Consider the following 279,530-nt stretch of genomic DNA (forward strand, 5'->3'; position numbering starts at 1 on the left):
CCCTGGACATGCATGTCCAGTGCACTTCTCTGGCCTCTGACATTGCTGTTTGCTGCTCCTAGGGTCTCTCTGCTCCATCTGCCTCTGCACGTCCAACAGCACTTTACTTCCTTCTCACGGCTGGCTCTCACAACTGGGAGAACTGGGCAAGATGGCAGATGGGTCAAGATTCTGGGTGATTCTTAAAAATATAAATAAGATTGTATGCCTCTCTTGTTTAAAACCCTCTAGTGGCTATCCATTTAAGTTAGAATAAAATTCCAGCACATCATACACACAAGCCCTGCTTAATTGAGAATCTTGTACTCATTACACTTTAGCTACCCCAGCCTTCTGTTCCTCAAAACACCAGGCTCTTTTCCTGCCTCATAGCCTCTGCATTTGCTGTTCCTTCTGCCAGAGATGCTTGTACCCTGCTTCTTTTGATGGCTGGATCCTTTTCACTCCTCGAGTCTCGGCTTTGATGAATATATCAAAGTTCTCAGATTTGATGTAATTCTAGATGCATTTTTACATTGCCTTCAAATCCTTAATTCAGTTACTTAAGTGAAAAATGCATAACAGTTATAACCCCATTTATGTAAAAATGTATGTAGATGTATACATATACTCTCATACAACTATTTGGAAGGAAACACACCAATTGAAGTTACACTTGTAACCACACTATACATTTTGTTCTGCCACTTACTTTGAACAAAGCAAAATAAGAAATGTTTCTATGCCAGCTCACATAGATGTACTTTATTCTTTTTGAGGGCTGAAGGTATGCTTTTGTATGGATGTAGAATCTGTATCACCATTTTCCTATATTGATGGATATTTAAATGGTTTCCAATTGTTTTGCCATTATAATGGAAACATATTAAAGCAGATACAGATTTCAATTCCTTAGATCATAGAAAACAATTTACCTTCTCAATTGTGGAAACCAGTCTTTTATCAGTTTCTGAAACAATACATCTTGTTCAATTGTGGTCATTTTGTGCATTAACAAAGCTTTTGTATGCAGTTTATATGAGGTCTGTCTGGAAAAAGTCCAGCCATTTGTTAATATAATGACAATGGTTTATGTGACATTGATTTAACTTGGCAGCCAAGGAGAGTTGACTGGAATATGCATACATGAATGACAACTTCACTGTACTAGTCACTGGGGGTGGTAGATGCCACTGAGCATGTGTACTGTGTGGACGTCACATTCAAAATGACTGAATAGAGCAACGAATCTGCATCAAATTTTGCATTAAGCTTGAACATTCCTGTGCGGAAACTATTCCAATGATTCAGAAGGCCGCAGCTATGGGCAACTGGTGATTGGCAGCTTCATCATGACAACGTGCCTGCTTACGTATCACGTCTTGTGCAGTTTTTGGCAAAACATCAAATCACCCAGGTGATTCAGGCCCCCTGCAGCCCAGATCTGGCACCCTGTGACTTCTGGCTTTTCCCAAAACTAAAATCACCTTTGAAAGGGAAGAGAATTCAGACCCTCAATGAGACTCAGGAAAATATGACGGGGCTGCTGATGGTGACTGGGAGAACTGTGTGAGATCCCAAGGTGCTTACTTTGAAGGGGACTGAGGTGTCATTGTCTTATGTACAGTGTTTCTTCTATCTTCTTCAATAAATATCTCTATTTCTCACATTAGATGGCTGGATACCTTTTGGACAGATCTGTACATTAATGATCATTATACATATGAAGAATCTAAACTAGTGACAGCTAAGTGGTGGAAGTGGTAGCTGAATCTAGATCTGATTAGAAGCTCTTTTCACCCTATAAAGCTGTGCTCATAACACAGAAGGTATAAACTCTGAATAATGTATAAAGGAGAGTAGTACAGAAAATGTTCATTTGCTAGGGAAAAAAACTAAGCTGCTATGACAGAAATATGGCACAGTAGCTTCAAGAACATCTGAAGGTTTATTTCTCTCATGTACCAGTTTGAAGGTAAGCAGCCAGGTCACTGGGTGCTCTCTTCCCCAGAGTTCTTCAGAGATGCAAATTCCTAACCTACTGTTGCTCCACTGTCCCCTAGGGTATTGTTCTTATGTGAATTATTAATCAATTCTCTAGAAGGAAAATAGCTCCTGAGGGGAGCACACACCCAACATTTTAAGGTCTAGATCTGGAATCAGCCTTCATTCACATTCCACTGACAAGAATTTAGTCATGCAACATAAATCTAGCGGCAAGGAGACTGGGAACTAAGTAGTCTATGGCAGGACAGCCAAGAACCCAGCTACACTCTAAATTATGAAAAGAAGAATGCATTCTGGTTGAAAACTAGCATACCCTCATATGTCATTTTCTGAGTAAAATCAACATAGAAATGATAAAATAATCTGCAAATAACCTTCAAACAGATACAGTTATGATCTGGCATAGAATATATTATAAAATTATATTAAGAGGACTAGAAAATGTGATTGTAATTAAATGAAGATGCAATCTATTCTTTGTACTCTAAGGCAAACCAAAGTGGTTTATTTCACCAGGAAAAAAAAGGCAATTTTCATGAAGATCAGGAGAGTCAAAGATCGCTATTTATTCATCTTTCCCACACTCCTATGGCAAGAGAATGCAATGACATTACCCAATGGGCTCTGCAGACCTTCAAATGCAGGAATGTTTCTTCCCTCCTTAGCCTCTTGGTCAAAATGTGAAAGCACCTCTATCATCCACTATAAGAAAGCAGGTATAGAAGTGCTTCATTGGAATGGCATCAAAATAAGCCATTGTCTGGTTTGGGAAACATAAATTCAGAATGAAAGAAAGAGTTAAATCTGAAAATCCCAACTTATGTGACTGACTTTTCCTGTTTCATTAAGAATTCTGTTGCACATTGTAGAGCTCCGGTCTGTGATGCTAAATAGGCAGATCCCCCTATTATCTCCCATTCTTATCTGTCCTTAGAAAAAAAATGCCATAATTATCTTTTTACTGCCACCATACACAGGAAGGACTAATAAACTGGCTTACTGAGCAAGTAAACAGAAGTGTTCTCAATTGAGGATGTCCATTAGAAATCCTGTGATTTCCTAAAGAACATTTATATTTCTGCCTAATTTTACATTAATCAAGCAACTTTCCCTTTTATAACTATCTCTTGGAGTGCATACAGATGCTATAAGAAAACACTCCAATTTTAAGTTTAAAGGGTTGCTAACATTTACTAAGCACTTAGTAGGTGCTAGGCAGTTTTAGCATTATATATACACACACACACTCATTTAACCTTCACAACAACCCTATGAAGGAGGTTCTACTGAATTATCCCCATATTACAGCTGAGGAAACAGTCTCAGAGTAGTTAAGTAACTTGCTTAACCAGGGTCACATAACCAGGAAGTGGTACAGTCAGGATTCAAACCCTGGCTTCCTGATTCCTGAGTATGGGCCTTAACCACTCTTCATTATTTATATATCATGAACATCTTGTACTATAAATGAAAGGACTTGCATTCTAGTATACAAATTAGACTCTAAAGTTTGGAAAGTATGATACCCAGCATCAGCTGAACTGAAACAAATCACGTCCCTAGACCTGCAAAGCCAAGGACCAGACTGGGTGCATGCTTTAATAACTCTGACGTGCTGCCTGTGTGATCCGTGAGTCTCCTTGTTTTTATATTTCCTGATTGCAATGTGGCGCTTTCCAGTGAGATACTAATTTAAAAGTGGTTCAGGATTCACAGAGCATGAGGGCGACTCAAGAACTGTCAGTTTTTATAAGGGGCCCCAAATCAGTTAGGAGACAAAAAAACTCATCCAAAAGTCAAACCTAGCTCTTTTATTTTTTCACCAGTGTATTTTTACTAGCTTAAAATAGGTGAGATCAATTTCCCAGCTAATGCAGTTTGCCATTAGAAACAATCAACATTTTTGAAATATCTGGCAAAATAAAAAAGAGCATTAAGTGTATTTAAGTAGACTAATCAGAAAAATATAAGATGGGAAAAGAAGTTTTCTGTCTCTGACTCTTGGAGGAGGGCAGTTGTTACAAAGGAGTTTTGGGACAACCAGGACAAAACAGCAATCTGGGCGTAAATGCAGGAAAACTGATTAATCGTGAGTAAGATGACTTACTTTTCAAATGGAGCTGGCAAATTACAAGTAAACGGAAGCTTCACATACAACTATGTTAATAATAAAAGGTATCTGTAGTTTCTGGAGGGGAAGGGTGGGAGGATTCTGGTTCTGATCTGAGCCATGCCCAAAGTGCAAGTTAGGAAGGTAATATGATAAAACTAAACTAAATGTTATCACAAACTTTTTCCAAATTTGGGCAAAAATAAATCTCTTAACTAAAAATTTGATTAAGATGGAGCTACAGATAGGTGAAAAAAATTCACTTATAATCCTAGAAATATGATTATCATTAATATTAAACATGAAGATATAGACATACTCTCAGTTATCTACCATGTAAAAGTTCTTGGAATGCTCAACTTTTGTAGAAAATACAATTTGTACACATATTTAGAATGTTGCAGAACTTCCAACCAAATTAAACATTTTTAGCATTTAATTTAGCCCCTAATGAATGAAGTTACCTCAAAGCTAACTTGTCTTATTAATGGTTCTGTTCTGCAATGTAAAATTACATGATCTTAAAGGCTTTTAAATGAGATTTCAAACTAATTTAAGAAGTCTATGCAATTCACTTTAGAGAATACTCAAAAGTAAAATATTTGACTTCTTCTACTAGTAAAATCCCTAACAATCTACTAAACTATACGTTCCTCCAATACAGAAATACAAGAATTTTCACAGCAAATTTGGTCAACTGCACTTGTACCTGAGTTTCATGTTTTATTTAGTCAATTAATTTTATTCACTTAGTTTTGTTATTTCTCTACTGCAGTTTACTAATTTTTATGTTTGCAACAGAGTATCTTACTGTAGTTCTTCCTTATCTGTGGTTTTGCTTTCCACAGTTTCAGTTACCTGAAGTCCAAAAATATGAAGTCAAAAATTTCAGAAATAAAAATTAAGTTATAAAGTACACACTGTTCTGACTAGCATAATGAAATCTCATGCTGTCTCACTCTGTCCGGTCCAGGACATGAGTCATCCCTTCACCCAGCATATCCACATTGTATATGCTACCTGCCTATTAGTCACTTAGTCGCTGTCTCAGTTATCAGACCAGTTATGAGAGATCACATTTATATAACTTTTATTAGGATACATTATACATGTTCTATTTTATTACTATTGTTAATCTCTTACCGTGCCTACTTTATTAAGTTTCTCATAGGTATGTATGTATGTATGTACAGGAAAAAACATAGTATATACAGTGTTTGGTATACAGTTTCAGGTATCTATTGGGGTTCTTGGAGCATATCCCCAAGAATAAGGGGGGTTACTGCATTTGATTCTCAAGGATAAACTCACTTAAAACCTTCTAAATTACATTCATTATTCAATTAAATCCTCTTTAAACATCCATTCCTATGTAGAGCCAAAGCTCCTTTAAAATCATTTTTCTTGCCTCTTGTGCTATGTTAAGTTTCAATGTTAAGTTTATGTTTGTTTTAACATTTCCTTATCTTTAATATGACGAAGTAATATAGTAGAATAAGGGGCTAACCCAGGTGTAAATCTGCATTCCACTGAAATGGTCCTATAATCACAGAGGAGAACAGAAGGACTATGGACGGGGACAAAGAAGGTCTTGCAGGAGTGTTACCATGGCGGGTTCAGGGATGACAGAGCTCTAAGACTACCATAAGAGAAGAAGGCTAAGTGCCAATTCGTCTCCAGATAACTAATTCATTATTTTCTTTCAGAATTTTCTATTACAATTTTAGAAAGTGCTTAACTTATGCATACTAAAATTTCAACTGGTCTAAAATATTTTGATAGTAAGTATAAAAGTGTTTAACTTTCAATGTCTAATCTTTTTAGTAATAAATGCTTATACTCACTACTGAATTTAAACAAAAATATAACCACCAGACACAAATGGGTTAGTTCTCACAATAATTTCATAATTTCAAAGGAATGATTAAAAAATAAACACTCTCTTCCAGATGGTCAGAAGAACAACAACAATCTCTTAATTTTTGAAGAATTTTTTTTAGCATTATTTTGATTTTGGTCACAGTCACCTATGTTATATGCTTTGTAGCATCATGGCTATCATCCTTCAATAATGTCCATCTACAAATTAATTAACTTTCTTGAAACAAATCCCTGGTATACTATTCTTCTGATTCCCATGGAAGACTCACTTTTAAGATACAATTGCAGCTGCCCCACACTGCCAGTTACTGCGTCACATGCACGCCTTAAAATTCTGTAATCAGCAACCACCAGGTGCCGTATCGCATTCAGCACACCACAGTCAGTCAATACAGACATCCCCAAACACACCAAGGCTGGTTTTGTCAAATGTTTTATTGAGTGTAGACATCTGGAGTACTGTAAAACATGCATTATCTGTAGATTCAAAAAGGAGCAAGCCACATTGTCCTCACTGTCAAATGTGTCAGGCTTGGCATACATGATGGAGATTAATGAAGTATCATGAGAGTAATATGGTTCTTGAAAAGCTTCTACAATTTGGAGTAGGGTCTTAATCACATGAAAAGCAAAGCTGTTCACATTAGAGAACCTGCATTTCATTGGAGGTACACAGTATTTTAATTTTAAAACAAATAAAAATAATTCTGTTTGTAGAAGATTCCCACATCCCCAACTCTGTCCCTTCAGTTTTCAGAAATTTTAATTTAAAAAAATCATATGCCTTTTGGAAATTGTATGTTTATCTGAGTAATAACTAGAATTTATTTCTTCTTAGGTTGCTGAGGTGTATTAAATTTGAAGAAGATAATATCTCCATCTTCAACAATATAATTTCTGCCTTGTTGTCTGTACTTTCCAGCAGCCTGCAAATAGGAAATACATAAGAAATGGATTATTGTACAACTAAATGCATAAGGCAAAGTGTTATACTTATTGGATCATATTTTTTTTAAAATAAGAAGACATAGAAGTTATAAAAGTTTGTTTGTTTAATTTATTTATTTGTTTATTTATTTATTTATTTATTTATTTATTGTGAGAGAGAGAAGGGAAGGGAGGGAGAAAGAGAGGGACAGAAACATCAATGTGTGGTTGCCTCTCACATGCCCTCAACTGGGGACCAGGTCCGCAACCCAGGCATGTGCTCTGACCAGAAATCGAACTGGCGACCCTTTGGTTTGCAGGCCAGCACTCAGTCCACTGAGCCACACCAGCCAGGATGGAAGACATACAAGTTTAAAACTAGACTTGGAGAGAAGCAAGTATTCCTGATTTGGGCAGAACTAGATTTTCCATACATACATAATCATAATGTAATCTCCACTAAATTGTTGGTACATAAATGTAATTATACCAATATCATTAAGTTTCATTACATGTTATTTATGGTACATTTCTGATGTGTCTGCAAACATCCAGTAAGTCACTGTAACAAAACATATCAAACCAGGTAGGAAGAAAAAACTACATAACTAGTTTAAGGCTTCTTCATTTTCTTTAAAAATTTTTTTTTTTTTTTTAGAGAGAGAGAGAGACAGACAGACAGACATCGATTTGTTCCACCTATCCATGCATTTATTTATTGGTTGATTCTTGTATGTGCTCTGACCGAGGATGGAACCTACAACCTTGGTGTATTGGGATGATGTTTTAACCAACTGAGCTACCTGGCCAAGGCTTCTTTGTTTTCTTAAAGAAATTCTGTGGTAATATTGGTGATGTCAAAAAGATGGTCTGCGACAAGAAAAACTACTACCACAGTTTTTAAATTATTTCCTCGTAGTTTATTTAAACTTGACAATGACTATACATAGTGGTGTGTACTAGAATTCCTCATGAAGAATCTTGGAGATATCGCCAGGTTCAGTTCCAGACCACCAAAACAAAGTGAGTACTGCAAGAAAGTGAGTTTGCAATCTTTTTGCTGGTGGGAGGTTTGGCCTTCAATTTGTAAAAAATGCAACATTTGTGAAGTGCAATGAAGTGAAGTGCAATAAAACAAGGTATGCATGTACTAATGGCCCTAGTTACAAGCAGACTTCTCTAACAGGTTTGGACTGCAAAGACAGATATTTTCCCACTTATATATATCAGCTGGCAAAGCAACTGATTCCACCTGCTGGTATGCAGATTTAGACATGCAATTGCCCAGTAATTCTAATGCAAACCCATGGCAGTTCCAGAGACCCATGCATAGCACACACACTACACCCTACGCACAACAGGCTCTTTGGCATCTATGCTTAATGCTGCACACACTGACACAACTCCTGTAACCCCACCATCGATTACTTGACAGAGGACTCAAGGATCTTTTGGGGAAAAAAACTGTCAAAAGAGTTTTCCTTCTGTTAGAATTTGCTGAGAACACAAAACTTTTGCCCAACAACTTCCCTTGGAATATATTGATAAGAACGTTCAAAGTCAAGTGCAGTATACTAACAAGAGGTAGCAATAACAAAGGTCATATATCTGAGGTTAAAAATCAACAAACCAGGTCACAGAGCTATAGTAAGCATATTTTCAAACATCTAGGCTACAAATTTAAAAATCACCTACCAATAATGTGTGCTATTAAAACAAAGCTGATTTTTAAAAAGCCATGATACTCTAACATTCTAAAAGGCATACACACACATACTCTCTTTCCTCACACACAATTTTTATAAAGGCACGTGATGTATTGAAGGCCACATGCTACTTATTTTGAGAATATAAAGCTTACTGTTATAAAACTATACAATTTAAATCAAATAGATTTCAACATGACATATTAATGTAAGTTTGCATACTTTGTTACCACTCAAGTTTACTATTAATTAAAGGTGACAGTGTTCCTTTAAATTCTCTAGAGACCATTTAATCCATTTCCACTGCTATCAGAAACACTGGTTGAAAAAAAAAATCAATACACATTTGTGAATCTTGAGTATGTATTAAACAAGACACGTCTAACCAGTTCATTTGCACTTGAAAGCAGCCATCTGTAGAAGCCAGCTTCGCCTAAGCAGATATGATTGCTAATAATGTGATGTCCCTGTAGACCACAAAGCCCACACAGAGCTATTCCGTATATAGTTCATAGCACTGGCATTAAATTAGTTATGCTGCCCTGGTATTAGAGAGAGATACATACACACATATATACATATATACAATTTTGCTCTCAAGCCTAAAACCTACTTGATAATATGCAAGTAATTATCTGTTGAACAAGAGAGCATAAACATCCTATAAAGGTTTTATTTACTTGGAGTTCAAATTTTGAAATTTAAGTTTTAGAGATTAAAAATCCCATAAAAACAATTAATGGTATTCTAATCTGAAAATCCAGAGGTCAATCATCTCCAATTTATAGTATAAAAGCACCCAATTTGTGTTATGCACTTCTACAAGCAGAACATATTTTATTGTATATTATAAAGTTTCCCTGTGTTAAAAAAAATTTTACAATTTATATATCTTTCAAGCTTATTACAATATAGACATCTATTAAGGATTGGTAGAACAGGCTTATCACATGAGATTATAAAAAAGCAGCATGTGATTTCTAAATTGTAGTAATAAAAAAATCCTTATTTTAATCACCTTTACTGTATGAAAAATACATATACCAACATGATGTAGCATGTTGAAAATTAACCTGAGATTTTCAAGTCTAATTAGTATTCCTGACAAAGTTCAATCTCAGTATTTGCATACCTATATATTGATACAGATGACACCACTGAAAAGTTAATGACCTTGTTTAGTTGTAAATTGTAACTTCTCTCACTCATTTTTAAAAAACAAAATGGCTCTCATTCCACATTGAATCAATTATACAAAGATGTTTTCCCCCTCCTCTTCCTAGGGTTTCAAAAGTTCTATTAAAGTCCTGCTGATTAATATGATCTTTCCAATGATACCAATGAGAATAAACTAAACTTGAAATAAACTTCTCTGCATTCCTTCAAACTATGAAATAGTAGACACAAAAGAGACCTCTTTAAATTCTTTAACACTTTCTATGGTAGTTTTCAAATATAAAGTTAAAGATAAAGAAGCCTTACGACGATGTCAGTTTAATCACTTGGCCTATCTATTGATTAGAGATGACATACCTACTAGATTCTGCTAAGCCTAATAAAGCCAAATAAGAAAAAGCCTGAAAAATAATTTACATTATAAAAAAATCATTTATTGCTCATCTATAACATTGCTTTACTATTAGTGGTTGCAAATCAAATTATACTTATTAGCTAAAACAAAGCACAATTTTGGACCTGCCCTCTAGTGTTGAGAAAGTAAATCAAATTCCTAAAGATCTTCAAAAAAGTACAACCATGAAGTTTGGATTAATCATAAGCATATAATATCAGTTCTATTTTAGATAATCAAGTGTAATAAATATAAATTTTCACTGGCCATCAGTGAACAAATTCTTTGAAATTATTTATAATTTCTTAAAACTAGTTTGTTTCAGTTTTAGAAAAACACTATTCACACATTTTAAAAATTATCTAAAAGCATGTAAACACCTATAGCTCTTTGACAGTTGACAGTACCATTAAACCCTGATACACAGTTTAAAAGAGGATTATTCGTTTTCATGAGTATCTTCCCATTAGTAAAAATTACAAAATATGAAACTAAAAAATAATTCCTTACCTTAACTGCATTTTCAGAACCTTCCTCTTTAAAATCTTCATATTTCATTACTTCAGCCATAATGAATCCTTTTTCAAAATCTGTGTGAATCTTTCCTGCAGCTTGAGGAGCCTTCGTCCCTTTCTTTGAAAAGAAAGACCAGAGAAAACTAATTGCATTTAAGATGATTAATTGTAAACGTAGAGTTTCTTTTTTTCTGAACTGCAGTTGTGGTCAACTTAAACTTAGTTTAACATCAGTTAAGATGTCAGGTACACAATTAGTACATTTTCAACACTGGGCACTATCTGTGTAGCAGATTTAGCACAGACAGATCAGTAGATACTAAAGAAGCACAGCTTTGTCTTTCCTAACAGCCATCCAGTTTTATTGATTTAGATGCAGCGGTCTGGTTTTAGCCTGGGTTTCATTTCGATTTTTCTATTCTTCACAGTGGGGAGAAAAAAAAACGGATTTTAAAGTAACTTTCAAGATGAATTATCAAAGATTTTAAAAAGATTAAAAGCCTTGAAATTTTCAGTTCATCTAAAGAACATATAAAAATCAAAAATATAAAGGACCATTTTAAAGATATTTCCAACAAATTATACAATCTGTTGGGCAAATAATTTTGAAATTTTCCTAATAAAATTTTTGAACATTTTACATTATATACACCCTGCTCCTAACCATCATGTAGAAAAATTCAAGTTGATGTAGGAAAGAAATGTCTTATAATTACCCCATATGTTAAATTACAAGGACATACATCCAGACACACACAACCATGGAAAGAAATTTGAGAAATAATGGTGACCTAAACACTGCTTAATAAAGCATGTTAAAGTGATAAGAAGTCTGACACTATAAAGCACAGTTTTTACAATAAAAGATGTATTGGGTTAATATGGATACTCACTGATGCTTACCTGACTAAATATCTCAGCACATTAAATCATGGATACTTACAATCAGTCTTAAGATAAACCAGCTTTCACATTTTCAAGCCCAGAATACATTATCTTTCCTGTTACATATACTTAAGTTCAGAAGTTTTAAAGCTTAAAAATATAAAGTACAAAAAAAATCCTGGCAATTTATTTACCAACTCAGATTTGCTTTGACATTATTCTGTAAGTTTATATAAAAGAACCTTTGTTAGAAATCCATCAAACATTTTCGGTTTTTTACAAAGAGGAGAGGAGGTAAAAGAAAAGTGAATCTCACATTCACACAATGCATTTAACACTATGTTGAACTGCCTCCATGTTCCTATCCATGTTACATTAGAATAAATGTTACAATAAATTGTGGTAGCCAGTGAAAACAGAAATCAAAGCAGCATAAAATTTATCATGTAGCATATATTTTAAAAGCATAATAAAAAATCAGTATTTCTAAAAGTCCTGACATAATTTTTATGTTTGATTCCACTATTTGGGATTACATATATTTCAAAATATTTTTCAGTAGTATAATATATTCACATTTAAAAGCAAACCATTACAGTTCAGTTTCTATTGTCCTCTGGGAATAAATTAGTCATTCTCTCTGGCCCTAATCAGTATACATCAATATTTAAAATACACATCACATTTTTAAAGAAGACTGAATATATAACATTGAAAAAAATAAACATTACTTCTATGAATTCAAATTACAAAAGACATGAATTATTACACACTGAGTTTAGCTCTTTGAGCCCAACTGTGTATCTATGGAGAGCATAATGATGTCATATTGCTTTTATTGCTGAAAATGTAATCCGAGCAAAGCAAAGGAGGAAAGAACCACCCGCAACCCAAACAAACTTAGCGAATACAAAATGAAAAGCAACATCAATTTCACTGCAGACAAACCCAGTCACACAGATTAAGCAAGCACAATACTGGTGCGTCTTATCTCTGACCACAGGAGGAGGGTAGACAGATTCTACAGGATGAAGAAATTCAGACTATGTAATAGGCAGAATCAATTGTTACCTGCCTCAATCAATGCCGCTCCACTTTCACTGTTCAGCAGCTCACAAATAATTAAAGTTATCCTGGACAAAAACCTCATCTGTAATGACTAGCTAACCGCCACCATGACAAACTTCAAAGTCAGTGATATCAATCTGAATTCAATAGTGTGGAACTGGATATAGCTGATGAATAAGTATGAATCTTACCCTGATGGTCCATGCACGCACTTCATCTGGGCCTGCAGTGAAAAAGTATTCTAGTTGGAGTGCTGCAAACCCAGCCTTAATGATCTTTGGCAAAGCGCTGAAATAAAATGAAACAAATTCACTCAACATATAAGTTGATAGTGCCAGAGATTTGTATAAAGCTAAAATTATTAATTTCAAGCAGAAAATGTTAGAAGATATTAGTAAATGACCATTCATCTTTCTAATGCACTTGAAGGGGTCAAAAAGCATATAACTATTTCTAAAAAAACCCCTTTAAAACTGCTTCTAATTGTCTTAGTCTGAATATATGATTTAGAATTGTTTACTATAAAAAAAAGAAACATTTGATTTATGACTATTTCCTCCAATATTAATCATTTCCAGGTTGCGGGTCATGAAAGCAAAATTATTTGATAGAAATCCAATGTTTAAACAATATATTACGGTTACTTAGAAAAAATTCAGGCAACTGATTCACTCTTTCCCCTCCCCCACTGAACATGACGAAAGAGTTTTGGCGATCGTTGCTTCTCAAAAATACACATAACTAATACCTATGTTATAATTAAAACACTGTACGGAGATGACAGATGACAGTTAAAAACTTAATTTAAAATAAATCTTTTCACTCTGTCTCATGGTAAAGAAAGGAGAAGATTCCCTCTTTATAATGGTAATTACTCTGTCATTTATTATTCTATCAGCGCAAGCAATTAAATTACTGCAAGGAAATAGTTGATAATAAAGTGTAGGGAAAATGAATGCTAAATTAACCTTTGTGTCATGTTCGCTTCCAGATACTTCTGTCTCTCCTCAGCACTCAATTCTTGCAACTTGAGTTCCAAGGCCCCACTGAACGGAATGACCAAGGCACCTGGGTCAGACCTGTCCACCCAGTCTTTAATTTTTATCAACCTGTAGACAAAAAAGGGCACAACATTATCTTGTAGTGCATGCATGACTGTACCACATTCATTATTATCAAGTAGCACATACATATTCATAAGAATTGCACGGTTTTATGATGCCATCTTTTTCTGTATAGCTTTCCAAGGTCAAGGCATTAACAGGAAGCAACTGCTTCAGGTATACGCCATAATATTTTACTATAATCTAGTTTTACTTTAGCACATTATCTATAGGAACTATTATACAAATATTTTTAAACTTTTAAAAGTTACAACAAATTTGTTCAGTGTTAACACCTGTGCCATTGAAAATCTCAATTTTGAATTGTTTTCCTTACTTAACTAAGCAAATTTTTAAAAAACAAAAACAAAGTTTGGTCTGTATAGAAATCGGACCTAAATGCATCAGTTAATTTTGAAGAGTCTTTGATAAATAAATAATTTGTTCCACCCAGATATGTACACGCCTGGTTTAGTTCCTCCTCAGACTAACAAGGTTTGCATTTGTATTGGTTTTGAGGGAGAATTCTGCTAATCAAAACAAACATGTCCAGAAATACAGATTTACAAACCTAGTTGATTATGTACACACTGCTCTTATAAACCTCACTTCTATAGGATCATAAGTAATAGAGCTACAGAGGAAATAAATTCCTTTGAATTGAAAAGGGTTTAAAAAGCTAAATCAGTCAGGAAATTGACACCAAGTTGTTACTTAAAAAGATGACTTGATTTTTTTCTTCCAAAGCATGGGGTATTCTGACAATGTGGTAGTTAGAACACAATTAAATAAGTGTAGCGAATATATTAACCAGGTTCTGATCCTACTGCTTTGCTGGCTTTTTAATTCTTGGGCAGGTTACTGAACCTTTCTAAGCCTGTTTCCTCATGTATAAAAATGGAAATAACAGTAGCACATATTATATTATAAAGAACCTAAAAAAGTAATGCCTGGCATATAGTAAACAAATATTAACAGTAATTACTATTATTAATTTTCATTCTCAGATAAATCATAGCATGTATGCCTTTAATTCTGGAACAGAGTTTAGTATAGAATTGAATACAGATTTCATAGAAATTTATATTAATGTATACCATGCATAGTTCCCCTCATCTCCCATATTTAGACCAAGGTTTTAATAGCTACTATGACAAAAAATCATGGCAGGAATCCTTTAAATAATCAATGTTAATGTCACTTTAGAGGAAAAGGATCACAAGAATTAAACCACAAATTCATTAATACTCACCTATCAAAGAAAATGGCAGAGAATCACGAGTTATTAGAAAATTTAAAAATATATGGCCTACGAAATAGGATTTAGAATGGGATAGAGGAAGAAAAATTCACAAGTTTGTACATGTCCGTTATTCCAGGCTAACCTATAGTTTATTTAATATGTTATCAGTGGTTCTTGCTTTTCATAATTTTTTCTTTCCTTTTGGTCACATCCTAAGAAAACTGGACCAACCCAATAAACAGATAAAAATTTGTTTTATTGTTCTTTAAAATAGGAACTCCAAACCATGTATTTTCTTATCCAAAATTATAAAAGGAAGGTTAAGAAATAAAAAGGGAAAACTTAAATTCATACTTCTGCATATAATAAAATTATGAGATTCTAAGTTACTTCATGGACTGACACTTCAACCCAAACTGTACATTAAAATGTAACATGCTTATTATATAAGTTAGATACAATCAAGTATTCTATTAAAAGAAGATCATATACCAAAATAGTCAATGAAAGTGAAATAAAACAAGCCCATGTAAAATGATAATAATAAAAATATATACATTTTGCTTCATAAATATGATCAACATAACTAATAAAATATCAACTGTTATGAAACAACAAGATAAGAAATAATTACTTTGGCTAAAACATCAATTCAGAATAACAATAGTTCTCCCCTGTCATTTTAACAGCCTTTCCTGCAGAGTCCTCAGAAGGATTATTTGCATTCCTCAGGTGTTCTATTGTACAATTCAGATGAATAAAGACTTACGAATCATTCCTTTATCGCCAATGTGAGACTTTGATCTGGTGAATACACCATTGTACCTTAACTATAATTGGCAAAAAACCTGACAGTGTAGAGCATCACAAGCTTAATAACAAAGGAGAATATCTCAAAGTGTTGACAGATGATCTTCATAATGCAGAAGCAGAACTGGTACATTTTAGCAATAAATGAGCACTGAGGTCTAAAGGTCTCCAAAGTGACTGACATCAGACCTGCTATAGCCTCAATAAAAGAAAAAGGTACCGTAGCACTCTCCGTAAAGTGAGTTAGGTTCTTTGCCTGCAAGCTTCACTTTTGTGACTTTCACTGTCATAGAAAACACAGGGAAGATGAAAAGTGAGTTAGATTCTTTGGCTGTCTGCTTTACTTTTGTTACTTTTACTATCAAACAAAAGTGAGAAATGTCCCAAAGTGATTTTTAATTACATATTTGAAATAAGCCATGGGTAATTTTAAAAATATGACTCAATCTCAAGATTTGACTGAAATATATGTAATATATCTATTGGGTCTGATGGTTACAAAAGTGTGATAATGAGGCCAAGATCACAAGTTTGAACCCCATTGGGACCAGTTACCGTTTGCAGAAAAAAATGTCTATTCTATTGCTACAAACCATAACCCAAACTATAGTTAGTCTTCTCAAAAATGTGAGCTACTGGCACATGAGGGATATGAAAAAAATCAAAGTTGAGCTCAGTATCACTACTAGAAAAACTATTTCAAGTACATTCTATCAAAGTGAATAATAACTTCCATATACAAATGTTAGCAAATATTTAAAATTATGCAACTGTTAGTGATCAAAATACTAATGCTAATGATAATATTGTCATGGAACACCAAATTATGAGTGGAGAAGAAACAGGAAAGACAACACATTCCCCAAGAGTTCAACTGTAAAAACTTTCACAGTATACATTCATTTTGCAAATTTATATGAATACATTATTACAAGGGGTTCCATCCTTCTCTTATGGAGCTGGAGCCACACTGATTTCCCTGAAGTCTTGTGAGTGACAAATGGAAAGAGGAACTGCCATTAGTCCTATTTTTCCCTTTGGTAATGAAGCAAAGGAATCAGTTTAAAGACTAAAAGGGTGATGCTTTGGGATACACTGGTTGTAATCTGTTAGATTCTTTGGCAGAATGAGATCTTTAATATTTAGTATTGGATTTTTAAAAGACTGTGTCTCAAATTTACCTTTGGGTTTATAATCTGACTTTCTTAGCCAGTCTTGAAATTCCAGAACCTATTATTTGATTTTCTTAGGGTTAGTTCACATTGTTTGTATTTCTCTTCCCAGGTACTAATTTTATTTCTAAAAATTATATTTGTTCCACTTTCACATCTACCTGCTCTTTGGGTTACACTTTACTCTTGTTTAATAAATTGTTAGTTCCTTTCAATCTTTTAAACAGATGAATTTAAAAGTTACTTTTGGATGGCTCGAATAACTCCTGGTTTCTTGGGTAGAGCGTTGCCCCCACCACTTATCATCTGCTAACCGCTCACCATAGTTGGGTCCTGTTGTATACGCTGTGTTGTTTTTGGATATATGGTCATTTGGAAGCAGCAGTTATGTTCCAAGGGGGTCTGTGGTCCCCTGGTTTGTTGAGATGTACCTACAGGATAGTTTTATGGTTGATTCCTCTAGGGAATGATCAATGGAGGGTCCTGACTCTGGGTCATTTTAAGGCTTGGTGTTTCAGCACTAGGTTTTGATAATGCACATTGAGGCCCTCCAACTCTTAAGAATGAAGTTCTGGTCTCTAATTTCCTGAGACTAAGCTTCCTCTCTTTTTCCCAAGGGGTGGGAGTGGGGCATTTTTCTAGTATTTAATCATGGAAAGGATAGCTCTTTCTAGGCTTCATTAGTGAGCCTTGTTCCAGCAGCACCTGTAGCATGGGGCCTGTGCCCTCTTACTCCCATATAGACACAAAGGCCTCTAAGCCATATATTTGCGCAGTTTTCCCTGAGGGCCATACACTGTTGCTTCTCTCTCTGCTGTCACTGAGTCTTCTCCATTTTGGGCATCTAGAGAATCCTTTTTCTTACTTGCAAGTCTTGCTGTGTGTTCTGAAAATACCACACTGGCATCAACACCAGCCTTTTCTGGTTATCTTCTCTGGTGTTGCTATATATTAGAAGCAAGAAGGGAGTTTGCTATATGGGCTCAGTCCACCATCTTAACTCAAAGCTCTTCATACTAAAGTTAAATCCTTCGTTTTATTGTGTTCTAATAGCTTTCAACATTTTTGACCATCACCCTCAGGAAGAAATTGATTTCATACTTGACTCAAACATATGGTGCACAAGACATTACTTTCATACACATATCCAAACTGATACAGGTTTCACAAAACAATACTTACCTTTATAATGGGAAATAACATAATCCCCATGGTACTATTTGATATTTTGAATAAAACTAAATTCTTGCAACTTAAAATAAGCCCCTGAAATAGTTTTCTCTAATATCCTTTAATAAAAACTTTAATTTATTCTTTTCTACACTTCATGTCATTCTAGCCATTCAACTACCCTTCTACCCTTAGCTATTCAAATTCTGATTATCTGTTCTAAAAATCCTTTAAAGATGGCTCAATCCTGCACTAAAGCCAAATTACATGATCATTTCTGATATCTTTGAACATCAGAACTCTCCTAAATCTGCTTATTCTACTTTGCAATATCAAAATATATTTAAAGTCTTTGAAGTTGTTACATATGCTATATTAGGTCCTTATACACACCTTATATAGTTTTGACTTAAAAAAAATTAGCAGTGATATCTTGCTTCTGACTGACTTATATAACTGCTGGCAAGAATACATATATCAATATTCAGAAAATGATGCAACTTACACAAAGGAGGCTCCAGAGGTGGTTTATTCAGTGACTTAATATCATTCAGTCAATGTTATTAAGGACCTGACCTTTACTAAGATAGGTCCCCTCATATTGTTCACTGTATGGATATACCATAAACCCAGGGAGCACTGATAAACACTGAAGTCATTTCTAGTCTCCTCCTTTATTAGAAATGACATTTACTCTTATTTCTATTAAAACGGTTCAGTGTCCTGCCCTGGCTGGTGTGGCTCAGTGGACTGAGCACTGGCCTGCAAATCAAAAGGTTGCCCATTTGATTCCCAGTCAGGCCAGGTCCCCAGCTGGGGTCACATGAGAGGCAACCGATTGAAGTTTTTTTTTTGCTCCCTCTCTTTCTCCCTCCCTTCCCTTCTCTCTAAAAATAAAATAAAATAAAATCCTAAAAATTTTTTCTTTATAAAAAAACTATTCAGTGTCCCAAAGAATGATTTAAACATATCACATTCCTTTTTTCCAATTTCCAAACATGCTCATTGGAAATTAATGTTAATTTAATGTTCTGAAACAAAACAAAACACACACACACACACACAATAAAAAGAAAAAGAGAGTAAGGCTTATGGGAAGTAAGGTTATCCTCTTAAAGATGACAAATATTATTTAATCAATCCACTTAACTTATAAATGTCAACAAAAAACACTGAAAACCTGCACTAAGAGTAATAGCACAAACAATATACCAACTGAAATAACATATTCATTCAAACTCAAGAAAATGGCTCTAGAAAATCTAAAATTACCAATTCTTAAAAAACTGTTTGAATAGTTACTAAAATGGGTTTATTAAGGAAGTCAGTTGCAGGGTGGGCAGGAGGGAGAAAGAAGAAGAAATACCAAAAAAGTAATTTCTAGTATAATTAATTAGTGTCTGGAAATCTAATCCCTCTTCTAAAAGGGATCCCCACCTTTGATGTATGTAATGAACTTCAAGTTTCAATGCTCTTGTCTAACTTCCCGGAGTTCTATAGAATAACAATTACAATTTTGCTTCTCAAAGTATGGCCATATCACCTGGGTGTTTGTTAGAAATGCAGAATTTCATAATTTGCATTTTAATAAGATCCCTATTTATTCCTTACGCATGTTAAATTCAGAAACACCAAACTAATAAAGAATTTTGAAAATAACAGCACATTAACTGAAAACATGAAAATGTCTAAGATAACTCTGAAGACCAACTGATAACTAAGCAGATGCTAACTACCTATATCCCACTGATATGAGAGGAGCAAGAATAATAGAAAAATTCCTTCTTACATCTCCCAGGTTCAAAAGCCAGAAGAGAAAAAAGTCACTAGAATTTCAGGAAGTGTATGGAAAATATATGATCAGAATCCCCTATAATGTCAAAGAAGTTTCAGATTCACAGTAAAAATAATTAATTTAGACAGAATAACTATGGTCAACAGTTTCTTACTTTGTAAGACATAATTACCCCTCTTTCATTCTAATAAGCCTCAATACCTGGAAAAACATCTGTAGTAAGTTAGCTTTGGAGTCTAGATTCAAATTATAAGAAGTGATTCCAGCAGAGAGGACTTTTGTGAAATCTGAATTCACAACAAGTAAAAGGGATATTACCACAAATTATTTCCTATGAAGACCTCACAGAACTGCCATCTGAAAAACCCCATTCATTTTGTAGTTACTATAATAAAATGGCATTTGTATACACACATAAATATATGTATCGATATATTTATTTGTGTATATAAAAGAAATATTCTACAGAAATAGGCATTCCTTTTGCAGCAAATAAACACTGGGTTTCAGGCTTTCTGTTTCAAGGATTAATAAGCTTTCTGACTACTGGTAACTGGAAGGTTATGAGTAAGCTGAAATGACAGGTGTTCAGACAAGCAGACGACCTTAAAAGCAAATTAGAAAAACTGGAATATATTTATCCAAAACTTTGGACTCACCATGACTCTGGGATTTTTTTTAACTCTTAATATGCTTTTTAAAAAAAGATAATGCAAAGATAATACATGCAATCAGTCTATGTAACAGGTAATCACTATATGGCAACATTTTCTATGTTCAGGAAAAAGACCCCCTTAAAAAATGTCTTGCAATAAATAAAAAGGAGGAAACATCAGGGTGAATCCTAATTAGTTTGAGTAAATCATTGTAATACCATTTTCCATCTGGCAACTGGTTTGAGTGGGCATATGAACCAGTTCTGGTCAATGGGGCAAGAGGGGAAGCCTAGGAAAAGAATCTCAAATGTTCCCTGAGACTCTTAAAAAGAGATGAGAGACTCTGCTCTCCACTATGGCTGGATCTTAAGCCTGAAGTTCTAGCAGGCATTTTGTGACTTAAAGAGTGGAGTGGGGAAAGATGAGAAAAAAGCTTTTTCTTGGTAATATCACAGGACATTGAATTAACCAACCCTCGAGACAAATTACCTTGGATATTATTATGTACTGAGATTGTCTTTGTTATTGCAGCTGAAAGCATTCTGATAATCCTCATTTAAGTATATAACTGCCCCTCCTCCTGATTTAACTCCAATTTATTCTTTAAGAAACCAGTTCCTGCAGAGCTTTCCATGAGCTTATATAGATAGATGCTATTATCACACTATACTCTATACTATAAATTGCCCATTTTCTTGTTTAGTGTCTCCCACTATAAACTAAAACTAAAAACTTATTGAGGTCAGGAACCTGTCTTTGTTCCCTGATATATTCACAGAACTCTCCTAGCACAGCACCTGGCCCATGGTGGATGCTCAAACATTTCCTGAATGAATAAGAAGGTGGGAAGAGATTTAGCTAATAAATAAGCTGTAATTTAGTCATCTGCAGTCCTGGCCAGTGTGGCTCCATTGGTTAAAGCCATCCCATACACTGAAGGGTCATTGGTTCAGTTCCTGGTCAAGGCACATGCCTAGGTTGCAGGTTTGATGCCCATTAGGAGAACATACGAGAGGCAACCAATTGATGTTTCTCCCCCACCTTCCTCTTCCTAAAAAAAAGCAATGATGGAGTGTCCTTAGGTAAGACTAAAAAAAATTAATTTACTCATCTGAAAACTAGTAAGTAGTTTTCAACCTTTTATGGGTTCCCTAAAGACACTTCCAGGGTGCCAGGAGGAGAAAGGATAGAGAAAGGGAAGAAGAAACAGGGAGGTTTTGCACCTTCCACTCTTGCATTTCAACCAGAGTTGCATCATTCTTATATGTTGGATTTCTGCATATTTCATCAAAAGAAAGAATTGTTGTTTTTAACAACTCTCAGGTTTAGCGATTGCATGATCCTTTTTCAGATGGCAAATTCTATCATTTTATGGCATTTTATGCTAAAATCTTTAGGCATTTCCTGTTTCTGATTAAATGGTACTACTTTTTACCATATTTAAAAAAAAGCCTCTCCCTTCCCACTTTTTGTCACTCTATTCCCTCACCTTAACTTAATTTTCTTTATTGTACTTATGCAGAGCAACCCCCCCAAAACTGGAATTATCTTCTGGAGGGCTGACCCCTTATAGTACTACAGGCTTCCCCCACTAGGTGTGTGTTCTAGGAACCCATCTTTATCAGTGGACCAGCTGGTGTTGTTGGGAGAAGCTGCATTTGGCTTCAGTGAATTTTTTTTAAGACTCTTTCAATGTTTTTGCCCATTTCATGATGGGTGATTTATGAGCGCACCTGCCCACACCGCGCTGGTTTTTGACCAAAAATCGCAAGAACCCTGTGCCCCACCCTCCCTACTCACCTCCTATCTCACCCCAGTGGCTTTTTTTTGTTTGTTTCCCTGGATGAAAAAAAGTTCTCAAAGGAAAACATTTTGCCGGTGTGGAAGAGGTGAAACAAAAAATTATAGCAGCACTAACAGCACCAAAATCGATGAGTTCAAAAACTGTTTTGAACAGTGGGGAAAAAAAAAAATCAATAAGTGCATTGCATCAAATGGAGAGTACTTTGAAGGTGACTGAAGTTTAAACATGTAAAAATAAATACAGAGACTTCCCACCAAGATGGAGTCGTAGACAGACATGCTGCATCTCCCTTCACAACTAAGAAGGAATACGACTACCTCAAAATTAGAAACAACCAGAAGTTCCAGAAAATAAAACTGCATGGAAGTCCAACAAACAAAGATATAAAGAAGAAATACTCATCTAGACAGGTAGGAGGGGCGGAGCCGGGGTGGAGAGGACAAGGTGTGGTGGTGACAGCAGCAGCGGCAGAAGCAGGTCGGCAGGAAGTGCAGTTACACGTTTTAAAAAGTCAGGAAGGACACCTGGGGAACGTTCCCAGCTCCTCACCAGACCATGCAGCTAACGGTCCCAGTGCCAGGGAAAATCAAGCCTCGTTGCTTCTGACTGTGCAAACCAGCCAGGGTTGTGGCAGAGGCAAAAATGCCGGTCTCTCAGCAGAGCCCACATATTTAAAGGGCCCCCACAGTCCTAGAACGTCTGCACACTCATCCACTCTGGGAACGACAGCCACGGCCAACAGCTAGAGAGGCACCAGTCCCATACGGAAGTGGGAGAAGTGCCTGGAAAAGGGGTGAGTGCTGGGAAAGCGGCACTGTTCCTTCCCACACCCCTCCCCCACGTACAGCACCACAATGTGGTGAAACAGGTCACCCTGTACTGAGGAATCCCTAAGGCTCCGCCCCTTACAACATAATAGGAGCAACAGCTCTACTTAAGACACAGAGGCAAACACACAGGAGACTTCCAGCCAAGATAAAGGCCTAGACTGAAAAACTCCATCTCCCGCCACAACTAAGAAGAAATACAACTACTGCAAAACCAAAAATAACCAGAAGTTCCAGAAAATAAATGGAAGTCCAATGTATGAAGTTATAAAGAAGTGGTGCTCGTCCCAATGTGTAGGAGGGGCAAAGCCGGGGCGGAGAGGTCAAACTGTGCTAGCAGCAGCAGCAGAAGTGATGATGGCGGTACGGCGGTAAGCACAGACACCTGTATTTAAAGGGAGGCAAGAAGCGCCTGGGAAGCACCCCCCTGGCTGCAGACCAGACCTATCAGCTTGCGTTTCTAATGCCGGGGAAGGCAGACCCCCACTGCCTTGGACTGTGAGGCCCAGAGCAGGTAGAGATGGAGGAGGAGGCTCCAGGTCTCTCAGCAGAGAGTAAACAGCAAAAATCCATCTTGGAACCCTGCCCCCACAGAAAAAGCCACAGTGTGGTGAGAAGGGTCGCCTGGTTGTGACAGGTGCATGGGGCTCCACCCCCTATAATGTAGAAGGTGTGATAGCCCAGCCCAGAAAGCAAAAGGTAAACACAAAATTGTCAGGATGGCACAGATCATGATAAAGATCACAGTGATGCAGCTGAACAGACAGCAAATATCTAATCTAACAAAGGAGCAGATAGGAAATCTTTCTGAGGCACAGTTCAGAGCTATGGTTATTAAAATGCTTACAAATCTAACAGCAGATCTTAAATAAGACGGGGATGGAATGAAGGCTAGTCCTGCTGAAATGAACAAAACACAGGGATCAGGGATCAAACCAACAAATCGGAACACAGGGAAGGAACAAACAGTCAACCAGTGCAGAAAGAGGAAACGAAAAGTGAGGAAAATGAGAAGCTTAGAAACCTGTGGGACAGCTATAAGCGGGCCAACATCCAAATCATAGGGTTGCCAGAAGGTGAAGAAGAAGAACTAGAAATTGAAAAATTATGTGAAAAAATAATGAAGCAGTACTTCCCTAACTTGGGGAAGGAAATAGACTTACAGGTCCAGGAAGCACAGAGAGTTCCAAAAAAATGGGCCCAGTGAGAACCACACCAAGACACATTATAATCAAAATGTCAAAAATTAAGGATAAAGAGAGAATCTTAAAAGCAGGAAGAGAGAAGAAGAGAATTACCTACAAAGGGGTCCCAATAAGACTATCAGCTGATTTCTCAAAAGAAACTCTGCAGGCAAGAAGGGACTGGCAAGAAATATTCAAAGTAATGAAAAGCAAAAACCTACAACCATGATTACTCTATCCAGTGAAGCTGTCATTCAGAATAGAAGGGCAGAGAAAGTGCTTCCAGGACAAAGTGAAACTGAAGGAGTTAATCAGATTCAAACCACTGTTATATGAAATGTTAAAGTGACTTGTTTAGGAGAAAAAGGATCAAGACTATGAACATTAAAATGGAAACTGTATCACAACAACCAACAACAGAAGCTAGGGAATTGAAACAAAGGCAAACTGAGTAGGCACTGAGAATGGAAAAAGAATTATAGGTATGGGGAACATTATGCGGGGAGGTCAGCAGGGAGGGGGAAGGGGGGAAAGGAAGGGAGATGGTACAGGAATTAAGAAGCATAATAGGAGGGAGTGGAGTAGATAGGAAGATGTTTAGAAGAACTATATGCACAACCAATGGGCATGGACTAAGCGGGAGGACAACTGGAGGGAGTGGGGTCACTGGGTGGAGGGAAACAAAAGGAAAAGAAATTGGGACAACTCTAACGGCATAATCAATAAAGCATATTAAAAAAAGAATAAATACACAATTTTTAATAAATAAATTCTGGTTTGGGGGGTTCCTCCTTGTATGATCTTAATGTTATTGTCTTCCTCCCAGCACTGGTGAACCCATTTTACTCAGTTATTAGGGCAAGGAACTTTTAAAATACTTTGTTCACTGCAGTATCCTCAGCACCACTTACAATAGTGCCTGGCACAATTAGATGCTCAGTGAATGTTGAGTGATCAATAAATAAGAATGAATTAAGCTGAAAGTTACTCTAAAAAAGATTAGGTAACAAACACTCAGAAGTACATACATATGACTGTTATAGACCTCAGCTACCTGTCTCTTCTGTCAGAGACAACCTTTAGACATTAGTAAGCCATAGTTGACATCATCATTGAAGATATGCATGTTTATTAGCTAGGATGGTGAAGTGAAAAATCGTACCAACAGAACATGGAGGAAGTATACCTAATTCAAGTACAGTTATACAAACAAAAATCATAGTATAGTGGGGTTATTTCAATTCCCAAGTTAAATCTGTGGCTTGAACCACTTGTAATTCAAATCTGAACATCAAGGTTCATTGTGAATGTACTAAAACGAGCATCTCAAATGTTAAGATGTTCTCTGAATCTCAGGCTTCCTACCCCTTCAAGGCTACTAAATTATGATTTGTGTTCATACTGAGTGGCCCCAAGTTGGGTACATTTTTGATACTTTAAAACAGTGTTTTTCAAAATATAGTTTCCAGACCACCAGTAAGTCCAGGACTCTACAAGAAAACCTAGATTTATAATCTCTGATGGCTAACAGTTACTATTTTTGAATCTCTGCCATTTCTTTGCAATTCTATAATCTAGTCTTAAACATCACACATAGAGATATTCTGTAATTAAAGTTGTCATGAGGTATGAAACCAATATTGAAAGCCCGAGACTATAAACCTCTGTTAGCTGCAAGAATACTTCCCAACTAGTTATGATGCTATAAATGAGATGAAAATATTTTTGGCCATGACGTCAAGGAATAAACTACCTTTCCTTCCACTTTTGTCCAAAGAGAAAGACACCAGGTTGATACAATTGATAATCAAAACAAACTTATAGGAAAAGTGAAATATCTTGATTTAACTATCACAGATATAATTTTTTATAAAGAATGTAGATGGTATCAGAAACAGGACTTCCACATCCAAATTCCTTATGGAGATGAAGAAAGTCTAAAGACTATCCTCTGATATCTTGAGAGAGGTGGGGCTGAAGATGCGTGGAATAAGAGTATATATGTGTGAGGGGAAAGGAGAGAAGGAGAGAGGGAGACAGGGAGGGAGAGAATGCACTGCAAAACATGTCACAGTGGTAGTGTGTCAAAGAAACAGTACCATAAAAGTGATAAAAACTTCAGTAATGAGCCTTTTTGAAATTAAAGGGCATATAAATGGCAAAAACTAAACTAAGATGGGAATATACTTAACAAAAGAAATGTACATGAAAACTAGAGTATCACTGACAGAAATTTAAGAAGGTAAGTGGAAAGATGTGTGTTCACGATATGAAGACTTAATATTGTTAAGATGACAATATTTCCCAAACTGATCGGCAGATTCAACGTAATCTATTGAAATTCCAACTGCCTTTTATGTATAAATTGACAAGCCCAACCTAAAATTCATATAAAAATGAAAAACCCCAATTAACCAAAACAATCTTGAAAAAAGAAGAACAAAATTGGAGGACCCAACTTGTTCTAATGCAAAACTACTATCCCGTCGTCGTCGTCGTCAGCCGTCCGTCTCGAGAGACGATGGTGTGTGCAGTTCGACTCGGGAGTGACACGGTATCTGTCTCCTCCCGTGTTGAATCGACATCTTGCGATGACGCTGGAGTGTCCTCTCCAGTGAAGCTGAAGCTACAGAGCCTGGGCAGGGTGATATGGAGGGTCTGCTGTTGCCCATGCAGCAGACCCCCCCTCTCTTCGCAGCTGAAGGGTCCAAGGGGAAGACGGAGTCAATACAGCTTGGCTTCAGGTGCGCCGCAGGAGTTGCTGGTGTTGACTACAACATCAAACCGCCTTAGGGACTCCGGCTCCGGATTTTCTGTCGGGGTTTACTCCTTTAGCCTTTCCCCTGAAGAGGTATGCCGCAAGGCAGCGGAGGTTTTTTGGAGTCAGAGTTTTCCTTCTCTGATGTGCCCTGACTGGAAGATCGAACCAGCGACACTTAGCTCGCAGGCCGACGCTCAATCCACTGAGCCAGAACTACTATAAGACTACAGTAATCAAGACTATGTTGCAATGGTTTAAGGCTAGACATACAGATCAACTGAGTAGAATTCAAGAGTTCAAAAATAAACCCCATACATGTACAAACAATTGATTTTTAAAAGAATTTTAATTGTGGTAGAAAAGAATAGAATTTACCATCTTAACTATTTTTAAGTGTACAGTTCAGTAGCATTAATTGTATTCACACTGTTGTATAGTAAATCTATAGAACTCTTTCATCCTGTAAACCTGCTATTTTACACTCATTGAATACCTACCTGTTTCCCATTCCAGGCCTAGCCCTTCGTTCTACTTTCAGTTTCTATAAGTTTAACTACTTTAGGTGCCTCTTATAAGTAGAGTCATATAGTTTTTATTTTTTTTGATTGGCTTATTTCACTTAGCATAATATCCTCAAGATTCACCCATGTTGTGGTATATAACAGTATTTCCTTCTTTTTTAGGCTGAACAACGTTCTATTGTATGTATATAACACATTTTATTTATCCATTCATTCACTGAAGGACATTTAGGTTGTTTTATTGTTGACTATTGCAAACAATGCTGCAATGTACATGGGCATACAGACAATCTCTTCAAGATCCTGTTTTCAGATTCATTTGGATATATACCCAAAAGTAGGATTGCTAGATTACATAGTAATTCTATTTTTAAATTTAAAAGACACCTCCATACTATTTTTCATAGTGGTTACACCATTTTTCATTCCCACCAACACTGTACCAGGATTCCACTTTCTCCACATCTTTGCCAATGCTTGCTATTTTCTTTTATAGTGGCCATTTTAATGGCTGTGAAATGACTCATACCTCATGTTTTTTATTTGCATTTCTCCAGTAATTAAGTGATGTTGAGCATCTTTTCATATGCTTCTTGGTCACCTGTATATCTTCTTTGAAGAAATGCTTATTCAAGTAATTTACTCATTTTAAAAACTGGGTTATTTGTTTGTTTGTTTTTTGTTACTGAGTTTATGTTACAGTCAATTTTTTTACAAGGGTACCAAAACAATTAAATTGGGAAATAATAGTCAAGAAATAGTGTTGCCCTGGCTGGTATGGCTCAGTAGATTGAACGCCAGCCTGTGAACCAGAAGGTCACCAGTTCGATTCCCTGTTAGAGCACATGCCTGGGTTGTGGGCCAGGTCCCCAGTGGGGAGCATGCGGGAGGTAACAGATTGATATTTCTCTTATACATGGATGTTTCCCTCACTCTCTTTCTCCCTCCCTTTCCCTCTCTCTAAAAAAATTTTAATAAATCTTAAAAAAAGAAAAATATAGTGCTCAGACAATTAGATATCCACAACCAAAATTTAAATGGGCCAAAGACCTAAATGTAAGAGTTAAAACTATTAAAATTCTTAGAAGAAAAGAGGTGAACATCTTCATGACCTTGGACTGGGCAAGTTTCTTAGACATGACACCTAAAGCACAAACAACCAAAGAGAAAGTAAATTAGACTTTATCAAAATTAAAAACTCTGTGCACCAAAGACACTATCAAGAAAGTAAAATGACAATCCACAGAATGGAAAAGAAGATTTAGAAATCATCTATCTGAAAGGTCCTAGTAGCCACAATACATTAAAAAATCTCAATAATAATTACAATTTACAACTCAATAATAAAAGACAAAAATCCAACTTAAAATGGGCAAAGGACTTGAACAGATATTTCTCCCAGGAAGATACACAAATGCCCAAAGAGCCTATGAAAAGATGCTCAATGTCACTAATCCTCAGAGAAATGTAAATCAAAACCATGAGATACCATTCCATACTCGCTAAGATGATTATAACGAAAAGATGAAAGATATTAAGTGGTGTATCTATATAATAGAATGTAATTCAGCCATAAAAAGAAATGAAGTACAGATGACCCTCAAACAATGCGGGTTTGAATTGTGTGGGTTGACTTATATAGATTTTTTACTACAACACTGTAAATGTAGTTTCTCTTTCTTACAATTTTCTTAATAACTTTATCTTTTCTCTAGCTTACTTTATTATAAGAATACAGTATATAATACTTACAACATACAAAACGTTAACTTTTTATGTTATCAGTAAGGCTTCTGGTCAACAGTAGGCTATTAGCAGTTAAGCTTTAGGGAGTCAAAAGTTATACACATATTTTTGACTACACGGAGGTTAGTGTCCCTAAACCCCGTGTTGTTCAAAGATCAACTGTACTGATACATCCTACAACATGGATGAATCTTGAAAACATTATATTACGTAGGAGAAGCCATAAACAAAAAGCCCCTTACTATATAATTCAATTTATATGAAATATCCTCAATAGACAAATCCAAAGAAATAGAAAGTAGATTAGTAGTTGCCAGGGGCTAAGTGGAAGAGGCAACAGGAAGTGACTATTAATGGGCACGTGGTTTCTTTATGGGGTGATGAATATGTTATGGAATTACTGGTGATGCTGGCACAACATTATGAATATACTGAAACCCACTGAAGTTGTGTACAGTAAGTCCTCGTTTAAGACTGTCAATAGGTTTTTGGAACTGGGGTGAAATGATGTATAATGAAACCAATTTTACCAGAAGCTAATTGATATAGAGTTAAGCTCCTTTGGCATCTCATCAACGTAACGAAATGACATTAAATTAAATGACATTATTTGAGGACCTGCTGTACTTTAGTAGGGAGAGTTTTGTATATGTTAATTATCTAGAAAGAAAATAACTCCTGAAACTAAACTGAGAATTTATAGAAAACTAAATGCTAATATTCTGCACATTATGATTCTATAATGTCTGACCTTCCTGCAGAGATAGTAGCCATCAATAGAAAAAGCAGATATTGTGGATCAAGGCAAATATCAATTCAAATTCCAGCTTAATCGCATACTAGCTATAAGATCCTAGGAAAACCACTTAAGCTTCCTGAACCTTTGTTTAGTCACCTGTAACACAAATAAAAAATAGCGATCCTCACAGGTAAATGGAGTATTAAAGTGCCTAGGACACAGGAGGCCTTCAAATGTTAGCCCCCAATTTTAGCTGTCTCCTATCAGTGAGTGGGGTCATTCATTCTCAATAGTTACTGCAGAGTTAAAAATACTGTGAGATTGCCTGCAAGTAAAGAATGAGAGCTCTTTTTAAAAATCAGGTCTGTACTTCTTGGTAGAAGTCTTGCCTAACTGACTCTCTATAGATAGATAGGGAGGTAACTAGAAAGGAAAGAATTCAAGTACAATGACTGCAAAAATATATACATTAACTATGTGTGCAAATAAGCATTATGCTAGATCTTGGGAATACAACTTTGAAAAAGGGGGTATAAGGGAGGGGAGGAAAAACAGACATAATTATAAAAGAGCACAAGCGTTATGACAGGAAGTAATGTGCCACAGACATAGTGAGAGGGGTACACAATTTCAATTAAGGAAGATCTCACCTCATTAAAACCGGGAATTTTGGAAAAAGAAACCAATACATTTAATGTTTTCTGTTGTTGTTATTATATAATTATAACACTTTCTCAAGTTAATTCAGTTATATAGGAAAAGCAGAAAAGGAAAGGACTTTTCTTTGTGATAGAGCTGAAATTTTGTGGGGCCAGTAAAAAAGTAAGAAACCCCCAAGGGAAAGATAAATATGGGTATGTATGTCAGAATCCATTTGCACAAACCTCCTTTCCCAAATGGATCCTTTTTCCTGGAATTATTCTTAATTCAGCCTCTGGAGGGTGCTTCCATATTCTAACACAGGAGTCCATCCCCTCATGATCTTGTTTATCCAAATTTTCTATTTACCATGTGGGGTACATGTGAATTTCATAAAGGAACAGACACAGAAGGATACAAACCCAAGACAAACTTAGTCATTGTGAAAAAGGGAAAGTGATCATTTCTATACCTTTGGAGAAAAGGGATTTGGGGACAGGGAAGAACCAAGAAACACTAAAGAACAGAAAAACTCTTGGGCAAACTTCAGTAGTTGCACATAGGCACATGCAACTATTCTTACTGACATATTTTCAGCAGCGCTAAACGGTACCGTGTCAGAAGAGGAGTGAAGTGTCCTTTTCCCTATCAGTGTATGCAATCTGTGGCAAAACTTTCAGCTGCTTCTGATAAGAACCTATTCTCCATTATAGGAATGTTTAACAAAATTTGGTGTAGTCTTAAAGTGCATATTGGATTAATGAAATATTTTATTTTTACACAAGAAAAATAATTGGGAAACATGTGGAAACAGAATCACATCTACCAAAATCTGTAGTTGATTTCATCGCTTATACTTTGTCCTCGCAAGCAATAATAAGCTAGAGTCCATTATTTTACTGAAAAGACATTGTATGTAAAAATAAACTTTTAAAATACAAAAGTTAATTCACTTTAATGAAAGAAATCATATACTTAAATGACTCCCCCATGCAACACCTTTGCAAAGGGAGACGGTATAGAATACAGTCAGAGCAGGGATCCTAGTTATGTCATGGACCCTTTCTGAAGTCACAGTTTTCTCTACTGTACGTGGAGATAATAACAGCTATCTACTTCAGAGAGCTGTTGTGAAGATTCAATGAGGAAGTGCACGTAAAATGCTTAGCATGGTATCTGACACAAGGTAAGTGCTCAACATATGTACAGGGTTGGGCAGAAGTAGGTTACAGTTGTAAGTACGTGAAGTGCGGTTTATTCTTGTATTATTATTAATTACTGTATTATTTTCTATATGCACAAGTATAAACCTACTTTTGGCACACTCTGTAATTAGCTATTATTACTTATAAAGTGGAGTTTGGCTTTGCCTCTTTCAAGGCTCGGTGCTCAGACCACAATTTCTTAAACAGAAATGTATTCATCTATAATCTGGCTATTAATCAGATTTATCCTGAGAAGGCTGTTCTAAGCACTAATCCTACAAAATTTATTTAAAGGCATTTCTCTTCTTTATTTTATTCTTTAAACTGTCCTGCCTGCTATATAGAAAAATGTCAAGTTTTGCTACTCATTAAATTCATTGCTGAATGATATTCCCACAGTTTCTAAGAAGGGGCAAAAAATTATTTAGGGCAGCAGATAACACACATGAAACAGATTTGAGGTAAACCAGTAGGAAGCATATTTATCTTTGTTATAATTTCTAAGCCAATATTACTCAAAGTACTCAGTTGAGGAATCACTCATTTCTTGGCTCTGGGTATAAAAAAGCAGCCTCTCACAACCTGTTCCCTGGCCATATCAGGAGTCAAAACTGATTAAACATTTATTCCTTTGCTCCCGTTCCCTGACACACTGCCTGCTACATTATCTACTGTTTTAAATAAATCAACTTGAAAAGTCTATTTATTTTCTTAATGGTGTTTAAGGTATTTATTATAATGAAGCCCAATTTTTTTTTCTTTTATGGTTTAGTACTTTCTGTTTCTCATCCAAGAGATCTCTTCCTATCCCAAGTTGTGAAGATACTCCCTGTGTTTCAATGAAGGACTGAGGACCGAGGACTGAGAAGATGGCAGAGTGAACGTGTTTAAAGTAAATCAGAATTTTCTAAAGATAAAAAGAAGCTACACAGTCAAGGATAATAAGCTAGGAGACTGCTACCTAACTCAGAAATGAAGTGATGAGGTTTTAGTCTTCGTTGATAAGCCGTATAACTGAAGAGGAAGGGATGAATAAGGGCCAGATTCATAAGGAGAAAGATGGAATTTAGTGATCAAGTGACTATGGTTATGAAAGAAGATTTGAAGAACTTAAACCTAAAAGATTCCGAGAGTGCTGGTACTACCAACAAAGATAGGAAAACCTGACGGTAGATTCCACTATGGATTATTATATAGAAAAATAAGAAGTTTTTAGTTTTATACATATTAAGGTTCATAATGATAATGGAATAACCAAATGGAATTTTCTTGTTGACAGCCAGGGATAAAGAAACTAGAAAAGGGCTAAGGGATGAAACTAAGGCTGTAGATGTACATATCACTTGCTTCTCAAAATAACATCCATATACCAGCAACACCAGCAGCACCAAGAATCTTGCTGGACATGATAATTCTCAGGGCCCATGACAGACCTACTGAATCAGAAACTCTGGAGGTGGAGCCAGCAATCTCTGTTTTAAGAAACCCTCCAGACCATTCTGGTGCATGCTAAAATTTGAGAACCACTGGCATATAGGTTAGAGTTGAAGGCATTAAGCGCAGAGGGCAAGTGAAAAAAAATAAACAGTCACTCAATTACTGATTTCCAGGGAAGAGCAATGGCAGGCAGAGAAAAAAAAATCAGTAAAAAGAGATTACAAGTGAAAGATTAATAAACCTGTTACCCAAAAGCCAACCAGAAGAGAATGTCATCAAGTTTCTAAGCATGGTTTATTTTGAAAGGGCAGAGACAGAAAAACAGAAACTGATACAGAGGATGGAGTATTCTCTCATCGATTTTAGACCCCTTCTTCTCTCCTCCCCAAGGGGGTAATATTGTTTTGAGGAAAAATACTACTCAGGATATATTTTCCATACCAGTTTTCCTTTAAATAAGGGAAATCTGCAAACAAAGTAATAAAAATACTACTCTACAACCATATTTCTTTAAAAAGAAGAGGGGAAACTGATAGGCATCTTACATATGTAATTACATATAATACTTATATAACTCTTTCAAGGAGAAAGTAAATGGGCTGTACTGTAAAAGGCAAGCAGGGTCGAAATAAGTTATTCTAAAGACTGGAGAAATAACAGCATGCTTACATGCTGACGGGAAACATCAACTAGGTAAGTAAAAGCTGATGATGTAGGAGAGAGAAGGAACTACTGCAGTTAAATGAATGGGAACATGTAATCACATGTACAACTGAAAGGCTGTCTTGGTTAAGTGCAAAGACCTGGGGTAGGTAAATCACTGCACATTTTTGTATGGCCCACAAGGTGAGAATAGTTTTTACACTTAAAAAAATAAGTGAATCATTTTGATTTTCAGGAAGTTGGCAGACAAATATGTGGATTAGTTTGAACATTACAGGATCTTTCTTTCTGAGGAGACATGCTTTCTACACAATGTCCCAAATAAAGGCTGTCATCATCCTGAGCAAAGCTTCCACTATGAGAAACTTCTAACGTGGCAGGTTTTCATATTTTAAAATGATGCCCCACCCCCCAAGAAAGGAAGACTATTTTTGACAGTGAAATTATATGAAATTCAAATTTCAATGTCCATAAATGAAATTTGATTGGCACATGCCATGTCTATGACTGCCTTTGAAGCAGTAGCTACAACAGAGACTGTGTGGCCCTTAAGGTCAAAAATATTTACCAACTGACCCAATATAGAAAACATCCGCTGACCGCTGGCATAGAGTCCATCCACTTGTGCTCTAAATCTTAGAAGTATCTAACCAGAATAGACTGACTTCAAATGATCTAGATATTTCTATTAATGAAGACTAAAAGTCACTGTTGAAACATAAGGGATAAATTCAACTGATATCATTCAGCTAGTTATTCAATCAATCAACAATATTTACTGAGTCCAGTGCCAAGAACGAGATACAAAATGAACAAACCAGGCATGGTCCTTATTCTTATGGAATTTAAATTCTTATGAGACAGAAAGACAAATAAGTGAAATTATATATCTTGTGTTAAGTGTTCTGAAGCAAATACCCATGATGCTGTGAACCAAAGGGAGTCTGGGAAATTATTCTAGACAGGGTGGTCAGGGAAGGTGTCTCTGAGGAGGTCACAGGAGCCAACCATTGTCGGGGGAAGGGGTGTGATAAACAGTGGGAGCAGACAAACAAGCAAAAATGGAGAAATTTATACATTGTGAGCAGCACATATATGGAACACTTCGCCTGGTGAATTTTCCAATGGTATTTTTACTATAAAGTACACACAGTGTAATTATATAATGAATTCTAATGGTTTGGGAACAGAATACAATTTTTTAAAAAACTGTATAATTACTTAATTAACCGAGAGTTAGGAATGGTCCCAGAAACCCATTTCTGCTTATCAGGTATATACAGTAACAGTTTTTGTTTTTGTTTTTAAATGAAATGGGAGAGAAACATTCCACACAATATAAGTTTCACAGGACACTGGCAAGTGCAAGCATGCCAAGGAAAATATAAATGGTAGGCATTTTCTTAATTGCTTAAAACAAAATAAACCTTTTCTTACTTTTCTATTCTATGAATATATCACAACACATAAATATTTTTAAAAGACCATAAAAGAACAAACAATATTAGAAATCATAATGTTCTTCAGTTATAATTCATACATAATTAATGCAGCATAACATACCAGTTGAAGCTTGACAAATGATAAGGTATGAAATTTGGGAAGGAGTTTGTGTTATTTGGTTCTTAATTCTAAATTTCTTACTTAGCATATACCAACATAACTATTTAAAACACAACCTGTACATTTTGTGGATTTACTCTGTAGTTTGTTCCATGTTAAAATAATTAATTCTTAAATATTCTTGACTTTTGGGCAAAAATGAATACCTCTCTACTTTAAGCAGGTTAAAGGAGTACAAAATAAAATGTTCAGTGATTTTTTTAGATATTTATAAAATTATGCAATTCTAGATTCTTTCCCTTTATAAAAAGTGATAAAACATAATTTTCAGCCATTTGAAAAGCCAGACACAGGTCTATTGAAACATAAGGTACATTCAATGTAATGATTCATAGTGTCTCTAATAGAAAGATTCAGCAGTTCTCAATCGAGACCTTTATTCCTTCTCTGAATAAATGATGCCTGAAATTTTTATTCTTGTTCTAATGGAATTTCAATGGCCTTCACTGCAAATCTACTGGAAATTTTTGCATATTAAGTGGAAAAAATTAAATGATGTTAACCACATTTTAATGTGATTAAGGCTGACAGGGTCATTATTTCTGCTAATCACTCAGTTTAAAAAGCTCAAACAAAACTTTATAACAGACAAGCTTTTTAATTTTCTGTATATCTTGTTGAAAGTATAAAAAAAAAAAAAAAAAAAAACCTGTAGAAGAAAAAGAAGGGAAAAAGACATACTATAGTCCTTTACAAAAACCAACGAGTAGTTCCTACAATTTGCAGATGGGTTTCATTATCCTTAATCTGGTGATGTGAAAACAAAAATGCAAAACAATCTTACACTGCACATGCTCCTCTGCTTTGTTTCCTTTTAAACACGAAGAGTAAGAAAATGTGCTTTTCAGAATTTTGAGTTCTGTATTTCCTGTCTGCTGCTAAATGGAAACAAATACCGTTTTTTTCTTTAGATCTTCTAGAAAACCAAAAACAGAATTAATGAATACTGACTCAAACAATTCTTCAATGTTCTATTTTTTAGATTAATCTATGCCATTGCAACTACTATTATTTCAAATATATTAATGTAAACTAAAAATCTTCCCTGATAAAAATCTCCATGAGTGATGCTAATTGTTATAAGAAGAATAATAGAATTCTAATAATTAGCAGTACTTACAGATAATTTGCCTTTCTTTTCTCTGAAATAGAAGTTAGTTTGTCCATAGGTCATTTATACTTGAAACTTAATATTAAATTAATTACTTCAGATTGCAAGTATATCTGATGTAATTTTGGTATTCTACTTGCAAAGAATTGTTTTTTAAAGTACATTATAATCTTGAAGCAAAAATGAGTAGGAACCCAGCCAGAAGGACTTAGCTAGTGCCTTCTCTAATTTTCTGAGTATTTCAATATTTCCCATAAAGAATAACAGTTAAGGTAGATATATAACCCATACAACTATATAAAAATGAATTAAATATCTTTTTGGTGGCTGTTAATTGCTTAACCAATACTGGTTATTGAAAACCTTTCTTTCAGGTACTAAAATGGTAATTTCTAAAAATAATTTGAGGACTATAATTTATTTTGACATATGAAGATAATGTGACTACACTAATCCAGTAGTTACAGTTTTTACAGAAACAAAATTAATTAGCTTTCAGAAAATATGATGAGCAAATGATTTTTGAAGAGATACACACCTGAAGTTCAGGCAGTCTAATTCATATTGATTCACCCCAATCTAGTAACTTAAAACAAAATTCAATGGCTAAAAACAAAACATTTCAGACATAAAAAAGATTAAGCAAATATTTTTTGCATTGTATATTTTTCTAAAGCTCTATGAAACTATGATCACTGCAAATAATTGTCAAACTAACAATTAGTAAGCTACAGGTGCAGTACCTCTATCCAAAACAACAACAATAACAACAACAAAAAAACCCATGATCATCTTTTTTATGGTAAATTACTCAATTGCATGCAAATAAATAAATGAGTTTACCTCACTGATCACAATGTAAGCAGCTAACAAAAGCAGAGCACCTGGCCATAAACAAGTCTTTTGAAATACAATTCAGTACCAAAGTTTGAGAAATTGCTGTTTCTCTTTCATATTAAAAGTAATAACCAAACTACTTTTCACCATGAAGCTCAGCCTACTGTGAAGAAAAGGAGAATCTGTAGATTATATAAATAACAAGAAATTCAACATTAATGCTGCACTCTTGCCGTAATCCTTGATGTCCACAGAAAGAATTAATACTGTTGAACTTCAAAATAATTTTAGTGTGATGCTATGCACTGGTGTCTAAACTAATAACCCTTCAGAATTTCTGTGCTCATTTAAATGGAGTCCCTGCTGAATGTTCTAATGCATTTTATTGTGAATCTTCAGCAAATAAAACTTCATGTATGAGCTCATGATGTGCTTTGCTGCTGGCAAGTCACTGACTCTGTGGGAAGCTCTTTATCTTCCCAGCAGTCAGTTCTCTGAGAACATCAGTGCAGCTACTGTAGTTACCTGTAGATTACTTGTATTTTCTCACATCTGTGTCCAGCAATCTAAACCATGATGATAAAGGGTCATTAGGTTTTGAGTGAGGAAGGGGATGGACTAGACAATTTACTCTGATAAGCTCCTTGTTGGGAGCTCCAGTTTAGAATGTGAGATGTTGGATATGTACAGCTTTATACTAAAAGGAAAAAAGAATTTCACTTTTCAGCACTTACAATTAAAAATGATGCAGTTTAATGCCTCACTATAGTATACTGAGTCACATTTTATTTGGGAAATTTATAATTAAAGGTATTTAAGAGAAATAATTTTCTGCTTGTAAAATGGACGTCTATGCTCTATTAGCCACAAAGGATTCAAGTACAATTACTAAGATAACTGCTGTTTGGAGCACAGCAAAGCAATTTCCCGCAGTGGGACTTACAGTTCAATTTACCAGTTGGGCAAATATTTTGTGCTCTGTAGAGGCCTAGAGTTAAAAGCTATAGGTAACATTCGAGAAGTGTTATACCTGGAGAAAAGTTTCTTCAATCCAAATGGGTGGTTTAGATTTCAAAGTAAATAGTTTCCTAAAAACACACTTCCCAATTAATATTATATAATTTAAAAACTAATATAAAACACAGTTGTCATAGAAATCCTGACTGACCTCTTGTCCTCTCCCAAACAGGGCCCATGATTTAGAACTCAACATTGTAATTTCATATTTGTATTACATCCCAGATCATTATGCTACTTAATCACATTTTCCTAGTAATCAGCTGATAGAATGTTCTATTCTTGATTAGATTATAGAATGGGAATACTAATTACTTACTTTGAAATGGCTTAGAATAATTGTGTCAAGTTACAGAAATGTAAAAGAAGAAAAATTGGGGATGACCATCCCTTAGTTATTATGTGGTAAATTATGTAGACAGAATGAAAAGAAGTATTCTATTTTAAAGAGGGGCTTCAAAATATTTGCAAATTTGCATTAATAATTCACCTCCTTTTTAAGGTATGTTTATTTTAGTACAATATTATGTCTCCTATCTTTCTCCAAAACGAAATTTTAATAGATAATAGTTCTGGAAAAAATAAAACATTACATTGCCTCAAAGAACAATATTAAAATTATAGAAGTACTGTATGTGACTAAAAAGCATATAATATTTTAAAATAAAATATCAAGTAGTAATTTGGGCTATTTGGAAATTGTTTTAAAATGGTATTCATTTGGGCCACCATTTGATGGCTTTCCAATGCTGCTGGAGAAGAAAAATAAAAATACTTATTTTAAAAGTTGTTTGCTAGCACCAAACACAAGCAAGCAATATTTTCCAACACATTAAAGATAAACTAAGCAGTTAAAAATTCCCATTTTTCCTTCGAAACACATGAATTATCTAAAATCCTTTTATGAAAGACCATAAGCTGGGTCACTATTACTAATGTAAAAACATTTATTAAAATAAAATTATCATAAAATATAACATTTTGGTAACTAACATTAACATCCTAAGGCAATATGAAAACACAAATCCAAAATAATTATTCATATACCAAGCCACTGTAAACCTAAATCATTTCTGAAGACCTGAATGTGTCAAGAACTTTGACAATTATGACTGGAGCCAGGAAACTGTAGCAGTGCAGAATTTCTTATGAATTTCTCCAGTTACTTTTATAAATGCTGTCTTGGATGACAGCTTAATGTGTACCACATGCAATATTTATTCTTCTTCAGTGTCAGACTGTCTAGCCATCCAAGGGAATACAAAGAATGTCACTTATTAGGATAAAAGCACAAGGAAGGTAATCAAGGACATATGTAACATCAGCCAATCATGCCCTATTTCAACATCCTATTCCATTCATAACAGCTCAACAATTATTTGCTTACTGATAACTTGCTTTCAGGCTGTTTGTGTTCACCATAATGGTGGTTTGCATTTATTTTGCTCTTTAGAATTGGACACTTGCTGTGCCATACGTGTTTGTCAAAACTTTGTATCTTCTGTCAGAAATGACTTAGCGTATCAAATAATTTCTATTTGATAGGAAGTACCAATACAACAATCACTAAACCTTGCTGTCAATGGGGCACTGAAATAACTATAAAATAGAAAATGTATAACTAATAAATATTTCATAGGAGAAAATTCTATAAGTGACACACAGTAAGAAAGTTATTAGTTAAGCCACACTCACACACCTTCCCCTGATATGGCTAAGAATGTTTAATAACCATTGCTTTTTCTCTTGTTTCAGTTTTTCAAGATTGTGAAGCTTACAGACTTTCCAATCTAATCTGGTGATATTTAAATTATATATCCAAAATATATAATATCAAGTTACATTAAAATGTCCACTTAGCCACCCAAACAAATTTCACTTATAATAGATTTAAAATAATGTCCTATTATTTTCATCATAATCATGAAATGTGTAATTGTAGAAACATAATTATTTAATCATACTTAATCAGAAAACTTTAACCAGGTATGACTTCAACAATGTATTCTAGTAACATTGAAAAGCTTTTAAGAGTACTAACTAATTTCAAGAGATCTAGACAACTATAATGTTTATCTCTGAACATAAGAAAAGAAGACAAATGGCTGATAAACTCCATACTCTCTTTCTTAATCTCTTTTTCCTCTTCCATCTCTATCTCAGATTTGGCCTGAAGTTCTATGATGCGACTCATATTCCATACAAACTATTCTATATAATATCAAAATAAGACTCAGAAAAAAACACTTAAATAATAAAATTAGTAGTTTTCTTTTAGTTTACACCTAAGAACTATCTTGTACCCATTGATTTTCTTACATAGTGTTACAATGTAGCTGCTTATATAGTACTAGAGAAAAATCCATTTTGATAGAGTTGGAAAGGTATAGGAATTAATCTTGATTAATGAAAAGAGAAAAACAGAAAGATTTTCTAAGTGTTACTATTCCACTTAAAAGTTGTGCATTCACAAAATGATAAAATCTCTCCAAATAAAAGGTTTGGTACTTATATTTCTAAACAAATCTCTAACTGGATCTCAAACTTTTAAAAAAGGGTTTTTTTTTTTTTTTTTTATGGAGGAGAGAGAAGAAACAAAAATACAATGAAAGGAAGGAAAAATATAAGTAACCATAACCATGTAAACTTTAGAAGACAGAACATAACAATATTATAAAAAAATTAAAATATGTTTAGGAGAAATGAAAGAAAATTGGAAATTGCTATTCTTTATTTCTTGAGATTAGGTTATAATAAAAATTTTGAAAAAGTTGAAATTCCTACTCCAGCTCATAAGAAAAAGTATGAACATTTTATCGCATTTGTAGCATTTTTTTCATGGAACAAAAAGTTCACCAAGACTTGTCTATGTTTGTTGTATCCTAGTGAAAATTCCCCAGAAACCCATACCTGCTGGAGAGCAAACAATTTGCAGTGTTTGTATAGGCAGGACTTAGGTTGGTTAAGATAACTTATTGTGTAATTACAACTGCCAGACACATACGCTTTTCTCCATCATATTAGAAAAATTAAATGCCAAGATATGTAGATCTATTTCTACCACACAATAATTTCAATTAGTATAAGTAAAATATTTTATTTAATTCTTATTATTCCATAAGAAAGTTATTCTCTATTTGACAGGTGAAGAAACAAGGACTATAAAGAAATGACCCAAGTATCTTGAGTCCTGCTTATATATAATAAAACACTCCACTTATGTTTGCTCTCTGGCTGCTATAGGTTCCTGTGTAATTTTCACTAGGATGCAACTAATATAGAAAACTCTGCATGTACTTTTTGTTTCATGAAAAGCATGCTATAAATGCAACAAAATGTTATTTTATTGAGCCCAAGTTAAAAGAAGCCTTTAAAATATTTAGTTTCTTCGTATTTCTGAGTTAATGAGTAGATATTTGCCATCCAGTACTATGATGAGGTTAAGCCAAATTAAGAACATAGTAAGTGCCCCAAATTCCAGCATGTAATAGATGCTCAGCAAATGGTAACCATTATTTTGCCCAAGACTTAGATATACATGCACAAACATACACACATATACATATGTATGTATATGTAATGTTCTTTCCATTATATTGCTAGGCACTAATATAGTATTTAAACAGATTATACAAATTATCTGTGTACTTCAGCTAATAAAAAGAGATACGCACACATACACACACATGCACAATTCCTTAATCCCAAGAAGGTCTCAAAAACAAATCCAAGTTCCTGAAAATTCAAGGAAATGAATGTGGTTAAAAACAAACACAAATAGAACAACCAAGTGGCAGAAGACATTTTTAAAAAATATTAATAATATATATTTTCTATGGAAAAATATCGAAGGTATTTTAATTGTTGTCCCTACAAAGGACTATTAAATTGGAACATGTATGGAAAATAGTTTTCAGAGATAAGTCCATGAAAATAAAGGTATAGTTACATTTACATTTATTGTATTTTAGAGGGGGAGGCAGGGAGAGAGAGAGGGAGAGAAATATCAATGTGATAAACAACAATTGGTTGCCTCTTACACATGCCCAATGAGGGACCAAACCCGCAACCCAGGCATGTGCCCCCACAGGGAATCCAACCACTACCTTTCACTTTGCAGGACAATGCCCAGCCAACTAAGCCACATTGGTTAGGACTAAAGGCACAGTTTTAGATACAATTTTTATATTACCTCAGTTGGCATTCTGTCATCAGGTTATAGTGAATTTTTAATCTCAAATTTTATAGTGTATGACCTGTTTAGCAACAAAACTTTAAATGAAATTTATGGGGATAGGAAACATGGCTAGTATATAACCTATTTCTCAGACCTTGCTTTCACCAATGACCCAATGCTGATGTATTTATACTATATGCAGCTGTCTCCAACCTGTTTGGCACTAGGAACCGGTTTCACGGAAGACAATTTTTCCTCGAATGGGAAGAGGGGGAAGGGGAGACAGGAGGCGGAGCTCTGGTCATAATGCGAAGTCAGAAGCGGGGAACCCCGTCTATGACATAGTAGTAAAGAACATGAGTCTAGATTTAAACTGCTTAAGTTTGAATCTTGGCACCACTGACTGGCTATGTAACCTTGGCCAAGTTCCTCAATCTCTCCATACTTGTTTTGCGTTCCTTAAAATAATAATGGCATCTACTTTAAAGGCTCTTGGGAGTCTTAAATGTAACTGGCACGTAGTTAATTGTTCAGTAAACGTTGACTGATGCAGACTATTACTAATATACTACCAGCAGGCTCTGTAGCTTCAGCGTCATCGCAAGATGTCGATTCAACACGGGAGGAGACAGATACCATGTCACTCCCGAGTCGGACTGCACAGCCATTCTCGGCGGTGCAGATGGACTCTTAAGAAGCTACACCATCGTCTCTCGAGACGGACGGCTGCCGACGACCAGCAGCACTTTAGACATAAGAATTTTCTGCCACTGTCCTATTTCATGATATTCACTCATTCCCCTGTTCCTTTATTTATCAATTCCCTCATCCTCAGCAGTAAAGAACTATTCTAAACAAATTTTATAGTATACTAGAAGGGGGAAAAAAGGTAAATTCTACCTATCATATTAACATATAAAAACTGATCTGTGGACTTCCGGCCAAGATGGAGGCATAGACAGACATGCTGCGTCTCCCTCCACAACTAAGAAGGAATACAACTACCTCAAAACTAGAAACAACCAGAAGTTCCAGAAAATCAAACTGTATGGAAGTCCAGCAAACAAAGATATAAAGAAGAAATACTCATCCAGACAGGTAGGAGGGGCAGAGCCAGGGCAGAGAGGAAGTGGTGTGGTGGCAGCAGCAGCAGCAGGCCGGCAGAAAGCACAGTCACATGTTTTAAAGTCATGAGAGACACCTGGGGAGCATTCCCAACTCCTCACTGGACCTCATAGCTCACGGTCTCAGCACCGGGGAAAATCAAGCCTCATTGCTTCTTACTGTGCAAAACAGTGGGGGTTGGGGTGGAGGCAGAAACTGCCAGTCTCAGCAGAGTCCGCTTGTTTAAAGGGCCCACATGGTCCTAGAATGTCTGCAGACCCACCCACTCTCAGAATGATGGCCAGGGCAGCAGCTAGAAGGGCGCCAACCCGGTGCAGAAGTAGGAGAGGTGCCTGGAAAAGGGGCAAATGCTGGGCAGGTGGCATTGTTCCGTCTCAGACCCCACCCCCACATACAGCATCACAACGTGGTGAAACAGGTTGCCCTGTACTGACGAATCCCTAAGACTTTGCCCCTTACAACGTAACAGGAGCGACAGCTCTACCTGGGATGCAGAGGCAAACACAGGAGCCTATCAGAGTGACGAGCCAGAGAAGTATGGCCCAAAAGGGGGAATGGATCAAGGTTCCAGTGGGAGAACTAAGCGATGAGGAGATAGCCAACCTAACAGATCAGGAGCTAGACAACCTAAGAGACGCAGAATTCAAAACACTGGTGATAAAGATGCTCACAGACTTGACAGATATGCTTGAGTATGGCAAACACAGAAGAGAAGAAGTGAAGGCTATGCTAAGTGAAACGAAGGAAAATCCACACAAAACCAATGGTGAAGGGAAGGAAACCGGGGTTCAAATCAATGATTTGGAGCATAAGGAAGAAAGAAACAGTCAACCAATGCAGAATGAGGAAGCAAGAATTGAAAAAAAACGAGGAAAACTTCCCAAATTTTGCGAAGGAGATGGACACATAGGTCCGGGAAGCACGGAGGGTCCCAGGCGAGCTGGACCCAGAGAGGACCACACCAGGACGCATCATGATTGAGATGCCAAATGTGAAAGATAAAGAGATAGTCCTGTGGGCAGCAAGAAAGAGGTGGAGAGTTGCCTACAGGGGGCTGCCTATAGGAACTCTCAGCTGATTTCTCAGAGGACACTTTGCAGGCAGAAGGGGACTTGGCAAGCAGTATTCAGTGTGATGAAAGGCAACCTACAACCAAGACTACTCTATCCAGCAAAGCTATCATTTAAAATGGAAGGGGAGATGAAGTGCTTCCCAGACAAGGTAAAGCTAAAGGAGTTCATCATCACCAAGCCATTATATGAAACGTCAAAGGGACTTGAAAAAAAAGATGAAAACTATGAACACTAAAATGACAACAAACTCACAACTATCAACAACTGAATCTAAAAATAAAAACAAAATCCAACTAAGCAAACCAGAATAGGAACAGAATCATAGATATGGGGATCATTTGCAGGGTTATCAGCTGGGAGGGGGGAGGGGGAGAAATGGGGAAGTGGTGCAGGAACTAAGAAGCATAATTGGTTCATACAAAATAGACAGGGGGATGTTAATAATATAGGAAAGGGTGAAGCCAAAGAACTTATATGCACGACCCATGGACATGAACTAAGGGGGGTGTGATTGCTCGAGGGAAGGGGAGTACTGGGCAGAGGGGAGCAAAGGAGGAAAAAACGAACTACTCTAACAACATAATCAATAAAATATACTTTAAAAAAAACCCTGATCTGTGGTTATAGCTATGTTTTCTGGGGTCTGTTTTGTAGTACAGTATTCCCTCATTTATCGCAGGTATTACGTTCTAGATCCTCCCTGCAATAGGTGAAAATCCGCGAAGTAGGACCCTTACATTTATTTTAGTATTTATATATATTTTAAGACTTTATAAACCCTTCCCACACACTTATAAACCATTCCCAGTCCCCTATTAACCTTCCCCACTCCCTTATTAACCTTTTCCACACTTCTATAAACACTACTTATGTTCTTAAACATATTCTACACTCTTAAACCTATGTAACTTTTAACAACATACATATACAGTACCGCAAAATCCTGCGATATAGTGAAAAATCCGCGATAAATAATTAAATATAATATTTTTAAAAATCCCGCGATACAGTGAGGCTGTGATAAATGAACCGCAATATAGAGAGGGACTACTGTACTACTTTATACTTGAAAACATGATGCAATTTTTAGTTTTGGTTTCAATAATTCATTGTATTTTCTCCACCAAAACCTTTATATATGTTTAAAAATAGATGCAAAAGTGGCTGCTAAAATATATTGCTGTAACAGTATTACACAGTTAATAAAATTATAAGGCAAGTAAAAAACAGCAGCAGCTGAAGTTTTTTATCCTAAAAATAGAACACACTTGTCATCTTAAGAACTGTTTCCATTTATTAACTACAACAATTTGGTGGAGATATTTTCTGAGATAAAATGTAGCAGAATGCTAAAATTAATTAAAGCAATATTTTCAAGGATTTCTAAAGATTCACAAATATAGCTTGTAGTCATATGTGGAACAGGCACAAACATTTAAGTCAAATGTGTCTATTTCTACTACTTGCCTGTTACAAGAATTTGGACATATTCCATAATCTTTCCAACTGCCTTATCTGTAAAAGGGACATGATAATATATGTTTCAAAAATCTTTGTAAAATGTTCAGTAATACATGATAGTTTGCTATATATGTTGCTTGGTTTGGGACAGGAGAAACTAAGTGAGTCAGTGCCATTAAATAAAAGGATGGGAGTGGACAAAAGAAATATGGTAAAAAGGACCCAAGATGGCAGAGGAGTAGGTGGAAGCTACACAAACCTCCTGCCAGGACCAAACTGGAATTACAATTAAATTATAGAAAAGTTATCCTGAATAACCAACTGAACACTGGCTGGAGAGAAACTTTATAACCACGGACAGATGGAAGAAGCCACATCACTACAAAGAGACTGAAAAAGGTAATTAAAAAAAGAAATATTGTGCAATTTAAAAGTAACAACTTTAAATATAAATTATGTATGAAAAGCACTAGTGACCTTCGTGTTTCAAATATCCAGATACGCTCTAGAAAAAATCTTCTGAAAAGTCATTTTTTAAAAAGCTAAAATATGATTACTGACAGACTGATGTTGGACTAAACTCTGAGATATTTTCTACTGACTATACTGTTCTTTTAAAAGAATTTCTAAAGAAAATGTTGATAACCACCCAGGATTACTGATGACTAGCCCTTAGTCTTCTTCCCTCCACTAAATCACTGGTCTATTATAACAGGATATGACTCAGGAAAAGCCAGAGAAGAGATGCACAGGGCAAGGTATGGGGAAAGGGGGTAGAGCTTCCATGTCCTCTGCAGGCATGCTGTGCTCCCTAGATCTCCACATGTTCACCAACTCGGAAGCTTCTCTCTTTATTTTAATGACAAATATTTAAAGTACTAAAAAGGTACCTTTGTATCTGTTTTTAGTATTATATTTTATTGATTATGCTATTACAGTTGTCCCAATATTCCCCACTTTGCTCCTCACCACCTAGCACCACCCACTCTCTCAGGTAATCCCCACACCATTGTTCATGTCCATGCATATAGGTTCTTATGCTACTCCATGTCCTATACTGTACTTTACATTGTGTAACTCCCTATTTGTAGTTCTTAATCCCCTCACCTCTTCACCCATTCCCCTACAACCCAATCTCATCTGACAACCATCAAAACCCTCTCTGCATCCATGACTGTTGTCTTTGTTCTCGATTTAGTTTGTTCTTTAAATTCAATTGTTGATAGATAAGTATTTATTGCCATTTTATTGTTCAGAGTTTTGATCTTTTTCATAAATAAGTCCCTTTAACACTTCATAGAGTAATGGTCTGGTGATGACGAACTCCTTTTGTTTTTTCTTGTCTGGGAAGCTCTTTCTCTACCCTTCGATTCTAAATGATAGTTTTGCTGGGTAGAGCAATCTTGGCTGTAGGTCCCTGCTTTTCATGACTTTGAATATTTCTTGCCAGTCCCTTCTAGCCTGCAAAGTTTCTTTTAAGAAATCAGCCACAGGCTTATGGGAAATTCCCCTGTAACTAACTGCTCTTCTCTTGCTGCTTTTAAGATTCTCTCTTTATCTTTAACCTGTGGCATTTTAATTATGATGTGTCTGGGAGTAGGCCTCTTGGCGTCCATCTTGTTTGGGACTCTGTGCTTCCTGGACTTCCATGTCTATTTCCTACCCCCATTAGGGAAGGTTTTTTTTCATCATTTTTTCAAATAGATTTCCAATATCTTGTTTTTTTCTCTTCTCCTTCCGGCACAGCTATGATACAAATGTTGAAGTTGTCCCAGAGGCTGCTTACCCTGTCCTCATTTTTTGGATTTCTTTTTCTTCTTCTTGTTCTGATTGGTTGTTTTTCCTTCCTGATGTTCCAAAACATTGATTTGATTCTCGGCTTCATCCACTCTAAACTTGTTTCCCTGTAAATTTTCTTTATTTCAATTAGTGTATCTTTTGTTTCTCATTGGATCTTTTTTATGCTGTTGAGGTCTTCACTAAGTTCCTTAAGCACCCTTATAACCAGTGTTTTGAATTCGGCATCTGGTAGATTGCTTATCTCCATTTTACGTAGTTCTTTTTCAGGAGTTTTGAACTGTTCTTTCATTTGGACCACGTTTCTTTGTGTCCTCATTTTGGCAGCCTCCCTGTGGTTTGTTTCTATGCATTACGTAGAGCTGCTTTGACTCCGTGTCTTGGTAGTGTGACCCATGGTGGGTACTCAAGGTGTGCCCTTCGTGTGGGCTGAGTACACCCTCCTCTTGTAATTGAGCCTTGATTGCTGTTGGCAGGTCAATGAGAGGGATTTACCCAGGCCAGTTAGCTGCAAGGACTGGCTGTGATCACTGACCACTGACCACCAACCTCCACCCTTCATGGAGAATCAACTGTGCAGGTACAGGCTGGTGGTGCTCTGACATAGTCTGTAGCTATTCACTAGGTGCACTGGTCCTGTGGTTTCCCAGGTAGTGCAGGCCAAGGTCAACCCCCACCTTTTATGGCTGCTACATGTGCTGGGCTTGGAGATTCCCAGGTGATGCCAAACTGGGAATCTAGGCTGGTTGCTGCTAATGCTGGGCCTGGGGCCACTTAGCATAGGTATGGGGGCTGTGGGCTCACTCAGGCTAGCTATTGCTTGTTTGAGAGGATTTAGGAAGTTGTGAAGCATGAACCAAGGACAGCCATTCATAAGAAAAGCAGCTTGGGTGGGTCTAAGTGGCTGGGACGGAGTCTCTGGGGATCTCCAGGGTGGGGCAAACAGTGTTAACTGGACTGATGGAGTCTCAGACATGGCACCCACCTGCCAGCTGTGTGGCTTTATGTGGGGAAGGTTCAGAAAAGGGACAATGGCTTCTCCCTACCTTTCTGTCTGTGAGAAAGCTGTCCTGCAGATCATGCCTTGATGCCAGACACTTCAGTTCCTCCCTGTTTGCCACTGGTGCCTTTTATTTATTTTATTTTATTTTTCCACTGGTGCCTTTTAATTTCTCCCCCAGTACTAGAGCTCAGAGAAAGTAAGTCTGAGTAAATCAGTGTGTGGTTCTTAAGAGGAACTGCTTGGGGTTCCAGAAGTTCCTTCCACTGACTCAATCCCCACTGGTTGGTGCAGCCAAAAATTATGGGGACTTATCTTCTTGGCACTGGTACCCTGGGCTGGTAGGCCTGGTATAAGACTTAGACTCCTTGCTTCCAAGATATCCTTCTTGGATTTTTATCCACCGTACATGGATGTGGTACCAGCCTGTTCCACGTCTCTGCCCCTCCTACCAATCTGGATGGATGTGATTTCTTTAATTCTGTAGTTGTCAGACTTCCAGTGAACTCAATTTCTGACTGTTCTGAGTTATGGCTGTTCTATATTTTAGGTGTAGTTTAGATGTGGTTGTGCGAGGAGGTGAGCTGTGTTTACCTATGATGCCATTTGACCAGAAATCTACTTTTGTATCTTCATTACTGAAAACACAAATCTTATTTATCTTTCTGCTAGTTTACCCTATTCCTAAGCTAAAATGCAGATATCTTAATCCAACAATGAAAATGCTTCATTACAGAAAACATTTAATTTATGCCCAAAATAATATGGTGTCATATGGGCCATCTTGAGATCTGCCTGAGAATCTAATGAAGTAATGTAAATTGAAACACTCTGAAGTTTTATCTAATGTAGGTTGTTGTTAACCTTAGTATATATTCAATCTACTTTGAGGCCATACATCAAGGACTTAACTTTTTTATTTAATTTTCACCCAAGGATATGTTTATCAATTTTAGAGAGTGAGGAAGGGGGAGAGAGATAAAGACAAACATCAATGGGAGAGGGAAACATCAATCAGTTGCCCCACCATGCACCCTGATTAGGGATTAAACTCACAACCTAAATATGGGCCCTGACCAGGAATCGAACCTGCAACCTTTTGGTATATGGGATGATGTTCTAACCAACTGAGCCACCCAGCCAGGGTTACATCAAGGGATTTTTATTAAATCCTCACCTGAGGATATGTTTGAGAGAGAGAGAAAGAGAGGGCGGCAGAGGTGGATATTAATGTGAGAGAGAAACACCAATCAGTTGCCTCCCAAATACACCCTGACTGGGGATCGGACCAATGAACCTTTTGGTGTATGTGACGATTCTCCAACCTACTGAGCCACCTGGCCAGGGCAAGGGCTTTTTTCTTTTCTTTTTCTTTTTTTTAAAGAAAAAAACTTAGAATGATATTGTGGATCAACATGCTGATACACAAGAATGAGAAAAAAAAGATGGAATACAAAATAAATCTATATAATTGCAAATATTACTTTAAAGGCTGCTTAAAACGCATAGAAACTATAAGCTCTTTTCAAGTGGGTGTCTTTATATTTCCTTCTTTTTGATGCTCCATCACACTTTGCATTTGCTGTTCCCTCTCCCTGCAACTGAGCTTTCCTCAGAATCCTTCATGTTGTACTCCGTTACTTCATAATGGCCTTCCCTGACCACTCTAATTAAATTAGCATCCCTGTCCCCTGCTTTATTTTTATTCATCATTCTAATCACTTCCTGGCCTTATATTAAATATTTATTTGTTGGTTGTCTATAATTCCATGAGACTTTATGCCTTATGGAGGTTTGGGGTGGAACAAGGGCTTTTCCTGTTCACTACCTAGAATGACATATGACACACAGAGGGATTAATGGTTATTTGCTTAAAAAGGAAAAAGAAAGCATAATACATACCTCCTTAATGAACTCATATCTTCATAAGGAACATAAATTTGAAACTTACATTCATGAGTTTTTATGAAGTTATTTTCTCTTGATGACACATTAAAAAAACTGAACAGAAACTAATGTGCAGCCCTGAACTTAAAGGTAGGATGTACTCAAAGTTCCTAAGTCAGTTATTCTGGAATATATTCTTAAGCTGAATTTAAAAACTGGTGATAAAAATGGTCACAGATACCAAAATATGTCTTACCTAAACTGCACTATTTCTACTATATCATGAATTAAGTAGGCTTTTGAGGGTGTTTCATAATTTAATGTTCTTGATGGGGAAATGCTTTCTAGGTTGGTTCAAAATAAGAAAGTGCAATAGTTTGAAAAATGTAACTAGTCTGAAATATAGATATGTCAATTTATAAACAGGTATTATTTCCACTTTGTTCTCATTACAGCCAGAGCAACAGCCATCCACTGAAAGAAAATATAAAATCATGGTGAGATCCAGAAAAGACTTATTTTCAGGAGGTAGAGATATGAGAGACCAGGTCTTATCTCCAACCCAGTCCAGCAAAGTTGCTCATAAATTGGGTATTTGCAAGCTTGGGAATACTCTGTATAGCTCCACGGTTAGAAAAAATCCTACATGACAAACCTACGTTATGAGGGTTGAGAAAGTACTAAATATCTGCATGAGCATCTTCTCTTTGTTAATTTGCTATAATCCAATCCATTAAAATCATAAAATTCAAGCACTGGAAGGAAACCTTAGAGATGATTTTTAATTCTTTAATCACCTTCACTGCCTCACCTTCAACATACATATATAAACGCAAAAAAATACAGAAACTAAAATACAGAAGATCACGATGTAACCATTTTAAAAGACTTTTTAAAAAATACACACTTGTTTTTGAATTATGCTATTGTAACAATTAAATAATGATGTAGTCTAATGAAAGCCAAGAAGTGATGATAAAATTCTCTAAATGCAAATGGGGAAGTCATAGGGCCCAATCTGAGAGTGAGATGAGACAACCGTAAGGAAGATAGTGCATCATGGGAGTCCTATTGCTACTGCTGCTACACAACAGCGATCATTCTCAGTTGTTTGTTTTTATTTTGGAGGGCAACTGTTTCAAAGCATGGAATTACAACAATAAATATGCAAGAGGCGACCCCCTCCCCCAACCCAGAATTATCTTCTAGAGGGCAGGCTCCTTGTCGCACAGGCTTCCCCTACTAGGTGAGAACTCTGGGAACCCAACTTCATCAGTGTACCACTGGCATTGTTGTGAGAGGATACATTCAGCTTCAGTAATTTTTCAATGTGTTTGCCCATTTCATGATGGGTGATTTATGAGCACACCTGCCCACACTGCACTAATTAAGCAGTTTTTGACCAAAAATGACATGGCCCCCATGCCCTATCCCACCTATTCTCCCGATCTCGCCCTGAGCAACTTTTTTTGGTTTGTTTGTGTCCCTAAATAAAAAAGTCCTGAAAGGGAAATGTTTTGCCGATGTGGAAGAGGTGAAACAAAAAATGGCAGAAGCACTAACAGGCACCAAAATCAACAAGTTCTAAAACTGTTCTGGGCAGTGAGAAAAAGTCTCGATAGGAGTATTGCATCAAATGCACAGTACTTTGAAGGTGACTGAAGTTTAAATGTGGAAGAATAAATATACAACCTTTTACAGATAAATTCCAGCTTGGGGGGGAATCCCTCCTCATACAACTTACCCTAGAACAATATAGATTTGAACTGCACAGGTCCACTTATATGTGGATTATTTTCAATAAATATATAGTCAGCCATCTATATCCCCAGGTTTCTCATTCACAGATTAACAAACCATGGATTGAAAACAGTATTTTCAATTCGAGGTTGGGAATCCATGGATGTGGAGGGCCAACTGCATGCACTGTTCTATGCCATTTCATATAAGGACGTGAGTATCTACAGATTTTGGTATCTGTGGGGGTCCTGGAACCAATCCCCCATGGATACCAAGGGATGACTACAGTTAAGTTTTTGCGTAGTCAAAAGCTCTATGCAAATGTTCACTGTGTAATGATGGGGAGGTTGACATCCCTAAGCCCTGCATTGTTAAAAGATCAACTGTGTGTGTGTGTGTGTGTGTGTGTGTGTACTATACATTTTGTTTCTTTATCCATATATTGGAAAGAAAAACCAAGGGAATATATCCCAAAGATAAATAAGTCCTTTTCCTACTGTATTCAAGCTATGTTACTTAAATTTGGAGAATACTGCTCACACAGAACACATTTTATGTAAACATTCTGATGCTTGGTTTTCAATACATGAAAGGCTAAGAATTTGACTTCAGCCAAAGAGTTGGCTAACAACAAATAAGGCCTACGATACCAGTATTACAAATTCTAAATTAGCAGTGTTCTTAATACACCAAACTTGCTGGTAATATACACTACCTAATTTACAAATAGATTACACTTATAGTTTCTTAGAATTAATTTTCCTTACAGAACCCATGTTATTAATGGTACCCAGCATTTTGGTCTAGCCTTCAAAAGTCCACTTAATTCATAATTTAGTTGAAGTACAACATTAACTCCAAAGGTAAATCTTGTGACTGGGGAGCACAGGAGAGAAGGGAAGAAAAAATAATACTTCTTTCCTATCTTGCATAAGCAGGACACATAGGCAAAACACTGAAATTGCCCAAAGTGGCACCCTCTCCTTTCCTTTTCTACATCTTTCTCCCAGAAAAAAACCTGTTATTTAGACTCTATATACAACATTAAGGCTCCTTCTAAACTCTTCAAAAGGCCCTGCTTTATATCTCCTATCCTCAATAGCCCTAAGACTCTTTTCCTTCAAAATTCTCCTCTCTCTCAATCACTAGTCAAAACTTCCATTTTATGAGTGTAGCTCATCTTAACTAATCTTTTTAGAAAAAAATCTGACTCAGAGGTCCTTAATCTCTTGGGGCACAGAGTTTTAGCAATATTAATAGTCCTTTCCACCAAAGTAAGTGGGGTAAAAAGCAAAGAAATTCTTTGTGTACCTGAGTCATTTGTAATTTGAAGAACACTATAGCTATAAGCCAAACTTTGCCTTTGTTTCCTAGACTAAATATATGTGCAAATATGAAGAACATGTTTTAATTTCACATGAGAGAATCCTAGAGAATACTTGTCTTTTTAAAAAAGCATTAGTCTCTGAAGCTAGAAAAAACATTGTAAAACTCTTCACTATAATATGGTGTGAAATTCTTCAGCTACTTAAAAAAGATGAATGTCCTGCCCTGGCCAGGTGGCTGAGCTGGTTGGAGCATGGTATCACATACCAAAAGGTTGCAGTCAGGGTACATACCTGGGTTGCAGGTTTGATCCCCAGTTGGGGTGCGTACAGGAGGCGACCAATTGATGTTTCCCTCTGAATCGATGTTTCTGTCTCTCTCCCCCCCAAATCAATAAACATATTCTCAGGTGAGGATTCAAAAAAAAAACCAAAAACAAACAAACAAACAACAACAACAAAAGGAATGAGAGTCCTGACATATTTGATAAATTATATCACTCAATCATTAAGTCAAGAGATGGGACTAATAAAGATAACAATTGACCCCCACCCCAAAACTATAACTTTCTCAAATTCAGTAAACCATCTTGCAAAAAAAATTGTTGTTTATAAATAATATTGGGCAAAAATGCAAATAGGCCAGGGGAAATTCCTAATACACATAATATGATGTGTCAACAGCATTATGGTTATATAAAAAGATGTGCTTTCTTTCTATAATTATCTTTTTCATAGTATGGAATCAGAAGTATGATCTGGTTTCATTATGACTAGGTGCTGTAGAGCACTAATACCTCTTGATAAGAATATGAAATTGCTAACAGAATAACCAAAAACTATGTAATGAAAACCAGAAAGAAATTCACAAGTATCATTAATGCACATATGTATACAAACGCAAAACAACATTTCAAATAAGAAAATTCTCAAATGAACAAAGAGGTCTTTTCCCTTCTTATTTCTTTCAACCTCCTATCATTTGTAATAAAAGATTGTTTTGCTTTACTGTATTCTTTTCAACTCTCAAGATTCTGGTCAGAGAAACTGAGAAATAATCAATTCCACAAAATCCATTTAACAGAAATTATTCAAAATCCTAATTCATAGTGCAGATGAGATACCATTTCAAAGTTTTATTATAAAACAAATTAAAAAGCAAGTAACAAAAATATCCAGCGGCAAAAAGAAGAAACTATAAAATGGAGAAAGGGTCTTAAAAATACTTTATTTTCAGATTCATTTACAACTTACTTCAGTAAAATTAAGAATATCTTGCATAGGAGTTCACTGATTTAATCAACTGCATATTTTTAAAAAGGTAATCACTCAATTTAGACTTCCAAAATACCCTTGACCTGCCCTATCACTCTCCTGCATTTGTCAAAGGAGCAAGCACTAGTCCTCATAAAGAAATCACCACTAAAAAAGTATTTAATTTAAGCCAGGCAGGTGTGGCTCAATGGAAAAAGTATTTAATTTATTTAAAAATTACAAATTATTGCTTTTAAATGTAATTCCACTAAAAACAACTCCTAACATATTAAAATAAACCTAGCTACATTGTCTTGTAATTTCAAGTAGGTAGGAACACACACAGAAATAACAATGCATTCTCATAGCCTTCATAATGTTAGGTACCTCAAGATGAAGCTGATACAACATCCCCCTCCCCAAATTTTATGAACCACAAGTGATAAAATATAGAAATTGTAACCCCAAAGAAACACTGCATGGACATTTCAGAACTTTTACTATGCCACACTAGTGGATGATAATGTGAAACATTAAAAAAAAAACTTTATACATGTGAATCTCGCTTTATATAATAGGTTATGTTTCTGAAAACTTTATATGAAATTCAACCTAGTTTCAAATCTACTTGAGGAGCCCCTTGAACTAAAATAAATAAATAATTTAAGAATAATTAATCATTCCCATTTTGTTTCAAGTAAATCAAATGTATAACAATGTAATTTTTCTAAAAAAGCATCTGTGTTCAATTTCTAGCTTCAATGAATAATCTTGTCAGAAATTCATGACTTCTTAAAATCATTTTACAGAAATAGTTTTATATTTACAGATCTGTATGCATCTATAGATATATGTACATACAAAATTATGTGAAAAAGTAACACACTTCCCCCTTTGCACATAGTTGCTGAGATATAGTATCTGTAATTCTTATGAATGGTTCAAGAAATGAAGAAAATAATTAGATTTATCCTACAATTATCTTCCTAACTAGGCACATTATGTATAACACTGCCAAACTATTTTTAGTTATTGTGTACAAATTATGTGGAAAACTAACAAAAACAAAGTGGGGATTGGGAAACTGAATCATAGTAAAACAAGAATTACTAAAACCTTTTTCTATTTAAAATTCGTTTGGTGAATCTGACACATTGCCCCTGATTATACAACAACTTAAGAGACTTTGCTATTATTTGTCTACCTATCTTGAATCAATTTCAACACTCAGATTAATTGATTCCATATAATATTAGCCAAAGGGTAATGTTCAGTGACCACAAGCCCATCAGGACATATGTAAATATGTGTGTTATACACATACACACACACAGGAAGCCTGTCTTAAATTTTAGTTATTCTCCAGTTGAATAAGATGATATAGTATAATAAACAATAAAATGTAATTATCCTTTATCATAGTTTTCAAAAAAGTGGGGGCAAGAGAACACAAAAATGAAACATAATTGGGAGCCATGTAGGTGTACAAAATACAGTTCCCCTTATCCACAGTTTTGCTTTTCACGGTTTCAGTTAGAAGCAGTCAATCTCCATGCAAAAATATTAAACTGAAAATTTCATAAAAAACAATTCATTAAATTTTAAAGTGTACTATTCTGAGTAGTGTGATAAAATCTCTCACTGTCCCACTCCACCTGCCCAGGACATGAATCATCCTTTTGTCCGGCATATCCATTCTATATACACTACCCCGTCCATTGTCACTTAGTAGCCATCTCAGTTATCAGATCGACTGTTGCAGTACTGCAAAGCTTGTGTTCCAGTAGTCCTTATTTTACTTAATAATAGCTCCAAAGCTCAAGAGTAGTGATGCTTACAATTCAGATATGCCAAAAAGAAGCTATAAGGTGCTTCCTTTAAGTGAAAAGGTGAGTACATTACAATAAAATATTTTGAGAAGAGAGGGACAGACTATATTCATATAACTTTTACTATAATATGTTGTTATAATTGTTCTTATTTTATTATTAGTTATTATTGTTAATCTCTTACTTAATTTATAAATTAAATTTTATCGTAGAGTATGTATAGGGAAAAAAACAGTATATGTAGGGTTCAGTACTATCTGTGGTTTCAGGCAGCCAATGGGTGCCTTGGAACACATCCTCCACAGATGAGGGGGGAGTACTATATCTAAAAATTAGTTTGTTTTACTGATTTCATAATAAGATGGTATATATCACTAACAGAACAGCAAGGTGCAAAGACTAAAATTTAAACCCCTAATTAAGCAATAGTTTGATAGTTCTAATGTCCTATACCTGCTTGACATTGTGACTCAGTAGGCAATCTCAAATGAAAATTAATACCGCATATAGTATAATTTTAATTATATAGCAACAACTGATGTTTAAAAAATGAAATCATCAAGTGTTCAAAAATCACTGGCACCCACGAAAGACAAAAACAGTTACTTCTGTAGTTTTTCATTCAAAGAACAGTAATTTGTAATAATAAAAAAAGGTTTCTATGAATTTCCTTACATCTTGATCACTGTCATCTGATCATAACACAACTCTTACTAAATAACTCTGTTACCATATCAGCTTCTCTTCAGGGGCTAGGTATTAATCATAAATCAACAGACAGACTAATTCAACCTTGTTAAAACCAGTGAATAGATGCTTGGAGTCATTCCAGTTCTTACATCTTTCAAAAGGTCAATACACCTACTCAAGAACACCACAGATTTTTATCTTTCAGGATGCTTCCCTCTTTTCTAGAACTGAAAAATAACATTACCATTTAAATTTAAAGTAAACTTTAACTAGTAATTAAACTATTCATTACTTCTGAAATGGTGACCCACTAAAATAGTTTTAGTCCTTCTCTTTGGCCAAAATCACAACCCCATCCTCTCTCTTTCTTGACCATTTAAAATAGTTTTCTAGATCTAAAAGACCTAGGAAAATATTCATTACTGCTTCCTGCATCAGTCTTAATTTGCTACAGTAGCATTACATTATTACCTTAAAAAACAAAACCTTTTTCTTTTGCTAAAGAAGCAACTAACACAAATAGAACTTAGATATAAACATTACCAAAGAAACAAGATGCTAGCACAAATTAAAAGGATGTAGTGGTGAAGACGTATTTTAACTATTTACATCTGTTTGCAGTGTTATAAATGATGAAAACCTAGTGTTCATATCCTTCATAATAAAAATCTATTCTGTACTTTAATACAAAGACTATGTTGCATAAACACAGGACTTATGGCTGTAGCAGAGTGGCTGAATGAAAGGCAAATGGCAATCTTTCTGGCTCCAGTAGATGACATTCCGTATCACACAATGTTTACCACTCATAAATACATGACAAATACTTCCTCAATCATTTTTTACGAGCAGGGATGCACAGGGGGTAGTCAATGGCTAGCTTCAGGGAAAATAGGAACAGCAGGCAGCAGAAACTGTACAGAAAATGGCTATGTGGTAAATTCTCTTCTGGAACATCACTCAGTTACCCAGTCTTTGATCTTTCAGCTGCAATTATACTAACTTCCACAAGAGCTGACCCCCCAACCCACCAAACATACACAGAACCTAAACAGATCATTAGCTATACATAAAATCTAAAATTTGCTTTTATAAATAGGATCATCCATACCTCTACATTTTTATAAATTAAAATTTGCTATTTAGACAAGAGTGTACTTTCAATTGGCTATAACCATATCATCATCACAACTGGTCTCACAAAAAACATGGGGTGTCTGGCGACAGCTAAATCACAGACTGGCGTCTTCCAAGCAGTCTGGCTACCATTAGGGTCTGGGAAATGGTATTTACTATACAATTAGAGCCAGGGAGTTCTACCTGTAATCATCCAAATACAGGTGTGAGAAGCCCCTTTGGGCAAGGAAACTGACTCATCCCTTTACATGTAAACTTTCATGTCTGTATTGTTTCTCAGAGCCTCAGGAAACCTTACCATTTATGCTACAATGAGAAGATTTATTAACTGAGGTCAAGAAATAAATTTTAAATTCCTTCCCAAAGGTAACCATTTTTAACACATTAATCATCAAACCTGTAAGAATTTGAAACATGACAGAACTGATTATTTTAAATTTATTGGAGGACACTGACTAGTTGGAATTAAATTTTAATGTTAAGTTTATGCTTTCTAAAATATTACCAATAAAGAGGCCAAATTCAACTTCCTATCAGGAAAACAAAATGTCTTATGGCAGTATCAACAGGGCATTTTTAGTTGCAGTAATTTCACAGAATTTATTCTAATGATTTATTGGAGTTAACCATCTGACATTAATTATTGTTTTGGCTTCCAGTCTATGAATGTTTATTTTTCAGTTTAAAGCTTCTCACTCTTTGATATCATATGGAAATGAGAATTTTTAATGGAAAATTGAAACCATGTGCATCTAAGTACTTAATGAACTACAGGGCATAACCAACAATATATTTTAGGAGAATTCAGATATTTTGCTTTGGATAGTTTTGATTTGTTAATATAACTTAATAGTACAAAATACTGAGGATCCAGTGAGCCAAGTCAAAGCAAGCAAGCACTATGCCAAATGTGTACATGTCTACACACTATATGAACATATGAATTTTTGAAGTTACTAGTGAATTAAAGGAAACCTTGTACATTTTTGGTCACGTGTCAAAAATGATAATATATGAATGTATAGTTTTTACATTTACACACTTTTAAAGTATTTGAAACAGATACCTGGTCTTCCCTTTATCCCAAGTTTTATTTATTTTTTAATTAAAAAAATGCTTTTTTAAAGCATTCAATTTGGATTTTTAAATTTATGCCCAACTAAAATCCCTAGTGAATATTTTAAAGTCACATATAATATCAACACAGCTAGAAATTCCTAGTTTAAAATTTTTTACTGTTCCGACTACATTTATTCTCATTTTTCAAAGAAAACAAATAATGATGTCTATTAAATTTAAATTAGGTAAGTAAATATGTATGATTCAATATTACCTAATTTAATTTTTTATTTTTTTCTTAAGTTTCCTCAGCATAAATCAATTAAGAGACTCATCTCATAATTTAAACACCAGGCAAAGCTTTCTCAGCCATTTTCAACTTTTTAATAATAAGAGGGAAAAAATTAAAATCCAACAGCAGTAAGTACATATGTAGGTGTTTGTGTGTATACAGATATGATATGTCTGGATATATCTGTAGAGGAAAAACTTACCATTTGTTTTTCTTTCTAATGTAGTCTTTTTCAGAAAGATTAACCAAGTAGACCATTGGTTTTGAAGTCAGAAATAAGTGTTTATTCAGCACTTCAATCTAAAGTGGGAGACAGGAAAATAATCCTTTTTAAAACTTGAGTAACTATTGAGTAAATCCCTAAATAACTTGCAAGTAAACTCTGGTTAAACAAGTAGCCACTGCCATTTTCATTTTCATAATTCTTGTTTCTAAAAGATTAGTTATACAATATCAAGAGTAGGGGAAAAGAAATAACAAGCCTGGTAATAAGCAATCACTGACAGAACTAAAGTTTAACTAGATATAATGAGTGTAAAATAATGACAACTCTAATTTGTTCTTTAAGAAATCAAAGTAAAAGTAATAATAAATAGCATATATTTATAACTTACCTCCTTGTCATTCCAATCATGATAGAAGCGGACAGGTTTCTTTTGATCTATAACCCAGGATTTGACTTTGCACATTATGTCCTGTACACAATTGAGAAAAAAATAAAAGACGAATACTAAGCATTTAAATACCAAATATTAAAATTAAAAGGGGAACTAAGTCACACAGATAATAATTTTCAATCTCATTTAAAAAACCAAATACTAATAAAACACTGTGGCATCAAAATATTAACATATAAAATGTGGAACACTCACAAATTTAGTAAAACTCTTAAAAATTTTAAGACAATTCAACTACACCTAAGATGCCAAAAGACAGTAGTAATATCTCAACATTACCTAGTGGTGCCACTTGCAAAACATGCTATTAGGAAATAGAGCGGGAAGGAGGTGGGGAGATACTAGAGAGAGAATGAATTATAATTTCTTCCTTAAAAAGAAAACCAAGTAGATGAAATTGAATCTATTATTGATAATCTACCCTCCAAAGTATGATATCAACTGACCAAAACCCTCTTTATTAAGAATTAATTTTTTTGCCAACACCTTCTCTCTGCCCACTTCTCCTGTCCCCACTCCAACAATCCCCCTCCAACCTGCCAAAGCCTCCATTACACAATGGCAAGAGCCCTGCACTGGTGACCTCCAACCAGCTGCATTCACTTTCAGAACATCTCTCTCTGCTGGAAATCTAAAGGCCTTTTAGTTAGCAAGCTAGTGTGCATTCAGAAGGAGTAACTGCAGGAAGAGCTCAATGTGCTTTGTTTCTCTGGCCTTTCTTCACAGAAAGATTAATCATCTGTGAAATGGAAACTGCAAACAGCAAGTGACACAAACTGAACCCTTCAAGCCTTTCCTCATCAGTTTTGTGGTTCTGAATCTAAAAGCTGCGTGTGGCAAGGTTCTCCTTACAGGCAGGTGTTAATAAAAGGCTCTAGGGTCTGAAAGGTCAAACTTAGCTCTTCCAGAAGAAGTGCATTTGAGTCATCTGTTTCTTGTTGTTGTTAAAGATAATTTATGGATATTTAAAATATGCAATTTTTAAAATTTATTCTAATACACATTAGTAATAGGTTTCTTGGGTTTTCATCAATGTGTTTTCCTTTACCATACATCAGTCATTCTTCTGTAAATATCCACTTGTATAAATTAACTCAATATTTAGTATACCTTCCTTCCAAATCTTGCTGTTACCAACAGGAAAAATAAGGAAAAAGCCCTATACCCTTAGATCCTGATTTGAAACACTCCAGGAAAAGGACTTCCCACAGATTTTAACAAGGAAGAGGCAAGCTAAAAACTTTTAATGAAATCTAACATGTTCTGCTTAAGAATAATCACTTTTACTCTTCTATAACTGAATTTCACTCATAAATGTTTAAAAGTGGCTAATGTAACACCATTTCCTACAAGGAGAAGATCAAAGTGCTATATTACAAATGCATTATGATTAAAAAAGCCCTGTGCAGCCTTGCTATTAACTGTTCTTTAAACCCTAAAAGGCTTCCCATAGATCTCACTTGGCACTGCATATACAACCTTTGACAAGTAATGTAGACCATTTTTATTCATTGCCTAAAATTGTAGGCAATTATGTGCGTCACACTGGCCACCTGCAAATTCTGAATGCCTGCTCCAGTTGTCAGTGCAAAAAACTAATGTCGGAGGGGATTAATCTAGGGGGAGAGAGTCCTCTTTAATGGCTCCAGCAGGTGAAATGGCCCAGCTGGTTACTATGATGAGTGGCCAGAACAGCTTATGTAGAGATACGCAACAAGATTATACAAAAGAAGGAGAAAACAGTGGTACCATCTTATATTTGGTTCCATTAGTTTTTCCAATTAAAGAAAGAGAAAGAAATATACAAAAGAAAGCCAAATCAAAAATAAGGAAGAAAATTAAATTTTAATTATATAAAAAGTGTAAAACACTTTTGTAACTATAAACGTTTTTAAAAAATGAAAGGGCTTCAATAAATGCTGATAACTAGTGAAGGAATTTCAGTATTTGTCTCTCATTTTAAATTAACTAGACCATCACACTTCAGACATAAAAGTTTTATCACACATGCTTTTTGGCATTCATTTTTTTCCTCCCACCCTATACCAAAACACTATACTTTAAGTTAGGAGCCTCAAATTTTAAAGAGAATTAACTCATAATTTAAGTTCCCAAGCAGTGTATTCATTAGAGCCACATTCAAATCTTTTTAGAAAATTGTAAAGATTATTACCAAGTCTTTCAAGAGGTGAAAACAAATACTTTAAAATTGAAAATATTTTATTTTGTGCCCAGTTAGTTCTCTCTTAATTATCCCCACAAAATATTGAATAGCCAAGAAAAGACATCTTAGATTACTAAAAGATGTCAGTTTTACTTAAGACCAAAAAAACAATTGATCAGATAAGATTATCTTGCATAAATGATCATTATATGGTATAGTTGCAATGTGTTTTTAATTGAAGGAAAAATTAATTTTAATTTTAGCAAGAAATTAAAAGACATGTTCCTTATGTGAAAAAGTTCTAATCAGATGAACGAAAACATTTGGACTTACTGGTATATAATACTTAATGGACTGACTAAATTATTTTTCTTATGCATGTATATATAAAATAATGGTTAGAAAGGTTCCAGTTAATGAATTTGGTTAGCTGAAAAAATAATCTTGTGCATATCTAACTTTTAACAAATTAGAATGCAATAAAAACATAAAATAAAAATCCTTTAATGCTGATGACTCACAAATTACTTTAGTGTGGGAATAAATCCTGGTTCAACTGCGTCCCAGGTCTGTGACCTATTACTTTATTGTTAAAATTCAGATGAGGATACTAGCTACATTCTGGAGGTTGCTGTGAAGATCAAAGGAGATAATGCATATAAGGTGTTTTAGTGCAGTTCTTGGCACAAAGTAAGTTCTCAGTCAATGTGAATTGTTGCCATTGTTATTATGATTGTTGAAAGACTAAATGCCAGTGATCTACAAAATGGCAATGTATTTTCTTGGGTATGCCTTTAAAGCAAATATGTAGAAATCTTCCACAACTGAACAAATGTTCAGTAATCATTTTCTTCAAATTTCTGAAGGTTACCAGCAACACTGGCTTTCTAAGTGAAAACTCAATTCAGGTTTCTAGTCTTAACATTCTACAGGAACTAGCTAGCTTTTGCTAAACTACCACTTAACTGCAAAGAAATGTATTTCTAAAGTGAAATGCTCTGTTTTTAAGATATCTTGTTATTGTTGTTAATAGTATCTATAATGTATTTAGACTCAGGGGGGATGTGGGACTTGCCTAAATCTCAGCATGGCTGAGATTAAAATTCAGTTCTAACTAAGTGACATGAAATTCATGTTCTCTCCTATCACCATGGCTTATTTGTCTTCCTTACTGCCTAACTGCTCCTTGTTTGCACAGGCATTCCCAAGGTTGTTATTCAAAGTTCTCATTCTCATTCCAAGGTCATGAGGGAAAGTTAATATTCTTACTCTTTGGGTACTATCTCTAATTATAAATCCATGTATCACAAAAATATTTTTCTTTGCACAAAATAACATAACCCAATTATTTACTAGACTTTCCAAGACTAATTACTAAACTTCAGTTCCCATAGCAGGAATTATTCATCTACAATCCATAGATTTCAGGGGTTCCTTAACCCTGAAATAGTATCTAAAGTTCTCTGTTTATGGGCCTTTGAGGGATGATGGCACACATCTTTTAAATAATTTTAAAAGAGATTTATGATTAAAAAAAAAAAATCAAGAACAATGGTTGTGAGTGACTCTATGGCAATACTCAAATACAACAACAACCAGGTCCACGGACTCCCAGACAGGACCTTCAGCCAGATCGTGCACTCAATTTTCATCTATCCTGATCAACACTGCTAGTCAAAATTCTACATTTATTTAACAATTTCAGTTAAAATCCTAACAGGGATGTTTGAAAACATTACAAATTGAACATACCACTATTCTAAAAGAATGACTTGCTTGAGAGTAGAAAAAAGAATGTTTAGAGAGAAAAAAGCATGAGGCTATAGTAATTAGAACAGTGTGATACTAGCAGCAGAAGAGAGGTATAGATTAGAAACAACCTAAAATTTCCATAAACTGAAGATTCGTTAGTAAATTATGGAATACAGTTAGAACACTTTTTATTCATGAAGTCAAGATATATCTGTATATACATTTACATGAGAAAATGTCCAAAATATATTGCTAAGTAAAAAAAGTAGGTTCACATTTTGGACTTTCAGCCAAGATGGAGGCCTAGACAGACAGGCTGGGTCTCCCTCCACAACTAAAAAGGAATACAACTACCTCAAAACTAGAGACAACCAGAAGTTCCAGAAGATCAAGCTGCATGGAAGTCCAACAAACAAAGATATAAGAAGAAATACCCATCCAGACAGGTAGGAGGGGTAGAGCTGGGGCGGAGAGGGCTCAGTGTGGTGGTGGCAGCAGCAGCAGCAGTGGCAGCGGTGGCAGCGGCAGGTCAGCTGAAAGCGCAGTCACATATTTTAAAAAGTGGGGAGGAACATCTGGGGAGCATTCCCAGCTCCTGATCAGACCGTACAGCTCACGGTCCCAGTGCCAGGGAAAAGCAAGCTTCATTGCTTCTGATTGTGCAAACCAGTGGGGATTGAGGCAGAGGAAGCAACTGCCCATCTCTCAGCAGAGTCTGCTTGTTTAAGTGGCCCACAGGGTCCTAGAACGTCTGCAGATCCGCCCACTCTGGGAATGATGGCCAGGACATCATCGAGAGAGGTGTCAGTCCCATATGGAAGTGGGAGAAGTGCCTGAAAAGGGGGCGAGTGCTGAGCAAGCGGCATTGTTCCCTCTCTGAACCCCTCCCCACATACAGAGCCACAACGTGGTGACAAATACCTAAGGCTCCACCTCTTACAACGTAACAGGAATGACAGCTCTACCTGAGACACAGAGGCAAACAAACACAGAGGAGACAGAGAAGTATGGCCCAAAATGGGGAACGGATCAAGGTTCCACTGGGAGAACTAAGCAACAAGGAGATAGCCAACCTAACAGATGGAGAATTCAAAACAATGGTGATAAAGATGCTCGCAGGCTTGACAGATATGCTTGAGTATGGTAAATGCATAAGGGAAGAAGTGAAGACTATGCTAAGTGAAACGAAGGAAAATCCACACAAAACTAATGGTGAAGGGAAGGAAACTGGGGTTCAAATCAATGATTTGGAAAATAAGGAAGAAAAAAATAGTCAGCCAGTACAGAATGAGGAAACAAGAATTGAAAAAAATGAGGAGAGGCACAGGAACTTCTGGGACAACTTTAAATGTGCCAACATCCGAATCATAGGGTGCCAGAAGAAGAAGAAGAGGAAGAGCAAGAAATTGAAAGCTTATGTGAAAAAATAATGAAGAAAAACTTCCCAAATTTGGCAAAGGAAGTAGACATACAAGTCCAGGAAGCACAGAGAGTCCCAAATAAGATAGGCCCAAAAAGGACCACACCAAGACACGTCATCATTAAAATGCCAAAGGTGAAAGAGAAAGAGAGAATCTTAAAAGCAGCAAGAGAAAAGCAGAGAGTTACCTACAAAGGACTGCCTATAAGACTATCAGCTGATTTCTCAAAAGAAACTTTGCAGGCAAGAAGAGACTGGTAAGAAGTATTCAATGTGATGAAAAGCAAGGGCTTACAACCAAGGTTACTCTATTCAGAAAACCTAGCATTTAGAATGGAAGGGCAGATTAGGTGCTTCCCAGACAAGGTAAAGCTAAAAGAGTTCATTATCACCAAGCCATTATAATATGAAATGTTAAAGGGACTTATTTAAGAAAAATTTTAAAACTATGAACACTAAAATGACAACAAACTCACAACTATCAACAACTGAAATCTAAAAAATAAAAACAAAAACAAACTAAGCAAACCAGAATAGTAACAGAATCACAGGTATAAGGATCATTTGGAGGGTTATCAGCTGGGTGGAGGAAGGGGGAGAATGAGGGAAATGGTGCAGGGATTAAGAAGCATAATTGGTTGCTACAAAATAGACAGGGGGAAGTTAAGAATAATATAGGAAAGGGTGAAGCCAAAGAACTTATATGCATGACCTATGGACATGAACTAAGCGGGGTAGGATTGCTGGGGAAAAGGGGGTACTGGGCAGAGGGGAGCAAAGGGGGAAAAAATTGGGACTACTGTAACAACATAATCAATAAAATATACTTAAAAAAAGCAGGTTCAAAACAATGGAATAAAATTAAGAATATGAATTTTATCATCAGGTAGATTTGAGTATGAGTCCTGACTCTGACATTTTCTAGCTGTGTAACTTTGGGGCAGTTATTAAACCTAAGTTTGTTTCTATAAAATTAGGATAATAACTCTAATTCAAATATGGTGATTCTGAGAATTAAATGAGAAAACACATGTAAAGTAACTGCAACAGTTCCAGACACACAGTAAACACTCAATAGATAATAAGTATTCCTATTTATGGCAGAATGCATAATGTGATTCCATTTGTGGTTTTCAAACTATATATGAGGTCTGTCCTGAAGGTATCCAGTCATGTAATATGAAAAATGGAGACATTTATTGAGGAAGAAACAAGATACAGAAAGCACTGTACATAGGACAATGACACTTCCAGTCCCCTTCAAAGTTGGTATCTTGAAACCTCAAGCAGTTCTCCCAGTCACTATCAGCTGTCCCATCATATTTTCCTGAATCTCACTGACAGTCTGAAATCTCTTCCCTTTCAAAGGTGACTTCTGGTTTTGGGAAAAACCAGAAGTCACAGGGTGCCAAATCTGGCCTGCAGGGGTCTGAGTCACCTGAACAAGACCTGCTGCATGAGCAGGCACCTTGTCTTGATGAAGCTGCTAAATCACCAGTTGCCCATAGCTGCGGCCTTCTGAATCATCTGAATAGTTTCCACAGAGGAGTGTGCAAGCTTAATGCGAAATCTGAGGCAGATTCATTGTTCTACTCACTCATTTTGAATGTAACATCTACACAGCACACATGCTCACTCAATGGCGCCTACTGCCTCCACTGAGCAGTACAGTGAAGTCATCACTGTTCACACATATGCATTGCAGTCCACTCTCTTTGGCTGCCAGGTTACATTGATGTCACATAAACCGTTCATTATACTAACAACGGATGGACTTTTTCAGGACAGACCTCATATAATAAATGAGTAAATGTACTCAATGAAACTGGATAGATGCCATATCAAATTGTTAGCAACAGAAATCTCTAGAAGACTGGATTCCAGGACTCTCCTTTTCTGCTTTCTTTTTTAAAAACTACAATGCTGTTTTTATTTATTTTTAACCAGTATATCATCTTTAGAAAAAAAATAATAAGGGTATATTCATAGGGTAAGGAGAAAGGAAGGACTTCATCTGTTCTCTGCCCACCATCTGTAATCCTAAAATCTGATGGCTAAATGGATAGACTTGGCAGTTTATTGAGGTGACTCACTCTTATTCTATAATAATTATAGCCTCCAAACTTGATACTTCCCTCTAGCCAAACCTGCTATCCTAATACCTAATTCTGACACTCAGATGTGCTGACCGATGCTGGTTGGGTAGCTTTAATACAGCACAGCCAACAATGTGCTCAGACTAGAAGAACAGAGGCAAGGCCTCCAGCTCAAAATAGTCTGGCTAGAAGTCCACTGACACAGCTTCCTCTTGCTCCAACACAGAGTATCCTCTTTAAATATTCCAAATTGAGACAAGGTCAATCTGGGCTTTCTCTCACAAAATAGACCTCCACTGTATATTCTAAGTTGAGATTAGGGTCTGCCTGAATAAGAATATTAAGCATTTGTTGCTCTCCTAGATGAATGCTGATGTTTATGGAGACCTGAGTACTGACCCAACTATCATCTTCCTACATAATGTGATTAGTCATGCAACGTTCTGCATGAAAGTGTGTGTGGCATGTACATGGGTATAAGGGAGATGTCCTCCAAGAATTAAAAAAGATTGGCAGTTGTGCATTTTCAGCTACATGATTCACTACAGTTAAGAGTGAGAACTTACAAAGCAGTACTCCTGGCCCCAGCTGGCTATAATGTTGGCAACATGAATGAACACCAATTCATTCTTAAGGTACAGATCTTAGCAAAAGATGTGACCATTACCAAAAAGAAGAAGAAGGCTACTGACCCTATGATTCCTGTAAATAAGCCTGAATGGATATTGCCACGTTCCAAGAAGGACAAGGTTGGGGGCACAAATCTGATTTTAACAAAAATGCTGCTTAGTAAGAGTCAGAAAGGAAGGAAAAAAAGAAAATGATCACACACACAATCCTCTTAATGAATTATCTGGCATACCTGGCAAAATGCAAAAAGATCGAGCAGCTATGAAACAGGAGCATGAGGCCAGAAAGAGGCCAGAGTCATGTTAGAAAAACTGAATAAAATGTCAATAGAGCTGACAAACTAAGAAAAGATTTTTAAGGAAATCAAAATCAAAGAAGGTAAGTGGAAATCCAAATTGGAGATTCAACTAAGGCAGAAGATAATTAGTGGTTTGGAGGTCAAATTTGAGAAGGGGTCATAATGAAATACAACACATCCAGTGTAACATTCATAGGTTACCTTCAGCTTGATGAAGTCGTCGTCGGCAGCCGTCCGTCTCGAGAGACGATGGTGTAGCTTCTTAAGAGTCTATCTGCACCGCCGAGAATGGCTGTGCAGTCCGACTCGGGAGTGACACGGTATCTGTCTCCTCCCGTGTTGAATCGACATCTTGCGATGTCGCTGGAGTGTCCTCTCCAGTGAAGCTTGATGAAGTATCACAGAATAAACAATTGCCTGTAACTACAACCCTAATAACATACAGAATATTATTAGCAATGTAGTCACCATGTTCCACTCCTCCCTAGAGATAATCATTGTCCTGGCTTCTTTGTATCACAAATTAACCCATTATTGGAATTTATAGAAATAGAACCATACAGTAGCATTATTTTGTGTCCAGCTTCATTGTTCAACATTGTGAAATTCATCCATGTTGTTAGATATAGCAGTAGTTTGTTTTTTCTTTGCCATGTAATATTCCACTATAGGAATATTCCACAATTTATTTACATATTCTACTGTTGATGGACACTTAGGTTGTTTCTGCTTTAACGCTATTTTTGCTATTAAAACTATTATGAATAAAGCCGCTATAAAGTTCTTATACATGCATTTTGGTAAGTTTACACATGTATTTCTCTTGAGTATATGCCTAAGATTAGAACTGCCATGCATTTACTCAAACTTAGTGTATATTCCTAATCAGTTTTAAAAAGAGGAGGTTCTAATAATTCATACCCCCATCAACACTGCCTAAGAATTTCACTTACTTCTAATTCTTTCCAACACTTGATATCACCAGTCTTTTTAATTTATGGTGTGTGGTATCTCACTGTAGTCTGAATTTATACTTCCCTAATGATTAATGAGGCATTTTCTTTTTCATGAAATAGTTGTTCAAGTCTTTTGCCCATCCAGTTTTTAAATCTCTTCCTTTATGATTACTGCTTTTTGTGTGCTATTAAAAAATACATCTGCTCTTTTTTTTAAAGATTGTATTTATTTTTAGAGAGAGGTGAAGGGAGAGAGAAAGAGAGGGAGTGGAACATCAATGTGTGGTTGCCTCTCACACACCCCCAACTCAGGCATGGACACTGACTGGGAATCGAACCAGCAACCCTTTGGTTCACAGGCTGGTGCTCAATCCACTGAGCCACATCAGTCAGGGCAAAATACTTATCTATTCTAAGGTCATGAACATGTTCTATATTATATTATAGATGTTTTATTTTATAAGAGTTTCACTTTTTAATCTATGTAAACTTTACTTTTTGTGTATAATGTGAGGTGATTATATCTTTTTAGGGAGCTGGGGAAGTAGTGATCTTATTTTCCAAGTTGTCCCTTCTACTACTTTTAAGACCCTTCCTCAGCTCTGGGGATGGGGTGGTTACAACTCACATTCCTTGTCCTTCAGAATTTGGCACTAGCTGTTTGCCTTTGACTCCCTGACCTCCAGAGCCCGGGTCATATCTTACTGTCCCATGTGTGGGCCTCACTGCCAAAGTTGGACCTGAGGAGTATGGTATTCAGGAAGATGCTTTTTTAAAAAACATTATAAAAGCTATCTTTATGTATTTGATGGAAATAAGCTAGTTTGATAGGGTAAGTTGTGTATATGAGAAAGAAGTGATCATTGGTGATCAAAACAACTTTGTAAATAGAATAAAAACCACTATCTTGAATATTTTAAAAGAGTAAACTTTGTGATATATGAATTTATCTCAATAAAGTCACTTAAAAGCAACGAAGGATGAAAAAAAGAAGGCATGACTAACAGTGCAAGGTTTCTGAAAAGTTAGGAAATTATAATATCCAAAGAATTGGAATAACTAGCCACAGCTAAAAGGAGTGAATAAGTAGGCCTCAAATTTGGCTAGTGGAAAACAAAGAATTCCTGTCTAATGGCTTTTATTTTGATCTCTGAAGTAGGAGGCAAGGTGATGTGCTGAGGACAGGGGTGGATGAAAGTAGGGAGTGGGCATATAAAAGAGGTTTGAGGAAGTAGAGGAGCACGTGCAGCAGGTAGTAGGAAGGTAAATAGAAGGTTGGATATAGCTGGTGGTCCTCTTAAGGTGTATAGTAATGAGTTTATGGGGATATTAACATCCTATTTTTCTATTTTCTCCATCTGTTTAGTTGGCTAAAAGCAAAGGGCAAGTGGATAGGTGGGAATATCCAGAAAGTATGCATATGCGCCATAACATCAGTTCTTTTGAGTTCATTCCCCTTAGGATGTGTATAAACTGATGGATCTAAAGTAGTCTGGCCTCAGATGAGCCTAATCCTCATGACCTTTGCCCCAAATACAATACATTCTTTTGTGTTATCCTAGAAGTCTTAAACAGTTTTGCACTTCCTAAATACCACCCTCAAATAACAGGAAGCATTGAGGATAGGCTTATGCTCATAACATATTGTCGGCAGCCGACCGTCTCGAGAGACGATGGTGTAGCTTCTTAAGAGTCTATCTGCACCTCCGAGAATGGTTGTGCAGTCCGACTCGGGAGTGACACGGTATCTGTCTCCTCCCGTGTTGAATCGACATCTTGCGATGACGCTGGAGTGTCCTCTCCAGTGAAGCTGAAGCTACAGAGCCTGGGCAGGGTGATATGGAGGGTCTGCTGTTGCCCATGCAGCAGACCCCCCCTCTCTTCGCAGCTGAAGGGTCCAAGGGAAAGACGGAGTCAATACAGCTTGGTTTCAGGTGCGCCGCAGGAGTTGCCGGTGTTGACTACAACGTCAAACCGCCTTAGGGACTCCGGCTCCGGATTTTCTGTCGGGGTTTACTCCCTTAGCCTTTCCCCTGAAGAGGTATGCCACAAGGCAGCGGAGGTTTTTTGGAGTCAGAGTTTTCCTTCTCATAACATATTACACAGTATGTTAAACACATTATCCAACATGGTGCTTTACTCCCAGTACTTTCCTAAAGGAATCTGACTCAGTCCAAACAGTCTCCTGGCCAGAACTGGTGGGCACTTGACTTATGAAGGTGTCTCATAAACAAATAAAGCAAAAAAGAAAAAAAAAATGCCAAAATGGGAATAAACTGAGGCAATTAGATACTTGCTCTAGAAAATGGAATTAAAAGATACCAAGACAATAGAATTGGAGACTTAAACTGTAAGGATATACTGAAAGAGCTCAAGATAGAGTAAATTACATGATGTGATAAATAAGCCAATTGTAAGTAAGCAGAAATTATGAAAAAGCAGAAATCAGGAACAAAAGCAATACATAAAATAGCAGATGAAGTCTAGTGGCAGCAGAAAAAAAAGTAAGTAGAATTCTAGTGAAGTAGATATGAAGAACATATGAGTTAACACGAATGGGAGACACATACGCTATCCTGGGATGATTTACACTTCAACTCCAAAGGTCTGGCCACACTACACTTCCTGCTCTTGAATATTTTTGGATTTCATTTCCCTTCTTGCCTTATGTTTTAAAAATAAAAATCTACTTCTTGACATAGCTTGAGTCTCTTTTCCTTATAACATAAAAACAAAGCAAACAACAGCAACAACAAAAACCCAGTAACTTGGGAGAGCCAAGATAGTGGCAGAGTAGGTGGAAGCTACACTTATCTCCTCCTCCCAGGACCAAACTCAAATTATAACTAAATTAGAGCACAATCATCCTCCATAACCAAAGACTAGCTGGAGAGAAGACTTATAACCAAGGATTTAGAAAGGACACCATATTAAGACTGGTAGAAAGGGCAGAGATCCAAAAAGGGGTGGCCCCAGTCCTACAGGCAGCGACTGAGGTGCCAGAGGGAGATCTCAGCTGTGGGGGATGACCCTGAGAAGTGTGGCTCCCCAGCCCAGAGCACCAGAGCCAGGAAGAGGTGCCCACATAACATCTACCTATAAAAAGCAGCAGGGTCTCTGTCTGATAAAAAGAAACAAGAGTCTGCTAGAGACACAGGCACCTCTTAAAGGGCCAATTCATAAAATTTAGTTCACAGCCACTCACCCTGGGCCACTCACCTAGGGATAGTCTGGGGTTTATGGCTCTGGGGAGAGAGCTGAAGGGATAGCTGCCAGGATTCCTGTGCTGAGTCATTCTCCCATATTACAGACACCATCCTTCTTGGATGGAACACTCACCTCCATATGACTTCAGCCTGGGGTAAAGCAAGGGCCCCACCCTCTGAACTTCCTCTTGTCCCACTCTGTGGAGCTTATGCCCTGCTGAGAAGTCAGCTGCCTCAACCAGGGTGTAAAGGTCTGGACAGACTTGGGGGTATCAGTGACTGAACTGTGGGGCTTTGGCAGGGGGCCCATTACCCCACTTTCCTGTGAACCTGACTGGCCTCTGCCCCCCTGTTAGAAATAAGGATATAGTGACTCCCAAACCAGCAAAAAGTCATTAGCAAAAAAAGGGCAAATGTAATTAGAGGATCTCTGAAAAGGGAGCTGACAGCACTGGCATATCTACAAACCACAGAAGGGGCATTTAGATAACCGTGTTAGATTGTAACTCCGGAGTAACCAGTAATGGAGAAACGGGGAAGAAGGAGAGGGGAGGGGGAGCTAATTGTGTTAGGGCAGGAAAGCTAATCGCTCTCACTTTAGGGCAAGGAAGATAATCACTTTAGGGTGGCAATTTTAGGGTGGAGAAGAAATCACTTTAGGGTGGCAATTTTAGGGTGGAAAAGATAATCACTTTAGGGTGGCAATTTCAGGGTGGGGAAGCTAAGACTATAAAACCAGTTTCCTTTGTCTACTTGGTGCGCACATTCTCCTGGCTGTGAGGGTGCACCCAGCTCTGCAGACTCGTGAATAAAGGCCTCACTTTACTGCTCAAGTCCTGTGTCCCGGTTTTTATTGTGAGCGTTTCTCACACCCCCAAGGGCGATCTGCTAGAACCACCCTTCAGGCTTCAAGCCGGGCTCTGGCTTCTGCAACCCCACCTGCCTGACTCCTACTGGCTCAACCCTACTGAGGTCAGGACAAAATCCAAAACAGACTGCAGTGTGTGAGACTAGAGTGGGGGACATACCCTCCACATTCCCCAAAGCCTGACGGGCACCTCCCCCTCACTGGAAATCCACTAGCCCCATCATTCCAACTCCTGGCTGCCCCACATGTTGAGCTCCATCCCCATCCAGCAAAATCTGGGACTGAGCTGTGTGGCTCTAAAACAGAGGCCATTTTCCCCTCATATGACCAAACAGAACAGAGCCCTTCCCTCACATGGCCAAATCTTGGTCTATTTGGGCCTGATAAACTCTGCTGGCCTCACCATGATAATTCTTTGAGACCTGCCACAACACAAAGGTTTGTGAGCACCCAGATGGTGGCAGCTAGACTTGGTATTCTTGGGGACATTTGCTGAGTGGCCTCAGACCCAGCAATGACACAGAGTTTGAGCCTGTATCAATATGGTAAACACAATTTGCCCCTACCTGGTGACTCACTGTGAACCTACCTCATGCAACTTGAGTTCGTCCAGAAGTTCTTTTAATGACTGAGCCTAACAGGCAACTGGGATGCAGCTGGCAGGCAGGGGCAGGTGGAGGTGGATCTCAGGTGTCTTGGAACTTTTGCTGACCTACCCTGGGCCCAGTGTTAGTAAAAGCTGGCCTTGGAGTGCAGTTTGGACCTTCCAGTGCACCAGCAGAGGCAGCCACAAACTGTGGGTTCCTTTGTAGCTCCAAACAGGTTGCCCAGGGCCAGTTACAGGCAGCACCGGACATTGGTCTAGACTAGCATTCCTCCCAGGAGGCCCAGAACCAATACACCCAGTGGCCAGCTTCAGACAAGATCAGAGCAAGAACCAATAAGCTTCACCAGCAGCATATTCAAAGGGAAATCTCAGCCAGCACCAAACCCAAATGAGGTGAATTCTACTTTGTGTGGTCAACACCTTGCACAGCAGCTCACACTGGATGGGGTTGAGCCATACAGTCAGCCAGACTGAGGATCAATCCCACACATGAACAAGCCAATATCAATCCCTCAATTACAGCAGGAGAGCCCACACAACCCACACAAAGGATATTCCTGGAGTACACAGCTCAGGTGATTAAGGAGACTGCACCACTGGACCACACAGGACACCTACTACAAAGGACATCCCACCAATATTGGGAGTCATAGCAGATATATCTAATACACAGAAACAAACACAAAGAGGCAGCCAAAATGGGGAGACAGAGAAACAGGCCACAAATGAAAAAATAGGAGAAATCTCCAGAAAAAGAGCTAAATGAAATGGAGGCAAGCAATTTATAGATACACAGTTCAAAGAAATGATTAGGGACTTGAGGTCAAGATGTCAGCATAGGGAAACACAGCTTGCCTTCTTGCACAACAACATCTAAATTACAACTAAATTATAAAACAACCATCACTCAGAACCATCAAAAACTGAGTTGAATAGAAGTGTGACAACTACGGAATTAAAGGAATCACATCCATCCAGAATGGTAGGAGGGGCAGAAACATAGAATAGGTGGTACCACATCCATGTGTGGTGGACAAAGATTTGGGGGGGATATCTTGGGAGTGAGGAGTCCCAGCCCCACACCAGGCTTTCTAGCCCAGGGTTCCAGTGCCAGGAAGATAAGACCGCATAACCTCTAGCTGCAAAAAAAGAGTGGGGATTGAGTCAGTGGAAGAAACTTCTGGAGCCCCAAGCAGTTCCTCTTAAAGAACCCACATATGGATGAACTCAGACTCACTCCCTCACTGCCCTAACCTGGAAATCCCATGAGACTCCGTGGCACCCAAATAACCAGCCCACCCAAGTTGTTAACACAGACTTTTCCATATGAATGGCTGGTCTTCGTTCATGCTTTACAACTTCCTACATCTTATCAGGCAAGCAACAGCCAACCTCAGTAAGCCCTCAGCCTCCCCTCAGTATCTCTTACTAAGTGGCCCCGGCCTGGCACTAGCAGCAGCCAGCCTAGATTCCCAGTTTGGCTTCACCTGGGAATCTCCAAGCCCAGCACAAGTAGCAGCCATCTCATTACTTTACAGCCCAAGCAGGGTGGCCCCAGGCAAAAAAGAAAGGTGGGGGCTGACCTTGGCCTGCACCACCAGGGAAACCACAGAACTTGCATTCCCAAGTTGACAGCTACAGACCACGTCAGAGACCCACCACACTTCCCCTGCATAGCTGGTCCTCCATGGAGGGCAGTGGTCAGTGGTTACAGCCAGTGCTTGCAGCTGACTGGCCTGGGTAAATCCCTCCCATCGACCTGCCAACAGCAATTAAGGCTCAGCTACAAGAGGAGGGTATACTCAGCCTACATAAAGGGTGCATCTTGAGTACCCAGTGTGGGCTGTGCCACTGGACCCTACAGGACACCTACTACATTAGGCCATGCTACCAAGTCAGGGAGTATTAGGTAGCAGCTCTAACTAATACATAGAAACAAACACATGGAAGCTGCCAAAATGAGAGGACAAAGAAGCATGGCCCAAATGAAAGAAAAGTTCAAAACTCCTGAAAAAGAATTAAGTAAAATGGAGATAAGCAATCTATCAGATGCAGAGTTCAAAACACTGGTTATAAGGACACTCAAGGAATTTAGTGGGGACCACAACAGCATAAAAAAAGATCCAATCAGAAACAAAGAATACACTAATTGAAATAAAGCACAATTTACAGGGAAACAAGAGTAGAGTGGATGAAGACAAGAATCAAATCAATGATTTGGAACATAAGGAAGGAAAAACAACCAATCAGAACAAGAAGAAGAAAAAGGAATTCAAAAAATGAGGACAGGGTAAGCAGCCTCTGGGACAACTTCAACATTTGCATCATAGCTGTGCCGGAAGGAGAAGAGAAAAAAACAAGATATTGGAAATCTATTTGAAAAAATGATGAAAAAAACAAAAACTTCCCTAATGGGGGTAGGAAATAGACATGGAAGTCCAGGAAGCACAGAGTCCCAAACAAGATGGATGCCAAGAGGTCCACTCCCAGACATATCATAATTAAAATGCCACAGGTTAAAGATAAAGAGAGAATCTTAAAAGCAGCAAGAGAAGAGCAGTTAGTTACAGGGGAATTTCCCATAAGCCTGTGGCTGATTTCTCAAAAGAAACTTTGCAGGCTAAGAAGGGATTGGCAAGAAATATTCAAAGTCATGAAAAGTAGGGGCCTACAGCCAACATTGCTCTACCTGGCAAAGGTATCATTTAGAATAAAAGGGCAGATACAGAGCTTCCCAGACAGGAAAAAACTAAAGTAGTTCATCATCACCAGACCATTACTCTATGAAGTGTTAAAGGGAGTTATTTAAGAAAAAGAAGATCAAAACTATGAACAATAAAATGGCAGTAAACACATATATATCAATAATTGAATTTAAAAAACAAACTAAACAAACAAGAACAGAGAATACAATCATGGATATAGAGAGGGTTTTGATGGTTTCCAGATGGGAGGGGCATTTGGGGCATGAGTGAAGAGGTGAGGGCATTGAGAAGTAGAAATAGGTAGTTACAGAATAGCCATGGGGATGTAAAGTACAGTGTAGGACATGGAGTAGCCAAAGAACTAATATGCATGACCTATAGACATGAACAATACTGTGGGGATTGCCTGAGAGAGTGGGGGTGGGGGGCGCTGGGTGGAGGGGAACAAAGGGGTAAGAATTGGGACAACTGTAATAGTATAATCAATAAAATATAATTTTTTTAAAAAGTAATGGTTATAAGGATGCTCAAAAGAATAAAAAAGGGCATAGAAACCATAAAAACGTAGTCAGAGATTAAGAATACTGTATCTGAAATGAATAATACACTGGAAGGAATAAACAATAGATTGGATGAAGCAGAGGGCAGAATCAGTGATTTGGAAGACAATGTAGAAAGAAAACCCAATCATAGCAGCAAAAAGAAATCAAATCTTAAAAAACTAGGATATTTTAAGGAACCTTTGGAACAACATAAAGCATAACAACATGTATATCATAGGGGTACCCGAAAGAGAAAATCAGGAAGAGACTGAGAACCTACTTAAAGAAATAATGAACAAATATTCCCTAACCTGGTGAAGGAAAAAGACAGATAAGTCCAGAAGCACAGAGAGTCCCAAACAAGCCCACACAAAGACACATCATAATTAAAACGGCAAAGATTAAAGACAAAGAGAGAATCTTCGAAGCCACAAGAGACAGTTACCTACAAGGTAACTCCCATAAGACTGTCTTCTGATTTCTCAATAGAAACATTTTCAGTCAGAGGGGACTGCCATGAAATATTCAAAATGAGAAAAAGCAAGGACCTACAACCAAGGCCAATTTACCTAGCAAGGGTACCATTTAAAACTGAAAGAGAAATAAAAAGCTTCCCAGACAAGAAAACACTAAAGGAGTTTGTTACCACCAAACCAGTCTTATAAGAAAATGTTAAAGGGCTTTCTAGAAGAAGAAGAAGAAGAAGTGTGGGTAGGAGGAGGGGGTAATACAGAGGAACACAGTAAAAAATAAAATGACAAATGCATACCTATCAATAATCATTTTACATGTAAATGGCTTAAATGCTTCAATCAAAAGACATAGAGTATCTAATGGATAAGAAAATATGACCCATATATATGCTGTCCACAAAAGACCCACCTCAGAATGAAAAATACACACAGACTAAAAGGGATGAAAAATTTTTTTAAAAGCTGGGGTAGCAATACTTATGCCTCACAAAATAAGACTTTAAAACAAAGGCTCTTGTAAAAGACAAAGAAAGACACTATATAATAATAAAGGGAGCAATACAACAAGAGGATATAACCCTTTTAAACATTTATGCACCCTACAGAGGAGCTCCTAAATATGTAAAGCAAATCTTGATGGACATAAAGGGAGATTCACAGTAATACATTCATAGTTGGGATTTTAACACCCCATTGACATTCATGGATAGATATTCTGGACAGAAAATCAACAAGGAAACAGTGACCTTAAATGACACACTACAACAGATAGATTTAATTTATATCTTCAGAAAATTCCAAAGCATCAGAATATATATTCTTTTCAAGTGTATATGGAACATTTTTTAGGATAGACCACATTAGGATTCAAAACAAGTCTCAATAATTTAAGAAGATTCAAATCATATCAAGCACCTTCTTTGACTGTAATGGTATAAAACTAGATATTGATCACAAGAAAAAAAAAACTGAAAAACACACAAAGACACGGAGACTAAAAAACATGTTACTAAACAATGAATGGGTTAACAACGAGATCAAGGAAAAAATCAAGATAACTTGAAACAAATGAAAATGAGAACATAACAACCCCAAATCTATGGAACACAGAGAAAGTAGTACTAAGAGGAAAATCCATAGCCTGTATCTCAAGAAACAAACAAGCAAAACCTCAAATAAACAATAACTTTATACTTAAAGGAAAATAAAAACACAAGAAATAAAGTGCTAAATAAGTAGAAGGAAGGAAATAATAAAGATCAGAGCAGAAATAAATGAAATAAATCTTAAAAAAGGATTAAAAAAAAAATCAATGAATCCAAGAGCTGGTTCTTTGAAAAGATAAAACAAGATCAGCAAACCTATAACCAGATTTGTCTAGAAAAAAAGAGAGGACCTAAATAAATAAAATCAGAAATGTAAGAGAAGTAACAACTGATACCAAAAAAGTACAAAGCATTTTAAGTAAATATTATGAATAACTATATGCCAACAAATTGGACAATCTGAAAGAAACGGATAAATTCCTAGAAACATACAATCTTACAGAAGTGAATCAGGAAGAAATCAGAGAAACTGAATAGACAGATTACAACTAGTAAAAGTGAAGCAGTAATCAAAATACTCCCAACAAACAAGAGTTCTGAACAGGATGGCTTCACAGGTGGATTTTACCAAACATTCAAAGAACTAACACCTATCCTCAAACTACTCCAAAAAAATGTAAGAGGAAGAAAGACTCCAGAGTTCATTTTATGAGGCCAGCATTATCCTAATTCCAAACCAGATATAGTCACTGCGAAGAAAGATTATAGGCCAATATCCCTAATGAACATAGATGCTAAAATCCTCAACAAAATAGTATTATCAAACTGGATCCAGCAATACATATGTGGAATCTAATGAACAAAATTCACTTAGCAAAACAGAGACAGGTTCATAGACAAGAGAGCAGGTTGACAGCTGTCAGAGGTGTAGGGTTGGAGGACTGACGGGGGGGTGGTAGTGGAGGGATTGAGCAAGAAAGAAAAAAGGAGGAAAAACTCATTAACGCAGACAACAGTGTGTTGATATGTGGGTAGGGAGGTGTCGGGGGATATGGAGGAGGGCATGACAGGATAAATAATGGTAAAAGGAGACTTGACTTGGGGTGGTGAACACACAATACAGCAGCGGTTCTCAACATGTGGGTCACGATGCCTTTGGGGATCGAACGACCCTTTCACAGGGGTCGCCTAAGACCATTAGAAAACACATATATAATTACATATTGTTTTTGTGATTAATCACTATGCTTTAATTATGTTCAACTTGTAACAATGAAAATACATCCTGCATATCAGATATTTACATTACGATTCAAAACAGTAGCAAAATTACAGTTATGAAGTAGCAACAAAAATAATTTTATGGTTGGGGGTCACCACAACATGAGGAACTGTATTAAAGGGTCACAGCATTAGGAAGGTTGAGAATCACTGCAATATGTGCTGTAGACTTGTGTGCCTGAAAACTGTTTAATTTTGTTAACTAGTGTTATCCCAATAAATTCAATAAAAAAAAATACAATAACTTTTCTGAGATTAGATGATTCATTATTTATCTTTAGCAGATCATACCTATTTGTTCACACACTGTATTATCAAATAAATGAAATATTTCCTGTTTCTCCTAAAACCTTAAAGAAAATAAAGATTTGCTTAAAGTAACCACTATAAACTGGAAAGCAAAATATCTTATGCAGTGTTATGATGACAACTAGATTAATCCTGATCAATTATGCTTACACTCTCATGCTTCTCATGTTCAAGAAAAAGGAGACACCCTGCCCTGGCTGGTGTGGCTCAGTGGATTGAGTGCCAGCCCACGAACTAAAGGGTTCTCAGTTAAATTTCCAGTCAGGACACATGCCAGTTCAGGGCATGCAAGAGGCAACCACACATTGATGTTCCTCTCCCTCTCTTTCTCTCTCCCTTCTCCTCTCTCTAAAAAATAAATAAAATCTTGAAAAAGAAAAAGGAGACACTACTTCAATCCTTTTCATTGATCTAAGAGCATCACTGTCAAAAATTCCTCATTTATGCTAAGAATTATTATGATAACAATTTCTCCAGGACCCATGAAGTAGTCCCATCTTCCACAATTTGACTCCCACACTGGTATTACCACATCAAATTAAGCAACTTATCATTTTTATTTTGAAAATTTTATAACCCATTCCTAGCTCAAATAATGAACTATAATAATTTCTAATCACATTCCTGGTGCATGCATTTTTAAATGGTCTGTTGCATTTAATAAATAGTTTTAACTTTGGGGTTCATTTTCCCAAGTTTACTTTTATAAAGGAGTAAAATCATAGTAGAAAAGCATTTAAGGAGAAAGCATTCATAACTCTAATCCTCTAAACCACTATTACCACTTAGGATTTCCTTCTAGATGATTTTCAATAATTTCTTCAAAAGTGCTATAACCACAATGTACATGTGGTTATACACAATGTACAACAATGTTCATAACCATATTATTCATAATAGCCAAAATGTAGAAATAACCCAAATGTCCATAAAATGTGGTATGTACATATACCATTCAGCCTTAAAAAAAAAATGAAATTTTGATACATGTTAAAACATGGACAAATTTTGAAAACATTATGCTAAATGAAATAAGCCAGATACAAAATAAGACAAAAACTGTGATTCCACTTTATGAGGTTCCTAGAATAAGGAAGTGCACAGGCAAAAATATAGAATAGGGATTACTAGGACTGGATGGAGGAGGAAATGGGGAGTTGTTATTTAAAGGATACAAAGTTTCAGTTTGGAAATGAACAGTGGTGATGATTACAAAACGCTGTGAATGTACTTAATTCCACTAAATTGTACACTTGAAAAGGTTAAAGTGATAAATTTCCTTATTATGTATAGTCTGCCACAATAAAAATATTTCTTTAAAAGTAGAAAATTTCTGCTTTAGGCTATGTCTTAAATGATGAGTTAAGAAACAGGGATGAAGGAGCAGCAAACGGGTAGAGTTTACTAGATAAATGAACCCAAGTGAAACCAAAATGGTTAGCTCACGGTCAGCACGGTCAGCGGAGTTGAGAAAATGTAAGCCAGGGAAGGCTGAATTTGTGAGCCATGGACTCTATTTATAGGCAGTATTTCATTTGAAGATGGTGAGTGTTTTAATAAAGTGAGTAACATAATTAAGTCTGCATTTTATATTTGTGGAAAACGAGCAAAAATGGAGGTAAAGAAATAAGTTAAACTGCAAAAATAAATTAAGCATAAATGAGGCCCAAACTAAAGAAGTTATGAAAATGAGGAAGGAACAGATACAGAGAATATTCAAGAGAATTATGGTTTTTATAGTACGTACACTTTTGATTTTTATTGAAAAACATATTACATATTCAAATATTTTACTGACTTTTTAAAAATAATTTATTTGTGTTTATTTATTTATTTTTAGAGAGAGGGGAAAGGAGAAAGAGAGGGAGAGAAACATCACTGTGTGGTTGCCTCTCACTCGCGCCCCCAACTGGGGACCTGACGTGCAACCTAGTCATGTGCCCTGACTGGGAATCAAATCAGCGACACTTGGCTCGCAGGCCGACACTCAATCCACTGAGCCACAGCAGCCAGGTCTGACTTTTTTAAGTTATGTAAAAATCAACTTTAAAGGCTGCTGTAAAAGAATGAGAAGAAATCTGCTAATAGCTATATGTTTGGGGGGACCCTAATTATTAACTCAGAGATATTGAAAACAAAACTCATTAATTACAATTTCTGGTTGCCTTCTTAAGTTTTTTCATTAAATAACTTAATTCTATGAATATTTTTTAAGTATGATGATTGCCAAATAATTGAACAATACAAAATAAATTGTTCCTTAAAGACTTCTACCTTCATTTTCCAAATAATGTCTTTCCATATGAAATGTATACACACTTAAAGAGATTTAAAATCAAACTTGATCTTAAGCCTTGGTTAAGTGTTATGGCTTGAACTGCTGTCCTTCAAAGAGATATAGTAAAGCCCTAAATCCCAGTAGTCATAGAGTATGGCCTTATCTGGGAAAAGGTTAAGATGAGGCTATACTGCAGTAGGGAAGCCCTTAATCCAATTATGACTGGTGTCCTTACAGTAGGGAAATGTGGACAAGACAGAGGGAAGTTGGCCATGAAAAGATGGAGGCAGAGACTGGAGTTATACTGCCAGGCACCAAGGAACACCTGGGTTACCAGAAGCTGAAGAGCCAAGAAAAGACTCCTAGAGGCTTCAGAGAGAGTATAGTAGGTCCCTACCAACACACTGATGTCAGACTTCTAGCATCCAGAACAGTGAAAGAATACATTTCTATTGTTCTAAGCCATCCAGTTTGTGATACTTGTTATGGCGGCCCTAGGAAACTAATACACTTGGCTAATTAATACCAATAGGTAATGTTTACACCACTTTTGCCTTCTTTAGTGTCCCAGTTTTATCAGTGACAGCAAGAACCACTATAAAAGGTATCTTTATGTCAGAATTTATCAAACTTACTCCTAGGAAAGATTCTAATTTACCATTAAAAAGTTGGTTCGTGCCCTGGTGGGGTGGCTTGGTTAGTTGGAGCATCATCCTGTGCACCAAAAAGGTTGTGGGTCTGAACCCTGGTCAGGGCATATAGCTAGGTTGCAGGTTCAATCCCTGGTGGGGGCATGTACGGGAGGCAACTGATCTATGTTTCTCTCTCACATCAGTTTCTCTCTCTCTGAAATCAGTGAACATATCCTCGGGTGAGAATTTTTTTTTTAAGTCTAAAACTAAAAGAAAAATGTTGGTTCATGTTTTATGATAGGCTATACCTAATCCATGTTTGTCTAGCTTATTCACACTAAAATACAATGACATCCAAATCTAAAAAATGAAAACTTCATGGAAAGAGAGGCTTGATTTTTGAATTTCTAAAAGATTATGCAGTAAATAAATATGCATTTAAATGAATATTAATGAAGAATCAAGTAAATACCTATTGAACAAAATTATCTACCTATTTTAAAAATAATTTTCAGGGAGCTATCTTTTTTATAGCTCAGGATCTAGATCCAATTAAAGTCCTGATTCTGTTAGCCTTGACTACAAATATAAACTGAAGAAGCCAGTCACATTTTATACCTTTACACTAATTGTTAGAGACTATAAGAAAAAAATTTTTTAAGGAACTCCCCTACAAGAACTAGTTGATATAATCACAGAGGTGTGTCCTCTTTGTATTGGGAAAACTAAAGGTAAATCAGAAGCAAGAAAAAATATAAAACCCCACAATTAAACTTGGGATCTTAAAAAACAACCAAAAATAAAAAGGATGATTAGGATGAAAAAATTAAATGCATGGTGGGTGAACACACACGTAGCAGAGCCTACTGGTGCCTGCCCATATCCCCTTTGTCCTCACAGGTCCAGTGGATGCTGACGGCTTCTTATTGTTAGCATCTGCAACTCTTCTTAAGCGCTGTGCTCAGACCACATACACATCAGGTGCCAAGGGAGTTAACACTCCTAAGGGCAGCCCATGACCAATGACCGATAAAAATTAGTTGAATTAGGAGAAAAACTACAAGACACTTTCTACATGATTTTCCAGAGGTCCCTAGCAGTACTGAACCCCAGATGCTCAGGGTTTCCACCTGCTCATTTACATAGTTTGTATGGGTTTCCTTCCTGATCTTAATTCTCCACTCCCTGACTGTACTTCCTGAGATAGCTCCCAAGGAAACACCTGCACTCTAATCCTTGCTTCTGAGGAAAAACAACCTAAGACCTAAACCTAAGTTTAGATTAAATGGCTAAGTGTCTCATATATGGTTCAAAATGGCAGTCTTGAGAAAACTCATAAGGAGTTTCTTCTTAATTTTTATTTATAAATTACAATGCCTATACAATTTTTCAGGTTAATGATGATGCAATGGATCCTAAAGCCTATGACTTATCATGTATCCATCTCTTCCAGCTTCACATCTCTTACGATACTCCTTTTGGACTTGCTCCAGACTATCAAGAAAATCAGCACCACAACACAGGCCTCTGTGTTCCAAGACCAAGCACTTTGACTATAATTTATTAATAGTGTACTTAAGTTTAAATGTTAATTCTATAGTTGATTTCCTCCTTAATAGTGTATAGCTCCCCAGTCAACTGTGAGTTTTCCAAAATTATTAAAAATAAATAAGGGCCCTGGTGTGGTTCAGTTGGTTGGGCATTGTCCTGCAAAGCGAAGGGTCACTGGTTCAATTCCCAGTGAGGGCACATGTCTAGGTTGCTGGTTTGGTCCCTGGTTGGGATGCATGTAAAGGTAAGCAATCAATGTTTCTCTCTCACATCGATGTTTCTCTCCCTCTCTTTCTCACTCCCTTTCCCTCTAAAAATAAATAAATAACATCTTTTTAACATAAATAAGAAAGGAAGGGGGATGGAGAGAGGGAGGAAGGAAGGGAAGGAAAAGATAACCAGTTTCCAAAAATGAGAAAATGAAAAGTTAAAAAGAAAGAAACTCCTTCCTGTGACCGAGAAGCATAAAAGTAAGGGAACGTTTATGAAAGATGCTGATGAACGAGAAAATGTATAATTAAGGCACTGCCTTTTAATGTAAAAGACAATCTGATCATATTTAAACTAAAAGCTTCAAAATTCATTTGAAACATTTGTTACAATACTGCTAGTAATTATTCATTACAATGTGATAGAAAACACACTTAAATATTAAAGACAATGACATATTCACTGCATAAAAGGTTGAAATTATCTGTCTACTTTAATAGTGCATCTCCTATGGAAGATCATTCCTTATATAAATCACTTCTTCAAACCCACAAACTCATTTTTGCAATCATTTTTCTAAATCCAGTAAGTTTTTCACCATAAAAGTACACTTCTCTAATACTAAAACTTGAAGATATACATAGTAACCACATAAATGCTCAATATTACAGCTAAATAGGGCTTAAGAACACCAAAAGCCTGTCACCATGACGCTTTGTTGCCAAAATAACATTTCTCAATAATTTTTAAACAAACAAAAAATAAGATCCTTGGATTCTAAAATTTTATAACAATGTTAGATATTTTATGTGTTTTATTTTAAAATTTTAATCAAGAAAAGTGAACTTAAGTATCTATAGAAGCTATAAAGTTTTACTTACATATTCAGGCTTTAGTTTTTTATCTCCTCCTCTCACAGCCACTTTTTCTAGTTTATCTATAATGGGTCCAATCATTTCCTCATCTTTAAGCTGAAGCTCTTCATGTATTATTTCTATGTCTCGAATAGGATCTACACTTCCTTCAACATGGGTGATATCATCATCTTCAAAAGCACCTAAAATGAATTAAAAGGAAGCAATTCAATAAAAATAATAGTCCAGAAGGTCATTATTAAAGATCTTTATAAGGTTAACAATTATACAAATCATTCTGAATTCTTGCTAGTAGGACAGAATTTTTTTCCCTCTTCAGTAATATTTAGGGCACTAGCAACAAAACAGTAATTCAAAAGACTCAACATTTCAAAAACTGATTGGAATAAATAAAATTATGATCTTTACATTAAAAAAATTATGCTCCAGGACTACTGGTGTTTTCAGGTTTGGTACTTTAAGATACTGAATTCCAGGCATGAGAGCCTGAAGTTCTAAACACTATTAAAGGTTTCCAAGGGAAACCAGATTTGGAGGAGGGGGCGCGAAATCATCAGGCAGACCTCTTCCTTGCTTCAATCTACTTTATCACTGTGGTTCTGACGGTGATTAGATAATGAACCACTCAGACACACAATTTACACAGCAGCTAATTTCATCGGCCTGATTTGAGGGTATGGTTTTTAGGGGGCTATCAAAGAAGCAGATGAAGGTGCATTTGTCATATATGAGTGACAACCATTCACACTATCTGAACAAAATGGTGCTGGCCCTTATTAGAAACACATACTATTATCACATATTTAAAGTGCAGTTGAAGCCATAATTTCAAATTGCCAACTGGAAACATAAGGGTAAAACAACCAGATATTACTGAATCATGTGTACTGACTTTATGCCCTTTTGAAGACATAATGTGGCAACATAATTCAACTGGGATTTACTCAAATTACCAGATAAGGAACAGTATCACAAAAATAAACAAATTCTAAGAAATATTATAAACAGAAAGCAGTGATATACTTACAAACAATAAACGCATTTATAAACAAATTACTAATTAATTTAATTAAAATTACCAATTAGATTATGCTCCCAAAATGAGATGTTTTCAAACATAAAGTATCAATTATTTTAGGTACTCTATAGCTCATTCTTACATACCAAAACCCAACATATTCATTACAGGTTACAAAAAGTTTTCAAATATAATTTTCCAAAATTAAAAATAATTAAGCTGTTTGTATCTTAATGTGGAATTATTCATTAATAATAATAAAGCATAAGTATATTACTGCAATTAAAGCATAAATATTTAAAACAAAACTTAAGTATTCTTGGCATACAACTGATGTTTTATTACACAGTGCCAAATTCATGTAACAAAATTAGCAAGAAATGAGAAAGTACATTACATCTTACTAAAAAACATGTAAGACAAATTGATTTAGGTAAATTTTTTTATTATATTAAAAATTGAAAGGAGGCTCCCTTGAAGGACATTATATATTTCTTGTCATGATTTGAGACATTTTACACAAATGGCACAACAAAATAGGAAAATAAATATAAAAGTTTGCTTCCTGGCAGTCTGAGCAACAATGGAAACATGGTCAGTTCATTTATAGAAATAACTTTTTCTGACACACAGAATGAAAAATATCCTAGTGCCTACATAGGGGCCAATGAGTAACTACTATGGTGATGTCCTCAACAACATCCCTACAGTAAATGAATCAGCAGGTTTTAAATGGCAATTTCTTAATGACAACCCTCAATTTTAACCAAGTGAGTAATAGAAACAATAACTGCAATTCTTCTGGAAGCAAAGAAAATAAAGGTCTCTGATAATCTGAACTAATCCAAATAGAAAAACTAGAATAAAAGGAAGTGGGCGGAATCACTTATCTATCTTACAATCTCCAAATTATTCCCTAGATTGCACCTTGCCTGGAGTCTGCCAAGGATTAGGCTAGGAAAGAAGTTATGACTGGATCATCACTCATCCATTCTCCCTACTCTAAGAATAAAAACCCAAACCATAGACCCTATACACTCTGGATTACATTGTTGTTCCTATGCCTGGAAATTTAGTATCATTATTATTATATTTGTTTATATGTGAGATGGTAACATACTAATAAGAACTTAAATTCACCTTGATAATAGATATTACCAAAAATTAAGATTAAAAATTAAGTAAAGCGAACAGTAAAGTTATCCTTTAAAACTTAATACTTTCTTATGAAATAAGGCATGAAACAGTATAAAACTAAACTTAGAAAACGTGATGATCATTTGGGCAACTTCCCATTTCTTACAACTAAAAAAAAAAAAAAGAGATAATTTCCAAAGACATGCTCCTGGGTCACTAACCATATTCTTTACCATATTCTTTTACATTATAGCATTCCTTCACATCTTAGCTTTTATAGTATAAGATTTAGCGATTAAGAAAAAGGACTTTAAAGTTAGACAGGCTTACTGGTCATAAAATCTTAGCCAAATCACTGAACTTCTACGGATGTCCTTTTCACATTTTTAAAATAAAGATGTTTCTACCTCTAAGCAAATAGATATAATAAATCAGATAATATATGTAAAGTGTTAAGGAGAGAGCCCAACACACAGAATTCTTTCAAGTAACTGAGACATATACTAATTTTTAAAAGATGCAGTAATTAATAATTTAGAAGAAATTCCATAGTAATACACTCAAACATTAAATTTGAGTAATATCTTTTCATGTTACCCAATTCTTTAGAACAGGTTAAACTTTGTGAGTTTATAGTGTTTCCCCCCACCCCCATTAATTCTTACTAGTTTACTAGAACATTTTACCCTAGGCCATGGCCAAAGTTATTTCAATTTCACACTAAAACAATGATCATTTTGTGATTATTATATATTTGTGATTATTACCACAATTCTCCTTTGAGGAAAACACTGTATTGGTAAGGATGACTTTAGTCATCTTGATGACTACACTATACCACAATGAGTTGCTTGGTGAGAAAGCTGTTTCCATTTCAATTCTATGTCAGCCCTCCTATGAAAAAGAAAATCTCAGTTTGATGCTGGTAGTCTTTAACAACTAACATTTATAAATTTATATTTTAAACAACAAAGCAGGCCTTAGCCCCTATGCTTCTAAAGACTAAAAACTTTAATAAACATGTAGTTCTCATTGAATTTACTTTTATTATCTTCAATTTTGGCAAGCAATACTAATTTTCCACTTACATTAGAGGCAAAGTTTTCTGTTTAAATAAATTTAGTCAAAAATCTAAGGTCATATTTTTTGGTAAAATCAAGAAATGCTGGACTTCCAGTCAAGATGGAGGCATAGGTAAACATGCTTCAACTCCTCATGCAACTACAGAAAGAAATACAACTAGAACCATCAGAAAATTCGGTGGTATGGAAGTCCAACAATCTAGGATTTAATGAAGTCACATTCATCCCGACAGGTAAGAGAAGCAGACACAGATATGAGTGGAGAAGCATGGAGGTATAGTGTGGCACAAAGAGGTTGGGTGGCAGAATGGGCAGTCCCATGTTCATGTGTGGTGGTTAAAAATCGGGAGGATACCTTGGGAGCAAGCAATCCCAGTCCCAGGCCAGACCACAAGCCCAGGGTTCCAGCGCCAGGAAGATAAATACCCATAACTTCTAGCTATAAAAACCAGTGAGGGTTGGGGTGGCAGAATAAACTGTAGGATTTTCTGCATAAAGGGCCCACACAGACTTAAAACATATGGAGACCCACCCCCTCTGCAGTTCAGCATCAGGACAACAACTAGAAGGGTGAGAGTCACACAGTCCAACTGCCAGGCAAACCTCCAGAAAGTCAGGCAGTGGCACTGTCCCCTCTCCAAACCCTCCCAACACACAGAGCCACAAAGCAGTGAAGCAGGTAGCTTCATCCTGCCAAATACCTAGGGCTCTACCTCACACAATTTACAGTTGCCTTTTCTACAACAGGACACACTACTAAGACACAGAGTCAAAACAGCTCTACCTAACACACAGAAACAAACACAGGGAGGCTGCCAAATTGAAGAGACAAAGAAACATGGCCCATATGAAAGAATAGAACAAAACCCCAGGAAAAGAACTAAACAAAATGGAGATAACCATCCTATCACATGCAGAGTTCAAAACACTGGTGATCAGGATGCTCAAGGAACTCACTGAGTATGGCAACAAAATTAAAAAGACCCAGGAAGAAATGAAGGTTACACTAAGAGAAATAATGAAAAATCTACAGGGAACCAACAGTGAAGGGGATGAAGCCAGGATGCAAATCAACAGTCTAGGACATAAGGAAGAAATAAGCATGCAACCAGACAGTAAGAAGAAAAAAGAAGTCAAAATAATGAGGCTAGTATAAACAAGGTGCCTCTAGGACATCTCCAAATATGCCAACACCTGAATTATAGGGATGCCAGAAGGAGAAGAGGATGAGCAAAAAATGGAAAACTTACTTGAAAAAATAATGAAAGAAAACTTTGCTAATTAGGTGAAGGAAATAGACATACAAGTCCAGGAAGCACACAGTTCCCAAACAAGTTGGACCCAAAAAGGAACACACCAAGACACATCATAATTAAAATGCCAAAGGTTAAAGGTAAAGAGAAAATCTTAAAAGTAGCAAGAAAAAATCAGAGTTACCTACAAAGGAGTTCTCATAAGATTAGCAGCTGATTTCTCAAAAGAAACTTTGCAAGCAAGAAGGGACTGGCAAGAAGCATTCAAAGTCATGAAAAGCAAGGACCTACACCCTAGATTACTCTATCCAACAAAGGTATCATTTAGAATGGAAAAGCAGATGAAGTGCTTCCCAGACATGGTAAAGCTAAAGGAGTGCATCATCACTAAGTCCTTATTATAAGAAATGTTAAAAGGACTCATTTAAGAAAAAGAAGAAAATCCAAACTATGAACATTAAAATGGCAACAAATTCACAACTATCAGCAATCAAATCTAAAACAAACAAACAAAAACAAACAAACAAAAAAACCCTAAGCAAATACACAGAACAGGAACAAAATCATAGATATGAAGGTCATTTGGAGGGTTATCAGCTGGGAGGGGGAAGGGAGAGAATCTGGGAAAAGGTGCAGGGATTAAGAATCATAATTGGTAGGTACAAAATTGATAGGGGGATGTTAAAAATAGTACAGGAAATGGAGAAGCCAAAGAACTTATATATGCACGACCCATGGACATGAACTAAGGGGGGTGGGATTGCTGGAGGGAAGGAAGGTACTGGGCAGAGGGGGGCAAAGGGGGAAAAATTGGGACAACTATAATAGCATAATCAATAAAATACATTTAAAAAAAGAAATGATGAAAATATTACTGTTCATTTGGGTAGTGGGGATGTTATCTGCTTTTTAAAAACTTTTTGTACTATTCTTCATAAAATTGGGTTATATGATAGAGCTAGTGTGTACTCGGGGCTGGGGAGGAGAGTGCATTAATGTGTATTACCTTAGCTAAGATAGTCAGAGAGGCTTCTCTGAGATGACATTGGAGCTGACACCAGAATGGCCAGAATATGGCAGTAATGTAAAGTCTCAGGAAAAAGGGTTCTAAGAAGTATAATATTCTAAAACAGGAACAATGTTGAAATGTGGCTGAATCACAGCAGAGGGTAGTAAATAAAAGTTTAAGTTGTAGAAGTAAGCAGTTCACATATGTTGTAAGACATGTGAGTTTGGATTTTGTTCTAGCTGTACTGGGGAGCCACTGATTTAAAAGCTTTAAATAAAAGGGAGGCTGGGTAATAAGATTCATAATTTAGAGGCCACTTTGGCTACTTTAAAAAGAATAGACCCTAAGGAAGGGACAAGAGTGATGGCAGAAAAACTAAGGAATGGTTGTAGTGGTGCAGATGAAAGATGACTAGATGAGTGGTAACTTGATATAAAAATGTAGTTGTAGAGAAAATTAGACATGTTTATACTGCGATGGCCTAGATGTAGGAAGAAAGGTCATGACTGGAGATATAAAAGTAGGAGTTATCAGATGTATTTAAAGGTCTGGATCACATCATGTGAGACAGCACCCCAACACTTAAGATATTTGATAGGGAAGGAAGCGTTGGCAAAAGAGTTAGAAAGTATGACAAAGCCAGAGAAAAGGCAGGAATATGCTCTTATGGGAGTAAGGGAAGAAAATGTTTCAAGAAGCAAGAAGTATTCAACTTGTTTAGAGAAACACTTTAATAGTTACATCCCTTTTTACTACTGTTGATTTCCTCCATATATTAGAGATGAGACTACTGTGACTCAAGGACATAAACAGGGACCTATTCTCTTATTTTGTATAAGTCAAGAGTACAAAAGAGCTGAATTTTAGCATTTCTAACATCATTCAGGTTTTGATTATTCCTCTTATCTATACTCTAAGTGGATTGATAAGGTAAAAACTTTGTAAGATTTCTCATAATCTTTGAAAGAGACTTTATCAATCAAGAAGAAATCATAGCCACTTTTGAAGTCTTACATCCAGGTAAGCTGGCTTAAATAAACAGACACAAAATTTGCCATTGGTCAACCACACAGGGAAACATCAACACTATATGTGTCACCGATATCAAAAGCAGTAAAATCAAATCACATATAAGGCTCCAAGGTAGTTCTATGCCAAAAAACAGTGGAGTAATGCCTTCACTGTTCTAAGGAAAGAAATTGTGACTGAAGAATTTTATATCCAGTCAAACTCTTTTTCATTGTCAGGAACAGAAATCAATGGCAAACAGAATATATTAAGTTCAGAATCTAACATATAAGACTAAACAACTACAGAAATTATGTTAATAGAATAGAACATAAGTACTGTATTATGAACTATTAAAATTTAGGAATAATAATAATATAAAAACTCAAAGTTAGGGAAAGGTAAAATAAAAACTTAAGTGTGCTCATTTCAGAGTAAGAAATCAACAGATGCCATACAAAGAGGAAACATGTAATTAAAAAAATAATTTATCCTACCTTTTAGTATTTTCAGGATTCTATAGCAGAATCATTTAAAAATATTTTCAGCCACCCACATGTACCTGCTCTCTCTACTTCTTTACTTCCCATTTAAATTTAACACACTGCAGTTTAGTTAATTCTCTTCTCTTAATCCTCTATTACACACTCATTAACAGAATGTCTAGACCAGAACTCCTGAGTGGCTCCAGTGTACTTTGAGGTAATAGAGAAAATAAGCCAAAAAATATTTCTAGTTATTGAATAGTTTCTATTATAAAGTTTATTCACTAAGTGAATAAATGCAAAATGTCAATGCTTATGCTAAACTTTTGACTTTTAAAATTTGTGTACCCCCTTCACTGAAAGTTAGTCAGAATATGAATAGTTGACTTGGTGAGACACATTTGACTATCCATATGTACAGGAGACTCTGCATGGTATTTATTTCTTGGTATGATATAGCTGAAATGAGTTGGCTATTTTCAATTATTATAAGTAGACTGAAGATTGATCAATTTACTCTTTCATTAATTCAAAGCTTATCGTATTCCATAAAGATCTGAGTAAGAAGGATAAATCTAAACACTGTTTAGGATGCTAAATCCAACTGCAAAGGACTTTAGAAATAAAAATCTGCTTTGGAAATTCAGGACTTTAGTGTACTTCTTTGCTGCTGAAGTTTAGGCTGCCTTCAATTTTTAGAAACAAAACATCCCTAGCTAGAAGTAGAAATAATTTTAAAACACATGACGTACAAATATTTAAGTATACAGGCTGCAGAGCAGTACTTTATAAAGCACCTGTCATAAAAACTTTGATATTCCAAATAGCATGTCTATAAGTTTTGGGGGCAATAAGAAAGTGTGTGATCAAGATGGACCTAATTATGTTTTACCACCCTCTAGCACTATACAATGCAGAGATAAGAAATTCCTTGGTATATAAACCAGTGCATACACTGCCACTCTCTCTCCACACATATGCAAGTCACAATATGCCTTGCTAAATATAAGTTCCCCATTTAAAGAAAGCTTGCTTACATCTAACAATATGCTAAATCTTGTGAGAATTAAAAGCAAAAATAAAAATAGTAGGTCCTTGGTCTCAAAATAGTAGGTCCTTGGACAACCTGGTTGTGAAAACCAATCTAATCTAATAATAAAGGAGAACAATATTCACAAGCAAGGACTTTAAATATAGGTTTAATTAATAACAATTAACCAGAAAGACCTTTAAATACAGAAAAAATAGCATAGGTAAAGAAGATGAGTAAAGACATGACAAGTAACACGAAAAAGAGTCAGAGGGGGAAAAAGACTGAAATAAATGGGGCTTACTGGAGAGCTGACCACCAAAGAACTGAATTGAAGCATAGTAGATGTAAAAATTTATTACATCAGGTAGGGGTGAAGGATAGGGACGTCCATATAACAAGCTAAGTCTGGATCTCATCTGCTGGTCAACAAGGAGTCAGCATCAGTTTTTATGTTATGAGTAATAAATAGGAAGTAGCATTTTAGAAAGACTAACCAAAAATAGGGAACCAGGACTTCCAGTCAAGATGGATGCCGAGACCGACATGCTCCATCTTCCTCCACAACTAAGAAGGAATACAACTACTGCAAAACCAGAAATAACCAGAAGTTCCAGAAAATAAAGTTACATGGAAGTCCAACGTATGAAGTCATAAACAAGTGGTGCTTGACCGGACGGGTAGGAGGGGCGAAGCTGCAGTGGAGAGATCAAGCTGTGCTGGAGGCGGCAGCTGCAGCGATGAGCAGCGGGACCCAGTAAGCACAGACACTTGTATTTAAGGGGAGAAGAGAAGCGCCTGGGAACCAACCCTGGCTGCAGACCAGACCCGTCAGCTTGCAATTCCAACGCCAGGGAAGGCAGACCCCCATTGTCTCGGACTGTGAGGCCCAGAGGGTGTGGGGACTGAGGAGGAGGCTCCTGGTCTCTCAGCGGAGAGAGAACAGCAGGAATCCATCTTGGACCCCCACCCCCACACAAAGTGCCACAGTGTGGTAAGAAGGGTCGCCCGGTAGTGACAAGTGCACGGCACTCCGCCCCCTATAGCGTAGGAGGTGTGACAGCCCCACCCAAGAAGAAAAGATAAATGAAAACAGTCAGAATGGCAAGAGTAATGATTGAAATACCAACCACGCAGCTCACCAAAAAGCAAATATGTGAATTAACCGATGAACAAAAAGAAATTCTTTCTGAGGCTCAGTTCAGAGCTATAGTTATAAGGCAGTTTAAGACCTAAAAGAGGGACTTAATCAAGACAGGGAAGGAATGAAGGCTAGTTCTGCTGAAATGAACAAAAATACATATGAGACAAGTGGTGAGGAAAGGAAAACCAGGGATCAGATCAACAAATCGGGACATACGGAAGGAACAAACAGTCAACCAGTGCAGAAAGAGGAAACAAAAAGTGAGGAATATGAGAAGAGGCTCAAAAACCTCTGGGACAGCAATAAGCAAACGAACATCCGAATTATGGGATTGTCAGAGGGTGAAGAAGAAGAACTAGAAATTGAAAAATTATGTGAAAAAATAATGAAGCAGAAGTTCCCTAACTTGGGGAAAGAAACAGAATTACAGATCCAGGAAGCACAGAGCGGTCAAAAAAACTGGACCCAGGGAGAACCACACCAAGACACATTATAATCAAAATGTCAAAAATTAAGGATAAAGAGAGAATCTTGAAAGTAGCAAGATAGAAGAAGAGAATTATGTACAAAGGGGTCCCAATTAGACTATCAGCTGATTGCTCAAAGGAGACTCTACAGGCAAGAAGGGACTGGCAAGAAATATTCAAAGTAATGCAAAGCAAAAACCTACAGCTATGATTACTCTATCCAGCGAAGCTGTCATTCAGAATAGAAGGGCAGAGAAAGTGCTTCCAGGACAAAGTAAAACTGAAGGAGTTCATTAGATCCAAACCACTGTTATATGAGATGTTAAAGGGACTTGTTTAGGAGAAAGAGGATCAAAACTATGAACATTAAAATGGAAACTATATCACAACAACCAACAACAGAAGCTAGGGAATCGAAACAAAGACAAACTAAGTAGGCAACGAGAGGGTAAAAAGAATTATAGGTATGGGGAACATTATGGGGGGAGGTCAGCAAGGAGGGGGAAAGGGAGGGAGATGGTACAGGAATTAAGAAGCATAGTAGGAGGGAGTGGAGTAGACAGGAAGATGTTGAGTAGAATTATATGCACAACCAATGGGCATGGACTAAGGGGGGGAGGGGGACAACTGGAGGGGTGTCACAGGGTGGAGGGGAGCAGAGGGAAAAGAAATTGGGACAACTGTAACAGCATAATCAATAAAGCATATTAAAAAAAGAAAAAAGAAAAAAAAATAGGGAACCAGCTAAAAAAGAACTTCTATACTCTTAAATACGGTGATGAAGAAATACCCTAGAGTCCTGATGGAATATATAAAGGAGGAATGAATAGTGAGATCTAACTAAAGAAAACAATATCAACTAGTAAAAGCAATCAGAGAGAGAGAGAGATTATGATGACAACGATGACAACAAGGTTTCAGCACAAAGATCTTTATCTCCATCTAAGGTAATATCAACACATGTAAGATACAAAGCCAAAATCAAGTATAAAATCAAGTGGTATTCTATAACCAAAGTATAGATTCTAGGGAAAAAAATTATTACTTTTTAAAAAATGCTCACCCAAGGATATAGTTATTTAAGGGAGGTAGGAGAATGAGAGAGAGAGCAAAAGAGAAAGAGAAACATCAACGAGAGAAACACCGACTGGTTGCCTCCTGTACATCCCCCGCAGACTAGGGTGCACTAAACCTGCAACCTAGGTACATGCCCAGACTGTGAATCAAACCCACAACTTTTTGGTGTATGAGCTGATGTTGCAACCAACTGAGCCACACCTGCCATGGCTAAAATGATTACTTTTAATATTTAAAATATTATTACAAATATACTGAATCTTATTCATGGTACCAAAAACATCCTGTATGCTACATTACTTCATTCTTTCCAGCTTATCTTATGCGGCAAATAATCAATGTTTCAGGTATCTATTTTCTAATGGAGAGTACCACCAAAATTGCTAAAAGAATAGGGGCCACATTCCTAAACCAGCAAAAAATAAATTCTTAAATACAATGTTAGAAAACAAGAATATTCTGCTAAAAAATCTTACTCTTTTCAAATTTCTAATTCATTCTTCAAAGTAAAATCCTATCATGTGTCAAAACAATGATTCCCAACTTCCTTATAATTCTATAGCCCATTTAAAGAGATGGGAGAGAGCTAAACTTGCATTGGCAATTCACTTAACATTTATAGCTTTATTCATAACACTGGATATTTACCTCCTATAAATGACCTGATAAAAATTCTTTATAGTATGGTAGGGAGAGTGCTTGAAAGAGAGTTAAAGCTGTTTATTGCACACTCCAGATGCTCTGATTTAGAAGTGCAGTGTAAACCCACCTTTACAGATGCACTTTAAAACTCCAGTCTTAATCTAAATTAAGCCCCTTCTTATCTTGATAGTAAAAGTGATTTAAGCAAAAACAGAACCTAATTCATAGCTGGACCTCAAGTTTATGTAATTTAAAACAATATTTACATTAAATAATATGTGTAGTTTTAACTAGTTTTCTTAAGTTAGAAGGTGAGAGAAGGGCATCTTAATTTATTATACTTACTTCAAAAATCAATTTCCCTTCCAAAGTTATCCAGGAACACAGAAAAGAGCTAATAAGTCATTCTGCTAACAAAATTCTGCTAAAAACGATGTAGATAAGTCTTTAAACTTTCAGAGTTTGAAGCAAATGAAAAGGGTTTTACCAATCAAACCTTAAGTGGATATATTTATAGACTTCTGGAAAAATAAAATATTTTGTAAACATGTAAAAATGGAAATAATTGGTCTAGTAATGTAAACTGTTAATTACTTGAAGCAATAGCATAAACGGAATAGTGCATAACTAGATTTGGTGGGTTATACTTATTTACAATAACAAATCAATCAAAAGTAGCCTTCAAAGTCTTTAACCTTCATTTTCCAGGGAAAAACCTGTTATTTGAGATATAGAAAAAGCCCTAAAATAATCCAGTCTATGCCACAGGCTAATTTTTTAATGCTGGAATAGAAAATAGGACTATGCGTAGTCAAAGGATTTGCTTTTGCTTTGCTTCTCTTTCAGAGCACTCTGACCCTCCTCTCTCATATGGGAAAAGGCTTTAAAACTAAACCCTGGCCAAGAAGAAAAAAAGTTACCATCTCTCTGACATATTCAAAAATTGATCAAGGTTTTCAGAAAGTTTAGTAAAATAAAACGCACATGTGGCTGACTTTGAGGAACCAATCTAAAATTAAAGAAATTATGATTCATGCAAGACATTTACACAAAGTAGTTAACTTGTATGGAAGCAATCAAGTAATGCTAAAAGTAAAAAACCATTCCCAATCTTGAGAGAAATAGATATTTAATATAAGAGAGATAATAAAATGGATCAATCAGGTTCTGAGAAAACTAAAAACGTTTTTTAAAATTATTTTCTATTCTTTAAGTCATATAAATAAAAAATATATGGTTTTATGCAGTGACTCAAAAACAAAACATTAAGTCAGAAACGAGATGAACAAAGAGAAAAAAAAAAAAAGGTATAAAGACATAAAAACATTAAAATTAGAGCTTATATTAGTGTAGTAGTAAGCAAAAAAATCTTTTTGTTATTGCTGACACCACATAATGAATTAGAAGCAATACGTTACAATATCATATAATAAAATTCTTTTAAATATACAAAACAACAGAAAACTCTGACTAACAATTACTGGTATTGTGCTTATATTGCAGATAATTAGACATCCATGCCATTAAGGAATCCTTAAAGTTCATTAAAAGTTATGAATTACAACCCAGAGCAAACACCTGTACTTAGTTATATTCAGTTGCACAAGGGTTTCACATTTTTAGCTGTGGCACTATATCAACTCTTTCCAAAGAAGTAGGCAGAAAAGAAGTACCTTAATAAGAACTAACATTCATCTCTCAACCAGATTTTCACTTCTTATTCTATATAATACTTTGAAAGCATAAAAGACAAATTTAATCAATGATATTTTGAATATTTATCTACTTCCAATGTTGAGCTGGCTGCTTTTGCTGTATTTAACCTTCTCAATAACCACCTCACTAACTTCCCAACTTCTAAAACATCAACTAGCCTTCTCCCAGTAGAAAAAGCCACTGTAAACTGGCCTTGCCCCACCCTCGACCTCCACAAATCCTCAGTTCAAGTTAAATTCTTGTACTGACCACTAAGCCCTGAAAGTTCTTCATATTCAACTGTCACTATATTTTTGACTACTCCCTTCCCTGGGTCTCAAAGGTAAATATCCTTTATATTAGAAGTCACATGCATCCCAAAATGCATAGTTTACTTTCCCTTCATATACAAGGCAAGTCTGGAGGAGTCTAGGTCTAAGAGATCTCTACCATCCCTGAGTCGTAAGACGAGTTGTAGAAATTTATTTGGAATAAAGTACGGTAAAATTGATGGTTTAATATAGTACTTAAATATGGTTCCTGAGAAATTCCAAACAGTACTCTTTTTAAAGAGTACTATTGTGCCCCGACTAGTGTGGCTCAACGGTCAGGTGTTGTCCCAACAAACTGAAACACTGCTGGTTGGATTCGGGGTTGGGGCACATGCCTGGGCTGGGGGCGTGGGAGAGACAACCAATCAACGTTCCCCTCGCACATCAATGTTTCTCTCCCTTTCTCCTTCCCTTCTCCTCTCTCTAAAAACAAATAAATAAAATCTTTGTTTTAGAAAAGGGCACAAACTCTGAAATCAGACTATTGGGTTCAAATTTGGATTTCAGATTGTTTGATTCATTAGGTGTGTGACTACTGTATTTCTTGTGGCTTAGTTTCCTTGTGTGTAAAATGTAGCCACTAATACCGACCTCATACTATTTTTCTGAAAATTAAAAAGTGATAATATATAAAAAATCTTAGGATGGCACTTGGCATGCAGTAAGCACTCAATATGTTAGCTATAAGCACTCAAAATGTTAGCTATACTTATAAATAAAAATCTTAAGACAAGGTACATAACAGGATTTGTCAATCTTGGCACTACTAATATTTGGGGCCAGATAATTCTTTGCTGTGGGGGGCTGATTTGTGTTTTATAGGGTTTTTAATAGTACCCCTGGCCTCTACAGACTAGACGTCAGTAATACACATGTGCATGTGTGTGCATACAGGTACACAGCCCAGCTGTGAAGAACAAAAATGTATCCAAACTTTGTTAAACCACCGTGAGAACCACTGGTGTACACTAAAAGACAAAGGCAGCAACCAAAATATGTTACCATAGGTTCAACTGTGCAGATGTCAGTACACAGAAAGGTTCTAACACTGAACTGAGGAGTTTAAAACTTAATCTCTTAGATTATAAAACTCCTATGTAGATTTTCAGAGAGGAGCTCTTGTGATCTTGCTCTTGTTCACTATGTACCAGATCTAACAGCTTGGAGAGAGACTGATGGTCACAAACAAAGCAGTTGTCTATTGAGTACAAGTTATTAAAAAAAAAAAAAAAGTCAAATCTAAAAATAATTAAAGAAAATCTTTACAAAGATCTGTCTACTGGGTAGGAAGAATGATACCAAATTGAAAAGAAATGATATGTGGCTGGTCATATAATTGGAGGTGTATAATAGCTAAAGATACACATTTTGGGAACATACTTAACAAGGGTTTACTGAATGCTAATCACAAAAAGAGTTGTGCCAGGAGCTGGAAAGAGAATTTCAGAATGAGAAAAAGCTAAATAAGATTAGTTTCTTCCTTCAAAGATGTTTTCAGTCTAATAGGGTAAACAGATCAGCACATAAAAAATACACAAAAGTAAATCTAGAATGAAGGGAGGTCAGTACCAAGAGATGGAAAAAGCCTCAGGGTTTCAAACTGGAACACTGATGTTATATAGATGCTATTTAAAATTTAGATTAAGATTCATATACAGGTTTTGATGTAAGTATAAATTTTTTAACTCCATTCTTAAGTGTACCTATGTTGTGGTAAGAGATGATACTGTGTCTGCTGAAGTCTGAAACTGGTTTCAAATGCTTGAAAAATGTAAACATGTGACAGGTATTAATCAGTCAAGTAAATGGTTGGCTATTAATGTTTTAAATAACTATTTTATAGCTTTCTCTATAGTATCAGTGGATTACGACTTTTTAGCTTGTTTTTCTAAAATATTTGATGGGAGGGTGGATAGAAGGATGGAAAAGGGAAAACTCACCAAGAACACCTGGTGTTGACAAGAAAAATGATGGTTTGACTAAATCCATAGGGATCATATTCTCAGATCCAAATGAAAAGTACTGTGCAGATATATGTCCTAAAACCCGGTAACATGACTCACAAAACAAGTACACCTTTAAATACAATAATCCACAGTCCTAAAAAGAGAGCAGAAACATGGAAGCCTAGAAAGATTAAGGACAGGCAAGTAACCACACCTTCAGGAGCAGATTGTGTAAAGCAGGTCACTGCATTCCCAGCAGTCTTCCAACCCAATCTCCTCTAATTGGTTTAACAAAATGGGTACCAACTCCCTGAAAGATTCCTAGAATTCTACTGCTATCTTCAAGTCTTCAAGATCTAGTCATAACCATAAATAGTTAAGCCAGAGCAAACAATGACCACCAGGTGGTGCCAAATCAAAGCCAGTCCCAGAATGGATTTGGCTAGGCCAGCGCCTTGCCACACCCCTCACCCTCTGAAGCTAGCTGTGCAGGTTCACCCATCCCTTCATTGGTCATCCATCTAGCAATAAAGTGGCCTCATATTTGAAGCAGCTGAAACTTTTGCACCCATGTAGCATATTATAGCAGATGAAGAGAGGTTACTGTAATATACATTTGGAGGGATGGGCAGAGCGATAGCTTGGGTTTATTTAAAACTAGTTACATAATTTTTTTTTAAATGTTCTTGCTTTATGCCATACTTCATTAATATAAACTCAGGTAAAGTCTTAAAAATAATCAGGAAATCATAAACAAGAATGCAGTGCACAAAAAGTTCTGACTAATCAAGACCTTAAATAATTAAATATAAACACAATGAATGCTTAAAGGCTTTCCCACATGGCTCTACTGATGAACCATGATCTTCAACAAGAATGAAAGGATGTACTATCAATGATCCTCTTGAATAAAGTTAAGGAGTCTTATAGCATTTTTTGTCTTTAGAGCATAAAACATACGGACTATAGCAATAAAGACAAATCTTCACACCCTTTCCCCAAGGTAAAAAAAAAAACTTTTGGAAACTTCTCCAAATTCTTTTAAGAATCACCTCAAATTTTCCAGTAAAAGACTTCATAGTAAACTTACCTTTCTCCATCTCCATCCTATCCCTACCACCTCCAGATTTTAGCATTGCTTATATGTTATACCTGTCAAGATCAGATGACTGTATGTTATGTATTCATCTGAACAGAACCACTACACTTAGTTACAGGCTATCATCAACCAATTCATTCTCTTGCTAAAATCAAGTCATCCAATTACTCCTTGACTAATCAAGGCTGTTTTGGCTTTTTCTTTTTTCAAAAGGTACTCAACAGCATAAACAGTTCACTTACAAGAAATGGAAAGGGGCTAATCAGTAGAATTATTGTTTTGCTGCTACAATTTGCAGTATTTAAATTTAGTTGCTGATTGGACTGAAAGTTACATGATATAGCATATGAAACTAGTTTAATACAACTGTGAAGCTGTAAGGCTGTATTGTCTTGCCATGGCTATACTGGTCTGCTTTGTAGGATGGACAATTAACAAATTTATTTAAAATAAGTATGTGTTAAACATAAGTTTCAGTACACTTTCCCTCATATATTGGTTTTATAAGCAAAGGCAACAAGCTATTCATGTGTAAGCATTAATTTTAAGGTCAGCAACTGTGTTTGTTACATGTGTATAAAAACTACAATTGCTTGGTGCTTGGGTTATTTTTTAAAGACTTTATTTATCTACTTTTTAGAGAGGGGAGAAAGGAGGGAAAACGAGAGGAAGAGAAACATTAATAGGTTACTTCTCGCACGTCCCCAACTGGGGACCTGGCCTGTAACCCAGGCATGTACCCAGACTGGGAATTGAATCTGCGACCTTTCCACTTGTGGGACAATGTCCAATCCACTATCAATATGTTACCCCTCATGTAATGAAATAGTTGACACTGTATTTCTAAAATGAGTAGTACTTCAATTAAAACAATAATTCTGGGTGCACATAAACTATAAGATAGAATCATTATCCATCAGTATTGTTACTCTTATCTATGCAGAGTTTGTGAGAATATTTAACAAGATGACAAAATACTAAAATCTAAACACTAAACTAAATCTTTGAATTTTGTTTATTCACTAAAAAATAAGAATTTATGTCAAAACCTTGGAGATGAGATCCAGTCTTTTAATTTGTTAAATATGAAAGTACATTAACAAAAAGGACTTTTTTTGTAAGAAGATATGCTTTTATATTAAAATGAAAGGTTTGGCTCTTTAAAAACTTTAAAATATAACCAAATTCTTTATACATTAAAATGATGCTGTTACTAACCATCAACAAGAACTTATGGAAAGAAAAACATATCACACACATATAAATAAGACAATTTCAGAATCTTTTATCTGTGTGCACATACTTTATATAAAGTAATACTCTACCAGCATATATTTTGCATGCTAAGACCCATCTAGAAATAAAATTCTATTCAGAATTGTAAAATTATACTTCCACCAAATGTCTGATAGGGCCATTTGACATACAGAAACATTTCAGAAAAGCCTTAATCTCACAAACGCAGTGAAATGATATATAAATGCTAGTGCATTTCAAACCAACTACGCTTAATTTCCAAACAAATACGCTACCATTTAAATAATTTTTTAAAGAAGATTCAATCTGGTTATCTATGCTGAAATTTGAGAAAGCAAATAAATTAAAAACTAAAAATACATTAACAGAGAGCTAATATTCTTTAAAGATGAATATTTCTCAGAGTAGGCACACCTGCCAATATATTAAAATAAGTAAAATCAACTACAAAAGTGATAAATCAACTGCCATGGTAGACTTGACTTCTTGAGACAGCATTTTCAGCCGTCTTTTGTGGCTTTGTTTGGCGCCATAGTCCTTTAAGTTTTGTCTTCATAAAGCTCTAACTAGTTGTAATCATTTGCAGCCTAATTGTGGACATTTATCTGCTTTTCTTATGCATAGAACATAGCTATTAAAGCTGAATGGTGATGGTGTGAAGTATAGGTTAAATTGGGTGAAATTAAAGCAAATTACTCCGGGATGTGGAAATCTGAAAATAGAAACCACCAATGATTTGCAACCCTCTTGATGATCAGCTTCACAGAACCCTAAACGACAAGAAAACTTACATATTTTAAAGTTAACTAGGTTTTTTTAAAAATAATATGTATAAATGTATTTTTAACTACATGCACTTCTTAGTAATGATGGAAAGATTATTTGTTTAACTCAGCTGCAATATTAAAAAGACCTCTCAGTTTTCTATTTTAAATAGTACAGTTCATTTCTTAAATAAGATTTTCTTCCCATCATACACTTTTTTTATCTATGAGTCCATCCAACTATATAAAACACAATACTGTATACATCATAAGTTATTTTGCTAGCTAAGTTTTAACCCTGATAAAAGTATAATACTGAAGATAATATAACACTGAAGTTATAGTAATAAAAGCAAATTAAAAATGTAAACATAAATGTATTATATCTGGGCTTTATATACATGTGTGTCTTAGATGTAAATCTGTATGTGTGACTAGCACACAGAAAAAACAGAGGCCTAGCACTAACGTAAAACATTAAAATACAAGATTTTATTTTCATTTATCTAAAATCTTACTGCCTGATCCACAAACTTAGATAATAAAATTATATCCATTTGCACTTCGCTAGACCACAATTTAAACCAGCTTACTCAAAAGCTACAAAAATTTTCTAGTAATGAAACTGACATCCTTCTTTTAATTGAATGCAATGCAGAAGGCATATTTCAGTATCTGGGGAAAGATGGAAATTACATGATATGGCCCATCCCTTCAAGGAGCTTATAGTCCAATTGGAGAAATACAACAAGCATATGTAACTAAATCATGGCTACATGAAATGGTACCTAAAAAAGAGAGCTCCTGATCTCAAAGATAAGAAAGAGCAAAATGGGAGTAAAGGAGCAAGATCATAGAGGACATGGACCTTAGAGAATAACACTTGTTAGAGGTAGGGCAAAGACAAGGGTGAAATGCATAAAGTACATTTAGAGCACAAAAAACAAATCCACCTAAGGAAAAGTTAGAACAGAAAAAAGAACACTGAAAAACATATTAATGCTTTACAATGAAAAGCCTTGAGTACTAGCCAGAAAATAAAATTTCCAGGAAGGCATGAATATTTTACAAGAGGTAGTAACATAATGAAATGCAATGACTCACAAGCAGTGATACATCTAAGTTCTCAATGACTATATATCACCAGTAAAAGTGATATTCCAAAGATGACGTCCTCTAGAATATTAGCAATACCCCTATACCCTAGGGGTTCTCCTTTTCTTACCTCATACCAGGCTATAAAGGTACTGCTTCTTACTTAATAACTGAATCCTTATGTATTATCTTTCTGTTTTAAAGGTAGCATAGTACAAAATGTAATATTCATTGTAATATTCAGCTTATGGTGGATTTTTATTTGTACATATTTTACAACCATAGCAAAAATACTCCTAAATAATATTGCAATGTTAATAAAACTTAAGTAGGAAATTTAACAAAATGCACACAATTATTTTCTGCTTTGTGAAAAATAGGCATATTTTTCCCCTCTATAGCAGCAGTTCTCAACCTGTGGGTCGCGACCCCTTTGGGGGGGGTCGAATGACCCTTTCACAGGGGTCATCTAAGACCATCGGAAAGCACATATATAATTACATATTGTTTTTGTGATTAATCACTATGCTTTAGTTATGGTTGGGGGTCACCACGACATGAGGAACTGTATTATTAAGGGGTCGCAGCATTAGGAAGGTTGAGAACCACTGCTCTATAGTATAGGACCCAAAAACTTGAACATAGTCACTACAGAGCATAAGAATGGTTGAGAACCACAACTCTCAAAGGAAGAAACTGGAGGGAAAAAGAGACTAGAACAGTGATTTTCAACCCTGGCTGGTGTGGCTCAGTGGATTGAGTGCCAGCCTGTGAACCACAGGGTCACCAGTTGAAATCAAAGTCAGGGCACCTGCCTGAGTTGCATGCAGGCCAGGTCCCTAGTTGGGGGTGTGTGAGAGGCAACCACACATTGATGATTCTCTCCCTCTCTTTCTCCTTCTCTTTCCCTGTCTCTAAAAATAAATAAATAAAATCTTTTTAAAAAAACAGTGATTTTCAAAAATCTCCCAGGTTGCAGATGATTCCCAGCCCTGTCCTTGATTCTGGTTCACTAGAGTACTTCTTAGAAAGCTGCATTTTAAATAAAATGTGTCCAATGCAGGTGATCCCAGGTAACACTGATCAGCAGAAAGAGAGCCACACAGCAAGAATGTATTACGAAGGTCAGTGATTATTCTTAAGAGCCTAAACTAAGAAGTGGTAAACAGGAAGTAGGAAAGGAAAAGTATACTTGAAGAAAAGACCAACAGAACTTGATGACTGATTATAGTAATAATCGTCATCGGCAGTCGTCAGTCTCGAGAGACGATGGTGTAGCTTAAGAGTCTATCTGCACCGCCGAGAATGGTTGTGCAGTCCGACTCGGGAGTGACACGGTATCTGTCTCCTCCCGTGTTGAATCGACATCTTGCGATGACGCTGGAGTGTCCTCTCCAGTGAAGCTGAAGCTACAGAGCCTGGGCAGGGTGATATGGAGGGTCTGCTGTTGCCCAAGCAGCAGATCCCCCCTCTCTTCGCAGCTGAAGGGTCCAAGGGAAAGACGGAGTCAATACAGCTTGGCTTCAGGTGCGCCGCAGGAGTTGCCGGTGTTGACCACAACATCAAACCGCCTTAGGGACTCCGGCTCCGGATTTTCTGTCGGGGTTTACTCCCTTAGCCTTTCCCCTGAAGAGGTATGCCGCAAGGCAGCAGAGGTTTTTTGGAGTCAGAGTTTTCCTTCTCTGATGTGCCCTGACTGGAAGATCGAACCAGTGACACTTAGCTCGCAGGCCGACGCTCAATCCACTGAGCCAAACCAGCCAGGGGGAATAGTAATAATATATATATATATATTATTATATATATAGTATATAATATATATATAGTAATAATATATATGTATTATATATATTTATATATATATATTATTTATATATATATATTTATATATATATATAAAGTAAATCATTATTATGTCTAAACAAAAGTATGGGTGCCTACTTAAAAAGTTTATCAAAAATTTAGATACAAGACTTTTAACCTAGAAAAAAAGATTTTAGTTTAGAGAACAGACTTCATTTAACCAAATAAACAAAGACTGTTTAAAAATAAACAGTACTACTTCCGGCCAAGATGGAGGCGTAGACAGACATGCTGTGTCTCCCTCCACAACTAAGAAGGAATACAACTACCTCAAAACTAGAAACAACCATAAATTCCAGAAAATCAAACTACATGAAGTCCAGCAAACAAAGCTATAAAGAAGAAATACTCATCATGACAAGTAGGAGGGGCGGAGCCAGGGCGGACAGGATGCAATGTGGTGGTGGCAGCAGCAGGCCAGCGGAAAGCACAGTTAACACATTTTAAAAAGTCAGGAGGGACACCTGGGGAGCGTTACCATCGCCCCCCACCCCCCCCTCGCCAGACTGCACAGCTCACTGTCCCAACACCGGAGAAAATCAAGCCTCACTGCTTTTGACTGTGCAAACCTGTGGGGTTTGGGACGCAGGCAGAAACTGCCAGTCTCTCAGCAGAGTCCGCTTGTTTAAAGGGCCCCCACGGACCTAGAACATCCGCAGACCCACCCACTCTGGGAACGACGGCCAGAGTAGCAGCTAGAGGGGCGCCAGTCTGGTGCGAAAGTGGGAGAAGTGCCTAGAAAAGGGGCGAGTGGTGGGCAGACAGCATTGTTCCCTCAAAGACCCCACCCCCACATACAGCGCCACAACGTAGTGAAACAAGTCGCCCTGTACTGATGAATCCCTAAGGCTCCGCCCCTTACAACATAGTAGGAGCAACAGCTCTCCCTGGGACATGGAAGAAAACAAACACAGGAGACTTCTGGCCAAGATGGAGGCCTAGACTGACACGCTCCATTTCCCTCCACAACTAAGAAGGAATACAACTACCGCAAAACCAGAAATAACCAGAAGTTCCAGAAAATAAAGTTACATGGAAGTCCAACGTATGAAGTTATAAAGAAGTGGTGCTCGTCCAGACAGGTAGGAGAGGTGAGAATGGGGAGAAGAGTTCAAGCAGCAGCAACAGAGGCAGGACAGCGGTAAGCACAGACACCCGTATTTAGGGGGAGGCAAGAAGCGCCTGGGGAGCACCCCCGGCTGCAGACCAGACCTGTCAGCTTGCGATTCCAAAGCCGGGGAAGGCAGACCCCCATTGCCTTGGACTGTGAGGCCTGAAGGGGGTAGGGATGGAGGAGGTGGCTCCCAGTCTCTCAGCAGAGAGTAAAAGGCAGAAATCCATCTTGGACCCCCACCCCCGCAGAAAACGCCACAGCGTGATGAGAGGGGTCACCTGGCTGTGACGAGTGCACGGGGCTCTGCCCCCTATGGCATAGGAGATGTGACAGCCCTGCCCAGGAAGCAAAGGTAAACACAAAACGGTCAGGATGGCACAGATCATGATAGAGATCCCAGTGACACAGCTGACCAGACAGCAAATATCTAATCTAACAAAGCAGCAGATAGGAAATCTTTCTGAGTTTCAGTTCGGAGCTTTGCTTATAAAAATGCTTAAAGACCTAACAGCAGATCTTAAACAAGATCGGGAAGGAATGAAGGCTAGTCCTGCTGCAATGAACAAAAACACATACAAAACTAGTGGTGAGGGAAAGAAAGCCAGGGATCAAATCAACAAATTGGAACATAGGGAAGGAACAAACAGTCAACCAGTGCAGAAAGAGGAAACGAGAAGTGAGGAAAATGAGGAGAGGCTCAGAAACTTATCCGACAGCTATAAAGCAGGTCAACATCCGAATCATAGGGTTGCCAGAAGGTGAAGAAGAACAACTAGAAATTGAAAAATTATGTGAAAAAAAAATAAAGCAGAACCTCCCTAACTTGGGGAAGGAAATAAGACTTACAGGTTCTGGAAGCACAGAGTTTCAAAAAAACTGGACCCAGGGAGAACCACACCAAGACACATTATAATCAAAATGTCAAAAATTAAGGATAAAGAGAGAATCTTAAAAACAGCAAGAAAGAAGAAGAGAATTACCTACAAAGGGGTCCCAATAAGACTATCAGCTGATTTCTCAAAAGAAACTCTGCAGGCAAGAAGGGACTGGCAAGAAATATTCAAAGTAATGAAAAGCAAAAACCTACAACTATGATTACCCTATCCAGCGAAGCTGTCATTCAGAATAGAAGGGCAGAGAAAGTGCTTCCAGGACAAAGTAAAACTGAAGGAGTTCATCAGATCCAAACCACTGTTATATGAAATGTTAAAGGGACTTGTTTAGGAGAAAGAGGATCAAAACTATGAACATTAAAATGGAAACTGTATCACAACAACCAACAACAGAAGCTAGGGAATTGAAACAAAGGCAGACTAGGCAACGAGAGTGGAAAAAGAATTATAGGTATGGGGAACATTTTGTGGGGAGGTCAGTGGGGAGGGGGAAGGGGGGAAAGGGAAGGAGATGGTACAGGAATTAAGAAGCATAGTAGGAGGGAGTGGAGTAGATAGGAAGATGTTGAGAAGAACTATATGCACAACCAATGGGCATGGACTAAGTTGGGGGGAACAATTGGAGGGAAGGGGTCAGTGGGTGGAGGGGAACAAAGGGAAAAGAAATTGGGACAACTGTAATAGCATAAACAATAAAGCATATTAAAAAAATAAAAATAAACAGTACTAAATAAAACTTGTAAATACAGCATTTAATAAAGTTTTGGATTTATACTATGCCTTTTTTTCCCAGGTAGACAAGCTTAAAATTTGCACTAACTAATACAGAGCACTATGAGGCAGCTCTAATATCACTCTGCTTCATATTTGATAATCCCACAAAGTAACAGATCAGTTTCACTTTCATGAACAATAAATTTCATCACATATTTAATGAAAATGAAGCATCTTTATTATGACTCTAGGTATAAAATTTCATCAGAATTATACTGCTTTATAATTTATAGATTCAACGCAATACCTCTTAAAATACCAACAGCATATTTCACAGACCTAGAACAAATACTTCAAAAATTTATATGGAACCAAAAACGACCCTGAATAGCTGCAGTAATCTTGAGAAAGAAGAACCCAGTAGGAGGAATCACAATACCCAATATCAAGCTGTACTACAAGGCTACTGTAATCAAAACAGTCTGGAACTGGCATAAGAGCAGACATATAGATCAATGGAACAGAATGGAGAGCCCAGAAATAAACTCAGGTCTATATGATCAACTAATATTTGACAGAGGGGGAAGGAACATAATATGGAGTGAAAATAACCTCTTCAACAAAAGGTGCTAGGAGAACTGGACAGGGACATACAAAAAAAATAAAATTAGACCACCAATTTACACCATAGACCAGTATAAATTTAAGATGGATCAAAGACTTAAATGTAAACTGCGACACCATAGAAGTCCTAGAGGAAAACATAGGCAAAAAAATTTCAGATATACCACGTAGCAATATTTTCCCTGATATATATCTCCTAGGGCAAAGGAAATAAAGGAAAGAATAAACAAATGGAACTACATGAAACTAAAGTGTTTCTGCACAGTGAAAGAAAACATCAGTAAGATGAAAAGGAAACCAACCGTATGGGAAAACATTTGCCAAGGATACTTCAGACAAGGGATTGATCTCCAAAACATATAAAGAATTCTTAAGAGTCAACACCAAAAAGACATACAATCCAATTAAAAAATGGGCTAAGGACCTAAACAAACACCTCTCTAGAGAGGACATACAGAACATAGGCATATGAAAGAATGCTCAACATCACTAGCCACTGGAGAGATGCAAATAAAAACCATAAAGAGATACCACTTCACACCAGTCAGAATGGCCATCATCAAGAAATCAACAAACAACAAGTGCTGGCGAGGATGTGGAGAAACGGGAACACTACTGCACTGTTGGTGGGAATGCAGACTGGTGCAGCCACTATGGAAAAAAGTATAGAATTTCCTCAAAAAACTAAAAATGGAACTGCCTTTTGATCCAGCAATTCCATCACTAGGATTATACCTGAACAATCCTGAAACCCCAATTCAAAAGAACCTATGCACCCCTATGTTCTTAGCAGTGCTGTTTACAATAGCCAAGTGCTGGTAACAGCCTAAGTGCCCATCAGTGGATAAGTGGATCAAAAAACTGTGGTACATTTACACAATGGAGTACTATGCAACAGAAAGAAAGAAGGAACTCCTACCATTTGCGACAACATGGATGGAACTGGAGAGTATTATGCTTAGCGAAATAAGCCAGGCAGTGAAAGACAAATACCATATGATATCACCTAACACAGGACATAATGAATAAAACAAACAAACAAGCAAAACAGAACCAGAGGCAAGTAAACAAGGAGCAGACTGTCAGTGACCTGGGGGGAAGGGTGGGAGGAGGGGAGAAAGGGGGAAAGAAGGGGAAGAGTCTAGTCAAGGAACTAGTATGAATGACTCATGGACATGGACAACAGGGTAGGGACTGACTGAGGGAGAAGGGGTGGGTGGTGGGGGTAGAGCAACAGGAGAAAAAGTGGGACAACTGTAATAGAAAAATTAATTAATTAAAAAATAATTATACTGCTTTAACTCATAAAATGGAATGTTTTAAACCAGTATTTATGAGGTATTACCATGAAAAATGATACTGTACTTCTCAGTTAAATATAAAAGTAAATAGGTTCGTAAAAAAATGTTAATGTAAAATTAACAAGAATTTTCTCTCCACTCCAAATTAACAGAACTGCAAATAACATTCAAGTTTGAACATACACATTTGTTGTCAGCTCCCCAAACCCTATCTAGATCCTCTTCCAACCCCCCACCCCTCCCAATTATTATACTTCTTAGGGCTTTAAATACTTTCAGGTTAGATGATTCCATCTTCCCAGAGTGATTGGTAGAGGATTAAGCATGGTCCAAGTAATCTCAAAACCTTTTATTGGAAGGCTAGGCCAAAGTCACTCTTTCTTCCCTGATGGATGTGAATTAGAAACCACATGGCCAGTGAGATGCTGGAAGCCATTTTAGGATAAAGCTGATCAACATAGAGGGCAGGCACAGAAAGAAATTAAGTCTTTAGGGATAATTCTGAATCAGGGGACAAAGTACTCCCTGAAACCATATATTTTATCTGCTCAACAGTACAAGCTGATAAGATTATTTCTAAGCAATTTTGAAATAGAATTCTATTGTAAACTGGAAATATCACAACTCAGAAATGATGCTGCCTACCATAAGTAAAACATTGTAATAATGAGTATCTATCATCACATTTTTAAATTAAAGCATCCAATTGGTAAAAGGTATCATGGAAAGGGTATGTTCAGGCCAACAGTCCTGGTTTCAGAAATGATCATTTCTGCCATTAACTTGCCTAAGGTCATTCAGCTAATAACAATCTTTCTGACTCCTAGATACATATCTCCAAATAGATTTTATCTACTGAAAAAATTGTGTAGCAAAATCTTTGATACAAAGAAGGTACAGAACAAGTGTTGATATTACCCTTTTCTGGAGACTCCATGCCAAGAAAGTTCTTGCTCTCTTTCACCTAAACAAAGTCTGTTCAGTTCAAGTTTTATTTCTTCCTTAAATGTAAATGATTCATTTAAATTATGTTTAAGTCCTCACTGATCACATGCAAGAATACTGCCTATAAAAGAAACTAGTGTGGGTTATGGTAAGCAAGGGCAGAAGTGGTGTAAGGTGAATTGAAAGAGAGGCAGACCATGGTAGGAAATGTAGATCTTACATACCATGGAAAAAAGAAAGCATTTGAAGAAGAGGCATGATCTAATGTACATTTTAAAAGACCATGCTACTGAACGTCCATCACTGAGAAAATTAATTAATTTCTTTTTACTTCCATTCCCTAGAACATTACATGGCTATTTAAAAAAGAAAAAGGAAATAAATAAATAAATAAGAGAAAGGGAAAGAACTATATATTGTCCTGAAAGAATGCCCATGATATATTCTACTAACTAAATCTTTTATATTTTCTTGCAATTCACCCCAAAGGCTATATGACAGATAGCACTCCCATACAAATCAGAATTTTTATAAAGGTAACCCTTATAATTATCCATTTTTAATTCAACAAAATTTTATTATACACTAATGAAGGTATGAGGCTAACATATTAACACTAAAGATAAAATATTCTATAATATAATATTATAATCTATGATTATAAATATTTTTGTAATAAGTTGAATTTAACTATAAATCTCAAATACTTTCTTCTCAAGGTTCAAAATCCACTGCCTTAATATGCACGCTATCACAATAGGACGTAAAATAGTGGTGTACACTACAACTGATAAAAAACTATATTCCAGTTTTGGTGTGCCAATGAGTTATTGGGTAGTGTTTAAAAATTCCACTTAAGATTGAACAACAATAAAAAATAAATAAAAATAAAAGTACTAATAAAAAAATTCCACTTAAAGGCTTTCATTCTCAATAATGGCATAGTAAGATTTCACTGGAAAATTAGCACTCCCCAATCTAGTGGGAAAATATATACCATGGAACAAGAACAAGATAACTAAACAGCACCTATCTAAAGACACTGGAGAACAAAGACAGGCTGGTTGAGAACACTGCTTAAAGGAGTGGAGTTATAAAAAGAAGGAAAATTACATAAAGTGAGTTCCTCTTTGCAAGAATTTCAGCCGGGGGCCAAGTATAGGCAACACAGCACAAAAACCAGATAAACTGTCTAGAATAGGGAGCCAGAAAACTAATGCGAGAGAAACTCTGACAATGAAAGGGTGCAAAGGTACAGTAAAATGCAAGGAAAAATAGAGGGAATTACCAAATTTAATACAAAGAGCTGTTTGATGCCAGAACCATGCATGGGGCAGGGCAGATCTAAAGCAGACTAATTAGATAAAATACTTGAAGTGAAACTAGAGCTCTCAAATAAGAAAAGAAGTTTGCAGTTCAAGTCCAATTTTTCACCAATATAATAGAAACAATACATATCAGGGGGAAAAAAAAAGGAATCCAGTATCACAAATTAACATTCATCATGTCTAGGATACAATACAAAATTACCTAAGGAAAATCAGACACATTGTTAAGAGAAAAGAAAACAAGACTGAACTGAGATGCCCAAATGATAGAAGTAGCTGAGGAAAATATTTAAATGACTATTAAAACTGCTTTTAATACATAAAAACAAATTAGGCATACAGTGAACAAAAAGATAAGCACTCCAGCAGAAAAATAAAAATGGTTTTAAAAAGAGAAAAAAAAAAAATTTAACTGAAAAACAAAACACCTTAAAAAAAAAACTGGAAATAAGAAACAAAATGAAAAAACCGAGTAAAGACTATGTTAACATCTAGATAAATCAATACAAACAATCTAGTCTGAACAACACCCCAAAATAAGACTGAACAAAAATGAACAGTCTGAGGGACCTATTAGACAATATAAAATGGTCTAACATGCATGGAATCCTAGGAGCAGAAGGGAAAGAGATGGGGGAGAAAAAAATATTTGAATGAACAAAGCTGTACCCTAATTATTGAAAGAGAAATTTACAGAATCAAGAAGCTAAATAAACACCAAGAATAAACTCAAAGAAGTCCATGCAGAGATATACTCAGTGGCAGACACAAATGTCAAACAGTTGCTGCATTCAAGACCTGAGGACCACAGTGATTTTTATTTCTGTCACAGTCCTCAAAACATTGTTTTGTGATCCAGCCCCCTACACACACACAAAGAGATAATGTTGGGGTTGATCTGAAGATGGCTGGCTGATCCCTCTGTTCTGTAGAGATAGGTCTAAGGCCAGAAGCAAGTCATGCCCTGGAAACTATAAAGAGTAAATACTCAGGAATGTAAAATCAAGCAGGTCTTCCCCCCAAGTCTAAATCAAAAGTTGGTCCAGGAAATTGGGAACTTCATTCCTGATCACTTTCCAAACATGTAAAGGTATAGGCTTTTTGACTATTAGAATCTGTTACTACACTGACAGGACCCTCAAGAAGTCAAACCAAGAGAGAAAGTCCCAACACATATACACATTCCTGTGCATAACATGCTCTCTGAGGTAATAGGGTCAAATGGATTTGGCTGCCGCAAAGATGTGACCATTTTAGGAAGTGCTGGCTTTCTACCTTTGGACCCAGCTGAACAGTAGTAGCTACTTTCAATTTTTGGATAATCAAGGGGACCAGTTTTGCCAACCTAAAGCAAGCTGCCTTTGATTTTTATCTGGTAATTAAGAAACAAAAGATTCAGAAAGAACCTTTGACTCTTTCTCCTTTTCTGCCCTAAAAGATTCGTGTAGAAAAAAACCTGCTACAAGAAGAGAACCTTAACACAATCACAGAAGAATTAGACAGGAAGACTCCAAACAAGCAGAAGCACGTTTACTAGATTCCTACTGTGTCCCACTGTACCTGACTCACCTAGCAAAAATTTGCCTGCAGGGTGTTCTACTCTTCCTCAACTACCTGCAAATTGCTTACTGCCACTTCCGATTAAGATATGCCCCCTCACCCCAACTTTTTCTCCTTTGTCCAAAATATCATATATACCTAGTGTTGCCTCACTGTTTTTGGAATTTTCATGCTTATGCAAATTCCCCATGCACATGTATTAAAAATTTGATTTTCTCCTGTTTAAAAAAAAAGGTAAAGAGTAAGTCTTAAAAACAGCAAAAAAAAAAAAAAAAAGTTTCGACTAATGTCTGACTCCTCATCAGAAACTAAGAAGGTCAGAAGACAGTGCAACATTTTTAAAGTGCAGAGAGAAAAACCAAAAACCTATCAACCAAGAATTTTATATATAGCAAAAATATTCTTAAAGAATTGAGCTGAAATAAAGATATTTTCAGATGAAAGGAAATGAAGAAAATTCATTGCCAACAGCCCTGCACTATAATTAATACCAAAGAAAAGCCTTCAAGTTTAAGGAATATACTAATAGATAGAACCTCAGGTTCTCGGAAAAGAGTAAAGAACATCAGAAATGGCAAGTATCTGAATAAATGCAAGACCATTTTTGTTTCTTTTATGCCCTTGATTTCTTTATAATACAAATGTATGTTTAAAGCAAAAGTTTTTTCTGGGATGTATTAACTATCAAAGAAATGCATACTTTAAAATGGTTAATTTTATGTTATATAGCTTTTATCTCAATTTTGAAATTTTGGGGGTTTATATATGTACAGTATTACATACTACAATTATAGCATAAAGGACTGGAAGAGAATATGGGCTTATATACTTAGAGTTTTTATATTTTAAAGAAGTGACACAATATAACATATGTAAACTGTAAGTAACTTAAAGACATCTATACACTACCTGTTAAAGGAATGTATACCGTAATAACCAAAACAATAAAAAAAGGAAAAAGTGAAGGAAGAAGTCTAGTTAAAAACCAAGATGAATATTTTTTTAAATCCTAAGAAATTATCAAAAGACCTCTGTTCCATCCAACTGTGGGCGCATCCTAGCTGCTTCCTGTGTCCTTTCCATACAACTGGCCTATGTCGGCTCATTCTGCACACTTTCCTAAAATCTTTCAAATATAATGGCAATATATACATATCTATCAAAAATTACTTAAAATGTAAATGGATTAAATGCTCTAAACAAAAGACATTTGGAGGATGACTAGATAAAACAAGATTCCTACATATTCTGTTTACATGACACTTTAGATTAAAAGACACACACATGAAAGTAAAGCAATGGAAAAAGATATTTCATGAAAATTTTAATGGAAAAAAAAAAGACTGGGTAGCAATACATAAACCAGACAAAATAGACTTTAAAACAAATAGTATAACAAGAGACAAAGGAGGCCCCAGCAATTCCACTTCTGGGTATTTATCTGAAGAAACCCAAAACACTGAATTTAAAAAAAGACATATGTTCATTGCAACATTATTTACAATAGCCAAGATATGAAAGCAACTTAAGAATACATCAATAGATAAATGGATATAGAAGAGTGGTACATATATGCAGGGGAATATGACTCAGCCATAAAAAGGAGAATGAAATCTTCCCATCTGCAACAACGTGAACGGATCTAGAGGGTATTGTGCTGAGTGAAGTAATTCAGACAGAGAAAGACAAATGCCAGATGATTTCATTTATATGTGAAATCTAAAAAAAAAAAAAAAAAAACCAATATAAATGAAAAAGTAGAACAGAAACAGACTCATAGATAACAGATTTTGATGGCTGCCAATGGGAAGAGGTTAATGGGGATGGGCGAAAAAGGCGAAGGGATGAAGAAGTACAAATTGGTAGTTACAGAATAGTCATGGGGGTGTGAAGTACAACACAGGGGATAAGTCGTAACACAGGTTGGGGCAAAAATAGGTTTACAGTTATGAGTACACAAAACACAGTTTATTCTTATAATATTATCTATTAATTATTGTATTATTTTTCATACCAAGAACTGTAAACCTATTTTTGTCCTACACTGTATTTTAATAACTATATATGGTATCAGATGGGTACTAGATTTACTGAAGTGATCACTTCATAACTTACATAAATGTCTAATCTCTGGGTTGTACACCTGAATGTAAATGTAATATTCTATGTCACCTATAATTGAAAAATAAAAATTTATTTTCAAAAAAATAAAAAGGAATCATTAAATATTCAAAAAATGCAGAGAAAGAGAAACAGCAACAAAACAAAGAAGCAACAAATAGAATATAAATATAAGGACACAAATCTAAACCTATCAATAAGTACATTAAACTACGTACTATAAAATGTATGATCAAAGTTGATAATAAACTAGAACACAACTGTCTGTTGTGTACAAGAGATGTACTCTAAATATAAAGACACTGATAGGTGCAGAATAAATGGGTGGAAAACAATAAGCATCAGACAGCTATAGTGACTGTATTAATATCAGATAAAGTTTATTTGAACATAAAAGTATTACCAGAGATAGAGGGATACTCTATAACAACATAAAAATAAATTTATCAGGAAGGCATAACATTCATATGTATATGTTCCTTACAACAGAGCTTCAAAATCTAAGAAGTCAAAACTCACATATTCAAAGAATAAACAGTTCCACAATTAAGAGTTAGAGATTTTAATATCCCTCTCAATTAAATTGATAGACTAGTCAATTAAAATAAGAAAAGACAGCCCAGGCTGATGTGGCTCCATGGATTGAGTGCTGGCCTGCAAACCAAAGGTCACTGGTTCGATTTCTAGTCAGGGCACATGCCTGGGCCTCAGTTCGGGCAAAAGGCAACCATACATTGATGTTTCTTTCCCTCTCTTTCTCCTTCCCTTCCCCTCTCTCTAAAAATAAATAAAATCTTTTTAAAATAATAAAATAAAGACACCAAAGATATTTTAAAAACAGTATCAATCATCTCAACTATAGAACAATATACTCAATAGTAACAGAATACACATTCTTTTCAAGATGACTTAGTTTCTTGGGCCCAGACCATACACTAAGTCAAAAACCAACCCTCAATAAATTATAAAAAACTAAAATCACACAGAATATGATCCATAACCACAAAGAAATTAAATTAGAAATCAATAACAATTACAATACTAAGCCCCAAACATTCAGAAACACAGGTATTTAAGAATTCAAGAATGGGTCAAAAAGAAATCACAAGAATAAGAAAATATTTTAAAATTATAATAAAAATACATTTCAAAATGTGTGGGATGTAGCTAATGTAGTACTTATAGGAAAGTTTGTAACTTTAAATGACTACATTAGAAAGGTCTAAAATATGAAGTTTTCACCATAAGAAACTGGCATGGAGGAACCAAAGAGGAAGAAAGAAACTGAATAAATGAGAAGAACTGGTTGAACAGGAGATGAACAAATAAAGAAAAATCAATGAACAAATAAAGAAAAATCAATGAAAATCTCTTTGAAAAAATAATGAAAGAAAACTTCCCTAATTGGGGGTAGGAAATAGACATGCAAGTCCAGGAAGCAGAGAGAGTCCCAAACAAGATGGATACAAGAGGCCTAATCCAACACACATCATAATTAAAATGCCAAAGATAATAATAAAGAGAGAATCGTAAAAGCAGTAAGAGAAAAAGTAGTCAGTTACCTACACGGGAGTTCCCATAACACTGTCAGCTAATTTCTCAAAAGAAACTTTGCAGGCTAGAGGGACTGGCAAGAAATATTCAGTCACGAAAAGCAGGGACCTACAGCCGAGATTGCTCTACCCAGCAAAGCTATCATTTAGGATCAAAGGGCAGACAAAGAGTTTCCCAGACAAGACACAACTAAAGGAGCTCATCATCACCATATCATTATTCTATGAAATGTTAAAGGGACTTATTTAAGAAAAAAAAAATATCAAAACTATGAACAATAAAGTAGCAATAAATACATATCTAACAACAACTGAATCTAAAAAACGAACTAACCATACAAGAAGGACAAAGACAATTCATATAAAGAGCATTTTAATGGTTGCAAGATGGAATTGAGGTTTAGGGGAATGGTGGATTCAGACGTACGAATAGGTAGTTACAGAATAGCCATGGGAATGTAAAGTACAAAAAAGGAAATGGAGTAGCCAAAGAACTTATATGCAGGATCCATGGAAAGGTACAAAGGTATGGGGATTACCTGAAGGACTTGGGGGCTCTGGTTGGACATGGGCAAAGGGGGGAAAACTGGGATAACTATAATAGCATAATCAATAAAATTAAAAATAAAATCAATAAACATATCTTCAGGTGAGCATTAATAAATAAAGTTAAGAAATAGAATAGAAGTTGTTGAAAAATATAGGTTATAGGTAGAGGCTTTCAAACATTTTCTCTTAAGCAGGAAAGTTCTTTTTCAAACAAATATGTGAAGGGAGTCCAAATATAAAAAGAGAAAACAGTGGAATTGGTCCTGCTGAATCGGGAAGGCAATGAGGCCTCATCCACATGCCCTTCACTCCTATGGGGCCCTGAGTCACCTCCATTACATTTTTATGAAAGCTTGCAGGGACACTGAGAGAACACTCGATGAAAATTTATTGGCCAGAAAGTAGTTCATCATCTGTTACATTAAAAAGTAGGCTTGGGCAAGGGGGGAATAATTGAGACAACTGTAATAGCATAAACAAAAAAATAAATAAATAAAATAAAATAAAACATAAAAAATAAAGGTTTGAAAAAATAAAATATTAGCAAATCAAATGAAATAAAATGTAAAAAGGATTATTCATCATAAAGTGTATTTATCTTGGTAATGATCAGCTATCATCCAAAATTCAGCCTACGTAATTCACCATATTAATACCATAGAGAAGAAAAACTATATGATCATTTCAATAAATGAAAATGAAATGCATTTGACAAAATTCAGTACCTGATCAAGATAAAAGTCCTCAGCCAACTAGGAATAGAAAATAACTTCTTCAACCGGAATAAGTGCATATACAAATAACTTACATTATCATTTATAGTAGCAAAAAAAGTAAATATTTAGAGATAAATTTAATAAAATAAGTATAAGACCTGTACACTGTAACCTACAAAATATTGTTGAGATAAGACCTACATAAATTAAGAGATTTACATGGTAGTCTCCATTGGTAGTTTCAACACTGAGTCAAAAACCAATAAAATTCCAGTAGTCTTCTGTTTTTTAATATGTAAAAAATAACTTGCTGGTTCTAAAATTTATATAGAAAACCTAGAAAAGCCAAAACAATCTTGAAAAAGAATAAAACTGGAAGACCTATACTATGTGACTTCAAGATTGCTATAGCTACAGTAATCAGGACAGTGTGATCCTTGCAGAATAGCCAAATAGACCAAAGGAAAACAACAGAGTCCAGAAATAGACCTACACATGACTCCCCAATGTGGTAAACTGACTTTTGACAAGGTGACAAGTTTATTCAATGAGAGAAAATATATTCTTTTCAACAAATGATTCTGAAACAACTTGATATCTGTATGGGGGAAAAATTAACTTTAACCCCTTATTACAGATTACATGCAAAATTAACTAGATTTTAATGACAGACTTAATGCAAGAGTTAACATTATTAAACTTTAATGACAGAAAAGCTTTGTGACACTAAATTGGGTAAAAATGTTTTTTAAAGTGCATAAAAATCACTGAACCACTGGGGAAACTGATGAAATGAACATTGTAATGAAAAACTTTGCTCTTTGAAAACCATAATCAGGAAAACAAAAAGGAAAGTCATGTCTGGGAGAAATTTTGACATAACGTATTTTTGAAAAAGGACTTGTATCCAGAATATATAAAGAATTCTTTTAGTTCAAAAAAAGCCAAACAATCCAATTAGATATAGGCAAAAGAAGAAGAAGAAGATATACAGATGGCAAATAAGCACATGAAAATATGCTCATCGCTAGTCATCTGGAAAACAGAAATAAAAGCCGCAATGAGAAACCCTCTAGAATGTTTCAAGTTTAAACTGACAATATCAAGTGTTGGAGAGGATGTGGAGTACCTGAAATTTACATATTCCTAGTGAGAAATCAAAATATTACAGGCATTTTGGGAAACAGTATGACAGTGTCTTATAAAGCTAAACACACTCTTGTCATACTCTTCAGCAATTCCACTTCTAGGTATTTATCAGAAAGGAAGGAAGGAAGGAAGGAAGGAAGGAAGGAAGGAAGGAAGGAAGGAAGGAAGGAAGGAAGGAAGGGAGGGAGGGAGGGAGGGAGGGAGGAAGGCAGGGAGGGAGGAAGACAGAGAAAGAAAGAAGAAGAAACATTCACACAAAGACTTGTACACAACTATTCATAAATAAAACTAGAAACTTGAAATTCAAATATCTATCGACTAATGAATGGGTAAGCAAATTGTGATGTATCCATATCATTAAAGGCTACAAGGCAATAAGAAGGGACAAAATTTTAATACATATACTATGGATGAATCTCAAAAAACATTATGCTAGGTAAAAAAAAATCAAACACAAATGACTACATACCATATGATACTCATTAAATTCCAAAAATGACAAAGCTATAAATGATAGAAGGCAGGTTAGTGGTTGCCAGAGGACTAGGTTGAGGGAGGGATCGACCACAAAAGAATATGAGGGCACATTTTTGGATGATTAAAACTCTGTATTTATTGACTGAGATAGTAGATATATAACTATAAAGAAAGTTCATCAAACTTTATATTAAAAATGTGTGCTTTTATAGCTCAATAATATTTAGGGAACACTTCTTATCAGAAAAACCTGATATATAAAACTCTTCGATAAGGTCTCATATTTGATTACTGAGGCTCAACATTATAGCCCCCTAGAAAATTAAGATTGAATTTCACCTATTTTGAAATCTTAATATGGGAGAAAAAACAATGATTTGCCAACAATTCATTTCAAATTTCAAAAATCATTCTGGTCTGGGGTTTCAAGAAAAAAGTGAAAGGTGATAATTTAAGTTAATAAAAATAATAGAAAAATTGTAAAAAATATCAACTTATAATATCTGTTGTCACAAATAATAATAAAAATTTGAGGGTAACAATTTGCTAGAGGGGAAACAACATGCTACTCCTAATGACTTATTAACTTTCCTAGATTCCCTTCTCTATATATATTTTGTAGCCTTTCTAAGCTCCTAATGTGCCCTGTGGCTATGCAAAGAAGCTCTTCACAGAGTACTTAAGATATTAAAAGCTGAAAATTTCACCAAGGTAAGGTCCTGGACCTAGAAAAATAAAGAGCTTGGTATCAGAAAAAGGTGGAGGTGTATTAAAATGAAAACAAAGTATGTTTTTGCAACAACTTTATTTTCAAAAGAAACCATTTTGTTTCAGATGTCAAACTCATCAATGCAAAATTTGTTTTTCAAAAGCTTTCCTCAGTAAAGCACTTTATTTCTGTGCTATTTAGTTTACCGTATTTTTACAAGCACCAGGCTGAGCAAACCTTGATTGAGAGAAGCCATCTTATGCACATTGCTGTTGTCCCACATCATTCAGAACAAACCTTTTTAGATCGTTAACTACCACAGGAGTGCTGATTACACAGGCACCAGCAATTTCCTAACCAATGACCACCTGAACAATGATGTGTTCAGCTTCTCAGACCCTGCAGCCTTTCAAAGGTGAATCATTTCACAGTTTGGAACTAGATCTCCATAGCAACTTCCCTTTGAGGGTTTTAGAATCACCATCCAGTAATTCTATGATCATCAAGCTCAACCATTCCCAATGGTTCTTTTCACAGCAGATGGAAAAGGAAGCCTTGAAATTTTACAGTCTATTTCAAGTAATTCATCTGGCAGCCTATTAGAATTCAAAATATTTCGACCTTCAATCACAAAGCATGTTATCTGAAGCTGTGGTGATCTCAAGTCAAGACAAGCAGACGTTTTAGTCTAATCATCCATGATGAGAAGAGACTGACAAAAACTCTTAATTCAACCACCATCAAAATGCTTATTTTAACTGCATGAAAGTCTTTCAACAGGCAATGAAAACACACCATGTACCATTTTATCACAACCTTCTGTTCAAGGAAAATATGAATTCTGAATATTGACGTGGAACTCTGCGCTTCTTAGACTGTTTGGAACAAATATGTTTCTTAAAAGTCAGCATATATCGCATTTAAGTGCACTATTATTCTCTGCTTGCAAAAGCCAGAAACCATAAGCAAATGGCAATAGATCTTGACAACGTCAGTCAGTTTAATAAAATCAAGTCTATTTGGATCACTTAAATTTTGGGCAACTCTTGACATGCTTAATCAGAAAATAACAATTCCTCAAAAAGTTAATAACAATTAAGAGGGAAAGGCAGGCCTTAAAAACATTAATTTACAAAAAGTCCCAGACTGTTCCCCAATTAAACTAATTCTCTAATGATTTCAAAATATACTAGCCCTCTTTCTTTAAAATATTGGGTTCAATCACATTAAAAAGATGTATATTTCAAACTGCTGATAAATGCTCTTAAGCTATTATCCAAACCTTTTCGTACTTGAAAATTCAACTATGTCTAATAATTCATTAAATAAATAATTTTCAGAATTATATATATATATAAACCAAATTAGGTATTTATTTCAGTATTTACAGCTGTTTAGTGGCATATTACTAATGAAATAAAAACACAGGCCCCAATGAAAAGCTAAACTAACTTTAAGAATAAACACTGGTAAAACAATACAACTACAATCTATAAATCACTGAATCAATTCAAAGCAGATGATAATTTTTTAGAATATCAGAACATAAATATTAACTATTTTTGCATAATCTCAAATATATAATAGAACATAGAAATATATGTGGTTTTCTAAACAAGACCACTTAGTGGCTTTATATAGTTAATGACTGAACTAAGCCAATTTTAATTTCTGAACCTACCTCCTTCCACAAATAAACACTATAAACAAACAGCAGTTACAAAGCCTTAGTGCTTTGGAAAAAGTTAGTTCTAAATTTAATCATTTCGCCCTGGCTGGTGTGGCTCAGTGGATTGGGTACCAGGCTGCAAACCATAAAGGTCACTGGTTCGATTCCCAGTCAGAGCACATATGGGTTGCAGGCCACTTCCCAGGTTGGGGATTTGCGAGAAGCAACCAATCAATGTCTCTCTCACATTGATGTTTTTCTCCCTCTCTTTCTCCCTCCCTTCCCCTCTAAGTAAGTAAATAAATAAAAATAAATTTAATCATTTCATGATCAAGAAAAATTTTAATACTTGCTCAACATCCTTAAGACAAAATTATAAACACAAACACACACTTCATGTGCACAAACTATTATTACTTTCTGCATATATTATGTCAGCTAATTTAAACTATCTTTATCTGAACCTATAAAATACATATATTTCCAATCAAATACATATATTTTATTTTTTGCCTAATATCTTTAACCTAAGATTCATGCGTGGTTTAAATATCTAACCACAAAAAGAGAAGACAGCAAAATTATTTTGTGTTGTAGAATCAGTTCCCCAAGACTGATACAAACTAGATAAACTTCTGACTTCTGAAAATTAGTACACATTTTTAAAGAAAACATAAGGAATTTCACAATTATTTCAAAGACAGCAGCATTAAACTTTCCTTCTATCAAATATCCCTTACTTTCAAATTTTCCACTTCCACCAGGAATTACAGAAGAATAAAGTGAGAAAGAAGCCTTAACATAAAGCTTTACTTGTCTTATTTTGGATTCTTTTATAACAAATTTTAACCAAAGATAATGCTTAAAAGAAAAATAAGAAAAAATTATATGTATATATTCACTCATGCAGTTTCTATTTTTAACTGTAAGTTACAATACCATTTACAAAGACGTAACAGAGCCCTGGCAGGGCAGCTTGGTTAGTGTTGTCCTGATATGCTACAGTTGTGGATTCACTCTCCAGTCAGGGCACATAAAAGAAAGCAACCAATGAATGCACAAATAAGTGGAACAACAAATCGATGTTTCTCTCTCTCAAAAAAAAAAAAAATTTTTTTTTTTAGTTAGAGAGAGGGAGAAAATGAGAGACAGCAGGCCCAAAATGGAGTCACTTGTGCTAGGCCGCACATAAGCAAACCAAGATTTAAGACTTAATCTAACCGCAGTTTCAGCTTCCCAGGAATGCAACCTTAACCAGTCAACATGGAATTTACCCGGTCAGTGCTAAAGAGATAAAGGCCCCAAAAGGCCCCCTTCTGTTTCCTTCAGGAGGGCAACCTTGACTGAGACAATACATTCTTTGCTAATAACGTCTTTTTTCTGCCCCCATCCCACCTTTAAACACATTTATTTTTCTATGCTAGAGGGAGCTCCTTTCTATTGCTAAAAGGGATGCTCCCCAATTCATAAATTGTTTAATAAAACCAATTAAACCTTTAAATTTTACTTGATTGACATTTTGTTATTTAACAGTAGTTTATTTTACTCATATCCAGGGTGCTAAAACACAACCAAAGAAATCAGAAAAAAAGATTTAACTAGTGAAATTCTCACTAATACCCCAAATTCTCAAAGTGCAATTTAATGGCTATAATTTGACATTAATGTGAAAAAATGCTGGCTATCAGTTCAAATAAACAGAAACTTCTCAAAATAGTTATGCACAAACATTTTTCATAAAATCTGAGTTCAGTTTATTAAGTATTCCAAACTTCATGCCCACATGCTGGATATTCAAATATACAGTATCTTTGCTGGCCTATAAGGCTCTTTCATGTGCGCTCTATCTTAACTTAGTAATACTTAAAATTCTTCACTGTCAATAATTATGAAGCCTATAAATACTTTTGCTCAGTTATCTGTAAAACAGAAAGAGGCTCATATGGAATAACCTGACAACATATAAAGGTTATACAGACACTTCTATTGGTGGTAACATTATAATAAACTTCCTAAAATGGCATCCCCCCCTGGAATACAAAGCAGATTCACTTGACTAATTCTGGTGATGAATTCCATCATTTGTCTTGATTCTTTCATTTGACTGTGAACATTTTAAGGACAGATGTATTATGCATTTACAAACATAGCTCTTAGGGCTTTATTTCTGAAATTGCAGGTATTTAATAAATGTTGGCTATTAATTATTGGATAGTGACAGCTATAATTCAAAAACCACATGTTCCTGAAACGTTCTGGACTGGTATCTAAACTTCCTTTTTACTTGCCAATGAGAACCAGAAATGGAAAAGGATTAATTCACTGAGAAAGCTTATGAAAGAGAATATATCTTGATGTCTTTATTTTTTTACTTTTATCTTCCCCTTTCCTCCCCAAGTGTACAAGAAACCTGTTTCCAACAATAAGCTAATATAAAACTACTGAATTTAGCAGCCTACAGTAAACTTAAGTTTATTTTATAACATATAATAGAGCAACATACTATAATTGAAGTACTTTGAAAACAGCAGTTACTAGCTAATTAACAATAGTAGAAACATTTCTCTCAATAAAGGAAAAGATTCTAAAGATTCCATAATAAAATATATTTTGTTGTAAATGTTAAGCTATACGGGACACAACTTTACATGCAGTATAACACTACAATAATTATTAAATGTGTCCATTTTTATTCTTATCAATAGCTATGCCTACATTTTGACTACAAATATTGGAAACATGTAAGTAAAACCAGACTACTCAGCTTTAAGTCCAGCATCAGAATTTCAGCCATATAATCAGACTATAAATGTGTGTGTATGTGTGTAAATGCTGTTTCTTCAACATAGCAAAAGTGTGGTTACCAGAGTACTTGACCTCTGACTGGGGCAGCAACCTAAAAGAAAACACCTCTAGCAAATGTGTTATTCCTCAGATAAGACAGCAGGATGTAGTATAATGGCTAAAACCTCTTTCTTGAAGACAGTAATACTGCTTCCATGATATTTCTAAGTCTCCAATACTCTGTGAACACAAAATTTCAGTAAGACCCTTTTCCATTAGAATATCTAGCTCTGACAGAAGATTAGAGTATAAAATTGCAAGTTATACTACAATTCTGATATATATAATTTGATCCTGGCAATCTGGGAAAAGAATAAAAATCTAAAATGGCAAAAGTACTGTAAGAGCTATCTGTAATAAATGCTAAAGCCTTAAAAATAAATATTAACAGTATGTTTTGGTTAAGGAGACAGCTTAGGAACAAGTTAACAAAAGCTTTTAAAATGTGCACACCCTTTGACTCAGTAATTTCTCCTGTTAGAAATTTAGCCTCAGGGGGAAAAATCAGGCACATGGACGATGGTGTACATAAGATATAGACAAGGAGGTTTGGGGTGTTGCTTATCCACTCATTCAACAAATATTGAGGAGCACCCATATGCCTGCTGTCATAGAACTTACATAGTAATAGGGGAAAACTGATAATAAGTAAAGAGATAATTGGTTAATATTTAACTAGACAGAATGATGAAAAAGGAGCAACTGACAACATGGAGGTCACTGGTGACCTAGACAAGAGCACACTTAAAAGCTCTTTTGGTGGAAAAGCCTCACTGGAGTAGGTTAAAAATGGAATATGAAGAACTGGAGATAGAATCAACAGCCTCTGTTCAATTTCAAGAACAAAAAAAGAAACAGTAACTGTAAAGGGTCATTACACCATATTTGCATGGTCATGAGAACAATTCAATAGAGAGAAAACATGATATAGAAAGGAGGGCACAATAGCAGGATCACAGTCCTACAGGAGAGAGGGAGACAAATTTAATGTGCAAGTGAAGGGGTTGGCCTTGGCAGGGATAATTCACCTGTTACATGAAGAGGAAAGGTAGAGCATATGATACAGATGGATGGATACAGGATGCAAGAACTCAAAAACACCAGGTCCCACTTGGCTTCAGGGTCCTTGCATTTGCTGTTGCCTCTGTACCCAAGTATCTACATGACTTGATCCCTTACCTCCTTCAGTTCTTTACACAACTGTTAACTTCTCAGCGAAGTCTCCTCTTGTATGTTTAAAATTATACCCGAGCAATTACAATCCTTTTTCCCTACTGTATTTTTCTTACTATTTATTACCATCAAATATACAACATATTTTACTTTTAAAACATTTTATTGTCTATCGGCAGCCGTTCGTCTCGAGAGACGATGGTGTAGCTTCTTAAGAGTCTATCTGCACCGCCGAGAATGGTTGTGCAGTCCGACTCGGGAGTGACACGGTATCTGTCTCCTCCCGTGTTGAATCGACATCTTGCGATGACACTGGAGTGTCCTCTCCAGTGAAGCTGAAGCTACAGAGCCTGGGCAGGGTGATATGGAGGGTCTGCTGTTGCCCATGCAGCAGACCCCCCCTCTCTTCGCAGCTGAAGGGTCCAAGGGAAAGACGGAGTCAATACAGCTTGGCTTCAGGTGCGCCGCAGGAGTTGCCGGTGTTGACTACAACGTCAAACCGCCTTAGGGACTCCGGCTCCGGATTTTCTGTCGGGGTTTACTCCCTTAGCCTTTCCCCTGAAGAGGTATGCCGCAAGGCAGCGGAGGTTTTTTCGAGTCAGAGTTTTCCTTCTCTGATGTGCCCTGACTGGAAGATCGAACCAGCGACACTTAGCTCACAGGCCAATGCTCAATCCACTGAGCCAAACCAGCCTTTATTGTCTATAACACATCTCTAAAGATACCATTAGAGAATACTGACATCTCTTTAATAAAATGGGACACTACTTCAACAAAAGAAAAACATCAATCTTTGCTAATACTGCTATTATCTCTGCACATAACTTAATTCTCATGAAAATTATAACAAGATTTTTTCACCATCATCAGTTCTGAGGAAGGAATAAGTTATAATGCTTTGGCATACCAAGATGCTAGGTTAACAGAAAGTAGGTCACTAGCATCAAGATAACCTGGCAGTGGCAAAGTCAGACTTGATAATCTAACTATCAGCTGTGCAACAGTGAGCTGGAACTGAGGCCAGGAGAATCCAATCTTTTAAGGGTTTCTTCAGATACTTAGGAAGTACACACTACAGCAGAGTAAACAGGATGGGGTAGGGTAGGCATAAGATTTAGGCTGGGGAAGAGAGGATCCTAACTTGAAAATATAAATATATCACACAGCATTAATGGTCTTTATAGCTCCATATTATCTGTAAGGTACACCAAACAGCTATCATACCCCTCTATTTAATGTTAGCTAGGTTGGTCTCATTGATGTGGAGGCAAAAGAACTGGTAGCACTGTGATGTAAAGAGAACCAAAAAGAAGGGAAAAAATAGTTGTGACCTGGATACTACCACTTACAAATTACATCTTAGGAAAAGCCTCAGTTTTTCCTCATCTGTAAAATGTAAATAATAGTAGCACTTTTCTCTTAGGATTGTTCTAAAAATCAAATATGATTCATGTGAAAGGCCTCACACAGTCCTGACCCCAAATGGAACTCAATAAATGGTACTCTTACCATTAATAATAGCTGAAATGTTCAGGTCTCCAGAAAGAGGGAACTTAACTTTGATTTCCATACCAAAATGACCATAGAAAAAATGAGGCATTTGGGAAGGGACATAGATAAATTCTCTGATCTCATTTTTTCCTATTTTGTTCTCAACTAGTAGGCTATACTCAGCGCAACGTAAAAAGGATATTCCAGCCTGGTTCCACACTAACTAGGTCAGATGTCCCTAGGATCCAAGCAGAAAATTTCAAATATCCAAAGTTAGTCGGGTGGACTCGTAAATACACTATAAACACATAATTACACGTAAAATACATTACTACTATTTTTGCTTTAGATAGTTATCTTTTAGATCAGAAGTGTGCCAACTATAGTTTATGGGCCAAATCAAGCCCATCGCCCTATTTTTTAAAAGAATTTTATTGGAACATAGTCCTTTCCATATTTCATATTACCATGGCAGAGCTGAGTAGATGCAAAACACTATGGCTCTCAAAGTTTGAAACATTTACTATTTAGCACTTTATATAAAAAATTTGCTGACCTTTGTTTCAAAAAAATTAAAAATAAGAAATGACAGACTTCGGGTCAAGATGGAGGCATAGGTAGACACACTTCACCTCCTCACACAAACACAGGAAGAATTACAACCAGATCTCAAAACTATTAACACCCAGGACCATCAGAATATCAAGCTTTATGAAAGTCCTACAACCAAGGATTTAAGAAAACACATTCATCCAGACAGGTAGAAGCGGAGTCATGGAGATGAGAGGAGTGGCGGTATGGTGTGGAGAGACGGCTGCAGTAGCAGCTGACTGGATGGGAAGGATAACTTGGGAGCGAGCAATCTCAGGCCCAGTCCAGACTGCACAGCCTAGGGTTTTAGCACCAGAAAAGATGCACCTCAGTTACCGCTAGCTATAAAAACTAGTGGGGGTTGGGGCAGCAGAAGAACTTGCTGGATTTTTACCACTTATAGGGCCAGAATGGCACCCAAAACCCACCCACTCTGGGATTCACCCCTGTGGCAGCAGCTGGAAGGGTGACACACAGGAAGGGGGTGAAGTGACTGGAAAGGGGGCAAGTGCCTGGCAAACCTCCAGAAGCCAGGCGACGGCATTGTCCCCTCTCCAAGCCCTCACCACACAGCCACAAAGCAGTGAAGTACGTTGACAGGCCCTGGCAATTCCCTAAGGCTCCGTCCCACACAATTTACAGGTGCCTTTGCTACATAGGTCACGCTACTAAGACAGGGAGTCAAAGCAGCTCTACCTAATACACAGAAACAAACACAGGGAGGCTGTCAAACTAAGGAGACAAAGAAGTATGGCCCAAATGAAAGAACAGAACAAAACCCCAGAAAAGTAACTAAGTAACTAAGCAAAACAGAGACAACCAACCTATCAAATGCAGAGTTCAAAACACTGGTTAACAGGATACTCAGAGAACTCCTTGAGTACAGCAAAAAGATAAATGAAGAAATGAAGGTTACACTAAATGAAATAAAAAATAATCCAGAGGAAACCAACAGAGAAGTGAAGGAAGCTGGAATTCAAACCAACAATTTGGAACATAAGGAAGAGATAAACATTCAAACAGAACAAAAGATGAAACAAGAATTCAAAAAAAAAATGAGGAGGCTTAGAAACCTCTGGGACATCTCCAAATATGCCAACATCCAAATCACAGGGATGCCAGAAGAAGAGGAAAAGCAAGAAATGGAAAACTTACTTGAAAAAATAATGAAAGAAAACTTCCCTAATTTGGTGAAGTAAATAGACATACAAGTCCAGGAAGCACACAGAGAGTCCCAAACAAGTTGGATCCAAAGAGGACCACACCAGGACACATCATAATTAAAATGCCAAAGGCCAAAGATAAAGAATTTTAAAAGCAGCAAAAGAAAAGCAAAGAGTCACCTACAAAGAAGTTCCCATAAGACTACCAGCTGATTTCTCCAAAGAAACTTTGCAGGCAAGAAGGGACTGGCAAGAAGTATTCAAAGTCATGAAAAGCAAGGACCTACAACCTTGATTACTCTATTCCGCAAAACTATCATTTAGAATGGAAGGGCAGATAAAGTGCTTCCCAGACATGGTAAAGCTAAAGGAGTTCATTATTACCAAGCCATTATTACATCAAATGTTAAAGGGACTTATTTAAGAAAAAGAGGAAGGCCAAAACCATGAGCACTAAAAAAAAAACAAATTCACAACTATCAACAACTGACTCCAAGAAAGAAAGCAAAAAAAAAAAAAAAAAAAAAAAAAAAAAAAAAAAAAAAAGACAAAAAACTTTCAGCCTAGATATATATACACAATGAAAATACCTTTCAAAAATGAAAGAGAAATAGTTTTCTTAGACAAAGAAAAACTAAGCATTTATTGCCAGCAGACCTGCTCTGTAAGACAAGTTAAAGCAAGTTCTTCAAGCAGAAAGAATATGCCTACATAAAGTTGGAAAAAAGTAATTTCTTATTTTTATTTTTTAAAATATTTGTTATTGATTATACTATTACAGTTGTCCTAGTTTTTCCCCATTTGCTCCCTCCACCCGGTACCTCCTTCCCTTCAGTAATCCTGTACCTTAGTTCATGTCCATGCGTTGTGCATATAAATTCTTTGGCTTCTCCAATTCCTAATTATTCTTAACATCCCCCTGTCTATTTTGTTCCTACCAATTATGCTTCTTAATCCCTGCACTATTTCCCCATTCTCTCCCTTCACGCTCCCCCCACCAGCTGATAGCCCTCCAAATGATCTCCATACCTATGATTCTGTTCTTGTTCTGGGGGATGTGATATAATATAGTGGACATTAGTATATAAGTAAATGATTAGATGAGTCATAAGATGGAACATCTGCCTCAGAAAGCCTTTCAGACAGCATAACTTATGTTGTTGAAATCTCTAATCAGTGCATCTGTCCCTGGGACTTCAGTTGGTGCAGGGATAGTTTTCTATTTTGGATTAGTTACTATATGAAGACAGCATACTGAGAAAAACTTTTTCACACATGCAACTAGAAAATTTTTACCTGTGATATCTGAATAAAAAAATTACCTTTTTTTTTTTTAGCATAGTAGTAATTAAGGGAGAGCAATAAATGTATAAACTTTTACATGTCTTAAAATGGTTGTTTGCCCTGGCTGGTGTGGCTCAGTGGATTGAGTGCCAGCCTGTGAATCAAAGGGTCACTGGTTCAATTCCCAGTCAGGGCATATGCCTGGGTTGTGGGCCAGGTCCCCAGTTGAGGTGTGCCAGAGGCAACTGCACCGTGGTGTTTCTTCCCCCCTCTTTCTCTCTCCCTTACCCTCTCTAAAAATAAATAAATAAAAAAATTTAAGAAGTGGTTAGTTATGGTAGGATTTTGCATTACAGGCTCACGGATGCTTAAAGGAAATTTTCTTGCAAATACTGATATCACAACACGAGAGACATCCATATGGAACCTGGAGCACAGCAGGATTCGGATAGGATGTTTAACTAAAACAGAAGCCTATATTTTGGGTCCTTTCTGAACTGGAACATTTCTATAGTTTAAAAATTATAACCAGAGGCAGAGAAGGTCAAAGGAATGAAGATGTACATACATGTTTCTTTGTTTTACACAAACTCCTAACCAAAAGCACATTGTAGTATACCAGATGATGATAATGATATACAGAGATCTGTGGTACACGTATATGTATTTTATTCCTTAAAATCAACAAGCCACAGAAGATGAATTCTTGTGATTACATTTAATTCTCTTTAAAGGGTATGAGCTAATGTAGAAGAAATTGTCCCTTTTTCCATAAAAATTTATACTTAACCAATGAACCAATCTTTTTAACTAGAAAAAAAAGTATAGTAGGATGGGTGGTGTGTTGGATAAGAATTGGGCACATGTTAATTTACACATTGGGATTTTTAAATCTTGAAAATATAGAATAGTCATCAGGAAATATTTTTTTCTAAAAGAGGGTGGAAAAAAGTATTCAGGTCTTTCAGTTTCTGCCTGGGGTGTAGAGAGTTGGAAGGAGTGTCACTCCCATTCTTACAAAAAAAAAAAAAAAGAAACCGACTATACCTTCAAAATGTAAGGATAGACAGTGCCTACAGGGAAAGAATAGACGCGAACACACTCATCTGAGGTAGACTCAGCCAGGCACCATTAAGAAGTGTTAAGCTAGAATTGTGGACAAATTTTTACAGGCTAGCAAGGACCTACAAAATCTGCGAGGAAAATAGAAATTGGAGAACCCTATACGCTCTCATGTGCTCTTTTCCCATTATCCCCAGTGTGTGGGGTAAGAACACCAAGAGATGGGAGGTAGGGATCAGCCCTAAGAAGTATCCATTGTGGCACATACCCTAGGGAAGAGAACAGCAATATCTGGATCCTTCTCCCCTCTCTCTACTACATAACAAAAGCCTTAATTTAAGGGGGAGTGGTAGAGTAGGAAGCAATGCTTTAGGAATATTGATGAAATTCGTTGCAGCTGAGGGAAGAAAGGGGTGTGTGTGTGTATTTACTCTTCAGGATATTCTGAGCCCACAACTACTGAGTTAGAGCATGGGGTTAGAGAACTGAAAAAGCTGCACCCCCAAGATCCAGAAACAGTGATGACTAAGGCTGAGCGTTGCTCAGAGCAGCAGAGGATGCTCCTTTCCCCAGCCATTCTCTACCACCAAACTAAGAAGTTTCTAATGAACAAGTAATAGCAGAATACTGCTGGGTTAAGTACAGGAGAGGAAAAAGAAAAGACAAAGAGACAGTGCTAAGGAAAGTAGTCAAAAAAGGCTAGATATTACTTTGATAAACCAGTCTCCCACCCTAACATACAGATATCTCTACAGGGATTTGAAGTCTGTGGTACACCAAGAGTAGCAAGAGTACTAATCTCAAACACAGGCAGACTCCTAGCTAAACTATCTTATCCCTCCGCCCTCCAAGGCCTTGGAGGGGAAAAAACTTACCCTTTTCAAGCATAAACACTGTTTACCTCAGTTTTTGCTGTCCTACGCAAGACGTTCAGCTTTCAACAAAATACCACAAGGCACACAAAAGGGCAAGAAAAAACACTCAGGGAAAAAGCAATAATTGAAACTAACCTCACATATGACACAGTTGTCAGAACAGGGAATTTAAAATAACTATGATCAATGTTAAAAGCTCTACAAGAAAAGGTGGACAACATGCATAATCAGATGGGGGATTTTAGCAGAGATGGATAAAAAGAATCAAGTAGAAGTGCTGTAAATAAAAAACACAGTAAGAGATAAATAATTCCTTCACTAATCTCATTAGGAGATTCCAGACAGCTGAGAAAATTAGTGAACTTTAAAACAGGTCAACAGAAATTACCAAAACTTAATACACAGAGAAGAAAACTTGAAAATAATAAAAATAATATCCAAGACCAGTAGGAAAACGTCAAAAGGTCTAACATACATGTAATTGATATATCACAAGGTAAACAGAGAGAATGGGATAAAAGAAATAGTGACTGAGAATTTTTCCAACATTAATGATACACAGAACTACAGATGTAGGAAGCTCGGAGAATAAAGCTTGCATACATAATTCTCTCTCACACACACACAGTATTCAGACTGCTGAAAACAAAAGTCAAAGAATAAATCTCAAAGGCATCCAGAGAAAAAAGAAACATTACATGTAGAGAACAAAGCTAGGAATTTTGCTATGGCTGACTTTTCATCCTAAACAGTGGGAGCCCAAAGACAGTGGAATTACACTTTGAAAGTGCTGAATGAAAAAAAAAAAAAGACAAAAAACTTTCAGCCTAGATATATATACACAATGAAAATACCTTTCAAAAATGAAAGAGAAATAGTTTTCTTAGACAAAGAAAAACTAAGCATTTATTGCCAGCAGACCTGCTCTGTAAGACAAGTTAAAGCAAGTTCTTCAAGCAGAAAGAATATGCCTACATAAAGTTGGAAAAAAGTAATTTCTTATTTTTATTTTTTAAAATATTTGTTATTGATTATACTATTACAGTTGTCCTAGTTTTTCCCCATTTGCTCCCTCCACCCGGTACCTCCTTCCCTTCAGTAATCCTGTACCTTAGTTCATGTCCATGCGTTGTGCATATAAATTCTTTGGCTTCTCCAATTCCTAATTATTCTTAACATCCCCCTGTCTATTTTGTTCCTACCAATTATGCTTCTTAATCCCTGCACTATTTCCCCATTCTCTCCCTTCACGCTCCCCCCACCAGCTGATAGCCCTCCAAATGATCTCCATACCTATGATTCTGTTCTTGTTCTGGGTGTCTGCTTTTTTTTTTTTTTTTGCTTTCTTTCTTAGAGTCAGTTGTTGATAGTTGTGAATTTGTTTTTTTTTTAGTGCTCATGGTTTTGGCCTTCCTCTTTTTCTTAAATAAGTCCCTTTAACATTTGATGTAATAATGGCTTGGTAATAATGAACTCCTTTAGCTTTACCATGTCTGGGAAGCACTTTATCTGCCCTTCCATTCTAAATGATAGTTTTGCGGAATAGAGTAATCAAGGTTGTAGGTCCTTGCTTTTCATGACTTTGAATACTTCTTGCCAGTCCCTTCTTGCCTGCAAAGTTTCTTTGGAGAAATCAGCTGGTAGTCTTATGGGAACTTCTTTGTAGGTGACTCTTTGCTTTTCTTTTGCTGCTTTTAAAATTCTTTATCTTTGGCCTTTGGCATTTTAATTATGATGTGTCCTGGTGTGGTCCTCTTTGGATCCAACTTGTTTGGGACTCTCTGTGTGCTTCCTGGACTTGTATGTCTATTTACTTCACCAAATTAGGGAAGTTTTCTTTCATTATTTTTTCAAGTAAGTTTTCCATTTCTTGCTTTTCCTCTTCTTCTGGCATCCCTGTGATTTGGATGTTGGCATATTTGGAGATGTCCCAGAGGTTTCTAAGCCTCCTCATTTTTTTTTTGAATTCTTGTTTCATCTTTTGTTCTGTTTGAATGTTTATCTCTTCCTTATGTTCCAAATTGTTGGTTTGAATTCCAGCTTCCTTCACTTCTCTGTTGGTTTCCTCTGGATTATTTTTTATTTCATTTAGTGTAACCTTCATTTCTTCATTTATCTTTTTGCTGTACTCAAGGAGTTCTCTGAGTATCCTGTTAACCAGTGTTTTGAACTCTGCATTTGATAGGTTGGTTGTCTCTGTTTTGCTTAGTTACTTAGTTACTTTTCTGGGGTTTTGTTCTGTTCTTTCATTTGGGCCATACTTCTTTGTCTCCTTAGTTTGACAGCCTCCCTGTGTTTGTTTCTGTGTATTAGGTAGAGCTGCTTTGACTCCCTGTCTTAGTAGCGTGACCTATGTAGCAAAGGCACCTGTAAATTGTGTGGGACGGAGCCTTAGGGAATTGCCAGGGCCTGTCAACGTACTTCACTGCTTTGTGGCTGTGTGGTGAGGGCTTGGAGAGGGGACAATGCCGTCGCCTGGCTTCTGGAGGTTTGCCAGGCACTTGCCCCCTTTCCAGTCACTTCACCCCCTTCCTGTGTGTCACCCTTCCAGCTGCTGCCACAGGGGTGAATCCCAGAGTGGGTGGGTTTTGGGTGCCATTCTGGCCCTATAAGTGGTAAAAATCCAGCAAGTTCTTCTGCTGCCCCAACCCCCACTAGTTTTTATAGCTAGCGGTAACTGAGGTGCATCTTTTCTGGTGCTAAAACCCTAGGCTGTGCAGTCTGGACTGGGCCTGAGATTGCTCGCTCCCAAGTTATCCTTCCCATCCAGTCAGCTGCTACTGCAGCCGTCTCTCCACACCATACCGCCACTCCTCTCATCTCCATGACTCCGCTTCTACCTGTCTGGATGAATGTGTTTTCTTAAATCCTTGGTTGTAGGACTTTCATAAAGCTTGATATTCTGATGGTCCTGGGTGTTAATAGTTTTGAGATCTGGTTGTAATTCTTCCTGTGTTTGTGTGAGGAGGTGAAGTGTGTCTACCTATGCCTCCATCTTGACCCGAAGTCTGTCATTTCTTATTTTTAATTTTTTTGAAACAAAGGTCAGCAAATTTTTTATATAAAGTGCTAAATAGTAAATGTTTCAAACTTTGAGAGCCATAGTGTTTTGCATCTACTCAGCTCTGCCATGGTAATATGAAATATGGAAAGGACTATGTTCCAATAAAATTCTTTTAAAAAATAGGGCGATGGGCTTGATTTGGCCCATAAACTATAGTTGGCACACTTCTGATCTAAAAGATAACTATCTAAAGCAAAAATAGTAGTAATGTATTTTACGTGTAATTATGTGTTTATAGTGTATTTACGAGTCCACCCGACTAACTTTGGATATTTGAAATTTTCTGCTTGGATCCTAGGGACATCTGACCTAGTTAGTGTGGAACCAGGCTGGAATATCCTTTTTACGTTGCGCTGAGTATAGCCTACTAGTTGAGAACAAAATAGGAAAAAATGAGATCAGAGAATTTATCTATGTCCCTTCCCAAATGCCTCATTTTTTCTATGGTCATTTTGGTATGGAAATCAAAGTTAAGTTCCCTCTTTCTGGAGACCTGAACATTTCAGCTATTATTAATGGTAAGAGTACCATTTATTGAGTTCCATTTGGGGTCAGGACTGTGTGAGGCCTTTCACATGAATCATATTTGATTTTTAGAACAATCCTAAGAGAAAAGTGCTACTATTATTTACATTTTACAGATGAGGAAAAACTGAGGCTTTTCCTAAGATGTAATTTGTAAGTGGTAGTATCCAGGTCACAACTATTTTTTCCCTTCTTTTTGGTTCTCTTTACATCACAGTGCTACCAGTTCTTTTGCCTCCACATCAATGAGACCAACCTAGCTAACATTAAATAGAGGGGTATGATAGCTGTTTGGTGTACCTTACAGATAATATGGAGCTATAAAGACCATTAATGCTGTGTGATATATTTATATTTTCAAGTTAGGATCCTCTCTTCCCCAGCCTAAATCTTATGCCTACCCTACCCCATCCTGTTTACTCTGCTGTAGTGTGTACTTCCTAAGTATCTGAAGAAACCCTTAAAAGATTGGATTCTCCTGGCCTCAGTTCCAGCTCACTGTTGCACAGCTGATAGTTAGATTATCAAGTCTGACTTTGCCACTGCCAGGTTATCTTGATGCTAGTGACCTACTTTCTGTTAACCTAGCATCTTGGTATGCCAAAGCATTATAACTTATTCCTTCCTCAGAACTGATGATGGTGAAAAAATCTTGTTATAATTTTCATGAGAATTAAGTTATGTGCAGAGATAATAGCAGTATTAGCAAAGATTGATGTTTTTCTTTTGTTGAAGTAGTGTCCCATTTTATTAAAGAGATGTCAGTATTCTCTAATGGTATCTTTAGAGATGTGTTATAGACAATAAAGGCTGGTTTGGCTCAGTGGATTGAGCATTGGCCTGTGAGCTAAGTGTCGCTGGTTCGATCTTCCAGTCAGGGCACATCAGAGAAGGAAAACTCTGACTCGAAAAAACCTCCGCTGCCTTGCGGCATACCTCTTCAGGGGAAAGGCTAAGGGAGTAAACCCCGACAGAAAATCCGGAGCCGGAGTCCCTAAGGCGGTTTGACGTTGTAGTCAACACCGGCAACTCCTGCGGCGCACCTGAAGCCAAGCTGTATTGACTCCGTCTTTCCCTTGGACCCTTCAGCTGCGAAGAGAGGGGGGGTCTGCTGCATGGGCAACAGCAGACCCTCCATATCACCCTGCCCAGGCTCTGTAGCTTCAGCTTCACTGGAGAGGACACTCCAGTGTCATCGCAAGATGTCGATTCAACACGGGAGGAGACAGATACCGTGTCACTCCCGAGTCGGACTGCACAACCATTCTCGGCGGTGCAGATAGACTCTTAAGAAGCTACACCATCGTCTCTCGAGACGAACGGCTGCCGATATATCACATCAGAAGAACAAGAGTAAAAAAAAAAAAAAAATCCCTCTAAACTTTGTTCCTGCAAATATAAAGTTCCCATATGGATTCAATTGTTTCTGAAAGGAGCAAAAAGTCTTATTTCCCAGTTTTCTGCTTTTGACTCACAGATCTCACGTATACAAACAACTGTGTATACGAACAGTTGTCAAAGCCTAGCAAGCCAATTATATTGCAGAGATAGCACTGGCTACCTTAGAAAATGTACTTATACTATACTTTACCTTTTACAGTGATACCTCAGCTAACAAAGATAATTTGTTCCAGAATAACATTTGTTAGCCGAAATCTTCATTAACCTGAACATGATTTCCCATAGGTTTCTATAGAAAATCATTTAATTCACTGTGGATGCAGCCCACTATTTAAGTTAAGTTTTATAAAATAGTAAAAAGCACACTATAAAAGGGCAAAAACTTACCAAAGGTGGAAATGAACAGCTACCCAAATGGATGAAGGCAAATGGAAAGTAGAATGAAAAACTGATGATCTTTACATTATTACAGTACATCATCATCAAATCCGAAGCAGCTTATGTCATCAGGTGTCTCATTCCTCGCTGTCTAGAACGTAAACAACCCAGTCGGGTTGGTGGGTCTCCCCTCTGTGATGTGGTCAGCTCATTTCTTTGTCACACACAAACGGAAAAGATAAGCTACTGGAATGCCCGACCGTTCATGTTTGCCGCTTTATGTTAGCGTGTGCATCTGCTAAAACATTCGTTAGCCGAGTACAAATACAGTGAAAAAAACCTTTGTTAGCTGAAAAATTCATTAGCAGGGTTACTTGTTAGCCAAGGTATCACTGTATTTATAAAATAAATACCTAATAATGACCTTCCTAAAGCTTTTTACGAAGTACAAGATAATTTGCTTTAAGTGAGTAATTTTACTCCATTAGTTTTGAAATCTGTTCACTAAAAAAATGATCGGAAGAAAAAGCTTCTCAATTTAAATAATATCAATATATTAGTGCTATTAACTTATTTCAATCAGTTATACCCAGGATTATTTAACAAGACACCAAAGGGAAAATATTCAGATTACTTAGAATCCATTCGTAAACTTCTTTAAGAATTCAGATTGCCGTGTAGAATTAATGTTACTGTAAGCATAAAAGAAGTTATCTAACAGTCTAAATATTTATTCTAGTATCAATCTTAAGTCTTAATCAGTTATACATTGCCAGTTTTTAACAGAAAAAGATGAATAAAAAGCCTGTTAACTGGGAATTTAAATATTAGAATACTATTGAAGTGATCGTGAATGTATCATATTAGAAGCATTAAACTTCATTTGAAAATCAAATCATATAATTGAAGGATTTTCCACACACAGAGGATTTTCTACATCTCTTAATGTAATATTTATTAAAGGCAAATTATAAAATTGAGAAAAATAGTTAATAATATAACCACCTCCTTATTTGCTATGAAAATAAAGAGAAAATTTTTATGAAACTGTCATGTTAAATAGTAGTCAATAGCTGCATACAATCAGTGAACAAATTCAAGGCAAGAAGAACTACATCTCAATTTAGTGGTTGCAATTTAGATTATTCTAGCGTGTAATACTTTAATTGTATAAAACAAAGCTGATGTCACAAATACAAAAGAACTTCTTGCAAAGCAAGTACCACAAGTAATTTCTATGCTGCCACTGATGGCTGACAAGTGATGAGCACTTTGTTCAAATGTATATATTATACTATGCACATAAGACAACAGGTGGTTTTTAAAAGAAACTACTGAAGAGAAGCTCTTAAAATTTTCACAATCAACATTTTATAGTGTCTTGTCAGAATATCTACTTTGATCTTCGTATAGCTAAAACATGTCTTGTACAGGGAAACATACTATACTTGACATTTTAAAAAAAAAGGAGAAGCTGTACCAGACAAACTAGAATTAATACAGGTCTAAAAATATATATAAGAGGCAATGTATTACTATAATGCCAATGTGCTGGTATTCCAATGTATCCCACAGTTTAATAATTTAGGTTAAAATACTTTTAAAATTTTAAAAATATCCTCATTAATTAAACATCTGGGTACTGTTTCAGTGGTGGGGGAAAAAATCTCCCCATAAAAGCAAACAAAGAAACAAACACCCAAGTTCTTTAGGCCTTATTAGCTGTTAGAGGTGTTTTCCCTTTGATGCAAATAAGTGAAACAGATGGCAGTGTCCAAAATGACTAGCACTTCCCACTACCACCACCACCTCAGTCTAAACTTTTAATAAAGCACTAGAATGTATGTTGTTTTTGATGTTGTATTTAAAAGAGAATAATGCAAAGTTAGAATAAAACTTCAAAAGTTTGAGATACAGGCACTCACTACCCCATTCCCCCGCACCAATGAACTTATCACAGGAAAAAAATTAAACATTCCTATAAAAAAAGAACACTTACTTATCTAAAATATTTTAACTGTTCTAGTTCTCAGGGCAACAACTGGGGATGAAGAAGGGTACACTTAAGCCACAGAATAATGAGGAAAAATGAATCGGCAAGTGTGCTCTACAACTATGCTTACAGTCACATTAATATATGTAAGGAATATTGAATTATCTCAATGCAATATTAAATTATCTCTAAAACTCACATTTCAACTGTTCAATTCTAAGGTATGCACAGGGTTGGCAAGAGCTGGCTTAGAGCTGTATGTGAAACAGTCTATTCTTGTATTATTATTTAGTAATTATTGTATTATTTTCCATATGAACAAATGTAAACCTACTTTTGCCCACCCCTGTATGTAACATCTAATATATTTACACACTCTAACCAAATATTCATTTATAAGCAAGATGCTCAAAAGATGCAATATCTATTATTCGGTCTTTCCAAATCACTATAGCTGAGAACTCTGCACAAAACAAAAATGGTCAAGTTAAATAATAAATTGTTTTCTTTTACTTGGAATATTAGAACTTAAAGAAATCCAGATTCTATTAACAGAGGATGAGAAAGCAGGCAGACTCATAGAGACTAACAAAGACCGGTGGGCATTTTCAAAGGATCTGATGCAGTCGTTCTCAACATATGGTTCATGGACCCCTGATGGGTCTGCAAGGTCAAAATATTATTTCATAACAATTCTAAGATGTTATTGGACTTTCTCACTGTGTTGCAGTCATAGTACAAAATCGATGGTGGAAAAACTATCAGGACCTTAGCATGGGTCAAGGTAGTGAAAACAAACTATACTGGACTTCCAGCCAAGATGGAGGCATAGACAGACATGCTACATCTCCCTCCACAACTAAGATAGAATACAACTACCTCAAAACTAGAAACCACCAAAAGTTCCAGAAAATCAAACTGCATGGAAGTCCAACAAACAAAGATATAAAGAAGAAATATTCATCCAGACAGGTAGGAGGAGCAGAGAGGATGTGGTGTGGTGTGGTGGTGGCAGCAGGGCCGGAAGCGGCAGGCCAGCGGGAAGCATAGCTACATGTTTTAAAAAGTGAGGAGGGACACCTGAGGAGTGTTCCCAGCTCTTCACCAGACCACGCAGCTCACGGTCCTAGCACCAGGGAAAATCAAGTCTCATTGCTTTTGACAGAGCAAACCAGTGGAAGCTGGAGCAGAGGCAAAACCTGCCGGTCTCTCAGCAGAATCCCCTTGTTTAATGGGTCCCCACAGTCCTATAATGTAAGCAGACCACCCACTCTGGGAACAATGGCCAGGGCAACAGCTAGAGAGGCACCAGTCCCATACAAAGTGGGAGATGTGCCTGGAAAACGGGCAAGTGCTGAGCAAGTGGCATTGTTCCCTCTCAGACCCCTCCCCCACATACAGCGCCATAATATGGTGAAACAGGTCGCCCTGTACTGACAAATCCCTAAGGCTCCACCCCTTCAATATAACAGGAGTGAGAGCCCTACCTAAAACACAGCGGCAAACACACAGGAGACTTCCAGCCACGATGTAGGCCTAGACTGACACGCCCTGTCTCCCACCACAACTAAGAATACAACTACTGCAAAACCAGAAATAACCAGAAGTTCCAGAAAATAAATGGAAGTCCAACGTATGAAGTAATAAAAAAGTGGTGCTCGTCCGGACGATAGGAGGGGTGAAGCCGGGGCGGAGAGGTCAAGCTGTGCTGGCAGCGGCAGCAGCGGCGATGGCAGCGAGACAGAGGTAAGCACAGACACCTATATTTTAGGGGAGGCGAGAAGCGCCTGGGGAGCACCCACGGCTACAGACCAGATCCATCAGCTTGCAATTCCAACGCTGGGGACGGCAGACCCCCATTGCCTTGGACTGTGAGGCCTGAAGGGGGTAGGGATGGAGGAGGTGGCTCCCAGTCTCTCAGCAGAGAGTAAAAGGCAGAAATCCATCTTGGACCCCCACCCCTACAGAAAACATCATAGCATGGTGAGAAGGGTCACCTGGTTGTGACGAGTGCACAGGGCTCCACCCCCTATAGCGTAGGGGGTGTGACAGCCCTGCCCAGGAAGCAAAGGTAAACACAAAACGGTCAGGATGGCACAGATCGTGATAGAGATCCCAGTGACACAGCTGACCAGACAGCAAATATCTAATCTAATGAAGCAGCAGATAGGAAATCTTTCTGAGGCACAGTTCAGAGCTTTGCTTATAAAAATGCTTACAGACCTAACAGCAGATCTTAAACAAGATGGGAAAGGAATGAAGGCCAGTCCCGCTGAAATGAACAAAAACATATACAAAACTAGTGGTGAGGGAAAGAAAACCAGGGATCAAATCAACAAATTGGAACATAGGAAAGGAACAAATAGTCAACTAGTGCAGAAATAGGAAACAAAAAGTGAGGAATATGAGGAGAGGCTCAGAAACCTATGGGACAGATATAAGCAAATGAACATTCGAATTATAGGATGGCCAGAGGGTGAAGAAGAACTAGAAATTTAAAAATTATGTGAAAAAACAATGAAGCAGAACTTCCCTAATGTGGGGAAGGAAATTGACTTACAGGTCCAGGAAGCAGAGTTCCAAAAAAACTGGACCCAGGGAGAACCACACCAAGACACATTGTAATCAAAATGTCAAAAATTAAGGATAAAGAGAGAATCTTAAAAGCAGGAAGAGAGAAGAAGAGAATTACATACAAAGGGGTCCCAATAAGACTATCAGCTGATTTCTCAAAAGAAACTCTGCAAGCAAGAAGGGACTGGCAAAAAATATTCAAAGTAATGAAAAGCAAAAACCTACAGCCATGATTACTCTATCCAGCGAAGCTGTCATTCAGAATAGAAGGGCAGAGAAAGTGCTTCCAGGACAAAGTAAAACTGAAGGAGTTCATCAGATCCAAACCAGTTATACGAGATGTTAAAGGGACTTGTTTAGGAGAAAGAGGATCAAAACTATGAACATTAAAATGGAATCTGTATCACAACAACCAACAACAGAAGCTAGGGAACTGAAACAAAAGCAAACTAGGTAGGCAACGAAGAGTGGGAAAAGAATTTTAGGTATGGGGAACATTATGGGGGCAGGTCAGCAGGGAGGAGGAAAGGAGAAAGGGAGGAAGATGGTACAGGAATTAAGAAGAATAGTAGGAGGGAGTGGAGTAGACAGGAAGATGTTGAGAAGAACTATATGCACAACCAATGGGCATGGACTAAGAGGGGGAACAACTGGAGAGAGGGGGGTCACTGGGTGGAGAGGAACAAAGGGAAAAGAAATTGGGACCACCGTAACAGCATAATCAATAAAGCATATTAAAAAAAACAAATTATACTAATCATCATTGTATTCTACACACACACACAAAACAACAAAAATCAAGTTTAAGAATGTCTTCAATGATACAGCAAAAATTATTAATGTTATTAAATCTCAACCTTTGGGTACAGATCTTTTTATATGCTAGGTGAGGAGACAAGAACACATAAAACAACTCTGCTGTATATGAAGTGTAATGGTTGTCAAGAAAAAGCATTTGAATTACAAGGTGAACTATCACTCTTTTTGTGGAACATCATTTCTACTTGAAAAAATGACTGACATTCAAACTACAGTTATTTAATCTTCGCTATCTTGCAGCCATTTTATTGTAAACGATAAAACTCAGGCTTACTGAAATTTTTAATTTTGGAAAACTTGTATCTGCCAGCAGGAACTTGACAGCTTCCCAATATTTAAAGGTTTTCTTACAAGATCTGTGGTGATATTAACAGATGTGATTTTAGAATATTGCATAATGAAATGTGTTCAGACTTAGATCTGCATCACTTGCTGAGAATCAATATTTTTGAAATGATTTAATGCATGCAGGGGTATGAAGAGCCATCTAAGTACATGACAAACGAACAGACTTTAAGGTAAAAGTACAAAAGGTCCATTGCTATGGTTGCACATTCTACATTCCATTAACTTTTAAGAAACTTCTATTTGTTAAGTTTTGATGTAATCTCAAACAATATTCACAATTATTGGAAGATTGTTAAAATGTTTTCTTTTTCTAACCACATATCTGTGTGAAGCCAGATTTTCTTCATATACCTCAACCAAAATGAAATATTGCAAAATATTAAGTGCACAAGCAAATATGATAATCCAGCTACCTTCTATTACACCAGTTGTTAAAGAGATTTGTAAATTATAAAACAATCCTATAATTCTTATATTAAATATTTTTATTTTAGAAAGTATAATTGTTTTCTAAAAATATATGTTAACACTGAATGAGTCTTTTAAATACATTATTTTAAAATACATTAAGAAATAATTTTTAATAATTTAGTTTTAAGTTCTAATATGGTAAATATTAATTGATATTAACCTACATAAACACAAGTTTTAGGGAGCCCTTAAAAATCTTAAGAATATGAAAGTCTTGAGACCAAAATGTTGAGAACTGCTGCTTTAGAGGTTCTTAATCCCAACTCCTTTTAAGATACTTTTTTCACCTTTCCAAATGAGGGTGGGTGGCTGAAAAGTTGCATTTTTTTTTTACGAAAAGGATTTTGGTATGGGACTATAAAGACAGCTGAGTGAGAAAGACTATATAGCACGTTAGGAAAAGAGACCAGAGCTCTTTGGACATTTGGCTATTTCCAGATCTAGAGCAGGATATGGAAAAGTTAAGCCAGGAACATCCTTCACATACCAGATATCATAAAGCTATCAAAAACCACTATAGTAATATCAAGAGTTCAGGAGCCAACAAGAGGCTCCCTCAGCCAAAGATGGAACAACTTTGAACATCGGTAAAGATGATAACTGCAATGAAATGAAACATAAAATGTGTTTAAGTTTATGAATTTGTAATGATCAAAAAGTATCACTATTCACTTTTGGAAGAAGTTATGAATCAACTCATTGTGCCAACTTTATCCTAGGAAAATGTCAGTATAATCCCATTTTTTAATCTAATCCACATACCCAAGAGAGGGAAAAAACCCTAAGTCATCAAAGTATTTCAACATAACCTTTACTTGGTAAAAATAAGCTCCTGCACTATTTAAATATAATTTTTTTATTTTTTAGATAAAAAGCTGACACATTGATGCTAATTAACAGTAAGCATCCACTTTCTAAAGTAAACTATATTTCCTTTACCATACCTAAGTTGCTTTCAAAGAAGCCTACACAAAAATCTATCTTTAACAACCAAACAAAATCATAACTTCTCAAAATACAGGACATGAATGTTATAGTCAATGAACTAAAAATTATTATTATTCGGCAGCCGTCCGTCTCGAGAGACGATGGTGTAGCTTCTTAAGAGTCTATCTGCACCGCCGAGAATGGCTGTGCAGTCCGACTCGGGAGTGACACGGTATCTGTCTCCTCCCGTGTTGAATCGACATATTGCGATGACACTGGAGTGTCCTCTCCAGTGAAGCTGAAGCTACAGAGCCTGGGCAGGGTGATATGGAGGGTCTGCTGTTGCCCATGCAGCAGACCCCCCCTCTCTTCGCAGCTGAAGGGTCCAAGGGAAAGACAGAGTCAATACAGCTTGGCTTCAGGTGCGCCGCAGGAGTTGCCGGTGTTGACTACAACGTCAAACCGCCTTAGGGACTCCGGCTCCGGATTTTCTGTCGGGGTTTACTCCCTTAGCCTTTCCCCTGAAGAGGTATGCCGCAAGGCAGCGGAGGTTTTTTCGAGTCAGAGTTTTCCTTCTCTGATGTGCCCTGACTGGAAGATCGAACCAGCGACACTTAGCTCGCAGGCCGACGCTCAATCCACTGAGCCAAACCAGCCAGGGTTATGAACTAAAAATGCATACAACATATCAGGTAGTGGTTTCAAAAGGAAGGGCTTTAGATCAAAGAGCCCAGATTCAACTCCTAGTTCTGCCATTTACTAACTTGAGTGAGATACTTAACCTATCTAATTGTTTCTGTAGTATGAAAAAAAGGAACAGAAGAACATACTTAATGGAAATCTTGTAAAAAATTAAATGAGGTAACAGATTCTTTAGTATACTGCCTGTGATATATTAATCCTCAATAAATAAAGCTTCTGATAATAGTACTTATTATTCATTTCATGTAAAGGGAAAGAAAAGACGGTAGGAAAATGTTGGGCAGAGCAGTTCCTTTAACCAACTGTCAATAGTCCAGTAAAGGGTTATTGGTGAGAGATGGTGCAGGGGAGAGGAACAGAGGGAGAGAGGATAAAGGGTGGTGGGAGGAGGAGAGAGAGAGAGAGGGAGATGGGGAGAGAGGGGAAGACAGAGAGAAAGGGAGAGAGAAAGAGGAAGAGAGGAAAGCTGGGAGAGAAGGGGAAAGGGAGAGAGAATGGGAGGGGAGGGGAAGAGCCAGAGAGAAGGAAAGGAGGAGAGAGGGAGAGGGAACCCTGAGAGTGTGGCTCAGTGGGTTTCGCATCATCCCACAAAGCGTTTCGGTTCCTGGTCAGGGCACACACCTGTGTTGTGGATTTGGTCCCTATACAGTAACTAACTGGTTGACAGCTAAAATAAATAAATAAATCTTTTTTAAAAGATTTATTTATTTATTTTTAGAGAGAGGGAATCGGAGGGAGAAAGAGACGGAGAGAAACATCAATGTCTGTTTGCTTCTCACGTGCCCCCAAATGGGGACCTGGCCCGAAACCTAGGCATGTACCCTGACTGGGAACATAACCAATGACCCTTTGCTTCACAGGAATAAGTAAAATCTTTTAAAAAATAAAGAAATGAAGCATTTCAAAAATAATAATTTTTTTAAAAAAGAAATATCAATGTGAGAGAGAAACACTGATCAGCTGCCTCCCGATCACTTGCCTCCCATACCATAGGTGTCCTGACCAAGGATCGAACCCACAACCTTTTGGTATATGGGATGACATGCCAACCAACTGAGTCGCCCAGCCAGGGCCTTTCTTGGTTCTTTAAAAGTAAAGTCCTTGGTCAGACTTTAACCCCTAATATAACAAAATTATTTTTTAAAATCATACTCAAATTTATTATTTTTGTTTATACTGGTTTAATCCACGTCAAATGTAATTTACAAAGGGAAAGGACAAGTACCTTTGTATAGAATATATAGACACAGCATCACACCACGGTATCCAGGGGAGGGGCAGGGAGACACACTTTTCCCTGGGAACAGCAGCTCTAATCCCAGGAATGGTTCCTAGCAGAAGGCTGGGAAGCCAGAAGCACCCCCATCCAACCCCGGTCTCAGCCCCTGTTGTAGACTGGTTCCCATTTCTGTGCCTCCCCTCTCCCAAATCCTTATAAAGAGCCCCAGGAGCTAAGACTAAGGAGAGGATCATGTCCCTTGGAGCATGTGCCCCATGTCTGGAAGAATTGATACAGTACACATCACTGAACACTGAGCACATGGGAGAGGGAAGGGACACCATGGGAGAGGCAGAGGCAGGCACCCCAAGGACTAGATAGGCCGAGCCCCGAGCCAGCCCTGAAGGAGGTACTGCTTCTAGGTGTTCTTAAAAAAAGAAAAATATACAACCAAAGGGGAGGGGAGAGATATGGGTAAGGAGTTACCCCATTTATATACAACATTGTAAATGTACATGGCCTACATTATATGTGCTTCAGTCGGGTGTTTGCATGTCTGTCTGCCTGTCCGTCGGTCTGGGGGCAGGATTTCAGGAGCCTTGTCCTGCTACCCACTTACACTTACCTGCCCCACCCTGGGAACAGAACCTGGAATACGTATGGTCCCCAATTTTGGTGAGAGCCAGCAGGCAGGGCCTGGGCCTCAGTCTCTACTCTGGCTCCAGAGGCCTGTGTATGTGTGCATGTGTACGCATGTATGCACATGGATAGGGTTACAAGTATGCAAGTATGTACAGGGGACAGGTCACATCACAGAGGCAGGCAGGCTGGACTGCTTGAGACAAGGCCTGCCTGGGGTGGCTAGTTCACAGGCGGATTCTCCACAGGTCTCCAGATGCTGTGATAGTGTTGCACTAACAGCGGAGTTTCCTGGCACACAGGGTCCGCAGCCAGCACTCCTCCCAGTGCACATGACAACACTGGATAGATGTTATGGGCATGCAGATGACGTATGTGTAACAGTTCCCACGGGAGAGCTGCCATTCAAGTTCCCTGGCCCAAGCCTTCAGGGCCTCAGATATGGTCACAGCTGAATCTTCGGTTATTTTCTCCATGTTGCTCTTCTTGCAGGTCTTCTGCATGGCCTCCTACTTGCTGCTCTCCCTGTTGCTGGTAGGTGACATCTCATCACTGGCCTTTTTAGAGTCAGTCTGTGATGTGTGTACTGGGAGGGCCGCCATTTAGGACTGTGCCCCGGAGTGCCTCTCTCTCCTTGGCTTCACCAGGCTCTTCGCCAGTGCAGGGGATGGTGTGAGCCTGTGTACTGTGGCTTCCCATAATCCAGAGTGTCATCCTCATCCACAACCAAGGCAGCATCACTGTCCGGATTCTCTTTGCTGCTGCACAGGACAAAGCCAGAGCCCCGGAAACTACCTTCCAGGAGAGTGGTGGCCCATATCCACTTCTGCCTGCTACACTCATACTCCCCAAAGTGGTTGCTGTTTTCATGCTCAATGTCCATGGCATCATCCTCAGCCATGCAAGAGCCTTCCCTCTTAGAAAGGCAATGTTCCACATGCCTATTTATCTCCTGCTCCGATCCTGCCAGGAGTTGTTGCACAGGTGACATACCTGCCCTTTATCTTGCTTCCTCCATTTCATTTTCCCAATCGGAGCATTCAATCAGGTCTGCCAGTGGCTCGCACACACAGAAAGGTTTCCTCCCTCCCCTGGCCAACCACTCCAGGCCCAAGGCACAGACGCCTGGGCCTGGGCCTGCTCTAACAGGACACTGTGGCCTCCACTCGGTGCTGGCACAGGCCCAGGTTTCAGCACTCTGGGCCCCTTGGCCTCCTGGCCTGTAAGGGCAGCAATGCGGGTGGATTCCCCTGCTGCCCAATGGCGGCAGCACTTGTGCTCCCAGCGGCAGCGAGGGCCATGTTGGCCCTGATCCTCAAAATTATTTTAATTAAGAGTCCTTTCCAAACATGTCACCCACAATACACAAATCAGAATTCAGCTGTATATACAAAGATAGAAAAAAACAAGTTAGGAAAATGGGCTGAATTAGCGTAATCCCTGCATCTTCACACTAATGCTTTATTAAATTTTGAACAATAAATTCAGTTGGGAAGGCGGGGATGAGTAAGAACACCATTCCCAGAAAGCTATAAATTAATGTATAATCCATAGTTTCAGTTCTATCCACCTGAGAACCTGACATGAGATAGAAGACATTCACAATTGGCCTGAAGAGAAGGTGGATACAGTTGTCCCTTTCATCTCATGTTCCAGGGAGGAGGAATAAAACCACCTCTCCTTACCTATGCAAAATACAAAATATCTAAAGGTCTGGTGGCACAATGGATTTAAGTACTATGGCACGAGCTGTGTCACTCAAGCCCAGGCGAGCCAGGCAGTGCTCCTTCCTCCATCCAGAGGGAGCAAGGATAGCAAAGACAGATTTAGAGTGGAAATTTGGAGTGGAGAAGATGAACCAGGAAGAGGACATCACAGATTTGGACAAGCAAATTCAAGACTCAGGGCCAGTCAAGGAGTTCTGAGGGGACACCTTGACTTCAGCAATTCAGAGAAGACGAAACTAATGGTTCTAAAGGACCAGTGCTACTACACAGCCTGTAGCCCTTAGAAGAAGCTCTGCCTTTCCTTCAAATGCCTGGGCTGGCAGGTGACACTACCAACCCATAAGTTCAAAATTATAAGTCACTGATGTGTGAAAACTGTATCTAGGATACAATGGGTGGTTTAAGGGTGTCAGTGTCAAATTTGGAAAAAGATAAGTTACAAAGAAATTGAAGGCTCATTGTACTAAAACACAAGAGCTCATCTGATTTCATCCATGCAAGTTAACAATGAATGTATTGGTTTTCAACACCAAAATTGTCTCAATACTTACATTTTTAACTCAACATAGTGACAGTGTTTTGACACCTAAGAAAAATAAAGTTTAAATATTTGATGCCTGAAGAGATCAAGAGACTCTCCAGGGCCTGAGAAGCTGGCCTCACATCCCTGAATAATTTCAATTCACTGGTGAGAGAAGACTTTTAAAAAGAATCCATATAGTTGCTATTTTGAGCAAAGACAGGAAAGGAGACCTCTAAAACATGTCAGAAAAGACATTTGAGGAAAAAAATGAGAATGCATCCTACACCTAAAGTAGATATAAGACCACTATGAATATGAGGATATGTTCAAGCAATTAAATTGTAACTAGCTAAGCCCTGGCTGCTGTGGCTCAGTGGATTGAGCGACGGCTTGCGAGCCAAGTGCCGCTGGTTCGATTCCCAGTCAGGGCACATGACTAGGTTGCACGCCAGATCCCCAGTTGGGGGCGCAAGTGAGAGGCAACCACACAGTGATGTTTCTCTCCCTCTCTGTCTCCTTTCCCCTCTCTCTAAAAATAAATAAACAAGCAAACAAACAAATAAATTAAAATAAAATAAATTGTAACTAGCTAGCATATTAAATAGCTTCATACATTATTACAATGCAAAGTAGAGAAGAAACTGTTTCCTATTGCTGCAACATTTTCCACAGTAAACAGAGTTGGTTATTAGAATGCTTTGTATATGTAGATGAGAACTACTGCATAATTACTTAACCCATTGAATTTGTATGAAGAAACAAAGAAAACATGTTTTTTGGTCAGATTGTTTACTGCAATCCAAACTAGGTTAATTTAATAAATACTGCTGAAAAAGAAAATTACAGGACCCAAAGGGAAAAAAACTCCATTATTTTAGGATACAATCAAAGACAGCTTTATATTGGCAATTTGTGTCTATGCGAAAACCTGTGACTCATTTTAAACTTTTAAATAACGTGTTTATGAGAAAGGGGAGGTGGGTTCTTGAAAACAGTAATTTATGTTTGTGGCAATTAAAGGTGATTTACAAAACATATAAACACCCAACTTAACCTAAGGGGGGTGGCAATTAAATGAAGGTATTTTTACCTTCTCATTTAGCAGTTCAATAAAGTTGTAGTGCCTTGAGGGCTATAATTCCATATAAACTAGAAAGGCAACTTAAAACCTATTTCTTCCACCAGTGCTACCTTCATTTCTTTTTAGCAAAAACAGGCAACAAAACTAAAGAAGCTCTCTGGAATCTTACTGTTAAAGCTCTAAGCAATTTAGACAATAATTCAAACAGATACAGAGGGACAGTAATATAAAACAGAATGAAGACGCATCTGTCATTAATAACAAAGAAGAAGGAATAAGGGCTTTTATTATCTTGGCCAAAAATTCTAACCATCTGCACATAAGTCATCTACGGAGGCTATCTTAGTTCTATCTTGGTAAGAACTTGTCTGCCCAATTTAAAAAGGGTGAAGGTCGAGATATAAGCAAAATCAGTGAACAGCTTCATATGATATTGCAGGGCTCAGGGAGAGATAGAAGTATTTTCTAAGAATTATAAAACTGGACAGAGATTTCAAAATAAAAAGAAATGACATCAAAATCAAACAGTACTATTAACAGTTATTCCAAAAACTGAAATGCTCTACTTTTTGTTTTTTAGGAAAATAAAAATTGAAAAGTAAATTCAAATAGCAACTAAACTCTTCTATGTAATCAGGAAAAGAAAATAAGCATATATCCTTTCTAATTAAAAAAAGAAAAACATTTACTTCTGGAGACTGGGAGCAAGGGAAAAGCCTGAAATTTTACTGTGAAAACCGAATTATTTCCTATTTTGTTTGTAATAAGCCTATATCATTTAGCAATTTTTAAATATAATGAATATTTTTAAAGTAACTACACCTGCTTGGCCATTTATAATCAAAAGGTAGAGTGAAATCTGGTAACAACTAAACTATCTACTCATAGGTATGAAAAGAAGGGATGTAAACACATAATTGCAATTTTATATGTACTATGGAATGACACTTTTTTCCTTAAGCACAAGTTTTTGTACCCTAATTGCACATAGTTCAATCTAGCATAAGGTAAGTTTTTCATATCAAGTAAGATGGCTACTGACTCATTTTTAAACAACACAGGGCTAGAATCACTCGCAAGGGTTTCCCTTTGCTCTGACAAATCGACACAGGAATTCTGTTTAGGTGACTTTGCATTGTGCATATCAATACAATTGGTATCAAGACAATAAAATTGCTCAGAACAATTTAAAAGGCTGTGTGTGCTTTTTCCCCTATAATCATATCATTCTTACTCTTGGGGGGGGGGGTCCAAATAAATGAAATACAGGTAACCCCCATATAACACGGTTGTTATGTTCCTAACAAATGCCATGTTATGCGAATCCGTGTTATATGAAACAAAGAACTAGTACAAAAAGGGGGATTAGGTTCCAAAAATTAAAAAAACATACTATTATATTTTTATAATTAAGAAAAATATCTTTATAAAGCAATTTTCATCAAAAGTATTACATATTAATATGAATTAAGTAATGTTTTCTCCGTCACCACTACTGCGCTCCATTAACCAAATGCGTTTTCTTTTTAACAAGATATCCTCATCCTCTGATCTTTCTTCAGCATTGTCTTGACTTCTATGCTCTACTTTTTGCAAAATATCTGTTATTTTCGATTGCTTGTTTTTAGCTGAGAGATCTTTATAAATTTCATTATACAGTGCTAAGCACTTCTGAAGTTCTATCAGTTCAAGTTCTCTCTTTCAGTTCAAGGATCTTCATTTAAGAAATATGACTATTCAGCTAAGTCTAGGCCTTTTTTTATGCTTTTTAGAGTAAACTGTTTAACTTCTTCATTTTCATCAGTGCTATCATCCCCTAAGTTATCGTGGCACATTCCAGATGCCATTTCCACCAAAATTCCTTCATGAGTTTCTTCTTCTACCAGCACTTCTTGGATATCTTCTACAGTCATATCATGTTAGAGCGAAACCATGTTATAGAAGTACCATGTTATATGGGGGTTCCCCCAATTTTCTAACAGTGTTAGAGCGAAACTGTGTTATAGAAGTACCGTGTTATACGGGGGATACCTGTACTGAATTCTCAATGAAGTTCCCTCAGTCTTTTCATCTTTCAAAGTCCAGCTTAGGCTGGGTGGCCAAATTCTGGTTCATTCTAGCAAGGTCAAAGATAAGGCTCCTTCAGTCTAGCTCCCAGGGTAAAAAGAGGAAGCTGGATAATACCCCCTCAACAAGAATAGATAGAATGAGTAAGACATAATTGCACAAAAAGGAATTAGTTATTAGGACAAAGAGCTATAAAGGCAATCTTGCCTTCCCTGCAGTCCTCCCTCCTCCCTTCAAGACACACACACACACACACACACACACACGCACGCATGTGCATTCCTGCTCTCTAAAATACCTTAGAAATGCAAGTATCAGGTCACACAAACACAATGCTGTGGAGCAATCTAGGAAGTAACTTCTTTAACAACAGAACCCACTAATTTACTTACAAGAGGGGACCCCAAAAAAACCTGAAATTTATTTATAAAAAATCGTGTATTTATTCTTACATGTTTAAATTTCAGTGACCTTCAAAGTACTCTCCATTTAACACAATACATCTATAGAGACGTTTTTTAAGACGGTTCAAAAACAGTTTTTTAACTTGTTGATTTTGTTGCCTTTTAGAGTTTCTGCCATTTTTTTGTTTCACCTCTTCCACATCAGCAAAACGTTTCCCTTTGGAACTTTTTTCATCCAGGGAAACAATAAAAATGCTGCTCAGAATAAGAATGGGTTAATAGTGAGAGTGGGGCACAGGGGTGAGTGATCACAGTGTTTCTTTGGTCAAAAACTGCTGCACACTCAGCGTGATGTGGGCAGGTGTGCTCGTAAATCAACCATCATGAACAAACGCATTGAAAAAGTCTTCAAAAAAAATTCACTCCCAGTTTGGCTCAAATAAACTCATAAAAGACTTCTCTGAGACTTCTGGTCAAGATGGCAGAATAGATACACATGTCTCGCCTCCAAGCACAACCACATCAAAATTACAAGTAAAATATGAACCATAACTCAGAACCATCAAAAATCAAGTAAAATGAAAGCCTGACAACTATGGATTTAAAGAAACTATATCCATCCAGAATGGTAGGAGGAACAGAGATGCAGAACAGGCTAGGCCCACATCTACATGTGGTGGCTAAAATTTCAGAAGGGATATCTAGGGAACGAAGAGTCTCAGAACAATACCAGGCCCCCCAGTCCAGGGTTCCAGTGCCAGGAATATAAGCCTCCATAACTTCAGGCTGCAAAAATCAGCTGGCATTGAGTCAGTGGAAGAAACTTCTGCAGTCCCAAGCAGTTCCCATTAAAGAACCCACACAAAGACTTACTCAGACTCAGTTCCTCTGAGCTTCAGCACTAGGGTAGCAGCTTGAAAGGTATCAGTGACATACGGGGAGGAACTGAAGTGTTTGGAATCAAGGCGGGATCTGGGGAACAGCTTTCTCACAGACAGAAAGGTGGGCAAAGGCCATTGTCCCTTTTCTGAGCACTCTCCCCACAAAGCCTGCACACAGGAGCCATATCTGAGACTCCATCAACCTGGCTAACATTGTTTGCCCTGCCCTGGAGATCCCCAAAGACTCTGCCCCACCCAAATTATGGGCCCACCCAAGCTGTTAACAGTAGCTTTTCCATATGAATGTCTGGTCTTGGCACATGCCCCACAACTTCCTAAATCCTATCAAATAAGCTAACAGCTAGCCTCAGTAAGCTGGCCTCAGGTCCTGTACCACTTGCTAAGTGGCCCCAAGCCCAGCACTAGCAGTAGCCAGGCTAGATTCACAGCTTGGCTTCACATGGGAATCTCCAAGCCCAGCAAAAGTAATAGCCATTTCAGATTGCTTTATAGCTCATGAAGGGTGGCCCCAGACAGAACATAGGTGGAGGCTGACATTGGCTTGCATCACCCGAGAAACCCCAGAGCCTGCACACCAAGTAGACAACTACAGACCACATCAGAGCACCAGCACCCTGTCCCTGCATAGCTGATCCCCCATCAAGGATAGAGGTTGGTGGTCAGTGGTCACAGCCAGTCTTTGGAGCTGATTGCCCTGGGTAAATCCCTCCTATTGACCTGCCAACAGCAATCAAGGCTCAATTACAAGAGGAGGGTGTATTCAGCCCACAAAGAGGGCACATCTCAAGTACCTAGCTTGAGTGATAGTGGAGGCTGTGCCACTGGACCCTACAGGACACCTACTACAATAGACCATGCTGACAAGAAAGGAAGTCACAGTAGCTCTACCTAATACATAGAAACAAACACAGGGAGGCTGTCAAAATGAGGAGACAAAGAAACATGGCCCAAATGAAAGAACAAACCAAAACTCCAGAAAAAAAAACTAAACAAAAGGGAGATAAGTAATCTATCAGATGCAGAGTTCCAAATACTGGTTATAAGGATGCTCAAGGAACTTACTGAGGATCTCAACAGCATAAAAAAGATCCAGTAAAATATGAAGGATACACTAATTGAAATAAAGAACAATTTACAGGAAAAAAACAGTAGAGTGGATGAAGCCAAGAATCAAATCAATGATTTGGAACATAAGACAGCAAGAAAACAAACAAACAAACAAATAATCAGGACAAGAAGCAAAAGGAATCCAAAAAAATGAAAATATTGGAAGCAGCCTCTGGGACAACTTCAAGCATTCCAACCTTCACATCATAGGGGTGTCAGAAGGAGAAGACAAAGAGCAAGAAGTTGGAAATCTATTTGAAAAAATAACAAAAGAAAACTTCCCTAATTTGGTGAAGGAAATAGACATGCAGTTCCAGAAAGCACAGAGAGTCCCAAACAAGATGGATGCAAAGAGGCCCACTCCAAGACACATCACAATTAAAATGCCAAAGGTTAAAGATAAAGAGAGAATCTTAAAAGCAGCAAAAGAAATGAAGTTAGTTACCTACAGGGGAGTATCCATAAGATTGTCAAAAGAAACTTTGCAGGCTAGAAGGGAATGGCAAGAAATATTCAAAGTCATGAAAAAGAGGGACCTACAGTCAAGATTGCTCTACCCAGAAAAGCTATCATTTAGAATAAAAGGGCAGATACAGAGCTTCCCAGACAAGAAAAAACTAAAGTAGTTCATCATCACCAGACCATTACTCTATGAAGTGTTAAAGGGACTTATTTAAGAAAAAGTAGATCAAAACTATAAACAGTAAAATGGCAATAAATACTATCTATCAACAACTGAATCTAAGAAACAAACTAAGCAAACAAGAACAGAGATACAATCATGGATACAGAGAGCATTTTGATCGTTGCAGATGGGAGGGAGATATGGGGGAATGGGTGAAGAGGTGAGAGGACTAAAAAGTACAAATAGGTAGTTATGGAATAGCCATGGGGATATAAAGTACAGTGTAGGAAATGGAGTTGCTGAAGAACTTATACACATGACCCATGGACATAACCAATGGAGTAGGGACTGCCTGAGGAGTGGGGAGTCCTGAGTGGAGGGAGCAAAGAGGAAAATATTGAGAAAACTGTAATAGCATAATCAATAAAATACAATCCAAAAAATAAACTCATATAAATTCAAAAAAATTCACTGAAGGCAAACAGTCTCACTTTTATACTGATATAAATGGGTTCCTAGAATATTCACCTAGCAGGGGAAGCCAAAGGGCCCACCTTCCAGTAGATAATTACTGGTTTTTGGAGGATCCCCCTTCATATGTGAAAGTAAACTCAAATTCACTAAGTCATCCTAGCAGAACCATCCTGATTACCCCAACTTAAAAATCAAACATTTTGCAGAGATAGAAATAGGTTACTGAAAACAGATGAATCACAAGATTCTAAGCCAAAGCCATCTCCTCATTGTTTCAATGCACAACTATTGAGAATTTTATTTGAATCATTTGTAACATACATTACATTGGTATTTAAATTAGAAATTTTCTCATGCTTAAAAATCAGAATACATATTCACTTAAAAAGAAAAGTCAAGAGTCTAATGTAAAAAGTCATGTATTTCTTCTTCCACCCCAATTTCATTCTCCAAAATTCCATCAACAATTGGATATATCTTCTTCAAATTTCTTTCTATGAGTATAATGTAGAGTTGAGCTGTCCAATACTATAAGCCACTAGCCACGTGTGGCTGTTAGGTACTTGAAATGTGGTTAGTCCAAATGGAGATCTGCTCTCAGTGTAAATTACACACCAGATTTCAAAGACATGTTACCAATAATATATCAATAATTTTTCATACTGACTAAATGTTGCCATAGTATTTGTTAGGTTAAGTATGTTATTAAAATTCATTTCACCTCTTCCTTTTACTTTTTCTTTTTAAATGTACCTAGCACACACATGTAACTCACATTTATGGCTCACATTAATTTTTGTTGGTCATCACTGGTACAGAGGCTGACAGTGCAGGTTTTGGAGTCAGGCTGGCCATAATGAATACTACACCTAACTATACTATCTACCAGCTGTGTAACCTTAAGCAAATTTCCTAACCTCTCTCTACCCACTTCTGGAATTCCTCACATAAAGCACTGCTAAGTGCTGACACACAGTAACTACTCAATAAATATGTGATAGGTCACTGCTGTGTAGAGCAAATATTCTCTGAAAAAACATGTACACCAAGCATTTTAATTCTCTCTCTCTCTCTCTCTCACAAGCACACACACACAAACACGCACGGATATTAAACATGCTAAAGATTCAGATCTAAAAATGTACAAAGCAGTGTGGTACAATGGAAAGGCTGGAAAGAGAAAGAACTTTAAAGAACAAAGATAGCCAATTTACTAGCTATACCCTAGGGAAACTACTTAACCCTTCCTCTTAACATCCTCATCTATATAACTGGGATAACACCAACCCTACAGAATGTTAAGATTAAATAGAATAATATATTAGAATCAACCACAGTACTTAACTTTATTTTTTCAGGCTGAAAAGTCTCTTTATTGATCAGTATCATACTTGATTCAAATGGAGGAAAAAAAGGCATTACAGTTGGGGTGAGACATCCATCTTCTCCACACCTTTCCTTGGCTCCTGATGTAATTCCCTTCCAGTGGCAGCTAGAGTGAAGGAAACAGTATGGAGAGCCCCAGAATCCAGAAGAAAGTGGGAAAAGAGGTGGTACTGACACTTCTGGAACTTGCCACAGGGAAAGGCAACAAAGCCAGAGCTGGGTCCAGACTCATGGGACCATGCTCTTGGCCTCACCCTGGGCCCAGAGCCTCCATATGTCTAAGTGAAATACAGCGGAGGATTCTGGCTGCTCTCCCCTTCCTTCTATGAGAACTAGACCAGAGGGGATATTGGGAGATGAATACCCTCTACTTCCACTGGGGGACCAGAAGCCTATTGCTCCCTGCTTAGAGGTGGGACATACTCAGTGGCTCCTTCCCCTCTGAGGACGGCAGGGGAGGACTAGATGCGTCATTTGAGGGATTGGAGGAAGAGTACTGGAGAGAGTGGATGACCCCCTCCCTCCCCTATCCCATGCCTACTCAACTGAGACAAAACAAAAAATACAGTGACAAACAAGGCTGCCCCTTCCCTCCATACTCCCTAAGGGAGGGAGCCTCCCTCTCCCCGTCCCCCCCATCCAAGACAGCTGCTAATAATCATCCCCCTTCTTCTAGAAATCAAAATAAAATGCTAACAATTCACACACAGCTAATGTGACTATTGCTGTGCCACTGCTACCGATAGCCTGGCCAGACCTCAGGGAACAGGAGGGGCTACCAGAGATCACCAACCACCAGAGGCAGTAGGCAGAACCAAGGTGTCCAGGTAACCAAGTTAGGCCTTGCCAATGCTCCGCACCACTCCCACACATGTGGAACATCCTATTCCTGGTGACAGAGCAGGGCTAGCAAAATAATGGATGGGAAACGCCTTCTTACCCCCTTCAGATACCTGATTGGGGGTGGGACCAGGGGAAGACAGGCACATGGCCAAGGAGGTCAGAACTGCCGCAGGGAGGGTGTGGGCCTGGAAGAACCTGTCAGTTTAACCTGGGGAAAAGAAGGGACTGGTTGGGAGATGGACACTCCCAGAGCACAGGAAAGTTTGGGAAGTAATTTGGACATTTTGAGAAAGCACCTGGCCCCTCCCACAGCCAAAATATATATAATCCTACGGGAAGGAAGGGAAACCCTTTACCTACCTCACAAACATAGCCAGTGCGTTGGCAGGACCTCCTGGCCCTGGAAGCCACATGGCCAACAGCAGCACTAGCCCCACACACAGCTCTGAGGAGGTGGCCTGAGTCCTGACAGTAGACGGGAGAAAAGCCGAGCTGCCTGGATGACCACCCAGAAGCCAGCTGTGGTTCCCAACGGACAGTACTTAAAACTGGAGAAGGATCTCTGACCGCTGCCTTTGATTTTGGTCTGGCTGAAGGAAGCTGGGTTTTTTGGGGGGTGGTGGGGCGTTGCAGGAGGGGATGGGCTTTGAGACAAGAGTCTACCATTCTCCGAGACTGTGCAGCATATAATAAAACCTCTTTCTTTTCTCACCAACCTCTGCTTTAAGAATTTGCCTATCAGTAGCAGTCTGCAGCCAAACCCCCACTTTGTTTCAACAACAGCACAACTGCCAAAACCTGTTCATACTCAGAAAAAGGAGCTTAAAAATATGCTAACTCAGCTCTAACTGGGGCGCTCAGTTGGTTAAAGCAGCACCCCGATATGCCAAGGTTGTGGGTTCAATCCCCAGTCAGGACACATACAGAAAACAATCAATGAAAGCATAAGTAAGTATAACAGCAATGTTTTCTTTTCTTCCTTCCTTCCTTCCTTCTTCCACTCTCTCTCCCCCCACCCTTTCTCAAAAATCAATTTAAAAAAAAAATGCAAACTCTATAGTCATCTAGATTTCCTACATTTTATCCCTTATATAAACTGGAGTTACAAATCTATGCTACTATAAAAACAGAGGTAAATGCTTCAGGAAAAAAAAAAACAAAAAAACTCCATGCCCTCTATTTTTCTTAAGTGTTATAAGAGGGGTAAAAGATTGCTTCCAAATTACTGCAAACTAACAGAAAACACTACACACTGAGCTGTGCCTCAGCTCTCTCCAAGAAAAATGCAATAGGTTTCAATTCTGAGCTAGGAAGGGTTATCTCTTCTGGTATACGCATATATTGAATATATATGAAATCAGATAACCCATACTTTTTTCTCTTTGCCTTGGCTGCAACGATGGTCAGCAATAAGATTTATTCTCAGTTTTAATCTTTTATATGGTATGAGTTCTGTGTTACCATGCACTTAGGATTCTGACCATCCATCCACCCCACTCCCTTTAATTCTCATTCTTCATTAATTTCCCTTCATCATTTTCCTATTATTTTTTATGGTAAGACAGTTAAAATTCCTTTCAGAAGTCAGCATAGCAAAATAATAAACACAACTTAAGTTCACACAAAAATTTCAAAATAAATCCACAGATAGAAAATTTAACTTTAAAAAGCCAACTAGAGAACAGAATTCAGGAAAGAACAGGGCAGTATATCTCATATCCCACCATTACCACCAACATACCACACATACACACGTATGTGCATGCACACACCAATTTAGCTGAAAATAATAAAATTGTATTTGAAATTTTGTTTTCTACAACTTTATGCAATTATATCCTTGATAATGAACAGTTCTGTAAATCTTATCGTCCTACATGTTTCTAAATTGGTAAAAAAACTGACCCATAGCTCAGAAAGCAGAACTCTTATTTCCAGCCTACAAGGTCATATCTCTAAGTACCTGTTGAGAAACTTTTAACAAGTTTTATCTATAAATAGCTTGACAGTAGGTGCAGTGAAACTGCCAAAGGTGCTGTCCTTCAGATAACACACAAATGCCTTAGATTCCTGTTGAAAAACCACTTCAAAATTTCCAACAACTTTCAAAAACTAAGGATTCAGTGAAATCAATAGCCCATCATGTTAGAAGCTTTAAAGATCTAACAATAGGAAGTTATATTGCTTCTAAAAATTGATTTAAAAAAAAAAGTCACATTGATCCATTAAATCCTAGAGAAAAAAACCATTTTTCTAAATAAAACACCTGTCATCAGATATTACTGCATGTATAAATTTTAAAAGAATTTGCGTCCCATAATACAGTTGCTATTTCCCCATTCTGTATTAAATATTTGGTAAATAGCCTTATTTGAGGAGAATTCTGTTTCTAGATGTAACAAAAGACTATCATTAAGGACTCTCCCTTCTTTAAAAAGTTTCAAGTTTGCTTTTCCCTTCCACTGCCAAAGACAGTTTCCTGAAATCCAGGCCTCATTATTTCGTCCATGAAATGCTACAAAAACCACCTGTTCTTTTGCCCCAAACTTCTTCCCACTCAAATCCATCCACAGTGTTGATATGTAGTTGCTAGAGCATCAACTCTGTTAACTAAGTAACATAATCCTGCATATCAGCTATAAAATGAATAAAATCCAAATTTCTAATTTAACAAAATTATCAATTATTGATACCAGCATACACAACAGGGATGACTCTCACAGCCATTATGTCAAGAGAAAGGAAGAGAGTATAAAAGAATATGACTATGTTTATATGAAGTTTGACAATAAGCAAAACTAATTAATAACAACGTAAGTCAGAAGTGATTCCTGAGTAGGGGACTGATTAAGAAGAGTGACAGAAATGTCCTGTATCATTATCTACATGGTGATTATACAAGTATACACATGTATACAAATGCATTCAGTTGTACACTTCAGATGTGCAAGTTTTATGCACTTTACTATAATTTTATATCTTAAGAAAAATAAAATTAAACAGTTGTGAATATTTACCTGACCATGGAAGGATAAGAACTTTCTAAGCACAAAAGTATATAAGATAGATATCAAAGGAAAATACTGATAAAAATATTTTCAATAAAGATGACACAATATATTCCCATGTGCCTGTACTGCATAAAGAAACTCTAGGTCAAGGATCAGCAAACTAAGGCTTTTGCCCTATGTTTGTATGAGCCTAAAGGTAAGAATGATGCTTACATTTTTAACGGGTTGCAAACAAACAAACACACACACACACAGAAGAACATGCAACAGAGCAAAATATTTACTATTTGCCCCACTAAAGAGTTTCCCAACCCTTGCTCTAAAAAATAACCCAAGAAACTAATAAATGCCATAACTTATAAAGGCAAAACAGAAGACTCTAAATGTGGGTAAGAATAAGATTTCACAATGTATACCCCAATGTTATATCAATTTTCTTTTGTAACCACGTAAATGTTTTATCTTTTCCAATTTATGACCTATCTAAAATTATTCAAAAAATAAAAATTTAAAACATTAATATCCCCATGGGGATGGGGGGCTCAGATATACCTGATAGAATTCTAAAGGTATACACCCTTTATCCTAGTAATTCAATTTCTGGGAATATCTCTTAGAGAAGTACCCAGACATGCACCAAAAAGAAGCCTCTGTAAGAATGTCCAATAGTAACATTCTTTGTAATAAAAAAGTCAGAAATAATAAATGTCCATACATCACGCTAATTGCAATAAGTCAGACAAATAAAAACAAATACTACTGATCTCACTTATATGTGGAATTGAAAAAAGCCAAACTCACAGAAGCAGAGAGTAGAATAGTGGCTGCCAGGGGCTGGATGAAATAAATGGGGAGAGGCTGGTCAGAGGGTACAAACTTTCAGTTATAAAATAAGTTCTGGGGAATCTAACATACAGTAAGGTGACTATAGTTAACAATACTGTATTGCATACTTGAAAGCTACTGAAAGAGTAAGTCTTAAATGTTCTCACCACACACATACAAAAATGTTAATTGTAATTATGAGAGGTGATAGATGTGTTAACTAACCTTATGGTGTTAATCATTTCTTAATGTACAAATCATCGAAGCGTACATCTTAAACTTATACAATGTTATATGGCAATTATTATCTCAATAAACCTAAGGAAATAAATAAATGCCCACAAACAGGAAGTAGTTCAATAAACTCTAGTACTTTCATACTATGGAAAATGATGCAGTAGTTTAGAAAACAATACAGCATAAAATAAGACATTCACAAAAGGACAAATACTGCATGATTCCACTTATATGAGGTACCTAGAGTAGTCAAATTCAAGACAGAAAACAGAATAGTGGCTGCCAGGGGCTGAGGGTAGGAAGAATTGGGAGTTATTTTTTAACGGATATGGAGTTTCTGTTTGGGAGGATGAAAAAGTTCTGAGAATGGCTGGTGGCAATGGTTGCACAATGCATTAATGTACTTAATGCCACTGAACTGTACACTTAAAAACAGTTAAAATGATTAAGTTTTAGGCTATGTAAATATAACCACAATAAAAAAATTCTAAGTTAAAGTTGAAATGAAAAATCTATATTCACAAAAATAAACAATGGAGTAGCATTAACAATAATAGTCTATACAAGGTCTGTCTGGAAAAAGTACAATCATTGTTAATATAACAAGAATGGTTTGTGCGACATCGATGTAACCTGGCAGCCAAGGAGAGTGGACTGGAATGTGCATGCATGAACTGATGATTTCACTGTACTAGTCACTGGGGGAGGTAGACCCCATTGAGTGGGCATCTGTACTGTGTGGCCATCACATTCAAAATGACTGAGTGACTAGAGCAATGAATCTGCATCACATTTTGCATTAAGCTTGAACATTTCTCCACAGAAACTATTCAGATAACTCAGAAGGCCACAGCTATGGGCAACTGGTGATTGGCAGCTTCATCACAACAATGCACCCACTCATGCATCATGTTTTTTGGTGAAACATCAATTACCTAGGTGACTCAGCCCCCTTACTGCCCAGATTTGGTGCCCTGTGACGTCTGGCTTTTCCCAAAACTAAAATCACCTTTGAAAGGGAAGAGATTTCAGACCAACAATGAGATTCAGGAAAACGTGACAGGGCAGCTGAAGGTGACTGGGAGAACTGTACGAGGTCCAAGGTGCCTACTCTGAAGTGGACTGAGGTGTCATTGTCCTATGTACAATGTCTATTATATCTTCTTCAATAAAAGTCTCTATTTTTCATATTACATGGCTGGATACCTTCTGGACAGACCTTGTACATACAGACATAGAATGACCTCTTACTAAGACTCCAAATAATTCCTTAAGTATGGTATTACAATCCCCATTTTACATGAGAAAACAAGAGGTTCAAAGGTATAGTGTTAGTTTTTCACCTATATAGCTAGAAAGTGAGAACTGATATTCACACTCAGGTTTGATTCCTAAACCCACACTCATTCCACTTTACTCTAAGCATCAGACTGAAATGCAGAAAAATAAAATAGCTGAATTACGATAACATCATTCTGATTTTTTTCTCTTTTCATTATTATTTTTAATACTATTTAAACAGTAACTAATTTTTGAGGGGCCATTTTGAAAAGCACACCTTGAACATGATTTTTGCATTTCTGTGTCAAAGTAAATAATGGCTTATTTTTTTAATTTTAAAAAGCTATAGGACATGTGTGAATGACCAATGGACATCAACAACAGTGTGGGAATGGACTGTGGGAGCGGCAGGTGGGTGAGAAGAAGGGCAAAGGGGTAAAAATTGGGACAACTGTAATAGAATAAACAAGAATAAAATAAAAAATTTAAAAAGCTACCTCAGGTTATATAAATAACTAATCTGTTAAGGAAATATGGATAATTAACTTCAAAAAAACTTTAAAAATAAACAAACATGGTACTTAGCTTTTAAAAATAAGTGTTCATAATAAAATCTTTCATAAAAGTAATATATACAAAGTATAATGAATATCTATTTTGTTTTCAAAAGCAGTTCATCTATTAAATATTTTTATAATGTTAATTTGTAGTGTTTTTTTCAAATACTAGAAACTGTTAGTTTTCCTTCTCTATGGCATGGTCCAGCAAGAAAAACTGAAAGCCAAAGAAAAGGAAAATTCATAGAGAAAATTCATAAAGAATTTCTGTTCTATAGAGTAAATTTGATAATATACTTTAAAAGCTGTAACTTCAGATCTCCAAACATGGGAACAAGATAATCTTTCATTACTTCTAGCACCTCTCATGTCCTTATTAGCATATTTTTAAAACAAGAAAACCACTGAAAATAAAATTTGAAAGAGAATTCTAAATGACTAATGGGGGAAGGGTCTGAAATATCTAAACATTAGGCAACAAACCCCACAAGGAAAAAAAGTGTTATTTAAGGGACAAATTAAGTAATGTGTATAGGTGCTTTTATAAAATAAGTATTTGACATTTTTCATGCTTAAACTTCATCCATCATTAACAGTATCTCGAAAAAAACATTTGATAACCAACGAAATTTCAAACTCTTGGCGCCTAATGCCATTTTGATTTCTTAAAACATTAAAAATGCAGCTCTGTTGAATAACTACAAAATAATCCCTGGAACAGTTTAATCTCTCTCCCTACCCCAAGTCTCCACTTAAAACCCTTCATGTGTAAGCCATGAGAAAACGAAATCCTTAATATTGTGGACATGGTGAATCCCCAACTACTTCCTCAGGCTCTTTTTCATCACTCCTACTTCTCATCACTCATTCTATCCACACTCACAGTCATTTCAATGCAACAGAGCTTGAAACAAGCTATTTACTCTAAATAATCAATCTCTCCTTCCCCCATTCCATTAACTTATTAGCTTCCCCTCAACATTTATCGCTCGGCATAACCATTACTTCCTCAAGGTAACAACACACATGCACACAAATGCACATGCTCTCTTCCTTGTACAACTGGAGAAGACATCCAGTATTTATGTGACATTTATTTAATTTTTTTTTTTTTTTTTTTTTTTTAGGTTTTTACACCAGGTTTATTGAGGGAAGGGAGGAAAAGGGATTAGAGGTAAGAGGGAAACTCCTGGTCCATCTTGAGGGCCCGTAGGAGCAAGGGAAGGGGGAGTGGAGACTCCTGGTCACCCAGAAGGGCCCGTAGGAATTGTCTCCTGTAATTAATTTTCTTCCACTGGATTATGAACCCCATGAGGGCAAGGGTCATATTTTTTTTTTACTCACCATTACATCCCTAAGAACTTAGCACACTTAAAAGAAATCCTCCATAAATAATGTATCAAATGAATAAGAGTAAAACTGAAAATTTAAAGCCAAAGCAAAGCTGTCAAAATACTTACATTTAAAATATAAATTTTTAAGACAATGTCTACATTTATAATACATCTAATAACACAAGGAAGGAAACAAGGAGAGAAGTTAATTTTAAAAAATTAAATGGAGAAAATATAGCATTAATAAATAAAAGTTCAGTAAAAAAACAAAACTTCCCTTTAATAATTTTTATCTCCCCTAACTTTCAGAAGTTCTAATGGAGAGCTTAAAAGTGTCTTAAACTCTAGTACTATACATCATCACTATACTGTCCCTTTGCTTAACAAAAACAGAGAAACTAAAAGATATCAAAACAAAATAATATATTTTTTCCTCACCAAAATAAAAAACGATTAAGTGAAAGAATTAAAATAAGTTTCAAGCATGTGGAAATAGGCAATAAACAAACAATTCACCGGTAAGTTAAAAAAAAAAAAATAACCAGCAATGTAATTACACATTTATTAGCATAATTATTTAATGTTTATTTCTATCACTAGAATAGAAACTTCATAAAACCAGAGAATAAATTAGATTCTGCTACCTGCTATATAGCTGCAGCACCCAGAACAGAAAGCATTTACTACTTAATCAATGAATAGTAAATAAACAACCAAGCAAACTGCATTTCTAGTGAGTTAAAGATATTTGAAAAAAATAATCTTTCAATAAATAATACGAAAGAGCCCTGGCTGGTGTGGCTCAGTGGACTGAGTGCCAGCCTGTGAACCAAAGGGTAGCCCGTTCGATTCCCAGTCAGGGCACATGCCTGGGTTACAGACCGGGTCCCCAATTGCGGGCATGCGAGAGGCAACCACACATTGATGTTTCTTTCCCTGTCTTCCCCTCCCTCTAAAAATAAATAAATAAAACTTTTTTAAAAAGAACACAAAAGATAAAAATTCTTATTTCACACTCATGTTTAAAAACTCATTGCCAAAGATAAAAATATATAATTTGGAATTAAGGAATTTTCCATTTTCATAGCTTCATAGTAATCAGTTTATCCTTTTAATCTCTACAACTTTTTTTTTAAGTATATTTTACTGAGTATGTTGTTACAGTAGTTCCAATTTTTTTCCCCTTTGCTCCCCTCTGCCCAGTACCCCTCCTCCCTCCAGAAATCCCACCCCCTTAGTTCATGTCCATGTCCCGTGCATATAAGTTCTTTGGCTTCACCCTTCCCAATATTATTAACTTCCCCCTGTCTATTCTGTACCAACCGATTATGCTTCTTAATCCCTGCACCATATCCCCATTTCTCCCCCTTCCACCTCCCAGCTGATAACGCTCCAAATGATTCCCCAATACCTGTGATTCTGTTCCTATTCTGGTTTGCTTAGTTGGATTTTGTTTTTATTTTTTAGATTTCAGTTGTTGATAGTTGTGAGTTTGTTGTCGTTTTAGTGTTCATAGTTTTGATCTTCTTTTTCTTAAGTCCCTCTGACATTTCATATAATAAATGCTTGGTGACGATGAGCTCCTTTAGCTTTACCTTGTCTGGGAAGCACTTCACCTGCCCTTCCATTCTAAATGATAGCTTTGCTGGATAGAGTAATCCTGGTTGCAGGTTGCCTTTCATCACATTGAATACTGCTTGCCAGTCCCTTCCTGCCTGCAAAGTGTCCTCTGAGAAATCAGCTCAGAGTCCTATAGGCACCCCCCTGTAGGCAACTCTCCACCTCTTTCTTGCTGCCCACCGAACTCTCTCTTTATCTTTCACCTTTGACATCTCAATCATGATGCATTCTCTTGTGGTCCCCTCTGGGTCCAGCTCACCCGGGACCCTCCGTGCTTCCCAACCCTGTATGTCCATCTCCTTCACAAAATTTGTAAAGTTTTCCTCATTTTTTAAAATTCTTGCTTCCTCATTCTGCACTGGTTGACTGTTTTTTTTCTTCCTTATGTTCCAAATCATTGATTTGAACCCCAGTTTCCTTCCCTTCGCCATTGGTTTTGTTTGGATTTTCCTTCATTTCACTTAGCATAGCCTTCACTTCTTCTCTTATGCGTTTGCCATACTCAAGCATATCTGTCAAGCCTGTGAGCATCTTTATCACCAGTGTTTTGAATTCTGCATCTGTTAGGTTGTCTATCTCATCACTTAGTTCTCCCACTGGAACCTTGATCCGCCCCCACTTTTGGGCCATACTTCTCTGTCTCCTCGTTCTGACAGGCTCCTGTGTTTGTTTGCCTCCACGTCCCAGGAAGAGCTGCTGCTCCTGTTACGTTGTAAGGGGCAGAGCCTTAGGGATTCGTCAGTACAGGATGACCTGTTTCATCACATTGTGGCACTGTATGCGGGGGAGGGGTCCGAGAGGGAACAATGCTGCCTGCCCAGCACTTGCCCCTGTTCCAGGCACCTCTCCCACTTCCACACCGGACTGACGCCCCTCTAGCTGCTACCCTGGCTGTTGTTCCCAGAGTGGGTGGGTCTGCGGACGTTCTAGGACCGTGGGGGCCCTTTAAACAAGCGGACTCTACTGAGACTGTTTCTGTCTCCAACCCAGCCCCCACTGGTCTGCACAGTCAGAAGCAATGAGGCTTGATTTTCCCAGGTGCTGGGATCGTGAGCCGCTAGGTCCAGTGAGGAGCTGGGAACGCTCCCCAGGTATCCCTTCTGACTTTTTAAAACGTATGACTGCGCTTTCTGCCAGCCTGCCTCTGCCACCACACTGTGTCCTCTCCACCCTAGCTCCACCCCTCCTACCTGTCTGGATGAGTATTTCTTCTTTATATCTTTGTTTGCTGGACTTCCATGCAGTTTGATTTTCTGGAACTTCTGGTTGTTTCTAGTTTTGAGGTAGTTGTATTCCTTCTAAGTTGTGGAGGGTGGAGGGAGATGCAGCGTGTCTATCTACGCCTCCATCTTGGCCTGAAGTCTCTTTTTTTTTTTTTTAAGATTTTATTTATTTTTAGAGAGGGGGAAGGGAAGGAGAAAGAGAGGGAGAGAAACATTGATGTGAGAGAGAACCATCAATCAGCTGTCTCTCATATGTGCCCCAACCGGAGATCAAACCAATAATCCAGGCACGTACCCTGACCGGGATTTGAACCCCCAGCCTTTTGGGGTATGGAACAACACTCCAACCAAGTCACACTGGCCAGGGCTCTCTTTGCTTTATATCCCTCTCTCCATTAAGGATTAGCTGATGTATAATTTCTCCTTAATCTTTTCATCTCTGATAAAGAACCTGGACACCCTACTCTACTCTTAAGTAATGGAATCCCCTCCTCTATCAATTCTGTCTTCTCAACACATGGAAAAGGAAGAATGCAGGAAAGTTCCACAAGTTAAGAAAATTTCAAAATGCCTGTACAATTAACAAAATTACTTCCACGTAGAAACTTCTCAATGAATCTAATCCAGAACAGGGGATAAAATTCAATTAGAACATAATATCAGCACAGCATACACACATTATGAAATAAGCCCTCTCATATGAAGATTATACTAAAAGACATTAATGTCATAATTAACAAATAAATCCATGACTCATCTTGTAAAGCAAAGCAAATCTTATGTTAATCAGTCATTTCTAATTTTATTTGAGCAATAATGGAAAGAAAACATTGATCATAATGAAATCAATCAGTTAAATAAACAACTGTACTTACGTGTTAGATGAAAAATTCCATCACAGGCACTAATATGAGATAAAAAGGCATTTCCCAGGCCTTGTCCATTGTGAGCTCCTTTTACAAGACCAGCAATATCCACTACATTTAGAAAGGCAGGGATTTTGCTGAAAAAACAAAAGATGATTTTATTATAAAACAGACGTAAGAATCTACTTACTAAATAAATGGAGTTCCCAAAAATTTTACATGAATTAATTCCTTCTTTTTCTAAAACAATGTTTAGAAGACTCTCAATAATGATTTAATTAAATATACCAAAAAAATAAATAAGAAATAATATTGTAATACATTAGAACTTTCTTTTTTTTATTTAATTTTATTTTTTTATTACAGTTGTCCCATTTTTCTCCCATTTCTCTCCCCCAAATTAGAACTTTCTTACCTATTAAAATGAAAAAGTTATAAAGCAGACAAGCTGTCTTTATTGTGTCTCTAAGATTAAAACTCATATCATTAATTTTACTATCCTTTTCGACTAGTACATGCACACACACACACAAAAGCAGTGGAGAACATATAAAAAGTATACTTATACACTTCTAGTCAAGATGAAGGCCCAGGCAGACACGCTTCACCTCCTCAAGCAACTATGGAAAGAATTATAACCAGATCTCAAAACTAATAATACCCAGAACCATCAGAAAATTGAGCTGTATGGAAGTCCAACAACCAAGGATTTAAAGAAAACATTCATCCAGATGGGAGGAGAGGTGGCATGGCACAAAAGGGCAGCAGCAGCAGGATAGGAGGGATCACTAGGGAGTGAGAGATCCCAGCCCCAGGCCAGAACACACAGCCCAGGGTTCCAGCACTGGGAAGACAGATGACCCTAACCCCTTATCTCTGGCTATAAAAACCAGTGGGGGTTGGGGAACCAGAAGAAACTGCTGGATTTTTGTCGCCTAGAGGGCCAGCACGGTCTTAAACATATGTAAGCTCACCCACTCCAGGATTCACCACTGGAGGCAGCAGTGGAAAGGCACTGGCAGGGAGCCAACCACACACGGGAAAGGGGTGAAGTGACTCAAAAGGGGGCGAGCGCCAGACAAACCATCAGAAGCCAGGCAGCAGCATTGTTCCTTCTCCAGGACTGTCCCCTCTCTGAGCCCTTGCCACACAGCCACAAAGCAGTGTAGCAGGATGCCCTACCCTGGCAATTACCTAAGGCTCCACTCCACACAATTTACAGGTGCCTTTTCTACACAAGCCACACTACTAAGACAGGGAATAAAAGCAGCTCTACCTAGTACAGAGAAACAAAACACAGGGAGGCTGCCAAATTCGTGAGACAAAGAAACATGGCCCAAATGAAGGAACAGAACAAAACCCCAGAAAATAACTAAGCAAAATGGAGATACGCAAACTATCAGGTGCAGAGTTCAATACACTGGTTATCAGGATGCTCAGAGAACTCCTTGAGTATGGCAAAAAAATAAAGGAAGAAATAAAGGTTATACTAAGTGAAATAAAGAATAATCCACAGGAAATCAACAAAGAAGGGAAGGAAGCCAGGATTCAAAACACTGATTTAGAACATACGGAAGAGATAAACACTCAGAACAAAAAGAAGAAACAAGAATTCAAAAAAATGAGGAGAGGCTTAGGAACCTCTAGGACATCTCCAAATATGCCAATATCCAAATCATAGGGATGCCAGAGGAAAAGAGGAAGAGCAAGGAATGGAAAACTTACTTGAAATAGCAATGAAAGAAAACTTCCCTCATTTGGCAAAGGTAATAGATATACAAGTCCAAGAAGCACAGCGAGTCCCAAACAAGTTGGATATAAAGAGGACCACACCAACACACATCATAATTAAAATGCTGAAGATTAAAGACGGAGAATCTTAAAAGCAGTAAGAGAGAAGCAGAGTGTTACCTACAAAGGAGTTCCCATAAGACTATCAGCAGATTTCTCAAAAGAACTTTGCATGGACCTATAACCTAGTATTCTATCCAGCAAAGCTATCATTTACAATGGAAGGGCAGATAAAGTGCTTCCCAGACAAAGTAAAGCTAAAGGAATTCATCATCACCAAGCCATTACTACAGGAAATGTTAAAGAGATTTAACAAAAAGAAGATGAATACTACTTGAGCCCTAATTTAAGGATATTTGATGACTGTACCAGTAATTCCATGACTATATGAACAAAATAATGTTCTTAGACCATATAAAACTTTCTTGAGATAAAATAAGGTTAAAAATCTTTTTAATCACTACAGTATAATGAACATAGAATACTAAAAACATTTGTATGTTCTTCTTCAACAGAACACATTGAAATGATGAATAGGCTATTCCTTTCATCAAAAGAAAAATCTAAAAACACTTAACAGAGAAGTTCGGGGTAGCAATAAAAAAGTACTATGAATTATTGTCAATTATTTATCTGCTTGACCCGACAGCACAAAATCCAAAACGACATTTAGTCAATGTTCAGTACTAAAGGTAAAGTAAGGGAAATTTTAAAAAATTAATTCCCTCACTGCCTAAAATTTCAACAAATTTGAAATCCAAAAACTTTAATATCGTTCTCTTCATGTTTCTGAAAAATTTCAGCAATGTCACATGACCACACAGTCTGGCAACGACAAGGACCCACACAAGGAGAGACAAAGTTGTGAAGAGGAAGTGGCAAAACAGTAGCCGGGACCCAATACAGCGTCTAAATCAGGTGACAACCCATTAGGGTCAAGAGACTGACTACAGCCCTGGCCAGTGTGGCTCAGTTAGTTGAAGCATGGTTCCATGGGAAAGGCTACAAGTTCTATTGCCAGTCAGGGCACATGCCTAGGTTGCAGGTTCGATCCTAGGTCAATGAGTGCAAGAGGCAACCAATCAATGTTTTTCTCTCACATTGATGTTTCTCTCCCTCTTTCTCCCTTTCTTCCCCTCTCTAAAATCAGTGGGCTTATCTTTGGGTAAGGATAGAAAAAAAAAATATTGGCTACATATAAAGGGAGTAAACAAACAGCACATTACTGGGACAACTGGAGAAATCTAAATGGAACTTGCGAATTAGATGGTAAATTGGATCAATGTTAATGTCTTGATTTTGATGGGTTTACTGTAATTATGCAGGAGTGTGTCTATATTTAGTAAATATAAACTGAAGATCTGACGTGCAATGTGGCATCAAGATTGCAACTTATTCTCAAAGGTTTGGAGAAATTTACATAAAGGATATATAAGCATTCTATGTGTAATTTTGCAGCTTCTATATAAATTTGAAGTTATTTAAAAATAAAAAGGTTTTTAAAAGGACATCAAAGTTACCTTGAGGAACTAATGTGAGGGATATAATTTGAGCTATACTCAATGACTATGACAGATTATAACCAATTGAGTAACACTGATATGTATAAATACATGGATGAATAAATGAAGACAAGAAAGCACTTCCTTATAGTAGAATGCAAACTAATAAATGAAGAAATGATGGAATTACAAAATGACCATGTGACAATCATCATAGTAATTAACCAAAAAAAAAAATCAAGGGATGCTGAAACTAGTGGATGAAAACTGGAGAATTGAATGAATTTGGTATGATTTTGCAGTTAGAATTCCTAGGAACTTCTAATAGACTGAATGTAGGAGAGAGGAAAAAAGAGAAACCAACGATAAATCTTGGGTTATAACTTAAGCAACTGGATAAATAATAGTGTTGTTTAATGAATTACAAATGCCTTGAGGAAGAATAAAGGTGACATAAGGCAGAGTGAAATCAAGCAGTCAATTTTGGATATGTCAAGTCTGAGGCACCTATTTAGTCATCCAAGTGTCAATATCAAGAAGGCAGTTAGATACATGTGTAAAGTTCAGCAGAATTCAGAGCTGGCGACAGAAATTTGTGATCTATTCATAATAATGAAAAACTAAAAGTAAACTGAGTTCTCAATATTAGGGAAAGAAAAAATAATAGGGAAAGTGTACATTCATATAATAATGATGATTTACTTTATGCTTTTTAATCTAGAAAAATATTAATACCCCAAGTAAAAAAGTATCCTACATGTAAGTATGTATGAACACATTCAGGTGAAAATATGGAAAAACATGCTTCCAAAGTATTTATTATACCAAGGTAGGAGTACAGGTAACTTTTACTCTTTTATACATTTCCATATTGTCTGAACCTTCTACAATAAATGTGTATATCTTATTTTTCCTAATTAAATAAATAATACATGCTTGTTATAATTTCAAATACAGAGGAATTTAAGAAATGAAGTAAAAATCACCTAAAAATTCTATTACCCAGAGATAACTCAATTAATTTGTAATCATTTCATACATTTTCCTATGACTACATACATACATGTATAATTTTACATAAATGAGATCATGTAATACAGACTAATTATTCCTTCTACTTCATATTCTCCAGGAAAAAAATAACTGCAATATTAACAACCAGATGTATCCTTCACCCCTCTCCATGCTCTACTTTGCTTTGCAATCCCAAACAATAATGCTACATTAATTTGGGGAAATAAAATGTTCTACATGATTTTAAATATATCACTTACAGATATTTACTCAGTTTATACATGGTCACCAAATAAATAATGGCATAAAGATTTTCTTACCTTGCTGGTTTGTGGTACTGGCAAAGAAAATCAAACCTTTCATCTGGCACAGGTACTCTGCTCTCATTTGGGTCAATAGTGCAGAATGGGAAGTTTTCTGCTGAAGCCTGACTATTGGTTAATACATTGAAGAAGGTAGATTTCCTAAAATGGATAAAAACAATTGAATCAACTCTTAGGCTAACATTGAGGAAAATTTATCTCACTCTCATTTCAATGCTCAAACAAGATCCATGAAAATTATAAATCAATCAGGTAATGGGGTGGGGAGGAAAAAAACATTTTTACTAACAGAAATTAATAAAATTTACAACAATGTAGCTCATGATTTATAATTAGGTTATGTCCTATCTCAGACTATTTGGAACTTGAAAAGCATTTTCCCAAAGAATCTTTATTATAAATTATAGCTAGTCCCATATCATACCACAAATCTATGTCATTACTAAAGGTACAGTTTATCACTTCACCTGTATCTAATGTAAGCTTCTCTAGCATAAATGTAAATAGACGTGCACCTGGTTAGGTCAGTCACTTCCCAGCATTCTAAACTGGGGACTAGAAGATGCTAATTGTCTAATAGAAAATGGGAGGTTGTAGCTCAGACTCCCCTCTAATTATTAGTACATAATAATTACTGCTAAGTCTGAATTATGAAAGTGAAAATGTGAATTTTTTCAAGGTATAACAAATTTTAAAATCTATTAATAATGAATAAGTTGGTCAATAATTATCTAATTATCTGATTTTTATCAGGTAATACATGCTCAGGGAATGCCAACTCATAATACGTCACATTTTTTAAAATAATTACGGTGCCAAAAATCATCAATTAAAACCCAAAACAAAATGAAATTTAAAGGTTTGTTGATCTGACTTTTCCTTACTCCAGAAATAGAACTGTAATACATATGAGAATTTAAAATAAAAGTTACTATTATATAATTTTTTTAAACTGGAGGAATTGAAAAAGAAGTTAAGGACTATATGAGAGAATTGTGAGACTGGTCCTTGCTAACTCTAGCTAGACATGATTATGTAAAAATGTCTGCATATAGACCAAATTTGATAACAAAAGAATATTCAAGTGTGACGGCTGTGTCAGGCTAGTGGGATTATAGATGATGATTATTCTCTTTTCCAAACATTTTTAAGATAAAAATGTCTATTAAGATGAGATCTAAGCCTACATTCATCAGAAGAAATTTACACAGTTAGCTCATCTTATTGATCTTTTAAACCGAAGAACCAGTCCTTTTTTAAATCTGAGAACCTTGTAAGAGAGTAATGAACAAAAGGCAACAAATCAAGGCTTATCTAAATACAGTATTCCCTCACTTATCGCGGGTATTACGTTCTAGATTACCACCACACACACACCCCTGCCCCCGTGATAGGTGAAAATCCACGAAGTAGGAACCTTACATTTATTTTAGTATTTATATATATTTTAAGGCTTTATAAACCCTTCCACATTCTTATAAACCGTTCCCAGTCTCTTACTGACCTTTCCCACTCCCTTATTAACCTTTTCCACACTTTTATAAACACTTATGTTCTTAAACATATTCTACACTCTTAAACCTACGTAACTTTAACAACATACATATACAGTACCGCAAAATCCCGCGACATAGCAAAAAATCTGCGATAAATAATTAAATATCTTTTTTTAAATCCAGCGATACAGTGAGGCCACAATAAGTGAACCACTATATAGAGAGGGACTACTGTACTACTGATGAGAAGTATGTTTTGGAAACAAAACACTTAACACTTGTACCTGCTTATAGGTCTTTAAATAGTGCTCTTATGTCACATTCAGACTAAACATTAAAAAAAGTAGAAATGTGCTTTTCAAAAAAATAGCCACTGAAATAATTACTGGTTGCTTAGAGCACCACTGGTCAAACCAATAGCTTTCAAATGCCTGCCTATAATAGAATCAGCTGAGAATGTAAAGGCAGGCATACATTACCAGGCCTCTTTCAAGACCTGGTGTAGGCCCCAATATTGTAAAAAGATCTCAGGTGATGCAGATGTAAAGTCAGGTTTTAGAACCACTGGGCTAGATTCAGACTCAGCTAACAGCCCACTGAATAATATATCGGCAGCCGTCCGTCTCGAGAGACGATGGTGTAGCTTCTTAAGAGTCTATCTGCACCGCTGAGAATGGCTGTGCAGTCCGACTCGGGAGTGACACGGTATCTGTCTCCTCCTGTGTTGAATCGACATCTTGTGATGACGCTGGAGTGTCCTCTCCAGTGAAGCTGAAGCTACAGAGCCTGGGCAGGGTGATATGGAGGGTCTGCTGTTGCCCATGCAGCAGACCCCCCCTCTCTTCACAGCTGAAGGGTCCAAGGGAAAGACGGAGTCAATACAGCTTGGCTTCAGGTGCGCCGCAGGAGTTGCCGGTGTTGACTACAACGTCAAACCGCCTTAGGGACTCCGGCTCCGGATTTTCTGTCAGGGTTTACTCCCTTAGCCTTTCCCCTGAAGAGGTATGCCGCAAGGCAGCGGAGGTTTTTTGGAGTCAGAGTTTTCCTTCTCTGCCCACTGAATAATAATGACTGTCATAAAATCTATATTCGCAAACTCTAAGAGCCTGGTAACAATCCAGAACTCTAGGAATGACAAGAAGAAATCATTAGTTTCTATAAAACTAGATTTTAATTTCAATCCTGTTAATATAAATGTCACAGTACTTAATGTAAAATAATCTGCACATTTATAAAGTTATAGTTCATCTACTTCCAGAAAGACACTGAAGCTTAGCACAATTTTAAAAGTTAACACATACTCTTATATGGGGTGTATTTGAGATCCTGCCCCCTGGCATATATTGTCAGTTTGGCTTAAATAATCTCTTATAAAAAAATGTTTTAAAAATTAACACATATAATAGGGCAGAAAATTTTTTAAAGGAGAACACCACATTCAGACTATGATCTGTAAATACTATGTCCATTAAAAATAACCAGGACTTCTTGGAGAAATGGCTAATTCCAGGTCTGGGACCAGAAATATCTCAAATGATTTTTCTCAAGGGAAAACAAGGAAGCTATTAAAGGCTATAGAGTCCTATCAAAAGCACTCTGGAGCCAACATAAATAGGCTTACTGGCCAAAATGGATCAGACTGCGCATCAATAAGAACAGCTACAGCAAATTCTAAAAAATTAATTTTCAACCCAAAATTAGGTAGTATCTGCATATGCAGAGGTCCAATTTAGAGGCAGATTTTCTGCTGTGCCAGGGTGGTATCTCTAATCATGCCCACTCCCCACCAGACCGTAGTTGTTCAAGGGTTAACTGTAACTCTATATCCATGAGTTGTTAATAATCCTCGACAAAACAAAACAAACCCAACCCTCTGTGGTCACCTTTTAAGGATGCTAGGTGATATTCTTTTGAAGACTAAGTAAAGCACTCATTGTATCTTTCCTATACAAACTATACTTTTAGAGTATCAAAGAATTGATAGGTAATATTATTTTACAGACATATTCCAGTCAATAAATGAAAAAGGATAAAAAACTTAGACTACTACCATTTTGCAACCCATAAGGAATTAATGAAATTGGGAAATGATCACTAAGGATAGTTAACACTGCAAAAGGGAGAAAAATAGTACCTAACAATACAAGCCTATACAGCATCTTTCACGTACCCTCTACATGAAAATTAACTGATCAAAAGTTGATATTAATATGATATTACTACCACTTTATAGGAAATACAGAGGACACAAGAACATATTAAATGATACCACAAATACGCAATCAACAAAATTCAGACTTTGGAAAATTCTATAGACAAACACCCAGATTTCTTCAACAACTGGAGGAGGGAGGAAATTCTGCTTCTGGGTGAGACGCAAAAGCTAACAGGAGATGTAAAAAAGCCAGAACTAGAAAAGTCATATACATGCAGAATTAAGAAAGCATCTGAAGGTGCTAGGAAACTGGAAATATTGGGGAGGGGGGGATAATAACCAGCCTCAAAGAAGTGACCTGACCTCCACAGCCACTTTTACCCTGGAAACTCTGCCCACTTTGGGCAGAAGAAAGAGGCCCAGTATCTAAGCTTTATACTAATGGAAAGCTGATGCTGGAGGACAGAGAACCAAGCAAAGGATTTGGAGGAAACTTAAGAGGAAGGACCTAAAGAACACAAAGAGAACCCTCAGGATATTCTTCCCAGGAGGGAAAACTACAAAAGTGTGCTGAAGTAAATGGTGACATAAACTGGCCCACTCTTTATACCTTATTCCCCTTCCCACAAAAACAAATAAAAAAGTGATACTTAAGTTGCCTGAACAGTGTATGTGTCCTTACTTATCTAAAATGTAACTAAAATATCGTATACCTGCAATGGAAACATAACAAAATAATGTTACAATTAAAAGTACTTAAAACAAAATTTAAATATATTAGTTAATCCAAACACTTATAGAACACTTTCGTCTTTTTGGAGGGAGGGGACAAAAGAACTGTAGTTGTATTTTTGTATATTGTAGTTTAAAGATAAAAACTGCTCATTGCTATTACCACAGTCATAGTAACTGCAATTTAAAAAGACCGCAAGGAGTTTATGGAGTTATTTTCAAATTTATGGCTACTATTAAGTATAGCATTTTTTATCATCTATGTGGACAAAAATACATTTTCTAAAAGAAAAATGTTTATCCCTTCAAACATATCATATGGTAAAAATACAGTAAAAGAAAGTCCCATTATCTCTTTGGCCAAAAAAATCCTTACACACAAACTAGAGTTGGAAGGCAAATCTCCATTTTCACAGATCATCTTATCTTAGACATGGATTTTAAATTTCATAAAGTCATCTGTATCTTCCAATAGCTTTGTAAGTACAAAAAAGTAAAAAGAAATAAAGAAAAAAGTTTTTCTAAGAATTTTTACTATAGGCTTAGTGGCAAGTTAAGACATTTTGATCTATTCAAATCTATTAAAGAAAAGCCTTGCAAAAGCAAAGATTTTGAAAGTTTTGGCTTAAGCCTTAAGTGTTAAAAGCCCATAAAGCTTTTGTGAAGTGAAGATTTTACACACACACACATCCCTTAAGGTTATTATTAAAGCTTGAAAGTAGGAAAGTTCAAAATTATATCAATCTCTTTTGCAAGAATGGGTTTACGTAAGTATTATTTCAGCAATGATAGCATTAAAAAGAGTGGTTAGACTTAATGTATGACCCCACCATTTAGAACCTACTTTTTTTGAAATTATATACTTTATTGTAATAAGTAAATCTGACTGAACAGGTAGGTGTTTTATTTAAAACCTTATGCAAAATAACAAAATGTACTGGGAATTCAGGATACCACTACAAATCCACAGCACTCTGAATTAACCATTTATACAACACAATTTTTTTCCAGAACATGGAATACAGTAGAATGTTCTTTCAAAACGTTTTGAATTTAGACATAATTAAACTTTTTTTTTTAAGTATCGGTCTGCTACAGAAATAAATACAGATGGCAGAAATAAATACCAACATGTGTACACATGGATTAGTATAACCGCATATATGTCCTGACAAGTGAGAGGGCCTAAAAGCAGTAGCACATCAGCGACACATATCATACCTAGAGCCCGGATCTTAGTTTCTAAACATCATTCTCCAGTAAAAGAAACCTGGGCTCCCTGGAGTAAAGGCTGGGACAGGAAAAATACAATGTTAGTTTGAAACATCTTATTGTGTCAGAGAGTATCTACTTTTTACAAAAAGGAAAAAATGATTAGGGTATGTCAAAAGGACATAAGAGGCGAGCTCCCAATGGCCAAAGCCAGAAGAATTGGAGCAACAAAATCAATAGTACTGATAATGTTGGGTTATAACCTAAAGAATAAAACAGAATTCAGTGAGTCCAAATAGAACTATATAAATGATTGAATAAATAAAAAAAAAGTGGGAGAAAAGACATATCTTCCTTATAGAAGAATTACAAATTAGTAAGTGTAAAAATAAATAAGGGAAGTAGAAAATCACCATTAAAACACCACTAATAATTGCTGCAGGCAAACCCTGCTGAGGAATGATAAAATTTAGTAGGGGAAACTTTAAAGAGAAGCAAGACATTTGAATAGCCTCAAAATATCTTTTCCCCATAATATTAATAAATTTACTATGGTGATTCTAACAAATGTCTACAAATTCTCTGATACTCCTTTCTTCAGGATGTGGAGCTTAATTCCCCTCCCACTAAGAATGTCAAAGCTAAAATGCAAGACAAGGAGTGCATCCCGCCTGACCAGAGTCCACCCTGTACTTGGTGTTGTGTCTGCAGGAAGGCATCTTCAAGCCCTCCCTCCTCCAGCTCTCCCAGAAGAACAACTGCGACAAGATCTGCTGCAAGTGTTACACCCGCCTGCACCCTGCGCTGTCAATTGGTTAGGCCACACCAACAACCTGTGCTCCAAGAAGGAGATCAAAAATAAGGCCCCTCCACCACCTCCTCAGCCAGCAGCATTACCTCTTGCCTCGGCCCTGGAACCTCAATAAAGATTCCTTTTGGTTGACTGGAGCAATTTAAAAAAATTTTTTAAAAGCCTTTGCAATACTTCCAATAAGAAATAAATGAAGATGTGAAAAACCGGATAGGTGCCCTGGCCAGGTGGTTCAGTTACTTTAAGTGTCATCCAGTATACGGAAAAGTTGTGGGTTCGACACCTGCTGGGCATGTAATGGGAGGCCACCAACTGCTGTTTCTCTCTCACATAAATGTTCCTTTCCTTTCTTCCCTCCCCTCCCCGCCCCTTCTCTTCCCTTTTCTTCCCTTCCTTTCCTTTTTTCTTCTTTTTCTCTGTCTCTCCGCTCATCCCTTACTCTCTAAAGAAAACCTATAAACATATCTTTGGGTGAGGATTAAAAACAAGAAAAGAGATTTGGTGCCCTACTGAAAAATACAGTTTGGGAAAGGATACAAAGATAAATCTCTCAAGTATCTGGATGGAAAGTAGTATTATTACCCATATAAGAAATACAAGAGGCAATGAGCTCAGCCTTAGACATGTTGAATGGAGATATTCAGGGCAGAAGATACATAAATCTGGAACTCAGATGCAACCTAAGCAGAATGTATATATTAAGAAAATAGAAGTCAATAGACAATTAAAATCAAGAGAGGACGAGACCACCTAGGGAGAAAATATAAAAGAGAAGAAAGCCAATAACAGAAACCTATTATTAGGGAACAAACACAGGAAGTATAGCAAACATAAAAGACTGAAGGAAGAGTAAGACAGGTGTGGAGTTACTGATAGTGTCAAACAGAGCAGAGAGGTAAAGTAAGTAAGGACAAAAATGAGTATCAGCTTTGGCATTCAAATAACTATTGCCTTTTGCAATAGTTCTATCAAAAGCATTTTTAAAAGGCCTTAAATGACCTAAAAAAATAAGGTTAAAATACACAATTTGTACCACCCTGTACCTCACTTCTACATCAATTTCAAACTAGTTCATGCAAGCACTCTTTACAAAAAACAAATTATTAATTCTAAGTGAAAGATATTATTGTTAAAAATTTATAACTACAAAAGTATAATTTATCCCAGGGGTAGAACAGACATAATTGTTTATTGTTCCTTGTATATAATGTACATATAATAAACATTATTACATATAAAAATTCAGTGGCATGTCTGTTTGTGAAATTTTTATAATCAAATATTTTTTAAAAATCTGGCCAGCATGAAAAATAAATATATGCCAGTTACTTATTGAGCACATAGTGCTTATACTCAAGTTGTTTTTAAAAGCTTGCTAATCTGTCCATTCAACAGACATGGGAATCTCCTACTCTCAACTTAATCAGTATTTCAGGGTGAAAATGCTGTCATCAGCAGTATTTGCAGCCTAGAGAATAATGCTCCTCCAAGGAGTTTCTTTAAGCAATCAGGAATGGAGTCTCTACAGTAAGAACAAAAAGCTAAGAATCAGCCAGGAAGACTTCTCCAGGGCACACATGAGCCTCATACAAACCATATTAGGAAATTAGTAGACTGCAGTAGATTAAAGACAGCCACACATTTTTCCCATTCCTCCCATAAAGAAATAGTGTTTATTTTTCCTTCCTCCCCCCTTGTCTCTGGGCTGGTATCACAACTTGTTCTAACCAAATGAATTAAGTAGAAGTGCGTTGTGCCACTGCCACACTTTACTCTCTTGGGAGCTAGCCACTAAGCTATAAACAGGTTGGGCTAGAAACCACTCGGAGAGAAAGAGGCCAGGTAAAGGACAGAAATGCCCCAGACTTCCAGCTAACGGGGATAAGACCTCAGGCCTATGGGTGTGACCATCTTGGACCTTCTAGTACTGACTAGCCATCAGCTGAATGCAGCCACATGCGACATCCCAAGGGAGAAAGAATCATGAAATAATAAATTGTTATTGTTTAAACCATGAACTTCTGGAGTGGTCTGCTACACAACAGAAAACTGAAACACTGAACATAATTACCTTGTGATTTTTTTTAAAAGCATTTCCTACAATGTTTTCCCTAAACAATAAATAGCTTTTAAAGAATCTGTGGCCACAATTATAAATAAATAAATATCATGTTTTTAAAAATCTGTGGTTGGTCTGTGGCAAATTGGGAAAAGACAAGTTTTAGGAACAACCAAAGCATATTCCCAGAAATATCAATTAACCAAGACAAGTACTCCCCTGGTACAGTACCTGAGTGTTCAGAGTATACAGTTGTCCCCTAATATTCATTCTCTCCTTCTTTCCAGAATTCTTAACATATAGTCAACAAAATAAAGACTTTTCTTAGCCTTCCTTGCAAATAAATTCTGTGACTAAATCTAGACAAAGAGATGTTAACATAAGTTAGCAAAGAGATGGTGAGCACTCAGCTTACAGAGCAAAAAACACCTAAGAGACTGCAGGCCAAGTCCTTACTTACTACCGCTCTTTGACAACTTCGAATTACCAATTGTCTGGAATTTATAACACCTTGAAGCATGAATATGAAGGCCACATTTTTGGAATCGCTAAGGTGTAAACTGAAAGCAGCTGGGGTTCCTGAGGACTTCAAAAAGTAAAGTCAATATACCAATCTCTGCAAAATTCACTTTTACATAAAAAAGAAACTTCCGTTTAAACCAAGGTTATTTGGGGTTTTCTAACATTCTCAATTGAACCTAATCCCATCTCATGCAACGGTAGCAACAAGAAGAGCTGTCCAATGACACAGTAAATAAGTCTGGAATATCAAAATCTAGTTTCTTGAGCAAATGCAATACAATGAAACAAAGATAGTCTTTTAAACAAATGGTGCTGGAACAACTGGACATCCACATGCAAAAAAAAAAAATCTAGATACAGACCTTTTTCACCCTTCACAAAAAGTAACTCACAATGGATCACAGACCTAAACATAAAATCCAAAAACTATACAACTCCTGGCCAGGTACTTGAGTTGGTTAGAGCATCCAGATACACCAAGGTTGCACATTCGATCCCCAGTCAGGGCGCACACTAGACTCAACCAATGACTCCTATCAGTAAGTGGAACAACAAATCAATGTTCCTCTTTCTATGTCTCTCTCAAATCAACAACAATAAAAATTACAACTCCTAAGAGCTAGGAGAAATATCTTGATGATATATGGTATAGCAACGACTTTTTAGATACAACACCAAAAGCATGATCCATGAAAGAACTAATAGACAAACCAGACCTCATTAAAATTAAAAACTTCTGCTCTGTGAAAGACTAGATCATGAGACTGAGAAAACAAGCCACAGACTAGGAGAAAATATTTGCAAAGATACACCAGATAAAGAATTGCTATCCAAAATATACAAAGGACTCTTAAAAAACAACAAGACAAACAACACAATCCAAAAAATGGGCCAAATACCTTAGTAGATAACTCACCAAAGATATATTCATACAAATGGCAAATAAGCATATAAAAAATGCTTCCCATCATGTATCATCAGGAAAATGCACATTAAAACAACAGTGAGGCACTACTACACAGCTATTAGTATGGCCAAAATCCAGAACACTGACGACACTAAAAGCTGACAAGGATGTGGAACGCCACGAACTCTCATTCACTGTGGGTGGGAATGCAAAACGAACGGTGCAGACACTTAAGTTTCTTACAAAACTAAACATAGTCTTACCATACAATCCAGCAATTGGGCTCCTTGGTATTTACTCAAACAAGTTGAAAACATGTCCACATGAAAACCTGTACAAGGATGTTTATAGCAGTTCTATTCATAATTGCCCAAACTTGAAAGCAACCAAGAAGTCCTACAGTCAGTGAATGGATACACTACAGTACATCCAGACAGTGGAATATTATTCAGCACTAAAAAGAAATGAACTATTTAAGCTATGAAAAGACATGCAGGAAACTTAAACGCACATTACAAAGTGAAAGAAGTCAATCTTGAAACACTACATACTGTAAGATTCCAACTACATGACATTCTGGAAAAGGTAAACTGATGGAAGCAATAAAAAGATCAATGGTTGGGGCAAAGTGGTGAAAGAGCACAGAGGATTTTTAGGGCAGTGAAACTACTCCGTGTCATACTATAATGGTGGGTACATGTGCCGTTATACATTTGTCCAAACCCATAGAAGGTACACCAAAAGTGTACCCTAAGATAAACAATGGACTTTTGGGTGATTATGATGTGTTAATGTAGTTTCATCAATTGTAACAAATGTGCCATTTTGTTTTGCCAGGGGATGTTTACATATACATAATGGGGAAGGCTATGCATGTGTAAGGGCAGGCAGTGTATGGGAAATCTCTGCACCATCCCTTCACAATTCTGCTGTGAAGCTAAAACTGCTCTAAAAAAATGAATTGTTTTTTTTTTAAAGTAGTTATTTTAAAAAGTAGCCTCCAAGGCTCCCACCTACAATAATACACTGGCCAAAAAAGAGGCAATTTATAAAGGGTCGCTCAGGTAAGAAAAAGCAGAACAAATCTAGAAATCAAATCTTCATATACTGGGTATGTTCACAACCAAACACAATTGCCAAAATTCATCAAACTGTACATTATTAAAATGAATTAATTCTACTTTTTGTTAAGTATACCTTAATAAATGGGGCGGAGGGGTATTTAATTCAAATGCATCAACAGCACATTTATACTGGATAATGAATTAGGTTATTTTCATATACATTGACTTTTCTATGCTTTATGACTAAAAACCATATATACTTCTTTGGATGGCCCATTTTAAAGTAGTCCCATTTAAAGTCAAGCTACATTGACTGCAGTGGTTCTACAAAAGGGAAGTATGTTAATATCTAAAAACTATGTCTTGCTTACAGGTGGCAATAGAACTCACAACATACATAATGACCACTATATAGCTTTCAAGTTTATTGACAGCACCCTACTGTACTCTGCTTAATTATTTGTTTTGCTTATACTGTTATTTTCACACTATTTCATTTTACTTTGCAAGCAGCCTATATCACAGCAAGGAACCCCTTCAAAATGCAAACATTTCCAGCTTCAGGATAGAAATTACGACAGCCACACTTGTTTGTTTCACATTACAAAAATTTAAGAACTGCCTTATGTGGTCATATCATGTTCCATTCACTAAGCAATCTCTACAATGGGTTCCAAGGGGCTCTTTCCACATGAAAGAACATGGCTGTCCTACTTGCCACCAATCTAAAAGCCTAAAACAAAGGTCAAAATACTTTCAGTCACCTTAATAAATCCATATTGGATCTATTACCCATGAACACACCCTAATCACTCAGCCACATTATATTTTAAAGTTAATAAAAGGTATTAAAATAGAAGGGCAAATAGTAAAAAAAGTAACCTGAACATTCAAGTTGCAAGTATATAAATTTATATGATAAGCCCCCCATATATTTCCTAACACTGCCTTATTTGCAAATAATTCACTTTAATTTTAAACATTATGAAATTCAAATTTGTGCTATCACATCTTTCAGACTCAATCATTTTATAACAGATATCCTTTATCTAGCAACTTCCACTGTCACCTCCTTCTCCAGTAAAGATTTAACCACCCAATCCCTGATCTCCCAAAAATATAATCAAATTTATAATGGGGCTTTTGAAACTATTTCCTAAAGTATCCTACTACATGGCCTCTGGTAGCCAGCCCAGGTAGGGAGCCTACATAACCAGTCAGCTACAAAATCAAATTTAAACTAGTCCATTTCCACTTAAATTCAATACTGTGCCTCCCAACAGTGTTTCAAGCAAACAGCTGCTCTGGTTCAACTTGATGTTTTAACTCTGTTGCTTCTTCCTCTGAGTTTAAGCAAAGCAAAGAATATAAGTAACTCAAGTCTCAATATAGTATCCATATAGGAAGCCAAATATAAAAATCAAAGTAAACAAAATCTTGTTTTGCAACATATTAATATTCCAGCTTCCTAGACTCTTTCAATTTAAATTTTAATTACCTCATGAGTACCCATTTCTACAACAGGAGCCAAAATATTTGCAAGACAAAAATGAGGAAAGCCCAACATTCACCTACCCAACATTTGGTAATCCAACAATACCAATTTTCAAGGAGGTTCCAAATCTTCCAATGATTGGGGGTGGTTTAATTCCATCACCTCCCTTTTTGGGGGGCATCTGAAATGTCAAAACAAACATATATAAACAAAACCTTTTACTATCCCCATCAACAAGAATACATTTCATCATACAAAATATATTACTGAATAAGAGATTAAGAATAAAGCGTACTGTATGTATATACCAATCAAAAACTGACAGCTAAATCCACTTTATTTTTCAACAACAACAAAAATGTTTTAAGTTCTACAAACAGATCCTATTCTGACAGTTGTCAAAGCAGTCACTCCTGAAAAGTCCTGGAAAGCCTGATCTAAAAATATTTGGCATCATAAGTCAAAGATAAACTTAAAAACTAACTGCCAACCTTCCATCCAGACTGTTCACAAACCACTTTATTTCTTAATATGATATAAGGTTAAACGAATGAAAACCTTAGGAAGCAGGAGCCCAGATGAGTCAAAGAAAATCTATTCTAGAACCACCAGCAATCAAGTCACCAACCCCAAACCATCCCTCTTTTTTGGAACTTGCTTTCTCACTTCTCCCACAAGCACCCTTTTTCACATGAATGAACCACGCCGATATTAAGGTCTTTCCAACCAAGTCTCTCCCAAGTTTGGTACTGCAGGTATACGACTCATCATCAGTATTCACAAGCAACCTCCGGAATCTACACTTATTTCTAGTCGTAAATGAGTCCATTAACCTTTTTTTATTTACAAGTCGAAACTTTCTCAGTCCGTGGGCATTTGCCTCCAGGATCCTCTGTGCAGAATTAATCCCACTTTACTCTCAAACTGAATTCATGAGGACGGACTGCCAACCTGTCTTCTGGATCCAGCTGAACTTCCTAGGGCCATGCTGGTGCTATTTCAGCCTCTGATCCCTGACGCCGAGGGCCAGGGATCTCCCTTCTCTGGGTCTTAACTCACACCTGTTCCCGGCTAAACCCCAGGCCTCCAAAGCACAGCTGCAAGAGCAGAGCCTCTCCAGTCCTCTGGCCTCCTAACGAGGGATGACTGGCCACCCAGCCAAAGCGGGCCCCTACCCAACATCTACCCACGCGGGACCGGGCCTCTGGCCGGCCAGAGAAGCTTTCAACAGAACGTGCCGGCAAGAGGCGTGGGCCGCTCTGCGGACTCGCGGCCTAGTCCGAGAGCGCCTCATTCATCCGCACACCCCACGCCGCCTGCTGCCCTCACTCCACCCGGCCGCCCGGCCCTTTCCTGACGCTGGTCTCAGAGCAACAGGCCGGGGCGCAGAAGATGCGGCGGGGAACGCGAACCCAGCCTTCCTGGGTGGCTCACCGTGGTGGGGGCCAGCGATGACACCGGGTCCCAGAGGCAGCGGCAGATGGGTCCTACCGGCAGCGGGAGGCGGGGAGGAAGGAGGAGTGAGCGCAGGCCCGGCCCCTCCGCGGAGCCGCACGCACGACGGCAGGGGCGGCAAAAAGAGCTGGCTGGGCGGGGCCCCACCTGCGCGAAGGGCACGCGCTCCGCCTCGCGCACCCGCCCGCTTCGTCCATTGGTTCGGTCGGCGTGGAGGCGGGAGCAGGGTGGGAGGAGCCGCGCGGCGCTAGGTCAGGCGAGAGCCGGAGTAGGAGCCAAAGCTGGCCTTTACCCTATCTCTAGCCTACCTCGGAACGTGATTCTTCCGCCCTCTCAGCAACTGTCCTCACGGCCCTGATTCTACACTTTCTTCCGGGTGCGCTGTCTACGTTCCCCGCACGTGCTCGCTTGCCAGCTTGCACCTCCACACTGTATCCGCTAGACATCGAAGTACCTTCTCCCTGCCCGCTTGCCCACACAGAGACGGGTCGCCTGCGGTCTGGCGAACAGCCCGCTCCATCCCTGCTTGGACTCTTAACGACTTCTCGGATACCACGGCCCTAGACCGCCTAATTTTCTTATGACTTTCTTCAGTCAGTCCAGATGGTGAGAAGCTAATAAGTAAACCTTCTTAAAGGAAAAAGGGAGTAAGGGAAGCATATGATCCAAGTGTTCCTTCATCACCTTATCGTTCAGGCATTTTTCGGGGATTGGATCCCAGAATACGTTTAATAGAGCCAATCGCTCCTCCACCTGCAACTCTACCCCCGCTCCTTTCTCTTTGGATGGTTGAGAGCAGGGGCCTCTAGAATCTGGGGAACGTAGGTTCCGGTCTGAGTTCCACTACTCGTTAGCTGTGTGACCCTGGACAAAGTAACCCAGAAGCTTCTTTAATTGGGACTCCTGATAAGCAACAACTGAACCATTTTAAATAGTAAAATGGCATTAAGATTTTTCTTAGCCCTATGAGAGGGATCTGAGGTGAGTTAAAGAGCTTTTCCTGTAAATTTGGAAATTCTTTAAGGACACAGGCAACCTGGTTCGATTTTGGCTCTATTTCTTAATGTTCATAAATATGGACTATATATTTTCTCAATCTACCTCCCTTGTCACCAACATCGTGTACTTATAAAACAGGCGTCTGGGTACACTTTAATTATGAAACAGAGGAAAGCTAGCTAGTCTATATTTTGTACCGTCAATATAAACTCTTATGAATAGCCATAACAAAGTAATGCCTAAATTTACTGCTGTTTTGGTAGTGAAATTCTGTAGTTGGTTTTCACACTGCTTCTTTGTGGAAAAACAGAGGCACCATTACTTTAAAATCTGAAGAATCCCAGCGAACCCTCTCTGCCCAGCGACTAGCCACTCAGATACTACATAATTTAAAATGCTCCCAACGTGTAGTAGTAGCATCGTCTTCAGTTTACGGTCTTGTAACCAAATTTCGCTACTTGTTCAATCTCAATATCGCTGGGATCTACGCATTCCCTTCAGTTCACACTATCAAGTCCTTGAGTCAATTACGTGTTTATTTGCTGCTACATCTTTCTTACTTGCACTGTTGACCACCTTTAAAGTGATGTGACAAAGCAGGTCACACAGATCTCAGTGAGCTGGGCATTTTCAGGAGTGGCCAGTTGCTGCTGCTGACAGCCAATAATAGCTCTTCTTTACCTACTCGCTGGGGGAAATGTGATTCACTTGCAGTCTTGGGGGGGGGGGTCAATTCATAGTCATGAAAGAGAGTATCTGATTGGCCTAGTTTAAGTAAAGTTCTCCAACTAGCTGTGATCAGCAGATAGGGGTCACATAATAGAAACATCATGAATGACCTCTCTCTACTAATGAAGCATGTAAGTCTCAGAGAAAACCCTACTGCAGGCGGTTCTCAACCTGTGGGTCGCGACCCCTTTGGGGGTCGAACAACAATTTCACAGGAGTTGCCTAAGACCATCGGAAAACACATATATAATTACATATTGTTTTTGTGATTAATCACTATGCTTTAATTATGTTCAACTTGTAACAATGAAAATACATCCTGCATATCAGATATTTACATTACGATTCATAACAGTAGCAAATTTACAGTTATGAAGTAGCAACGAAAATAATTTTATGATTGGGGGTCACCACAACATGAGGAACTATATTAAAGGGTCGCGGCATTAGGAAGGTTGAGAACCACTGCCCTAGTGGGTATCAATTATTTTATGGGATAAATTAAGAATTAGTTAAAAAAACAGGATATTAACAGTTAACACTAATGCCAAGGCTTGAGCCTTTTGCATATAGGTATGTCTAGTACCTGTTGGGCTCAGTGATTAAGTGAAAACTAGAGAAAAGAATCAGAAGTGGTCTGGAATAAAAACTGAGCGAGAGGTTTCTGTAAGAGGAGGAATGAGACTAGACCATTGGGTCAGCTCAATATAAGTTTGCTACGGAGGGAAAATCAATGGCATGAAAAAGAGGAGCCAGAACCCACTTTCACTCTTTGCTGTTATTAGCTTTCAGAATTTTTTTCTTTTCCAGGCTTCAGCCAGTGACTAGGAATCAAGTTAGTTAACCAAAAGTCACAGAGAATCCGGGAAGTGGTTTGGAGTCAGTAATTTATTCCATAGAGAGCAGCTCTCTAGAAGTCCAGAGATTTACTGATCCTGTATAGGAAGCTAAGGGTTAGGAGATGACAAGGGTATACAGAGAGGGGACAGGAAGGTAAGGAAGAAAATAGGATTAGTGACGTGTTCACCATGGGCTTACAGTGCTTGACTGCAACTGTTGGTCAGCCTCATCCACATCTGTTACAGGTATAACATAACTAAATAATAGTAATAACTACACTAAAAGGGAAGTTGAGTCTTGATAATAATTTTTCAGGAAACGGAAATGGCTTAGGAAAAAATATGTACCCTGTGAGGGGGTGGAATTCCAAAGATGTTGGTCAAAGGGTACAAACTTGCAGTTGGAAGATAAATAAGTTCTGAGGATCTAACACAGCATTGTGATTATAGTTAACAATACTATACAGCTGACCCTTGAACAATGCAGAGGTTGAGGTGCTGACAGTATATTTGAAAGTCCACATATAACTTTTTACTTCCCCAAAACTTAACTACTACTAACCCACTATTGACTAGAAGCCTTACCAATATCATAGTCAACTAACAATATTTTGTGTTATATGTATTATATACTGTATTCTCACAATAGAGCAAACTAGAAAAAAATTGAATCATAAAGAGAAACTCCGTCGGCAGCCATCCGTCTCCAGAGACGATGGTGTAGCTTCTTAAGAGTCTATCTGCACCGCCAAGAATGGCTGTGCAGTCCAACTCGGGAGTGACACGGTATCTGTCTCCTCCCGTGTTGCATCGACATCTTGTGATGATGCTGGAGTGTCCTCTCCAGTGAAGCTGAAGCTACAGAGCCTGGGCAGGGTGATATGGAGGGTCTGCTGTTGCCCATGCAGCAGACCCCCCCTCTCTTCGCAGCTGAAGGGTCCAAGGGAAAGACAGAGTCAATACAGCTTGGCTTCAGGTGCGCCGCAGGAGTTGCCGGTGTTGACTACAACGTCAAACCGCCTTAGGGACTCCGGCTCCGGATTTTCTGTCGGGGTTTACTCCCTTAGCCTTTCCCCTGAAGAGGTATGCCGCAAGGCAGCGGAGGTTTTTTGGAGTCAGAGTTTTCCTTCTCTGATGTGCCCTGACTGGAAGATCGAACCAGCGACACTTAGCTCGCAGGCCGACGCTCAATCCACTGAGCCAAACCAGCCAGGGTGAAACTACATTTACAGTATTTATTGAAAAATGTGCATAAATGAACTTGCAGAATTCACACTCATGTCATTCAAGGGTCAACTGTATTATATACTTGAAAGATGCTAAAAGACTAGATCTCAAATATTCTCATCACAAAAAAGAAATTATAAATGTGTGAGGTGATGACGCTGTTAGCTAATGCCTTGGTGGTAATCATATTGCAATATATAAGTTTATCAAATGAATATATTGTTACATGTTAACTCTATCTCAATTTTTTAAAAATAAGTACCCTATATATAGTTATTAAATAACATTTTTTTCTGTTACCTTTGTCAGATTTTTTCTTTCTCTACAGTTTTTTCTTATCATATCCAGTGTCCAAGAAAATAGTCCCATATATTTAGAACATCCTATTCTTCACTTTTTATTGTTGTTTATATAAAACTATTTTCTTGAGTTTTACCAAGCATTGCTCTAGGCTTTGGAGCAGTGAAGAACAAGATAAATATGCTCCTTACCCTCAAGGAGCTTGCAGTCTAGGAGAATAGAAAAAAACAAGTAATTACACAAATAACTATCTGAGAACTTGGTAAAAAAATTATAGAATACTTAAATACTTTGTTTACATTTTGAAGATTTAAAATAAATAACCTAGATTTTCACTTACTCTCAGGACTTCTGATATTATGTCTCATGCAGTGCTTAATCCTTTCCCTGTTCTATTACCAGCAGTAATCAAACCCTCTCAGGCATCAGCAAAGCAGATTGTCAATTTTCATTCTTCTATTTGACAGATCATGATTTTGAATTTTGACCATAAATTACCTGTGAAGTAAACATGTTTAATCAACTGCCTCGATTCTGGAATTGCTTACAGCATTTGAAAGAATGCTGACTGACTAAAGAGTCAGTTATCATTGCAGAAATTACTAGAGTTTTGTTACCTAATATCTATCATAATTCATAGATAAAGATTTAGAAATTCTTAAAAGAAATTTTTACATACTATTTTATCAGAGGAAATATAAAAAGGCATATGCTAATCTAGAAAACTAAATATGTTATTGAAGTATTAGCTATGATACTTTTAGCTGCAAGCAACAGAAATTCTGATTCAATGGAAATTTATGCTACTGAACAGAAAGTCCAGAGAGGGAGAGCTTCAGGATTGAGAGAGTCAGTAGCTTAACACTACTTTCAAGGATCCTGTTTCTTTCATATAAAGGCTCTGTCTTCTCCAAGTTTCCTCTGGTTACATCCTCAGGCTAACAGCAAGAAGGCTGCTGTAGTAATTCCAGGCAACACATCCAGAAATGACAATATTCAGAGGAAATAGGTTCGGGGAGCAAGAAATCATCTCTTCCTGTAACTGTTAGAAAAAAAGGAAACATGTCTTACAAACCCCACAGCAGACTTCTTCCACTGTACAAAAGTGGTTCTCATGCCTATACCTGAAGGAAACACTGGCAGGGAAAACGGAGTTACCCTGAGACCATAAGCCCACCCTCACGGCTGGAGGACAGATAAAGTTTCTCTGGGTCACGTGGCTGTGTGGGATACAGATAGGTATCTGTGCAAAATTAGGGTTGTATAAGAAAAGGTCACCAGCTGTGTCCACTATATCCCCTGAATTATTTTTTTCCAAGGTAACAGTTTGAGCACAGTGTAATAATTATGAACATACTTGCCCTGGCCAGTGTAGCTCAGTTGCTTGGAGTGTCATCCTTTGGACCTCGGTTCGATTCCCAGTTGGGGCACATGCCCAGGTTGCGGGTTTGATCCCTGGTTAGGGTGCATACAAGAAGGTGGCCCATCGATATTCCTCTCTCTCTATCTCTCTCACTCTCACTTTCTCTCTAAGGGCAATGAAGAATGTCCACAGGTGAGGATAAAAAAAAATTTTTTAAATGGTCAGTGTCATTGGTGGTCATCTGATATTATGTGTGTAATTGCAATGTAATAAAGGTTGGCACACCTAATTCATTGAAAAAACACTGAAGAAAATTGATCATCTTATAACAGTTAATGATGTTATAAAATCAAAGCATGTGAAAATAATATTTTTATTAACCTTTATAAGATACTTAAAACTTTAGTCATGGAGAGGGGAGATTACTCACAAAATATGTCGCAAGGGTCCTATCAATTGAATTGGAAATTGGGGGATTTCATACATAGGCCTAGGTCACCAAACTCATGGCCTTCAAATTAATACCAGCTCAACATAACATTGCATCTTCATTGCAGTTTTGAATCTATGTCCATTTCCAAGGATATTAGTACTAGTCAGGATAGACTAATTTATAATATATAATAAGAGACAACTCCAGAATTTCAAAATATTCACAGAATAAAAATACTTAATTGGCACTTTAAGACTGCTTTGGTATCAATCCTTCCATATCGAAGTGCTCCCACCATACACATTTCATTGGCCAAGTTAAGTCACATGGACACATCTAATTTCAAGGGGCAGAGATTCCTTGTTCCCAGAAATAAAAGTAGGTACTAATGTAGAGTGGTAATGCCTGACACAATATTTACAATAGACTCCATGAAGAACATTCTTTTCTAAATCAATTTGCTATCGTCAATATATGAAATATACAGTCCAAGCTGCCCTTCTAAGATGAAACCATGACTAATGTTATTTTGGAGGTACCCACTCACCTTATGGCCCCTTCATTCTAAGAAAGATCCATTCTCCTCGTACTACTAAGGAGGTAGACCTAAATCTTCCTGTTCATAGCACATGAACCCTAGCCACATCAGAGTGGACCAGGGATGGGTGAAACCTGACCCAAGCGGGGCGATCAAAATTCTCTTTCTCTTGAGAAGTTGGACTTAGGACATAGCAATAAATACTATTGAATACTTAAAAGGAACATAGAGTCAAGACTGTGCAGACAATTTTTTGACAAGAATAAAGGTCTTCCAAAGAAAGAAAAGCAAAACAGGCAGGCAAGAAAAAGGGTATGTAATTAACCATATGCTCCTTTAATCACAAGTTCTGACTTGGCAGTTGGAGTCGCGTCCCCCTAAAGCTCTGTATATTTTCTGACTTTGGATTCTGTGAGACAATCCTGTGTATTTACCAAGAACTGCCATTTTCTGTTTACATTAGTTTACAATGGGTTTCTTTTTCTTAGACAAACAGTGGTTTCAATAGCCAAAGCAAACAAGAAGTTTTTCTGCCCTAAAAATTTCTAATGCATGTTAGAGTCACATTGGTCCAATGTTCCTCTTGCCTGTGGCTTTAAATTATGAGACATTGTTTTCTGAAGTGTGTTCAGTGGAACACCAATCCTCCATTTTGCTCTATGAAACAAGGGATCTAGGATTAGGGAATGCTACGTCCTGCATCCCCCATAGGGAGACTATAATTTTGTTTAGTATATTTAAGTGTCTGAGAAGTTCTGCAATAAACAGACCTAATAAATATCCTTAACTCAATATTACCAAATGTGTACAAACTTTTTTACATCATACACATTAAAATCTCTTGTAGCTTTTGCTCAGTGGACAGCAATTCTTTGAAAGTTGCTCTTAAATAGTGATTTAGGAGTACTTCTTGCAGTAAAAATCTGTGAAGCTTACTCTCTTTCTGCCCTGACTGGTATGGCTCAGTTGGTTGGGCATCAACCCTCAAAGTGAAAGGTCACCAGTTCAATTCCCGGTTAGAACACATGCCTAGGTTGCAGGTTTAGTCCCTGGTCAGGGTTCCAAGGCACCTGATCAATGTTTCTCTCTCCCTTTTTCTCCCTTCCCTTCTCTCTAAAAACAAATAAATAAAATCTTCCTTTGCTTTAACAACTACCAAATGACAAAAATGATTATTTAACAAGGAAAAAAAAGTGAGTATCAACCCTAAGGAAAGCATTGCTCCCACCAGATGTCTCACTATTAGGATGAAATTTAGAATTTTAATTGAGTCTTGTGCTTCATTCTACTCTGGATGAGAAAATGCTTTTTCAAGTGGAATGAAAGATCTCCATAGAGTGGGACAAAGTATGTAGTTTTTCTTGCGTAATCTTGAAAAATTATTAAGGAATTTCCCTCTAGAAATTCTCTGGGATGTCCTGTCTGCTCACCAGTAGAACTCCTGATTAAGTTACCACTTTTTTAATATTACCCCTGTGCCTTATACCTGGAATTTTCAACCTTTTTCATCTCCTGGCACACATAAAATAATTAATAAAATTCTGTGGCACACCAAAAATATATATTTTTTGCTGATCTGACAAAAAGTAAGTATAATTTTCATTCATTCATACTGAATGGCTATTGTTGTGTTGGCTGTTGTCATTATTTTATTTAACAATCTAAGGGAAAAGAGGTCAGTACCATAGACTAAATAGTCAGGTATTGCATGTTTTAAAAATTCATGTGGCACACTGGTTGAAAATTGCTGCTTTATACAGATTAACAGGACTAAAAAGACTGCTTAATACTTCAGCTTCCTGGCCAACTGAAGCAGTAATAGCTTAGGTTGGTACTTCTTTATAGTAGAGCTAGATTATACAAAATGAGCTAAGAATCAAGAGAGGAAGTAGGACTGTGCTCACAATCATCTTCAGGATCAAACAATTTCTGCTTCTGCTTGTCGTAAGAGATTTTTAGGTTGAGAGAACAAAAATGATTATCGAGCTCCCATTGTGTGCCAGATACTGTGCCAGCCACTTTACATTTGGGACCTAATTTACTAACTCTCTTAAGTAGTTATTATATCCCTTTTACAGCTAAGGCACAAAGTTCATAAAAGGTTAGCAATGTCATTACAATCTTATTGTTAGTAGTTATTGGGCTATATAAGATCACTTCATCTGACTCCAGAGTTATACTTTCTTTGTAAATATGCTTGTTTCACTATAGCCAAATGATGTTTTACATATAGTAAATGATGCAATCTAACAGGCCTGAGGGGTGTGTGAGTGTGTGGGTGTGTGTGAGTGCGTGCGCTTTTCACTGGAGCAAAAGATTAACTCAAATATTTTATATAAAAAACTTGGCCTCAAAGGGAACTTCTGGCTAGGATTCTTTCTTAACCATGAATATTTCAGTTCGGTAAAGAGGACTACTAGCAGTATTGGAAGACATATTCAATGTATCTGCAGGCTTTGCTATTCAAGGACCAAGAAGAGCCTGGAAACATTAAGACGTCAGTGTCCATGACATGACCAGAATGATCTAAATTGAAATAATGATTAAAATGTTTTGTGAGGGAACAGTTTATTCAGGGACTCCTGGATGAATTGCTGTGAAATTATTGGTGAACTATCAAATGATGCATGTAAGTAGGAAGATGAGGTCTCAGAACTGTAATTCTTCCCATTTTGTTTTTTAACTTTAATTATCTTTAGAGTTTGAAGAAAAGCATTTTCTAATGGTGCTTATGAAATAAACAAAAAACATTGGTTGACAGAGTACCAAGAAAACAGTTTTAAAACAAATGAACTTTATATCAAGTTGGTGATATAACCATATAAAGAAAAGAAATAATTTAAGTTTTTTTAGGAGCTAAGACTTCGACAGTATAGTCTTAGAAAGATGTATATCCTAAAGACAAAAAGTATACAAATTTTAAATTTCATTTGGTAGTCTAATTAGTAAAAATATATTGTCATCATTTTGAAACTCTTCTATGGATATTATAGAACAAATAATTATGTTAATGTGTTAGGATCCAAAACTTCCACATAAAAGATGAAACATACAAGTAGAAAAACAAGGGAGTAAAAGCCCTAAAGCATTTTTTTCCTGAAAAAGCTTAGAAGCAATGACAACCTAGTAGCAATGAACAGCCCTAACACCCAGATTATACTATTTTTAAGATAGCTGATTCCAGGTCTGGCACATAAAGTGTACAAAGTAAGCCTGGAATGTCTTTGAAGTTATCAAAGACTGTCGGAGTAATATCAAAATGACACAAAAGTCTACTTCATCTGGAGCTTTCTCTGGCCTAATAAGAAACAATTTAAACATCCATTTGGGAAGGGGAGCATAAGGATACTAACTGGTAATAGGAAAAATATACAATAAAAAATTATTTTAAAAAAATACATCCATGAGTTCATAATGATATGAAAATAAGAAAGAGCTAATTGATTAATTAGTTAATTAAATACACAGAAATCACTGGTCACGATTAGAAGTAGCTAGGGTATTGTACTAGTTTGCTAAGGCTGCCCTAACAAAGTACCACAGACTGGATGGCTTAAACAACATAAATTTATATTCTCAGAATTCTGGAGGCTAGAAATCTAAGATCAAGGTGTTGGCAAGGTTGATTTCTTCTAAGGCCTCCTCTCTCCTTCGCTTGAGGATGGCCACTTTTCCCAGTGTCTTCACAGGGTCTTCCCTCTCTGTATATGTGCCTAAATTTCCTCTTAGAAGGATACCAGTCTTATTGGATTAGGGACCACCCTAATGGCTACATTTTAATTTAATTAACTTCTTTAAACACTTTATCTCCAAACATAGATACTGAGGGTTAGGATTTCAATATATGAATTTGGAGAGGGAGGAACATGATGTAGTAACCACAGGCACCAAGTCCTTACTTTGAAAATTAGAAATTAAAGGAAAAGAAAACAGGATTTATTCTGCCTGTCCTATACAAACTATTTTAGAATAACTAAAGAGCTCTAATTGAGGAGGAAAATCCAGTTAACAAATGTAAACAGAATGATAGAAAACCACTATTTTGTGGAGTAGGCAGTGCTCAACAATGGATGATAAAACTATTAGGAGGAAGGTTGAGAGTTCACTTTACAATGTGAAGATTAAGCTGTTACCACTCCAATCTACCAATTAATTCAGCATCACTAATAGTATTTAGGACAGCCAGACATATGGCTCCTAATGTGACACAACATAACATGATATCAAGATATTCTTGCTAAAGAAGTTAAAATTGATTCTAATTGAAGCTTTAGTTTTAACTTACAGTTTACAGTAGATAGGAGGATAAATTGAATTCCACTACAAGGAAGCAATTATCCAAAGCCAGAACATAAGCCATTCTGCAGGATATCTGGCATAAGAAAGTAAAAAGGAGAGAGCACTATTCTAGATTAAGAGACTTGAGAGTCACAACAAAATGGAATGTGTTAATCTTGTTTTAATTCTGATTTGAACAAATGAACCATAAAAAGTTTTTTTTGAGGTAACCAGAAGATTTTGATGATTACCTATTAGATGATATTAAGGAAGTATTGTTAAATTTTAGGTGTGATAATATTATGTTTTTTAAGTCCTTATTTTTTAGATACAGAAGTATTTAGGGGTAAAATGATAAGGAAATGTTAGAAATTTGCTTTTAGAGAAGAAGAGGAGGAAGGGAAAGAATAAATGATAGATATGGCAAAATGTTGATAATTATTGAAACTGCTAGACCATCTCAAAATATGCTCCCTCAACTAGCAGCAGCATTATTAAAGAACTTGTTACAAATGTTAATTCTTGGGCCTATCCCAGACTCACTGGATCAGAAACACTGAGAACAGGACCTAGCAAATCTATGTTTTAACAAACCTTCCAGGTGATTCTGATGCAGCTAAAGTTTGATAACCACTATGCTAGACAAAAAGGATTCTGGTGTTGAATACTTTTTAGTATGTTTGAAAACTGTCATTATAAAACAACAACTATTTGTGGTATATGGGATAGTCCGAAGGAGTATAAATGGTATGTCCAACGATTCATCATAGCATAGTTAACCCTAAGAAGTGAGTTATATAGCATGTGAACTATCTCTCAATAAAGCTGTTTAAAAGAGAAAGTAAGAGTGTTTTTCTGTGGTTTTCCTTGAAGGTGCCTTTCTTAGGCTTGGTTTTTGTTTTATCTTATTTTTCTCTAAGGCAGAGAGGCTCCCTTCCCTTTCATTCTCTCCTTTAACAAGCATCTATTGAACCTAATGCCATACCACATATTCTGCTGAGGGACAGGGAAATAAAGATGGATAAAATGCAATTGTTTCCCTCAATAGTGCCATAGCATAATGGGCAAAGAGACAAAGGGATCACAATGTAATAAGCAAGGGCTAAACTGGTGGTGAGTGAATGCAATATGCAACCAAGACTGATAATGACTGGAGGGCTTACCGGAGGTGGGGACACTGTGCTGAATTTAAAGACTGAGGTTAAATGTGATGGGGAGCAAATGTCAGAGAAATCATAGACACAACTCACTTACAAAATCACCAGTAAATAGCTGCAAATGGCTAGCGCAGAGCAAGGGGTTCATGGTGGTAGAGACCTGCCTGCTAGACTTCTCACCAGTGCTGCCTCCATCAATATTCTGATACACGATGAAAGTGTAGTAAAGGACCTACCAACAGGAAAAAATAACCCTAAGAAGAGCCAGATTATGAAATTGTAAGTCTACAGCAAGCAAATAAAAGAAACAATTTTGCCTAAAACCATAGCTCACATTTACATGAAACTATACTGCTAAAGAGAATGCTCAGAGACTCTTTGTATAGAATTGTAAGCTAAATAAAACTGCCCAGTCATTTGTGAATAAGTTGAAATGAGCTATCTTGGGAAAGTATAGATTTATCCACAGATTCCATCTTAGATATGGGGCTTTGATGCAGATATTTCCTGCTGCTTGAAAATTTTTTAATGTTAGTGTTCTAATCCACATTACTTTTTTTTTTAGTCAAAATTTCAGGAATGTTGTGCATTTCTAATGTAACTGTCTTCTGTTGCACTTTATATTTATGCCAAAAAAATTAATTTTAAAGAAGGTGTAATGTAATGAACAGATTTTTGTCAGCTGATTTGATAGCATTAAACCAACCAAAAATTTCATAAGGAGCAAGAACAAAAGATTTTTCCATAGACGTATAATAGAAATGCATTATCAAAATAAACAATAAGCATACCTTTCTATTATTTGAATAATGCATGCCAAAAAAAGAAATTAAATTCAATAAAAGTCTATTAATTGAGACTGGTAAAACAACAATTTGGCTATTACTATATTAGCATTGTACATAAAATAAGAATTTGCTGGTACTTAATATAAACAAGATTTCTAGAGTAATATTCTTTAAAATCACAAATTATATTTTTCTCTATGTTACACTTGAAGCTTTCCTATTATAAAATATTGGTGAGTGTCATAATATACTACTAAAAAGAACACAGGCATTGAAGCCAGATAATCTCGACTTGAATTCTGGTATTACCACTTACTAGCTATGTAATTTGACTTAATTTATTTGTCTCAGCCTCAATTTCCTGATCCTACCATCATCTTTTTCACAAAGGTTTTGTGAGAGTTAACAAAGTTGTTGTATACAATAGCAAACAGGCTGCCTGGCATAAGATGAGAACACCCTACAGATATTATTAGTTCTCTTCCCCTTACAGTCTTCTATACAACCAAAACTTAGTGGCTGAACACAATAATTTAGTATTTCTCACATTTCTGTGGTTTACCTGGGTAGTTCTTCAAGTGGCATCAGCCAGGCCCTGGGATTACTAGAAGATCCCAAATGGCCTCACTCACTTGTCTGGCATTTGGTGCTAGTCTACTGGGGTCATTGGTTAGGGCATCTCAGTAGCTTGAGCATCTCAACAGCACCTTGTCCATATTCTATGGGTCAAAGACAGTCTGGAGTCAAGGAAAGAGAAATAAACTCCATATCTTAATGTGAAGAGTGACAAATATATATTATACATGTAGAAGCATTTGAGGGACTATCTTTGTAGACTAACTCCTAAATCTACCCTCTGGCCACAATTCACATTCTTCCCACTTGCAAAATATACCTACTCCTCAAAACCCCTAAAAGTTTTACACTCTCATGGTATCAGGTCAAAGTCTAAGATCTTGACCGGTAAATAGTGTCCAAGTGCAGCTGAAGCACTTCAGAGTGGTCTCTGAAGTGCAATAGCCTAGTTGCAAAGTCCTCTGAACTAAAAAGACAGATTATCTGCCCCACATGTATCCAACATCACAATGGTGAAAAAGGGACAGAACTACCACAATAGACACTCCATTCAAAAAGATTGGGGGGTGAGGGTGGGGTAATGGGAGACACACAGCAGTCACCAGAACATAGTAATTCTCAAATTAGGCCTAGCACATGTTTTCACTTTTCTACAACTCTGAGATCAAAGAATGTTCATTGATTAAGGCCTAATTCTGCGTGCTGGAAGTAGTTCTCTCAGATCTCTACACCTTTGGCTCTGCCCTCTGAGTCATTCTTCCTTTTCCAGAGTAGCTTTCTCTGTTGCTTCTTGTCCAGAAAATGTTGGGGCCTCAGAGGCCTCTGTCATTTTTAAACTCTCTCTATCCCTTCAGGCCATGCTTTAATAAATTCTTTTAAAAAAACTTTGTGGAATTCCAGTATATCAAATTATAATCTACATTAGATGAAAGCCACACCCACAAATCTCTTTGAGACAGACGGTCTCTACTTGGATTAGAGTCAGGTGTCATGGCATAATGCTCTTAAGATTCTCAGATGGCTTTTTGCTTTAAAAAAAAAATTTTCAAGAGGTGCACACTTAAAATTCTTAGCCCTATCATGGAGCTGGCAGCACCTTGGATTTGATCTTTGCCAGCAATGTCCTGGCTTGGACTCTGTATTCACATTTCATCGTATGCAGCTAAAAGAAACCAGTTCGTTCTTGCAGCATTCTGCCTGCAAATCTCCTTAGTCATATTCACAAGTTCATTAAGTATGTTTTCTATCCTGTGTATTACTACAGTCAGCAGGGTTGCCAATCATTCCACCAGGGTTGCCTTTTCTCCAGTAGTCAATAACAATTTTATATCACAGTCCTTCCACCTCGCCTTCACCTTGGTTTAGATTCCTAAAGGCCCTTTTAGCCTCTGCCCTCCTGCTGGTCCCAAAGCCAGTGCCACGTGTTTTTAGGGTTTTTGTTTTTTTTAAATGCACCAAACTTCCAGATTTTGGTTTCTGTCTCAGTTATCTATTGTTATATAAAAAACATTTTAAAATATAGTGACTTAAAATGATTACAGTCATAGTGGTTGGGTCTGGAACATGCAAATGCTTATTTACTCACATACCTGGCTCAGTGCTCTTCCTGTAACCTCACTCTTTTACCTGATACCTCATCTCCCAGGGTCACTCAATATGGCCTCTCTCCAGCAGGGTAGTCTGGACTTCTTATATGATAGCTCAAGGTGCAAGAGGTGAAATGCCAGTCCTCTTAAGGCCTGAACCTGGGTTTTCCAGAAAGCTACTTTTATTGAGTTTTTTGGAGACAAAGCAAGCAACAAGACCAGCTCAGATTGAAGGGGAGAGGAAATAAACTCCATATTATGGACTGAATGTTTGTGTTGAAATCTAATCCCCAGTGTGATGCTATTAGGGGGTGGGGCCTTTGGAGGTAACAAGGTCATGAGGATGGAGCTTTTACGAACAGGTTTAATGCCCTTATAAGAAAAGGCCAGAAAGCCAGCTTACTCTCCTTCTACCATGTGAGGATACAAGAAGTAGGCTGTCTACAACCACAGGGCTCTCATCAGACCCCAAGCACACTGGCACCCTGGTCTTGAACTTCCAGCCTCCAGAATGTAACAGAACCCCTGGGCTCTCTGATTTGAAACAGAACCCACAGGCTGTTTTGTTAGGGGCCTGATTGCCCGCACCAGAATTATAACTCTCAATACCAGAGTTTAATGAAAAGAAAAAGAATTGTTTTAATAGTTATATAGATTTAGATTACTTGCGGATTTCTGCCGTTAAGTCTTATGTTCTGTAAAACACCCACAAACACATATTTCTGCCTCCCCCTACCAAACCAGGCTAGTTTTAGAAAAGTTAGAGATACCATTTCCCTACTTCCTAGACACAGTTCAGCTTTACCGGTAGCTGCCAATCATTCAATTTTGATTGGGGAGGCCTTTCTGTGTTGTGGTTCCCACCAGCTTTTAATCCAGAACCGCGTGGATTTCCAGCCTTTCCTTTCCAAAACCACAAAGGTATTCCCCCTTCTCCAAGCCGCAGGGTGTTCTCAAAGCTGCATGGTGTTCCTTCCTTTTCCAAGCCACATGGTGTCTGCCACTTATTTTTAAATCCCTGACTGCGTCCTGTGACGCAGTCCGCATGGTACCCAGTTCTGACCATTCACAGAACCTCGCGCAGGCTCAGTGTGCTCTTTCCATACTATCCCACCGTCCAAGATCCCTCCCATCTTCTTAAGGCCTTGGAAGCATCAAATCTATTTGCATAACAAAGACACTAGCCACTAGCCCCAGGCATGTGAAGGCATCCTGAAAGCTGCTTCCTTTTCCCCATCCCCCAGCCGCAAGCTCTGGGGGGCTTTGGACACACCCACTCTGTAACAAGAACAGTGAGAATGAATTTCTGTTGTTTAAGCCACATACTTTATGTAGTTCTGTTATCGTCGTCGGCAGCCGTCCGTCTCGAGAGACGATGGTGTAGCTTCTTAAGAGTCTATCTGCACCGCCGAGAATGGCTGTGCAGTCCGACTCGGGAGTGACATGGTATCTGTCTCCTCCCGTGTTGAATCGACATCTTGTGATGACGCTGAAGCTACAGAGCCTGGGCAGGGTAATATGGAGGGTCTGCTGTTGCCCATGCAGCATACCCCCCCTCTCTTCGCAGCTGAAGGGTCCAAGGGAAAGACGGAGTCGATACAGCTTGGGTTCAGGTGCGCCGCAGGAGTTGCCGGTGTTGACTACAACGTCAAACCGCCTTAGGGACTCCAGCTCCGGATTTTCTGTCGGGGTTTACTCCCTTAGCCTTTCCCCTGAAGAGGTATGCCGCAAGGCAGCGGAGGTTTTTTGGAGTCAGAGTTTTCCTTCTGTAGTTCTGTTATAGTGCTACAGAAACAGGGGAGTCCAAAAATCCCCAGAGTTTGCAGCTGGGGGATGGGGAGAAGGAAGCAGCTTTTAGAATGCCTCCACATGCCTGGGGCTGGTGGCTAGTGTGTTTCGTATGCAAAATGGCTTTAATGCATCCAAAGCCTCAGGTAGATGGGAGGAGTCTTGAACCAGGGGATGGTATGGAAAAAGCACACAGAGCCTATGTAAGGTTCTGTGAATGGTCAGAACTGTTGGCAACGCCCACTGCGTCAGAGGATGCAGTCAGGGATATGTAAGCAGATGCGGACATTTTAGCTCTCTCGCGCGCGCTCTCGCTCTCTCGTCCCCTCCATGTGGCTTGGTGAAGGAGCCTTCTCCATGTGGAATAAAGAAGCTAAGTTCTCCATGTGGCTTGGAGAAGGGGTCTCCAGGCTGCTTTAAGAGGCTCTCGCCATGCAGTTTTGAGAAGGAGAGAAGATCCACGCGGTTTGCAGGAAGAAGGCAGTTTGCAAGGAGGCTGAGAATCCAGGTGGTCCTGCATTGAGAGCTGGAGGGCACCACAGCACAGAAAGGACCTCCCCAATCAGAACTGAGTGATTGGCAGCTGCTGGTAAAGCTGAACTGTGTTTGGAAAGTAGGGAAACGGTTTCTCTAACTTTCCTAAAACTAGCCTGGTATGGTAGGGGGGAGGCAAGGATATGTGTTTATGGGTGTTTTAAAGAACATAAGACTTAACAGAAATCCGCAAATAACTAAATCTATATGACTGTTAAATAAACAATTCTTTTTCTTTTCACCAAACTCTGGTATTGAGACTTATAATTTTGGCGGCGGGCAGTCGGGCCCCTAACTAAAGAGCCCATGGGTTTGTTTTCAATTGGAGCAGCCCAGGGGTTCTGTAACAATAGCAGCTCAAGCTGACTGAGACACCCCACTTCTAAATCTGAAGAATAAAATGTGCATTCAGGAAGGGGAATAATTCTTGGGGCCAATTTTAACCACAACCACAACAGTAAAGTCTAGAGCTGCCTTGTTTGGGGTGAGTTGCAGGAAGTCTAGGTACTGACTCTTCTCTTCTTAAGTGTGGGGTCAGATCTCTGCCTAGACTGAGCACTGTTGATGTCAACCACAAAACCTGTTTCAAGTCATCAGTGAATGTTAGACCAGATATTAGAAGATTGCAAAGTTCCCTTTTCCTTTTTCTTCTTCTTTAATCCTTCCTTCCTTTTTTTTTCTTCTTTTTTTTCTTTTTTAAAGAGGCAATTAATGCATCTAATTGGTCCTGGTAAAGAAAATCTTACAATAGTCAAGATTTGGAAGCAGCCCAAGTGCCCATCAGAAGATGAGTGGATAAAAAGTATGGTACATTTACACACTGGAACAACAGGAGGCCATAAAAAAGAAGGAAATCTTACCCTTTGCACCAGCATGGATGGACCTGGAGTACATTATGCTAAGTGAAATAAGCCAGGCAGAGAAAGAAAAATACCGTATGATTTCACTTATATGTAGAATCTAATGAACAAAAGTAACTAACAAAATAGAAACAGACTCACAGATACAGAGAACAGACTGACAGCTGTCAGAGGGGTGGGGGTTGGGAGGCTGGGTGAAAAAGATAAAAGGATTAAGCAAAAAAAAAGTACTCATAGACATAAAGTGGGGTGAGAGGAAGTAGAAGAGGGTAAAGGGGTAATAAATGGCAGTGAAAGGAGACTTGACTTGGGGTGGTAAATGCACAGTACAATATACAGATGATGTATTATAGCATTGCATCCCTGAAATCTATATAATATTATTAACCAATGTCACTCCAATAAATTCAATAAAAATTTAGTAATAATAATAAGAACAAAGCAAAAAAAAGGTGTATCCATATAGTTGTAGTCTTTTCTCATTCTACCTAGAATTCCCTTTCTTAGCTTTACCACTGGCAAAACACCCTTTCCTACTCCAAAACCCAGCTCAGATGACACTTAGCCACGTCATGTAAGGTTTTTATAACAGTTTCTTCACCCTACACAGAAGAATAAATTATTCCATTATTACATTTTATTATTGGTACCTGCTTATATACCTATCTTTCCTGTTAGGTAGTCAGATTTTAGGGAGAAGCTTATTCAATTATATATCACATCTATTAGGCTGTCTTTGCTAATTTGAGTTGAAAATAGTTTAGATAAATGAGATGTGACATTGTTGAGAGCTTTATGAATATTTTGTGAAAACTGTATATTTATCTTGTAGACAATGCAGAGACATTAGGATTAGGGCTGGGTGGGTGGTAGTTGATAAAATGGACTCTGCCATGTTTAAGAAAAATAAGGCAGCATCAAACAAAAGAACAGTCCAGCTATGTCTGCAAGTGGGAAGAGCAGCAGGGTTGCTTGCCCAACCCACACACCTAAATAATAAATCTACCTCAAACATCACAAACAGTGATGTAAAGGTGTTATTCCTGCAGAGGGGAACAATTAACCAATGTCTGAATTGTTTTCATGTTAGCTTTCAGTTATGATGTCTCATTTTATGTGCCAAATGACAATTGTTTAAATCACCCTGTAAATACATTCTTACTTGTTTCTTAATGGCATTGACTGGGCTGGCTCTAAGTGTAGGCTTTATTTATGACATGGCTGCATATTCTACTTCCTGCTGGGATATGTGGGGAAATAACCTCTCAACTCAAGGGCAAGTGTAGGTCCAGTCTCTGCTTCACTGCCTTATATGACTCCCATTTTCTTAACTGGATCCCACTGGCTTCCCTAACAGGATTTAGGCACCCCCTCCGGACTGCACATGGCAGGAACTTCTTCCATGACAGAATTGCGTCATCCTTGCAACCCCTTTCCTCCTCTCCCCTTTCTTCATTTGCTTTCTTTGTTTTCCTTGGTCTTGATTTTCTAGTTCATTAACTTCATTGTTAATTTCTTTTTCTAAAAACCATGTCAAATACATTTTGGAAAAGGCAGGCTATAAATAAAACCAAGAAATAAATGAAACAATAACATGCTTTAAAAAAAGAAAAAAGCACCCTGGTCAGTGTGGCTCAGTTGGTTGGGTGTCATCCTGCAAACCAAAAGGTCAAGGGATCAATTCTGGTGAGGGCACGTGCAGGAGGCATCGATGTTTTTGTCCCTCTCTTTCTCCTCCCCCCATCTTCCCATCTTCCTAGAATTAATTAAAAATCAAATTAAAAAGCAATACATATATTATGGAAATTATATGAAATGTAGACAGACATAAAAGAAGAAAATCTTGCTTCTAAGCTGAATTAGTGATACTTTACTTAACTCAATCACCTACTTTGTTTGCATTATAAAATATTTTAACCAATTACCATTTGACTGGTTCTCCTAAAACAGTATAAGAGAATTTGTCAAACAGTATAATACTTATTATTGGTCAATTCCACTTCTGGCTGTTTGGACCCAGATTCACCATTAAATGTTTGGCCTGTTTAGTGAGACTTTTCAAACAGTGGACATAAATAAGAAATGTTTAATGTACATAGAAATCTTAAATTCATTTAAAAAAGGAAATATGACCAACTGATTGAAAGATAAGTTTGACCCCACTTTTAAAAATCTTAAATCAGATAACTTCATTGCTTCAGGTGACAGACAAGTATGTATAACAAGGCAAAATAAACCAGCCTTAGGGGCATTAAATTGGAGTAAATGCTTTATTTCTATGTAGCATGCCCAATGTATCATATAGACCTTACTTTAATCTCAAGTAGCTTTATTTATTTTTTATTAAGATATAATTCACATTCTATAAAATTCACCTTTTAAGATGTACAACTCAGTGTTTTTTGCACCTAACACTACTGTAATTCTAGAACATTTCTGTTCCCCCCAAAAGAAACTCTATACCCATTAGAAGCCATTCCCCATTCTTGTCCTCTCGGACCCTAGAAGCCACTAATATGCCTCTGTCTCTATAGATTTGCCCATTCCGGACATTTCAAATAAACAGAATCATATAATCTGTGCCTTTTTGTGTCTGGCTTCTTTCACTTAGCATAATGTTTTCACGGTTCATTTATGCTGTAGCATGTATAAGTACTTCATTTTCTTTTTATTGCCAAATGACATTCATTTATATGAATAGTACCACCTTTTGTTTATTCATTCATCAGTTAATAGACATTGGGTCTTTTCACTTCTTAGCTATTATGAATAAGGCTATGAATATTTGTGTATAGCTTTATTCACTTTAAACTAAAGATTCCTACAGAATATCCTATATAAACAAGACTAATGTTTTTTCTTAAGTTCTTATTTTAATATTATATACAGTTTTTGGGTTTCTTTTTAAAGAAAGCTGTCTAAAAGAAAACTGATTTCCTGAAGGGAGAAATTAGGGCAATAATGAATAGTTAGATAAAGTATAGAGTGTGAACTTAGAAATTACAGGTCCACTTTACTAATCAAACTCATAACCCCAGGAGCATGACAAGAACATAAAAGAGAATTCAAGCTGTTTTTCAGGGATGGGGGGATTTATATAACAAAACTTAAATAAAAGTTCTTTGGTTTCAAGATTTATAGGAAGTATAACCAAATAAAATGCCTTATTATGAAGATTTAGGCAAAAACTTCTTTCTAGCTAGGTATTTAACATTGCAGAGTGCTTACCTCTCCTGTCCTGTTTCTTGTTTTGAGGGTGTTTTTGTTTTTACATATAATTAATGGTCCCCAGATGTACTTGCTTTTTAGAACTCTATCTTTTTACTTTCATCTCCCTTAGGAAACAGAGGTTTCCAATATTTCCCTAAGCCCAAAGTTGAAAAAAGATCAAATAATAGAGCTATGTTGACATCATTTTTAGGAAAATTTGCCTTTAGGTCTAGTATCAAACTCTCCTGTGTAATCTCAGCACATTTTCTCCACATATTAATACTGACTTTAGGACCTGGTCATTACCAACATTGCTCTTCCTCTGAAATCTTTAATCAGAAACCTCATTGTTTCCCTGCCATCTTCTATGCTTCTGCAATTCTCGTGTTCTCCCTGTCATTAAACCTACTCTTCAGCCTTCTCTTTACCTTAAATGTCTCAGCTTGTCAGACTTCTAGCCCCCTCCTGGTTCCTTGTTCCCCTCACTGGATCCCAACATGTCAGCACTCTCACAAACCTCCTCAATCCCTCAGCCTGGAACTTTGGTCTCACCAACCCTGTCAGTTGTCCAAACAGAAATAACCTCATTCAATCTCTGTTTAAGGACTATTCTCCTCTGACCTCTCTACACTCTTATGAGAGCCTTGCTGGGGTTCAACATGGCTCTGAAATGGTTTATTTCCTTGGTGTTCACACTGGTTATTCTAAACCTTTATTATTCTCCTCAAGTCCCAGGCTTTATTTACCGTTCTCTGGGCAGGAGCAAATATAAAAACAAAAACAGGTATCATGCAGGGACTCCTATAACTCTCCTCCATCTATAAACTTACCTGAATCTTTCCTCATCCTTATGTCTTTTTTTTTCTTCATTGATCTCCTTCTCTGTGCCTTTTGCTCTATGGCTTCCTTCAAGACCTTATCCTTTCAATCTTTTCATTTATAACTTTGGGTTCTTTACACCATCTCCTCCCTTACAGTATCTACACAACACCCTAAAACTTTCTTCTTCTAACTTGTCCCATCTCTCTGGATTCACCTTTAACTTTATAATTCATTCCTCTGCCTTCAAACGCTTTCCCTCTCTACAATTCAATCCCCAACGCACAGAGACCATTCAAAGACACAGATTTGGTTGTGCCATTTCCATGATTAAAATTTTTTTTCATGGCTTCCAATAGTCTCCATGTTAAAATTCAAACTTCTCAGCTCGCTAAACAAGATCCTCAATCCTGTGAGCCCCATCTACCTCTCCAGCCCCATCTCTCCCCACTCCCCAAGGAGTACATTACTCTTTACTACAGCAGACATTCAGGGATCATCATAAACTTTCATGACTTCATATCCCTGCCTAGTACCGCAGACTTGACTATATTTGGAGAGAGGACCTTTAAAGAGGTCATTAAGGTAAAATGAGATCATATGGGTAGTCCCTAATCCAATATAACTGGTGTCCATACAAGAAGAGTCTATAGACACAGAGGGAAGATCATATGAAGAAAAAGATGGCCAACTGCAACCCAAGAAAAGAGGCCCTGAGAAGAAACCAACCTTACTGACACCTTGATTTAGACTCCTAGCTTCCAGACTATGAGAAAATAAATTTCTGTTTTTTAAGCCATTCAAACTATGGTTCTTTGTTATGTAAACTAATAAACTCCTCATTCACTCCTCCAAAATCTCCTGAACACCTACAATTTAGGCCACCTTCTGCCTCCTTCAAAGTTTGTGAATCCCATATCCTTTCTAAGACGCTTTTCCTATTAGCACATAGCACCTTTTACCTTTAGCTCCATTTCTCCAGGGAGGCCTGAATTACCTGCAGGTTCCATTACATTATCACCCTAATCAGTAATCAAGGTTCTATATGCCTCATTTGCTTCTTTAACCCAGAAGCAGTGAAAGGGGCATTTATATTACTGTGTGATCAGATTCTCTCTGGACATCAATAATAGAAGCAGATATTTCTTTCCCTGGTAGAGATACCAGTTGCCTTAGAAACCATCACAATTTTACAACTACATGAGATTTTCTCAGTATCTTCTAGTAGACCAACAACCTGCTGTGATCTGAAAATACATTGTGTCACACAGATGTTCATTCAAGAAGTTTCTGTTTATTTTAAAGATTCTTACCATATACAATTAATATGTTAATAATTTGAAACATTGAGCTTTTCATACCCTAGTGTTCATGTCCCAAGTTTGTTTTTAAGTCCAATGGTAAAGTATATGAGGAATTACATAGGAAACAGGTCATTGTAGAGTGTGGCTTTTAGGAAACACCACAAAATAAGAGTAGTCCTTTAAGGTGTGAAATAGGTTATAACCTTTGCCAGACCCGCTGGAGTTCTTACAAGACTGCAAAAGGCATTGTCCTTTAAAGATAGCACTTTCTGCAATAACAATGGAGACAAAATTTGGCTGCATATTGTCCAAGGTCAGAGGAGTAGAGAGAAAGGAGCAATGACATGAGTCTGTAGCTTCACTCATTAGAACTGGAAAGAGCATCTTAACAAGCAGACAAAAAAAGAGACGTCAGGAAGATCACCTCTATCATGATGAAGACATTGGGAGAACCATGTGCTTGCTATTCAGTTTGAGGCAGGAGTCATCGCTAAGGCTTTGCTTCAAGCAATTTTTAGGGTGATTGTATGGCTATCCAGCTTTCTTATGACTCAGTTCTAACATTTTAAGGAAAATGAGAATTTGGTACACACTTCAGGTGCAGAATTTAAAGGCAGAAGTGCTGTTTTGTAGGTAGAAAATAACACCTCCAAGAATCTAGTCTGAAAAACAAATTAACAAGACAACCCAGAGAATTATGGAGTAAGAGCTGACACAGATAATAATGCATGAGAGACTCCAATCTCATTTTCATTGCTGCAATAAAGCTCTGCAGCAATAAAGGAAGACGGTCCCATTTCTTCACTAATACCTTCCTCACTTATTGTTTAAGTCACTGTCGCCAATCTCCAGCAAAAATCGCAGTCTAGCTCTAATCTGGTTCAGTTTGCACTAGCCCTATTTGCTTGTCTATTTCCAATCTGCATTCTCCAACTTCTACCTTATTTAAAGTGCAATGTCATATAAATATAAAGGAAGACAGTGACTTAATAGGAGAAGTCATGGACCAGGACATGAGACAGCCTCGCTCATTGCTTCAGGATGTTCTTACAGCAGTGGAAATGATACTGTAGGACACCACTTGTTCTTCCTTTGAGGTTATGAGTGTCAGGTTTCTCTCCTTCCCATCCTCTCAGGCTCTCACTCACCATCAAGATGTCTCATTTCAGTTTCTATGAATTTCCACTTAACCACTAATTGACAGGAGCATAGAAGCTAATTCTTAGGTGTGAGGAAAGGGAGGATATCTGGGGCAAAGAAGCCAAACTCATATTCCTGACCAGTCCCCCAGATGATTTTATGTTCTATGCATTTTTCTGTCCTATTGGTCATTTTATGTTATGTGTATGTAAAAGACCCTGGACTTCAAACCAGGAGTTAAAATTTAAGTTTGCTGTTGCCCTGGCTGCTGTGGCTCAGTGGATTGAGTGTCGGCCTGTGAGCCGAGTGTCGCTGGTTTGATTCCCAGTCAGGGCACATGACTAGGTTGCACGACAGGTCCCCAGTTGGGGGCGCGAGTGAGAGGCAACCACACAGTGATGTTTCTCTCCCTCTCTTTCTCCTTTCCCCTCTCTCTAAAAATAAATAAATAAACAAATAAATTATTTTTAAAAAAAGAGTATATAATATCGCTCTTAATGTAGTGGATTTAAAGCTGGCTCCAAAATTGTATATATAAAATACCTGTAGATATTACCAGTGAGTGAAGTTCTCTCTCCTGGTTCTGGTCAATGATTTTGTTGTTGTTGTTATAGAGAACTTCCTGGTTTACAGCACAGACTTGAAAGGTATTGGTTAAAAACTGATGTGGCTTGCCTTTTTGGAGGAGTGTTCCACTATCTTGAAGATAAGTTTTTCACTTGGATGATCTACATGCCTATCATTTCTTTTTTTTTTAATGTATTCTAGGTCATATATGTGTGTGTGTATTATATATGTATTATGCCATATACATATACACATCATTGAAATATATAATAGATATAATTGAATTACAAAAAATAAATAAATTTAAGTTTGCTGTACTCCAGTTTTCCATTGTAACATTCCCCATAATGCTGCCTCCTGTAGGCCCCTGGTGGTTAGGAAGAGCAGTCTCACATCTGCCCTACTTATTTCCTTATTCTGACATTCAAATGAGGTAATGAATATGAAAGCTCTCTGTAAACTCTAAATCATAATGCAAATATTAATAATCATTTTTATTGTCATTGTTCTGACATTTCAGATCAACTGTTTCTTAATTCATTTATTCATTCAACAAATTTGGAGATACAGAGGTAAATAAATAAGTAAATATATAATAATAGCTACTGTTTCTACACTTTTACTTTGTAAAGAAAAACAAAAAACCTGTTTAAATACTTTATATAATTTATATCCTTGTCACAAAAATTCTGTGAGGTAGAAATTATTATTATCCTTATTTGCACATGAGAAACTTGCAGTTCTTATGTCCCAAGATCTTATAACTTTTAAATGGAAGAACTGGTTCTCAGTCCAAGAGTTTTAAAAAATATTTATTGACATCTGGTCAAGACAGAGGCATAGGTAAACAAGGTTTTCTTTCTCACACAATCACATCAAAATTATAATTAAACTATAGAACAACCATCACCCAGAACCATCAGAAATCAAGTTGAATGGAAATCTGACAACTACGAATTAAAGAAACCACATCCATCCAGACTGGTAGGAGGGTGCTGATGCAGAACAGGCTAGTCCTACATCCACGTATAGTAGATAAAAATCCAGGAAGGATATCACAGGAGTAAAGCATACCAGCCCCACACCAGGCTTGTCATCTCAGAGTCCCAGTGCCAGACAGTAAAGTCCCCATAATTTCTGGCTGCAAAAACCATTAGAGAGAGATTGAGTCAGTGGAAGAAACTTCTGGAGTCTCAAGCAGTTCCTCTTAAAGAACCCACACACGGACTTACTCAGACTCACTCCAGGGTAACAGCTTGAAAGGCGCCAGTGGCATACAGAGAGGAACTGAAGTGTCTGGCATCAAGATGAGAGCTGGGGGACAGCTTTCTCCCAGACAGAAAGGGGGGCAGAGGCCACTGTCTTTTTTCTGAACCCTCACCCCACAGAGTCACAGATCTGGCAGGCAGCTGCCATATCTGAGACTCCATCTACCTGGCTAACATTGTTTGCCCTACCATAGAGATCGCCTGAAACTCTGAGACTCTGTGCCACCAACTAACAGGACCCTCAACCTGTTAACAGTGGCTTTTCCATATGAATAGGTAGTTTTGGCTCATGTTTCACTATTTCCTAAATCCTCTCAAACAAGGAATAGCCAGACTCAAGGAGCCCCCTACCACTGCCTCTTACTAAATGGCCCCAGGCCCAGCACTAGCAGCAGCCAGCCTATGTTCACAGCTTGGCTTTGCCTGGGAGTCTTCAAGCCTAGCACAGGTAGCAGCCATCTGCATATTGCTTTATAGCTCATGCAGGGTGGTGCTGGGCAGTTTACAGGTGGGAACTGACCTTGGCCTGCATCACCCGAGAAACCCCAGAGCCTACACACCCAATGGAAACTACAAGCCAATTGGAGCACATCACACTGCCATGGCACAGCAGATCCTCCACAGAGGGTGAAGGTTGGTGGTCAACGGTCACAGCCAGGCCTTGCAGCTGACTGGCCTGGGTAAATCCCTCCCATTGACTTGCCAACAGCAACCAAAGCTCAACTACAAGAGGAGGGTATAGGTATACGCAGCCCATATGAAGGGCATGCCGCAAGTACCTAGCTGAGGTGATAGGGGAGGCTGTGCCACTGGGCCCTATAGGACATCTACTATGTTAGACTATGCTACCAAGACAGGGAGTCATAGTAACTCTGCCTAATACATAGAAACAAATACAGGGAGACTGACAAGGTGAGGAGACAAAGAAACATGGCCCAAATGAAAGAACAAATCAAAACTCCAGAAAAAGATCTATACAAAAGAAAGATAAGCAATCTATCAAATGCAGAGGTCAAAACACTAGTTTTAAGGAACTTAGTGAGGACCTCAACAGCATAAAACAGATCCAGTCAGATATGAAGGATACACTAATTGAAATTAAAAAATTTTTTACAAGGAAACAACAGTAGAGTGGATAAAGCCAAGAATCAAATTAATAATTTGGAACATAAGGAAGAAAAAAACAAACAAACAATCAGAACAATAAGAAAAAAAAAGAATTAAAAAAACCCGAGGATATTGGAAGCAGCCTCTGGGACAACTTCAAGTATTCCAACCTTCACATAGGGGTGTCAGAAGGAGAAGACAGAGCAAGAAGTTGGATATCTATTTGAAAATATAATGAAAGAAAACTTCTCTAATTTGGTGAAGGAAATAGACATGCAATTCCAGGAAGCACAAAGAGTCCCAAACAAGACAGATGCCAAGAGGCCCACTCCAAGACACATCACAATTAAAATGTTGAGGGTTAAAGATAAAGAGAGAATCTTAAAAGCAGCAAGAGAAAAGCAGTTAGTTACCTACAGGGGAGTTCCCATAAGACTGTCAGCTGATTTCTCAGAAACTTTACAGGCTAGAAGGGATGGGTGAAGAGGTAAGGGGATTAAGACGTACAAATCAGTAGTTACAGAGTAGCTATGAGAGTGTGAAGTACAGCACAGGAAATGGAGTAACCAAAGAACTTTTATGCATAATCCACAGTTATTAACAAAGGTGTTTGGATTGCTTGCAGAGGTGGGGAGTGCTGGGTGGAGGGGGACAAAGGGAGAAAAATTGGGACAACTGTAATAGCATAATTAATAAAATATAATTATAAAAAAATAAAATATTTATTTTTACTATGGTAAAATACATATAATATAAAGTTTATCATTTTTAACATTTTTAAATGTGTAATTCTGTGGCATTTAGTGTATTCACGTTGTGGGCACCTTGACCACCAAACATCTCTAGGATTTTTTCATCATCCCAAACTGAACTCTGTGCTTATTTAACACTAATTTCCTCTCCCCTTTCCCCTCCCCTGACCCTGGTTACCACTATTCTAATTTCTGTCTCTATAAATCTGACTATTCTACGTACCTCATGTAAGTAGAATCATGTAATACTTTTGAATCTAGCTTATTTCAATTAGCATGTTTTCAAAATTCATCTATGTTTTAGCATGTAGCAGAATTTCATTCTTTGTAAAGACTGAATAATATGCCATTGTATGCATACCATATTTTGTTTATCCATTCATTCCTTGATGGACGGTTAGCCAGGTCTTTTAAATGACTAATTTCTTAACAACTAACAAAGCCTAATTGTTATTCTAATAGTTATTATGCTGTCAAAATATATTAAAAACCAACTGTTGCCTTTAGAATTTTACTTTGGATTATTCTAGGAATCATTTAATTTCCCTAGCATTAAATTTAATAGGATTTCCTGCTTAATATAATAGTACTAATTCAGAGGATCAGGAATGAAAAATATATATCTGCATGAATTGTGTCATTCCAAAAATTAGAATTTATTGTGGAGAATTACTATTCTCATTTCAAAGTTAAAAATCTATTCTTTTAACTTTTTGCAAAAATGATCATTTTTATTTGGAAGACTTCTGACAACATCATCTGAAAAATTACACAGTGGTTTTTGTTTTGTTTTGTTTTTCAGAAATAAATCTTAATGTTTTTTAAAAAGCTGTACTGAGCTATAGTGACATACAATAAACTACATATACTCAAAGTATACAACTTGACTAGTTTTGACATCTATACAAGGTCTGTCCAGAAGGTATGCAGCCACATAATATGAAAAATAGAGACATTTATTAAAGAAGATTCAAGATACAAGAAATATTGTACACAAGACAATGATGCCTCAGTCCCCTTCACAGTAGGCACCTTGGGACCTCACACGGTTCTTCCAATTGTCATCAGCTACCTCGTCGTATTTTCCTGAATTTCACTGATGGTCTGAAATCCCTTCCTTTTCAAAGGTGATTTTAGCTTTGGGAAAAGCCAAAAGTTGCAGGGTGCCAAATATGGGCTGTACAGGGGCTAAGTCACCTCAGTGATTTGATGTTTCACAAAAAAACTGTGCACAAGATGTGATGCATGAGCAGGCACGTTGTCTTAATAAAGCTGCCAATAACCAGTTGCCCATAGATGCAGCCTTCTGAATCATCTCAATATTTTCTACGAGGAATGCAGAAAGTTTTGCATTAAGTTAATGCAAAATCTGGTGCAGATTCATTGCTCTACTCGTTCATTTTTTTAAGTATATTTTATTGATTATGTTGTTACAGTAGTTCCAATTTTTCCCCCTTTGCTCCTCTCTGCCCAGCAACTCCCTTCCCTCCATCAATCCCACCTCCCTTAGCTCATGTCCATGATGGGTCGTGCATATAAGTTCTTTGGCTTCACCCCTTCCCACACTATTCTTAACATCCCTCTGTCTATTTTGTACCAACCAATTATGCTTCTTTATCCCTGCACCACTTCCCCATTTCTCTCCCTCTCCCCTCCCAGCTGACAACCCTCCAAATGATCCCCATACCTATGATTCTGTTCCTATATAGGTTTGCTTAACTGGATTTAGTTTTCATTTTTTAGATTCAGTTGTTGATAGTTGTGAGTTTGTTGTCAGTTTAGTGTTCATGGTTTTGATCTTCTTTTTCTTAAGTAAGTCCCTTTGGCAATTTCATATAATAATAACTTGGTGATGATGAGCTCCTTTAGCTTTACCTTTTCTGGGAAGCACTTCATCTGTCCTTCCATTCCAAATGATAGCCTTGCTGGATAGAGTAATCCTGGTTGCAGGTTGCCTTTCATCACACTGAATACTGCTTGCCAGTCCCTTCCTGCCTGCAAAGTGTCCTCTGAGAAATCAGCTGATCGTCCTATAGGCACCCCCCTGTAGGCAGCTCTCCACCTCTCTCTTGCTGCCCACAGGACTCTCTTTATCTTTCACATTTGGCATCTCAATCATGATGCATCCTGGTGTGGTCCTCTCTGGGTCCAGCTCGCCTGGGACCCTCCCTGCTTCCCGGACCTGTGTATCCATCTCCTTAGCAAAATTTGGGAAGTTTTCCTCGTTTTTTTCAATTCTAGCTTCCTCATTCTGCACTGGTTGACTGTTTCTTTCTTCCTTATGTTCCAAATCATTGATTTGAACCCCGGTTTCCTTCCCTTCACCATTGGTTTTGTGTAGATTTTCCTTCATTTCACTTAGCATAGCCTTCATTTCTTCTCTTATGCATTTGTCATACTCAAGCATATCTGTCAAGCCTGTGAGCATCTTTATCGCCAGTGTTTTGAATTCTGCATCTGTTAGATTGGCTATCTCATCATCTGTTAGGTTGGCTATCTCCTCATCGCTTAGTTCTCCCACTGGAACCTTGATCCATTCCCCCTTTTGGGCCATACTTTTCTGTCTCCTCATTCTGACAAGCTCCTGTGTTTGTTTGCCTCCACATCCCAGGTAGAGCTGTCGCTCCTGTTACATTGTAAGGAGCGGAGCCTTAGGGTGACCTGTTTCACCACATTGTGGCACTGTATATGGGGGAGGGATCCGAGAGGGAACAATGCCGCCTGCCCAGCACTTGCCCCTTTTCCACTTCTGCACCAGACTGGCACCCCTCTAGCTGTTGCCCTGGCTGTCATTCCCAGAGTGGGTGGGTCGATGGATGTTCTAGGACTGTAGGGGCCCTTTAAACAAGCAGATTCTGCATGAGACCAGCAGTTTCTGCCTCCACCCCAACCTCCACTGATCTGCACAGCCAGAAGCAATGAGGCTTGATTTTCCCTAGTGCTGGGACTGTGGGCTGCAGGGTCCAGTGAGGAGCTGGCATCACTCCCCAGGTGTCCCTTCTGACTTTTTAAAACATGTGACTGTGCTTTCTGCTGGCCTGCCGCTGCCACCACTGCTGCCACTGCTTCTGCCACCACCACACCGTGCCCTGTCCACCACCCCGGCTCAGCTCCTCCTACCTGTCTGGATGAGTATTTCTTCTTTATATCTTTGTTTGCTGGACTTCCATGCAGTTTGATTTTCTGGAACTTCTGGTTGTTTCTAGTTTTGAGGTAGTTGTATTCCTTCTTAGTTGTGGAGGGAGATGCAGCATGTCTGTCTATGCCTCCATCTTGACCAGAAGTCTAAAATATCTTTTTAAATGAAGGCAAAATAATCAGAGACATGCAAATTAAAGCCACAATGAGATATAACCTCACACAAGTCAGAATGGCCATCATTAACAAATCAACAAACAACAAGTGCTGGTGATGATGTGGAGAAAAGGGAACCCTAGTACTCTATTGATGGGAATGCAGACTGGTGCAGCCAGTCTGGTTGTTTCAAGTTTTGAAGTACTTGTATTCTTTCTTAGTTGTGGAGGTAGACTCAGTGTGTCTGTCTACACCTCCATCTTGGCTGGAAGTTATACTCATTCATTTTTAATGTGATGGCCACACAGTACACATGCTCACACAACAGGGTCTACTGCCCCTACTCACTAGTACAGTGAAGTCATCATTGTTCACGCATGCACATTCCAGTCCACTCTCCTTGGCTGCCAGGTTACATCAATGTCAGGTAAACCATTGTCATTATATTAACAATGGCTGGAGTTTTTCTGCAGACCTCGTATATACCCATTCATTATTTTATATGTGGATATCCAAATATTCCAGTACCAATTGATTTGGGAAAATTATCCTTTTTACACTGAATTGCCTTTATACATTTGTCCAAAACTCAGTTGTCCATATACATGTGGACCTGTTTGTGGACTCTCTCTTCTCTTTCATTAGTCTATGTGTCTTTCTTTGTGTCAATACTCCTCACTATCTTGATTACTGCAGCTTTACCACATCTTGAAATTAAATAGCTTAAGTTCGCCAACTTTATTCCTTTCTTCTATAAAACAGCCTGCTGAGTTTTTCATTGGAATTGCCTTGAATCTGTAGGTCAATTTGAGAACTGACATCTTCAAACCCATGAAAAAGTTTAGCTCTTCTTTTATTTAGGTTTCCTTTAATTTGTCTCAGCAATGTTATGTAGTTTTTAGTGTGCAGGTCTTGCATGTCTTTAGCCAGGAAAGTATTTCATATTTTTGATGCTATTGTAATTGGTTTTTCTTTTTAAGAAATTGGATCTTTAAGTTTCATTAATTTACTTTTAACTATAGAATATTTGAATATACTAGAATACAGCTGTCTGTTTTAAGTATAGAAATGTTTTAATGTCAGGAATCTGTAAAAGTTGTAATACTTCTGGTTCTGTTTCTTATTGTCAAGGAGCAGAATAGGCCTTGGTGGGAAGGCTTCATCCCAACAGTAAGGATTTCACTCCTTATTTATGGTAACTCCTTCCCAACTACAAAGAAAACATGCTTTTCTCCCTAACTTTCTAATTAAGAAGGTCATGAAAAATATATATTCCAGTTGGAAATTTGGAGCCAACTTTTATTTTTCTGATGAATGAAAACATTTCCAGCTTTCCACTACAATCCTGGAAGGTGCTTAACAAATATTTGTTTTGAAAGAATGAATAGTTAACATATGGGGCACAGAGGCTCTCTGGGAAGATGCTTTCTGTAGTTGAAGGAGTCAGGATCTTTCATCTAGGCTCTGCCTGAGTTTTATAATTTTACTCAATTTATTTGTGCTCACTACTTTGTATTTGTTTCAAAGAACTTTTAAAATGAGACACACTTGAGGATGTTTAAATGTGGATGGAAGGAGCCAGTAGAGATGGGTTGGTTAAAGTTAAAACAGAAAAAAGCAATAATAATTTAAATGAGTTCTCTGAGAAATTAGAAGAGAGTAGAATCCAGGGCACAGACAGAGGAGCTGATCTTACACAGGAAGAGTGTGAATATCTCTTTTACTGAGGAATAGAAGTTATAAATGCAGTATAAGCTGTAAAAATAGAGGTTATAAATGCAGTATAAGCCATAGGTGTGTTGCAAAGACATTGAGGGAGTTCTGGTCTAATGGTGTTTACTTTCTCTGAAAGTCAGAGGCAGAGCAGTAAGGAAAAAGAACAGGAAATTTAGTAGGGAGAGCCCAATAAAAATATATAGAATCATATACTAGATCATCTTCTATTAATGATATCACTAGGTTACAAAATTATTGTTTTCTTGCCCCCATTTCCATTCCCCAACAACCCCACTCCAAACCTTTGTCAAACCCTTGCTAGTACTGTTAAGGGTCCAGTGATGTCAGAGACCATGAATGAAACAAAAATCACCTTTTAATAAAAAATAATATTTATATGTATTAAACATTGTGATCATTTTGATGATTTCTAGTTAAGTTGAGAGGTCACAAAAATTAATAAGTTTTAGGAATTATTTTTGTGCTATGATTTTAAGCATAAGCCAATATAATAATTCCACTGGTGGTTAAAATTTTACTTTCTAAGCCCTGGCTGCTGTGGCTCAGTGGATTGAGCATCAGCCTGAGAGCCAAGTGTCGCTTGTTCGATTCCCAGTCAGGGCACATGACTCGGTTGCACGTCAGGTCCCCAGTTGGGGGAGCAAGTGAGAGGCAACCACACAGTGATGTTTCTCTCCCTCTCTTTCTCCTTTCCCCTCTCTCTAAAAATAAATAAATAAATAAACAAATAAATTTTTTAAATTTACTTTCAGTCATAATCTTTAACACTTTGAAACTCAAAGATGAGAAATAGTTTCATCATCTAGACTCCTGCCTACCAATGGTAAGTGATTGATAACCACTGTTGCTGGCCATAAAATTACTTCTTTTTCATCTATTCTAAGATGCATATTTTTTACATTTTAATACCTTACAAATTTAAAAGTATATTACAATTGATAGTATCTTCTGATTATAATTAGAAGCATGTTTTCTTTCTTTTTTTTAAATACATCAAGTAAAGGTGTTCCTTATGACTGAAGACATCAAAAATAACCCTCTTTCTCTCTACTTCCCTAACTCCTAGCTAAGACTGACAGGAAAAAATTTAAAATTTTTGATGCGTTCACTCTCTTTTAGAGAAAGATGGTTAAGAATGTTACTTATCCTAAAAGTATTTACATTTTAAAATGTATGGTTGAAATAGAGAATGTATCCATTCTGTGAGAGTAAAGGATATTTCTATGGGCAAAGACTTTGGGGGGCCCTCAGATCTACCATGTAGGCAATTCTCTGCATCTCTGAGATGGCCTTCTCTCCACCTCCTAAAAATTAGATAAACTTGTGAACAAAATGAGGTCCAGGCTTTAGCCCATAGAATTACCCTAACTACAACTCCAAAATTCCCTGGGGAGTGCAGGTGTCATAACCACTATGTCCACCAAGCAAAGAAGACAATTGCTTAAATGATCTGGTTTGAGGGGTTGTTAGTCCCCAAAATATCTTCTCCCCATCAGGATACACTAGTTCCTTCTCGTTCCAAGAATTCAAATACAGTCTTTAAATAGTATTTTAAAAATAATAATGTAATAAATTTCTGAAAAGGAACAACATGCCCTTAGGATCTTATTTAAAAGATGTGCATTTTCTGAAGGAGAGGGGTAAAGGCTTAAAATAATATTTCTCAAACCGTGTGCCCTGGACAGCTGCATCAGAATCATCTGGGAAGCTAGTTAAAATACAGCTCCATAAGCCCCAATTCATGGGATGAGCCACAGAAAACAGCATTTTTAATAGGTGACTGATATACACATTGAAATTAGAGATGTTAGACCTCTATAGAGAAGCTTGTACTCATAAGTTTTGCTCAGAGCTTGGCACATACATACCATAAATAAGGAGGATTGTATCATTATCTATTGCCACGCAGTAAATCACTCTCAAACTTAGCAGCTTAATTAACAAACATTTATTATCTCACAGTTTCTGTAGGTCAGGAATTTGGAAGAGGTGCACCTAAGGGATTCTGGCTCAGGAATCATATGAGGTTGTATTCAAGATGTCGGCACCAGCTACAACCATCTGAACACTGACTTGGACTGGAGAATGGCTCATTCACATGGTTCTTGACAGAAGGCTTCAGTTACTCCTGTTGGATGCTGTTTGGGGACTCACTTCCTCAACTGATAGGCCTCTCCATGGTACTGCTTGAGTGTCTTCTTGAGATTATCTCATGAGACAGCCACTGCTTTCCCAAGAGAGTGATTCAAGGAGAGCACAGAAGACTCCTCAACACCACCTAGTCTCCAATGTCATGCTTCATCATTTTCATTCTATTCTGTTTGTCACTAAATCCACCCCACTATCAAGAAGAGGGGAACTAAAATTAAGTTTCAGCTCTTGAAAGGAAGAAAACCAAAGAATCTGTGGACACACTTTTTTTTTTATCTTCACCCTAGGACATGTTCACTGATTTCTTTCTAGAAAGAGGGGAAAGATAGGAGAGAGAGGGAGAGAATCATTTATGTGAGAGAAAAACATCAATCAGCCACTTCCTGTACATGTCCCCCACCAACCTAGGTCTGAACCCACAACCCAGGCATGTGCCCTGACTGGGAAGCAAACCTGCAACCTTTTGGTTTATGGATGATGCTCCAAGCAACTGAGCCACACCAGCCAAGGCTGCAGACACATTTTTATTTTTTTTTTATTTTTATTTATTTATTTTTTATTTTGGTTTTTCAATTACAGTTGTCCCCTTTTCCCCTACTTTCTCTCCCCCACCCAACCCACCCCTGCAGACACATTTTTAAATGACCACAGTACTAATATTATTTCCTGTAGTAGTGCAGAAAGCAAAGCTTTGTATAATAAAAGGTCCCTTTAATTTAAGTTTCCCAAAAATGCCGATAACTTCTCACCTATCTTTTTTGGGGAAACTGACAAGAACCCAATCATAAAGGTTGTTTGGTGTGAGATGTGACTTGCTTTTCTAATCGTGGTTGGAAATTGAACCTCCCATCCATCCCCTTCCTTACCCTGCAAACAGACTTTGGCTCAGCTAATGGTTTAAAAAACTCAACAACCTATAATCATAAATGTTGTAGCACTGTAGGAAGAAAGAAAAAGCTTGAAGTGGGTGTTATTTTCTCTCTCTGTGGCACCACATCACAATAGAAATGCCAAGTGGAGTTACTACAGCTACATTGCTATAGAACCCCTGGACCTGTCAACCTGGAGCTGAGCATTCCCTCAAACCAAGGGGGAAGTAGTAATGTGCCTTTTAAGAACAAACCCTTCAACCTAGCTGATGTGGCTCAGTTGGCTGAGTGTTGCCCTACAAACCAAAAGCTCATGGTTCAGTCCCCAGCTGGGACTGAATTTGATGTTCTCTCCCGCTCCTTCTCCCTCTCTCTAAAATCAATTTTTTAAAAGAACAAGTCCTTCATTTTATAAAAACGTGGACTATAACAGTTCTCCAAGTAGTCTGCACTATTAACATACTTCAAATATTTATTTTAAAATTTTATTGCTCTGACCGGTGTAGCTCAGTTGGTTGGGCATCATCCTGCAAAGAGAAAGGTTGCAGATTTTATCTCCAGTTAGGGCACATGCCTGGGTTGCAGGTTCAGTCCCAGTTGTGGCAAGTACAAGAGGCAACTGATTGACGCTTCTCTCTCACATCAGTATTTCTCTCCCTCTTTTTCTCCTTCCCTTCCCCTCTCTCTGAAAATAAATAAATGAAATCTTTAAAAAATTTTATTTGCAAGGATGCATGAGAGGTACATCTGCAGAATGCTAGGAGCCTGTCGAAGTTCTACAGCTTCCAAAAGCATCTAGTTCACAACAAGCAAGTTGTTTAAGCAGTAGAAGCATTGGGCTGATCCCAGGGCTTCCTTAGCTGACAATCTGAAGGGAAATTGAATGCAGTACAAGATGGAATCAAATCTGATCTTTCTTCAAATGCCTGTTGTCTGTTTCATCAAAGACATTTGATATGGACACAGTGCAGGCTATTGAGTCTGAATAAAATCTTTTCACTTTCTTTTACCTCTCATCTGCAGACCGTTGACATTCTCTTTTATTTCAACACTGATGTTTTCCTTTTACACTGGAGATTTTAGCACCGATGTTGTAATTGCTTATCACACAGCTGGCTCTGTTATGATGTTCTTATGAATGTCCCTTCATTTTCATGATGGTCCTGTGATCCAATCTACAATCCATTTAAAAACAAAACATTCATGTGCCATTTTATTCTGTGGCTCTTTTGGTGTTCCAGTTCAACTTCATTAATATTGATGCTGTCTGTCTCCTTGCTTATTTCAGAAGCTTCTTTGAAATTAATCGTTAGAATTCACTGTGATTTTTGCTGTTTTGTGCGTCAGCCCCAGTCCAGCTTGTTTTTTTGTTGTTGTTGCTGTTTTGTTTTTCTTTATTTTTGCACGTCTGCTATGACTGTTCTCCTAGTTGTACTACTAGTGTGTGTCAGGTCCTTTATGGAATCCAGTGTTACCTCTGCCTTTCACTGTGATTTTTCATCATTAGGGACCTCTTGAATAAAAATGTAGCTCTTGTTTCTGACAGAGTCCATGGTCCTTTTCTTTTCTTTCTGTGTGATTTTCCATCATTATGGTCCTTAAATTTCTTGAATAATGATATATACTATGAACAAATGGACAGAGCAGTAATGGCTTCATCAGTGTTTTCTAAAATGTATCTGCGGCTTTTAGAGCACACAGTGCCACAGCACAATCTGTACTATGTATGTAAAAGAATTTTTAAAATTGATTTTGTGGTCTCTTGGCGACAATGCTTTGGTGCATTAATAATTCACATTCTTGCTTATAGCATCTGCTTGTTAGAATACCAGTTCCATGGCAGCCAGGTTGTAGAAAAGTCTTTGGTCTGAATGTCCTTGAGGAGAATATGTACATTGCTATATCTGTTTTTTGTTGTTGTTGTTGTTGTTTTTACTTTATTTTTATTGTTGGCACTATTACAGATGACTCCATTTTTCCTTTCCTTTGTTGTATCTGCTTTCATTTATATAATATTTTCAAAGGTAGCCAATTTTTCCTTGACCAAGAATGTTAAGTTGGAAATTGCACTAATTTCAAAAGTAAAGTAGATGAAGCCAACTTTACTCATTTGAGATATTTTGTCTGCTAGAATGAGTACTTTCATCAACTATTTCTGAAAAAAACAGCTACGTATTCTAGTTAAAAAAAGGAAAGAGAGCATTATAGGTGATAGGAGAGCAGGATTCAAATTTAACAGCTACAGTTGACTAAAGACAATACAATAAATACCGTGAAATAAGAGGGTAAAGCTAAAATATTGGCTGTCCAATCATTGCTATGAAAATGTGGAGAAACAGTAATGCTAAAATAAGACATATAAAATATACTGTTCACTATGCTTGCTTCATATTCAGAACACCAATTACAGTCATACCTCAGTATCCACAGGCAATTGATTCTAGAGCCCCAACCCAATACCAAAATCTGATGATGCTCCAGCCAGCCCCTTATATAAAATGGTGTTTGTTCAATTTGCATATAACCTGCATAAATATTCCCATATACTTTAAATCATCTCTAGATTACCTTTAATACCTAATACAATGTAAATGATATGTAAATAATTGTTTTACTGTATTGTTTATGGAATAATGACATTTAAAAAATCTGTACATGTTTAATACAGACACAACCATTATAAGCTTAACTACATGGCATACATTAGCACTAACATATGCGTATATATCCATTTTCAATTCATGATTGGTTGAATCCATAAATATGGGATCTCAAAATAAAATAAAGGACATTTAGTGGTTTCATCTTAGATGAAAACCAATGTAATTTGGACATGAACCAAAAAATCAGAAATTTGGAGTTTTCAGCTCATTGTTAGTAATGTATTTAATTAGAATGGTATCAGTTCTTTATTAATGCTTTCAATATTTTTAAATAGAAGCAAAAGTTTCTAGAAAATGGAATAGATATCCACATTCAAAAGAAAAAAGTTGGACTCCATCTCACATGATATTAAAAACTTAATGAAAAATGCATCAAAGACCTAAATGCAAAAGCTAAAATTATGAAATTCTTAGAAGAAAACATAGGAGTAAACCTTCATGACCTTTGATTAGGCAATGGTTTCTTAGATATGACACATAAAACATAAGTAACAAAAAAACTAGATAAATTAGACATCATCAAAATTAAAAGTGGGTGTACTTTGGAGGACACTACCAAGAAAGTAAAAAGATGGCCCACAGAAAAAAAATATTTGCAAATCATATATGTAATAAAAGTCTAATATCCAGAATATGTAAAGAACTCTGATAGCTTGATAATAAAAAGGCAACCCAATTTTTAAAATGGGCAAAGAATTCAATAGACATTTCTCTAAAGAAGATATGTAAATGACCAATAAGCACATGAACAATTTTCATTCAACATCTTAGTCATTAAGGAAATGCAAATTCACACCACAATGAGATATCACTTCACACTCACAAGGATGGTTATAATGAAAAAGATGGACAATAACAAGTGTTAACAAGGATGTGGAGGATTGGAACGCTCATACATTGATGATGAAAATGTAAAATATTGCAGCAAGTTTGGAAAACAGTCTAGCAATTCCTCAAATAGTTAAACATAGTTTCCATGTGGCCCAACGATTCTATTCCTAGGCATACACCTAAGAGAACTGAAAACATGTTTTCACATAAAAATGTGTATGCAAATGTTTATAGTAGCATTATTCATAACAGCTGAAAAGGAGAAACAACCCAAAAGTCCATCAACTGATCAATGTATAAACAAAATGTGGTATATTCGTACAATGGAATATTACTCAGCCATAAAAAATGCAGTACTGATATATGCTAAAACATGCATGAATCTTGAAAACATTATGCTAAGTAATAGAAGCCAGGTACAAAAGACCACATATTATATAGTTTCATTATATAACATACAGAATAGGCAATTCATAGAGACAGACAGTACGTTAGTGGTCGCCGGAGTCTGGGAGCAAAGAATAATGGGAAGTTACTTCTAATGGATCCAGGGTTTCTTTTTAAAGTGATAAAAATGTTTTATAATTATATAATGGTTATGATCACACAATCTTGTGAATATACTAAAGCCCACTGAATTGTACAGTTTAGAAAAATAAACTTTATGACTTTTCTATTTTTCTTTTTGAATATCTTATGAGCTTTCTTTTTAAGAAGAATAAAAATGAGAAGGAGGGAGAAACAAGATGGCGGAGGAGTAAGTGGAAGCTACACTAACTTCCTCCCAGAACTAGTCTGGATTTACAACGCAATTTTGGAGAAATCATCTGGAATAACCAACCGAACACCATCTGGAGAGAAGTCTTATAACCACGGAGAGACAGAAAAGGCCACTACATCACAACGTGACTGGTAGGGAGTGCGGAGACGTGGAAGGGTCTGGCTGGCGTCACACGGGTGGCAGCTGAAGGGGCTGAGAAACAGCTCAGCAGCCGGGGATTCCCCCTGAGAAGGGCAGGGTTTAAACCCCCAGCTGAACTTCCCAGCCTACAGCAACAGAGTGGAAAGTAAAATAGTATCCAGCTGAGAAAAGCGAAAAGCCACAGGGTTTCTTCCTAGCTGGAGAGAAACAGCTGGAGAAAAAGAGCTCTTAAGGGATCACATATGAAAATATTCTGCCCCCACTTACCTGGGCACAAGCAGAGGGAAGACAGAGAGGACAGGAAATGCTTGGGGAGAGTTTGGTGTGGTGGCTTTGAGGGGAGAGCTGGGGAAGCGGCCGGCCGGGTCCCAGTGCTGAGTCATCCCCAGTGCTGCAGGCAGACCATTCCCGGCCAAGTGGCGTCAGCCTGAGGGGAAGCAAAGGCCCTGCCTACAGGAATTAAGCTGCCACACCCACAGTCCTTAAACCTGACGGCTAATCACAGATTGAATAGATTGACAACTAAAGGAGTCAGACAAAGGCAGTAGATCCCTGGAAGTCTCCAACAGGCTGCCTAGGCCCAGACTGGTACAGGATCTGACGCCACCAGGGGCAGATCCAGGAAGTGCAGATCATTCTAAGAAGCACCAACAAACAATAGGAGTCACAAAAATGGGGAGACAGAGAAACAACCCCCCATCGAAAGGAAAGGTAGAGGCCCCAGAAAGAGTGCTAAATGAAATAGAGGGGAGCAAACTATCAGATATGGAATTGAAAGCATGGATTATGGAGAAGCTCAATGAGCTCAGCGGAAACTACAAAGAACTCCAGAAAAACTACAGTGAACTCCAGAAGAACTATAAGGAACTTACTGAGAATTATACCAGCATCAAAAAGGACATGGAAGCTATCAATAAGAGCCAGGAGGAAATGAAGAATACGATCTCTGAATTGAAGAACACAGTAGAAGGAATTAAAAACACGCTAGAGGAAGCAGAAGATCGGATCAGCGAGCTGGAGGACAATGTAGACAAAAACTCACAGACAGTGCAACGAAACGATAAAAGACTGAACAAGACTGAAGAGGCTCTAAGACAGCTGCAGGACAACATGAAACGTAATAATATCCGTATCATAGGAATTCCAGAAGGAGAAGAAGAAGAGCAAGGAATAGAAAACCTCTTTGAAAAACTAATGACAGAAAACTTCCTTAACATGAAGAAAGAAAGAATCATGCAAGTCCAGGAAGAACAGAGGGTCGCAATGAAGATGAACCCCAACAGGTCCACCTCAAGACACATCATAATTAAAATGCCAACATTCAAAGACAAAGAGAGAATCCTAAAAGCAGCAAGAGAGAAACAACTAATAACATACAAGGGAGCTCCAATAAGGCTATCATCAGATTTCTCAGCAGAAACACTACAAGCCAGAAGGGAATGGCAAAATGTATTCCAAGTAATGAAAAACAAAGGCCTACAACCAAGAATACTCTACCCAGCAAGGCTCTCATTCAAAATGGAAGGTGAAATAAGGAGTTTCCAAGACAAAAGAAGGCTAAAAGAATACGTCTCCACCAAACCAGCATTGCAAGAGATGCTAAAGGGTCTGCTTTAAGAAGATGAAGAAACAGAGAGAGACAGAGAGGAAACCGAGTACAAAGGGGGAAAATGACAATGAATAAGTACTGAAAGAAAGAAGGAACTTCTACCATTTGCAACAACATGATTGGAACTAGAGAGAATTATGCTTAGCGAAATAAGCCAGGCAACAAAAGAAAATTACCTTATGCTATCACCTGTTACAGGAAACTAATGAACAACACAAACAAATGAGCAAAATTGAACCAGAGGTATGTAAACAAGGAATAAACTAACAGTAACAAAGGGGGAGATGGGCGGGAGAGAAGGGGTAAGAAGGGGAAGGGTCTAGTCAAAGAACATGTATAAATGACCCATGGACATGGACAACTGGGTGGAGACTGAATGTGGAAGAAGGGGGGCAGGGTGCAGGGAAGCAAGAGGGGGAAAAAAGTGAGACAACTGTAATGGAAAAACAAACAAACAGAAAAATTTTTAGTGGGGGGAAAAAATAAAAATATAAAGAATAGAAATGCAAGTTCAGTGAATATTAGAAGGACAAGGATTTTCCTTCACACTGTATATATTTTCTCCCTATCTGATCCCTCCAGAGTTTGGCATTCTAAAGAAGTAAGTAATGACCTAAGTTTCTTTGCATAAAACTAATAAGACCAGTTGTTAATAGAGATTTTTTTTTTTTTTTTTAACTAAGACTTTGAATGGAATGTCATGACTAAGGAGACATGCTTGGGCTGTGGTTGTTACCAAAAAGCCCTGAGCAACTAGGACTGACTTTCAAAGGTAATAAAAGTCCACAAGATAAAAGGCCTGGTACCTTGGATGGATGAGCGGTCCATAGCAATCTTTCCAGGGAAGGAATGAAGGTTGTTTTCCTGAAAGATGGCTAGAAGGGACCTTAAGGCACAATGGACAACCAGGAGGACCTGGAAAAGACAGGTGTTTACAGGCAAGGCTGAATGCCAGGTATGTGGCTCAGCTTCTGTGCCCTGAAGGGCAGACTGAAGGTCACCCTAAATGTTCCTTGCATAAGTTCCAGCAAAGCAGAACTAAAGATCATAAGTGATCATTTGCTGCTCTTGTTGTGTTTATGCAAATGAACAGGATAAATTAAAAATGGACTTAATGCAGTCCCTTTAATGACAAGGAGGGTAATCTTAGGGAGAAAAATCATGATTCAAGGAAGATCACAATGCCCAGTGGTAGACTATAAAGTAGTGCAGCTAACCGTCTTTAAAGTTTCTTTTCATTTAAAATTTGTTTTCATTTGAAAGTTAAACTATGTCTGTGGCATTATCAAAGATGTTTAATTTACAGACAAGAAGAATGTCAAATGCCTTGCAACTGGATGTCTTTCCAATAAGACAGTCCTACAGATTTAGAGACTTGTATGTGGGTTATGTTACATAAATTAACATGTGTTTTCTGTTTTCAAAGGGCATAAGCCTACGATCTCATTACCTGAGTGATTGTCTGTACATATGGGCCTCACTTAATCCTGTCTGCATTGCTGCCTCCTGAGACTCAATGGTTTGGCTGAACTAAGTGGCTGGGTTGGTGAAAAACGGGGTGGTCTGTGGGCTTCACTTTAAAACTGGTTTCTCTTTTCTATCCTAATGGCTTGGACAGAAAGAGCCCAGAGGCCCGAGAGGGGGGAAACCTAAAATATTTTCCTCAGTCCAAACTAAGTATAATGGGCAAAAGGGTTTTGGACAGGTGAGATGTACCTGGCATACCTTCCTCCAAAGAAGCCCTTCTTTTCCCTAATGTGGGACATTGAAAAATTAATACCTGTCTTTTGTCATCTAGTGGTTACGGATTGAATGATGTCCTTTAACCCTGTTGCCCCCAGAATACAACAAGGATGCCAGCCTGTTAAACCAAGCATGCCGTTGTCCAGAGACAGCCAACCAACCTGGAGTCTGCACGATCCTTCCCCTTGTGGGAAGACCACCCTCCCCTCCACACCCCCACTCTTATTAGGGATTTCTTGACCCAAGGGTAGGTAGGATGACGACCATGTCCAGCTTGAAGCAGCTAGAGGAGCTCAAGACCTTCGTCCATTGTCCTTTATAAGATTGTAAAGGGTCTTAAGTCTGAGAGGGAGGGATTGTTATTTTTTATTGTTAAAATATTTAACTAATTAATTAATTATTTAAAAAAGAGGAAGAAGAAGAATATATGAAAGGGTGAGGCAGGAGAGCTTGTATGTACGACCCATGGGCATGGACTTGGGGAGGGGATTGTTGGGGAAGGGGGTTGCTGGGCGGAGGGGAGCAAAGGGGAAAAAATTAGAACTATTGTAACAATATAATCAATAACATATACTTTAAAAAAAAATGAGAAGGAGAAGAAGAAAGTAAAAAATACCCAGAAAGTGTACTTAACAAGCAGAGTACCACAAGGACTGAAATACGTACTATATTAATATTGATAACATGGATTTTTAACTTATTGAATAGAGGTGACTGTTTACACCTTGAAAAATTTAACAGAATTGGGCACTGAATGTAAATCAACATTTGAAAACTACATTTATATTGTCTAATGATGACAAGACTGGAAAAAAATCAATTTTCAAACATTTTTGACATTTTATTAGGATATTTTGATATGTAGATTTTAATTTCTTTTCCAACAGGATCATAACTTGGGTCACTTTGGAACCCTCTTTTCTAGTACTGTATACTCAATAACTATTCATGGAGTTCTAAGTGTTGACATAGTTATTGGCTTACCTACATAATGAGCTCCAACCATCACTAAAAGCAAGAAATTCTGGGAAAAGAAATTTTCACTTCCTAGAGTATATATAACTTAGAATATAATGATGGTATAATAGCATTGAATGTTGAAATATATTTCAGTGAAACTAAAAAATTTTTTCACTAAATTCTGATTGGAAATTAACAAAGATGTTTACCTGAAATAATCATACTCATAGCTCATTTTTTTTTTGAATTCTTGGATCTAAATTATGTCATAAATCAGACATAAGGAATCAGAAAGTGGTAAATGCTCCCAGTTTATGATCCTTCTTTGAAGTCACCAGGAGTGCTCTCAATTCAATGTTACATTCCTCTCTTTCTGCTCCCAATAGACAAGGCCATCAAATCAACAGAACAATTCCTGGTGAGCAGCTGAATTCTAGGGTTACCACCTGGGTTCATAGCTTTTGGCACAAGGTAACAGATTCCTGATGTAAGTACATCTGATGATCCTAGCAGTTAGCTTCTCATCATGACACTGTCCCACCACTGAATATGAGAGCCTGAAGGTGAGTTCCATGCTGTACTGTTTGTTAATCTTACCACACTTTGTGTTTCCATTATGGCTAATGGATCATCTCCCAGCCAACACAGACTTGTTTTTTGAGGGAGCAATGTATGCAAAGTCTGACCAGTATAGTGATTTACATGATGTTGGTCCTTTCATCTATCACAAAATGGGCTGCAGAAGGCCAGCAGCAAATCGCCATTCTGTGCAACATTTCAAAGTGGACAGGATAGTTGGGTTCAGCTTGCAGAAACCTAGCCAAACTAATTTGTAGTATTCACCCATCATCAAATGGATTTTCTGAAATCACATGTCTTCTGGACACTATCTTTGTGACAGCAGAAAAAGGGAATGTGCAGGGAGCAATATATTTTTATTATTCTTTAAAAGAAAAGGGCTGCTGGGGTAAAAAGGGCTGTGGAACAGCTGTTTTCTCCCCAGTTTTACACATGAAAGAATTCTATATGTAAAACACCTGTGAGCATGGGTTTTCTGTTAGTCCACTGCCCAGTATATTGCTTATCCCATCATAAGCCCAAGCAAGCATTTATAACAAATGAAAGCCTACCATTTGTAGACCTGAACACCACTGGACACATTTGGTAGCCCTGAAAATCTTGCCTCTTTTTTCTTTGATGTTGCCCATGGAGAATGAATTAATTCTTTCCAACTAATAGAATGAAGCCAGATTGGGAACATGTTCAGGTTAGTGTATCCTGTTCTTCACAGAACTTTCCAGGGCACAAGAAAGGTTTTTTAAAGCTGCTTAAGAATATAGATAGTTTTACCTAGACCAAGGAAGACTAACTCTCTCTGCAAGGGACTTAACCCAGGAATGAAAAAGGATAGAGAAAGATAACCCATCCCTCCCCAAGAAGATAGGCCCCAGCTCATTTTATTCCTTCTGTTGTATGAGTGAGGAGAATTACCAAAAAGGAGTAAAATATCTGTGTTTTAAATAGAGGCCCACGTCAACTCATTGTACAAAAATAAAGAGAAGAAAATGCATATTTAATCACAGTGTCCCTGCCCACAGGTAACTGTAGTCTAATAAGTTTCCTCAAATCTGACAAGAGTATCAACCCCTCTTCCCTGGAGAAAGGGGCATGAGATTTCCCTTTCCCTTTTCTGGGCCCTCAGCCCCAGGTTGGCTTTAGCTGACACAATCTTGCTCCTGCCCAGTCTGAGTTAGATGCCTAGTGAATTAGATACTCATCAGTCAGTCTTGCCTAAGAAAGATCTGGGCAAGCACCAACACCAGAACTGACAGAAATCTTTGTTTCTGCTGTTTGTGGGCTCCATGCCCTAGCCAGTGCCATCAGCAACTTTGCCCCTTGAGTTCTGCCTTTTTCTAATCCCCTACAGACAAAAAGAAGAAAGTTTCCTCTCTGGTTTCAAAATTCCTTGGAGAAATTTTGGCTAGTCGTCTCTTTCATATTGATGAAGATGGGGCTTTACTCTTGACCCCTTTTTCTCAGTCTCTTCAGGTTTTTCTTTTTTGAAATAACATTGGTTAATAACATTATGTAGGTTTCACCTTACAACATAATTTGATATTCATATACACTGTTGTGTGCTCACAACTAAAAGTCTTGTTTCCATTGCCACTGTATATTTAATCCCTTTTACCCATTTTGCCTTCCTACCACTCCTTCCCCTCTGGTACCCATCATTCTTTTGTCTGTTTCTATGAGTTTATTTTATTTTATTTTATTTTATTTGTTCATTTGTTTCCTTTTTGTCTTCTATTCTGCATATGAGTAGAATCATATATTTTTGTCTTTCTCCACTGAACTTATTTTACTTAGCAAGATCATCCATGTTGTCACAACTGGCAATATTTTATCATTTTTTATGACTGAGTAGTATTCCAGTCATCTGTCTATGGACTCTTAAGCTGTTTCCATTCCTTGGTTATTGTAAATAATGCTGCAATGAACGTGCGGGTGCATATATCTTTCTTTGGATAAATACCCAGAAATGGAATTGCTAGATGATAAGTTCTAGTCTTAAGTTTTGAGGAAGCTTCATACTATTTTTCACAGTGGCTGCACCAATTTATATTCCCACAACAGTGCATAAGGATTCCTTTTGAGACTTAAAGCCCCTTTGCTGCTAAATTATGAAGGCTTTTAAGAATGTTTGCTTTTGTTAGCAATTCTGTTCATCTTAGTGCTCATAGTATGTGTTCCACCTTATGTCAACATTCCATCAGGAGCAAGCAGAAGAATTTCTAACTTTCAGGTTCAAAAGTTATGCCTCTACGTTGGATATTCCACTCATTTGCTAGTTTTTGTCTTTTGAAAACCTCAATGTGCCTGGAAAAGGTGAAAGGCAAGTTCCAACCCAATGAATAATCTCACCTTTACCTACTCTATTAGGTCTGCCCATTACCCAGAATCTCTTTAATGATTTATCTCAACCAATATCTCTCTAAACACAGAGGTGGGAAGGCGGGGAGAGTACATTTCTCATTTGCACTGATAAAGAAAATTTAGTGATAATATCAGGAAGACCATCATATCATAATGGAAACTGAAAAATAGGGTGGCATTAAGCATCCTAATTAAGACTTTTGAAATTGTAGTGGAGCTCAATCTCTTTCCAAAAAATATAAAGTCAGATATCATTCCAAAATTCTCAAATCAGAAATGAAGACTTAACAAAATCTGTAAAGTAACAAAACTCTTCAAAAACAATTTCCTGCCCTGGACATGTGTGCGACACCAGGATAACCAGCTAGCTCCTCTATGATGAGCCAAAGTGGAGGTGTAAGATGATTACAGTCAAAAGAACTGCTAGAGGGATTGACATTCAGCTTTAAACATGTGTCATCTCAATGGAATATTGAAGAAAATCAATGACAGCTCTTCTCAAGAAAAGATTTTGAGTAGGGGACAATTTTTAAAGGACAGAATTACAAATAGTAATAGGGACTATGAATGGTGGTGGCTGCCATATATTTTAAAAGAACATGTGAGCCATATGTGGTAAGAAATGTTTTGGATCGCTGGTGTATTAAAGAATAGACACTACCTTTGGCATAACTAGTTTGTGATTGGTCCTGTTAAGGAGACCTCCCCCATCTTTATACCCCAAAAAGCACAAAAGCACTGAGCAGCAATGGGTTTTATTTCATTAGAACTTTCATGATTCTTAAATTGGAAGTGCAGTGATAAAATTTGCAAGGATATTACATAAACAATCAGGTTGGTCTAATTTGAATGATCAGAGCATAACAGTCTGTTGAATAATTTCTTCCATTTGCATCTCATTTAATAGCTGTGGAAGTTTATATTATTGTTTTCAAATATTCACTTTTATTTTCTGTAAAAAATTATGTATCCTACACATTCCCATGTGACTTGCAGTCCCTTCCTATAGAAATGCATACTTCCCAGACTTCCAGCCCAGATGGAGGTGTAGATAGACACACTTTGCCCCCTTCCACAACCATAAGAAGGATTACATCTACCTCAAAACAAACAGAAAACAATCAGAACTACCAGAAAATCGAACTGCAAAAAACAAACATATAAAGAAGCAATACACATCCAAACAGGTAGGAAGGGCAGATCCAGGGCAGAGAGGACGCGGAGTGGCAGCTGTCATGGTGGCAGTGGCAGTGTCAGCAAGGCATTGGCTGTGGCTGGCCATTAGAAAGAGCAGTCACACATTACAAAAGCCAGGAGGGACACATGAGAAACAATCCCAGTCCCAGGCCAGACTATGCAGCTCATGGTTCCAGTGCCAGGAAAATAAAGCCTCATTGCTTCTGGCTGTGAAAACCAGTGGGGCCTGCAGTGATGGAAGAAACTGCTCATCTCTCATGAGAGTCTGTTTGAGGCTCCCTGGTCCTAGAACATCTGCAAACACACCCACTCTTGGAACCATCACCAGAGCAACACCTAGAGGCACCCCAGTTGCATATGGGAAAGAGGTGAAGTGATGGGAAAAGGGGAGAGTGCTGAGTAAGCAGCATTGTTCCCGCTATGATGCCTCCCCAACATACAGCACCACAATGTAGTGAAACGGATCGCCCTGCCCTGATGAATACCCAAGGCTTCACCTCTTACAATGTAACAGCTGCGACAGCTCTACCTAAGACACAGAGGCAAACACAGGAGGTTGTCAAGTTGAGGAGACAGAGAAGTATGGCCCAAAAGAGTAAGCAGATCAAGGCTCCAGTGGAAGAACTAAGTAATGAGGAGACAGCCAACCTAACATATGCAGAGTTGAAAACACTGGTGATAATGGTGCTCACAGACTTGATAGACATGATTGAGTATGGCAAATGCAGAAGGGAAGAAGTGAAGGCCATGCTAAGTGAAATGAAGAAAAATCCACATGAAACAAATGGTGAAGGGAAGGAAGCTGGGGTTCAAATCAACAATTTGGAACATAAGGAAGAAATACGGTCAGCCAGTACAGAATGAAAGGACAAGAATTGAAAAAAAACAAGAAGAGGTTTAGGAACCTCTGGGACAACTTTAAACATACCAACATCTGAATCATAGGGATGCCAGAAAGAGAAGGAGAAGAGCAAGTAATTGAAAACTTACTTGAAAAAATAATGAAGGGAAATTTCCCACATTTGGCAATGAAAATAGACATACAAGTCCAGGAAGCACAGAGAGTCCCAAACAAGCTAGATCCAAAACGAACCACACCAAGACACATCATAATTAAAATGTCAAAGTTTCAAGATAAAGAGAGAATTTTAAAAGCAGCAAGACAAAAAGAGAGAGTTACTTACAAAGGCATTCAAATAAGAATGTCAGCTGATTTCTCAAAAGAAACTTTGCAGGCAAGAAGAGACTGGCAAGAAGTACTCACAGTGATGAAAAAACAATGGCCTACAACCAAGATAACTGTATCTAGCAAAACTACCAATTAGAATGGAAAGGCAGATAAGGTGCTTTCCAGACATAGTAAAAGCTAAAGGAGTTCATCATCACCAAGCCATTATTATATGAAATATTAAGTGGACTTATTTAAGAAAAAGAAGATCAATACTATGAACAGTAAAATGACAACAAACTCATAATTATCAACAAGTGAGTCTAAAAAACAAAAACAAACTAATCAAACAACTAAAACAGGAACAGAACCATAAGCTATGGAGATCATATGGAGGGTGGTCAGTGGGGAGGGGGAAGGTGGGGAATGGGGGAAAAGGGGCAGAGATCAAGAAGCGTAACTGGTAGGTACAAAATAAACAGGGGGGAAGTTAAGAATAATATAGGAAATGGAGAAGCCAAAGAACTTATATGCACAACCCATGGACATAAACTAAGGGAGGAGGGGATTGCTGGGGGAAGGAAGGTACAGGGCAGAGGGGGACAAAGGGGAACTGTAATAGCATAATCAATAAAATATACTAAAAGAAAAAGAAGTTCATACTTCCCCATTACATTAACATTAGGTTTAATCATGTGATTTGCTTTAGCCAATGAAATGTGAGGTATGAGCCACATTTCAACAGAAGCTTAAGAGAAATTGCATGGTTCAGCCATTACACTCTTTTCCCAACGTCACAATAATGAGTGTCCTAAACAGGTGTTGCTTCTTCAACCTGGATTTGTTTTTTTTCTCATCTGAGGACATTTTTTCATTGCTTCTGGAAAGAGAGAGAGGTGAGAGATGTGAGAGAGAAATAGCAATTGGTTGCTTCCCATACATGCCCTGACTGGGGAATCAAACCTGCAACCTTTCTGTGTACAGGACGATACGACAAGCAACTAAGCTGCACCGGCCAGGGCCAGCCTGGATCCTGAGATGAACACATATTGAGCAGAGACACAGCTGACATGTTCCGTGAATGAGAAATAAACCTTTGTTGTTGTAAGCCATTGAGATTTGTGCATGTTTCTTATTGCGACATAAACTAGCAAAAGCTTATTCATACAATAACCACATAAATTAGTACAGTAGTTACCCATCAACGGTATTTGTCAGCTATGCAATATACATATTCCAGATGAAGTGCTGGAATCCAAATAGCTTAGATAAAAACTTGTCTCAAAAAGTAATTAATTGATGTTAATCTTAATTTTCTACCTATTTTGCTTATTTGGAAGGTTGATAAAAGGTTGTAGATTATAAAATATTCAGCTTCTGCATGTTTGTTAAAGAGATTTTCATTGTATTCAGTCAAATTAAGACTTTTATGAGTCTAACATCTCTCCAAATAAAAGCTATGCACTAACTGTTAAGGGAATCTTTGTATTTTGGACAAAACATTACTACTTCCCAGAGTATTTTGTCAAGTGAGAAATTAATTTGCGCTTATGAGTTTGAATAAAAAAATGCAATTGATCTCCAACATTTTCAATGGGACTGGAAGCAAAATCATGTATTAGAACAGAGCACAAAAGCACTAGGAACCAGACAACTTTCTATGGGTTTTTACAGCTAATGAAACTCCAAGCTATAATTGGTTCCTCCTTCAGTTGTATTTTACTTTGGGAACCCAAATTTTACAACTTCTAGGCTTGACATTCTTAAGATCAAATATTGTAGTCTCAATTTTTGAAGAAATTATTTCAAGTACTGTATCTACACAGGGTCAAAATGTTCAGTCAAATCAATGAAAATATTAGGCAAATCAGCTGTTTGATTCAATGTTAGCACAAAGTGAGTCCCAATGACTAGTAGATGAGATCACACTCCTTATTTATGGCTTTGACCTTTTATTTAGAAATATTTTTGCCTCCCTGTGATTATAAAGATGTTTATAATTTTTCCAGATTCTTATGTCTGGAGACAAATAAAAAAAACTTTGAGCCCTGGCTGATGTAGCTCAGGGGTTTGAGCAGCAGCCTGCAAACCAAAGGGTCACCAGTTCAATTCCCAGTCAGGACACATGCCTGGGTTGCGATCCAGGTTCCCAGTTGGGGACATGTGAGAGTCAACCACATATTGATGCTTCTCTCCCTCTCTTTCTCCCTCCTTCCCCTCTTTCTAAAAATAAATAAATATAACCTCTTTTTTTAAAAGGACTTTGGGAGGCATACCCAGGCCTTTTGTAGAGGGTGGTTATCCACTGATTAGCTTCATTTTGGGCAGCAGCACCACTAAGCTAGATTGAGCTTTGCCATCTGAGCATTATAGTAGCCATGACCTCCTGGCTTGAGGAAGAAGGCCAGCTTGCTGGTCTGTTCTCTGCTAAATACACAAAAGGGAACCTTCCTGAATGCCTGTTTCCCAATCCTAACCTAACTTACACCAGACCTACCTACAAAGCCTACCGTAGTGGTGACCTGGGGGCCCAGCAGAGGGACATTCAAAGAGAGAATCAGTGACTTACATGATTTCTTATAAAACCCACACGGAATAATGCCTGCACAAATCATCTAAACCTTCATTCCTTTTCTTTTCTTTAAGAAAATACTGGCATTATACTTACCAAATTGGAGAGCTTAATTCAGCCTCTATGCCAGAAAGGTATGCTAATACTTCTAAGTGTAACATGACATTCAGTCACAGACAGAGCTCCTGAACAACCTCTCTCAGCCTCCCCTCCAAACAAACTAGTGCTTTGTCCCACTGTTGTCACACATTTTACTTCTACCTATGTTGTAAACTCTATGCTACATTATTTGTGGTGTTGTTTAAACTGTCAATTATCTTTTTTAAAAGATTGAAATAATAAGAAAAAATCCTGCACATTTACCTACATAGTTGCCATTTTTAATGTTCTTTATTCCTTTTGGTAGGTCCATATTCCAATTGATAGTTTTCTTCTGCCTAAAAGATTTTCTTTGATATTTTTTAATGTGGATATGCTGATAATGAACTTCTTCATCTTTTTAATTTTTGAAAAGGTCTTTATTTTGACTTCATTTTATTTTTTAATTTTTTATTTTTATTGTGTTTTTCAGTTACAGTTGTCCCACTTTTTCCCCCATTGGTCCCTCCACCCTGCTCACCCCTTCTCCCACAGTCCATTCTCACCCCGTTACCCCACTGTCCATGTCCATGGGTCATTTATACTGTTTCCTTGACTAGACCCTTCCCCTTCTTTCCCCCCTTCTCATTCTTCCCTCTCCCCTCCCCCCTGGTCACTTTCAGTCTGCTCCTTGTTTACTTGCCTCTGGTTCTGTTTTGCTCATTTGTTTGTGTTATTCATTAATGTCCTGTGTTAGGTGATATCATATGGTATTTGTCTTTTGCTGCCTGGCTTATTTCGCTAAGCATAATACTCTCCAGTTCCATCCATGTTGTCGCAAATGGTAGGAGTTCCTTCTTTCTTTCTGCTGCATAGATTTCCATCATATAAAGGTACCACAGTTTTTTAATCCACTCATCTACAGATGGGCACTATTTTCAGCACTTGGCTATTGTGAATAGTGTTGCTATGAACAAAGGGGTGCATAGGTTCTTTTGAATTGGTGTTTCAGGATTCTTCAGGTATAATTCCAGCAATGGAATTCCTGGATCAAAAGGCAGATCCATTTTTAGTTTTCTGAGGAAATTCCATATTGTTTTCCACAGTGGCTGCACCAGTCTGCATTCCATCAACAGTGTACTAGGGTTCCCTTTTCTCCACATCATCGCCAGCACTTGTTGTTTGTTGATTTGTTAACGATGGCCATTCTGACTTGTGTGAGGTCATATCTCATTGTGGCTTTAATTTGCATGTCTCTGATTATTTTGCCTTCATTTAAAAAGATATTTTAGACTTCTGGTCAAGATGGAGGCATAGACAGACACGCTGCATCTCACTCCACAACTAAGAAGGAATATAACTACCTCAAAACTAGAAACAACCAGAAGTTCCAGAAAACCAAACTGCATGGAAGTCCAGCAAACAAAGATATAAAGAAGAAATACTCATCCAGACAGGTAGGAGGGGTGGAGCTGGGGTGGAGAGGATGTGGTGTGATGGCGGCAGCAGCAGGCTGGTGGAAAGCACAGTTGCACATTTTAAAAAGTCAGGAGGGACACCTGGGGAGTATTCCCAGCTCCTCACCAGACCGTGCAGATCACAGTCCCAGCACCAGGGAAAATCAAACTTCATTGTTTCTGACTGTGCAAACCAGTGGGGGTTGGGACAGAGGAAGAAACTGGTAGTCTCTCAGCAGAGTCCGATTGATTAAAGGGCCCCCACGATCCTAGAACATCCACCGACCCACCCACTCTGGGAACGACAGCCAGGGCAACAGCTAGAGGGGCGCCAATCCCATATGGAAGTGGGAGGGGCGAGTGCTGGGCAAGAGGCATTGTTCCCTCTCAGACCTCTCCCCTACATACAGCACCACAACGTGGTGAAACAGGCTGCCCTGTACTGACAAATCCCTAAAGCTCCTCTCCTTACAGGAGCAACAGCTCTACCTAAGACACAGAGGCAAACAAACATAGGAGCCTGTCAAGATGAGGAGACAGAGAAGTATGGCCCAAAAGAGGGAACGGATCAAGGTTCCAGTGGGAGAACTAAGTGACGAGGAGATAGCCAACCTAACAGATGAAGAATTCAAAACACTGATGATAAAGATGCTCAGAGCCTTGACAGATATGCTTGAGTATGGCAAATGCATAAGAGAAGAAGTCAAGGCTATGCTAAGTGAAACAAAGGAAAATCCACACAAAACCAATGATGCAGGGAAGAAAACCGGGGTTCAAGTAAATGATTTGGAACATAAGGAAGAAAAAAACAGTCAACCAGTACAGAATTAGGAAACAAGAATTGAAAAAATTGAGAGGCTTGGGAACCTCTGGGACAACTTTAAATGTGATGTGCCAACATCCTAATCATGGGGGTGCCAGAGGGAAAAGAGGAAGAGCAAGACATTGAAAACTTACATGAAAAAATAATGGAGGAATACTTCCCAAATTTTTCAAAGGAAATAGACATACAAATCCAGGAAGCACGGAGAGTCCTGGGTGACCTGGACCCAGAGGGGACCACACCAGGATGCATCATCATTAAAATGCCAAGGGTGAAAGATAGAGAGGATCCTAAAAGCAGCAAGAGAGAAGCAGAGAATTGCCTTCAAAGGAGTGCCTATAAGACTATCAGCTGAGTTCTCAAAAGACACTTTGCAGGCAAGAAGGGACTGGCAAGCAGTATTCAATGTGATGAAAAGCAAGGACCTACAACCAAGTTACTCTATCCAGTAAACCTAGAATTTAGAATGGAAGGGCAGATGAAGTCCTTCCCAGACAAGGTAAGCTAAAAGAGTTCATCATCACCAAGCCATTATTATATGAAATGTCAAAGGAACTTACCTAAGGAAAAGAAGATCAAAACTATGAACACTAAAATGCCAACAAACTCACAACTATCAACAACAGAAATCTACAAAATAAAAACAAAATCCAACTAAGCAAACCAGAATAGGAACAGAATCACAGGTAAAGGGATCATTTGGAGGGTTATCAGCTGGGAGGGTGAAGGGGGAGAAATGGGGAAATGTTGCAGGGATTAAGAAGCATAATTGGTTGGTACACAATAGACAGGGGGATGTTAAGAATAATATAAGAAAGGGCGAAGCCAAAGAACTTATATGCACGACCCATGGACATGAACTAAGGGGTGTGGGATTGCTGGAGGGAAGTGGGGTACTGGGCAGAGGGGAGTAAAGGGGAAAAATTGGAACTACTGTAACAACATAATCAATAAAATATACTTTAAAAAAGATATTTTAGTAGGATATATTTATAACACCTTTTTGATTTTCAGTACTTTAAAGATTTTTGTTTTTTGCTTACATTATTTCTGACCAAAAAATGTTGCCTCATCATTACCTTTGATTCAGCGAAGTTCTCCTCTTCTTCAAATTCAAGAGGTAAAGTACTTTGAAGGCTATATGTTTGGTTAGTTGGGGACCCTCCGAGGGAAAACTTCACTAAAGTATCCCTAGAAAAGTCTCATCCTTATTGTGACAAACAGGTTACAAAAATGGATCCAATTCTTCTCTTCCCAGTGTCCCTGCCTCTTAGGATGTTACTTTGCAACTTCTCCCATCTAGAAGTGAAATTTATTTCCCCTACCTTTGTATCTCTGCTGGCCTTGTTACTTGCTTAGCGATAGAAGGCAGTGGAAGTGAATGTGCCAGTTCTGAGCTGAGACCTCAAGAAGACTTACATGCTTCTGCCTGCTCTTTTAAAACCCTACCTACACCATGAGAGTATGGGAGAGATTGCTGGAGGCTAAGTACAGAGATGAGTCATGTCATCCATACCATCCTGGTTCAATCAGCTCCCAGATGAATTGCCAGCTGATCACAGACTGAACTGAACCCAGCTGAGATCCACCAAGCCCAGCTCAAATCAGCAGAACTACCTAACCAACCCCATAGACTCATGAGCAACAATACATATTTACTGTATCCAAAGTAAATTAATGTCTGATCATTTCCATCATTGTAAACTTGGCTACTGAACTATGGCTATCTGCTAATATTTGGCTGGGGAGCATTGAGCATACATATTTTATACATCAAAGTACAGTATTTATATGAAAATGTAGTCTGAACTGAGCCTGGTTGTGTCAGGACATTGCTGCAATGACTGATTCAGATGTATACTCAAGGAGAGAATTTCCCATGAAAGATTTGAACAATTTACAGATACTGGCCACAAAGATCATGTAATAATATTGTGAGAACTTTTAAAAGATTACAGAAAGTTGTTCCACCTACAAGACCAATTCTTATAACAAGGGCCATTAGAACGCAATTATTTGTTAAGTGTGTCAATAGAATTGGTATCATCAACTTACTTTGACAATATTCTTAGTGGTATAACCTCTTCATCCATTTATGCCTATCTTTATGTTTTTTCTTATAGCACTTCATTTTTGCTTTTAAGATGGATCTATTTTTTATATCTCCAGTATCCTTTTCCTCCTCAGTAGAGACTTCTAAATCTTAAAATTAAATATCAGGTTATGAAATAAGACATAAGAAATTAAAAGGCTTATTTATCTAACTCTAATCTTAAAGTTATAAATAACTTTGTTTTCTTTAGAAACTTCTGAAGCTTCTTTTTTAATGTCATCTTTCTGAGCCATTTTCTTCACTTCTGACCTGGAATTAGGCATTCCACATCTTCAGAGCACATCTCTTCCTCTTCCTTATTGTCACTATCCCATTTTTTCTTCTTTGACGGTGGCTTCTGGAATTCAGTAATCTGTAAATCCTAGCCTCAGGTATGGTCCTGAATCTTTTCATTTTGCAGATGATCTCCTTGCTTGTGCCCATATTTGACAATTTGGTCTGGATATTGTCTTATTTCTACATTCGGCCTTTCTTTTTCTTTTTTTCTGTAACAATGCTATCATTAGTTTTCATTTTACTTCAACTACATCTACTTAAATGTAAATATTAAATAACTCATGGGCTACTCCAACAGCAAGAATGGCCTTGTTTTTCATTGTTTTAGGAAATATACCAGGTGTTCTTGGTGCTTCTTCTGGTGGGTTGTTAAGAAACTGAAATAAAATCAGCAAAAAAAGTTGTCTTACTATTTAAAACACTTGCTAATTTTCTTTCTTTTTAGGTTCTGGACCACCTCAAGAGTTTTTGCTGCTTGTTCTTTTGTTTCAAATTCTACAAAGGCAAATTCCTCCCTTTGGATCTCCAGTAGACTTGTAATGTATTATACTCACATAAACAACGTTGCTGCATTTCCCCAGTACTTTTTCAATTCAGCTATGATTACCATTTTTAGAAAGTAATTCCTATCATAAATTAGAAACAGTATTAAATATGTAAGAATTCTTAGAAAGTCAATATATTTTTGCTTGAATTTTTTTTTTTTTTTTTTTTTTTTTAATGCTTGTATGACAGAATTTTCGAGTCTTCAATGGTTAACCTGCTGTTTGGAAATAGTATTAATAGAAGAAAATCTGAGTACTGTTAGAGAATACTCTGTTCCTTGGGACTATAACAAAAAGTGATGTAATTATACTATGGCACATTTTCCCAAGATAACCCAAAAGGAAATAACAGTTTCTCTGAGTCAGTGGTACTTCCCTTATGATTTTGAGGATGACTATGTCTTTGCCCATCCACTGTACTGGAACTCTGCCCCCCTGTGTCATTTGAAGCTAGTTATTTAATTGCTCTGGCCCTCGGTTTTCTTCTATGTTATATTGGATGATTTCTCAATTCTTTTCTATGTCAGTTACACATAAAAAATTTTTTCTTCAAAAATTTTGTTCTCACTCATTAACACTTATTTCATATCTATTATGTGCCAGGCATTTTACTAGTCACTGAAGATACAGCAGTGAATAATGAGACATGGGCTCTGCCCTCACATTCATAATAATAACAAAAATGACAGCAAGCATATTATTAACCATAACTGATATCATACTACATTATGGGTTCTGAAACACTTTCACAGGCACTTTTATACTTGACCTTCTCTGCAATGGTGTTAACTGGTTAGGACGAGTATTATCACTTGCATTTTACATATGAAGCAACGGAGACTCAAAAATATTAAGTAACTTGGCCAAGGCTGCAAGGAACTCAGGTTGTTACTTAGGATTTAGAAATTTTGATCCTTATGATTTACAAAAAAAAAAAAATATATATATATATATATATATATACACATGTATATATGTGTGTATATATATATTATAAAATGTTTCAAAAATACTAAGAAGTTAGTAGTATGATAAATCCCATATACTCACAACTCAAATTTTAAAATTATAAAAATTTTGATCCTATTAGGTAGGAAATACTTTTTACCTATAATGTCTCATCTCCCCTTTTTCTTTAATTATAGGATTTTTAGCTAGAAACATGGCCATAAGGAGTAAAGATTGTTATGCCCCAAGCTTTCTTGCATCTAGAGGTGACTGTATGAGTAAATTCTATTGCATGAGATGTTGTTAAATGTTGAGTGTAGCTCATGGAAAGTGTTCTTCAGGAGAGAAAACATGTTTTCTTTGGTCTTCCTTCATTCTACTGACTAGCATATAGAATCAATTGCTAGAACTTAAACATCTTGACCCATGATGCTGTGTACTAAGTAAAGTGGGTAAGTCAGCACAAGAGAAGTAAGATTCATGATTATGGAGCTACCGTATCAGTTTAGAAGTAAACTTCTATTTTCTAAACTTCAAGCCAATATTATTTATCTTGGTTTCTGGATACATGAAGCCAAACAAATTCTAACTTACACACATTTATCTATACTTCTTCCACTATCCCTCAATTATGGTGGAGCTAGGCACACACATAAAAAAGCGGGTTAGATAACACCTCCTCATTTAATATAGCAATTAACTGAGATATATTCCATTAACTTAAATGTTTTAAAATTACAAATCATCAACTTTAAAAAGTCCTTTCCCCCTTTTTTCCCAAGTTCAGGTAGCCCAAGGGTCCTACTGCTGGTCTCTCCTTGAGGCCCTGGTGTAAGAGACAAGTAGGGACTGCAGCGGCCAGAGTCATGGCAGGACAGGCATTTAGAAAGTTTCTTCCTCTCTTTGACCGAGTATCAGTTGAAAAGTGTGCTGTAGAAACTGTAACCAAAGGAGGCATTATGCTTCCAGAAAAATCTCAAGGAAAAGTATTGCAAGCAAATGTAGTAGCTGTTGGATCTGGCTCCAAAGGAAAGGATGGAGAGATTCAACCAGTAAGGGTGAAACTTGGAGATAAAATTCTTCTTCCAGAATATGGAGGCACCAAAGTAATTCTAGATGACAAGAACTATTTCTTATTTAGAGATGGTGACATTCTTGGAAAGTACATAGACTGAAATAAATCACTATTGAAATGGCATCACATGACGCAGCCCATTCCACTGAAGTTCTGAAATCTTTTATCATGTAAATAATTTCCGTGTCTCTTTTATAATAAACTAGTAATATCCAAATAATGGCATCCAGTGTCTTTTAAAACTTAGTTTCACTGTAACCGATAGAAACATTTTCCAATAAAAAATATAAATAAATGGTAAAAAAGAAAAAAAATAAGTCCTTTCCTTTGGGCATATCCCTGCTATGTAATCAATATCTTTTCTGCCTTCTCAATTGATAGGCCACCCTTAATGTACCAATTGTTTAGTTCTTAAAAGAGGTGTTTTGTTCATAAAGTTTGCAAAAAAAGATTTAGAGAAGGGTGGAAAAGGCCTGAACTATTGAATGTGTAACAAGCTTTGGGTTTTGAAATCAAGACACCCTAATGACCTGTCTCAGATCTCAGAAAATAATCACTGATTTCAGAGCTAGTCTGGGTGAGCCACAGTGAACTGTCACAGTTGATGTCATTATCAGAAGATCACAATATACGAGGTCTATCCAGAAGGTATCCAGCCATGTACTACAAAAAATAGCGACATTTACTGAAGAAGATACAAGAAACATTGTATACAAGACACTGATGCCTCAGTCCCCTTCAAAGTAGGCACCTTGGAACCTCACACAGTTCTCCCAATTGCCATCAGCTGCCCCGTTATATTTTCCTGAATCTCATTAATGGTCTGAAATCTCTTCCCTTTCAAAGGTGATTTTAGTTTTGGGAAAAGCCAGAAGTCACAGGGCGCTAAATCTGGCTTGTAGCGGGGCTGAGTCACCTGGGTGATTGATGTTTCGCCAAACATGAGATGTGCTGTTGCCTTCTGAATTATCCAAATATTTTCCACAGAGGAATGCTCAAGCTTATGCAAAATTTGGTGCAGATTCATTGCTCTACTCATTCAGTCATTTTGAATGCCACAGCCACACAGTACACATGCTCACTCAACAGCGTCTACCACCCTCACTGCCCAGTACAGTGAAGTTGTCATTGTTCATGCATGTGCATTCCAGTGCACTCCTCTTGGCTGCCAGGTTACATCAATTTTATGCAAACCATTCTCATAGTATTAACAGTGGCTGGGCATTTTCCGAACAGACCTCTTACAATGGGGTAACTGATGGCAATTCCCACAAAGTATTTTGCAGAATGTTTTGAACAGTGGAAGAGATGCTGGGAAAACTGCGTGAAGTCCCAAGGTGCCCACTTTGAAGGGGGCTGAGGCATCATTGTCCTTATGTACAATGTTTCTTGTATCTTCTTCAATAAATGTCTATTTTTCATATTACATGGCTGGATACTTTGGACATAAACAATGGTGTGGGTATTGCCTGAGGAAGTGAGGGATGCAGAGTGAAGGGGAGCAAAGAGGGAAAATTTGGGACAACTGTAATATCATAGTCAATAAAATATAATTTAAAAAAGAAAAGAAAAAAGAAAATAAAGTAGAAGGACAAATAAAGAGCTTCCCAAACAAGAAAAAGCTAAAAGAGTTCATTGCCACCAAACCAGTATTAAAACAAATGTTAAAGAGTCTTCTTTAAAAAGGAGGAAAAAAAGATTTTAAAAAGTGAATAATAAAATGGCAATAACAGCATATCTATCAACAATTACTTTAAATGAAAATGCATTAAATACTCCAATCAAAAGATATGTGCAGGCTGAATGGATAACAAGCAAGACCCTTACATATGCCGCCTTCAAGAGACTTCAGATAGAAAGACATACACAGGCAGTAAGTAAAGAGATGGAAAAAGATATTTCCTGAAAATGAAAACAAACAAACAAAAGCTGGGGTAGCAATACTTATAAAAGATGGAATAGACTTTAAAACAAAGTCTACATAACAAGAGACAAAGAAGGACCCAGAAATTCCACTTCTGGGTATTTATCCAAAGAAACACAAAACACTAAATCAGAAAAACATATGCATTTATATGTTCATTGCAGCATTATTTACAATAGCCAAGGTATGGAAGCAAACTAAGTGTTCATCAATAGATTAATGGATAAGGTAGTGGTGCATATATACAATGAAATATAACTCAGCCATAAAAGAATGAAAATCTGTCATATGCAACAACAAGGGTGGATCTCAAGGGTATTGTGCTGACTGAAGTAAGTCAGAAAGAGGAAGAAATATGCCATATGCTTTCACTTATATGTAGAATCTAAAAAACAAACTAAATGAATAAGCAGAATAGAAACATATTCATAGATTCAGAGAGCATTTCAACGGTTGCCAGAGGGGAGGGGTGTTGGGAAGAAGGGTGAAAAAAGTGCAAGGATTAAGAAGTACAAATTGGTAGTTACAGAATAGTCAAGGGGACGTAAAGTACAGCATAGGAAATATAGTCAATAATATTGTATAATTTGTATGGTTTCAGATGGGTACTAGATTTATTATAGTGATAACTTAGTAAGTTACATTATGTCCCACCACTGAGTTATACTTAAAACTAATATAATATTATATATTACCTATAATTGAAAAATATAAAACATATTTAAAGTCAAAAATTTTTTTATCTAGGTAGGGCAATCTAAAATAAAAGGACTGGAACCTTTATTATATTGCAAAGGAAGACTTCCTGTACCAGAATTCTTTTTTTTTTTTTTTTTTTTTTGGTCTTCTGAAGGATGACAAAATAATCTCCAAGGAGACTTATAAAAGGAGGCATCTTACCAACAGTGGCAGAAACACCTGGCACTTCTTTTACTACCTTTTGACTTATATATACCCATAGTTTCAGGTCTTGAAATTAACCTTCCTTTCATTCAAGAGAAAGGATTTGGGTATTCGTAATTTTATAAAATCAGGTTTTAGGCTTTGTTTTTGTTTGGTTTTGTTTAGAACTGTGTGTATTAGAAGCATGACTGTGAGGGAAATTTTATTCAGAAGCCATAATGTACACCTTTTCCCTTGCTGATTCTTCTCTACTTCACCTCCTTGAAACACTAACAACTGATGTATCAGATGCATAAAACTCAACTGTGTGTGCATCACCCCTGTTCCCTTGTCTACTAACTAGCATTATTGCCCTCCCTGATGACTGCTCACCTATCAGGTGTTTCCAGAAAGATTCCATAGTAGACTATTGACTCTTCTACTTACTTTTTCCCTCTCACTAAGTCTTTAGGGACTAAGCTAATGCTCTTTAGCCATCCCTCCTCTTTTTGTTTTAAAATAAATGAAGCCTTAAGGTTGGTTTTAGTGTTTCTTCTCACCTAGAAGCTCCACTGGCAGGTTAAGGCCCTTGTATGGTATCCACTGATAGATGCTAAGTTCCTTCCATACTGGTTAGTATTTGCTCCTTGGAGGTGAAAAAGTAAATGTTTTATAAAGCTCAAATTGGCCTTATCAAACAAAACATCTGCTAGATCAGTGAATGACTGGTGACAGCAGGAGACAGCAGTGCTGGCCTCTCCAACAGAAGTCACTGCAGTTAATGGAAGCTATTATGGGAAAATTCTGGCAAGAAGTTTTTTTTTCTTTTTTCTTTCTTTTTTTTTTTTTTTCTCTTCCAGACAGCTAAAAAATTTTTTAAGAAAAAAAATGTATTTGGTTGCTAGGGTAACTGTGGTTTCAAAACTACTGTAACAAAAGCCAGATATCACATATCAAATTACCAAATTGTTAATTTGAGTGATATTTTAAATTAACTATGTAAAAGAGATGTTTTCTCCTTCTCTAGCTATAGAGAACAGGGAAATGGGGAAAACAGGAGGAAAATAAAGAAGGAGAACAGAGAAAAGGAAATTGGTAGATTTGTTTAAGAAATGTTTTTGCTTTGCTAAATATTTGTTGGAAATAAGAACCCCTTCACCATGTTATAAATACATTTGCATGCAGAAATTTAGTCAGATTCAAAACATAAGGAGGATACTGGGTTATCCTGTTTTCAATTTCTCTTCCCACATTTCAACCCCTGCCTGCATTTTAAGTGAATGGTTTTCTGTAGGCACTTGGTAAAGGAACTGGTTACTTAGAGGAGTCATGCATGTTCTGAAATCTTTTATGAGTGATTGTGTTTATCCTCACTTGATTTAAAGGGAATATAATAAGGCCATTAAGCACTTGGATTCTGGAGTCAGACATAGCTAGGGCTGTATTCTCGTTCTATCTCCTACTAAATTCCTTTAACCTCCCTAAGCCTGCTTCTTCATTTATAAAAAGGTCACTTCAATAAATAAATTGCAAGAAGAGAAAAAGAGAGAAAGGGGCCTATAGATTAAAAGAATCTTGAGGGGACCTGGCTGGTGTGGTTTAGTGGATTGAGCACTGACCTGTGAACCCAAAGGTCACAGATTCCATTCCCAGTCAGAACACATGCTTGGGTTGTGGGCCAGGTCCTCAGCTGGGGGCCTGCAAGAGGCAAGAGAGGCAACCAACCCATAGTCATGCACGGATGTTTCTCTTCCTCTCTTTCTCTCTCTTAGAGAGAGAGAGACTTGAGAGACTAAATGTGTGGATACTGGTTAGATAGCAACTGTCAAAAAATCATCTATGAGACAACTGGGGAGACTTAAACACTGATTAGGTGTTTGGTAATACTAGGGAATTATTTCAAATGTGTTTAGGTATCATTATAACATGGTATTATGGTTCTGGTTTTTTTTTTTAAGAGTTATTGTCTTTGGATATTTTGATACATACTGGAACATTTACAAGTAAAATGATATGATGTACAAGATCTGCTTCAAAAAGGGAGGAGGAAATGGATGGGGTAGAGATTAAACAAGTTTGGCTATCTGCTAACAATTATTGATGCTGTATGATGAACATAGAAGGGTTCATTATAGTATTCTCTACTTCTAAATATATATATTTGAAATTTTCCATAATCAAAGTTTAAAAAGAGAGATGGCGATAATAGTCACCTAATAAGATCATGAGTGAATTAAATGAGATGTTGTGTGTAAAGCACTTGGCAGAATGCCTGCCATATAATAATTGTTTGATAAATTTTAGCTCTTCCTATTGGAGAGAAGAACTCTTCTTTCCCATGGGCAGACCAGTGAAAGCCAGACCATGAGAACTTGCTGACTTGGAGCAACAAACCATACACCATGCCAGACAGGCAGCTGTCATGACATTTATCTTATCCAACCCAATTTTGTACTAGTACCTGTGCCTTAGGCACACACACTAAAATTCTGTTGTCCAGCAGCTGTTGATTTTTGTCATTAGTTCCATGTAAATTTTAAATGGGAATGCTGTTTCCATGGAAAATGAAAGACAAGACCTTTTTTAAAGTTCAACTATGAAATTTTGAGCACATTACTATGAATTTCTCTACATAGTTTTATTTAACCTTCATAACAATCCTTCAAAGTTGAAATTGTTAGCTTCATGTTAGAAAAAAAGGAAATGTAGAAGTATCTTGGCCCACCCAATAACACAGCATTAAGTTTTGGACCTTAACTCACACCCAGCTCCTGAGAGCCCCAGAGGCTTTGTCCCCCACTCAGGACAGGAGCCCTAGCCATCAGCCCACTCACCTTCCTTTCCCTAGTCCTAGCTTAAGAACAACCCCAGCCCAGAAAAAATTACATTGACATCCCCAATCAAAAGTCTGAAACCATATTTGTGTGTCCTTTGGACTGACTGGTAGGGTCGTTTGCAGCAGGGCGGTAAAGATCTGTATAGCTGATCAGGAGAGTCAGAGGCAGAGGAGAAGTTCAGGAAGGAGTAATAGAAAAAGGTTTTCAGGATTGCACTGACATTTGTGTTCAATTTCCCTCTTGTTCGAAATGCTATTCAACTTTTAAGGAAAGGAGAAAGGAGGGATACCTTATACCAGAACTCTTCAACTCCAAAAATTAAAAACAGCTTACTGCCACTCAATACTGTAGGACCTAATTCAAGCACCAGCTGTAATTTAGTTCGGAAGTTGCACCGGCACCCCAAACTTGCAAATGATGAGTTGACTTTATAATCCAGTTCATTGAAATGGAGAGAATTTCATGTAAGGTGGGTATCTGATTATAAATGGAGTTACAGTGTTAGTTGTTTATATCGAACATTCTCGGGATGGAGCGGAGAAACAGAAACTCCTAGCGACAAAGTGCCCAAGGAGAAGTGTTAGTGCTTCAGATTGGAGGGACAGCTACCGGCGCCCCACTCCAGGGCATGTCGGGAGGGATCCAATTATTTTAACAGCTACCAGGAAGAATCACAACTAACCCTTTCTCTGCCGAGGCCCAGAGGCCTTTCCTCTAGGGCAACAGCAGCAGCCAAGCTGTAGCAAAGAGCCAACACCACCCCTCGCCAGAGCAGACCGCCCACCTCCCCCTGGCCTGCCCAGCCCTTGCTGCGAATCCCGGATCCTCTCCCTCCCGTTGGGCTGAGGTCCTCTTTGAGGAAACAATAGCTATTTCAGAAGAGGCGCAAATAACCAGTTCTCTGGATTTCCAAGCATGGCATTCTCAGTCATTCCCGAGGGGCAAGGAACCTGGCAACTCCCAGCAGCCGGGGAGGAAAAAAGGGACCCCCTTGAGCAGGCCGGGGCATCCGGAGCACGCGGCGACCCGCCTCCCAGGCCCCGCCCTCAGTTATCCCGCCCTGTCAGGACCAGCCCAGTGGGGAGCTGCTCTTTTCAAGGAGAGAGATTTGGAGGGGAGGGGTCCAGAAGCCTGCCGGGAGACTGCGCCCACCAGGGTTTCGAACGGTTTGGAGAACAGGGCGTCCCCAGTCCAGCTTCAGGCTCCCTTTGCCAGGTGCTCGGTGTCACAGCCACGAAGTCCTAGTCTTCCCTGGAGAGAGCCGCCCCTCGATTTCTTGGAGGGAGGAGATTCCTCACGTTCCCTCCTTCCGCTCTCCCGCGTCGGAGAAGAGATGTGGGATTAGGCTGGAGTGAATATTCCGCGTGCTTTGTAATTACGCACGCACTGAAATCTTCACCGTTGACTTAAATTACTTGGCGCTGCGAGAGTTGTGGACCTGCGTATTGATTAAACGCAGTCTCTATTTACCTAAACAATAAATGTAGAGATTAGCAACGTTCACTTGATCACAATAATGGGATTGACAATTAAGAGGCAATGCATCCCAGATGGAAGCCAGCCTATGGAAGGCGGGCTAGCAGCAGGATTCTCGGAGACTCACGCTCTGGCTGCGACCGAGGAGGTGCAGAGAGGGTCCTAGAGCCGGAGGCGGTGCCTGAGCGCGGCAGGAGGCGGAGGGGAGGCCCTGCCGCTGTAAAGCAGCCAGCCACCGGGCCCGGGAAGCCCCCAGCTGGCTTTGGTGGACCTGAACATTCTCGCTCCCAGGGTGGCATCTGGAGTGCGGAGTCCGCCTCCCCGAGGCGCTGTCACCTGCCTGGCTGGGAAGGAGGATGGACGTCGCTGCGCGTGCTCGAGTGAGTGTATCTGTGTCATCAGTGTGCATTCTGCGTGCGGCAGCGGGAGGGGGAGCAAGAAGAGGCGCACGTGTGTGATGCGGAGCTTCCCTCTACTCTTGTGTAGACCCGGCTCTCGATACTTCAAGGAGCGAGTCAGAGCGGTGGGGTCAGTCTGGCCTCGACATGGGTGTGAGTGTAATAAGAGAGGCTAGACAGCGCAGGGTTGGACTCTAGAGTGGCCGAAATCTAGAAAACGTGGTAGTGTCAATTCAGGACAGACCTGTTCCTGGGGATGGCGCAGATGTGCCTGGATCCTTGGAGAGAATCTTATAACGGACCTTTTTACTCAGCCTCTCACTGAACTGTAGGGCCCGGCCATGAAGTCCTAGGAAGGAGGGGATTGAAAGGAACTAACTCAGAAAAGAATTCAAGAGAATGAGATATGGGGTAAAAAAGGATCCATGAGGGCAGCTGCGGATGATGGGAGGGTTGTGTTTGTGAAATCATGATCCCCCTAAAGTTTCCAAATCCTGGGATCCAATTGTATTCTGGCTGCAAAAGACACAGGTAGGAACTTTCCCGATGCATGTGGTTTCTCGGCTTTCCATCTCTTCCCTCTGCGCCCCATTATCAACTGGAATGCTTCCTGTTCCACATTTAGACACAAACAAAAGGATTTGTCCCAGACATCCATGAACATGCTAGGACGAAGCTCTTTCCCGCCAAAAAATAAGTTGCTCCTGCCTAGGGTGTGGGCGCAGGAGCCCGGAAGACTTGAGTGGTAAGAGGATCTAGGGGATTGAATGGAGGGAGGGATAAAGGAAAGGAGGAGAAGATTGGGAAAGAGAAGACGGAGAAGGAAGAGGAGGAATCAGCAGGGGCAGAGTTGGACGTGGGGTGCCGTTACGATTGCTCCCCCAACCCCGCCCCGTTCCCTAGGTCTTTGGGCAAGCCACCGGTCTCCCATTTCAGAGCCTATTGCAGACTGGGGGAGGGGGAGGTAAGACAAAGGGACTTCTCCCTCATTGGGAAGTGTGAAGTGCGTCTGTCCTCTCTTTGCAGGCTCTGGAAAAACTAGCAGGAATTTCCTAGTCACGAGAAGACCAACCATTGTCTACAGCGGAGGAGACAACTACAAACAGACTTTGGGCCGGGAGAGGAGTGGGGGAGGTGGGGGTGGCGGAGCCAGCTTTGATCGCTTCAGTTCTGTTGTAATTTTGTCTTCGCCAGATAGATTAGCTGAAACAGTCGGCCCTTGCGAGCAGTTCTGTTCGGTGGAGTCCCCTCCCTCTCCACCCCACCCCACCCTCATCCCACCCCCCGCGTCATCTGCGCGCCGGGAACTGGGTCGCAGCTCCTCTCCAAGCCGCGCCTGAAACTTAAAGGGCTAATGGTTCTGTGTTCCTTCCATAATTAGGAGGCCACACGGCTCTCCAACACGCCGTTAAATAAATGTGTCATCTCTCCCCTCTCCAGGGACTGACCGGGGAAGTGAGACAGCTGGGACCCCTCTGGAAGGTGTCCTCCCCTAGAGAAATGGCGTCGCTGTGACCCCTTACCCCCAACCCCCTGCTCCTCCTGGCCTTGGTCTTTCCAAGCTTTTCCTTAGAAAAAAGTGAAGGGCGAAGAATGTGCATCTCGCCACCCACCGGACGAACCAGGAGAGCCTGTGTCCTTGCTTGAAAAGTTTCCTAAATAAATCGCTCTAGTGGTTCTAAGTAATAATGGTCCCATGTTTTCCCCAGAACGGTGCGACGGATGTAAAGGATATGCAGTCGCCCCCCACCCCCCTCCACTCTCTTCTTTTTCTTCCCCCTGTAAATCAACCATATAAATCATCCGCATTGTTTAAGGTACATTGATCAATCTAATGGCTTGTAATAGGTTCCTAATTGCCATTTGCAGAGTTCTGCTGGCTCCTGTTTGAACAGGGAAGGTTCTCGATTCCAGCAAAGTCCACCTTAATCTTGAGACCAGATGATTACAGACCCAGGAAGAGCACCACGATGACCAGGTCACTGCAGTCTCAGTGTCTCTGGAGAGGGAGGAAAGGGGGCTTATTGGGGATACTTGCTATTCTTTTTAAATCTCACTTCCAAATCAGTAATTCATTCATTAGCAAAACCCAGACTGGTTTATTCGTTATTGTAGACTGAGGTTGGTTTCATTTATGTCAGAAAAGAAACCTTCCTTATTTGTGTCCCGTGTGTCTGTGTGCACAGAAAAAACCTCCTTAGCCACAAACTGGTGTGCTCCTAAGCATAACTTTTCTATTTATTTACTGATTTCTAACAGAGCAACATTAGGAGTTGTGATAGGAAATAATATGGGGGGGGGGAGAGAAAAAAAAACAAACTTTCTCCAATATGAAGTTCTGGAGATATGCCTAAGCTCATGTTTAACATCTTGCAGTTATAGTGCCTCCCTGAAGCCCTGGATGGAAGAGGAAGAGTTGGAAGTCTCCTGCCTATGAAAGAGTAAAACTGAGGAAACTGGAGAAGCTGACTAGTGACTAGAATCCTCTGGATATATATATATATATATATATATATATATATTAATAAAAATGGTAAAGTCCTTTCTTCTCTCATAAGAATTTTATGTAAGTGTCATGCAGCATGATTTCAGAGGGACCATGCATAAGCTAGTTCCATTATCAGTTCCTCACCTCCAGTGTGAAAATATTACTTTAATTTCTCCAAAGATGGTTCCATTAGATTTGACCATGACAAGAGTACTCTAAAAAAGAAGAAAGCCAATACTGCCTGCTACATTTTCTTAGGTCTACAACCTCTGTATGATAGTTGAAGAGGGAGGGGGGGAGGTAAAACCCCAGACTGAATAGGCCCCCCATAGTTTCCAAGTTATGCAGTAAACAAATCTATAGTGCTTGTTGAATAATCTTCCAATAATTGCAGTCATTAAAATCATCACAGTCTACAGTCACCTTCCTTCCTTTGACACACCAGAGTCTTTCCTTTAATTGTTAATGCATTTTTGGCTCAGATAAACAGATCATGGCAAGCTTAAAATATATGGCCCAGATACATCTAGCAGCAGAAAATTAGTTCTGGAGCAAATGTTTGGAGTGTACTTAATAGACCAGGGGTTTTTCAGTTTTCCCAGTATACCTTACAGACAAGATGGATTTGCATCTCCTGCCGCCTCTAAATAGCAGTAAGACTTCTGAGATGGAAAAAAGAGGAAGTTCCATTGGCCTATTGATCCTTCCTGGCTCTTTTATTTGCAAGGGTTGGGCTGTAATGAGAGCGTTCTAGAACAAATATTAAATGAAAGCTAAACGGAAATGATGGGAGAGTTTCTCAATTTTCAATTAATTTTCTCTATTCATTTGATCTCAAGGCTGGTGCTTTTTAAAATCGAGTATGCGTTAACTATAAAAGATTCCCTTCTAATCAAAAGCTGCATTTCATTTGCACCCACAACTGACAAACTCCAGCTGTGGGAAGGATTCACCGTACTCAACAGGCGCTATGGTCTGTACGGATTCCTCCTCCCTTGTTCAAGGCAGGTGACTGCAGTACACAGGGCAGCCTTTTTTTTTTTTTTTTAAACCCAGTTTATTCATGCATTTCCCCAATTCCCACACCGTGCTAACCTGATAATCATTGCTGTAGTGTAGATCATGCAAATGAAAAGCATAATTAATTGCGAAAATGATTCCAAAAGGGAATTCTGTGGGTTAGCAAATAAATAAATAAAGACAGGTAGGAGGAGGGCAAGTCAGATACACGCATTTTACGGGTTGCTCTCTCTTGCCTCTCCCCTCTCTCCGCCCCCAGCATCCCGTCACGGATGGCTGAGGCTCGGCACCGGCCAGTAGGGCCCAGGAGAGAACCTTTGGTTCATCCTTCCCCTACGCCTCCACTCCCGCCCACATCCTCAAGACTCCCCAACTCTACCCTCACCCCACTCCCTTGCAGTATATCCGCTGCTAATTCAGCTACTGGCCAAAGCCACCTGGAGACTTTCGAGTTTTTCAGAGGATAACTAGACCTCCCCGACCGCACTCTGTTAATTGTACATAAGGAAAAAGCTCCCTCCGCCTCCCGCCTCCCACCCCCCGCCCCCGTCCACCCCCGTGGCGTACAAGCTCCAACCCTTCCGATCACCGCTAATGACCGAATTGTCTCCCCGGCTTTGCCTCCTAGATGCAGCAACTTGAGCAGTTGCTCAATATCAAAGCTGTCGGTAGAGGCAAGATGGGGGAAACAATATTTGTTCAAAGGAAGTGAACTCTTCCCTTTAATTACCCTATTCTTCTTTATTAGTGTTTCTATTGAAATTTTTTGCAAAAAAAAATATGTTGATTTAACCATAGTGTATTTACGTTGTAAATATAGTCCAAGATGAAAACATCACGGATCAATTGTAAAGGACCCGGATACATAATTTTAAAAAATCAGTTTCAGTGTATATGAGGTTCTCACCCCACTTTCGCTGCTCAGTCAGATTTGTTTATGCAGAATCGACATTTAATAGTGCTAATTGCACTCCAGTTAAATTGCCCTGATTGCAGAAAGGGAAGCAATTTTCATGCTCTCTGTCTGGGTTTGGAAGAAATTGTTTTATATTCACCTCTTTATAAAGAAGTGGAGATAAGGCACCGGGGCCTTTGCACAAATTGCACTTAGGGGCTGACTGGCAGCATTCAGGCGCTATAATAGAGCATTATTTGGCCGTTTTGAATAATGTAAAGCGTTTGCTGAAAGCTATTCTCCTGAAAATTGCTTTAACTTTTAAAAAGGGTGATGATTCACTCCAAACCAGGCCTTTGTTACATTGTCATTATTTCCCCAAATGTTTTAACAGTCAGCTCAACACTTTAGCATAACACATTGATCTTTGTTTAAAAACTAGATTTTTAGAGGATGAAAAATGTCTGTCACACAAAAAACCTGGACTTCTTCAGAAAGATTTCCTGGGGGATCCACCTTAGATTTAAAGTGGCCAGGGTATTGCCTGCGTTGGTTTGGAAGATTTCCCTAACTTTTGCGATCCCGATGCGTGGATCTAAAGGAATATCCCAGGGCCGACGTAGAGTCTGACAGCTGGAACTACATTGAAAACGGCAGTAGGGGGAGGGGAGGGGAGGGGAGGGGAGGACGAGGAGAAGAGGAGGGCTAACAGGACTCCCGGAGCCCGAGGTGCCATCGTGAACGGTTTTAAACGGTCGACTTGAAAATGTCACCAGTGCTAAGTGGCTTTCGGATTGTCTTATTTATAACTTTGTCAGGTTTCCGTAAGGAGAGGGTGTGTTGGGGGTGGGGGAGAAGGTAGAAGGGGGAAACCTCAGCGCTTCTCCTCCCGGAGCTGCACTGGGTGAGTCGGAAACGCCTCGCTGCCACTTAACAATCCTTCTATTAGTAAATCCACGCTGAGACTCTACAGGAAGCCGAGCACCAGTCTCCCCTTCCAAGGCAGTAGTCACCTGTTGGGAACGGCTCCCGCGTACCCCTGCCGGATTTTTTGGCTCTTCCAAACTGTCTGGATTCCCCATCAACCTCAACCCCTGAGTCTCCCGGGGCTTTCCACACCTGCCCCTGTCCCCCACGGATTTCCACCCCAATCGCCCAGTGCACAGCGCTTCATTACAGCCACGCGAGTCTTCTCACTTTCTCCTCTCCTTTCTCTGTCATAATTTCCTGGGTACTTTGCTTTCTTCACCTTAAACCAAAGGGGAGGAGAAAGCATTCTGAGCAAAGGTATTCTAACGAACAGCCAAGAAAACAATCCATGTAGCCACCCCCACCCACGGAGTGAACCAGGATGCAAGCAGGCTCCATCTTAGTGCCGAGAGAAGAGCCACGCTGGTTGCACTTTTGGGCCAAGACATTTTGCAAAAGAGGAAAGACAGCACAATCCCACGTCCTCCTCACTTGATTTTCCTCTGCAACAACTCTTCTTTTTCACTCAACCACTTGAGGTTCATGGTTTAAAATGTCTTTTTAAAAGCAGGATGTGGGCTTGGAGGGGAATGTGGTACACTAAAACTAGTACCCAGGTCTGTCCGAGGGCGCTGGTATTTCTGGTTCAAAAGCAGCGCTTGGCTGCCCTGGAGAAGAAAGAGAAAGCAAGACACAGGAAGAAGAAAAGCAAACCGCTCAGAGGTTGCTGAGGGACTCCAGGACCGCTTTTTTTTTTTAACACAGACAAGTTTGGGGAGGACTTCAGGATGCTTCCAAGCCTGCAAAATTTGGAAGCGCCTACGTTCGGCCTGGTCGTCCCCACTCGCGGATGGAGGTCCCCAAGAGGCTCCCTAAGCACGACCACCAAAGCTAGGCGCTGGGGGCGGGGGAGAGCCCATCTCTCAACAGGGCGCCCTTTCCCCGCAGAGGAACACCTAGGCCCAGGCGGTCTGGAATGGGAGTGGATTGGAGCAGGAACAAGAAAATTCGACTCTAGGTTGAAACGTGACTTGCAAATCTTCACCGGGTTAAACAAACAGCCAAGCGAACTGCAGCTTCAGCGGGGGTGGAGATGGGGGGCGGACGCAGCTCGCGCCGGTCTCTGTTCCCAAAGTTGTTAAAACGTGAAAATAAGCAGCTTCGTGCAGTGTGTTGTATGGGCTGATGCCTCCCACCCCCATGCCAGCCCCCAGCGAAACACGGCAGATAATCAGCACGTCCCACTGTTTAGTCATATTTGACAACTCGGTTAACCTGGTATCTAGGCGCTTTCGAAACGGTACAAAGGGTGCCCTCAATTACCATCAGAAGCTTCTGGTGTGAGTGGCACTTGCATTACCCACCGGGTCAGAGGCCAGAGCGACAATTAGGAAGTCACTTAGACCACTGGGGGAAATGGTGGGATGCAGCCTGCTCCAGGCCCTCCCAAGTCTGTGGGTGTAAACTTGGACGCAGATGCCTATTCCTCTGCCCTCGGAGGAACTGTCCCTTCGCGATCCCTCCTCAATGTGACTCAGAGTAGAACGGAATCCACTGGGAATAAGGAACTGGGTAGAAGATAAGAGACAATGCTAAAATCTCGAGCCATAATGATGGGTTCCAGCTGAATTGTGCTGCGAGGCGAAAGCCTGGACACACCAAGTGAGCGTTGACATTTGTGTCTCCACTTGGGCCTCGCTGGTGCGGCCTCAGCCTTGGTGTTCCCTCCCCTCCTGATTCTTTTCCCACAAGTGGGGAGTGGAGTAGGACTGTCAGTCCTAACTTGCATCATCTCGGGGTGCTTCGGGGGGCTTGTGGCTCGGTCTCAACGGTACTTAAACCTGGTTTGTTGCGTGTGTGTAAATTTTTAATTGCACTGTAATCTCCTCAGGGCCTAGCCCGCGACCCCCCTCCACCTCGAAAGCTGCCTTGACTGGCACGCGCCGGGAGCCCGGGCTCGGGCCCGTCCGTGCGTCTGATTGGCTGCAGGACAGCTCCCGTCTGCTCTGCCTGCGTCCTCATTGGGCGAGAGGCGCAGCCAGCGGCACTTCAAAGCGGGTGCTCCTCGCACTTAGGCTGAGTTTAGCCGGCGGGAGCCCGGAGTCTGCTCGGCGCGAGCGCGGGGACGCGGGAGCTGCGCCGGACCGGAGCAGTTTTCCTGAGCAGCCTCCAGGCTCAGCCCCACTCTCGGCCCCGCCGCGCAGCCCAGGGACCTGCTATGGCCACTTCTATACTCGGGGTAAGTCGCAAGTGCGGCAACGCATTTGCTTGTTTTAACTGGAGTAATTTTTCGTTATGGCTTCTCTGGGTCCTCGGCTCTGGAGAAACTGTTGCTGCCGGACTGTAGCTCCAACTTCTTTTAGCACTTACCACATTTTAGGGACTGATTTTTTCCAAGTTATTGGCACCTAGGAGGTGTCTTTAAAAAAAATTGTTAAGCGAGTCCTTCTAAATACGATTTTTAGGAAAACCTAAAGGTTTCTCTTCTTTCCCTCGTGATTTTTACCCCCTCCCCCTTGCTTCGGGGATTGTTGCAATTATGCGACAGTGGTGTTTCCAGAAAACAGCCTTAATCGGTTTGCAGTTCATGTAGTCATGTTAACAAACATTTACACTTCTGCGGCTCCCCAGTTCGCTTGTGACTCAAATCCATCGCTGGGTCGCTTCTCCATGGATTCTTGTTTGCATAATCGGGTGTTTGGGTGCATAAACATTTAAAACAACGTTTTCTTAAAAAAAAAAAAAAAGTCTAGTAGTAGTCTTGAAGGAGTGCCCCAAGTTTCCTCCGCCCCTGGGCCGCTGCTCCGGCCGCTTCCTTCCCCACTCGGTGTTTGTTGTGGTTTTATTTACCTCCGTGATTCACCCCGAAGAGCGGTTTGGGGCGTCCGTGGAGGAACGGGTTTACGGCGAGCCGAAGGCGAGCACCCCGAGTCTGGTTCTGGACAGGGGTTGAAGCGACTGAGGCTGGGAGAATTGTGACATCTTTGATTTGCAGCCTTACCGAGAAACAACTTTCCAGCTCCGGGCCCCTCGCCCTTGTGATCGCCTGTGCCCCGAGCTGGGCGCGGCACATCTTCGGTGAGCGCGAGGGGAGGCAGCACGAGCCGGGGAGCCACGACCCCCCGGGACCAGCCGCGGGGCGACGAGGCTGCTCACCGGTGCACTTTGTGTCTTCCTCCCACTTCTTCCTGCCCTCCTCCTCCTTGCTCCCTTCCCCCAACCCCCACTCTAGGAAGAGCCGCGCTTCGGAACGACCCCGTTGGCCATGCTGGCGGCGACCTGCAACAAGATCGGCAATACGAGCCCGCTGACTACACTGCCGGAGTCGAGCGCCTTCGCCAAGGGCGGCTTCCACCCCTGGAAGCGCTCCTCGTCCAGCTGCAACCTCGGCTCTAGCCTCTCAGGCTTCGCGGTGGCCACTGGTGGCCGCGGCTCAGGCGGCCTGGCGGGCGGCTCAGGCGCAGGCAACAGCGCCTTCTGCCTGGCCTCTACGTCCCCCACGTCGTCCGCGTTCAGCAGCGACTACGGCGGCCTCTTCTCCAACTCGGCGGCGGCCGCGGCAGCGGCGGCTGGGGTGTCCCCGCAGGAGGCAGGTGGCCAATCGGCCTTCATCTCCAAAGTGCACACCACGGCGACCGATGGCCTGTACCCGCGCGTGGGCATGGCGCACCCGTACGAGTCGTGGTACAAGTCAGGCTTTCACTCTACACTGGCAGCGGGCGAGGTGACCAACGGCGCGGCATCGTCGTGGTGGGACGTGCACAGCAGCCCGGGCTCGTGGCTGGAGGTGCAGAACCCCGCTGGGGGACTCCAGAGCTCACTGCACTCGGGCGCCCCCCAGGCCTCGCTGCACTCGCAGCTCGGCACCTACAACCCCGACTTCAGCTCGCTCACGCATTCGGCCTTCAGCTCCACCGGCCTCGGCTCCTCGGCCGCTGCCGCTTCGCACTTGCTCTCCACAAGCCAGCACCTGCTGGCCCAGGACGGCTTCAAGCCGGTGCTTCCCTCCTACTCGGACTCCAGCGCCGCTGTGGCGGCCGCCGCCGCTAGCGCCATGATCTCGGGAGCCGCAGCCGCCGCCGCCGGGGGGAGCTCGGCGCGCTCCGCCCGGCGCTACTCTGGCCGCGCCACCTGCGACTGCCCCAACTGTCAGGAGGCAGAGCGGCTGGGCCCGGCGGGGGCGAGCCTGCGGCGCAAGGGCCTGCACAGCTGCCACATCCCGGGCTGCGGCAAGGTGTATGGCAAGACGTCGCACCTGAAGGCGCACCTGCGCTGGCACACGGGCGAGCGGCCCTTCGTGTGCAACTGGCTCTTCTGCGGCAAGCGCTTCACGCGCTCGGACGAGCTGCAGCGGCACCTGCGGACTCACACGGGAGAGAAGCGCTTCGCCTGTCCGGTGTGCAACAAGCGCTTCATGCGCAGCGACCACCTGAGCAAACACATTAAGACGCATAATGGAGGCGGCGGGGGCAAAAAGGGCAGCGACAGTGACACGGACGCCAGCAACCTGGAGACGCCCCGCTCCGAGTCCCCCGACCTCATCCTCCACGACTCTGGCGTCAGTGCCGCCCGGGCAGCGGCTGCGGCGGCGGCGGCTGCTGCTGCTGCTGCTGCTGCGGCGGCGGCGGCCTCGGCAGGGGGCAAGGAAGCAGCGTCTGGCCCCAGCGACTCTTAGAGGTCTGGTGTGAGGCGCGAGCGAGCGAGTAAAGACATCGAGAGCGAGCGAGAAGTTCGAAGGGCGAGCGAGCGGAGGACGGGCTGGGGCTCCGGTGACGCCGCGGAGCCGGCAGGAGGTGGAGCAGTACCCGACTCCCCAGCCGCTCTTCACCGGTCACGCCAGGAGCTGCCTGCTGCTGTCCGAGCCCACACGAGAACCGAACGCATGGTCCAGGAACAAAAGTGAACCATCCTCCGACACAAACAACACTTAAAAACTGCACACACAGACATACACACACACCGGAGACCTACGACCAAAAGCACGCACACTCACGCACAAACACACCACTCGTACAAACTTCTCGAAAGAAGAGCAATACACAGGAACGCTCCCTCCTCCTCCACCGCCCACCCCCTCCACCACCCTTTTCTTTCCTTTTCTCCCCAAACAAGCCACTACCCTGCAAAGGACTGTCAGAACATTTGAAAACAAACAGGACCTATAAAAACAGACCCTTTGTGTGGATTATATTATATATAAAATGCTCCAAGTCCTGCTTGATATCTACTTACAATGAAACTTTTTTTTCTTAAAAAAAGGAAGCATCAAAAAAAGGCTTAAGGTGAGAAATTAAACTGGAAGTCTAGTGACAGTTTCTCTGTATTTCATAACATCTGTATAAATAGGATTCAAAAGATTGTGTTCTCTTTCATTTTCTTGTAAATGTTCATTCGAATAGAGGGTTTTGTTTTTTTTGTGTGTGAATTCCTGAAATTCAGGGAGTTTTTACTTTAATTTTCTGATGCACTTTGTGAAAGTCAGTATATATGTAAAAGATATTTAAAATGTTGAGTTATCATTTCGCTCACAAAAACGTAAGTTAAAGTCATCTAAAGAAATTAAATGCGTTTATCTGTATGAAGAAAATCTTGACATCATATTTTCATTTTGGTATTATTAAAGGACTCTGAACAATACACTTCCTTTTTTTTAATCCTGTTCCTTAATATCCTTTATGTGGGTCGACTTTTTTTGGTTGGGAAAAAAATTCCCTTAATGTTAGTTTTAGGTGATGTAAGGTTTATGTAAGTTATGAAAGCCATAAACATATACGTTTTTTGAGGAGTCAAGATTATTTATTTGTATATTAACAGCATAAATTAAATTGCGTTATAAGAATGTGTAGTTGTATTACTTAATGGAAGATTTCTCAAAAGGTGACATTTTGAAACTCTGAAGCATCTTTAAAAAAAGCAAAGGTCTTTGACAGCTTTAACTGAGGTGCTTACAGCTCCTGGAGGGGGTCAGAAATAACTCCATTGGGTTTGTTTGTTTTTTAAAAGCGATTTTAAAACAATTTGAAAGCAAAGAGCTTTTTAAAAGAAGTCTTTTAGTTTCCAAGGCTCTCTATGTTGGGAGGCGACTCAAGGGAATAAATCGCTAGAGTCAATACCCCGGAAAAGACATTTCATGCCTAAATGAAAATCTTGTTAAATGTTATTAATTTTGACTTAGAGCACACAGCAGCCCCCTGTGCCTTGTATTCCCTTATTAGGGATTCATGTCTTATCAAATATCTAATTAATCTCCTAGACATCATTTGTTCTGGCCAACTTTATCTCAGCTGGTCCACAGGGAAAACTCCAAATATTCTCCGTGACAAAGCTCCCTTGAAGATCTTTTTAATTGTCTAAATTAACTGCACCAAATTTGCATGTCAAACGGTAAAGGGCAACCTGAGATAAAATGTAAACGTTTTAAAAGCCCCCAAACTAAGCACTTGATTTGATAACTAGCCTTTTTAATGTTATGGAAGACAACTGCTCCTTTCCTTTTCAAAGACGGCTGATCTATGCAAATAGTGAATTGGAAATGCCTAGGTCCCCGCGCCGTCAAATGGCCCTCGCAGGTTATTTGAATATCAGTGGCGCTGCCTCTGAAAAGGTTCAAGGATGCTCTCTGACTTCTTTGTGATTACTCAGTGCGGCGTCTTATTCTGAAGAAAAAAAACTCAGGAATAATTAAAGGCTGGGATCAGGCCTGGGAACACATTTGGGACAGGAATCTCATTTAGGCAGTCTCTTTCAAAATAAGGCACAGTTAAATTGACCAGAAGGCAATTATTGAAATGAAAATTATTTTCACTCTTTGTCTTCTGACCACCAACTTAACAGCCCCAGTTTAAAAGAGAGGAAGAGACGGAAAAAAATTTGGTAAATGAGATAATTTCGCAATTTGAAAAAAATGTTAATTTAGAAAATAAAGTGCATACTTACAGAATAAAATATTTCTAAAAGGCTCCCCACACAATAGGAAATACAAGCTAAGTCAGCCCCAATAGGAAAAAAAAATTTTTTTATTACTGTCCATCTTGGGAACTTGAATGAAGGTTTTGATTTTTAGGGAAGAAAATAAATTACTGTTAACAACCAACAAAATGTTTTCTCGGAAATTCTGCTCTGAAAAACCAAGTAATAAAGTAGTGATAAAACAGAGCAAAGGTCCTCAGAGGGCGTTTGCCTCATGAGGTTCGGTGGCTTCTTCCCCTCTCCTCCTTGGCGATCCTCACAGCCTCGGATGCCCTGCTCTTCCTCGAGTTTTTCTTTTCTTTGGCTATTTTCTCTCCCAGATAGAACATTTCATAACAGGCATCCCATCCCCCACTCCCTTCCCCACGGCCTTTTGGCCTAGTCTTCTGGAGAGGCTGGCAGGAGTGAATTTGCTCTGGGGACTTTGGGCCGAAGCATTGGAAGCCGAGAGGGTGCCCCGCACGTTTGGGGGTACGGACCAGCGGCGCAGAGGTGAGGGTATGGTGGCTTTGCTGAGGAATGAGGGCGCCCGGGAGTCTGTTCCAGGCAGCTTTGTTTCTGGTGGATAATAAAGGCAGATCAAAGGGCCTGGTGGTGCAGGTCCCGCTGGCCTTGCGTCTCACTCCGCAGCTCAGTGATCAAGGCCTATGCGCGCTGTCTCTGCCCCGCGGGTCAGCGGATGTCCATCACTGCGGCTCCCGGGAACGGCAGGCAGCGGCGGGGGCCCGAGCGTCCAGCCGGAGACAGGCGCTCGCAGAACCTGACCTGGAAGGAGTGGGGTTCCTGGCCCCCGGCTGAAACCAACAAGCGAAAACAGATCCGAGCCGTCCTACGTAAGCCTTCCAGCCCTTGGGGCCCCAAGGGGCGCTGGGAAACCTTGACTTGGGCGGTTGGAGAACTCTGAGGCCGAGCACATTGGAGAGAGCGTGAGTGGGAGGAGAGAGCCCACGAGAGACGACTTAGGTCTCCACCTGAGGGGACCGAGTCTCCCCAGGGCCGCCTCGGGACTTAAGCGGCCTGGTCCTCTCTGACTCTGGGGCCCGGGAGGAGTGGCCATGCGTCGGGGCTCAGACGAGGGCTGCTCCCCAGTGGCCGGGTTGGAGCGGGGGTCGCAGACCGGACCCCTGAGTCCCACTCAGCCTGGGTGAAGGGAAATGCGATTTCGTTTCAGCCGGTTTCTTCCAGCGTTTCCTGCTCAGTACCTTCCAGCGCAGTAGAGGAACGGAGACCGTTTTCCCCGGCCCTGCCTCAATCTACACCCTCCTCTGGCGGGTTTTTCCCTTGTTTTTCTGGCCTTACTCCCTCCACCCCTTGGAGTAAATTGGATCCTACCTGATGAGGAGAAACAAAAAAAGAAAAGAAAGATGTTCTTTCCTCAAGGAGGAAAAACATCATTTTGACAGGATTAGATTGTGCACCTGAACGGCATGTCTGGACATTCCTTCAAATCGTTACAAGTCGTGTAAAATTGAATTTCTTTTTATTCAGATGGAAACTATTTATTTTAACTCTAATCTTATTTGCATCTATTATCTGTATTCACCAAGGCTCTCTTCCACTACAAAAATGCAGATGAAGTAAATCCTACATAAATCCCGCCCATTTGTGTAATTGGTATACTAAGTGTTTATTTTAAGTGAGAATAATTTAGCTACAAATTTTCTTAAGGAATAACATTCTTAACACATTAAAAAACTGAAAACTCTGATTTGCTTTTATGTTTGACAGTCGCTCTTGATTCCGTTAAGAGGAGCTTGGCGAGTGCAGCTCGCTGGCGCCATCTAGAGCTCCGGGCCGGGAAAGCTGCGCTGTCCGACCCGTTCGCTATTAGCGCCAGGAGACCAGCGCTTGCAGCCAGCTGCAACAATCCATCGAAGCAAAAAAGAAAAGCGAGTTTTTGTGTTGGGGGACGGGATGAGGGTGGGGGTGAAGGAAGGGAGAGCCCTGCTATGGGGGCGCACTGCTTAGCAATGGCCGGTTCACTGCTCCTAGAGAAGGAGGTCATTTCTGAAACGTGCTAACTGAAAAATCTAAACAAAATAAACGAAATAACGCCCGCTTGGCCCTAGCCTTAGAATTGTTGCACTTAACATCCCTTTCAAGGCAACTTCACGGTCTTCTGATTCGGAGTTGAGCATGCTGGGTGCTGCGGCGGCGACTTGGATCCGGGGATGGGGACAGGGCGTGGGTGCAGCCCCCGGCGCTCTTCGCCCAATGACCCCATATCCCTGAGGCCCGCGGGCATTATCCGGGCCGACCGGAACCTAGCTGATTAAACCAGATAACCAGACCTTACCAAGTTCCCAGATGCCCCTTTGAAGGGGACGGGGGAAACGAGGGACTTGCAGCTTTCGCTAGTCTGAGGCCGGGATGGCCGAAATAGCCTCCTGCCTCGCCGGCGTCCTCCAGGCGGACGTCCCGCCTGAGTTGAGTGCTGCGGCTACTGGGCAGGCCGGGGACCGGAAAGGCGCGCAGGGCCCCGAGAGCCAGAAGCCCCGAAACCCCTCGCCCCATCCCCTTCCGAAGGGTCCTTATTCCCTGCCCGCACAAACTGACCCCCTTTGTCCCAACTTTTTCTCTTTGAAACTCAAATCTAAAATCGGATAACAGTCGGGGGCGTTGACCAATTTTCTCTCCTCTCTGAGCATCGCCCTCCCCCCACCGCCCCTTTCCCTCCTCTTCCTAGTCCACTACCCCACCCCCCAGTCTTCAGACTTCTTGCAGTGGCTGCTGCTTCTCCTTTCTTGTCCCCCGACCACCCCGCGCGTTTATTGTATTTTAATCTGTAAAGCTACACCTCCAAGTCCCGCGCCCGAGGCGGCGGAGGCGTCGTCGACCGCAGCAGCGAGCGCCAGCGGAACCCGCCCGGGCGCCGGGTTCCAGGTTCTGGGATCTCACGGCGGGGAAACGCCGTGCTTTTCCGGGAACTCACAGCCACCTTGCAGCGGATAACTCGCCTGGATTTGTGTTTTCTGTTTTAATACAAACCCCGCCGCACTGCCTATTTCAAAGATGTGCTAATTACTACTTGGATAGCAGGGCGCTAAGTCCTTGTCCATTTCCCAGTACAAAGTAGGTTGCTAGAAAATTTGAAATTGCCTTTCAGCCTAAAGCTGCCTTACCTGAATGTCATAATTACAGTAATTATGTACATCCAAATTACATGCTAATTAAATTAGAATCAAATCGTTCTAAATCGAAATCAAATGAGGTAGTGAAGAATTAATCAATGACAACATAAATAGAGAGCTTCCTTCAGAGATATTTATTGTAACGATCCAAGGAGGAATTTGATCTCAAAAAGTCACCTGTTTATTTACTTTCAAATTAGTAATCAGTTATTATCCCTTCTCCATAATTTTAACCGTTCAGTGTTATTTCCCCCCACCCTTTCCAGACGCAAGTTTATAGAAATATGTATGAGGTAAATACATACAGACATGCCTACCCTATATGTAGCTGATATAAATATATACAGTGTGTTTGCAACTCCAGTTAAGGAGAAGGCTTCAGAACGTCCGTGGGGACATTCTTCCAGAGCCTATTCTCAGGGATCTGGGAACGAAAAGAATCTAAGTTTTAGGTTTTTTCCAACACCTTTGCACTCTCTTCCTTTGGAAATTCAACCAGAGGTTTTTCATTGTTTTACAAACATCTATCTATTTCTGGGTGATTCATATATAAAAGAAGTGCAAAGTGATAGGGTGTCTCCCCCAGTTCGTTTTCTGCTTGCAGGTTGCTGTCGAGAGTTGACATCTTCCTTTTTGCTCCAGGAGGGAGATTAACAGCGGCGTCCTAACGCGCCCTCTTCACCTGTGGAGCTGGAGCAACGAGAGAAATTCCCTCGCCCTCCGACCTGAGCGGGAGAAATGCGCTGGATGCCTGGCGAGCTTAGGCGGGAACTGGCAGGCGAGGCTCGCGTTCGTCGGGGTGCGTCGGTCCCCTGGGCGCAACTCCTGTGGCCCGCAGCCTGGTGGGGTGGCCGGGAATTTCTTCTGGGTAGGCCACCGGCGTGGGCCGTGGCGACACCGGTACTGAGAGCTAACCTGACCCTTGCCCTTGGGCACTTTGCGGTAGGGGAGTCCAAGGGCCGCCTCGCGCTTAAGGCATTTTCTAGAAGGATGCGTCCCCTAATTCTCAGCCTTTCCATTTGGGTTTGAGGTTTGTCCGAAGGTTCCCAGCCACGGGTCTGGAAGGAAAGCACCCTAGTACGCAGAGGTAGTAGCGTCGCCCCTAGGGATGGGAAGGGTCAACCGCAGCCCCGGACTCATTCTAGCACCCACTCCAGCCCCTCTCTCGTTTCCTTTGGGTTTAGGGCGAGGTCCTTGAGAGCCCCGCTTTGGCCAGCAACCAAGGCCCTGAACCTCCACTTCTGCCCACGCCTTCGAGTCTAAGAGACTGGTTTTTCTGTCTACGAAGGGGCAACAGTGGCTCACAGGCAGTTTGGGCCAGAATGTGCATGCCTTTCCATTACTGTAATGGCAGCTCCTGCGTTTCATCCCGCAGCTGGCTTCATTATTACTGTTACATTCTGAGGGTGGTGGTAAGTGTGGCGTGAAGGGAGGAGAAAGAGGGAAGGTGATGAGTATCTGCTTCCTTTCTGTCAGCAGGACCGGGTTTTAGGAACCTCATCAGGAGAGCTCGCAGCTGTCATCGCATTTCCCAAACCTTCCAGTTCCCTTGGTCTTATTTGTTCCTCACAACTCTTTAAAAGGATTTCTCCTTTTTGATCAAGAAAACACTTCCAAGGCCTGCAGCTATTGCATGCCTTTCTTGATCTCCTTTCAAGAAGTGGTAACTACCAAAGTTTCCTTTTCAGAAAACCTAAATAATATTTCTTAATATCCTTTAGCTACTTAAGTTAAAATGCAGCTTTCTTCCTGTTGTTAAGCACAAGGTGTGGCCCAGGAGTCATTAGGTAAGGAGGAGAGTGAAATGGCTCATGTGGATTTTGGAAACCTTTGAGCTTCACTGCTAAAGCATATTAAATGTCTGGTGATTAAAACTGGAAAATGCCATGCTCCCAGCCAGCAGTGTGGACTGATCTGATTCACTATCAGCCAGAGGTCTCATGGAAGAACAGCAAGATAGAACTCTCCAAGCCTTTCAAACAGCTTTTTTCACATTAAAACCGTATGATGCAAAACAAGATCTCCATTTCACATTGCAAGCAAGGTAAGCAGACATTGTGGCTTTGCTGCAGCAACCTCTGCTTATTTTGACACATTTATTAAATGAAATTATGACTAACCACATAGCATTCAGATAAGTAAACAAGTCCTAACCTAGTAACCTGATCTTTCTTGGCCATTTATTTGTAAATCGACAGCACCTCCTACAGGAATTAATTTGCTAGTGTTAAATTATGTTAAGTATGAGGCCAGGGAAAAGGGGAGTGCTCCAAAAATGTCTCCAAAGACTGCCAGTGTGTTTCCAGGCCTGTGGACAAATACATGTCACTAGGCACATCCAGATTTCTTTTAAAAGAACTTCTCTACTAAGGGTAAGAAGAATTACAAATATCAGAGTTTCCCTGTGGTTTTTAAAAAATGTCACTGTGGAGGACTTAAATCATATTCATTAAACTTGAAGGATTCCTTTTTGGTTTTCTGTACTTTGGGGACTCTACACATACAACTAGACATCTTTTTTTATTATAAGGCTTACCTATGGCTTTTACCTTATATTTCAAAAGCAAAAGTAGAATTGGATGTCTAACATTTTTATTTTAAAAAATCACCTTCAATTTCTTTTCCCAGTATCATTAGAGTATGTGGCACAAGCAAGGTGAGCCTCTTTAAAGCCCTTACTTTAGGATTGTGTGTGAAAATGCCTCCCTTCAGTTTTTAAGTTTGCAAGGTTGATATGCTAGCCCCTTAGGTGATCAAGGCTAAAAGCCAAACAGCAAATTAATTTATCTTCCATAAATACATGGAAATTCTTCTTACCACTGGGTGTATAAGTTGGTAGCACTTTATATTTTTTCAATCTTAACAATGAAAGAAAATTAAACCAGAGATTAAAAAAAAAGTCCTACTGCCACATAAAATTAAAAAGAGGACCGCACTTCTGTCAAATGAAAAAAGTTAATGTATTTTTAAAATTCATTTTAAATTACAGGATGCATTTTAACATTTCTCTTCATGAACACTGTATTGGTTCAGAAATCTTTTTAAATTTTAATATTTTATTTACTTATTTTTAGAGAGAGGGGAAGGGAGGGAGTTAAGTAAGAGAGGGAAACATTGATTGGTTGCCTCTCATGCCCCCAACTGGGTACCTGGCCTGCAACCCAGGCATGTGCCCTGACTGGGAATCAAACTGGTGACCTTTTGGTTCGCAGGCCTGTGCTCAAGCCACTGAGCCACACCAGCCAGGACCAGAAATCTTTTAAGGCAGTAGATATTGCATAGGTTTTGACATTATAAAAATTATAAAGTCTAAAAAGGCATAAGAGAGAAAATAATTAATGCAACACTGATGAACTCAAGGTGTAAATTAGTAGCCTTATCAATTTCAAATGCATACTTTCTTTTTTTATTTTAAATGAAGGAAAGGGATCTTTTAGGTGCACTGTAAGTTATTAAAGAATACTGTAAAAGGAATCCAAATTCTTCTACACCAATTCTCTGAAAAATCTAAATAATCAAAGAGTTGCTTACATCTTTTCTTCTCTATCAGAGGACATTTGTGCGTGCTTATACAAGACAAAGACATATATATCACACTACATGGAGTGCTTTTATTTACCTCTTCTTTCACATTTACTTACTTTCTTACAGAATTTACAAAATTATGACTGCCAACCCTCAAAACCATCTAACCAATATTTGTACTGTATTACATAACAGATGTTTAAAAAATGTGAAACCCTGATAAAAATACTTGTGTCCATGATGTTTAATATATTTTTTTGGAACTGAATGTTACTTGTAATTTGTACTAATTTTTTCTATAGTTTCCTTTGAAACACAAGGGAAAATTTTGCAACTAAGTTTAAATATGCCTTATATGCCTATACTCATGAAATATATTAAAATAGTTTACATTGGTCCATTTGTGACATTACATAAATGCTTAACCTTTAGAAAGAAATTCTTTAATAGCTATATGCCAGTAATAGAAAGACAATCTGTGGTAGGTAGAATAATGGTTCCTTCAAGATATATACATCCTAATCCCTGGAATCTGTGAATATGCTAGCTTACATGACAAAACAGAATTAAGGTCGCAAATCAGTTGATTTTAAGATAGGATGATGCTACTGGTGGGCTCATTATAATCACAATGGTCCTTAAAAGTGGAAGAGGGGTGCAAAATGTCAAAGTGTCAGAGTGATCAGGTGTAGGCTTGCCTCTTCTTTGTAAGCTTTGAAGATGGAAGGGGCCTGGAGCCAAGCAATGCAGGCAG

The 279,530-nt window shown here is 38.2% G+C and overlaps 3 protein-coding genes and 2 pseudogenes across 3 annotated transcripts; 3 read left to right on the forward strand and 2 right to left on the reverse strand.

Annotated features, from left to right (window-relative positions):
• Positions 1-6,394: 6,394 nt before the first annotated feature.
• Positions 6,395-192,218, reverse strand: OLA1 (Obg like ATPase 1). Its single transcript, XM_090267937.1, has 11 exons — positions 192,112-192,218; positions 190,758-190,858; positions 178,222-178,365; positions 173,604-173,731; positions 87,140-87,315; positions 61,172-61,252; positions 60,760-60,857; positions 13,617-13,757; positions 12,840-12,936; positions 10,691-10,813; positions 6,395-6,903 (listed from the first exon to the last, which is right to left on the reverse strand). The coding sequence occupies exons 2-11, from the start codon at positions 190,856-190,858 to the stop codon at positions 6,802-6,804; spliced, it is 1,191 nt and encodes a 396-aa protein (XP_090124063.1). The 5' UTR covers positions 192,112-192,218; the 3' UTR covers positions 6,395-6,801.
• LOC150022246 (E3 ubiquitin-protein ligase RNF220 pseudogene) lies at positions 151,729-152,802 on the reverse strand (annotated as a pseudogene).
• A 59,835-nt stretch (positions 192,219-252,053) lies between the features above and the next one.
• LOC150022247 (10 kDa heat shock protein, mitochondrial pseudogene) lies at positions 252,054-252,362 on the forward strand (annotated as a pseudogene).
• Positions 252,363-259,225: 6,863 nt separating this feature from the next.
• LOC150022248 (uncharacterized) lies at positions 259,226-262,243 on the forward strand. The gene is made up of 2 exons (XM_090267955.1): positions 259,226-259,761; positions 262,156-262,243. The coding sequence occupies exons 1-2, from the start codon at positions 259,445-259,447 to the stop codon at positions 262,214-262,216; spliced, it is 378 nt and encodes a 125-aa protein (XP_090124081.1). The 5' UTR covers positions 259,226-259,444; the 3' UTR covers positions 262,217-262,243.
• A 5,088-nt stretch (positions 262,244-267,331) lies between these two features.
• On the forward strand, positions 267,332-270,771 carry SP9 (Sp9 transcription factor). Its single transcript, XM_090267961.1, has 2 exons — positions 267,332-267,390; positions 268,384-270,771. Exons 1-2 carry the CDS (start codon positions 267,370-267,372, stop codon positions 269,824-269,826), a joined length of 1,464 nt encoding a protein of 487 aa, XP_090124087.1. The 5' UTR covers positions 267,332-267,369; the 3' UTR covers positions 269,827-270,771.
• Positions 270,772-279,530: the final 8,759 nt, after the last annotated feature.

Source organism: Furipterus horrens, unplaced genomic scaffold (assembly GCF_987537825.1).
Source record: "Furipterus horrens unplaced genomic scaffold, mFurHor1.1.pri manual_scaffold_1, whole genome shotgun sequence".
Lineage (NCBI taxonomy): Eukaryota > Metazoa > Chordata > Mammalia > Chiroptera > Furipteridae > Furipterus > Furipterus horrens.

Excerpts from the sequence above, each read along its gene's own strand:
- OLA1 (XM_090267937.1), bottom strand. The coding sequence starts at position 190,858 with ATGCCCCCCAAAAAGGGAGGTGATGGAATTAAACCACCCCCAATCATT. Across the intron at positions 61,253-87,139 it reads AAAAACTAAAGCCTGAATAT|GACATAATGTGCAAAGTCAA; the intron begins GTAAGTAAAACT and ends AATTGTGTACAG. Across the intron at positions 60,858-61,171 it reads ATGATTGGAATGACAAGGAG|ATTGAAGTGCTGAATAAACA; the intron begins GTAAGTTATAAA and ends CTCCCACTTTAG.
- LOC150022248 (XM_090267955.1), top strand. The coding sequence starts at position 259,445 with ATGCATCCCAGATGGAAGCCAGCCTATGGAAGGCGGGCTAGCAGCAGG. Across the intron at positions 259,762-262,155 it reads ACGTCGCTGCGCGTGCTCGA|TTATAGTGCCTCCCTGAAGC; the intron begins GTGAGTGTATCT and ends AACATCTTGCAG.
- SP9 (XM_090267961.1), top strand. The coding sequence starts at position 267,370 with ATGGCCACTTCTATACTCGGG. Across the intron at positions 267,391-268,383 it reads TGGCCACTTCTATACTCGGG|GAAGAGCCGCGCTTCGGAAC; the intron begins GTAAGTCGCAAG and ends CCCCCACTCTAG.